This window comes from Ammodytes marinus (assembly GCF_949987685.1).
Source record: "Ammodytes marinus genome assembly, chromosome: 9".
Classification (NCBI taxonomy): Eukaryota; Metazoa; Chordata; class Actinopteri; order Uranoscopiformes; family Ammodytidae; genus Ammodytes; species Ammodytes marinus.
Genome location: NC_137213.1, coordinates 15,620,647 through 15,909,004, shown reverse-complemented (window position 1 = coordinate 15,909,004; position 288,358 = coordinate 15,620,647). Strand labels below are relative to the sequence as shown.

At 41.1% G+C, this 288,358-nt stretch overlaps 9 protein-coding genes across 11 annotated transcripts; 4 read left to right on the top strand and 5 right to left on the bottom strand.

Moving 5' to 3' along the window:
- Positions 1–86,671: 86,671 nt before the first annotated feature.
- On the bottom strand, positions 86,672–96,264 carry dsc2l (desmocollin 2 like). Its single transcript, XM_080034398.1, has 16 exons — positions 95,930–96,264; positions 95,639–95,729; positions 95,271–95,479; positions 95,058–95,165; positions 94,444–94,599; positions 93,964–94,108; positions 93,695–93,849; positions 93,450–93,584; positions 93,094–93,279; positions 92,495–92,742; positions 92,229–92,371; positions 91,409–91,630; positions 90,469–90,690; positions 90,097–90,212; positions 89,713–89,964; positions 86,672–89,282 (listed from the first exon to the last, which is right to left on the bottom strand). Exons 1-16 carry the CDS (start codon positions 95,969–95,971, stop codon positions 89,085–89,087), a joined length of 2,628 nt encoding a protein of 875 aa, XP_079890524.1. The 5' UTR covers positions 95,972–96,264; the 3' UTR covers positions 86,672–89,084.
- A 5,660-nt stretch (positions 96,265–101,924) lies between these two features.
- Positions 101,925–110,619, top strand: LOC307255801 (desmoglein-2-like protein). Its single transcript, XM_080034591.1, has 13 exons — positions 101,925–102,059; positions 103,190–103,345; positions 103,467–103,608; positions 103,714–103,877; positions 104,159–104,293; positions 104,402–104,587; positions 104,698–104,978; positions 105,101–105,243; positions 105,348–105,569; positions 105,835–106,065; positions 106,340–106,458; positions 106,569–106,832; positions 107,136–110,619. Exons 2-13 carry the CDS (start codon positions 103,205–103,207, stop codon positions 108,339–108,341), a joined length of 3,234 nt encoding a protein of 1,077 aa, XP_079890717.1. The 5' UTR covers positions 101,925–102,059; positions 103,190–103,204; the 3' UTR covers positions 108,342–110,619.
- Positions 110,620–114,920: 4,301 nt separating this feature from the next.
- On the bottom strand, positions 114,921–118,960 carry LOC307255282 (tubulin beta-2A chain; the record flags this gene model as incomplete). 2 transcript variants are annotated; one of them, XM_080033955.1, is made up of 4 exons in its annotated part: positions 114,921–116,005; positions 117,164–117,283; positions 118,369–118,477; positions 118,904–118,960. In XM_080033955.1, the coding sequence occupies 4 exons, from the start codon at positions 118,958–118,960 to the stop codon at positions 114,921–114,923; spliced, it is 1,371 nt and encodes a 456-aa protein (XP_079890081.1). The 2 variants fall into 2 exon arrangements, with proteins under 2 accessions (XP_079890081.1, XP_079890082.1); XM_080033956.1 differs by having other exon boundaries at positions 117,164–117,274.
- A 1,303-nt stretch (positions 118,961–120,263) lies between these two features.
- LOC307255684 (solute carrier family 22 member 23-like) lies at positions 120,264–157,951 on the bottom strand. The gene is made up of 10 exons (XM_080034431.1): positions 157,160–157,951; positions 151,033–151,136; positions 150,761–150,915; positions 135,527–135,695; positions 134,432–134,559; positions 130,827–130,929; positions 129,311–129,546; positions 127,937–127,969; positions 126,728–126,851; positions 120,264–124,976 (listed from the first exon to the last, which is right to left on the bottom strand). Exons 1-10 carry the CDS (start codon positions 157,598–157,600, stop codon positions 123,413–123,415), a joined length of 3,057 nt encoding a protein of 1,018 aa, XP_079890557.1. The 5' UTR covers positions 157,601–157,951; the 3' UTR covers positions 120,264–123,412.
- An 8,421-nt stretch (positions 157,952–166,372) lies between these two features.
- dspa (desmoplakin a) lies at positions 166,373–183,341 on the top strand. Of its 2 annotated transcripts, none has more exons than XM_080033954.1 (24): positions 166,373–166,752; positions 168,360–168,444; positions 168,723–168,841; positions 169,103–169,253; positions 171,064–171,189; positions 171,378–171,437; positions 171,536–171,703; positions 172,107–172,211; positions 172,368–172,463; positions 172,563–172,688; positions 172,908–173,063; positions 173,199–173,353; positions 173,498–173,624; positions 173,796–173,982; positions 174,084–174,382; positions 174,541–174,722; positions 174,892–175,030; positions 175,618–175,811; positions 175,952–176,114; positions 176,468–176,551; positions 176,679–176,786; positions 176,955–177,053; positions 177,232–177,729; positions 179,605–183,341. In XM_080033954.1, the coding sequence occupies exons 1-24, from the start codon at positions 166,505–166,507 to the stop codon at positions 182,836–182,838; spliced, it is 6,909 nt and encodes a 2,302-aa protein (XP_079890080.1). In that variant the 5' UTR covers positions 166,373–166,504; the 3' UTR covers positions 182,839–183,341. The 2 variants fall into 2 exon arrangements, with proteins under 2 accessions (XP_079890080.1, XP_079890079.1); XM_080033953.1 differs by having other exon boundaries at positions 177,232–179,046.
- A 1,377-nt stretch (positions 183,342–184,718) lies between these two features.
- On the top strand, positions 184,719–220,827 carry tns3 (tensin 3). Its single transcript, XM_080034840.1, has 27 exons — positions 184,719–185,136; positions 192,582–192,751; positions 192,988–193,038; positions 193,293–193,415; positions 193,932–193,996; positions 197,665–197,748; positions 198,540–198,652; positions 199,160–199,220; positions 199,406–199,481; positions 199,574–199,703; positions 199,986–200,051; positions 201,953–202,054; positions 206,839–208,245; positions 211,715–211,860; positions 211,994–212,126; positions 212,235–212,318; positions 213,647–213,779; positions 214,351–214,958; positions 215,342–215,428; positions 215,537–215,668; positions 217,351–217,446; positions 217,865–217,942; positions 218,146–218,223; positions 218,445–218,613; positions 218,809–218,877; positions 218,991–219,020; positions 219,162–220,827. The coding sequence occupies exons 2-27, from the start codon at positions 192,602–192,604 to the stop codon at positions 219,304–219,306; spliced, it is 4,416 nt and encodes a 1,471-aa protein (XP_079890966.1). The 5' UTR covers positions 184,719–185,136; positions 192,582–192,601; the 3' UTR covers positions 219,307–220,827.
- A 7,753-nt stretch (positions 220,828–228,580) lies between these two features.
- LOC307255823 (insulin-like growth factor-binding protein 3) lies at positions 228,581–232,698 on the top strand (the record flags this gene model as incomplete). The annotated part of the gene is made up of 4 exons (XM_080034625.1): positions 228,581–228,960; positions 229,680–229,933; positions 230,669–230,788; positions 232,573–232,698. The coding sequence occupies exons 1-4, from the start codon at positions 228,588–228,590 to the stop codon at positions 232,696–232,698; spliced, it is 873 nt and encodes a 290-aa protein (XP_079890751.1). The 5' UTR covers positions 228,581–228,587.
- Positions 232,699–235,001: 2,303 nt separating this feature from the next.
- LOC307255096 (insulin-like growth factor-binding protein 1) lies at positions 235,002–237,359 on the bottom strand (the record flags this gene model as incomplete). The annotated part of the gene is made up of 4 exons (XM_080033703.1): positions 235,002–235,127; positions 235,265–235,393; positions 235,599–235,741; positions 237,011–237,359. 4 exons carry the CDS (start codon positions 237,357–237,359, stop codon positions 235,002–235,004), a joined length of 747 nt encoding a protein of 248 aa, XP_079889829.1.
- A 9,767-nt stretch (positions 237,360–247,126) lies between these two features.
- LOC307255360 (adenylate cyclase type 1-like) lies at positions 247,127–287,846 on the bottom strand (the record flags this gene model as incomplete). The annotated part of the gene is given in 21 exon segments (XM_080034042.1): positions 247,127–247,543; positions 248,005–248,129; positions 248,250–248,364; positions 248,658–248,756; positions 248,850–248,996; positions 249,075–249,088; positions 249,091–249,238; positions 249,784–249,910; positions 250,915–251,183; positions 251,571–251,660; positions 252,306–252,390; positions 252,531–252,628; positions 255,318–255,518; positions 261,558–261,713; positions 262,952–263,093; positions 263,587–263,745; positions 265,076–265,203; positions 274,894–275,005; positions 283,050–283,168; positions 283,557–283,706; positions 287,238–287,846. Coding segments are annotated over 21 exon segments (3,510 nt in total).
- Between the last annotated feature and the right edge of the window lie 512 nt (positions 287,847–288,358).

Below are 288,358 nucleotides of genomic sequence, written 5' to 3'. Positions count from 1 at the left end.
GGAGAAAACACAAATATTTTGACCCCTCTTAACCGCTGGCTCATTACCTTGTCGATGGCAATCCTCTGCGTGTCAAGGGTTGCTTTGGAACAAATTAGTGAGTGGAAAGGAGCAACATAGTCCTCAGAGCCATTATCAATTCCAATCAAACTTCATTGTTATGCATTCAATAAAGGATGTCTAAGGACCACAGTAATGCTCTGATTATTCTCCTCCTCCGCCAAATCAGCCCATTCAATCCCTCATGCCATCCTTACAATGGGGCCAAATAGAGCTGCACATGCACACATTAGGGTGCACGTACGCACATGTGTATGTAAATGCATGTACAAATTGCGAATGGTATGGTACGCTTGATGGTGTCTAGTATTTTCTAGCAAGGTCACAGCATGTCATCCTCCACAAATGCAATGCATGACAGGTGTGTTTGACACAAATGTTGCATGAATACAATACAGAAAAGTTGTAACTTTGAAAAAGATCTGATCATATTGTACTGCATAAGCAAAGTGACAGCAACGGTGACAGAGACATGCGGGAACATTTTCGCCGAGCGTTTCCCCTGTAATGTCTTGTGAAACGACATGTCACTAAAGCAGCTTGGTGCCACCCCCTTGTTGACAAATAAAGGGGAAGATGCTGCTTTTGCGGGCTCTTGTCAGCAGCTCTGGCAATGTCTACTCTCTAGTCGCAGGGCTCAAACAAGTGTGTGTCTGCCCCAATTTACGGATAGTAGTTTTTTGGGGCCACATCTGCCTGCTGTGTACTGGTGCGGCACACAGATCTAATAGTGATTGATTGCCTGATTAAGGCAAATTGTGTTGAACTCCAGAGCAACCCAAAGAGAGGAGAAAGCATTATTTGTTAGTGATGCAATAAAAGTGTGGCTCTTGATCAAGAATGGCACATGTGAGCAAAAAGGCAGCAGTCTCAATGGTTTGTTGTCCACCTGTTACCCTGTCTTTTCTTTCTAACAAACCATGACCAACAGCCACTTCTTGCACGTGATTTGCTTCTTGTTTATGTATGTATCATCTCAATTCCAAACTGTATGAATAAGTGTTAAAATGATAGAGCATATTATGGTTAGTTCTTTTTAGTTTACCATGTTAACCATCTCTCTTTAGCATGTTAGCATTCTAAAAAAAATAGTAAATGATGAAGAAATGGCATTAGTGTTATTGGTATTTTGTCATGAACATGTTATGGACAAATGCAAATGTTGTTCTTTTTAGTGATAGATGAAAAGTCAGGAAATCTCCACATTGATAACCTACTGAAGGGACATGTCAACCATATGGTAAGTGGTAAACAGACTGATAGACCAATATTGCCATTCGTAAAGCAAAGCCTCTTTGGCTTAAAATCATAGCCTTACGGATTGCTATAGCATGTTTCTATTCCTCTTGAGCACCAAATGAGAAAAAAACTCAAATTAACGGCTGTGGTGCTGCTATTTGAGCTGTCGGCGTATAGCTGCAAAGTTTTGCTTGAATAAATAGCTTTATCTTCTTACAGTAACATGACGTGTAAGTCAGTCAAGTGCTTGCACACACAGCCTCTTGCACTTACACTGAAGCCCACCAGTAAACAAATGAGTGTTATTATTCTTATTATTATTTTTTTAAATAATCACGTCACATGTTTCGAATCAGTGCACATGCAGCCACATTTATTCCCACCATAACATTCAGTAAAATGCAGCAGTATACTTGCCTGTGTAGCTCCAGGCGACCCCAGTTCCTCTTTGGCGTTTGCAGCATGAAACGTATTACGCCTTATCACTATTGATCTGCAAGAAGACAAGGTCTCTGGTCCTGACAGCCTGGCCTGTCTGATTTAGGAGTTGACCAACAGCCTGTCTGAGCACAAGGAGCCTGGATGGATTTATATGAGGGCTGCATGCTGCTTCTGCTGATCCACCCCCACGCCTCCCTCTGTCTAGCACTGGGCTTCTTTATCAAAAGCTTAATTTCGGAGTTAGTCGGGGGAATAAGACAGTGTTTTTTTTTTCTTTTTTTGTAATCACAGACTTAATGAGATAAAGGTTACTTCAATAAATGCTTGATATTTCGGTTATCTAAATGTGTCAAACTGAGAGTTTAGTTTCCACATTTATTAGATTGCTTCATGCAAATGGCAAGAGAAGCCTGATTACCAGAATCTCTTAATAATTACTGGGGGCTTAAGAAGGTGGCAAATGGGCTAGCTTGCAAACTCTGACTCTGTCAGAATGCATCAAGGGGAACAGTGTGTTCATTAAAATAATTAACATCACGATGAAAAGTATGCTAAAAGGCCAGCTAGATAATGTGCTTCCATAATAAATGAGACGTTGAATTTTAAGACGCATTATTAGTTTCCTTTATCTGAAACATACCTCATGTTTTTAACTTTGTAGATGATAACCCTTCTACGACACATCAACACTATGTCTTTACCTCTTACAGTAGACAGTATTGTTGATTTGACAACATTTACTGTGTTAACATCAGATTAAAATATGATCCTAATTCCTGCTAATTGCCATAGCACCTATTCCAACACACTTGCCTGTGGGTATTAGTATCTATTTATCCCCTGCCAATGTGAACAGGATTATTATCTGGTGTATTATGCTCATTCATCCACAGCTCGTTAGCAGTCAGCAGGTTATCAAACGCTTAAGATGCAATTTTGCTTTTTATTAATTCAGAAAATAGTGCTGCATTTTCCATACGATAATTACAGAAGAATTAAAAACAAATGAAAACACCTGCATAACAACAAAATGTAACACTTAAATTGCATTGATGGACTTTCCACTGTTGACTGGCCTTCACTTTCAGTAAAGCAAAGTCCAGCCAGGCATCATATCAATCATTTAAATACAAAAAATTACAAAGTTATTTGAAAATAGCATATGACTTATTTGATGTTTGCATCCTTGCAGCATAGACAATGGTTCAAACCAATAAGCAGGCAGGATTTATCCAACTTCCAAGGGCATTTGCAGCCAAAGCAGCAGCTGTTAGTGGCAGGTTGCTCAGAGCAAAGGGTGCCTCATTTGGCTCGCTCAGGAGGTGATCATGAGACATATTGCCTTTACTCTCACCCTCCACACAGACACATGACTGCTCCCTTCACCCGCTGGGGAATTTGGGCAAGACTAATATCCAAAGGTCAGTGGGACACGGCAAAAACGTCTGAAGTGAGCTATTGCAGGTGTCTCTCAATGTTTGTTCACGGAAATTGTGATATCTAAAGCTCCTCATAAATTATTGGCAGAGCTTTATTTGGTTAAAAGTGAATCAGAGTGATGCATCCATGTGACTCACACAATCCGCACTTAGATACACAAAGCATGTCCCACACAATACTTTTGAAACTCCCACAAATCCTAAGCGAAACTGTCAACAGATAAGGCGTTTAAAAACAAACGAAAAATAATGATATGTCTGCGTTGGCACTGTTAAACATAAAGGCCCCCGCCTGCATGTGTTGGCACATCCAAAACATTTGATTTCCTCTCGGGGTATTTACACGGAAAATCTCAAGGATCCCTTTTTTTTGTCTCAGTTTGTGCTTTCTTAGCTGCTTAATTCCTCTCTCACCTTGCGTGGTGTCTAATTGGGTTTCATTGATTTTCTCATCCATGATGCTGGCTTGGCCTAGTCTCTGCTGACCCTGCAGAAAAATATCAGCCAGGCTGTCTAACAGGCACCATTCCGGCTACACACAAAGACACAAACACACACACACACACACACACACACACACACACACACACAAGCACATGCACACATTCTTGTACTTCTATCTTTGTGAGGATACCCATTGACAAAATGCACTCCCAAACCTCTAACCTTAACCATCATAACTGAAAGCCTAACCTTAACCCCACCCTTAACCAAACCTAAGCCTTGTTCTAACCTGAACCTTATAACATATTCGTTAACCCTCCAACCTTCCTTTGAGGAAGTGACGTCCAGGCAAAATGTCCTAACTTTTCAATGATGTCCTCACTCCGATGGGCAAAAGCCAGAACTGGTCCTCACAAAGATTCCTGTACAAGTACACACACAAACACACACAAACGCGCCCAGCATCCACAATACAAACAGTGAATAACTGTGTCAGTGAGCTGGAAGTGAGTCAACCTGTCGCTACTGTGGCCCTCACAGCAGAACCCTATATAGCATTGGACTGAAACAACAAAAGGTGCAGCGGGGGGTGGGTGGGTGAGTGGCTGGGTGGCTGTTCATGGACTCTAGCATGGTTGTAGGGGGAGTGAGGGGGGCCAACTGGCGGCCGTCAAGAGGCCTGGGGACACAGCCACACTCATCTGGGCCTGAGCGACCGACCATGTGTCACCTTGAGTTCTCCGGAGGAGGTGTCCGGACACAAACCTGCTGGGCCAGACGGGCTGTGAAGGAGGAGGCAGGATGAAGGCAAAGGGAGGAAGTGCGGCTGGCTATCCAGCTTTCCATATGCGGCGACTGGTGACTCAGAGGACAAGAGAGAGAGAGAGAGAGAGCTTATACTTGAGTGACAAATAAAAATAAATGAAAGAATACCTTCACCCTTTCCATACTGCACTGCACACAGCAACCGAGAGGATAAGAAGCAAAGGATGTAGCACAGACAGAGCTTTGATAGCAACTGTGTCCTCGTTTCCTCCTCTCGACTCCTGTCCCCCTTCTGCCATGCATTATAAACGGCTGATTATGACAGCGACAGCTCCTCAGGTGTGCAGTATGCTAGATTTGTTATTCAGCTCACAGGCATTGCTGTCCCTCCCTCTCACCACCTGCACGGGCACACAGACACAAATAAACACACACACACACACACACACACACACAAAGGGCCACATACACACACAGCAACACACATACACACACACCCACACACGTACGTATTGCTCACAGCTGCTGTGTCAGCGGGACTCAGGAGCAAGAGAGAGGGGGATATTACATGAATCAGCCTCGCACAACTGTTGTATTCACAGTGCTATGATCTAAACACGCAACTTAAATTGGGCTTTTTATTGTTTGATTTAGATTTTCATTTCATTCACTGACTGTTTTCGTGAACTTGGATTTTGTTTGATTTTCGAGATAGTATTTCACTTCAGTGGGCAAAACGGGCAGATGTGCATTCCTGGATCACACTGAGACAATCTGAAACCAGACATATTCTATCCTTGGGAGCACTATGGGGCTAGCCTGGAAATCCAGACCCTGATATCTTGAACGATAGAGGGTCTGGCCACGATCAATAGTAATTTCCAACTCAAGGGGCGGCTCCTACTCGTGCATTTCAAATGCCACTGCACGCAGTTGGATAGCACTACAACCAATCAGAGCGATGCACAAGGTGACGTAAGCCCCTTTCGTTTAGCGAACGGCTGTTAAACTGTTAAATTAAACGTTTGCCGTTGTCGGTCGGCAAAACAGAACATTCCACTTACTTGCTAATGAAATATTTGAGTGCCGTCTTCCAAATCGTTAAGGGTCGAGGCCAAAGCAGTCTCAAACTCACACAACATATCCGCAGCCATCTTTGATGTTTACTATCACGGCTTCGACGTCGCATGCACGTCACTGTCGTCATCCGGTTACGTCCTCCCCAGAGTACCATAAGGGCTCTGGCGCGCCCATATTAGATAGAACCAATTGAAACCATAGCCAGATTTCTGGTCTTCTTGATAAAGCTTCAACAGAGCGTGTTCAGTTATATGTCCATGGTCCAGACCAACACGCGCAACAAATTTAATTTGCCAGCGCCTAGTGGCAGGTCTGGGAATGCCAGGCTACTATGGGGCCACAAGGCATGGCAAATGATAAAATGCATTCAATAGCTAAAAGAAAAAATATTATTTCAGAATATTCCACTTTTATTATGATTTGTGAGTTTGGGCTATCTGAAGGCTATTGCATGATCATATCCCTTGCAAGGCATATTTCTATGTTTAAATTCTTCACCACACTTCATAAATGGTGATGCTGAACACGGGATCTTCTTTTTTCGTCCTAGAAAAGTGTGTATTCTTGTCCAACGCACATGCATTTCAGATATAGCTGGATGTGGGAATATTCCTGTAAAAAAATAATGTTTGGGGCGCCCTTAACTCAGTTGGTAGGGCTCTCCTCCTTTTTTTTTATATGAGAGGTCCCAGACAATTATCACATTTTCCTTTATTGTTTTAGATCAGTATCTTACCACTGTCGTCAATTATTTATAATTTCCAGTCACAGGAGGAAACTACATAATCAACTCTATCTTCCCATCACCAAATGGCTGACAGAGAGCTAAAAGGAGAGTAGTGGACCTACATTCTTCAGATGGCTGGACACACAACTCTAAATGAATGTCGCTCCATTTCTGCTGGTGTGTAAATAAGCAATAGTTCACTAACACTTTGGTCATGATAACATTATAAGGTAAATGTATGTCAATGTCGTGTAAACTGCTTTTTTGTGTGGCTGTTCCCAAGTGTCCAATGAGTGTCCTGTGAGCTGAAGTGTTAAATGAAACAAAACAATCCACCCTAAAATGATTCGGCTGTATACAACATTCCTGTGCCTCATGCTGCTTATTTGTGAATTTTTGTTATAGTGGCGCACAGCTCAGTTATAAACTATGACAAATGAGGTGAGGTCACCTTGAGATTGAGACTGCTACATTTTTTAATAGTGGAAATGCGTCATAGGGGAAATGCTTCATTAAAAATATCAATCAAATCAGAAGGTAAGGATTTTTTCATAGCCTCACTGGCGAGGCTACAGTATTAAACTCGTGTTTACAGTGCAGCTAAATTACAACACGTAAAAAATGTCTGTACATCACTGTATAAAAGGAGACTAGGGAACTTTACTCCCTTGTGATAATACTGATCCTTTGTACTGGGCACTTTTGTTTTCTACTGTTCAAGTATTTTTAGTGTTGTGGATGAAAAAATCCAAAAAGGCAAATATTGTGAATAGATTCCACTTTAGAAAAACATGCTGAGTAGTTCTAGTTTCAGGGCAAAAATTACAATTCCGAGGTGGTGATTTTGAGGAGACTCCTCAGATGGCATTTCTTGAAGTGCTTGTTATTTCAGCAGTGCCCATGGCTTAACTCTCTAATTTGCTCCAGCTTTGGCTTCACTCTACCATGTAAATGCAATCAAGTTGCTGACAAAGTATTTCTGTTGGCAGAGCTGCTGTCTGCCTTTTACATTAAATAAATAAATGCACCGAAAACCAATCTAAAAATAGAAAAATTAATCACTTTGCCGGGCCATGCTGTGGGAAGCAGTAACTTACGGAGGGTTACGACTTCACCTTTTAAAGTCACTTCAATTGCATTGAGGGGTTGCATATTTTCTTGCTTCTGCATTTGGCAGAAGTCATTTTTTCTTTTTTTGTAGCCTAATCTAACTTGACAAGGTTAATTTTACGCGGCCCAGTTTACAGTAAAACAGATTGCTGACCTTTTGACATACAGATTCGCAGTCAACTTTTAATTAGGTTCTGTGTTCACTTCATTACTTTGCTTTTTCTAATGCTGCCAGGTTGCAAACGGTAGATATATTGGATGTGATGTAACCTGACCAGGTTAACCGAGCATTGCACCCCCTACATTAAGACTGATTGCCCAACCTTACACACGAAAAGGTTACATCAACCTTCAATTAAAACCTTCTCCAAATTTCTCATACAATACAGAGAACAGTAATGTAAATGTTAGTTTAATGAGGGCTAGGTCAAGAGCTGAAATGTGAATGCCTCTGTGCCTAATTTGCTTTGTTTCTTTAAGGGTCAGAAATTACTTCTCATAAATGCATCATTACGCCTGTTCTTCAGATATGCCTTCAGGGCGGAATTAGACAGACGCCACCTGAATTGGAGGTATAGGTGTTACAAAAATTCAGCTTTTTAGGTCAGTAATAGAGGGATTCAAATAATTGCATGTGTTGATGTTTATGAATTATGTGAATTCCATCAGCATTGCTCTTGACATTGTGCCAACAATGTGTTTCATAATGACTTTTTTAATCGGGGACAAGCCTTAACATGCAGAGGAAATGTAGAAATTATATGACCAGCTGTTAGCCAGAGCCATGGTAAGTGTAAGCTTCCTCAGCGGCAATCAACCCTGGGGACACTGACGGAGCATATGTTGGTGGGAATGCCAGGGCTCAGACCCCTTACAATAAGACTGATATTGATACTGACAGATAGGCTCGTATGAATGTCGTTGGCTCCCAAATGTGATGGCAAATTGTAGCCTATTGTGGGGAGAGTTTAGGATTCTGGTGACAAAGTGTCATCTTGCATTAGCGCGCCGAAGAGTGGCGGATCAGGTCAAACAAGGTGGCAGTGAGGTGGAGAAAGGCAGTCAGCACATGAGGATGTTCACCCCTGACAAGCTTACTGCGCGCTGCTCAAGCACTGAGAGGAAGAGTCGGTGTAGCCAAGTGATTTTTTAAGTGCTCGTTGCGGACCACATGATTTCCCAGTCCACCGGCGCTGTTTTTTTTTAGTTTGTTATTCCTTTCGGGTACACAAAAAACATATAAGTTAAAAACATTTATTAAACTGAGTCGGATCGCCTTTATGTCAGACAGCAACAATCAGATAAAAGCTTACCAAACCTCCCTGTCCACAGTATGAAACCGGAAGAAGTCTAAAAGTCAATCTCCCCCCTCGGCATCTTGTTGTAATCTAAAAAATATGGCGGTGGAACAGAGGAGGAACCCAGCTGAGATGTACCCCTTCCTACTACCTGCAATCTGTTCTTAGCAAATCCATGATGAACAATTCAGGATCAAGGAGAGAAAGCAAAGGTAACTGGGCTTTCATACTTATTGCTCCCCTATGTGTAACCATATGGTCTGCTCCAGTCCACTACATCTACTCTATATAATGCCAGCTTTTAAGACACACAGAAGAAAACATCCACGTACCATTTTTAGGCTTCTTACATCTCTCTTAGCCTCTTATTTTGTGTTTCTCTAGACGGTTCTCTCCCTTTTTGCTATTCTACTGCAATGTACTTCCTCAATTTAATTACAGTTCATTAAAAATGTATTCCGTTGCCTGCCATTAAAGTGCTGTTCTAAAAGCCGTGAATCACCTTGTTACAACCTGTATCATTTCTTACAGGATTATAAACGATTGGTTTCAAAAGCGTATTATTTCTGATGCTTAATCTCTTTAAAATATTCTGAAAGCTGTTTTTTTCCTATGATTTACCGTGGTGGTGCTGCACCAATGAGATGATGCCTCTTAGTCTCACAGGCAGAGACTTTGTGGCATCCTGTCTTCATGTGGCTCCTGCCAAAAGCTTTGAGCTGAAAAGGCTGGACATCTTTGTTGTCCTTTCCCAAACCTTTGCCGGGAGTTAGGGAAAAGCAGGCCCAAAAAATGTGGCTGAGGATTTGCAAAAAAAAATAAAAAAATCTAGAGCGAGTGTCTTGTCTGCTTCTCAAACACATCAGACTACTCAGATGTCACCGAGTAAAAATAACAAACGCTATGAATAGGACGTCTGAAATTGTCCTTGCAATATTATGGCATTAATTTAATTTGTATTTCCACTTTCCAATTTGAAAGGACATTGAGACATCTCCCCGCATGCAAAGTAGAGGTGGGGGGTGGGGGGGGGGGGGGGGGGTGGTGGGGACGTGTTATCTTATAACAGCTAATTAGATTTCTTATGTGAATACTGACATGTTAAACAGGCTTCTCCTACCAGTGCCCTTCATGGGCCATACTCTTGTTTATGATTAACATTAATCCTGCCGGCAGAGTGGAAACATCTTGCTGTCTGAGTATTGGGACAGAGATCCTCAATCATATCAGAAATCATTTGCAGTGATCCATGTTGGTGTTGAGCATTTGGAGTGATCGGGCTGAACAGATGTAATAATAAAAATATAGTGGTATTAACATCTGCAAATATTTTTTAGTGTTCATTAAACGTCTGTCTCTGAAATGCATGGATGTGTGCCAAAATCCTGCTTCTAATCTCCATTAACCAGCATTTCATCAAATAATAAATCTCCTAGCATGACTACAGCCACACGACTGAACACACAGTGTGAAAAATGTAAAGATTTGTTGTCAGCAGTATTGATTTGTCAGCATCTCCGGAATAATTGAACAACGCACACGCGTGTCCAATTTAATGCACTTCCTTTTAACTTGGGAATATCATGTTTTTCATTGATTCAGGTTACAGCAAGAATAACAAGGTATCTGCATTTTTACAAACACATTAATATATCCTTGTTGGTAAGACTGTGGCTGAGATGCTAACAACATCATGCTGATCTGTTGATGATCCTGTCCGGTCGGAACATGCAATGGTCTATGGTTGTTATTTTTTTTGTTTTCTGCTCCTCCCTACCGCTCGGTTTAATGGGATATCTCTAATGCTGGCACAATAACTAATTACCTGGTGAATTTGCATGCTGTTGTTGCAGCTAACATCATTGGTTCCAATTATTACCCCTGATTTGCTCCGGGACCTCCATTACAGCATCTCTTCATATTTCTGCAATTATACGCGGTCATCGGATGGAGACATTATAAAACATAATTGAACAAGCAAGCAATTTGTTTGATCTGCTATTCATTTTGTGAACAGGTGTCTTGCATATTTGTGTACCTTTCCATGTAGCTTTACAAGAAAGTGTTCAAAATGATACACATCTCATTTTGCATGAAAGTACAGTTGTACTTAACCTCCGCTCGGTCAATATCACCTGCTGACATTTTGCGAGCCTAGGACTGCTCTAAGACGGAGAACTGCTGCAACCGGCACAGTAAACCTCCAGGTGATTATTTCTGAGTCAGGGATAATATATTAGTTGGACTGTATAATAGTTGGACTGTAACAGTTCCCATTTGACTTTGATAAGATGGAAAGTTGAAGTGAACAGACAACACTCACACTGCAACAGAGTGGAAGTTGTAGAAAAGCACATGAATAGAGATACGGTTATTACATTCCTCTGCAGCATGTATTTACTAAAGTGTATTTCTCTCAGAAGTTCCAGATGTCAATAGCTGATATCAGTCTTGCATCACCCTTTCCTTGCTTGAAATGGTGGAGCTTTTGTGAATATGTATTACAACACAAATGTCTTATTCTTAGTCAGATAAGCTAAATAAATACTTATTCATATGAAATACCTCAGCAGCCTGACTTTCACTCAAGTGTTGCCTGAAACTACTTAGAGATTGTGAGATTTCACTGTAGTGCTGGCTGTACGGCAGTATCAACCAGAGCTATCTCATAAGGCCTTGGCGTGAGTGCCTTTAGTGAAAAAGTCTTGGACCGGCAGTGACACATCCTCCTTGACCTGGCACTAGCCCTGCTAACAGTCACATGTGTTTTAGCTCAGCATGTTGACAGCGGGGGAGTGCAAACAGAGATAAATAAGCAGTTGGAGTACCGTAATGCAACCCGGAATACATTCTTACATTCTTCAGAGGCAAGGGGGAGTCTCCTTTATCTTTAAATGTTGGATTAACAGAAGTGTTGTTCTTTTGAAAAATAAACAGAAGTTACCAGAAGTTATTTTGAAACTGGTGACTATGTGTTTACTATCCTCATCACAGAGTCAACAGACAACATAACAGCTGCAAGAAGCAACTTAACAGATCTATAGCATTTTGCATAGATCGTTTTTAATATTTTTACGTGACACTGGGGATTATGACCTTTCTTTTATCTGATTAAATATAAAACACATTATTTTCTCCAAGAGTTGATTAGGGTTAATGAGATGTCTCATCACTTTGAGTGGATGCGATAAAAACAAGGTATTATAGGACTGGCCACCCTTGTGTACAAAATATATATTGTACTGTATATCCACTATTTATTGTGGTCAATGGTTATTATGAGCGGTTTATTCGAAGGAGCAAAAAAGCAAAAATAATTTTGATGCCTAAATTTAGTTGAGCGTGATTATCATCAAAGCTTTATGGGATTGCATCAGCTGCCTATTTGATAAGAAAAACAAAGCACCTTTTATTGTCAAACTGTCACTGAACAGCCCTGATTAAGGTGTTTCAAACAAGTTCTCTGCTTTTGTCGAATGCAATGACAGTAAGATCTAGAGATATAGAGGGAGATATCATGAAAAGGATGTTGTTGTTCAGCGGACATGGGGAAGTTATTCACCTCATAAATGATACATTTCCTAAAAGAGGACACGTTCCATCAAAACTTGAATTTCTACAAAATAAAGGTCCCAACTTCTCTAAAACAATAAAGCATATGTATGTCTTGTAAAAAAAGGTGGAGCAGCATCAACAAAAAGATGGCAGGCATTAACCTTATTATTATACTATTATTTTTTTGCCCAGGGATAGAATTGGACAACTGAGTGGAATTTGTACCTAATTTGTGCTTTCTGATTCAGATGAATTTACCCTGAAATATAACCTTATTAGCTGACAAGGGTTATGGCAAATTCATTGCTGTATCCAGACCTTTCTCTCTGGGGGTTGGGGGACGGGACTAACTCTGCATCATTTACCACACATTCCCTGTGTGTTAAAACCACTGAACCTAGATATTATACTGGTACTGCTAAATAGGAGGACAAGGAGTTCTTTTTTCTTTTTTGTAGAATTAAGGTGGTAATTACAAAGACAAATCACTTGAACGGTGGGAACAGAGTAAAACAGAACACATTACAGGCGTTTCGGTACACACACTGAATGTCAATACCTCCAGATTAAATGCTGTTAAAAATGATCTATGGTATAAGAGATTTCACAAAACCATATGCATTTTTCTGGTAGTTTTTATTTAGATTTGTTGGTGCAAAGCCATTTGTACATGTATTGTACAGTTGTAAGGCTTAGATGTTTGGTTACATTTTGAGCAATTTCATGGTACATTTGCTGTGAAAACACTTCAATCAGGGGTTAATCAGACAGCAGTTACATAATGTAACAAGACTGTTCAGGACTCCCCCTTGAAATAGCATTAGCACTCAGTTTGTATGCTGAGACTTTGCATTGTGTGGTAGTATCTTACTTATTACTACCCACACCAAGGACATGATTTCTTTTCTTTTTTTCTTTGCTAGAACTTTTTCTTAGGACCACATTAACATATTTCAGATTTTTTCTTTTGTTATCATTCAAAGACTTTTTATTCTGAATTGTTTAGCCTTGAACAAGTATGCCGTCTTTGAGTGCTTTTGAGTGGTATTGCTATTATTTCTGAACGGCATTTCTGTCCATTTTTTCCAGTTGGCAGGTATGTGAGTCTGCATCACGTCTTATCAAGCCCACTGCTGTTGAAAGCACAGTTCTCGTAAAGTATTGTATGTTTTGTTGAATGCTTTTACCTCTTACTAAATCAATTTGTGCACTGAGCTTGTTTCGGTCAAAGTAAAGAAAATTGACACGTTCTGAATAATTGGTATAAAAATGTACTAAAGAAGATAAAAAGAAGCCTTTATGGTTTCTCCTTTTAATATCTTAGACCTTGACTCCTCCTTTTCATGTTACTCAACTGAAATTTGAAGCAAACTAATGGCGCTTTTCCACCGCAAATGTAGCTCGACTCGACTCAACTCGACTCGACTCAACTTGGTTTGGTAGCAGCACGGGTCGTTTTCCACCGCAAATAGTACCTGCTGAACGTGGGCGGGGTCGTCGTAAGGGGCTGAAAGCCTACTCCGGAGCAAAGTAGCAGAGCAGAAATTGCGAGCAGTTGTTGCACTATTAACTGAACCAACCGCCAAACACACGGATGAAAAATGTTTAAGAAATACCCCCCTTGTATCTGTTTGCTAAAAGAAGTAGAAGAATATTGCTACGGGCCATTAAAAGGGATGGTTGTTGTCCCGATGTGTGACTCTGCCACACAGTCAGCTGTAGGGATGCATCACGTACATCCCTATGCACGTAAACACGGGCATGATAAAGTTGACTGTTTAGTGCTTGTTTCAGGATACGTGTTTTCAAATGCAAGCCGTGTCTCAGCCTGAATATTTTATTGAGGTAATCAGTTCAGTCCGAGGCTTGTAATGTAATCGCTCGCTATCATGTCTGTCCCAGCTGGCTACTATTAGCCTAGCTGCTAGCTGCCCTACATGTCTCCTCTCGTATGATAAGTAACTTCCCCAACAACCAACACTGGGTGAGCTTAGCGAATATATGGAAAATAAATTCAGATCTGTGATGCAAATCAAATGAAAGAGAGCCAGAGAAGGCTGCACGCGGCGTAAATACACTCAAAAGTCCCGGAGAGTTGGGGAGAATAAACAACAGAATGAAGCCGGTAGTCTCTGGCCACTGATTGGCCAGACAATAGTCTCTGGCCAATCAGTGGCCGGCCGTCTGCCGACGTCACCTTTTAGCATCGGCTCAGCTCGCTTGGAACCTAGAGCGAGGCGATACCAAAAAAGCAGCCGCTACGTGGTACCAGGTACCATGAAATTGCGGTGGAAAAGCCAAAAATGCGAGTTGAGTCGAGTCGAGTCGAGCTGATACCATGCGGTGGAAAAGCGCCATAAAAGAGTCACACTATGGGGACTTAGTAAGGCAGTGAGAGTGAGTCCCGGGCCAGGCAAAGAGCGTAAAAAAAAACTAGACAAGAGTAAAATGCAAACCTTGTGGCAGTGAGTTGGTTTATGACTAACCATTTGAAATATAAACATATATAAACAATGATTTACTCACGCAGTTACACGTGTACACTTTCACACCCCTACTTAGTATACACAATACGTTTACCAGTAAGTAAATAAAAAATAATACAATAATCCGAAAAACAGTAACCACAGGATATTTTCACTGAATATGACTTTGTCGCTATGTGTGCATGCAAATACAGTGCATGCTTGGGCAGAGAACATGTTTGGCTAGGGCTTAATCATTTTTGCAGTTTTTATGACAACAGGTCCAATCCTCACATAACGGTATTAAAAAGGCTTGGCCAAGATGGTGCCTAATAAACACACATGATAGTATTAAACTATTTATATCTCCCTTCTCCATTGTATGGAGACATTACAACTGATATACTGTAGAAAAGTCATGGATGTCCAACTGACAACAACTGAACTTGACATAGCTCAACACTTCGTAAGCCTGTGTATTGTGTTATGTTCCTCCGTGACCTGTAGATCAAAGTAATGGACTATTGGAGGCTGTGCATGCCAAACTTAAGAGGCTCAAGCTACTAAGCAGTATAATGGTTTTTTGGCATGTTCTTAATTATGGGACAGTTTCCCCTGAGTGATTATTTTCTTATGAAAGAGGAAACCAATTGTACAATCTCATCTGATAAATAGAACAAGGATGATTTATTAGAAAAGTATACGAACAGGATCCATCAAATCAATCAGGACGCAATTATTTGATGGGCGACAAATGCCGTTGAGTAAGGCAGCCCCTGATTGGTTCTGGTAGTCGTTGACTTCAACATGGAACGAGGAATAAGCTTGTGAGATATGGCTGGTCTCATGAGGCTACATTGACGACTACATTAACTAATCAGAAGCTGCTTTCCACTATAAGGGACAAACATTAGGTCTGAATGCGGGTCCTGATCAGCTCGGTCATTTTTTGACTGGGGTCCTCGCCTCGGAGATTGGCGAAAGGCCAGACTGATCTGCGTGAGACAAACAAATGTGAAGCTTGTGCAGGAACATGCTGGTCTCGCCAAGTGGAGACTACTTGTCCTCAAGAAGCTGCTTTTGAAGGTCTTTGCCTATCTCTCTGCTGGTGTGGGTACCTTGTACACCTTGCTCTGATAATGGTCTGATGACTTCTTGTTCCAACAAGTTCAGCAAGTCAGACGTGTCATCCATTTTACTTTGGTCGGAGCTGGTATTGATCGGTCCTAAGTGTAGCTTCTTTTTCTCCCTTAGCAAAGAATTATGTAGCAGTGAAAGAAAAATACTCCTCTACCTGCTTATCTGGGCCACACTCGCCACATGTCTTTCATCCAGACTAGCTGTAACCATTGATATGGTACAGTATAATGTTGAAAAGCATTTCAAATATGTTTGCAGCCCGGTACCATCAGTGATATAACATTGACTTTACCCACTGGAGAATTGGCTGGAAAGTACTGGATTTGAAAAAATCCACACATTTCTTGTTTACCCAACTTTTTAGTTTGGATCTAGAGAAGAGATATGAGATCTTAAAAAAATATACTAGCCTGCAGGAGCCTGATATGTACTTGGCAGAATTCTACTCCATTGAGAATCATACATTTTTGACAAGAAAACCAATTTGTAAACATAGCACACTGCACACACGCTATACACACTATTGTTGTCCAAGCACCAATTTTAACTTATTGGGGAGACTGCAAAAGCGTTCTTGCTTCAAATGAGTGATTCAAATAAATAAAAGTATTACACGCTTAACTCATCAACTACGAAATCTATTTACATTTGATGTGCTAAGGCACAATGATGAAATCACTTAGTAATATCACTTTTGTAAATATGTGGAGTTGCATTAGTAAGTTTGATTTTAATTTGTCATATCCTTGAAGCATTCCAGAACGTATTAGCGTATTAGTGTTTTTCGTCACTTTATAGGTCCCCATCTTTATGAGCAATATAGAATTCTTACAAATGCTCAACATGCTTATGGTCAAAACGTCTTGACAATTACTTAGACTTGTATAAGACTTGTATATAGAATGGATGTTCTCTCATTTTGATCAGGTGCCATTGATGATTTTGATCATTATAATTTGGGAACTGCTGCTTTAGCACATTTTCATCCATCATACCCGGCCATGAGGGGTGAGCAAATTATAATTCTGTTACCATTGTTTGTACACCATGTTCTGTGGACCCTTCTGAATGCTTGTCTGGAGTACTGAAGCGCCTTCTGTATGACCATGGTAGAGCTGCTCTCTGTCAACTCAGTGAAGTCTGCTTGAAAGTCATTTTGCAAGCGTTTCATCAGTCATACATAATTCTTCTTTGATGCACATGGTGAGGAGTGCTAGCCTGATTTTAATGTGATAGTGGCAAGGTTTTTTCCCGCCTGTGGATACCTCAGGTAGACAGTCTTGTACCATTTAAATTGCCATACTGCTTTTTGTTGGGTTTTTCGTACCGTGTCCTCCAATTGGACTTATTATGGGATCATATTTTTTTAATCCTACATAAGAAGAGTTATGAATAAGATAAATATATAAAACATGAGCACATATACTTTATGTTTTTACAAGTTGATGCCACATTGCTTGAATCCATTTGTGTGCCCTCTGAATGTGTTTGATATGTAAAACTGAAGCACAGCATTATGTTAAGCAGGAATTTCAAGCTAGTTGGGGCACTTAGCTCACTCTATGACTTTGAGAAGTTCTACAAGACCTCATCCAGACACGCTCTGGACTTAGCTGGATGTGAACGATTGGAGGCAGACAGAGATATCATCCATCAGCCACTTCACCTGGGCCTAATGGCTGGCTGCAGACAGGCATGTTTGACTGTGTTTGATGTGTGCATACCCACCTCCTCGTTTTATGTCAGAATATCAGCAGGCATCACAGTATCAGGGCTCACAAATGGATTTTCTAATCCACTTGTTTGCTGGAAGTTTTTTCAATCCCCGGTTTTGATGCCCGAGCCAAAAATGTACTTAAACACAAGCATTCCCTTAGACTCCTGTCTGTCTCAGCCCTGAGCTGTCACTGTGTGTTTTTTGACTGGCTGAAACATTTCCGTGGCAGAGAGAAAAGAGATGCAGGCGGGAAAGGCGAAGGACATCAGGAAAGCTCAAATAATGAGATGTCAAGCAGGGCAGACCATAATTGTTAATTGCATTTATTGCAGTGCTTTTGGAATGCGGCCATGATGCTTTCAGGAATATAAAGTGGTGTCCTCAACATGTTCCAGATTCAGCCCTTATAAATGGGTCTGAGCGATCAGTCCTGAAATTCAATAAGCGGTTCCCTATTGCAGTCCACAGTCAGCCCTTATAAGGAGCAAAGACAGAGTTTTCAAAGTGAGATAGATATAGTCTCAACAGCTTTTCAACTAAATGAAACACTGGCTTTGTTAAAATTGTTGAAGACCTGCCAATGTGCTATTGGTCTACTCTGACATGTACAAATATGTTTCTCCATTATGAGGAGGACAAGGCCTAATAGTTCGACATAATGTACATCAAACTGGGTTATGTCAACTGGAAATGGCTCCAGGGGTTTCTGTTTTGCCTGGGACATGTTTGCTTGTTCCGCTCTTTGATTGACAAGCGAAGGGACCCTTTTTCTCAACTTTTTACCTCCACTTGAACTTGTGCTGCCGGCACTGATGGTCACTTCTCATAACATCTGGAGGAAATTAAAAATGTGTGAACCCGTTAGTGAAGTATTCAGTTCATGAGTGTTCCAATCCTATAAACATTATAGTGATTTTGTAATGTACATCCTCTCATCTACCATCAAAATAATAGAATAGTGTTTCTTGTGAGAGCTGGCTGAACATCCTGCCAGTCCGGTGCATGAATCCAATTTTAAAAAGAAACTGCCAATCATTCTACTTTTCTGTCCCTCCAAATGCATTGTCGCTGCAATAAAGACATAAGACTCAGGACAGCTACAAATAAGGCTCTGTTTGGAGCCAACAACAACTTTTTTGAATGTATACAGTATAAAAACTATATATATACCTTCCCAGTTTTACTTGCCACCCCCAAACCATCTGCTGTCAGACATTAGTAATTTGTTTTATGGTGTTCTTGGCAGGCAAAGTATGGCTTCACGATAATTGCTCTTTTATTGTTTCTTATTCTATTGTTAATGTTGTTGTTGTTTCGCAGCTTGTCCTAATTAAAAGTTTGGAGCTTTGGCTGCCCTTTTTGTCCTCCTAAATTGCTTATCCTGCAAAGTTAACATTAAAAGATACGACTTATGGAGTAAGGGACATGAGCAGATATGGTGTGTGGGACAGCAAAGTGTCTTGGTAGTGGAAGAGACTCAATCCTCTCCTCTGGACTACAATGCACAAGAGTTTCTGATACCAGTACTTGGCTATGAGGCCTTCATGTTGCTGGCACATTTTCTCTCACAGGACCCACCAGAGTAATTTAAGCTAGTGGAAACAACCTGTGTCTCCACTCTTAAGATTGATTTGACATTCCTTTACTTTCCTTGTGCTTTGCCATCCCCTGGGTAAAGTGCAAGTCAATATTCTCCCTGCATCTCCGACCGCACTGTTTGTTTTTAATGGCTTTTAAGTTGACATGGTGGTCGGAGCTGGCTTTCTTTGGTCCTCCAAAGTGTATTCGGAGAGTGTGTGTCTGGTGCTGAGTGTTGGTCATCGTCACAGGCAAATCCACTTTCACACAGCCCAGTAAGCTCTCACATTCAACAGCACAAATTAACTGTGAAGTGTAAACTCTCTAGATTAAATGGAGGACTTGACCGAGAGAGGAGAAAACTGACTTCATCTGGTATCGACACACTCTAACTCAGCTTGATCCTTTGATATATCATTCTGCATTGATCACACAGATTCAATCTAAAATTGTTCTTTTGTATTGCAAGTTGACTTGTGCTCATGAGAAATATGAGAGAATGTCATTGACATGCTGTGTGTTTTACCCTTAACAAGAAATATTTTGCAACATGTTACAACATGGTATGCCTTGATATTTTTAATAAAAGACTAAAGAGAAACTTTATTACCGCTTTGTTTTCAGCCTTTTTTTCATTGGCAGTGTGAAGCTCTAAGGGGTATGTGTGATACCACCGGAATCTCTTAAAATCCCAGTTTAACCAGAACTTTGGGGAAAGCAATCAAAACATTTTCTTTTTTAATTTTACATTTGTATCTTTCTCTCTCTCTCTCTCTCTCTTGGCATGTCCCTCTCTTTGTTCTGCAAATTAAAAAAAACAGTTGTGAGGAAAAATACCCCCACCATTGTCTTTCACGTAAGATAGACAGAAAGCCTTTATGTCCATGTTGTTCGCATGCAATATTAGAGCTTTATTTCACTCAGGCACAACGCACGGCCTATTCTGCCCATAACGCTGAAAGTCATTAGAAGATTTTTCTTCATGAATTGGTTGACATCCCTGCTTCTTGCTTATGACATGCTGATGGAAGCTGTCAGCTGTTACATGTACTTACATTGGAATGTCGACACAACCTTGATCATCCTGTCGTCAGTAAAATATTTATCTTCTTTCATTGCACAGCGAAAGTGACAACACCGATGTGATTAACACCTACATACAAACCTCCCAATGAATGCCCACCAATTATCATATTGTTATCAAGTATTTGACAAATTATGAATTGCATACACTGTAACAAATTGCTGTAAGAAAACAGCCAAATTCTGGCCGTAAAGTACTGTTTTCCACTAAAATGGTACCATACTGTAGAAAGCAATGCCTTCTGGGCAATATGTGTGGGTATAGCTTGCAGTTTCTCATAAAATACTGTAATAACATATTATACAAAATGCACTTTTTCAATGTTTTTTAACATAGATATGGGTCCACGGTGTGCCTAAAGACTGCCAAAGTATAAAACAACTACTACTCGACCCTGCATACTGTGAATTTATATACGACTATACTGTGTTTTAGTACATAGTTATTATGACAGTAATGTACTAGCAGTATACTGTATAGATCATGAACAAACACCAATGTACTGTAATTCAGTTCATGGTTTATAACAGTAACATTCATTAAAGTAGATAACAGTAGGGGAACTGTAAAAGTAACAGTATATTAGTGGAAACACAGCTGGCAGTATTTTACTGTTAATTTACAGGACAATACAGTAAATGTTAATAAACGATTCCTGAACCGTAATCTGAGAATAAACTTTATCTGAACCCGATTTGACCTCATGCATCCCAGATCATTAACACAAATCAATTACGAAGATGGTTGTTGCTTAAGTTGCTTTATTGAGTAATACATTACATTTTGTTCTTTTCTCTTTATCATTTTCATTTCCCCCCATTTCCATTTCTCCTCATAACCTGGGTTTAAGTTTTCTTAGACGTTATGCCCTGTCCCTGAGTTTAAATGTCACAGCATTACATATTTGTACTCGCTGATGCCCTATCCTGACAGAGAGGGGGGGGTACAGCTATCTCTTTATTTAACACATGGTGGTAATCATTTGCACTCAGAGGGGTCTCTGGTGAGGGCAGGACATCTCCGTCTGTGTCTTTTTAATAGGGTTCGTCTCCACTGATTAGGCATTGTTGACAGGGGAAGTTGTAGAGCCTAGCACCAGCACGGAGCCCCGACTTACTTTCTCTCATTTATTACCACCTACCCTGTCTTCTTGCTTAAAATGATCAGCCTTAACACACAAACACAAATGAACACACAAACACACACCCACATGCTTTTCCTCATTATGTCAAATATCAGATGGTGAAACAAACATCGTCAAGTCATAGGGGAGAGCTAGGCAGCGTCTCCTCCCACGTCTTCCGAAACTTCTCGGTCTCAGGGCCACACTGGCAATTGCACTTCGGCTCTGTCATCATTACACCATGGTTCACGGCACAGCATCAGTTCTTTCTATCCTGAACCAGGCAAGAACCAAGCTAATTAGCCTGCCATTTCTATTCTCTTGTCTATGAGGCTGCTGGATTTTCCCTGATTAGTTTCTTCCATGTCATATCTATAATGGTTCAGGGGCCGCAAACTCTGTTCTGTCTAAATTAATCAACAGTGTTCTTTCTTCCTCTGGTTAAAATAAAGGCTAGACCTTGAGCTAATTGTGCAGAGATCGTTTTGTCTCAAAATATTTTCCTTCTAGAGGCCTAATTTACCCTTACAGATCACACTTCCGACTGTGACAGCAACCCCTTTCCCAGTCTTCCCCCATGCGTCTACATATTGGACCGAGGTTGGCTTTTAACTCTAGGCCACTGGAGGTTCTAATTGACCTACACCTTTGACCAGTTCTTGTACACAAACGGTAGTCATAAAGAAGCAGCCAATGCATATTGAGCAGCTATGTCTTCCTTTGGGTGCTGAAGGCTAAATTAATTTGTATGAAAGTCAAGGGGACCTGGACAAATAATACAATAAGAGGGCTTGCATTCCGTAGTAAGGCGTTCTTGATTATATATTCCTGACAAATGGATGCTCGTGCATATGCAAAAGGGGGACCTAATGGCATACTAATGCACACAGTGTTAGCCATTATGTATGAACCGTTTAAGCCTAACCATGAAAGCCAATCAAACCATAGCCTTCCAAATTCCATAGTGTGCATTATTTTTCACAACAGTTTATTCTTCTGAAATCATCAATTAATTGCATCGAGTTAATTTGCAGACTGAACTGCAGATAACCTCTACCGCTGTGTTGCTGCAGTGTGTGTACCCTGAGAGAACAGTGTGGTGTAATAGATGTGCCAGGGAAAGGAAGGATGCGCTCAGAGGATTAATCTAGGCTCTCATGGGGAAACTAAAGCTGGGCAATGGATGTTTGGATATAAAACTTGACCAAAACAAGGAAAAGCTCCCTATTGTAAGGTTATATGCATCCGTATGGACAATGGTTAAAGACACGTAGCCTCACTCAAAAATTTCTAAGCTCTGGAAATATGACCTAGCTTGGTCACTATCCATCATACATGGTCATTAACCTGTGACACATGGCTACCATTTACCAATCATCCCTCACCATAAATCACTTTGTCCAGTGAAACAATACCTTTGCTACACCTTACAATGCAGTCCCACAAGAAATCACAGTAGGCAGTCACACCGCCCAGTGAAAGTGGCCAAGAAGGGGCTGCTCGTCACATGCGCCGATGGTTGCGTAACCAGCTGAAGTGCACAAGCCTGTGTTGATATGGGCTGGCCCATGTGCATGCTAGCTCTGGCCTTAATTGGCTATGATTATAACTAATGGCTATAATGATGTACAGTTTCTCCCCGGCAGGACAGTGCAATTAGGATCAAGCACATTTGGTATCTCCTCAGGCAGTCCCCAAACCCTCTTTCTCTCATAGTCCTTTAGTCAAGCCAATGCATGTGCACATATGTACAGCAATAGTTGTTAATGTGACTGAGACTCAGTATTACCATGTCATTGCATGTTTCACTTTTAGCTGTTTAACTGTCCTTTTTATTCATGACAAAAACAGCCTTTTATTTTTTCCTTTAAACTCTATAATATCAATAATTAAAATTCATTATAACATGTATTTGCCACAACCATACATTTTTTCTAGAAACCCTCATACAATTTAATGTAGTATAAAAGCTTTGCAATACATAGTGAAACTGATCATTAATGTTCTGTGTGTGGATTCTCTTCATTTTGATTGTTGTGGCTATACTCTATTGTACTGGATTGAAATGCTTCTAGGATTGTGTGAGTGACAATTAGGATGGAGGACATTTGATCAAACTCTTTGGACCCAGCCTTGCTTATCAACTACAATCGTGAGAAACATGTGCTCTAAGGGTTTCTTTAATTTTTTGATGGTAGATGACTGCATTATTCATCAAACATGACTTGCCTCTGGTAAAACTCTCCACCTTGCATTTTTCCATGTTGTATGTGTTTGTAAAAATGGCATTAGATAGCCTTTCACTTCAAATCTAATCTTGCTTTCCAGACACTGTCCGCTGCCTTGAGCCACTCAAACCCTTAAGCTTCAGATTTTGTTTTGTTTTACGATAAATTCGGGTTTTTGGTAACTAGTTAAACAAACCAGTTTTCTCTTGTGGGCGTACATGCCTCTCTTTAAAAGTATATGGATGAATGTGTTCCTTCTGTATGCTTATGGTTGCCATGGTTACTGGCATCCTAAAGTCTTGTAGTAGATGTTTAATTTACACCCTTAAACAAAAAAAAGGCAATGGGTTTAATTCAGCTGTATCTATTTCCTACTTTAGCCTTTTGTGCAAATTAAAGAACACACATGCATACAGGCACATACACACACACACACACACACACACGCACGCACACACACACACACACACACACACACGCACGCACACACACACACACACACACACACACACACACACACACACACACACAGTTTAAACATTTTCATGCACGTTGTGCTCGTCAAATCAAGCCTTGTCTCCATGGAAACTGGAGTCGAATAAAGAGATTGCCTTAATCACTTAATAAGTAGAACACACTCTGCTCTCGGCTGGCCACAGACATTCACTTTTCAATATGATTTCAAAAATCGCTATGTGAAATATGTGAAGCCATTTCATTCTATTAGCCAGAGTTATACATGGTGACATCTTAGACAGCTCTCCCATATGTTGTACTCTGGGTTAATTAAAAATGTAATGGTCAAGTCTGTATTTGCATTGGAGCTGACAGGAGTTCATGATTCATTCAGATGGATCAGATGTTAAACCACTGGTCTGTATAACCAGTAGCCACAGATGGCTATATGGAACAATTATCCCTGAATCAGTGCTGATCATCCCCATTGCTCTCTCTGATTGGGACATGGATGGAAAGATAAGGAGGCAACAAGAGCTTGTTGAAACCCTTGTTCACTCAAAATCTTTGAGAACAGTGACACAAATAGTTTCTGTTTCATCACAAGATTACCTTGATTCCAGATTGACAAACAGCAAAGCAAGCAGCAAGGAAGGATGCATCAGGAGACAGATATTTCTGTTCAAGGATCACTTGTGTCCCATACACTGATGGATCACAGGGGGAGCTGTTTTTATGAACTCAGAAACCAACAATAACTGGCCAAATGTCGTTATTTACCATCTGAACTCATGAAATGGTGGCCACATTCCTAAATAAAAGGTTAATGCTGTCCTAGCCAAACAGACACTGAAAACACGTAAACATAATTCCGTCTTTTTCGGCGAATCTGGGGTTGGGTTGCGGGGGCAGCAGTTCCAGCAGGGGACCCCAAACTTCCATTTGCCGGACCAAATTCACCTGCTCTGACTGGGTGATTCTAAGGCGTTCCCACGTTGGTGTGAAGATATAATCAATTCATCTAGTCCCAGTGGCCTTCTCCCAGCTAGTCCCTAGGTAGGCGCCCAGATGTCATCCTTAGCTTTGCCTTCCAGCCCAGCTCTCTTTTCATCACAACAGTGCGGTAGAGTGAGTGTAAAACTGCCCCCACTGCCTTGATTCTCTAGCCCAACTCATGCTCCATTGTCCCTTCACTCTCGAACAAGACCCAGGTCCAAGACCAAGGTACTTTAAACTGTAACATACCCTAATAGAGAACGTGGAGTCCTGTTTTCTTCTCCCGAAGGGGAAATTCGGCAAAAAGCGTGCTGTCATTCTGAAATTTGTGAGTAGAAAGCATAAGATAAATCTGCTCAGTCAAGGCAAAAAGCTTAAAGGTGAACAAATTGGAATGAGTGAAAATTTAACCAAGAGAATGGCTTATCTGGCCTACCAAGCGAGAGGGTTAAAAAAATGTGGACAGGTCCAACAAACTTGGACGAGAGATGGAAGAATCTTCATCAAAATGAATGGAGCTACACCCGAAGAAGCCAAAATTGTGCAAATCAAAACGGAGGAGGATTTGGATCAATTCCGGAGGGACGAGGATTAAAGAAGGCAAAAGCATGGACTTTGAACTAAAGGGATTTAAACTGGTTTGTGTCAAAATATAAGGTTTGAAATCGTAAATAAAATGTGCTCTGCTATTGATAACCTAATGGAATGTGTGACTATTGAAATTCAAATGAAAGATAAATGTTAATTATCAGCTGTGTGTTCAGAACAACCGATTCAAAATTGGAAGACTTTCTCTGACTGAAGAATTTGTAAATACACTGCATGTTATGGGACTGTAGTCGAGGTCAGCAGACACACTGACTGTTTTGAATACTTTTGCAGATGTGTTTAGACTACTAGAGAAGAAATGGACAAGGCCATATCTGCATTGTCACAGGCAGAGAGGAAAATAGAGACCTAAAATTATCTGTGTATTAGAATGAATCTTCTTAAAAAAAAAGAAAAAAAAAATTCTAACTGTAGTAGCTGTGTATCTGTGTATCTGAATCTTATGGCAGTGGGGGCGGGACCCGATAAGCCTTTGGCTTCTCCTGCTTCCCTTCGGACGATAACACAAAGTAATATGTATGAATATGCAATGAGAAAATTATGTATTATGTGTAATTGTCCGGAAGAATAATAATAAATAAAAAAATTAAAAAAATTAAATAAATATAACAAAAACCTTCACTGCAACAATACTTCTATTTGAACATTAACAGTACAACAATGCTTTGCGCTCTCTGGTGCATTTATTAGTGACCGCTCTGTCAGGTCGCTACACTATAGTTGCTAAAGCTGTCACACAAATTAATATTAGGGTCTGTACTGATCTGTTTGTATTTCAACCCTTAAACACAATAGGCAATGCCTTTAACTTTGTGGTAAAACATATTTTGGGAAAAAAAATCCATATAGGGGAGAGTGGCCTAAGTTGTGCATTTTGGAAGTTGTTCCACCCCTTGTTTCTAGAAAACCGTGGAAGAAATTGGAAATGTGAACACATATTTAAGAAGAGCCATCCATTTGACTCATCCTGTAAAGAAGGGAGACACAAGGAATAAGATATAAGCACATTTAAGCTCAAAAAACTCAAAATGATCAAGGTTTTTTGATTATTGTGTCTGAACAATTATAGACAAGTTTGAAAACATTTGACACATGTTTTAGTGCTTTGGTATGCTACATTTTGAGTCTATACAGTTAGCACGATGTCAGCCCTAAACTGCTGCATCATGCTTATTATCCAAAATTCTGGGGATGGGGTGATTTGTGCCAAAGGGCCTGGGTGAGTTATAAGTAAGTAAGTAAGTAAGTAAGTAAGTAAAATGTATTTATAAAAGCACATTTATGACAGTTTGCACTGTCCGAAGTGCTGTACATAGTGCATTCAGTAGGTAAACAATGAAGGTAAAATAACAATAACCAAAATGAAAGACGTAAAGCCCATACATCCACATAAACACAGATAGTAGTGCAGAGGTATGATAGTTAATGGGGAGGAAACACCAGGGTGTACATATGGGTTTTGAGCCTTGATTTAAAGGCAGAAATGTAGGGGAATCACATTTGTCAGGTGGCAGTTGGTTCCACAAGCACGGAGCAACTAGTGCAAAGTACATTTCTGAGAGTTGTGCCAGTGGCATGGCTGTATACGCTGGTCACCAAAAGAAAGTGATTGTCTACAGTAGCTCAGAAGAGAGTGACATCTCAATTCCACTTAACGACACCACTGATGAGAGTTCAGATGGCCAGAAAGATGATGATGGTGACTTTGTCATTGTGAGCTTTGCAGGTAAAACCATTAGATCTGCTAGGCCTTGTTTAAGAAAATTGTCCTTCAATCTTTGTCAACTATTTACTTTAAATACACCTTAAATAAGTGATTGTCTAAAGGCCAGGACACACCAGCCCGATAATCGCCGTCGTCAAAAAAAAAGACGAATCTGTTTGGTGTGTGCCGTGACGTCGGCCGACGTAGAGGTCGTCGGGCTTGTTTTGAGCCTGTCGACCGCCTTTCATTTGGAGCAATTTGATTGGTGGAGGGCTAGCGAATCAGTGAAGCCCGGAAGTGAGGCGGGTAGCACAAACAGCTAACAACAGCTAGCCATCGTTTTAATGTGTTTGTTCGTTTCGTTTTGAGAGTACTCACATGCATCAACCCTTGTTGAGTACTCGACACCATGCTCGACACTCTCTGCTAAAAATTGTGCTCTTATGGTCCATAAATATAAATACGTATTTCTATCTATGTTTATGCTCTAGAGAGATGTCCAATCATTTCCGGCTTTCGTATTTTTTCGGGCCACAATACAGATTAGCGCCGCCTGCTGTTGTGGAGACATTACGTCCCGTGAGCGTACGGAAAATAAACAGTCGTCTCGGTGTGTTCTTTGGCCGCGACGGGAAGACTGGAGCTTCCTGAAACGGCCGACTCCATTTGTTGCGTAGTCGGAACTTGTCGGACTGGTGTGTCCTGGCCTTAATGGATTTGTCTTGCATTACAGTTTATGAGATATATAGCAATAGCACAATTCACCCCATGGTATTCTCTCCAACCGCACAACTTACACCACACCGGGGGCAAGTTGTGCATCAAGACAACTTTTTTTCCGAAAGCTATATTTCTTCAACAGTTTATTTGTTTTCCAGATCCAAAGTTTTTATTGCCAGGGATGCACAACACCCTGAAATATATGTACATATTTGAGTTGGAGACTTTACTGTCAAGGCCTTACTTTAAAGTCACTTTGAGTGAAAAGTTGCACAACTTAGGCCACTCTCCCCTATAGATTTAAATAACTCTAATAACATTAACAGGATGTCACATTACTGGACATTATATAAATATATCATAATGTAGTAGGGTGGTCAAAAAGGGCTGTTAACAATAATGGCTAGGTTGTCCAATATGTTATTGTACTACAAGCAACTGGTAAGTCAATTCACTTTATTTTGACGCTTTGAATTCTTTCTACCCTGTAGTAGCTTAAGCTAACTTACGTCTGCTCAATAGCCTTGTATCAGTTGCGCTCTTTCCATGTGCAATTTCATTATTAATGAATAAACAAGATTTAATACATTTGTATGCAGACTATGATAAATAAACATACACTTGTGTTTTCTTTTAATCTCTTGTATTGTTAGTATTCTAGTGTGAAGTCTGTCTCATGGGAAGGCAATACATGCGATTCATTGCTTTATATAGAAGGACAAAACAACAAGATGTGATTGATGTACCAGTTTCAGGTCTTCTCTATCCAGTCACTAAGCGAACCACACAGGCTCTATCTATGTTTCCCATCCCTGTCCCCCGAGGCAGTGTTCTGATGTGGACAAAGTGAAGAATTATCGCTGGGGGGAAAGATGGGCACCTGTCTACTGTACCTGGATTTTATTAAATTTTTTATTATTTCATTCTTTATCTGCAAAAAGGAAAGGGACAACGTCTACACTTCTCTTTCTCACATATGGCACATTTGCACCGCTTCTTTTTCGAAATGAATATTGAGGTTGTTGTGAACAAAAACACCAATCTAACAGATGGAAGAAATATCACACAAAGGCTGATATGATTCTGCATATGTCTTCACACTTGTTCACCTTATTAATTATAACATTTTTGAGACTTGAATGCAATCATGTATACCATGAAGCAGAGTGCCTCCATTTACGTTACTGTTGTTTGTCATTTATAATGAATTCTGTAGCATTTTGTGAAAGGGGCCCTATTATACACATATACATTTTAAGAGATTCATTATCTAGTCAATGCTTTTCTATCTCTTTCTAAATGCAAAATAGAAATTAGTGTCCTGTAAACAACACTGCCAAACTCATTTCCTTCTGTGTCACAATGATTTAGTCGTGGAGGCTGGCCCCCCTGAGCAGAGGGATTTCTGCTGGCACTGAGTCATGAAAAGCACATCTCCAGTCAAATCTTATTTTGGTAAAACCCATCATTTCCCTCTGCTCAAAGAGGGCGAGAAAAACCATCTGAACCTCCCTGGCTGAGCTTCATAAACTCTGAATTGTTATTATGCCGAAGTGACAGAACCGTAGCCTCATGTTCACTGAACTGGAAGCAGGAAATCATCTTTAAAACTGGGCATTTTTGCATGATTGTTTATCAGTAAAAAATACTGTACAAATGTAGTGACGGAGCGGGCAGTTTACAGCGAAAATATTTAACAAACGGCGTTCAATCAAGACATGCAACCCATCTCAGCACTTGAGATGTGAGTGCTGATAACTGAAGAGGACAGAGGAGGAAACACTCACAACTACTACAATTTTATGTATCCTAAGAATAACAAATTTACATAGGAAATAAATTATTCAAATACATGAATCCAACTGTCTTCGTTTAGAGGGAGATGGGGCCTTCGGAAAAATGATAGCTCTGATTTTCAGCTGAAAAGCTTTAGAGGTGATACTCTTACACTTTATGGAAATGGTCTTAATGAAGTGAATTAATGAGCAGGGATTATGAGCTGTTCTCTCTTCTTCAACAATCTGCTCAGTGATATTATACTTTATGCTACCACACATTGTGCCTCTTTATACATCTGCGTTTATATTTGCTGCATCCAGTGTTGTTAATGGAACGTAAAATGTCAGTTTAAATGCAATTTCATGACGGCTGACTTTTAACGTTCAACATATTGTGAGTTTAACTGCCTACCTCCAACATACCAGGTTTAAACATGTTAAGGAACTGGGAAGTGAATTAAAGCTGTCATTCTATAATATGTTGTGCAAATTTCTCTTTATCCATTTTAGACTATTTTAGATTAAACTCTTAACAAACCCTGCAGGGAATGTGGGGATATGTTGCACAGTGCGGCCTACATACTTTTGTAGGGTGAAGAAGAAACAGTGTTTTAAATGTTTTAATACACACAACTATTATATATTGCAAAACAAAAAATCTGTACTATTTTTAAGTCAAAAATTGTACAACTCAACTTTAATGGACAGATGTTCTAGATTTTGGTTTTGAAGTATATGGGTGAATACATTTCATTTTATATTAAAATGATGGTTTGATCTGATAGAAACCATTTTGTCCTTACACCATATAAAACTGCATTTATTATGGATAAGATTTAGATGTCAAGATGCTTAGCTAGCTTTTCTTAACTTCACCCTATTACTGTTCCTTGAGGGGAACCGTGTGTTATAGCAGGCAGCAGCAAAATATTAATAAATCAAAAGACAAACAGCTGAAAACACATGGACAGAAACTGCTAGTCTCTATAAGAGCAGCAGCACCTTCTGCATTAAGACATGAGCCCAAGATAGCCAAATTAAAAATATATGAGCCAACCATGGCTTGAGATAATTTACCTTTTACCTCTTCCCAGCATTCCCCTTGGAGAGAAAACACATCTCTGTATTACTAAAAATATAATCCAATCCCAGGGGTTCTTCAAGGTCTAAAAGGCATTTTGAAGTGTTTAGAAATGTTTTTGAATAAAAATACAGGCAAATGACGTCAACTGACTTGATGTTTTACTCTACAAATCCTGCAAAAGAAACTGATGTGTATAGGTCAGCAAGCACAAGCTTTTTAGAGCACGTAGAACACTGCTTTTTAATGAATCAAATGTTTCATCAACAGAAATGCATGTTATAGGAGAACGTGACATCTCCTCTTCTCTTGCCAGTGACATTTGCAGAAAAAAATGGTTATGAAACACAATTAACAGAATATTTTAAACAATGGAAATTATTCATGCCTCAAGGCACAAGGCTGTGCTTTCATACCTCCCTTTTGTTTCCAATGTTTCATCCGGACATTTTTCATACACACCATGTCAAGATAATTACAAAAAATACATGAAAAATTCAAACATTACACTTTTATTTGTGCAATATGCAGTGTTTAATAATAGTCAACATCCTCGTAATGAACAGTGACATATCCTGCTTTACAGTAGTGTACTGTAGATAGGCATGTGACATGAGACCTGTAAATCATCAGTCAGGCTTATTTAAATGTGCTTCAGAAAACAATTTTACATCCTTATGTGTCGTCTACTTAACATGTTCTGATGCCTTCCGTTTAGTTTTATCCTTGTGCAATTTTCAAATAGTATTGACTCTTGGGGTCCCTTGCCCAAAACACTTTCTGCATTGCCTCAAGCAGGGATGTGTTTGACATTTATTTTTGCCAGATACGTAACAGACTTCTCTACAAAATCATTAACAAAAAAAACCTGAAGCTATGTATGTTAAGCGATTTAAATATATTGACAAATGTAATGATATAAACCTATCTATTAACCTGCACTCCTTGGCAGCTGTGTCTACAAAGCTTTATTCTGTGGAAATTCTGTCAAATCCAGTTTCCTTAGTAGGCTGTTATATCGCCTGGAGAATAAAGTTATCCGTCTACTCAACAATTGGATGTTTTGATTGTTGCTATGTCCAGATCACTGTCAGACTCAGGGATGTAAAAAAGAATCAGAAATCATAATCCTGCTTTTGCAAGATTTGAAGTTGTTGAAAGACCTTGCGATTCACACGCAGACACCTCAGTGGATGTGGACTATATCGGCTCTCTTGAACACTCACCAAGGGACATTACAAGCAGCATTGATATGTGGTGAGATGAGATATACCTATAGGGAGAGACAGAGTAATCGAAGCTCAAGGCCAAGTTGATTTGGAATACCAATTTCAAGTTTGAGAATGGCCTTTCAAAGTGTCTCTGGAGATGGCATCAATGCTGAGGAAATCTTCATTATGTCAGGTAATTTTCATAAGCCTTTTAATTATTGATGTTTAGCAACCAACGCCGAATACAATAAAACAGGGGCAGCCTCAAATTTCATTATTTGCAATTTAAAAACCAACAGGGATGCATCAGGCCTAAACCAAAGTCTGTATGTTTTGTACAAAAGCTTGGACTGTGATTCACAAACTCCTTGAACCTGTGCTTTCTTTCTTATTGTGAAAGGTTTCTATCCAAAAAGTAATGAGCAGGACGTAGTTGTTTCTTTTTAATAAATCTACATAAAAATATTAATAATAATTGAGCAACAGGCACAGTGTAAGATATTCTCTGATGCTTTGGCCATCCATGGACAATCCAAAATTCCATCGATCCTCCTTCCAACGTGTGAGTTGAGTATTGCTTCACTTTATGTAGTTATTGAGAAGTGTCTGTGTTGAGTCAGTATATCGTTAATTGTTTTTTGCACTAGTTTAAGGTGAAGATTGTGGCTAGGATTTCCTATCTCCTATCTGTTCCTATCGAACAGGTCTAGTGTGTTTTATGTTTATATTGGCTTTTAATACTTTGTAATTATTATTTTTTCTTCTTTTTGTTCTTCTTTTATTTCAAATCGTTTATTTAGGATTTATTTTTACTAAAAAAAAGAAGCCTGAGATATTATTGGATAAAGAAAACTATTGTATTACTTACTTGCCGTATATAAAGCATTATTCGTTTAATAACATTGATCTAATGAGCACAAAGAGAGAGTACATGAGCAACATAGGTAACAAGCAATGGCTTACCCATCTAATCCAGAGTGAGACATATGTTCCACTCACTCCCATTTGTTGCAATATGTCACTGCTAGCAGTAGGACAGGGCTTGCCAAGCTCCCCAGATAGGAAATATGAGGAGGGTGATTTTATTTAACAGCTCATTTAGCATTCATGTATGGTACCTTTAGCCCAGGTTCCTAATGGCCTGTATCCCCCAGGATTTGTCAGAAGATGTATGAAAATGCAAATACATCAGCAGGAAGTTCACCCAGCTCTCTCGGCATGGAGACAAGATTTGATTGAATTGCAGTAAAAAATCTGGCTCAGGTGGGAGCCTTTAGCTGGTTTTTAGCACTGAACTGCTGGATAACACTTCATTGGAAGGGATGGGCAGAGGCAGCCATATAGCACTGTCATAAAACTGACACTCACTCAAGCAAAAACACACATTTAACTTTATAAGGGTTTATGTTGTGATTAAGTGTCATTTGGTTAGTATTGTCACTTTCAATGCAGAGTTTATACAGTTCTGTTTTGGCACTGCCGTTAGTTTAGAAGACATAGTCATATCATACTAATACAGCTTGTAATGCATTAGCTTCACACCGACAAACTCTTTTATGAAAGAAAGTGGTAACACTTTAGTTCGATAGTCCACAGTTGACACTCAACAAGCCATCAGTTGATACGCAGTTGCATGTCAACAGTGAATGAGTTTACATATCTCAACAGATAAGTAACATGAATTCAACTAACTGTAAGTTAACTATAAGTTGCACTATTAGTAGATGATTAGTTGATATTCAACAGAGCTTTTTCAACAGATAAAAAAACAAGGATTCAACTAACTGTCTGTTAACTATAGGTTGCACTATTAGTAGATGTTTAGTTGATATTCAACAATAAGTAAGTTGATACATATTTAGAATGCATTCAACTGTCAGTTAACTATAAGTTGCATGTTTAGTAGATGTTGTTTTGTACACGTAGCATGCATTCAACTAACTGTCAGTTAACTATTAGTTGCATTATTAGTAGATGGTTAGTTGATATTAAACAGTGAGTTAGTTGATACTTAACAAAGCTTGTCATCAAATATGTAACATGCATTCAACTAAGTGTTAGTTAACTATACGATCATTTTATTTTGTTAATTTATTTTTACAAATACAGTCTGCAACAGACATTGTACTTTTTATTACATGTTCTTTACAAATATTCAACTATCAGTTGAGTGTCAACTTCTAGTAAGTTGACTATCAACTGCTGTTATCAACCAATTCTCAACTTACGTTTCATATGGATCAACTTTCCCCCACTCACAAGGAACACATCTAATGAATGAACATTCAACCCTCTGTTGATCATATATGTTCATTGTAAAATAAAGATGAGAATGTTTTATCAATCAATAGGCACTACCTGTAGGTGACTACCTGTTGATTGTCATATGACTGTCGACAAACTATCAGTAAATATTCAACTTAGCATAAGTAGACAGGTCTTGGGACTGTCAAATTAAAGTGAAAACAGTTTAGTGTCTACACACTATTAACAGAGCAAAACAGAGAAAATAGTTGATTCTCAACAAACTATTAGTCGACGTTCAACTAAGCATTAGTAGAGAGGTCTTAGGACTGTCAAATTAAAGTGAAAACAGTTTAGTGTCTGTAGACACTCTACAAACTAGTAACAGTAGAAAATAGAGACAAGTTTTGCTCAACTGATGAGTAACACTGGATGACCCCAAAGTAAAGTTAAAAAATATATAGGCAGCATATCTGAACAGGAAAGAACATTTATTTGAAGTAAATTTAACTTTTTTCAGTAGTTACACAACATGTAGGTACACAGCAAGTACCATCAATACCTCTAAAAAAGACAATAAAACTAATGCATGTATTTATTTAGGTGTCACTTAGGCAATTGTTTAACGACAGATCGTCCAAAAATTGACATTCAAAAAGCTCAGTAAAGTGTACCATAACACCCAGTACCACTAGTTATGATACTGAGCAAACATATGTAATATATAACATCAGTTCTCATGAAACGCTTTGTTATGGTAAGAAAAAGATATATAATTTTGTTATGGACCAGAATATCTGAAGCTTCTAGTAGCTCGGGAGAAAATGGATTAACAGCAATGGTGAAACAAGACACACTGATTCAGCAGTTAGGTTTGACAAGTAAATGTAAAATACTTATTTTCTACTCTCTCTTCCTTGAAGTGTATGTCATTGTTGCTTCTCAGTAAAACATAAAAAAAACACAACAGTGCCATTTTTTTCATTATGGACTCAAGATAAAAACAACTTAATTATCACTCTCCTGTGACCAACCACTAGTTTAACCTGGTCCTGCCACTGTTATTTGACTGAGCACATTTGAATAATTTTTCGCTCTCTTTAGATCCAGTCGTTGGGTTACTAGCCACTCCAGGCCTGCTGTACTCCTCTTCAATTTAAGCAGTCGGGCTGAAGAATCCAGGAATCTTGTCCTATCACCTAGGCGCGGCGCTAATGCTAACGTGGCTATGCTAGCGGGAGGCCGCGTCGCTAATATATATGACATTATTGTTACATACACAAAACGATATCTCACAAATACCTCAGTTAACTCACCAATTATTCCCTTTGGCTAATGGCAGCATACTTGTGACCACCACGGGTCTTCAGTGTGAGATGGATTGGTTGGTCAAGCGGTCTTTAGCATATAGCTGCTGCTTTTACTGACCAGACACACAACCTTCTCTATAGCTGCCAGTAAAGAACGAGACCTCTCGCTTAAACAGCCCTTACCAACCAAGCTGGGGGAGTTCAAGTGCTTGAAAAAAGTGGGAAATCGTAATGTCGATACAGTTAGAAATGAAATATGTTTCCTAAATATTCCTGATATTAACAATTATATAAAAAAAACTATCTATCTATAAATATGTATTTAAACTTTGGGAAGGTGATAATATGTTTGGAGTCTGGATTTTCGAATATTATCGACATTACGATCACCCACCTTTTTCAAGCACTTGAACTGCCCCAGCGTGGTTAGGGCTTTTTCGAGACAGAGAGGGCTCGTTTTACTGACCTGGGCAGCTAAAAAATGGATGTGTGCCTGGACAGTAAAGCTATGTGCTAAAAGCCAGCTTGACCAACCAATCCATCTCACACTGAAGACCCGTGGTGGTCACAAGTATGCTGCCATTAGCCAAAGGGAATAATTGGTGAGTTAACTGAGGTATTTGTGAGATATCGTTTTGTGTATGTAACAATAATGTCATATATATTAGCGACGCGGCCTCCCGCTAGCATAGCCACGTTAGCATTAGCGCCGCGCCTAGCGCGCTAGCTATATTAGCAACGTTAGCATGAGCCTAGCGCTGCCTAGCTTCACAAGTATCTGTCTAAATAAAGTGTGTTTATAGACACTAAACTGTATTTGAATAAATGTTTGCATGTTCCACATTCAAAGTGCACATTGCTATTTCAGTCTAAAGTGAGCAAAAACTGAGTCTATGCATGTGGTGTTGTGTAGAATGGTCATAGAGATTACATGTTTCTTTAATTAAAAAATAATTTCAATCTGTACAAGGTTCAGTGAGAATTTTATTTGATTAGGGTACCAAATATATTTTATTAAAGCAATATAAAGCATTATGTGTTTTAATGTGGAACCACAATGCTATAATGATTTAGATAAAGGAAATCAAAATGCATTTGAACTATTTTGTGGTAATTCTCAGATCATTTCTTTCTATGTTCATCAACTGGGTGATAGGACAAGATTCCTGGATTCTTCAGCCCGACTGCTTAAATTGAAGAGGAGTACAGCAGGCCTGGAGTGGCTAGTAACCCAACAACTGGATCTAAAGAGAGCGAAAAATTATTCAAATGTGCTCAGTCAAATAACAGTGGCAGGACCAGGTTAAACTAGTGGTTGGTCACAGGAGAGTGATAATTAAGTTGTTTTTATCTTGAGTCCATAATGAAAAAAATGGCACTGTTGTGTTTTTTTTATGTTTTACTGAGAAGCAACAATGACATACACTTCAAGGAAGAGAGAGTAGAAAATAAGTATTTTACATTTACTTGTCAAACCTAACTGCTGAATCAGTGTGTCTTGTTTCACCATTGCTGTTAATCCATTTTCTCCCGAGCTACTAGAAGCTTCAGATATTCTGGTCCATAACAAAATTATATATCTTTTTCTTACCATAACAAAGCGTTTCATGAGAACTGATGTTATATATTACATATGTTTGCTCAGTATCATAACTAGTGGTACTGGGTGTTATGGTACACTTTACTGAGCTTTTTGAATGTCAATTTTTGGACGATCTGTCGTTAAACAATTGCCTAAGTGACACCTAAATAAATACATGCATTAGTTTTATTGTCTTTTTTAGAGGTATTGATGGTACTTGCTGTGTACCTACATGTTGTGTAACTACTGAAAAAAGTTAAATTTACTTCAAATAAATGTTCTTTCCTGTTCAGATATGCTGCCTATATATTTTTTAACTTTACTTTGGGGTCATCCAGTGTTACTCATCAGTTGAGCAAAACTTGTCTCTATTTTCTACTGTTACTAGTTTGTAGAGTGTCTACAGACACTAAACTGTTTTCACTTTAATTTGACAGTCCTAAGACCTCTCTACTAATGCTTAGTTGAACGTCGACTAATAGTTTGTTGAGAATCAACTATTTTCTCTGTTTTGCTCTGTTAATAGTGTGTAGACACTAAACTGTTTTCACTTTAATTTGACAGTCCCAAGACCTGTCTACTTATGCTAAGTTGAATATTTACTGATAGTTTGTCGACAGTCATATGACAATCAACAGGTAGTCACCTACAGGTAGTGCCTATTGATTGATAAAACATTCTCATCTTTATTTTACAATGAACATATATGATCAACAGAGGGTTGAATGTTCATTCATTAGATGTGTTCCTTGTGAGTGGGGGAAAGTTGATCCATATGAAACGTAAGTTGAGAATTGGTTGATAACAGCAGTTGATAGTCAACTTACTAGAAGTTGACACTCAACTGATAGTTGAATATTTGTAAAGAACATGTAATAAAAAGTACAATGTCTGTTGCAGACTGTATTTGTAAAAATAAATTAACAAAATAAAATGATCGTATAGTTAACTAACACTTAGTTGAATGCATGTTACATATTTGATGACAAGCTTTGTTAAGTATCAACTAACTCACTGTTTAATATCAACTAACCATCTACTAATAATGCAACTAATAGTTAACTGACAGTTAGTTGAATGCATGCTACGTGTACAAAACAACATCTACTAAACATGCAACTTATAGTTAACTGACAGTTGAATGCATTCTAAATATGTATCAACTTACTTATTGTTGAATATCAACTAAACATCTACTAATAGTGCAACCTATAGTTAACAGACAGTTAGTTGAATCCTTGTTTTTTTATCTGTTGAACAAGCTCTGTTGAATATCAACTAATCATCTACTAATAGTGCAACTTATAGTTAACTTACAGTTGGTTGAATTCATGTTACTTATCTGTTGAGATATGTAAACTCATTCACTGTTGACATGCAACTGCGTATCAACTGATGGCTTGTTGAGTGTCAACTGTGGACTATCGAACTAAAGTGTTACCAAGAAAGTTTCCCTAACCTCAATTAAAGACACAGTTTGAAAGGACTGATTTTGTAAACTTTAAGTAAGACAGAAAGGCCTGAAATGACCACCAACCACTGCAAACTTGGAACCCATCTAACCTATAACTGAGTGCATAAAATTACTTCATACACTCAAACAAATAATAATAAAGTTGTTTCTCTTTGTGTTAATGTTAGATTTTATTTTAATTCAAGATTACTGGATTGCATTCTCCTCTCAGGAGAAACAGCTTCCTGTGCCATGAATTGACCTTAGCATACAATGCTCCTCCACTTTTTGCATCCATAGCTTCATAATTGAATTGCATCTCTCTCTCTCCTTGTGTATTTGAAGGAGTGAACGTCCATGGCTGTCCTTTGCCTGCCTGCTATTGGCTGCACACATACGCACATGGGGTTATAGAGAACTCAGCCAATCCCATTATTAGTGAACCCCTCCAGGGCAATTAGTTACCAATGGCTCCTAATGGGTTTACCACAATGTATTACCTGGCACCATCCTACTCCTGTTACCCACACCAGCTCTTGACAAGAATAATACAGACCACAACAGTTTCCTTTGGACAGCTAAAGCCGAGAGTGAAAGAAATAACCCTACTGGGCTTTTATCAGGCTGTGAAGTGCCATCAGTTAAGTGTCGGTGTGTAATGTGTTGAAGTCCACTCTGAGCTTCAGTCTCGTTGTCGGCAGATGTCAACCGATTCAAAAGCTGACCTCTGACAAGTGTTGTTCCACTTCATTGCAACTTCCCTGTACAGAGCTGCAGTGCTGTAGGTGTGCATAGACTCTACTAACATACTCACCTTTGTTTTAAGCCAGCTATGCATGTCGCCACATTACAGTGGTGTGAATTACAGCTTGCTTCCAATATAATACTCCAATTTTAACTTTGCATTGAAATGAAGCTGCAAGACATCGCGGTGCAAACACTATGATAATTGCAAATTGACACAGCCAAGTTACTGTGTGTGACAAAGTTGAAACACTGTATTTAACGTCTTCTTGAAAGTGGACTTAAGGTAAATGATCACAGTAAGACTGAGAAAAGACTAGTTAAGAGCCCAGTACTTGACCAAATTGCAAAGGTTCCCACGGTTCTCATGCGCTGTCTGATAAATGAGAACACGCTGTGGGAGGTATATTAATCACTAAAGCTCAGTGTTGCTGTAGCAACACCGAGACACAAAATCCTCCTTTGCTTTTATACTGAGCCCACCTGGCTAGTTTTTATAGGACTAAGGGCCAGTCTTCAGTAACACAAGGCAGGCTGTTTTTTTATTGTTACAGTGCTCAAAGGATGAGCGTAGATGTGTGTGTGTGTGTGTGTGTGTGTGTGTGTGTGTGTGTGTGTGTGTGTGTGTGTGTGTGTGTGTGTGTGTGTGTGTGCGTGTGTGTGTGTGTGTGTGTGTGTGTGTGTAAATAGCATGCTGCGCCTCAGGTTTCTGAGTTCAAACCTTTTTTCTCCTCCTGCACGTACTGGCAAAAGCCTGTGTTAGATAAACACCTTCCTTCCTGACAGATACCACACATTGCTGTATGGCACCCAGTTCCTAAAGTGTGAGCTACAAAGGAGAGATGAGCAGTGTGATACAACAGCTCATTTAGCGTTCATGTAAAGGACAGTTTATTCTGTAGTTGAGCTTCTCCAGCAACAGAACAGAACCACCAACCCCTGGCCAATACATTTTCCAGTTGAGCACAACTCCCCTGGATGAACAGAGAGGGCATTTAACTATCCACAGAAACAAAATCTATTCTATGCGTCTATCATATTTTATGATTCCTTATATGGTTACGAGTGCTGCAATGTTGATCTCACTACAGTCGAAATGGAGCACTTTTTGTTGCGGTGTAAAATGTTTCACGGCTGTAAAGGCTGGTCTAAAAATAGCCCATTTCTTTCTTTTTTTCCCCTCCTCTCCACATGTTTTCTGGAGGACCTTTACTTTTCTCTTTTTTTAAATTTTTGAGCATGGAGTTGGGAGTTTGCTCAACTTGATCCGCCTTTTTTTCGTTCTCACTGCTTGCCAATTTTCCTGACAACTGAAGCAGAATTCAGACAGACAGAGAGGGGGGGGGGGGGGGTTGGGGGGCTGAAGCAAAAGCATGACAGTCCATCTCTGCCCTTTGTAATGGCTGTACTCACCCCTTAAGCATTCCCCCTAGACCCCCCTCGTCTAGTCCCCCCTAGCTTTACCAGAACAAGCTTTATCATCTGTGATAAAATACCCATGGTCTGGGAGGAATCAGCCCTGGATGTTTATTACATTAGGTCAGCCTGTACTAATGGAGAAACTCCTACAGACCATGTCATCGCCACCGGGCAACAGGGGTATAGCCGATACAAAACAGTATTATTCCTTCCTTCTCCTCTCCCTCTGTTCCTCTTTTTTTCTCTCTTTTTTGCGCAGACAAAATAAAAAAGTAAAACTACACCCACACAGGAAAGGGCAAACTCGATTTAGAAAGCCTATTGCAGTCTTTAGCATTTGCAATTTATTTTGCTCTATGTCATTTGAAAATAAATTAAGCAATTATATATTTGGTCTCCAGCTCACCTAGACTGCTCTGTCAGATTACATTTGTTTGGAGGCCAATGAAAATTTGTGATTAAGATGGCGGTTAGTGTATGATGATGTGTTTGTGCGCAACATGAGGCTACAGCTGCATACTGTATGTATGTTTGCTACCTGGTTCTTGTTCTGGGATGCTTGCTAGTGCCAGTTTGCATAAGTCTCCGTTCTCAAAAGCGTACATTGCATTGCAAGTATTGCACCTGGCTTTGCTTTTCGAGCCCACATAGTGATAGGCAACACAGGTCAAAACACAAATAACTGGGTTGAGATTAAAAACCAGCTCTGAATTTCTGAACTGGCCCTCAGACTGCCTTGGTGAAAAAGGACTAACACAACAAGACATACAGAAATGATGTTGTTTTCTGAAATCCATCTGCATTAATATGATGCATGCTTGCATTGAAAGCTTGTCCCTACGTTCTACTCCAGTACTCTTATGATGACTTTACTCCGACTTGCGTTGTTCAGGTGTCTGAGAAAGCATCAGCTGCCAACTCACCTGAGGCCCACAATTAGCGTTGAGCAGCTGCTGAGCTTTCTGTGCCACAACAACTCACACTCTGTGGACACAGACTGTTAGACTTGCAAGATCAGCCACACAAAGCAATACGCCTGTCTTATCTCCTTCCCACTCTCAGTCTTTCACACTTTGTCCTTGATTTGTGAATTCATGCAACAAGACAATAAACCTACTTTTTATGCCGCATATGCTAAGTGCCAGCCTTCCTTCCTTGAACAAACCAGATATTAAAGTGACTCTCATTCATTTTCATCTGTGTGCCGACAGATAGAAAAAGTACTTAATTTTCAACTGCTTGTTAACCCCCTGCAGTAAGCAGGAAGGAACTGCCCGATGCAAAATGGCCGATTCAACATCAATGACCGTAGTGGCACCATTAATGAGGGCCACTAGCTGTGTGTGATGTGAATCATAGAGTGCTGTAGCGTTCCCACGCTGTGCAAGGTGCACTATCTTTTAATGGTTATCAGGAAAGTCAGAGAAGGCCTGGACAGATGGTTTCTCTCGAGGCATTTCCTTCTAGGAGCAACTGTCACAAGTGAAACCAGTTACCTTAAATTATCCGTTCTACTGAAACAGCCCCAAAATCTTCATCGCTATAAAAATGCACAGAATAGGGAAGGTAGATAAATGTTCTACTTGCTGAGTGTAGCTCTAGCCATTATAATGTCTGACATGTTTCTGAGGAATGTGAATCATTTGATAAAGCAGACAGACTGAGATAATATGTTTTCCCCATTCCTGTGACCCAACTGTCAGCAGGGTCACTTCTCTCGTTTAAGACTTCCGTCAGCTACAAGGCTGCTTTTTTATCTTCAGCCAATGATGTCCTACATAAAACTAATCTGTTATATTCTAATTAATATAATTAAATTCATATATTGTTGCAATGTTTATTTTTAAAGTGAAAAAAGCACATTCGCTGTTGTTTAAGATGTTTTCGTAGTGTGCAATTGAAATATTATTATTATATTTTTTATTTTTTTGCTTGCTACTGCTCTCGTCTTGGTTGGCAATGCCAATAAAGTCCATTCAAAAAAGCCAGTACACTGAAAGTGACATCTTTCAAACCATGTTTGTATTCTCCTGCATCAAAATAAGCTGCATGAGTGCAGTGATATCATGCTTAGCTATAGCTATCTGGTGTGTCTTTCAATTTATTTTTCAATGCCCGATTTAAATAAATCCGCAGGATTCCACAAAACCATCCAAAGCTGGAGCAGCACGGCCGTCATCAAAGGGTAAGGTGACAAGCAAAACACTTTGGATTCAAGCTTAAACTGAACACTGACTGAAGTAACTGATTTATTCAAAGTAATGTTTGCATATAATACCATAGCACAATGATATTCTGTGTGAATAATATGAATTAGCATTGGGGAAAACAAGCACCAACACAAGCATACACTCAAACTCTGAGGTATATGCTGTCACAACTCAACACTGACGCACACACTCCACACACACACACGGACACAGGTTACATACACTAGGTATAAAGCCATTTTGTGCTTGTGCTGTATAATCCCACAGCAGGTGTTACTGTACAAATCAATGTTCTCGTAAATAGAGGTGTGGAAGTGGCTTCAAAGCAGAACAGATAAAGGAATGGCAAATGTGTTATACGCCACCTACCAGTGAAAAATCCTTCGCGGAAGCGGCAACATTTCCTGCCTCAGCGCCTCTCTCTCTATTCTTTCCCCCTTCTGTGAATTATTTTTTTCTTTCGAGGGAGTGTAGGTGCATATCTGCTCAGAAAGGGAAACACGTTGTACCAAAACAAATAGGATAAATCTCACCAGCAGAGGCAGTGGTGCGGAGACGAAGCCTGACAACAGCCGCAGGGCCCAGCAGCGACTATTCTGCACTCTGCCTAATCAAGCAGTGTTCTGAAATCCCAGGCAACGAAAAAAAAAGCAGGATGAGAGCAGTGGTTTTCAGGTCACATCCAATACAATAGGGAGACGGAGATATCTATTTATCTCCTTGTTAGATGTTTTTGAGTAGCCGTTCTTCAGGTGTAGCACTGTAACAAATGTGCCCAGAGATGAGTGCAAAGGACGCAGGGGTACAAGCTGTCTTGCGGTATAATTAATTGCTGTGAGGATCTCAGCAACCGCTAAGTGATCCCAGGTGAACACTGTCCAATTTCATTTTGTCAAACTCTTGTATAGATTTGATATGACATTTTTTTCCTAAATATGGTGATGTGGACCCTGAATGGCAGGCAATTTACAGAGTCCCTGTCCTAACTCGGCAAGTCAAAAATACTTTGTTGAATAGTTTAGTTATGATGGACTTAACCACCTCTCAACCAACGTACAAAATCGTAAGTGGTGATAAATCATCGGCAAGTGCCGTGTGAAACTTCACTTCAAACTATTGTGTCCTCTTAAACCGAACTCTTTTTATTTCACAAAAGGTGTTGTAATTATTATCTTTTAGATCAAAACAGAATTATTTATGAACATAGTCAGACATTCCTCTCTTTGATGAATCCACTGTAAACATGAGAAAATTATCAACCTTTCAACCAGACAGCAAAAAATACTCATCTCCAGTTTCAGAAAAAAAAAGTTACCTTCATGTCGTCATTGCATTATTAATGGCTGCTGATTATCAAACTCATCCGTACACTTGAGTTCAGTTTGTACTACCAGCAGAGTGCCATTGACCATAATCTATACATCTATCTTTAATATTTTTATATCCATATAGTTTTTATATTTCATCCACCTTACAGGCAGTTACACAGCTGTGCAAATTTCAAAAGCATCATGTTCAACATAAAACATACAGTATAACTTTTTCTATTCCCCTCTATTTAAATTAATCAAGTTCTTTTGTCAGAGCTTCATTCGTTCAAAGCTTTTATTCTGTCAGCATTTTAAATTTTTTGAGGAGACGATGGCAGTGAAAGTGGATGACCTTCTACACCTATTATTTTTTTTCTATTTCTCTTTCTCTTTATCAAGTTAAATGCCTTGTAATTGCTGGTTCTAACTGCCATTGCATTTTAGTGACATTCTTTCAAATAGAAAATTACAGGAGGGCCAAGGTTAGGAATGTATTATAAATGATTGCATTCAAACCATTTCTGTGAAAAGTGCTCTTGATTACATTTGTTGAAAGTACTGAAAGTAACAGTGCAGGAAGAGTTGGACGAAGAGTTGATGTTCAATGTCAAACCTGAACAGTATACTATGCTTTACAGTATATCTGCTTTATGTAATGTTATTTGTTGCCCTATTTGCTGTAGATATTCCCCAATATATATATATATATATATATCCTGCATATATTCAAAAAACAACAGCCTAACAAACAACCGTGTTCTCTTTCTTACTTGACCATGCAAATGCTTTTGTCTAACGATATGAAAAAAAATATTTAGGGCACCATACTTCAAACCACATGTTTCTTCATTTCAAGAGGCCTTCACTGAAAACCTTGATTCAATGTCATTCCCCTCTCTATAACATTAGTAATTCAAGTCTTGCATTATAACACAAACCATCCAATCCGTGAAATCTTATTAAAAGAGGGGAGGAGCAAAATATATTTCAGTTGAGGACAGCGCTGGTGACACAACATGTTAATCTTATGCAGTCCACATTGTACTCGCACACTAAGACCGATGCTTTACTATTAGCTATGTATTCTTTTTTCTCTGAAACAAATTGTGATTTTAATGCAGAGCATGCTCAGGGTTGACTTAAGTGACTTATGTGTCATGGATACTGTACGTTTCCATTTGTTTTCCACTTCGTTTTCACAATGTGTCCTTGTGCCAAATGAAAAGAAAATTGCTTTAAATGGCTATTAGCATCAGCAATCAGTTAGTAAGTAATCCGAAGGAAACACTTCTGTTGGAATAACAGGGACTTTGGGAGAAAAGTCTGACATGTGTAGATGTGTTTGCCAAAGCTGAGGACTTAATGGAGGCCGTGTTTATAGGTCTCTAGTCTCTGTAGTATCAATGTCTGCATCAGTACAGGGAGGCTAAAGGAAAGACCGGTGAACCCTGTACGCCTCTCCACCCAAATCCTTCAATCTCGGCAAGCTTTTCTCAGGAAAAAACAACTATGTTTGAATTTAGCCCCCTTCCCCCTCCAGCAGAAGAAAAGTTTACTTTTCTTCTTTTTCTCATCGGAGCAAAAGTGGAGTAACAAACTTGCTGTTAAAAATAAAAATAAGGTTCGCGTGAGGAGATGAAAGAAAAACGTTGGAACATCTGGCAAGCAGGCACTGGCAGGTTAAGGTAAACAGAGTGTCCTTTTATGGTAGTACTCCTACCCTCCACAGAATCAGAGGTATGATGTGGAACACCTTCAAAGGAGCGAAAGGGGCCAGCACATCTTGTTTCAATTTATCCTCTCACTGGCAGACATGCTCTTCGGCCATAATATACTCCCACAAAGAGGATACTAGGCATATGCTCGGCTCGCACAATCACACATTGTTATCCACGCTTAGAAACGGGCGCTTTCTCAGACACAAAAGCTTTTTTTCGCTAAAATATGGATTTCAGGCTCTCACACATGTGCACTCGAGACATTTAGATATTCAAAAACTCACATATTTTTAGTGTGACCTTCTGTGAAACCAGGGCGGGAGAGGATTAATTAGTTCACGGCCGGCCCTGGTAACTAGCCTCATGCCAGACCTGCATGTCAGCGTGAACAACATCTGGCAGCGGGCATCTGGTGCCATACATCAAACTAGCTCCTCCACGTTCCACGCTCCGCACTCAATGTTGGCCTGATCAAACTTCCAAAACAAACATTTGCTTTACACGGGGGGCAAGAGGGAGTGCAAGCTTTCTTGTACCTGTTTTTCAAAGGTCACTGCCAGTCCAAGAAGTGCAACCCTTCTTATTTTTGGTTTTTAGGGGGGAATACAGCAAGACAGGGTAAGATTACAGAAGAGGAATGCTTGTTCATCTATTTTATGTGTGTGCGTGTAAACCCATCCCACCTCGGGCTCCCTGGCCCTCATACCCCCAGCTGCTCCACGGATCCTCCCTTGCCAAATACCTTTAATGTGACTCGCTGAAATGACACGGACCTACAAGCGCTTCAACTGCTTTACAGAAAGCTCTAATGAACAGGATAAAAACACAACCCACTAAATCAATGAGCAGGCAGCAGGGACCCTGTAGCTGTAGCACAGATACGGCAGCGGGTCTGCCCTTCCGTGCCAAAGCTGCAAGAGAGAAACAGGCTTCCCGTGCGATAATAGGTAGCAGGCTTTCGGCTGCTAAACTGGGTCACTTAGTGGTGCATGTTATCTGTGGAGCTCGCTAAATTTTCCTCCTCTACTCCTACATCCTTTGTTCCTTCTCTTTTTTTTTCTCTTTCACTCCTTGCCATTTTTCCCCCAATGCCTACCCTAACACAGAGCACCTTGCCTCGAGTACTCTCCTCAAGCCCTGGCTCCCGCCATCATCCACCCCTTGATAATAGTTACTGCATTCCTCTCCAGTGATACCACCATGATTACTGCTGCTGGTTATACAGCGAATTGTATGACTGCATGGCACAACTCTTAGGAATAGGGCTGCCTGCCTGTCTGATCGTGTGTAGTATTTCATTATCATGTTTCATCCAGTAATGAGAGAAAGAGATTGGTACTTTTACTGTTTCTCCCTCTGTGTGTGGTGGCATACTCAGTGGTGGAGTATAATTGAATGATTTTGTGAGGGATCAATGAGATTAGGGATTGTGTTTATTCCTCTGTCGCTCTGGATTACTAGTGGTTCTTTTTTATATCCGCCTTGAGGAAAAGCACATACAGTGCACACACCCTTAACACAGACACACACACACACACACACACACACACTATGCCGACTGCAGATAACGCACTGAGAGGGTGGCAAGATGGTAGCAATGTGCCAGCGAGGTGTTGAAGCTTTGAATTTGCCGAAAAGGCGAGGTGTTTCTGAATTAAATTCCGTAAATCAAATGATGTGTATTCTCCATGTGTACGTAGAAAATGTACATATACCTCTTCTTTCTTGGCATCCATAGGTACACACTCACAGGCTCTGTGTAGGCTACATGTTATCGTGCTTGTGTTAATCTTTGTACATGTGTGTTAGCCCTCGCTTAGGGAGCAAAGCTGTTTCAGAAGAACTTGCTAAAGGGGATTTTTTTCTCATGGACTGTATTGTGAAAGTGGGGGTAGGCTCAGACGTTTGTAATGTAGGTGAGAGCCTGCAGGCCAGCCTATGTGCTGTTATACGGGTAAAAGGAGAGTTTGCTATTATTAACCTTGCTACGAATCCCGTCCTTCTACCAATCCACCAGTAATCCTAATAATCCAAGCTTGCGCTCCCAACCCTCTATAATAAATGCCAGATGCTGATAAACAGCGAACCTGTGTTTTTATCCAAGAAAAATAAAGCAGAGAGGCCCATCGGAATCCACATGCTGTGATGAAAGAATGTGAAAACAGTGGTACACATAAGCAGGGAAAACCTCTCATCAGAAAGAGAGCCTCATTCAAAACCACTCTTCCAACAGATTTGTGTTTTTAGAAGCACATTGAAGTGATTGGAGAGAATTTACGTAATTCACCAATTTTCCTGTACTTTAAATTTTCACTAGGGTACATGGACATTTAAGTTGTGTTCACATCTCGTATGAGCAATGCACAGTCTGAGAACACTTGTCTGACTTAAGGATGAAATTGCCTGAATAAAAATAGAATAGAGAATACATAACTTAAATAAATTAAATACAAAATTGGAATTCTGTTGACATAATCATGGTAAATAAATGGACTTGACTTATACAGCGCCTTCTAGCCAATTTTCTCAGCCCCAAAGCGCTTTACATATCTTACCACATTCACCCATTCACACACACACTCATACACCGATGGTAGAAGCTGCCATGCAAGGCGCTCTCTGAACCATCGGGAGCAATTTGGGGTTCAGTGTCTTGCTCAGGGACACTTCGACATGTGGCGGGGAGACGGGGGATCGAACCTCCGACCCTGCACTCCAGAGGCGATCTCCCTACCCACTTCGCCACTGCCGCCCTAATTTGCAATGGCTTGCAAATTAACTAAGAAATTGGATGTTATTCTTTTTCTCAATCTTTTTATGATTTTATTGGCATGTTTTGGCACACTTCAGTACTTAGTAAAATGATCTCTCTGATATTATCTGCGCAACTGGCACGTCCCCTTGATTGCCACCAGTCTATAAGTAAAGGCCTTCATTGCTTTAGCGAGACACATTTTAGCATCAAACTGTATTTCTATGTCTGTCCTTGATTACGGTGATGTGGTTTATCGGCATGCATCTCGTTCATGCCTTAAACTCCTAGACTCTGTATTTTACTCTGCTTTGAGATTCATTACAGGAGATGCTTATGATACACACCATTGTGTTTTATATGAAAAGGTTGGGTGGTCCTCCCTTAAGGAGAGACGTGATGCACATTGGCATATTTTTATATATAAAGCTCTGACTGGAAAGCTACCACTCTATTTGACAGAAATGCTGCTTATTTCAGATGGGCTTTATCAAACCCGCTCAACTGACATGCTCATGTTATATGTTCCCTATGCCCGGTCTGAGCTTGGTAAAACCGCTTTTAGCCATAGTGCCCCTGACTCCTGGAACAGCCTACAACATACAATTAAAATAAATACACTCATAACTGTTAACCAATTTAAAATTATTATTTTGAATCAGCCCCTCTACACTTGTAACTGTTTTAATTAGGCTATTGTCTCTTTCATTCAATTGATCTGACTGTTTTAAATTGTTGTTGTCTGTGTGTGTGTGTGTGTGTGTGTGTGTGTGTGTAAACTTATTATGTATTCTCATTGTATATTGTGTATCTGTACAAACTCGACGTCATTGTAAAAGAGGGTCACCCCTCAATTGATCTTTCGAGGTTAAATAAAGGAAAATTAAATGAAAATGAATTTCAAATTGTGTCTAAATTCTGTCAAAGTTAGTGGCAGCCCTGGTGACACCTCATTAGCAGCTATACTATTAGTGTTGTTGTGAGTGAAATGTGTCCACAATTGTAGCAAAGACCTTTATGAAGGAGGAAATAAGGTAATGCTACAATGGTGCAACAAAGTTAACACAGGCGGCTGCTGTTTAGTTTCCTGCTTTCAACCAGTACTCCCCTTCTCTCATCAAAGAACCAATTTAACCCAAACCAAAATGTCTCCAGCGTAAAGCCTACTTATTTGAACCTAAACCGATTCTGTTGTGTGCGTAAGCCTAGTCAAACCACAGCATTATCATCATAAAACAGTCATTTGTAACAATTTTAGAAGACACACATTGTCACCCTGCCAATTGAAGCGTACAATCATAAAAACACTCAATTTGGAGGTTAACTATAGCAGTTTGGAGAATTTGTGGAATGTAAAAGGAGGACAAGTAAGGAGAAGTTTATCATAGGAATACAAAGATGGTGCCATAAATACCGTCCCTGTTTTTCCAAGTATATTTCTTACATGCTGGTGGGCTGCTGCTATACACCCACACATCTTGCAAGAAGCAGTGGAGCATTGTTCAGACTGCTTCTGGAAGTCTAAAGAGAAGGCATCATGAGCAGTGGGTTACAACAAAACATAACGGCTTCATGTTTTCATAAAGACCAGCAATAGTGATTGGCAGTGAATCATCATGTCAAGCACTATATGATGCCTTAAATACAAAGGACAAAGTATTTCATTCACTTTTCATTGCAGATAGCAGCAGGAAATTAAGAGTGAAATATAATGTTGGCTTATTTTGTAAGAGACCAACCTACAATGTGGCGAAGTCACCAGGCTTATTAAAAGTAAATCTCTGAACTCTCACTCCTCAGTGAATGCTTCCTGAATCATTCCTTTGTAACTTCTGACAGTGATTCATTTCCATTGGTAGGGGGAGACTGCCTGACCCAGTAGTAGGAATGCTTTGTTTCCCTTTTCCTTTCAGCTGAAGAATATGCTGGCCTTGACTAATGCTTCTGCACAATACCTCGCCATGAGGGTTTTGTACATGGTCTTGTTTGGGCACTATTAAGTGCTGTATTTTTATCTGTGAGACTTACCAACAATAAGTTGTTTATCCTTTGCAAATTCAAGGTTAAACTGTGCTTAAGTTGAGCTCTAAAACGTTTGATTAGATGCACAAAGTACAGTGAAATGCGAAAAACATTAGCATTAAACAATAAAAAAATGTTTTGCTGATGATATTTCAAAGTGAGCTGAGAACGACTCAAGTTGATAAGGTTGAGGGTAAAAGGGTGGCAGCACTGATGTAGATGTTGTTTGTTTTACCATATCCCAGCCTATCAACACCTTTCCTTCACAAAAATAAAAGACAATACCGAGGAGGAATGGACTGTGGTGATGGGTATTGTGTGTGGAGAGTAAAGCTAGAGCAAGTGACATTTGCACCCCATCATACACAGCACAGCACTCCATCACCTCTGTCCCTCTGAACTGCACACTACTCATTCTATCCAATCAAGTGGTCCTTTACCTTATCTCTCCAGCCAATCGGTTTGCTCCTGATCCTATCCCCTCAACCAATTTAAATTCTGAAGCTTCACTTTAAACAGTCAGAGTTCTCTGCCCTTTTATCATCCCAACCCGGTCAGATTAATAGCCACTGCCTTTTACATGTAACATCAGAGGGATGGGAAAGGCAAGAGGGACAAAGACGTGCTTCCTGCTGCGTTGCTTTGATACACTTGTGCAAATTAACCAGACTACTTGACTGTGTGTCAGAAGTAGTGTCAGAATTGTGAAAAAAAAAAAATTATATTCAGCTCCACATTATATTCATTAACACTTTAATTGGTAGTTTTCACAATGTCTGGTGTTGCTCCCTTATGCTAACAAGCTCAAATGAACTAAATTAGAATTGATAAGCAGCTGTAAAGTCACAAAAAATAGGCTACACTTTTATTCTTCCTGTCATAAGCATAACGAACACATCCCTCGTGTTATACTTTTTTCTTTTTGTTTCAGTGTCAACATTTTAATAAAGATTATTGTTTTCCCGAGATTGAAAGAAGAGAAGTGTTGTGCAAGGTTTTCTAATGCAACTATGACTTAGACTTTACCAAACATCACGTGCTTTGTTGAGAGGATGACTATGTAGATGACTTGTTCACAGTGCATCCCTAAAGCCAACAGGTCCTTCTGTGTCACCCTTCCTTTCATGTTGAATAATGGTGGCCCCCATTAGGCAGAACATTGTCATTGCATTAGTCATGCCCACTAAATAGCATCTTTTTGTCTAAATTGGTAAGTCTGTACGTCACACTGCTGAACTGAATACAGGACATGGCAGTTAACCAGCTCCAACTCCAGTCTCCAAGTCCTGCTATTCTCTAGCCTGTGTGTGTGTGTGTGTGTGTGTGTGTGTGTGTGTGTGTGTGTGTGTGTGTGTGTGTGTGTGTGTGTGTGTGAGTGTGTGTGTGTGTGTGTGTGTGTAATTATATGTGTGTGATTATGTGTGTGTAATTACGTGTGTGTGCTCATTTCATGCCCATTTCTTGTTTATTGATTTCTTTGTCTCATTATTTGTCTATTTGTCTTCAGTCCATTACGCCATTATTACCATGATTGCCCTTTGGAATAAATCATGCAGACGTCTGTTCAGCAGTCAACTCTCATAATGTACAAAGAGGAAATATCTCCAAAACATATTGACTAAATTGTGATGCTTCATTAAAACAACAAAGATAATTGTTATCGGTAATTAATCAAATTAATACAAGTAATAAGCTTCAGATATCTTCACATTAGAGGCATGCTAAGATTAGAGATCGGAGTAACAATCCCTGCATGTATTGCTCATGGAGATACCAACAGCATACAAGCGGATGACACGTGCTATAGTGTTTTCCAATGCAAACCATTTTGCATTTAGTTACAAAAGTTTTTTTACTAGACAGCATATAGTGGAAACAATTAGCATGCCTGTACTATGCCCCTACACATTTGGTCGTAACATAACATTTTGTATTGCAAAATCATATCATGCACCGTTATGTACAGATGTTTGTCATTTGCTGAACATCGTTAAAGCTTGTCAGTTAAAAGAAAAAAAAACCCTAAGATGCAAAGATTAAAAGTTACTCCAGTCTTCTCTTTATAACCTTCAATTCACTTTGAATAGTAATCCATGTCAGCAAGGAGATTTCTTTTTACATTTTTCTCGAGGATGTTTTGTCTACCATAATTAATCACAAGTGAACTAAACAAGTAGCCTGCCCACATGCCTGGGGGGGCTCATTAGTTTCCAACCGATCCAACAGACACAAACAACATCAAAAAAAGGTCAACATAAATATTCTCTTTGGAAATGACTTCTTCTTAACTGCATTATGGTATGCTATTTTCTCTTTCTCTAGTGCCAACAGGTTATAAAATGAGAGCAGTTATTTTTCAGGAACCTTGGACTGTCAGTGTAAGACAGTATTGTCAGGCCATGTGCAGCCATTACCTCCTAATACTCCAAATCACTGTGACGCTCTGTTCTAACCTCCCAATGATATACTGCTTGCCACCATCATTACACCATAACCCAACACCAGCAAACCCCTGCAGTGAGGAAAGGTGTGATATTCCCATGCAGTAGGAATACGATAGTCCCTCCGCTGACGAGAAAAAAAAATGTCTTCGTTGTTGCTTATAAATTATTAATGTGACAGCATTTCTCAAATTTTTTCTTTTCTTGTTGCTCTCCTTTTTGGGGCATAATTAAAATCTCAGGAGCCCTCTGACTGTGCTGGGGATTAATCTCCCATGGCACATCTCCATCTGCAAGCCTGGATCATCAGCCATCCCTCTGCATTAGCCCCCAGCTGTGCAACTGTCTGCTCAACTCAGGCCTAGCTAACTGTATAGGGACACACTTAGTGGAAAAGGAGTGGAAGAAGAGAGAGAGAGAGAGAGAGAGAGAGAGAGAGAGAGAGAGGGTGACAAGATTTTCGACTGAAAGGGTGTTGTGGGGGTGGTGAGTTTAAAGAGCTGCGATAAATCTTAATATTTGACACCAACTTTATTTTGCAGAGCTGATTTGAGCATAATTTTCCCCTCAATGGCCTTCTCCTCTATGATCTGATTGATACTAATAGCTTCTACAGCCATTATATTTAGGGAGGGTGAGAGTCTTTTTTTATTGGCGCAGACAGTTGTAAAGTGCGAAGTCAGATTGTAAATTTGACTCTTGAGGGGGGTTATAGGCTGAGAACTTTTGATACATAACCGCTGTCCATCTAGTCTCGTGCTTTGGATGTCTAGTACTCATGTGATGAGAATAGACTAAATCTCGTAGAAAAATGTGGTTCACTTTCTTGGTATGGCAAGTTTTTATTTATGGAACTATTTATTTGATAGAGACATTTTCTGAGCCATTAAGTGTAATGGTAGTTACACCAAACAGCAAGCATGATGACGATACAACAAAATGACGGAGTGTAAGTTTGATTCATTCTGTAGAGAATTTGAATGTCAAGACTGAATGTAAAAGTTTGATGTGCAACCTAGGAGCATACCTTTTTTTAAATGAGCAATGCGATATGACAGCAGTCAGTCACAGAGACACCCATGGGTTTATAGCTCTCCCAAGGCTTTGGATTGGAAACTGTCCCAGTCCCTCGCCAACTAAATAGCCACGTATTTGGCCACCACATAGTCCTGGCGATTTAACAGGCCTTGGGCTCCAGCATTCGAGATATGGTTGATCCATTTTAGGCCATGCTCAATCAACCTAACAGGGGACACAGAGGCTGGGTTTACTGCAGTGTGTGCAAGAACGGATTGCTCCACAAAGCAGCTTTTAAAGGTCATGTTTATGCTGCCTCCGTGCCTACGAGATCCTCATAGAGGGCACCGTTTGCAAACAGTGTATGTAAATTCATCACAAACCTCCAACTCAACAGTGATTTATGCTGCGGAACTAAGGGGCCCGAGTTTTGACTTAAAATGGGACGGTAAAATGCAGCTTGGCAACTCTAAGGTCTTGTTTGAAGTATCTGCACACTTGTTTTTAAGTTACACTGTTACACAATATTTCTGCGTAAATGAGTATATCAACTGCAAACTCTTTTTCTCACTGTTTACCCTCGTCGTGTCCTTTATGGTGTAGTCAAAACCTTTGCTAACACTGTAACTTGTCACAAATGTACATATAAGCTGACATTTTTCCTGCTCCTTTCCAACTTCCTCATCGTTCTCATGAGGGGGTTGGGGGGGTGTCATGCTTTCGCTTCTGCCATACAAGGAGACAATTATATTATCAGCGTGGGATCTCTGCTTGACATCACATGTCCTGATGATATAATGAAATAAAAGAGGTTTCACACGCATGCTCCCACTGTGTCCTTGACGTGTGGAAATGTCTACTTTGCAATTTCTGTAATTTGGGTGAGAGGTATATTTTCAAAGCTACCATGGTGTTAAGCGGTCTCCACAGGGGGATAAGCAGCCCCGTCTTCCATTTCAAGCGATGACAGAAAGGGAAGCAGTCAATGTTTTAATATGTTATTATCACACATTGTTAAAACATTGTTTGGGGGTTTTCCTGAATACGAGTTCAAGCCCCATTAGTATATTTTTAATATTTACATTTAGGGGTGCACCGATTGCAATTTCCTTGGCCCATCCCGGTTGCCGATTTTCTAACGAGTGTAACCTGCCGATTCCAATTTATTTACGGAAATAAATGTAATTTACACTAGTATACGCAATTTTACATTCCTGGAACTTTCCTTCATTTTATTGAAAACCCAACAATAAAACATATAAACAAAAATTACTATTTATGTAGGCCTAGTATTTGTAGGCTACAACTCAGGCTAAATTAAATTGGTTGTTGTGAATGTTTCGGGAATGGGCTAATTCCACAAATGCTTATTTCATACTCTTACTGTGCAGCTGCAGGAAATGCTCTGTTTGCATTAGCAGTAATTAAACTTTGCTCGAGACAATGTTTTGAGCTTTTTAATGTATCTAGCCAGGTCCGGTGGGCAGGAAAGATCAGCCGAGCACCTAATAAATGATGGCTACAGTTCATTACAACATGGGTCTTATTTTCAGGATTTTGGTCTTGCTCTTAATCGTAGTAATAGCAATGTGAACTGCTGAGATCCGGAAAAAGTGTCAACATTGCTAAAAAGGAATGTGGCCGGCCAAGAATGCAGATGCAGATTTTTTTGTGACAAAGTTTTTATTGGTTTTTAATTTTCCTTTGTTTTGGGGTAAAAGTACAAGACAATATAAACCTAAACAAGGCATAATACAAAGATTACATTTTGACTAGAGCATCAAATAGATCCAGGAAAAAGAAACAATAAAACATATGTTCATACATTGGTTGTCTTTGCCATCAAAGTTAATATAAAGAAACATCATTTAAAAAGGTACAGATGAATAAAGTATACTCCTTGAATTCTGAATAATGTAATTATTTTTTGCAGTATCATACCAGAATGCATTAGTGTAGTTGCACTAAAGACTGTTAAACATGATATGGAGTTTTAGGGAAATTAGTTTATTTTAGAGCTTTAATGAAGGGTTGGATAATATCAACCATCAGGGAATTAATTTGCAGCAACTTTGATATTTAATTACATTTTTATATAATTTATCAAGAAAGACTTCAAATAGACTTCTGTTGTCCAATGTGAGGATTCACGATTGTGCCTGTTATTGATCTTTTTTACCTGAATATCTAAGACATTTTTACAGGTTCTGGAAAGTAAGGATGGGTATTATCTAACAAATAATTGATAATTAAAATAAATTGGATCCAGCCCTGGCTTATTTACGGATTCAGTGTTTTATGTCATCCTCATATTCTTTAACTAAAATAAATATTTCATCAATTGAAATACAGTGTTTAGGAGGAATAGCTCTTTGAGATTGAGTGATACAATGAGGAGGAAAAGTCGCCTGTAATCTGCTGCGATGGGGAGAATTTTACTGACTGTTGGAAGTCATCAAGTCTAACATGCAAACTTTTACAGCAGTCAGGAATGTTTCTTGTAAATGCTCAACATGCTGCCATAAAATGTGCCAAGCGGTGCTTGATGCTGGGGTTTAAAAACGGGCTTGTTATAATGAGATCTCCCACCAACAAACAGATGTGGTGAACCAGCATTCTGTGAAGTTAACATCTGTGGATAATTGGATGGTGTAGCTATTGTGGAAAAAACACGTTGTGGGCCCCTGTTTCTCAGTGAGAAGTCATTATCAATGTTTATATTAATAGCTTTGACTTACCAAGGCTGCATGTGTTCTTGGACTGAAGGGGGTTTTGCTGACTGTTTCGTCTTTCCACTTCATGGTCATGGGTTCGTTGTTACTCAGATGTTCAGAAGGTTTTGAATATTTTACCAATCTGTTGTCAATTTTTTAACTTGTCGCCTTGCCGAGTGCCCTCTAATTCAATTTTGAATCATACAAACCTATGCCAACATATTATTAGAAAATAAGGTCTTGATGCTTAATGTCCAACTTGTATGGTTTAGTTTGGCCACCTTCTATTGAGTATTCCCTGAAAACTGTTGAATCATTTGAAACCTTCTCTCATGGTTTCAAATTATTCAACAGTTTTCTGAAGATGGTCTCTCTGCTGTGTCTTATTGTATGTCCCTGGCAAAGGGATGTATGTACATATCAAAAAATTGGAAGATGATTGTAACATGATAGGCAATGGACAATGTGGTGTTAACTGAGCTTTTAATGGACGTTAATGTGCGTCTTGTGCTATGGAAATGAGTCTAAGTGATGGCGGTTGAAGTAAGCTATAATTTTTTGTATACTTTCCATCTCAATAACGCTCCTACAGTCAGGCAGCTCTTTATAAAGTAAATCACAAGTTTAAAGCAGACAGGTCTATCCGTTTCATTTACGACTTCGCTATAATATGCCTCCACCATCTCGGAAAGCCTGTGACCACAAACACCTTGGGATTGTCATGCATTATTCTTCTACAGTTTACAGAGAAGAAGGCATTGAAAAACCATCCAGTCAGTACCAGTAAGAACTCAAAGCAGAAAGCTGCTTAATTCAACATTGATGTTCAGAGGAATTTTGTAGATTACACACCTTGCGACATACTCAGCACAGTACATATGGCCTGATATTCTAGACTGAATATCCGTTTTGTTTAACCTCATTCATTTAGGAAGGAGGGTCGAGGTGTTTTGTTTTTGAACTAACCCATCAGTAGGAAGTGACTTATCCGTTCAGTTCATATAATTGTCTGTTCACACTGGAAAGGGTGTAGGGTTGGCAGTCAACTTGAAAAATGTTTCACGATGGCTAAAAACAAATAATGCCTGTATTAGAGATGTTACTTCTGTAAGTCAACCTCAACACATTTTTGCAGTCACTTTTCCGTGATTGGTCGACAGTTTCAGCCGGAAGTCATTTTTAATTCCTGTTTTGTGTAGGCAGTGATTCAGCGTTCTTAAAGCAGGCTACTGAGCATCATCTGGAAGAGTTTATGCTTTTCGTCTACCTTCTGTCGAATGGACACTGTGTTAGGATAAAGTGATACGTCATGTAGAGGGCATGCTTACAACGTAGGTCAAGAACCATTGCAGTACCCTTTTTGTTAACTTCCATGGCCTGCACAGGCCCCATTATTAAGCCAATAGAGAGCCTTTGGAGGTTTGCAGTACCTTGTGAAATAAAAAAAATGGTGGGCTTTTTGTAGACAGTGGTGGGTTCTAACAGTACTAGATAAGAATCCCATTTTAAAAATGAAGGGCTTACTGAAATAATTATTTCACTTTCTGCTACCCATCAAAGGGAACTGGCCAGTCAAATTGAAATGGGAACATCTCAGCCTTCAAAAGAGGAGCTTTATGGTAGCCAGTGTACATGAGTATGTCTAATAAAATAGACTCTGGGTGTATGTTTGATTTAATGTGATGTAGTGTTAAAGAAAAAAGCCTTTAACCACATCCAGAAAATACACATGGGAAAATGTGCAATGTGTATGTGGTAGCAATTCATGGATTTATGATAAAATGATACAGTGCCAACGAATAACCCTGTAACACCCATATTCTGTACGTTATATCTAACACCTTCCATGTTAACAATGGAAATAACTAGAATGAAGTTGTACGGGAAAATAAAAACCTGATACCCAGTTGCACTCCCATGTCACAAGTAACAACACACAAAACATCTATACAAAGATGTTGAGTTTGCAATACTGGTCCTGCTGCACATCATAAACAGGGTCAGGTTGTTTCTGACCATGTGTCAAATTAAATCCTTGCCTGCATTGATTTTTTTCAAATAATTATTTTAAAAAAAATGTTTAGGTGATATTGAGTTGGCTTGGCAGGTTCAGACACACTGCAAGATAACAAATTGATCATGAATTAATGAGCTCACAACAAATCAAAAAGTCCTATGCTTAAGTCTGAATCTATTTGTGGGATGAGGGAACATGTGCACAGAATCAGTAGGGGAAGTGAGGCAGAGGAGGAGGAGGAACAAATACCAATGGTGCAGCAGGTCAGAGGTTAAGTAGGACAAAGACCAGATATGTCTGGTTATGTTTATAATTGATTAGATTATTTTACGAGTGTTTACTTAAATAAATCATTCTGTTGGGTTTTTGAAGCACATTCTCATCTGTATCAGTCCACATTGATATTCATAGATTTATATCTAGATTAAAGTGCTGTAAAAGCCTGTCTGGGTACCTTCAGAGAGAACCTAAGCACATTTTGTTTTCACCTGCCATGAAACCAGTGAAGCTCTTTCTGATTTTCTAAACAGACATATTGTTTATCCATCTCAACATAACCGATATTGATTGAAGTAACTGTGTTTTGTACAGACAATGGAGTGCTATGGTATGTAATTATCTCCTACTGCCTCATGCTGATAAGTAGAAGGGGGAAAAAATGCTGTGTCTGAAAATGTTTATCCGGTTATTAGACAAGAGGGGAGATGCATGTCTGAATTAGTTTTCAAACACTTTCATTACAGCCCTGTGATTGAAATATCTTCTTTGTTGGAAAAATAAGTTTTGCAAAGCTTTCTCTTTGCTGTAATGCCAAATGGATAAGCAGTGTTTGTACAGTAACTGCATAGTAGTGGCTGAACATTGTTCATACTGCAAATGGGGAGTGTAGTTTTTTTTATAGATAGCCCTTGGTAATTGCCAACATTGGATTGTCTGAGAGAATGTGCCGTTATCTGTAAAAGCTTTTAAGCTATTGTCTACCGGCAGAAGTTAACGGTGAAATGGAACTGGAAGCACTAATCTACAGATTTCAATTGAAAATAAAGCCAGAACATTGTTTCCATGCTATATTATCATTGATCATCATTTTACAGAATTCTGAATGAGGCAACTCAAAGTGCTTCAACTAACAAAGAAATAAAACACTGACAAGCATAAAGGACGGACAAGCACTGAGCATGCAGGGCTCCAGATTTACGTATAACATTGGTAGCACTGGTGCATGCAACTCTTTTATTTAGGTTTATTTTGTCCACACTGGGATCTACAACAAAATAAATGAATTTCACTACATAAATCTTCCGTTGTAAATGCTGACGTAACTGACTCTTGTGTGTTTGTAACACTCAAGACTCCTGAGATAAGTTTTAAGCCTTTTCCTTTTGTAATCCCAATTCATTTTTGGCTATGTGGTAACATAACTATTTGCCACACCATCCTGACACTGTTAACAAAATAAATCTGTCACCTCCCACAGTAATTTGATTGTGTGTTACTGCCAGTAGGCCAGTGCACAAGCAAATCGTCCACATGGTTGACCCACTAACCCAGCTGTGCAGCTTTGACCCTTGACTCCCTCTCTGGACGGCACCCTGGGCCCCTCTTGAACTTGTTAACAGCCTTCCCATGTCTCTGGGTTGGGCAGCGGTGATTTATTTTCGGTGCCCTGTCTACAAGGAGCACCGCAGGGTTGAAAGATGATTGTCCTTCTGAGCACGGGGAATAAACCGTGCTATGATGGTGTCAGGAAAAACCACAGCTGGAGCCGGAAGCAAACTCTGTCACAGACACAAAGGAGAGAGTTGACCTTTAATCAAAGCAAAACTGCACATATTGCTGCTATCAAGCGACAACCTTGTAACTCCAATTCTGGTCAGTTTAAATTGGATATTACTTTTTTTATTTAATATTTTCTCCTCTATGGGCAGTATTGAAATTGTATGACGATTCCATTTAATCCTAACAATTTGGTGAACCATAAACACATACTACTTGAAAAATATTGTACAAATATTATATTTACTGGCAAGTCAACTTTAGCACCTTTCAAACACAAATGTTTCTTACATAAATCATATGTATGGGACATGATATGTTATATAAGTATATACTGTAAATGAAAATAAGGAATAAAGATCATGTTGCAGTTTCAGAGTACATGGAAATCCACACAATATGACACAATTTTAACAACAACTAAAAATATACACTCACCGGCCACTTTATTAGGTACAGCGGTTCTTTTTCTTGTTAACATATATAACTAATCAGCCAATCACATGTCAGCAACTCAATGCATTTAGGCATGTAGACCTGGACGGTACAACTTATTGAAGTTAAAACCAAGCAACAGAATGGGGAAGAAAGGGGTTTTAAATGACTTTGAACATGGCAATGTTGAGGGTGCCAGGAGGGCTGTATGAGTATTTCAGAAACTGCTGATCTACTGGGATTTTCACTCTAAACCATCTCTAGGGTTTACAGAGAATGGTCCGAAAAAGAAAAAACATCCAGTGAGCGGCATTTGTGTGGACGTAAAATGCCTTGTTGAAGTCAGAGGTCAGTGGAGGATGGGCATACTGGTTCGAGGTGATAGAAAGGCAACAGTAACTCAAATAACCACTCGTTACAACCAGGGTATTCAGAATACCATCTCTGAACGCAAAACATGACCAACCTTGAAGCAGATATGGGCTACAGCTGCAGAAGACCCCACGGGTGCCACTCCTGTCAGCTAAGAACAGGTAACTGAGGCTACAATTCTCACAGGATCACCAATATTGGACAATAGGAGATTGAAAGTCACCTAAACCCCTTTCTTCCCCATTCTGATGCTCGATTTTACTTCAGTACATTGACTTGACCACGTCTAAATGCATAAATGCATTACATTGCTGCCATGTGATTGGCTGATAAGCTTTTTGTTCTTATAAGCCATTGAACAGGTGTACCTAATAAAGTGGCCGGTGAGTGTATATAACTGTAACTAAAGCCCTGTTAGTGACCCCTAGAGGTGTCAATGTTTATTACAACTCACAATCCAAATATTTGTTCCCCTGGGAAAGTTTTTTTTTTATGGGAGTTGATCCTCAGTCGAGGCAAGGATCTAAGGACATAGGGTGCATATTGTGTACGTACTGTGAAGCCCACTGAGGCAAATGGCTTTTTGTGATATTGGGCTATATGAATAAAACTGATTGTATTTGATTGCCTACCATATAGATTATGGGATATCCTCTGTCAAAAAAAGTATCTCATTTGGTATGAGGGATAAGGGGAAAACGTATGGAGGGTTTTTATTTCCCTGGTCACAGAAAAGCTGACATTAACACGAAAGAACATCAATACCAATCTCTGTAACAGCAAATGCAGGAAAATATTATGGAACTATACACTATTGTGAAGATTCATTTAATAACATGAAATTCAAAAAGAACTATGACAGCAATAAAAAACAGTTTAGAAAGATTTAAGAGCACAAGAAACTCACGGGGAGCTTCAAGGTCTTTAGTAACAGCATTCGTAAAGAACGAATGAAGATTATTTGAGGATGACGAGTTATAATCTACTGCTGACTTTTCCTCAACGTGGACAATTTTGTACCACCAGCAGTGCCATCATGTCTCACTGCGGTAAGCTTCAATGTGTACTAAATCATTTCCGCCCACGCACACTACATCAACTCACCCACGCCCACCGCCCACTGCCGAATCTGTCACGGACTCTATCATTGACAGTACCTTCACACTGGTGGAGGAGCAGCAGTGTGTGTGTGTGTGTGTGTGTGTGTGTGTGTGTGTGTGTGTGTGTCAGGCAATATAAGCATATGATCCATTTATCTGTGTGTACGCGTAAGAGAGACGGACAGCAATGCTTGTGTGTCAACATGGCCTGATAGATCCCCGTTTGCTGTTTTGATTGCTTGAAATGTAATCTTATTTTCTAAAATACAGGCCATTTGATCAAATTAAAAGAGTGGGGAGGAACTCAAAGAAGTTGTGTTACGTGCCACGACAACATATCCATCAGACTTGACAGACAGACATGCAGTCATTTATTATGTTGACATATATTTTGAAAAATCTACAGAGCCCAGGTACGGCTTTACACTAAAATGAATGGGGATAAAGTCTGTATCTACTGATGACTTTCTTCAATGCTGGTGATGTGTGCTCAACCAACGCAATATCCCCCATTCTACCTTCAACAATCCACTACCAGCACTTCTCTCAATCGTCTTCCTTATTTGACTTAATGCAGATAAATGAGCTTTTTCTTATCCAAAGCATTTCTCATTGGGAGTGGCCCAGCTGGATTTGCTGGTGTCTTACTTCCTAGTAGCCTGTCTCCTTCCTTCCACTGGAGGGGATTGTGCCAGTGCAGTTATGGCGAAGGTCATCCACCGTTGAACTAACTCACAAGACAGAAATATCCTGGCATGAGAAAGAGAGAGTGAGAAAGAGAGAGAGTTGGTCATTTAATTTCACCAGACCCAAAGGAAAACTTTCACATGCTCACACCTGTGAGGAAATTTTTGTGTGTCCTTTCATATTCTATTTTTATTTCATGTAAACTGTGTGCTAGCTGCAGAGCGCGGTTTGAAATGTTTCAAGGAAAAATACTGGAGCTGTTTATTGCGTTTAGATAGAAACACTAGAGCCGCTAATTTTTACCTAGGAGACTTAAATTCTTTAAAGCGTTGCCATTCATGTAAATGAGCACAGTTATTCTCCCAACGGTTTACCCAGAACATTACTATAATTACCATAATTATATACTGTAAGAAAATGTGCTCAAAAACTGGAGCAATATCTCCACTGCCTCACTGTTTATTGTATGCTTACACATTTTTCTTCAGACGAGCAAACTCTCTTAGCCAAGTTATTATTCTCATTGCCCTGGAGAGCTTTTTTTCTGTCGTTATAGACTTTTTCATTATTTTTTTAAAAAGAGGGAAAATAGAGTGGGGAAGGAACACAATGGAAAAGAGGTATGTGGTGCAAGCTAGAGAGAGAAGTCGAGCTTTAACTGATATTGCCGGCTGCTGTGTGGGGCGGCGGCGTCAGGACTCCATATCTGGGTCAGGCCTCCCAGCCTGGTTCAGGCATCACGTGAAATTCTACGGGGAGTTCTCTTTAACATCAACATGGGTGAGAAGGAGATGGATATTAAGGATAGCTCCTTCCGCAGGTGTGGCACGGCAGATAAAAAGCCTCCCCAGTCAGACAGCTGAGCAGAGATTCATCAGCAGCAGCAGGAGCAGCACAGTGGGTCGAAGACATTCACAGGAGCAGCTGGTACACTCTCACAGCCCTGACGCTACAGAATTACACTTGCGATCCTGCCTGTGTCTGTATTTTGATTTTTTTCCCCCCCTGACACAAACCTTCAGTGAAAAGGAAGCAGTGTTAAAACGGAAGCAGCGGTACCACTCTTTAGCCACTCCACCGAGCCATGCCCTGCTGTTACCCACGGCCTCTGGAGTGTGGGACTGTTGATGTTCTGGGTTTAATCAGACTGGCATTTGAGCACATTGCCCTCCTCAACAGACGAGCAGGTGATCGGTGCGACAGAGAGTGACCATGTTTTCCGGTGCTTCGATCCCAGCTAGCACACTACATCTAGTGGAGAGCACACTCCAGAAAGGCTCTGGGACCGTTTACGCTGAAACGTTTTCACCAAAATACTCAAAAGTATCTCTATGTTTTGGTAGTTCGATTACACGACAACAGCATTTTGAGGGATTTAAAAAAACGATCCCTGTGGAAACAATGACATCATACTCTTCGCACATTACGTTTGCAGTCAGTTTTCAAAAGCGTAAAGTAAAACTTTACCGTTTTTAGGGAGACCGTTGTCATGTAAACGTAGCCTCTGATGGTCTTGAATTTACCTGATTGGTTCATTGGTTCCTTATAAGTATCAGTATCACATGAAGTTGTAGGTAATTATGACCGAGTGTTTGGAAATGTTAACACTGATGCTTTATGAAGTATCCTTTTTGATTTAAGTTTGCAAATACCATTTTGTCTTCCATCAATGAGAGGGGAATATTTTAATTAAAATTATATGATTCCAGCTGGATGTGCCTCCAGCTCTTTGTGCATTCCAGCGGAAACATTTGATGGTGTTTACAGGTGTGGTACATCCGTGTTGCTGCTGCACTTGGTCTGGGGTGCTTGCACAGCGAGAGGTGGAAATGTGGGAGATAGTGGAAGTCTCTCATGTATTACGCCCTCCTGCTGAAGCCCTTCGCTGGCAGGTGAAAGGAGACAGCTGGCCAACGCTATGTCTCACGGAAGTGGCACATGTTTGCCTGCAGTACAAAAGTGGGAGAAAAGGGGGCTCTAAAAGCACAAAAGATTTTTATTTATAATAGGAAGACTAGGGGGGTTTCAGTAAACGCTGTAGCCTTTGATGCCTTGTGCACTAGTTGCAGAACTCTGTTTCATCTTTTCCAAACAAGAAATAACACCTTTGAGAGAAAAGTATATCTTTGCTTTTTGAATCTAGGAATGTGTGTGGGAAGCTTTTTTATTTCAAAGTCTGTAGCCTTGATATGCATCAGAGATTTTGCAACCGCTGTGTACAGTATGGATAGAGCAGAGTGCTCTAGGTCGCCGCGAGGTTAAGTGGGATTGTAGATGAACATAGTCCTCACTGCTATCCTTTCTACAATAACAAATCATTTTAGATTTGATTTGGTACTTTGATTTATTTTTTATTTATTTATACTTTGAACTGTATACAGTATATAGAGTAGGGGAGAACGGGGTAAGTAGGCACACTTTTTACTCTAGTGAGAATTGCTCATCACCAAAACATCTGTCAATAGCCATTCCTACATTAAATTGAAGCTTAAGGGGTTGGCTAGAAATGTGTGTCTCTCTTTTTTTCCAACTTATTGTAATGAAGAAGTAATTTACCATCAAAGACACTCTGACACATTGTGACAACCAACCCCATCAAGGGGTCGGTTGTCACACACTATGGGGTTGTTTGTCACAATGTTATCTTAATGGGAAAAATCTTAAAAAGAAGGCAAGGAGGCAGAACCAAATTTGAATGTTTAATTGCATTGTCAAGTTGACAAATAGGCCTACATAACGTTCTGTAGCCTTGGCAGCTGGTCTAGTTTGGGATGCACTGGGTTGTTTTGATTTTGTTGCCCTTTTTTCTTTTGCTTGCTAGCTGCCTTTTCCTGCTCTATTCTTTCCTTCTCTGGGGTGTCAGTGAGGATACAGCTTGACAATGTATTTCGTTATTGGGTTCCTTTTCTGGCTGCAGCCTTGAGATAACATGTGACAACCAACCCCCCAAAAAATTTGACGACCAACCCCAACTTGAATTTCTTGCTAGCATCAAGGCCAACAACCATCTGACAACTAATTAGCTTGCTAACCACAATCTAAACTATAGTTTACCCTTCACACTTTCTGAGGGTAACAAGTGTTTTGTTATAAACCCATTGTGTAAAAGCCTAGAAGAAAAATACTGAGAAGCAAAATATTTTGAATTTGACATGAAAAACACAAAACATCCTCTCACCTGAAATGCAGCAGTCTAACTCCAAGGAAGTCTATGTATGTGACCTCTGATCCCAATTCTGGACCTTTTTTATATCAACATTTCAGAGCTAGCGCGCTCTGGTGGCGAGATATAACGAATGTGACATCCAACCCATGTGACAAATTACCCCGTTCTCCCCTATACTGTATATGGGCATATGCCTATCTTTCTATTTCAAGCCCTACCTATTACTGTTGTGCAGTTTGGTGGTCTGCGATGAACAGTTTTCATTCGCCAGACTATTATTTGTGCTCTGAGCATTTGAGCTCATTTTGACTTGTTTCTCACTGTTTGGATCAGGAGTCGGAAGGCTTGATGCGAGAAACCTCATACAGAGTAGAGCACAATCGCTCCAATCAGAGTCAGGGCTGGTGGGTTGAGTACAAAGAAGCTAAGGACAGCCCCCCCCCCCACCCCCACCATGGCTACCCTTCCTCTGGAAACCGGTAAAACATGGTGAGTCGGTCTAATAAGCTTTGCAAGTGAGTAGGCAGCAGTCAGGTCATCTCAGCAGGATATCATTTCTTTGGCCTTTTACAATCCAGTAGCTTTTATCTGACGTGTGTCTGATGGGACACAGCGCAGAATTGCCGAAAGGGTCAACTGCATGAGATCGTTAATGGTAAACAAAAAAGGTAAATGAAATGTGCAAACGTGTAGATTATTGAATTTATGTTTGTTATTCAATCGAACAGAATCAATGTACATTTTTATGATTTGATTCATTAAAATATATATGATACACAGTAATCAATACTTTGCAACTCAGTCAACAAATACTAACTGCCTCCTAAATACAATTTGCTCTTTTCCTTCTCTGCTTCTCTCCCCATCTTCCTCTGTTTGCCCTCATGTACAAAAAGGCACACATGTATGAACGCTTGCTCATCCCTGTTCTCTAGGACTAATTACTTTAAATGAAAATAGGTCTCCTTTGGGGCACCAATTTCACCCAGTGTCTGATGAGCAGAAATTACATGTCTAATGGAATGGAATAGTTGTGCAAATTGAAGAAATGAAACACATTTTTTATTTTTATCTCTGTGCATAAATTAGATTTTAATTTGGACCACACTCACACATTATGGAGTGCAGTAAGCCTTTCTTGGCACTTTTCCTAATTGCCTGTGGCTTACTTATATCTGCAGGTCGCCTGCTGTATCCATTATCAACTCTACTGACCGCCATTTTAGGCAAGATTTCTTGGGAGGCAGAAACATGATGTCAAGACAGCCACAGTAGGTGTCAAAGCTGGACCGCTTTTTGTGTCCAAAGCTTTTTTTTATTAAGAAATGTAACTTCAACTGGAACCATAAAAGAATCAGCCTTCATGCCCTGTTGCGTTGCCTCTGGAAACATGACCTGCTGACCAGGCAAAGGTGCCTTGCATGGCAGAATTATTCCCCGCCGCTGGAAAAACCACTTGCCAAGCAGGCAGAATCCCCCAGCATGTTAGAAATATGGCCCTGTATGCCAAAAGTATTGCTCTGCCTCTTTGCAATACGACCTGCCAACCAGCAAAACCCTGTCCCGCCTGTGGCTAAACCATCATCCTCGCTCTTTCCCTTCCTACCGAGTTGGCAGACAGCTTTCTATAGGCAGGATGAGAATTCCACCAATAAGGGTGCCACAATGAGAGCGACAAAAATGCCATTATAATTCTAACTTCAAGTAAAGCATAACATGTATACTCCGTAAACGAATCAGAAGAAACTGTTGAAAAACCAAGCCCCAACCACAGTGAATTCTACCAGCATCCAATGCGGAAGTGACACAAAATGCAGTTTGCCGAGTGGCCACTAGGGGCAGGTTTCATAATAGAGCAATTTCTCATTGACCTCCATGTTAAATATGCCGTTTTCACAGCAGTATTAAACCTATTTAAGGCCTTGTGCAAAAAAACATTCTAGTTTGTATGTTTTAGGTCATATCTCCAGGACAACACTAAGGGGGGGTAAGAGGAAATGAGGCGGATTCAAAATCTGACAAGATGGCGACGCGCATGGAGAGGAAGATTAGTTGCAGTTGAAATAACTGAGCCCGGATGCTACATCCATTTTATATACTATCTATGTGAAATACCCAAAAATATGTTGAACTCATATACTGTACGTAGTCCAAACTAAAATGGGAAATGTCAAAGAGGGTCAAACTTACACGGCTGTTCTTCTTTGGTTCCCATGCTCATCAGTGACAGAAAAAAACATGTAATCCCCAGACTCTTTACTGTTCTAGAGACATATACTGTAAGTGAAGGCTTGGGTTTGTAGGCATCTTTTGTTGTTTCACATTATGTTCATCTCAGGGTTGAAAACAGTGTGCAGAAGACACATGTTTGTCACCATGTGTGACTCATGAGTCTCTAGTTAAATGTATGTAGAAATAATTCGTAGGCACCTATACGTTCTATTGCTTTATCATAATTAACCACAGCCACCGCCACAACACACAAACCCAAAACTGTTACATCTTTCTTTTTTCTCTCCTTTTTTTCTCTTGCTCTTTTGGGGGTGGAGTGTGTACAAAGCTGAGGAATGTTATCTTTCCCTCCTTCATCCGAGCCCCGTCTGAGCAGTTGTCTGAGTTTGAAAGTGGACCGACAGAAAAGACAAGATACAGCTGCTGGAGTTAAAAATAAACAGAAACAGTAGTGGGAAGAGAGTTGGTGAGAGCTTTGGAGGCAGCTTCAAGAGGCCGACCATAACGGCCCAGAGGTCACAGTAGAGTGTGTGTGTGTGTGTGTGTGTGTGTGTGTGTGTGTGTGTGTGTGTGTGTGTGTGTGTGTGTGTGTGTGTGTGTGTGTGTGTGTGTGTGTGTGTGTGTGTGTGTGTGTGCGCTTGCGTGCATGCGTGCATGCGTGCATGCATGCGTGCGTGCGTGTGAGATGAAGGAAGGGAGAGAGAAATATGGGCAGGGGGAGAGTTGATTTGGAAAGTCTCTGAGAATTGTGCAAGTTCGAAAAAATGATTTCTTCTCAGAAAGAGACTGTAGTTACTTGATAATGAAATTAAAGATATATTAATATTAAATTTGGTCCAAAATGTGCTGACTTTGTTCAATCGCACTTGTTCACTCCACTCCATTTATATTATACTTTCTGTTTCTGAAGAAAAAGGTGAAAGCAGAGATATTAATCTTCTTGGGAGGCAGAATTTGTTCGACCATTTTCTCTGCTTAGCCTTTTTCACAGGGTTATGGAAGACCAGGATTAGGCTCATATCAGCGAAAAGTCAATGATATATTAAAAATATCTTTATCTTGTCTTATTAGAATTCTGCCTTAGCCCCACTATGTGCCGGTTGAAAATTAAAAAATAAAAAGCTTTCATATCATACGTACAAGAGGGAGTCTGGGCAGCTGTCAAGAATATATTGCTCTGATAATGTAAGCCGGAGAGTCTTTGACTACAGCCAATGCTTTCACAGCACACAACATAGCCTCTGTCCCAGCATCCCTGTGCTCCCTGCTTTACCTTTTCCAGTGTAAGAAACCATAACTCATTCAGTACCTTGTCAGTTGCTGTGTGTTGTTCTGGCTATATTCAATACCAGTTGATCAGACGGCTTGTGCAACTGGGTACATAAGCTGTGTTACCAATTGGTAAAATTGGTTAAGGTCAGGGTAAGGTGTGGGCATGTGCTTGTTATGTTAATATTAATGGTTGGTTTCCAGGAAATTAACTGAAGTACATGGTATGTCCCCAAAACGTTCGATGTACGTTTGTTTATAAATTACACCGCCATAGACAACTTAAAGTGCAGTTTGCCATTAAAAGGCTGTTGCGTTTTGTTCTAACTTAGGCTAAAGTTGCTCACAAGCAGCTTCAAAAGTTTTTTTTTTTTTGGCATTTTTAGCTTCAAAAGTTGATTGGAAGTGTTGACATCCTAACTTGGTGAGCAGTGTAGGGCCCCTTTTTAAGACAGGGGGTTTGTCTACAAAAAAAAATGTCTAAAATGTCTTAATGATGAAGTGAAAGTTAAAGCCGAAAGTCATTATTTTAACCTTCTTTTCCTTTCCTTTAATTTTCATTTGAAATTCAATGTGCTGTAGTAAACACCCCGAAAAAAGATGACATTAAAAGGTTGGCTTTAGGCCCATGAGTGGCAGCTACAGAGAAAACAGGAGCAGAGGTTAATGTTTTGTACCATGTACTATTTGCCTCTGTTCGTTGTTAATATTTCATAGTAAATTACATAACTGACTGCATTCAGTATTATGTCTTCACCGACAACAAGCTACTTTGTGTGAGATATATTCAAAGCTTAACCCTCGAAAAATAAATCACCATCATAGAAGGATTTCTCCTGTAATAAGGGATTATACCACAGCTTCCTCAGCCCGTAAGCCAAAATGGCACAAAGTTCTCTGAAAAGAAGAATTACCGTGGCATAATATAAGCATTGGTAGATGAATATTTTACCACGCCACTACTATAGCAATCATCTCATTGTGATCATAGCTTAGACAGGACAAAGAGAGGCGTATTGCTTTTGTTTCAGTTTCACATGAGCCCTCCCAACAGAGATTTGACTGAAAAATTCCCCAAAAGTTTTTGCTTCAGTTCAGTTGCACAGAATGATTTCCATGTGGGCTTTATTTCTCCACTTACCAACATTACCTGTTACGCCAATTAACCAGTACCCCTTCCACCTGCCTGCACAATTTCCCCCTGCACATTGACAAATCATTGGCATTTTCAGAGATACAAATGTTTGCAGAATGAATGGTCGATGCCACTCTAAACGAGGTGGTCAAGGGGACAAAAGACAAAAATGCATTACATTTGGCGATGTAGCGTGGAGTGCGTCGCATGGAGAATTACCTGCAGTTAATGAAAGCACAGGCAGGAGAGGGAGAGATAAAGTGAGCCGGGAAAAAATAGAGGAATGTGCCCACCGTTTGCAGATTTGTTGTGTGAAATAGCTGGCCATTATCTGGACAGCCAGCAATGTTTTTTGCGCAGTGTGAGGAATGCTAAGGTGTGCGTCCTGGTGTGTAATTAACAGATAAAACTGTTGGTTCATTAAATGCATATGCAGTGTCATGCATTCACTATGCTAGTATTGATCGTGCGGACATCTCTGTGCACCTCCCCGCTCACCAGACTTCTGACACACTACATCCATCACGCCACCCACCTCCACCATATTTATAGAATTTTAATTAGCTCTGAACTCAAGCCAACATCATTAGCTTTTCACTCTTTTTTTTTTTTTACGCAAACAGCCATGCATGGTAATAATGGTGTTCTCAGACAGAAGCACTGGGTACTTATATCAAGGACACAGCAAGAGAGGTGGAGAGAAAGAGAGCGCGGGACAAAAGGTTGACAGTTTAAAATGACAATGAAAAATGGAAGCGGTGCAAGAGAAAGAAAACAGCATAACATGTGAAATGCGAGCAGTAATGTCACCTTGGAATAATTTCAGTATGATTAAATGAGTAGCTTCAGCCATTCATTCTGTGATGACAGTATCTGAAAATAGTCAAATCGACTGAATGCCAAGCAGTTGGGTGTGAAGTTTGAAGACAAGACTATAAAATTGAGCCCTCAAATATGCCCAGATGTACAGTATGTTACATCATTGTGCGTTCTGGAAACCAAGAATAATTTCACAAAAATAAAATAAAATGAAAACACAACTGCACTACTAACGTGTGTGCAGTACAGTATGCAAACACCTGTCTTTAGTGCATGCACATAAAAAAAACATGTACAGACTGTTTCACTCAAGTTGAGCCACTCATGAGTTAGTCAGAAAAAACAAGAATATGACGATAATCTCTCACTTTCCATTACCGCAGTATGTCTATTACTAGAGATAAGATGGAAGTCCAGGACATGCATTGCAATCAAGCCCCAACCTCAGCGATTTTTACCAGCATCCAATAAGGAAGTGACCACAACTGTAGTAACCAGGAAGTGCCACTGGGGGCTGGGAGCAGAAGACAGCCATCTCTCATTGACTCCAATGTTAAACATGCCGTTTTCACAGCATTATTAAACCAATTTACAGCCTGGGCCACACAACTATTTTAGTCTGTATGTTTTGGTCATATCTCCATGACAACACTGAGGGGGGTGAATTTTTTTGGCCCACGCTAGTTTTTATTCTTTTGGAGGTTAAAATGTATTGGCACGATCTCTTGAGTGACAGCTCTCCGCCCGTTGTCCCTCACTTTGCCTCGGAGGTATACAGCTATCTCCCTCCCCCTCACAAAATGGCGATGCGCGCAAACCTGAAATCGCACACTTAGGTAAGTGCACTTACATTGAGTGCACTTTATTATCCCTACAGTACACTTACTTATAGACGCAGTGCTCTCATTTCGACAGTGCACTGTCCCAACTGCCGTCGCGCACCTACCGGAAATGACTTTGCATTTTGACGGTTCTTCTTCGGTGGTATTTTTTTCTGCTTGTGTTACCGATAGCCAAAACAGGAACATAAATCGCGGAAAAACAAAAACAATGTGTAATTTAACTTTTGTAGAGCGCGTCTGTCTCCATGGTTGCTTCAAGCTCGTCTATTTTGATTTTAATGTCCCGTCCTCTCCGCTACGTATAGGCAAGATGGCGGCCGTTGAGTGTGGAAAGTGTCCATCGCTCCACACTCAAGTTTTAGACCGTTTTGAGTGCACGACCGAGGAACTTACAGTGCACTGCATTTTGGCACACTCTCCGGTTTTGCGCAAAGTGCACTCAAAAAAGTAAGTGTAAGTACAGAAGTGCGCGATTTCAGACACAGATTATTGGATGCCGTGTGAATAACTGAGGTCAGCCCGGATGCTACATCCATATTATTTACTATCTATGATTGCAATGCAGCAGCATATTGGCAGTTATAAACTGTGGATTCAGGCTAGACTGTTGAGATGCAATCAGTAGGCCTATAAAAACAACAGGCTGAGGAATCAAAGACTGGCCTGCACCGACAACTTATAATGATTACAATCTGCATATTGGTGTTTACTGACATGTCAATAACCTCTATGTTCATTGTAAACATCAAATCCTAGATGTGAAAAACTGGTTTTGCCTTACAACCTGCAGTGTGAATGCACACTTATGCATAGTCACTGTATGAGTATGTCTTACCAAATTTGCTCTTAGATGGCCAGAGAGGCACTTTTCAGCAGCCTACCGTATATTCATCCTGATCTTGTGACTCACGGACACGAAGCCTTTGGTTTGTTTGGGGACAGTATTCACACACACATTTACTCGCGGACAAACACATATACACGCACACATGCCATCACACGATACCCACTTAAGGGTGACCTAATTAAGCCGGAGGGTTGGTGTAATTACATGCAACCTTCATCTGCCCTATTCTCTATTGTTCTGCCTACTTGCTGCCTATAGACTGACTCTGACTGTGTGGCTTGCTGCTGTCGCCAAGGGACTTTTCACTGCATTAGCTCTATGATTCCATATAGTCACAAACATAACTTATAAAGCTCTAAAGAGATACGTTTAGACTGGCATGCTACCCTAATATTGCATTTACTATTTCATGGAATATAAAATCAAATTAGGGGCGCTTCACTTGGTTTGATAATGGCAAGTTATAAAATAATTATTCAGATGTGTGTTTTAGATGAGCAATACACATGTGACTAAATGAGGCTGCACATCGTGTGCCCTTCTTAATAAACACACTGGAATATATTGTCTTCAGGTACATGATGGAGGTGACAGGTGGAAAACCAAGATAATGATTTTTAAAACACAACTTTATGCAATCTGTGGGCTGGCAGCAGCAGAGCTATGCAAGCGTTTACTTTTATTTTTCTGCACGAAAAACAACCTAGGCCATTAGTCTCTGGGTTATTAATGGAAACTGTTTTATCTCACAAATGTACTGTTCGCAACTGGGAATACATGTAATGTTTTCACCACTTTAACCCCCAAAGCTGTATTAATAGAAGCAGCACTGGTAGATGGAACTGTAATTAAGATGACGACTTCACTCACAACATGGTGTTCATACTGTATAATATATATAATTGGATTTGGTGTTGTTTTGCTTGCATTATTTCATCCTCTTCATCTGTGTCCAGATATACTATGGATAAAAAGCTAAAATAATACATGAGCAATCTAAAATCTTAGTGACCGTCCGCTTTAGAGATACAATCGTAGATATTCTGTTTAGTATGTTTTTTTTACAGGGATTCAAACATATCAACCATTTAATGTGATGATGATATCAAGGCATCTTAGGTTTGAATATGTATTTAAATTTAAATTGTCAGTAGAAAGTAGAAAGGCCCTTGGACAACACATTTTTAAAAGATGAATTCAATTTTTATCTAACCATTAACTTGTAACACTGTTTATTATGCACTTAAAAATTAATTTGCAATTCTTTTCATGGAATCAATCCTGTAGCAACAAAAGCTCCATTAATACCTTCCGTGAAAGAAGGTCTAAATCAGGCCTGTGTGATCTATGCGAATTATGGAAGGGGTGATGGAGGTCACTGATAAGAAATGTTATCACACAAGCTGTCATCTGTGGCAGCGATTTGCTGTAGGCCATGTTAGTAATTAATCACAGGCGCCTGGTAATACATTCATTTGATCTTAGAGGGCTTCACTGTGCTGGACAATGACACTCAAAAGGTCATTCTACTAGACCTGTATTTTGCAGGATGCAGGGGAGGGGGGATGCTCTTGTCATTACCAGTAAATCACTATGCACATAATAATGCCATGATGCCTTGATTAAATGTAAATGTGTTTTAAGTGTACCCTTAAAATTAGATTAAAAAAAAGAAACATGCTACAATTCATTCCACATTGTTGCAATCGCTGCCGATCGGGCTGTAATTTGACCTCTTGGTGGAGAGGATAAAAGGTCAAAAGAAAGGGATGACTGCCAAATGTACTCGCATCGATTTATCCTCCTCCGTCATTCCTTCACCTGCCACTCACAATGGATGGAGGGATTTCTGGGAAGGTGTGATGGGTTGGCAATCAATGAGCAAAGAAGAAGAATGGTTGGTTTTGGTGGGTAGAAGAGCAGGGAATATAATAATAATAATAATAATAATAATAATAATAATAATAATAATAATAATAATAATAATAATAATAATAATAATAATAATAATAATAATAATAATAATAATAATAATAATAATAATAATAATAATAAAATAAAATATTGAAAGGGAAAGGCATGGTGTGAGGTTTGTCACAGACAGAATATCTAACAAAGCCGGCAGGGGAACTGGTGATCCTGCGTGAAAAGCAAAGAGGTCAAGGTTGCGTGCTTTCTGAATGAGGTTTGAGGTGGGAGTTTGGTGTTAAACATGAAACAGTATTGCGATATTGTGATATTGCCTAAGCATCAAGGCCGTGCCTGACCTGCCAATGGCCCTTGAACAAACACAAACAGTATTCTCATTCATTTAAATGAAAACCAATGCTGGTAAATTGACTTTGTTACCTTGGGACTGAGCGAGGCTAGCCGTGTCCACCTAGCTCTAGTTGTTACACTAAGCTAACCTAACCTGTTGCCTCAAATTTGATGGACGGATGTGAGTGTGTTATAAATGTATTATTCATCTTACTCTCCATCAGAACACAATGCTGGGTTTCTGTATCCAGTAGCTGCCAATATTGCGTTTTCCCACATCTTAAAACATTCAGTAACACCGAACAAAAGAGGATGAAGACCAAGATTCAGCCAATATCTGTTGAACTCGCATTTCAGGGACAGAGCTCTCCACAGGAGGCACCTCATTTTTAACATGTAAACCAAGTTTTTCCAAGATTTGGTGAACGTTGATCCTCATTTCAAGATTGTGAAAGATGTTTGCCAAAAACATATATTGTTGGCGGATGCTATAATGTTTTCGATATGAAACACAAGATGGATCTCTCATAGTACAGTGTGCTGCTGTGATTCATTTTTTGTTATTGATTATCTGATTTACTAACTCGGTTAAATCAGGTCTACACAGTGATCTATCACTTGGCTGCCAATTGTCTGGGAATGCAAGCCAAGTGAACTTGACGGAGCACGGCAGATTTGTGTGATGCTGCTACTTTTGAGCCAGCTTCATGAGATATGGGATCAACCCCTGTGTTTTCCACAGCACACATTATCATTTGCTGGTCTATTTGTGCTCGGCTCGCCGTCCGCCGGCTGTGTTGTTATGTACCAAGCCTCCTGATAGGGCCGTGTTGATCCAAGCCTGACAGCAAATCAATACATTGTATTCCCTTAGCATCAGTGTTGGTGGATATAAAAATGTCTTTTGAGCATGGTCTTATAACATGAAAGGGGTCGACATGTAAGGGGTGTCAGTGTGGTTTAACTTCCCCAGACTTTGGTATAAATAAACAACAAAGTGGTCACAGGGCTTAGTGAGAGATTTACTGCCGTGCAGTATTGGATTTTTCTTGCTACTACCGTTATAAAGACGTTGTATTCTTATTTGCTCTCTTATACATGCACTGTGCCTAACCAAATTGGGTCCCTTATTTTGATATAGATCCGATCCACAGTGACTGATTCACAGCCCAAAACATACAGCAGTAAATGGTGATTTCATAAAAAAAAGTCTGAAGTTAATGTTAAGTCCTACAACCTTGTTTTTTTGATTTTGAAATGGAATGTTTACCCATGGCTTAAAAAGTTTCCATGTGTCCTCATCAGTATGCAAATTCTTTGTTGTGGCCATTGAGCTCAGAGGGCTGAGGGGGCAGAGATTTGGTTGCACGCTTTGTATCTGCAGCTTCAACCTTTAGCTCGTCTTGTGTTGACACCTACAGTGTCAAAACATTCCCTGAAGTCCAATGTGCAGCGGGCCAATTAAATTCCTCGCTAAGACTGTGTGGTTATCAGGGCATGACCCTGGTGTGAGCCTGTGTTTCGTAAACTGCTGAAGTCTCTCTCCACACACAGCCACGAGAGTGGCAGTGAGGCAGAAACAGCAGCTCACCTAGAAGTTAGTTTGATCAGTGTTATAGATCTTCACAACAGGGGTCACACACTGAGAGCCAGAGTAAATCCTCCGTCTTTGTGCCGACTTAATGCCGGACATCAGTCACCAAAATCACCTCTTTGTGTGTGTGTGTGTGTGTGTGTGTGTGTGTGTGTAAATCCTTCTTCTTCTTCTTCTCCTTTTTTGAACCTGTTTACACCCCCCAAATCCTCTCTGCATGTCAAACTCTTTTCTTACTCGCACCCTCCTGATCGGCTGTTAAATTCCCAGTCTGTGAAACACAACAGTAAGATTCTGCAGGAGAGGGCTCGCTTTGATTATGATAACTACAGAGGATGACACTTTGTCATGTCCCCCTTCTTCTGTATCCATCAGATCAATGTAACAGGGCAACTGTGCTAATGTGTGGCACTCCTGACGAGCGACAACGTCACACTGAGGCTTTTGGACAGAAACTCTTTTAACAAACATTTTCTCTTTTTTTTTCCTTCTCCGGTACCATCAACATCCTTTTGAGATTGCAGATTTTTCTCGCTTTCTTTTTCCTTACATGTTTTCATTTAACACATTAAGCTGTGCTGTACTTTGACATACAGTAGTTGCAGAAGTGAGTTCGACCCCACACCATCAAGACCAAGACAAGCTGTGAATTTCTCTCAGAACACAGAACAGTGTGATCTGTAGTGTGCAAGCCTCAGTTTGCGGAACGGTAATGAACGGGAGCCGTGCTATAGGATTTCTGTGTGTGTACTATGTCTGCTGCTGCGCCCTTAACCTTTGGCTCATTCTCGTTCTTCTGTTCAGGAGAAACAAAAACAAGCAGATATCTCGACCACACACCTCGACAGACTTCCGATTTGTGGTTCAGAGTTGTGACTGTGGAGAGGAATGGCCTCGGCTGTGGTCAACCTCAACCACTCATCCGATAAAGTAATGAGTCTGAGGCTTTTCTTCCTGGACACATGTTGGCGAGGCAAAAGTTTGATGAATGCAAGCCGCTCCGGCCTCATTAGGAGAAATGAGATGAAAGTCCAGCTTTCATCTTGCTATTTTTAGGTACTCTTCTATATGTTTTCGCCAGTGGCTGTTTGCAAAGGGAAAGAGGTCATCAAAACAATTTAGCACTCAGTTTATTCTCTAATTTCCCCCATTTACGCTCTTACCGTTACAACAAAAAATGGCCTCCAATACAAGGTCCAATCCACGTGTAGCCTTTCTGAGATGCAATGATTTCTCCGATCTATACAATGATGGTCAGATGACACTGAGGGAAAACTCAAAACCGCTAAAGCATTGTTTCTTTTTAAATTGGATTAAAAATCAAAACAGCATAGTGCAAAACATGTGCCAGGGAAATATGAAATAATCAACGTATTAATATTTAAACTGTGTGTGGGTATTTTACTGTTCATAGTCATGAATTTAATTGAATTTGATCATTTAGCATTTATGCCCACATTCGTTGGACTGGAATTCTTTTGACTAATTAAGACTCATATGCTTCACTCAGGATTTACGCTGCACAACGGATTGATCTAATTAATATGTGGGCCGAACGTTTCAACTGTGACGTGTGGAAAAGATGTGGACATCCGTTCCGGGAAGAAGCACATTCCATCAAACACACCATGTAACAGTGAAAGGTCCTGCAGAGTTAATGCACCAACTGTTTGAAAGGGCAGTACACAACTTTAATACATGAGAGAACAACTGCACATAATATATATTTGTCTCTGTGACATAATAGCTGACATGATGTCCAGACATACATTATGATAAACACTTTAGCATTCAAATCTAAAAAGCAGAAAATGATCCTCCTTTGAACTCCTGTTAAGTTGTCAAATTAGTGAATATCTCCTCACGATACCTTTCTGTGTGTGCGCTGACCAAAGAAATCTGGTTCAAATAGGCCCTACATAGCCTAGGCTCTGTAAACGGGTATGTAAACAAAGGGTATGTCAAACGGGGGTCCATCATAGCAGTCATCATGCTGCATTTACAGAGCTTAGGCTGTGTATTAACACATGGATTTTTCAACGCACACATAGTACATACAGCTAGTGGATTGTTAGGAGATATTCACTGAATTGGACAAAAAGTGATTTCGACAACAAGCATTTTCCAGAATCGCTGACTTCACCTCTAAGTAAAACGTCATTACTCCTAGTAGGAGAGGTGGTGGTCAGCTCCTGTCTCACTATTGCTTCTAATGAGCGCGGTGGTGAGAAGCCTGATCTTGTTAATTAAGTGACACCAAATATCAGTGAAGGTGACTAAGAGCAAGCGATAACTGCACTGTCTGGCGTATGCCACATCAAAGCATGATGAGGTTCCTGGCACAAATTGTCACATCACCTCACTTGAACGTGGCTGTCCACAGCTTAATTGAAGTTATTTTAGGTGTGACAGACAAGGGAAAGTGTCTTGACTGAAATAAGTCACCCACTATAGATATTACCCCCCTGCCGCCTTGCCACCTCAACAGCCTGGGTTAAACTCAGATAAGAGGTAAGAGTGACACCTAGTGTCGCTGACGGTAATAACACCCTGTATTTTCTTTCACGAGGACAGTGCACATGAATGATATTTGATCCATGATGCGAGAATCATTTTAAACGGTGATTGCAGTCGCTTTCATGAATACATTACAGTAATTTGAGTTTGAATTAGGGCCTATTGCGTGCACAAGCATACACATTCAGTGATTTCAATTATTTAGAAACCCAACCTACAATTCCATGGCCTGGTGTGTGCTTCCCAAAGAAGCCTTATGAAGAAATCACTTGGTCGTGTGCGTCAAATATCTTGCCCATGTCATTTTAAACCATAAATCCTTAGGCCAATGTCAACATGGGGTTGGGAAGTTGCTGTGCTCCGCGATCCTGGCAGCTGACGGCACAACTCCTTATTGAACTCAGATGGAGCCAAGTGTCCTCCTCCGACTCCCTGGTGGAGGTTGAGAACAGCCTATCTGGAGAGATTGTTTTTTCGCAGTATGCCGAAAACTAATTACAAGCAATACATTAATTTCACGCTACTGCTTTAGAATTAATTGCATCTCTACATAAGTGACTGGAAGTGATGGCTCAAGCAGCTCTGATAAGGGGTGGACGCAAAAAGTCCTCGATTAAATTATGTGGCTTCTCACCACGTTTTATTTTTCTCCACAACAATTCCTTTACATAGGGATCCACCTGATAATCCTTAAAGGGGATATATTGTGAATAACTGACTTTGTTTGTGAACACATATGTGGTTAGTTGGCGTTCCTACCAGCCCGCAAATGCTGAAATAAAACAACCTGGTCGGGCTGTTTTGGTCAGAACATGTGTAGTCTGGCATGACCACTTCCGCCAGCGTCTATTCGCTTGCGTCGAAAAGCTACGCAGCCCTGACGCAGCCCCCTCCTTTTCCGGTTGCTGGCTTTCCCCTATTGTGATCCCCCTCAAATTCGGAAACAATTCGCTCACAGTCAACCCGTGTGCTTATGTGCAGCGCTCTCTCTCACACACACACACAGGGTGTGAGAAGTCACATTACTGTAGACAGAAATAAAGTGTGGCGATACTTCGGGATAATAATATTGGCGGCGGCGGTCCGGGATGCATCCTAGCTTAGCCTAGCTGTCCAACTTCATTGTACAACTACCCCCGGGCAGAAATACCCTCATAAACTCTGGAAAATGAAGCGTGGGGGTTTGAATTGAGCACCGGACCTTATAACCAGCTAGATTAAGATCCGCCGTTCCCTTTCTTTGGTGAATTAGGGACTATGCAGCGGTGTTTTAGCGACGGGGAAAGATTCCAACAGCTTCCACTATCACCTAGCAACTCTTACGGCTACTTGCTGCAGTTGGTGTAGCGCTCACAACGTCAAAACCCTGTTCTGCCTGTAAACAGACGGACTACGGCTCTGACTACAGCGATAGGAGGTGGTGAAATAAGTTCTCGAATGCTAAAAATTCTACTCGACCGCCGTAGCCGTCCTCTCAACCGCCGATGATAATGTTACCAGAGATAACACTACGTGGGTGGCTAGTTAACTCCGGTTAAGTTATCCCGTGAGCTCCTCGGGCGCTAAAGTGTATGGTGTCTTGACATGCTGGTTAGAAAGCAACACACTATGTATATTCCTTTTGTCTTTAATAGTTTTTGTGTGGCGTTTGCGGGTTTAGCCATTTCTCTGACAGTCTCTGGACGTGAAGACGTTCCATCAAATGCATATTGTGGCGGCCTAATGATTAAACATAAATTAAAATCAAAAAGAATGGATCGTAATTTAATTTTGAGCGGTGATGTCAGACTTTTGCCTAACCAATTGGGGAAACGCATCGAAGGCACGGGGTTTAAACTCCCAATTAGCGCTCAGCTCCGCCTGTCAGCAAGACGTTTCCCATCAGACATTTCGCTCCCGCAGCCCGTGGGGAGCAACTGCAGCGACTTGCTCCAGTGTCTGTGTCCGTCTTGATACCGCGGGACTTCAGAGTCTCAAGCAGCCGAGCCGCAGCCAGCCGCGGGTGCAAGTGGGACAAAAAGTCTAACCATAATGCAGTGCGCTCAGCAAGACGAGCGTCATAATTGCGCAGGTCTTAGCGAGACGGCGACAGGTCGAACGAGCCTATTGTGTCCGTCTTGATACCGCGGGACTTCAAAGTCTCAAGCAGCCGAGCCGCAGCCAGCCGCGGGTGCAAGTGGGACAAAAAGTCTAACCATAATGCAGTGCGCTCAGCAAGACGAGCGTCATAATTGCGCAGGTCTTAGCAAGACGGCGACAGGTCGAACGAGCCTATTGGCTTCTTCCGTCTCCCTTCGGACAACACAAAGTATGATGTATGAATATTTGCAAGAGAAAATTGTGTATTGTGTGGAATTGTCCGAAAGAAAAGAATAATAAATAATAATAATAATAATAATAATAATAATAATAATAATAATAATAATAATAATAATAATAATAATAATAATAATAATAATAATAATAATAATAATAATAATAATAATAATAATAATAATAATAATAATACAGTTTTTCACAATTGTTTAAACACATTTTTTGGAACATCAGACACAATGTGCACAATCTGTAACTAATTTACCAACTGCTTAACCAATTCTGCTGAACTTCAAACACATTTCCTGCCTTAGACTCATATTCTCATTTGAAAACACACATTTTTCACAACATTAAACACAATTTTCTATATATTGCACACTCTTCCTGAATTCTCTCTCTTGGTGATCACACAGAACACACTGCCAATCACATTTCTAAACTCAAAAGGCTTTTGTGCAGTTAGCTATAGAAGGGTCAGAGATGAGCTCCTGTTTGCTGTGATTTACAGTAGATTGCACATTTTGGTACATATACAGTTTTTGCCGAATACTGTTAACACTAAAAGTGACTGCTATGACCACAGCATCACAACCTCTAACTTTTGTAACTATGCCCTAAACCAAAGCTCCAACTCTACAAACACGATATATGCTTTGCGCTGTGTTTGAAATTCTCCAACATACTTCTTGAAAAAAAATTAAACTAATTGAAAACCAATCAGTCTAAACCTTAGCACTACAAATAGACCCCAGGTGAGCTCAGCTCCTTTTTGAGACAGTAAGAGTCAGGGGAAGAGGAGGAGAGAGAGTGACAGGAGGACGAGGACAAAGAAGGCAACAGACGGAGACACATACACCAGGGACACTATAGTGGACTATGTTATAGATCATGGCCTATCAATGAGGGAGCCTGGACAGAGAGTGCAGCCCAACCTGAGTCGCTCCATAATTAGGAGAATTAGACTGGATATCATGTGATCATTTCCCTGTTGCTTCTCAAAGGATGACATTGAGTGTGATGTTGATGAGGCGATGTGGCCAGACGCAAACAGGAGGCGGTATCCATAAAAGGATTCATAATCCAACCACCCAATTCCTTACAACGCTGTTTTTTTAATTCTACTGTAATTGTTTCTTAGTTTATGATGACACACTGAATTGCTTGAACTGCAGTCCTACCTATTCATTGTGTTTGTTTGAAATGGCTAAATAAACTATTCTGCATAATGTGTGTTAGCATTTGGCAAAAACTGTAAAGTATTTGTTGTTACTGTAGGTGAAAGTGTATGAACATGCAAAGGCATAATTCTACTGATAAAGCATTCATATAGTGTTTTGCATTTATACTATAGTGTTTTCCATTTTGCACACCAGTGTTCAATGAGTGCTAGAAATATCTAGTCATATGATGTATGTGTTTGTCATTTGAAAAGAAAACACCATTTAGGGAAGAGTTAACACTGTTTTGAGGGTAAAGTGTGCTTTTGCAAGAGAATTGAAGGATTTTGCATTTTGTGTTTGAGTTTTGAAATTTGGGTTTAGGGTTTTGAAAAAGTGAGGTAGTCTATCAGGAAATGTGTTTAAGCAATTGTGAAAAACTGTAATAATAATAATAATAATAATAATAATAATAATAATAATAATAATAAATTTGTAGTGCTAAGGTTTAGACTGATTGGTATTCAATTAGTTTAATTTTTTTTCAAGAAGTGTGTTGGAGCATTTCAAACACAGTGCAAAGCATATACAGTCAAGTGCGAAAGTTTGTGAACCCCTTGAACATTTTGGAATTTTATTTATTTTTACCATTAATAATTCATTTTTATCAATGCCAGTATTTTTTATATGAAATAACACATGTTTGTTTATCAATTCAACATTTTTCTTTTCCAGAAATCAATTGTTAAAACAGATAAAACAAATTATTTGACGAATGTTGTATGTGCAAAAGTTTGTGAACCCTGAGCTGCATTGCTTAAATCGAGCAGGTTGACACAATCAGGTGGGCCAAATTGGTTGATGAAATAGACCAATGTAATAATGAGAGATCTTTAGGAAAGAAATTGGGTGGCACTAGATAAAACAGAGATAAAACCAGGTCAGTTTAGGCTCACCAAAGTGAACCCATACAGGTCAGACATGCTAAAAGGGAAACAAATCTCTGAGGATCTCAGGAATAGAGTTGTGATGCTGCACATTTGTCTGGGGACAGCTATAAATTATTTAAAAAAAAGTTTGAGCTCCATCGGTCCACCGTGAGGCAAATCATCTACAAATGGAGAGCTTTAAGAGTGACTGAACATCTGCCTAGAAGTGGACTTCCTTCAAAAATATCCACAAGCGCCACAAGATAAGTGATTTTTCAGTTAAAAGCCAACCCAAACATTACATCTAGTGATTTGCAGACCTCTCGTGCAGCATCTGGGACAGATGTGCATGGTTCCACAATAAGAAGAAAACTCAGTCAACATGGCTTTCATGGGATGGTTGCTGAAGAAGCCTCTGCTCTCAAAAAAGAACAAAACTGCTTGTCACAACTTTGCCAGAGAGCACCTGGAGATACCTGAAGTCTTATTCTGTGGACAGATTAGTCCAAAATTGAACTGTTTGGTCATAACCAAAACCGCCATGTTTGGGCAAAAACGCAATTTTGCCTACCACCTAGAGAACCTTCTCCCAAGTGAATAATGGTGGTTTCAAATTGTCTGCAAATCTCCAGATGTAATGTTTGGGTTGGCTTTTACCTGAAAAATCACTTTTCTTGTGGCGCTTGAGGATATTTTTGAAGGAAGTCCACTTCTAGGCAGATGTTAAGTCACTCTTAAAGCTCTCCATTTGTAGATGATTTGCCTCACGGTGGACCGATTGAGCTCAATTTTTTTTTTATGAATTTATAACTGTCCTCAGACAAATGTGCAACATCACAACTCTATTCCTGAGATCCTCTGAGATTTGTTTCCCTTTTAGCATGTCTGACCTGTATGGGTTCACTTTGGTGAGCCTAAACTGACCTGGTTTTATCTCTGTTTTATCTAGTGCCACCCAATTTCTTTCCTAAAGATCTCTCATTACATTGGTCTATTTCATCAACCAATTTGGCCCACCTGATTGTGTCAACCTGCTCGATTTAAGCAATGCAGCTCAGGGTTCACAAACTTTTGCACATACAACATTCGTCAAATAATTTGTTTTATCTGTTTTAACAATTGATTTCTGGAAAAGAAAAATGTTGAATTGATAAACAAACATGTGTTATTTCATATAAAAAATACTGGTATTGATAAAAATGAATTAATAATGGTTAAAATAAATAAAATTCCAAAAGGCTCAAGGGGTTCACAAACTTTCGCACAGCACTGTATTGTGTTTGTAGGGTTGGTGCTTTGGTTGAGGGCATGGTGACAAAAGTTAGAGGTTGTTAGTGTTTACAGTATTCGGCAAAAACTGTATTTGTACCAAAATGTGCAGTCTACTGTAAATCACAGCAAACAGGAGCTCATCCCTGACCCTTCTATAGCTAACTGCACAAAAGCCTTTTGAGTTTAGAAATGTGATTGGCAGTGTGTTCTGTGTGAATACCAAGAGAGAGAATTCAGGAAGAGTGTGCAATATATAGAGAATTGTGTGTAGTGTTGTGAAAAATGTGTGTTTTAGAATGAGAATATGAGTCTAAGGCAGGAAATGTGTTTAGAGTTCAGCAGAATTGGTTAAGCAGTTGGTAAATTAGTTACAGATTGTGCACATTGTGTCTGATGTTCCAAAAAATGTGTTTAAACAATTGTGAAAAACTGTAAAACAACTCTCGTTTGTTCTCACTTTTAAATTGCTACAGCTCCCAAAGAAACGGTCCATATGTTACGACAGCTGCGCATGCTGTTTTGGGCTTTAACAGCAATGTTCCTTTTGCACTATCTATGTTTTTGAATAAATATGTCAGTTGTGGTGGTGACTCATCTTATCAAATTAAATCTGCATTGCTAACTCTTCCCTCCCTGGTACTCAGTTTGATACATTTCATACCTGGTAAATGGTTTCGCGTCTGTAAATAAACAGTTGGGCAAGTGATTTTTGCTCTTCGTGCAACATTCACTCCTAGGTCTTACTGCTGTGTCATCACTGTGACCAATTTGTTGGTCAGAAATTCCAACCGAGAGCATGAACTCTCATCCTCATGCGAAATATCTGGCCCAAGGCAAAATGCAGCGCAGCCATTTCTTAAGAAACCTGAGAGCAGTGTGCGTCCAAAAGTGCGTAGGAATTTGAAACCTTGCAGCCTTTCTTAGCAGATTTCTAGAAAACCATTCACACACAGAAGCTTTTATTTTGGCAGAAAACAGTAATTAAAAAGATAAAATACTGTTTATTGGTCAAATAAAGGGTAATAGAGAGACTGTCTCTGCTTGGAGGGCCTTCTTTATACATGTGGGTTAACTGCTCATTTTCATTATTTTCAGTTAAGTGACTTTTCAAGATTCTGCTAATTGGACCCAGTGGGATTTTCAGCAAAAAACCTTTGATGTTCACATCTCGTTCACACCCTCCCATAATGGTGACAGTATTGTAATCTGTGCAGATAATATTGTTGCATTTTTATAAAGATTGCAGTGTTTGAAATTGGAGGGAGACACCGATTTCATTCCAAGATTGAACTTCACTGTTTTTTTTTCCCTCTGCTGTCATCTTTGATATTAATTGCATGACAGATGGTCATTTCTAGACCCTATAATTATATTTCCAGCGTCAGATTTGTAATTAATCACACTGATGCATGGTATGCGTGTCATTCAAACAAAAATTGGCAAATTGTTTATGAGCATTAATGCTTCCTTATAGTATCTATGAATTAATATAATCCATAATCTGCCATAGCGTAATGAGATCACAAACTCACTGGGGATTTCAATTTGGCTTTCAATACCTTTGTTATATTGTATTATTTATTTATGGAGGTCTGTGCACAAAGCAGCTAAGCTTGTTATCTACAGAATCACCAATTCAAATATGTCGTCAATAAGTTATTCAGTGACATTTATTGGACCCCGCAATGGAATTCCTCTTACTGTAAAATCTGTTTTATATAGCCTAAGTTTTTTTTATTGAGAACCAATCAAATTACATCACAATTACCAAATTTGAGGGCCACAAATGCTGGCATGGAGAAAATGTAATCATTACATGAAAAGGCACAATGATAAAGTGCACCAATTTTATCTGCAGAAGACTGGAGAGTAGAGTGTAACACTGTGTACTTCATATCGTGCAACGGTTAGTGCCACACCCAGTTAATGAATCACCAGCTCACAGAGACTGAGAACAATGAACAAGTGTTTCTGCTCCAATACTCAGTTTTTTTTATCAAACTACAAAGTCAAAACAGTAAGAGGACATTTTATTTACAAGTTAATATTTATTTAAAGAGACATGATGTAGGCTACAATGAGATCCCAGCTGTAAGCAAAGCGTTTAGTGCAGACTTCAGTTAGAATTCAACTTTCAAATTCTTAGAACTTGTTTCATAATCATTTTATTTTCTAAATCTTTACTTGCATTAAATTAAGTTGAGTCGTTTTTTTATGAGATAAAAGTATCTCTTAAATGGCCATGCTGAACATTTCGATTTTTAAAAACATAATATACTCATTTGGGAATGCCAGAATCACTCTAATGAGTAGATTAGTACAAAGGATTTGTATGATCCTTTCAGCTTTTCTTATCTGTTCAGTCTTGTATTCAGACAATTGAAGGCAGCATCGGTAACGCCTAGTTTCTACCGTTCTCACACTCTTGCTGACTTTCACATGCTGTCATGTCAAATTGTTGCAACAGCCTGAATGACACCCAGGGCTGAAACTACGCCCAGTGGACGGTCAAGAACTGCGCAGGAATGTGTTCGCAAACATTCTTACTGTATGATTTGGAGAGTTGACTGAAAGCCCTGAAGCAGACCTGGAGTACCATCCAAAAGCTGCCCAAAACAGACAGTGGTGAAGAACATGCATTGCCGCCTTACATGCAGTAAGCATAAAGAGCAGTAGGTAGCCTAAGTATTATTTGGAAAACCAGTGTTTAAAACGGATAATTATAAGCATGTCATTTGAGATGTGAATTTTGTTAATGCAAAATATTTAAAAAATTTAGTTTTATTATTGTATTCGATTTAGGTATTTATTTACTTATTTCTCTTTTAAAAATATATAAAATATAAAATTTAGAAAACAGTTTAATATCAGCCACACAATTTCAAAACTGTGAAAACAGTTTATCAGTTTTACCACCAACAAACCCAAAGTTCTTACTAAATGATAGAAAACCCCACAGCCCTACACTGTGAACCAATACATCTACAATTATAAACCTGCAAAAATAGCCCCCCTTGCCACTTTTAGAAAGGATTTGCAGGAATAGCTAAGGGGTGACTGGGTAGAAAACCAAGACTCTTAAGCCAAAGAACACGTAATACTCAACACAACATATGTACAACTGATTCCATCTGCATAGATTTCAGTGCAAAAGACTTTTACCAAAAAGCAGCAAAAAATAAAAAAGTACAACAAAAAACATGAGCAGAACGGTGTACGCACACCGACACCACCTGCTTGTTCGTTCTCTCATTCATGTTCAGGGGGCTTTCCAAGCATTATTTCATCTCACAGGCCTCTCTCCACATCCTGTACAGTGAAAAATAATAAACACTGCCGTTTTTGAGCTCATTGTTCATGTCTTCTTGCAAACGTCTGCTAGAGTTTTGAACTTGGGTCCCAGCGTGTTAACAAAGTCCAGGTTATCGTCTTCGCCATAGTCACTGCAGCATCCCACAGAGCCGGCTGCAGAGCCCACCCCTTCAAATGTGTAGGAGTGGGTGATGTCGTCGGCGTAGCGTGCGTCCTCTGTTGTTCCCAGATAGCCAATCTTCTGCGAGACGAAGAAGAAGGGAGAGGAAGCGTGTTATTACTGGCTGTGGACTAAGGCTGAGCTGTAGGAGCCGGAGATACTGCACCATGTGATAACACAGGGCTGCTCAGGATATGACTGGCATTCAGATATTACTTGGTGAACGAACACCTCACTCACAATTTAAGAGAAATAATTTTTCTCAGCAAGAAGTGGAAAAAATACTTAAGTTTATGGAGGATACTATCATGGTTTAGAGAACACACGCTTATATTACACATGAGTTAGCAAAGCCTTGGAGATAGAAAAGTTATTTAACCTGAGAGAATGAAAGGTATACACATCTGAACATATTTCTTTCGGCCATGCTCTCACTCTTAAGACATATTTTTTCTTGTACTAAATACGTAACACAATCTTAACATGCTTTTAACTGTAAAAACCACATTACCTGGTGTAGATATTGCTTATGCGTTTGCCAGGTGTGATGGAAAGCGGAATTCTGGAGGAACCACTGACTATCTGAGCCACCGCCACGACCACCACTCCCGACAACCTGTTCCCTTCCCCCATTGCTCCATTCCGTCAATCTTCCTCCTACTAGTGTGCCATTGTTATAATTCCCTGCGTTCACCTCATTATATGACCCCTTAACTATTGTTCCGTCATTCCCAGAAAAGGGAACAGTGATGAGACTTGAGTCCTGTAGAACACAACAACAACAACAAAAGGAGCGATCAAGCAACCATTTAATAAACGAGAAAGTCAGAGTAAAAATATTTTCATTAAAAAAGGGATATGATCCCAGGAAAAGCTATCATTATGCCGTCTTTACCACTTCTTCCCCTGGAGCCTCTGTGTTTGATTTGAGCAGGATTCCACCACTGTCTCCTATATCCGGCATCTTAATGATATCACCCTTTGTCGTACAGAAAAGGGCAAGAAGTAGGACTGCAACGAGAAAGTACAAACAAGTATGTTGGAAATGAGTGAACAAGGAGGGCATTTGATAATAAGCAATGCTCCTCGTAAAACAAATGGCTGAAGTCAGAAGAAGTATACACTGTACACAGTACACTACTACCATGTATCGTTAATGGAACCAAATATACAAAGCATATTTCAGTGATAGAAGTACACATGCATGAGCACAACATTCCTCTTTTGATTATCTACGCTGGCAAGAGTACAGAAGTGGAGGACTCACAGAGCAGTAGCAGGAGGGCCAGAGGCAACAGTGTAGCCAGTACGGACAGTGACCCTAATGACACAGAGCTTTGTTTGGGCATGCAGGCTCCATTCCTGCACCGGCAGACCCTTACTGTGGCTGACTGTTTTTTACTAAAGCCCTGCAGATCTGTGATTTCAACAGGAACATTGTATATCCCAGTAGGAAGGTATTTCGTCTGCGTCAACCTAGCTGCCGTTCCTAAGGGAGGACACACAAGTAAAACATATGAAGAGACCATTAAAAAAATTGGCATCACAAGTTAAAACTTGGAGCCAATCTTTCAGGACAGTACTTCACCCATAAGTCATTTTGTATCAAAAAGTTTAACCCTTATGGCATGCCAGCACAAAAAAGAGCGTGTGCAAAAACTATTTTTGTCTCAAGAACATAGATAGTAAGCTCAAGAATCAATGTGTTAACTCTGTTTGTCCCAAACATTGACTATAGCCAAAGTGAAAAATCAGCTTCACCAATGCTATTGTCCAATAAAAATGTATCATAGATATATTGTCTCTTCACACATGGAAATGGGACACAATGAATGTCAGTACAAGAGATATGTTTATATTTTAGAAACTGTGCATATTTTGCCCACCATTTGGTACACATGACATATATTTCTCAATACATGGTCACAATTATTGGAACACCAGAAGTTGGTTTGCATTCATGGGTAAAATACATTGATTTATATACTGCTAACATATTTAAATCTGCTTTTAGCTGTTATTATAGTTGGAAGATAGTGCATAGACATTTTAATGAATAACTGAGACTTGGCTTGCACTGCCCTTTGAACATTTCTCAGAGTATTTATCCAAACTGTCCCATTAAACTGTTCTACCTTTCCTTAACAACTTACAGTGCCTTTTTTGGCATTATGTCTCTTTAAAAGGGTAAAAATACAGCCTCCTACCATTGAGTGTTGTCAAAGACCATTTGCCATCACTATCGTCTGGCAAACTAAAGCTGAAGGGATCAGAGAAGGGAGACGCGTCTTTGTCTTCAGCCACAACATACACAGAGCCGAGCACTTTCTCCGTCTCACACACCACCAACTCGCCGCCAGGGATAATTGGCGCGTGATCATTGACATCCTCCACCATGATGATGACTGTTCCTGTGCCTGTCTTGGAGCCTGTAATACATAAACACTATATTAGTACTTGTAGTGCAGGGGAAATGAGGACATGTCGCCACTGAGGATAAAACAAGATGGACGGAGTTGGACCCATTCACCAGAAAACTGTGAGTCATCGTAAATGACGAGTCAAAACACAACTTGTCAACAGGTGTTGAGACAACGCCAGGGAAAGTGTGTTCAGACAGATACTGGCGAGGGTGGAGCTGGTGTACTTAATAACCTTTGGCCGGTGTATCCTAACCACCAAAAGGCGTGAAGATTGACAAACAGGTTGTAGGAGGTGTTTTGCAAGGTACAGTAGATACATTCCCGCTTTCTTAGTGACACTATGAATACTTTTTGCCACACCCAATGGAGACAGTGAGATTAATAACACAATTCACAGACGTGAGCAAAGAAACATGGCAGCATCTAATCGTCAAATGCTTTTGTGTTTATATAGTTGAAAAGAAATATAGAAGCACAGGATATATCTTTGAGCTATTATGAGTTATTATAAGTGCATTTTTTTAATGATATAGCAGCTTGAGATCTGCATATACTCTTGGCTTGTAGAAGTCATAGGGGAAAAAAGCATTTACAAGAAACTTACTTGAATCCACAGCCTTCATTGTAATGTTGTAAATTCCATTTTGGACGAAGGGTGACTCTCTGTCAATAGTGTTTGCAACCCTCAGCTCTGCTGTGTTTTGGTCAACGTTGATCCAGGAGGCTGGGTCTGTGAGCTTGTAATACCTGAGAGACGGTGGGAAAAGCACTTAGTGCATTAGTATTCCATTTTTCAGTTCAACAGTGAAAGCCTGCCCTCCAGAGGAAACCAGAGACATTTCTTAAACACACAAAAAAAAGATTGCTTACTTGATGCCCTCGCTGCTCTTGGTCTCAGGGTCTATAGCTAAGTTTGTTCCGATCACCGTGCCATTGGGTGTGTTCTCTTTGACAGTTAAGCGGATTGTAGGGGCAGTGAATTCTGGACCCTCATCGACATCCGTGACAATGACTTCCACAGGGACGGTCGGCCACGTAGCAGTGGTGCCTATCAGCTTGGCTTCATTTTCTGCCCTAACTTCAAGCTTTACATTTTTGGTCAGCTCATAATTTAAAGGCTGGAAAACGAGGGAGAGAGTGTATTTAAAATACAATTCTGTTGAAAGTGCTGCATTATTGGCATTAACATTCTATAATATGAAAGTCTCTTTATTATAGAAATACAGCTCTTGAAAAGACCACTCTAAATCCAAAGTGTCTCTGGTTTTACTATGTATAAGTATGTGTTAGAATACAATTTACATTTTATTACTGATTAATGATAACATTTCCGAATTCCAAATAAATACATTTGCATTCAGAACTTTTCCATCTATTAATTAAAATTCAGAGTGGTCTCGTAATTTTTTATTCTCCTAGAGCTGTAGTTAACTAGAAACTTCATCTTAATGGTACGAAATTTTACTCACCTTTGTGACATAGAGGAGCCCCTCATTTGTTTTGGGGTCATTGTCTATTCTGAAATGTCCCTTCTCATTTCCTTTAGTGATGACAAATTTAGAAATCCAGTTTGGAGTGTTTTTCAAATCCTTATCTTCAACAGGAATTCTGAGGATAAGTTTTTCCATTTCATTTTCTGGGACAGTGGCTTGATACTAGAGGAAACCAAAAGCGTGTTACTTAAATGAAGCAGCCAGTATTTCAGTAGAAACAGGTTAAAAACATTCGGGTTTAACTCCATGTACAGTGATAACACTGACTTTTGTTGTTTTTGTAACACAACATTAAGACAATATTTCGAGATGTGTTATCACCAATTACTTACAGATGTTTTTGAGAAAGTCGGTGGGTTGTCGTTGATATCGCCCAGGGCAATGGTTACTGTTCCCGTGTTGGTCAGACCCTTTGCTGCACCGCTCCAATCTTGGAGTTTCACTGTCACCAAATACTTCTCCATAACCTAAAGAAGAAATGTCACAAAATGATGAAACCAAGATGGAGCATTTTTTTTATCAACGGACTAGGTCGTATTTTCTAGTAAATACTTAATGAAATGGTACCAGTGCTTACCTCTCTGTCCAGGGTGCTAGTCTTTGTGGTGATGACACCTGTCACTCCATCGATGATGAACCGGTCTCCATTATCCAAGAGAGTATACTTGATCATGACGTGTTGGGTGCCTTCTTTGTCTTTGTCTGTAGCATTCACCTTCCCCACTACTGCACCTGTGATGTAAAAGATGGCAATATAATTTATTATCACACTCTCACACACACACACACACACACACACACACACACAGTTCGCTAATTATCCGGTGTGCATTTCACACAACTCACCTAATCTGCTCTGCTCGGGCACAGTAAGCTGCTGAGCGCCTACAAATTCTGGAGCATTGTCATTCTCGTCATCTACAAGTATGGTGATGTCCAAATAATCGTCTGTCTCCTGATCTGTGCCGACATTGAAAACTCTGGTCCTTAACTGTGAAGTAGAAGAAAAGTCCATTCGATTCAAAAGTACAAAAGAAGTTGATGAAGTCGTTATACAGGGCCTTTTAGCAGATATACTTCAATGTCAAATGTGAAATATTCCATTCCATTTTATTTGTTGTATGTGATAGTAAATTGATTTTCTTTTGGAGCACCGATCAGACAAAACAAATAATCGGAAGACGCCATCTTGGGCTTTAGAAAACCAAGATAGGCATTTTTCACTGTTTTTACTTTATTTATAGACAAGATGATTAATGATTGACTCTTTCGGAAAATAATCAATCATGAAAACAATTGTTAGTCGTAGCCCTATTCCGCACTCACTGTAAATGATGGGTATTTCTCACGATCGACAGCCTTGAGCACAGAGAGCATCCCGGTTTCTTTGTCAAGCTTGAACACTCCCACTGGTTCCTCATTATAACCAGGTCCACTGAAGGTGTAGTAGACTTCGTAATTGGTTTCCGAATCTGATACGATCTACAACGGACACAAAATGTTTTCATAACATACAAGTGAACACAAATAACACTCGGATTGATTCAGTTGTTCAGGGAAAATAACAACTCTATGAGCTCTTTCAGCTTGCAAAAGGCCTACTCTGAAATGTTTCCAGAAAAAAAAAAATTAAAAATATAAATATGCTACAACATTCCAATCTATCAAGCTAATTGCACTCATGAATTTAAAAAAAAGCAATCCCTGCATAAGGTAGGCCAATGTCATGTAATTAATGGGTGTGTCTGGGTGTGTTCATAAGATAATATGGGAAAAGAAAAGAAAAAAGACAGGTGCATCAAAGTGACAAGCAGAAGATTGTGTGGTTTCGATTGCAAATGCAGAGAAAAATATTATTTTTTTTAAACATGTAGTATAAACCTTATATGCACGCACAATGGTAAATTGGGCAGTAGGCCTACTATCATTTTGAGGATTACATTTTCTATTTCTCGTGGAAAAGGTCCCTTCTCATTCTCCAGTATGTTGAAGGGTGGGGGACTCCAACGTCTCTTGGAGCGCTTCAGGAAGCCGCTTTGACCTGAATACTGTAACATGCAACGACAGGTTTAGGCAATTGAATAAATAAAAAATGCAATTAACATTCTGGACTTTTATAACGAGGCTAAAATCACATAGACCTATAATCTCACCTTTCCTTTCGACATTGTTTTGGGAACAAGGTGCACTTCCATCTCGCTTCTTGGCCCGGTGTTGTCCTGAGCCCACACAGAAAATGTCCGCCCTTTCGCTGTCACCCACACAGCAGAACGAGCTACTATCACTCCATTACTCTCGATAGTGAAATTTGGGTCCTCCAAAGTTAAGTGCATCGATTCAGCGTCACAGTCGGCAACTTGGACTAAAGAGCAAGAAAATGAAAAAGCAGGGAAAAGTGGTGTGGGCTTCAAAACCAATTCAGATAACACGATAGAGACTTCAAGATGCAATGGAGCCAAACTGTTTAATGCTAACGAGAGGAAAAACAGGTAGGCCTAATAAGTAAGGGTAAGTAGCCTACCTTTTGTGATTTCGTATCCAAGGTGAATTTTGTTGGGCACGACGACGTATAAAGAGTCCGGAATAAAACACGACTCCGCACGGGACAGGGTCTGAGGCAGAAGGGTGAGATTTGAACAGGTTTATCGGGCGAATATCCGTCAATATTAGCCACCTTTAAAGTGCTTATTTTAATGGCAATGCATTAGCCTACAATGTAACATTATTCACGTGAACACGACAGTCATACGTTACGTTCTACGCTTACTGATTGTGTAGCGCAGAGGATATGTAACAAGTGGAAGACACTCACCAACAACAGGAGGCAAATGTTGAAAATTAAAACATTAGCCATTTTTGCAACAAAACAAAACAAAATCTAGGAGGACGTTGTCCTGGTCCGCGGGGAAAGGGAAGGGGAAGCGGGACTCCACGGAAAGCGAACCGTCCGGAGAGTGACAGATGACGGACTAACGCTGGCGTTAAAAGCTCAAAAGGAAAGAAAAAAAAAAGGTCACCCGGCCCCTCCAGCAATAGTGAAGTGAAGACAGGCGGACTTTACTCGTAGCCGCGGTATAGCGAGAGTGAGTCAACATACAGCAGACACACCTTTGCTGCCCCACCCAGACTGTGAGCTTCCCTGGAAGGCGACGCACCTCCGGGCTGCGCTCAGTGTTCAGTAGGCTAGAGATCCACACTCCTCACGTCTACCTCCTTTTTTAAGTTTGCACATATTTGCTTTTATTTCTTGCCAGCAGGGGGACACATTGCTTGAGTATTCTTCCAGCTAAAGCACTCCTCTAATCAACTTTGGACAAAAAAACAAAAACAAAAAAACAAAGCTTGACAACCATATAATTTTCCATGGAAGAGTGGTTGTTGCAACATAACACAAACGCATGCAAAAATAGTATAATGAGAGAGGCAGGAATATTCCATGGAAAGCTTATATCTCTGAATGCTGACCAGGTGCTCTAAGCTACAAAGGAAAAGTCAGTGTCCAAGTATGAGATGTCGTTTGAATATATTAAGCTTTGTACTGCCTTGTTTTTCAAGATTATCTTGTCTGAGAGAACCCCTCCCAGATCTACATATAGATTGTCCTCTTTCCTCTGCTTTTTTTTGTGTTCAGCTCAAAATGAAATCTCTCTCCACTTCACACCACAGGAATGTGTTTGCTGAATGAGGCCTGGTGTGGGGGAGGATACTCCCACAGGGAGGCATTCACTATCTCTATAAACTTCTGATAAAATAAGTGGTCAGGGCCAGCAACACTGGGCCTGTGTCCTTTTAGAAACTGTTTGGGCCTACTGCATTGGGGTAGCCTAGGTCTGGTTTGAAGGGTGCATTTTGGGAAGTGAGTATGTGGGGCTGCAACAGGAAAGGTGAGGAAAATGACAGGAAGACTGTGTTGCTGTGAGTCATGGGTGTGGACGTAATGAGACGCCTTAATGCTTGAACTGTAAACAGTAAACTCAAAACAGACTCAGCAAAATACCCTCCTGTCACTGCCGGGCTAGAATGAAAGTGAATTATCGTTGTACTTAGGCTTCTGTGTGTGTGTGTGTGTGTGTGTGTGTGTGTGTGTGTGTGTGTGTGTGTGTGTGTGTGTGTGTGTGTGTGTGTGTTTACAAACTGCACAGAGTATATTTGAACAGAGAAACAATGCTAAGTTTATACTTATTCCCGTGTTGACAAAATGTCTGACTTCCCCGTCCTACACTGTCCAAGCCTGGTCCAACCAGACCATCCTACTTCATTTCATTTGTGAAATGAAAATTGAGCGGAAGTAGGTAGGCGGGTGGTGCCAGGCTAGTCCACTCATGTCACACTAACCAAAGCATGACTTGATGACTTTTATGCTGAATATTTTTTGCTGTTGGAATACAGACATGAAATACAAAATATCCTCACAACCACAATGGTGTTAAGCTTCATCCAATGCATGATGAACTATTGATTGCACAATGGTGTGGCTCCGTCTTTTGAACACATCTGTTTGGCATTGTTGTTGTTGTTTGGGGCGACTGTGGCTCAGTTGGTAGAACGGGTTGGCCGATGATCAAAGGGTTGGAGGTTCGATCCCCGCCCTGCCACCTGTTTCATAGTTGTTGTGTCCCTTGGGCAAGACACTTCACCCACCTTGCCTCGTGTGAATGTCGATAGTTAGCCTGCTATCGGTATATGAATGTGTGTGTGAATGGTAACGTGGGAAAGGGAAACAGGTCTCCCTTGCAAAAGAGTCTTCGGACTCAATGGGATATACCTGTATAAATAAAGGTTAAAAAAAAAAATAATAATTGTTCCTATATATCACGAGGTATGACACAATAGTACCAATCATCTATAATAAGACAACCGATACTGTCTGCCGCTCATAACAGATGTATTTGAATGGTACATTTTAAAAGCTGTACTGTCAGATGGCTCCTGTTGTTCATATATGACTTCCCACCTGTGTAGCCCTGAGGTAAGAACGTTCACCTTAATGGAACTACTCCACCCCTCTCTCCACGCCTGTTGGCTAGCCGCCAGCGAGCGGCAGGGTGGAGCATTCACGTCATGGTTAATAGTTGGGTGAGACAAGTTGCTCAGTGGTGCTCTTTTTTTTCTTTTTTTTTAAGAGTGCTGTGATGAATAGCGATCTGCTTATTAGTGCTTGTTTGTTTTGTGTAATGCATGAAATATCCGCTTTCCCATTTACCAGTTTAAGATACCAGTTTATACGGTCACCGTCAGGCACACCTAGCAGGAACAAGCTACCACGACAACCCTGCAATACTATCTAAATAAAAGTTCCACGTTTTGCTGAGACTTAGAGACATGTTGACTCAGTTTCAGAGTAATTTATGCCATTGAATTGTACTGGGGGAAGTTAACCCTATACACTCTAAGATAAAAATGGCAAAACTATATTGGAAACAATAACGTTCATGAAGGTAAGAACTATTGCAAAACCATTACATTAACCCCTTGATGCATGAATCCTCTGTCAGGATGGTTTACATCTTTACAGAACTTATGAACTTATTTTTTTTAATCTTATTTTCCAACTGAAGTAAAATGTATACCAAACCAATTATTATAAGTATATGTGAACTATAAAACACAACAAAAATATATTATAATTAAATTAAATCCACCGTGGTGGCTGAAGTATAACTATTCCTTTTAAACTAATGCATTTACAAGAGAAGAGCTTTTGAATGGCTGAACAAACACTGTAGTGCCCACTGGCACTGGGCAAGAAAGAGTTGAACTCCATTAGTTTTAGGGAGGTGTACTTAATTAAGCTGCAAGTCTTAACTTGGTCTCCTGAAGTATGGCTAAATGTTTTCATTGCTATTTGTAATCAATTCAAATATGCCAACATTTTATATTCACCCAAATTGTTTACTGCAATGATAAGCATAGCGATCACACTAGCTCATCGAGAAAAAAAAAATCATGTATAGAGTCGTTACAAACTGGAATAATAACCCTTGAATATCCGGTTAACTAAAAATGTGCCATCCTTCAAAAAGTATGCAGCGACATCTATTCAGCATGCAGGTGCAGACTGGACACTAACTGTGTAAGTTTTGTATAATTCGTACACTTTTTAAAACATTCCTATTTTGTTTCATAATTGTTTAAAAAAATGTGTGTGTGTGAATGTTTATATGTAGGTATATACTACAGTATATGTGTATATGTGTTTGTGTATGCGTATTATATATGTGTTTAGTAGGCTATATTAATGTAATTTCAAATATCTTATATGAAATGTTTATCATTTAATGTGTTATGTATTGTATGTCCAGTGTTGACACCAGGAAGAGAACCTAACTGCTGTGGCGTCAGCTAATGGGGATCCTTTTTATAGACTCACTAAAGTTCTAAGCCTGGGAAAAAACAGCTTACTCACAATAGAGTCTAGACATATTCATTTTTGATCTGGATAGTCTACTTTTGTTTCACCCAGCTCTCAAGAACATTAACATGCATTTACTTAAAGCTGGGGTGGAGGATTTGGGGAGAAAATGGCAGTTGGGATCATAAATAGTATATAAAAGGTTGGGATAGAATCCAAATACCTCAACTGCTCCACTTGTTCTCTTTGGTCCCTCCCTGACACGCTCTACACCAACAAAGTTGTGCCAAAGTAAATGGACAGTCCCTACAGCTAATAAGAACAGAGAATTGGAGCCTCGCCCTGATTGGTCAAAGTGTCAGCTCATGTTAACTTTGACCAATGGTGTCTTAACATTTCAAGCTTTGTTAAGTGACTATATTTGTGACAGTGACTGAGAGAGTCGGTGACTTCAATCTCACACAGCAAGTGATGTCATATATCACATGGTACCATCGAAACCACCCATGCATATTTGTGCTTATATAGCTTTTAGTTGCTGATTAAGAAAGGCATCGGAGAATAAATGATTGTTTTGAACACCCTCACTGAGTAAAAAACAAACAGAAGATGCAGCACTCCAGTGAATTATGAGATGTACTTTCAGATAAATAGTTCCTAATCAGGCGAGATAAAACTGATACTGTGCTTCCTCTACGACACACCTTTGAACATGGGGAGTAAACGTTTTTGAAACTTGGCAACTCAAACCTCTCACTGTGCCAAACCACACCTGTTTGCTTCTCTTTTTTCTGTGTTTCTCTGCAAAACAAATTCGCCAACACCTCCATGTGCACACAAACAAACAAACAAACAAACACACACACACACACACACACACAGAAATCCAGTATGCAGCTGAGTATTTTACGTGTGGTGAACCCAGAGTCAGAGGTGCACTCATCTGGAATTTCACAGGCACAGGACAAGTTTAACAGATGAGTGAGAAAGTTGGTCTGAAGGGACCCCAATAGCCTACTATGTATTAATAAATGTCGAAGTCATAAATACATAGTAGCCCCAATACCATACAAACTGCAGGGTTGACATGTAGGCCTATATGTTATCTGATTACCCTGACTATTGTCGTATTTATATGTATCATAATAAAAGCATGTCTGTGTGATTTGTGCATGTTTTGTTGCCAGTTCTGCTGAGAAGGGGGGGGGGGGATTTTCCCTCGCTCCAGTCTGCCCTTTTCTTGTCGGGCAGTCAAGAGACACTAAGCTGGATACAAATAATGCAGCTATGCAAGTTAGTGGACAAACCACCGCCCTCCTCCTCCTGTTATCAGCAGTAGGCCTAGGCTATAGCTTGTGAGCAATAAGAGGGAGGAACCGCCTATCGCTGTAAAAGTCCCTACCCCGGTAAAGGGTCAAAGTCTGTACGAACGAAGCATAGGAAAAGACTACGGACAGACTCACGTTGAAGCGACTTCACTTCACCGGGAGGATTAACACGTTTTCAACTTTTCAGCTCGATGTCTCCACTGCTGAGATGCAGCCTTTTTATTCTGCTGGCGTCCTTTCTAACGGCAAGTGAACCATTCCTTATGTTGTTTTTGTTGGATATTCGCCTTCGTGTAGGCTAGAAACACCGATATCGCACAGGTGTGGCACTTCGGCAGGGTAGTAGGCTATGACCATCAATGCCATTGTGCGTGTTGTCAAAGGTAATCCTTTTAAATTCGCTCAACTGTTTTGTAAAGGCCTGTAGCCTATTAAAAACAATTAGGCTACTGTGGGATCTGTTAAATAAACCAACAATCGCGTTTATTATTGCCCCAAGGAAATAAGAAATGCAACTACGTTTTTTTGTTCTTTCCTTTGCTTTAACTGAGGAGTTGGACTTTAAAGAGTTAAGAAGCGTAACAAAGTTAAGTGAATATCTGTCTGTTGTCATGGACACTCATATTGTGCTTGAAAGTCGCGGAACTTGGTTTATTTCTTCCCTAACAAAGCAGCTTGTCACTATTTCCTTTAATAGCCTACTGGATGTGCGCAGGGTGGACGACACTTTAACTGCACCAAGTCTTGATGTCCAATTCAAAAGGGGGTTTTCAGCGTGGAGACAATTGAAACGTAGATTGTATGGATGATCATATTATAATTTTTTTAAAGTCTCTATTTGGCCTATGTGAAATAGCCTATAAAGTTGTAGGCTAATACTTTCCCCCCTTTGAAAGTAAAAGGTAGGATAATATATTGTAGCCTACATGTATTTAAGACTTGTTCTGCATGCCGTAGGCTATTTAATTTTGAGCAATTAAATATTCCATTTGCTAGATATAACAGTGTCAGGATGTCAAAGAAACAATGTGTAAAGTGATGCCATATGTGTAAGAGTCAGGAGCAACAGTATGCCATATCATCTTGTAGTAATGACACATTTATAAAAATGTTTTTCCTCCCTCTTTGTTCACCTGCAGCTTGTTCCTGTGAGCGCAAAAGGAAATTGGCCGGGCTTACAGAGACATAAGAGAGAATGGATCATAGCTCCCAGACAGCTGAGGGAGAACTTTGATTACACCGGCTACAAGAGTATTGCAACAGTAAGTCTTTTTCTGTTCCTTGAGAAGTTATTCAAAAAGTATTTCATGTTTGTAGAGCAACATACCATACCTTAAGATAATTATCAAGATTTATTGTGTTTTCCACCACCGTGGTTTTATCCTCGGGACATTTTCCTTTTGTTCCAAACCTACGTTAGACTGAATGCGTGTGCGTGTGTGCGTGTGCGTGTGCGTGTGTGTGTGTGTGTGTGTGTGTGTGAGTGAGAGAGCGAGAGCAGCCACCTAGACCCTGGCAAACTTCCATCTTTATAATGAGTCAGTTCAAACAATGCAATCGGCTGTCATCAAAACAGACTTGTGTTTGATGTCTCAACAGCCTATCCATTTTAATATCTCAGCCAGATAGTGTCGTAAGTTTTAGGATCTGAGCCATGCTGTAATTATTCTGTCTAATATAATTTGCTGGATTGCTATCAAACAAATAAGATCGCAAGTCTGTGTTGGGGTGTTCTCTTCAGAGCCAAAACTGTATCTGTGTCTCAGTAAAGCTTATTATACTTTCATTCAGATGACACAAATGTCAGCTTTAGTGTAGAAAAACGTACACTATATCCATATATATATATTTTTTTTACCTTTATTTATACAGGTATATCCCATTGAGTCCAAAGACTCTTTTGCAAGGGAGACCTGTTCCCATTTACACGTTACCATTCACACACACATTTATACACCGATAGCAGGCTAACTATCGACATTCACACAAGGCAAGGTGGGTGAAGTGTATTGCCCAAGGACACAACAACTATGACACAGGTGGCATATATATGAGCTATCTTTACACTTTCCTCGCAATTGGAAGGTTTTTGATTTCCTGGTCAGGTGGATGAAGGGTGGCTTTGGTAGAGCGGCTGTTCCTAAGCATATGATGGCTGCTGCCATTGGTGTATAACTGTGCATGAATGGCTTAGGGAGAGGCAAACAATTTAGTTAGATCAGCCTATGACTATATCGTCATATATTCTATATTAGAAGATGGGCAGCATCAGTATGTGCATGTGTGTGACAGGGGTAAATGTGACAGTGTTTAAAGCGCTTTGAGTGGTCTTACTAGAAAAGCGCTACATAAGTACAAGTCCATTTACCATTCATTTGTGGGTTTTTTTCAGATTCGATCTGATAAGATGAATTATACAACAATATTTTATTATCTATCGGGGCATGGTGTTGATCAGGCCCCTAAAGGTGTATTCACTGTCGAAAGATACACCGGCTTGGTAAGAGTCAACTCCATTCTGGACCGGGAGGAGATGGCCGTCTATAACGTAAGAGCATTTAAAACATCCTTAAATGTCCAGTTAGTAGGATCATAAGCATGTACAGCCATACCCTCAGATTGGTCATTGAGGAAATTGTAAAATAAAGTTGTGATATTTTGTTATGTAGTTAAAAGGTTCTGCAACATATGCCAACGGGTCCCAGGCTGAAAAGATTATCGACCTTAAGATCACTGTTGTGGATGAGAATGATAACTACCCAGTCGTTAAAGCAGATCAAGTCGGAAGAGTCGAGGAATCGAGTGCAGCTGGTATTTAACAACATCTAAAGTATATTTCTGACAACTCAAAGTAGTTTTACCTGTACTACTTCAATGAAATTATACAGTATTTTTAATCACTTCGATGATTTCTAGGCACTGTTGTGATGCAACTGATAGCAACCGATGCTGATGAAATTAACACGGCCCACACCGAGCTCCACTACAGCATTGTGGAGCAGAGTAACACAGCTAAGATGTTCTCCATCAACTCGAAGACTGGAGAGATCATGGTTCAACAGAACACCCTGGACAGGGAGGTGCGGCACTTAACTGTCTTGTTTTCCTGTACAACTAATTATATTATCTAGAAATGCTTTCAAACTCCTAACACAGTAGTCAGATTAGAATCACAGTAAATTTCACTATCACGTCACAAAAATCTTCCATAAACTCCCATTTTGTTGACAAGGAGAGATTATACCACATGCATGTATAAAATAGGATCATGCTAATGTTAGTGTACAATTTACACTCGAACTACAGTTGTTGAGAATGTATTAATCTGTGTATCTCTATTTTATAATTTATCTATTTTTAGAAACAAGATTCATATAAGTTGATGGTTAAGGTATCAGACATGGGTGGACGTGGTGGAGGAAATATAGGAACCGGAGAAGTTGATATCCAAATTCTGGACATAAATGACAATGTTCCAACCCTGGAAAAAGAATCGGTATGTGTGACACAATTACCACAACGGACACTGCTCATCTTCTGTAACTAGTAACTCGTTATAGTGATGTCATATAAGTTAAACTTGTGTTGTGTGTTTTATCTGCAGTATGAAGGGAGTGTTGAAGAGAACACCTTTAATACGGAAGTGATGAGGATCCAAGCTATCGACCGGGATATGATTCACACTGAAAACTGGATGGCTGTCTACGAAATCGTTTCAGGGAATGAGGGAGGATATTTCACTATCACTACTGACTCAAAAACCAATGAAGGAGTTATCATGATTAACAAGGTATAAGAGTGCATTCACATTTTGATGGATTGGAATGATATAAGTCATAAAATTAATGAGCGTGATCCAACGCTGTTGTGAATATTGTGCATTTGTTCTTGAATTTGCAGGCCTTGGACTATGAGGAACTGAAGGCACTTAACATCGCTGTGGCTGTTTCCAACAAAGCGGCATACAATTTTGGCAGTAGTGGGTCCATGACAGGGGCCGTTACCTCGAAAACCTACCCCATTTTAATAAATGTGCTCAATCAGAAGGAACCTCCCCGTTTCAAACCAAATGTAAAAGTGGTAACTATCTCTGAGGACCAATCTTCCATATCCCTCAATAAAGTCATCACTAACTATGCTGCCATTGACAGTGACACTCTACAGACAGCCACCAATGTAAGGTACAGCCACAAAGGGAAAAGGTGTTACTAAAAAACAGATTTCTAGATATCTCTTTGTTTTTTGATGTCTTTAAATTACCACCCCTACCCCCCCTAATATATATATATTTTCATATTTATAGGTATGTCAAAATCCGCGATGATGGCAACTGGTTGATTATTGATGAAAAGACAGCGGATATCAAACTTAATAAAATGCCTGACAGAGAGTCCAAACTCTTAGTCAATGGAACATATTATGCCGAAATTATATGCGTCACAAAAGGTGAGTTCTGTAAATATGACAATATGTTTTAAATTTTCTCCAGCATACTAATATGGTGCACAACACTCCAATATGTTTTTTTTCTATTTTCAACTGGCTTTCAGATTCCCCCTCACACACTGCCACTGGGACCATAGCCATTCAGGTGGAGGACTTCAATGATCATTGTCCAGAACTGATCGATAGAACTCAGACCATGTGCCACGGGGACAACGCCATCACCGTCACAGCCGTAGACGGAGATGACCAGCCCAATTCAGCACCATTTGAATTCAGTGTGATTCAAGAAAGCAACGAGGAAAAATGGAAAGTGGAGCGTCTTAATGGTAAGATTAAGGCATGGCGAAATTCCAGCACGTACTTCCAGAAAAGTGCTATTCTAGGGTTGCATTAACGAGGTGCTTTTAAACAAATTCAGTATTCCCCTCTAGTTTTTAACTTGATGCCTGTTTAGGGTTTTTAAGCCTCTGCAATTGTGCAAGCGGAATAAATTGGCGAGACGCTCTCTCTTCCTCCCATGACAAGTTAATGACTGTCGTTTTTTTATTACTTCTGTACAAAGAAAGAACGTTTTCTAATTTTTTTTTGCAGACACCTCAGCCATTCTGCGACATGAAGGCAACGTATGGCCAGGAGTTTACAAAGTGGTGTTGGATGTCAAAGACCAGCAGGGAAAGTCATGTGATGATGTTCAGACGATGGATGTAATTGTGTGTACTTGCCGTGAAGACGCTAAAGCCTGTAAAGACCGCACTGCAAAAACTGCAGATATAGGAGCATCGGGTATCCTGCTTTTGCTCCTGGGACTGCTGCTTCTGCTCTGTGAGTATGACTAATTTATTTTCAGTTTGTGGTTGGTTTATTAGTAGCAATCATAAAATGTTCCCTTCAAGGTTTCCTAATCTGACAAGTTTTTGCTTGTAAAAGGCAGATCATGGCTTCAGCATGCATTACGCAATTTCTTCGTAGAGTTAAATCTCTTTGTTCAATGAAAGTAATCACTGATGATTGAGCTTAGTTTGACCCGGCCAGTACAGTATACTTTTACTATAATTTATGTTGACAATGTGTTAAATACTGTACATTTGTATTTCAGTGGTGCCCCTTCTGCTGCTGTTCTGCCTGTGTGGAGGTACTGGAGATTTCAAGCCCATTCCATTTGATTCAAAACAACAGCTAATCTCATATCACACTGAGGGTCAGGGAGAAGACAAGGTATGTTGATATTATACTATCTTTAGCTAATTTTAGTTTTAAAAAGGGGTTTTCAGCAAATTTGCCTGAAATGTAAAATTTCTGACAGGATCTAACTTTTTTTCCCACAGGAAGTTCCACTTCTAACGGTCCCAGTAGAAGTTGGCCCAGTGGGTACCAATAACTTTCACGGATTTGGGGGACAGGGACAAGGGTTCGGGCAACAAGTTGTCACAGATAACTCAAACCAGTTCAACAGCCAGTTCAGCAGTTTCAATGGGCATGGAGGGATGAATTACGGTCATCGTGAAGAACATCTTGTCTCGCAGTACTCAGCTGGGGCCTTTGATGGGATGGCTCTATCTGATCAGTTCCTTGGAGAGTATTATTCAAGTGTGAGTATTCAACGTAATCGAAAACATCAGTCTGAACCTTTTTCTAATGATTCTGAACAAAAGCTTTAGAATTGGAAATCTTTAAGTTTTCTTTCTTTTTTTAAGTGTCATTGATACGTCATTAACTTACAAGTAAGCTCATAATATAACTTAGAAAATGTAACTCTTATGAAGAAAATAGTTTGCATTATACAGTGTCTTAAGGCTACTAAACTTGTACCATACTATCATTATTGAACTGTTGAGTACTATTTATTTCTGGCTCACTATATTCTAGTTCCTTTTTTAAATTTTTTATTTCAGAAATCCAACCATGCTGCACAGCAAGCCCAGCAGAACGATGGTCTGCTGATCTATGACACTGAAGGTCAGGGGTCCCTGGCAGGTTCCGTTGGTTGCTGCAGCCTTCTTGAAAATGATGATGACCTTGCGTTTCTCAATGACCTTGGGCCTAAATTCAAAACCCTGGCTGGGATTTGTCAGGGGACAACTTTGGTGACCGAGTCTGTGGAGACAGGAGTTTCTGTCTCTCCACCTAGACCAGTGTCTCCTATCATGCCTGCCTCCATCCACACGCATGTCCATACTCACACAGAAACAACCGGGGACAACGTCAACATCAACGTAAACACCTCCACTGAGTCCTCCACCGTTGTCCAGGAGGAGATAATAACAGAAGTCCAAGGTTCAGCCAAGGTACAGGTCCAGGACAATATTGTGGTTTCCAGTCCGACATTGCTCGTACAGCAGCCCACTATGTATTATGCTGCCACGCCCATGTATGTAGTCAATCCCAATCCCCAAATGATGCTTGTGTCGGGGGGCGCCCAGCATGCTGTGGGTCAAGTAGGCCAAGCTGGGCTTACTCAAGGGCTAGTGCAGGTTGGTGGCCTCCAAGGTTCTCAGGGTATGGTCCTTGTTGATAGGCAGGTAGGAATGGGTGGAGTGACGGGCCAGGTAGCACAAGGCTTTTCACAAGGATCCGGTGTGGTCCTTGTAGAAAGGCAAGGAGGCATGGGGGGAGTGACAGGGCAGGTAGCACAAGGCTTTTCACAAGGATCTCAGGGTGTGGTCCTTGTAGATAGGCAAGGAGGCATGGGGGGAGTGACAGGGCAGGTAGCACAAGGCTTTTCACAAGGATCTCAGGGTGTGGTCCTTGTAGATAGGCAAGGAGGCATGGGGGGAGTGACGGGGCAAGGAACAATCTCCAGGTCCAGACAAGTGTTGCTGGTGGAGAATGGGTCTTCAGGTGGAGAGCAATATGCACAACTACCACAGGGCTTTGTTCAGACAGGACATGGGTCTGCAGTGCAGGGTTTAGAGGTCGCAGGTAAAGGTATGCAGGTGAAAACACAGAGTTTCTCACTGGGTTCACACGGTTCTGCTGTATCAAATGAGGACTTTTCCCTCAAAGCCACACCCAAGTTGCAAGGCAGCAAGCGAGTGGTTGTGCAACAAAAGAAGGTCTCTGTGACTGAGAAAAATATTGAATCCAGTTCGAGAGCTTAAAGCAACCCTTTTGTTTAGCATATCTGCTACTGTCACACTTGTTTAGATATATGCCTACCTAAATATACTATAATACATAAATGTCATACAGATTGATACATTTTTATGTATCTTGGAAAACAGGGAATGTGTAATCTGATTGATATAAGCCACTGCTTATAGTATTGTACACATGGTATTGACTACTTGATTGTCATGAGTCTTGACTATAAAAAGGCTTTTTACCATAATAATACCGTTAGTAGAACTCCGATTTTATTGATACCTTAATTCAGAACATTCATTCTGTGTTAGTGTGACAAAGTAACAGATTTCAGGAGGCATGGCATGATGTGTGTCGTAGACACTCATGCAGAGGGAAAACCTTGGCAAAACAATGTATGAAAAGTATGATTTCCCTCTTCCTCTGGTCCCACAAATGACAACGGTAGTTTATCACCAAATGACAGCCCTTAAAGCGCTGTGTTTATTAACAGAAGTGTCATTCAAGTGTCCCTACATTCATATAATCTTAATGTTCAGCCACTGTTAAAATGAATACAATTGTATTGTAGGTCATTTGTCTTGAGGAACACACAATGTAAGTGACTTAGCAAAGGAAGAACACAGTTTTTGGTAGCCATTGTAATGTTGCATTTATCAATATAGGCTTTAAGCTCTAGATTCAATGCTATGAGCTCTGTACTTTTTTTTTAGTGTGGGGTATTTCTAAGAAATGCTTAGGTTGCATCTTGTATGATGTTCGCTTAAGCTAATGCCATATGCTGTTCTTCTGACCTTGAACTTAGTGTATACTGTAACTAATCAAGAGCTGTTAAATGGGTAGCCACTGCAAACTACAGGCAACATAGATACATTCAGTTTATACTGTAGAACTGATGAGTGTTTGAGTGATTTAGTGCACCAAGGAGGAATAACACTGTTTTATCAGTTGAAATCATCTTTATCATATTTGTTACAAGCTATTAACCATGGAGGAGAATACAACACAATTACTCCATTTTATTGTTGCACTCTTTTTATTATTTCTACAGAATGCCTGTGGGTTTTCCTAACTTGTAATATTATAATATGCCAAGTGTTGCCAAACCCCAAAAGGTTTAAGTGCCAAAGTTGTAAAAATGTGTGCAATAGCAGGATGGCCCTATTTTTAAAATGTATATTGTGCCATAATTACCAGATAGATTTTTTAATATGTTGTTTTTATTGTGCGTTTGTGTGTGGGTATAAAGGTAACTTAATGTGGGTATGTGGATAGGCAGAATAATCAAGGGAAGAGATTGCCAAGCACTGAAAACATTTGGTGGAAGGACACTGTTTGATATTGCTGTTCTTGCTATAAATACATGTATTTTGATCTCAAATTTCTGATATGTTGTATGAATATAACATATATTGCTTTAGAACTGTACAATATTAGACTGGCAGTTTTGGACATGATAATGAGGATTTTTTATTTTTTGCATCTCCTGTCCTAATAAAATCAAATAGGAAAACTGTTGTGACACCCTATTTTTTCCATTGATTTTCCTATTGTGTGTTATTTGAAAGGTTATGTTGGAACATAAAAAAAAAAAGTGAAGTGTTATATATCCGGAATCAGACACGGACAGACTACAGGGTTTAAAACCTGAACTGCATTCTTGACCCATAGAGATACAGCATATTTCTCTGTCAGTTAAACCATTGTTCATTCAGTGAGGTTAAAATATCCAGAGGCTTTTGGCCCAAGTGGACAGGAACAGGCCTGTGTGGAATGGATACAACTGGGTACTTTGTAACTGATGTTCAGTCATGCTTCTCGGAAACAAGGAAGAGAAAGTAGAAAACCGGTTTTCCGGACTGATAAGTAGACAAAGAGAGTATAAATTCGATGTGATTAGGCAAATGCCTTGTTTTGTCTCTCTTACCAGAGTTGGGACATAGCCCTTTTGTTTTTTTTAGAATTGTTTTATTTGCATTCAAAATTAAAACCTCGTTCTCATTGGGGGAGGGGGGGAGAAGAGGAGGGGCGGAGGGTCACTGCACAAGAGTCAAAGAGCTTGTTCCACCACTATCTCAGATGTCAGAGAGCCAGTCAAGTGGTTAACAGATGGTTGAATGGTATGGGCTTGAAGGTGCACAGGTAGTGTTGATAGAGTGCTGTATGTAAAACTTGTTAGCAATTGTATGTCTACTGCAGCTTTTCCTGCAGTATTGTCATGTGTCTTGATTATCATCTAAGTTATAATATACTGTATGTGTCGAAGGGGCTGCTCAGCTGCATATCATTTTATTAAAGCCAGAAAATAAGATATAGTTTGTCATCTTACTGTCTCCAATGTATGTACTATATCCTTGCTTGCAAATATATTGGATTTTAGGGCGACTGTGGCTCAGTTGGTAGAGCGGGTCGGCCAATGATCAAAGGGTTGGAGGTTCAATCCCCGCCCTGCCACCTGTGTCCTTGGGCAAGACACTTCACCCACCTTGCCTTGTGTGAATGTCGATAGTTAGCCTGCTATCGGTGTGTGTGTGAATGGGAAAGGAAAACAGGTCTCCCTTGCAAAAGAGTCTTTGGTCTCAATGGGATTTACCTGTATAAATAAAGGTTTTAAAAAAAAAAATATATATATATATAGGGGAAGGTGGGGTGATTTGTGCAACTTTTTACTCAAAGTGATTTTAAAGTGAGGCCTTGACAGTTATGTCTCCAACTCAAATATGTACATATATTTCAGGATGTTGTGCATCCCTGGCAATAAAAACTTTGGATCTGGAATAAACTGTTTAAGAAATATAGCTTTCGGAAAAAAAGTTGTCTTGACGCACAAATCACCCCACTACGTGGGGTGATTTGTGCGTCATTGTGTCACAATGACAAAGTCACCATCATCATCTTTCTGGCCATCTGAACTCTCATCAGTGGTGTCGTTAAGTGGAATTGAGATGTCACTCTCTTCTGAGCTACTGTAGACAATCACTTTCTTTTGGTGACCAGCGTATACAGCCATGCCACTGGCACGACTCTCAGAAATGTACTTTGCACTAGTTGCTCCGTGCTTGTGGAACCAACTGCCACCTGACAAATGTGATTCCCCGTACATTTCTGCCTTTAAATCAAGGCTCAAAACCCATATGTACACCCTGGTGTTTCCTCCCCATTAACTATCTTACCTCTGCACTACTATCTGTGTTTATGTGGATGTATGGGCTTTACGTCTTTTATTTTGGTTATTAGGGGGCCAAGCCCGAGTAGGGCTGGGACCGCGTTTTGCAGAGCAACGCGGTTCCCAAGCCCTGCGGGGCAGGGAACCCTATTGTTCTTGTAGGGATTATTATTATTATTCCTATTCTCCGCGAGAAAGTGGTGCTGCAGCCCAAACCGTAAAGGGTTGGGACATGCCACTTGCATGGCTGATCCAGGTCCGTCCAAGGAACGCAGACAAAAAAAATCAGACATGCCGGCCACTAGGTGGCGCTACAACAAAGGAAAATGCTATAACTCCCACACCGAAAGTCCGACAGTCAAAAACTTTATATCCACAGATGCACACAAGTCAGATGCATCTTTTGAGATAGGCCACGCCCATTTGCGTATATATACATTTTTCGCTACATCGCAAAAACTGTGTCAGTCACCAAAACATACTCCTCCTACAGTTTTCGCACGATTTGGACGAAACCAAAAGCATTATGCTCTCCCGACTCCCACGTGCAAAAGTGGGTCAAATAGTTTTTCTACGACCATTGGAAGACCAAACGGTAGCGCTTTAAAGATTCGCGAAAATTCCTTAAAAAAAAAAAAAAAGGGGATTTTCTTGAAACTGAAGGGAGACTATCATGGGGCATACCTGAGCCTATGGCAAAAATATGGGAAATAAATTTTTATGTGGGCCGGACTTATTAAAAAAAATAGTTTTTAAATTTTTTTGCCTGTTTTCGCCATTTTCTAAGTGTTTAGGCGGGAAAATGGGAAAATTCAAAAAAGTGTCTTTACAATGGAGAGTTTGACAATTTCATTTTGCTCATAACTCCCCAACCAAACATCGCACATTCAAAAACTTGACATCCACCTGTTTGGTACATTGAGCTGCATCTGTCGATCTAACGGAGTTTTGCAAATGTCATCCCTAGGGGGCGCCAAAACCACAAAAAGCAAAGAAAACGCGTTTGGGGCTATAACTTCCACACCGAACATCCCACATTCAAAAACTTTACATCCCCGGATTCCGTGAAGCGAGGGGCCGGCGCCGCGGATGACGACGCCCGATCCCGAGTCGCGTGGGAGGCTTGGCCCCCGTTCACAACTGCTCGCAGTTCTAGTTGTTATTGTACCTTCATTGTTTACCTACTGAATGCACTATGTACAGCACTTTGGACAGTGCAAACTGTCATAAATGTGCTTTTATAAATACATTTTACTTACTTACTTACTTATAACTCACCCAGGCCCTTGCGCACAAATCACCCCATCCCCAGACTTTTGGATAATAGGCATGATGCAGCAATTTAGGGTTGACATTGTGCTAACTATATAGACTCAAAGTGTAGCATACCAAAGCACTAAAACATGTGTCAAATGTTTTCAAACGTGTCTATAATTGTTCAGACACAATAATCAAAAAACCTTGATCATGGAAATTTTACTTTGAAAGGCAAAACACAGTTTTTTGAGCTTAAATGTGCTTATATCTTATTCCTTGTGTCTCCCTTCTTTACAGGATGAGTCAAATGGATGGCTCTTCTTAAATATGTGGTCACATTTCCAATTTCTTCCACGGTTTTCTAGAAACAAGGGGTTTTGCATCTTCCAAAATGCACAATTCACCCCACCTTCCCCTATATATATATATATATATATATATATATACACTATATATATATATATACATATATATAACACTGAGTCTCAGAGCAATAATTAGTGTTCCCTTACGTTGGGGAACGTTTAATTATGAATCAGCATGCACCCATTCCCCCAAAAGAAGAGGATAAGAGTTTATATAATGATTAATTTCTAATGACATGCTGGAAAGTCTGTTGTGATGAGTTTCCTTTTACCTCTGGTGCATGACAAAAAAAACACCTCATCTGGGTTAAAATGATAGAAGATGTTCATCTGGCCATCATTTAGAAACAGATGTTTTTCATCAGCTGCCAAATGAAAAATTCCTGCTTTGACAGCAATGGCTGGGGTGTGGCCATAAAGCTGGAACATAGTTCAACTCGGTTTAACGGCTACTGATGTTTGCGCCTTAAGCGTCTGAATGGCAATGTGTCCTCAAGCATCGTGTCAACAAGTTTCATCATGTCACTGTTGCACTTCACATTTTGATATGCTTGCTGATTAATGTTCATTTTGACATACTCATTACTTTGTATGCATTTCCTGGGCCAATTTACTTATTTACTGTTGCTGAGCCTGTCCCTGGATGATATATTATGTATCAATCTCATGCCTATCATAATTAGAATATACCAATATTTCGCAAATGGAATCCACACCTAAAGCAAACCAATCAAGATTCTACTGAGAACAGTTTTTAGTTGTATGGTTGTCTTATATCATATTTTGCTAAATGTATCTGATGTGAGGTTGCTTTTTGTAATATTTAATGTACTGACGTTTTAAAGTCAGTACATTAAAGGATTAGGCTCGGAAAATCCATATTCTAATCACTGTCTTTTTTTACAAATATATTTATTAATTACTAAATAATTTCCCATTACAGCAGGGCTCTGTGGCGTTAGCAAAAATCCACTGAAAAAGGAGTATATTGTGCAATTGTTAAGAAGTATTTTAGTGGTAGATGTGCTATCCTAACAAGTATTTCTTGCACCAGGAATGCGTTTGTGGGACTGGCTGAAAATAAACTGACCATGTTGAGATGATGAAGGAACATGTTGTCCAATGCAGCCAGGCTTCGGATACACAATACTTGACAATAAAGATTGTGTTGTTGTTGCTTTTTTTTGGGGGGGGGGGGGGGGATTTGTTGACAATTAGAAAAAATATAAAATATCATTAGACCTATCCCGAAACAAATGGATGTCACATGGATACCATTCAGAATTCTACGGTAAATATAATATCACACATTACAACCAAAACAAGGACAGATATTGTAATACATTTAGAGTAATGTTGGCCTAACTCCCCTTTAAAGCTGTCTAACTATCAAATAAAAAGATGACACAAAGTCTTTTCAGGACTTGATCTTTTATTCAAGACTTGAGACATTGAATGCATGTTAAAGTAAATGTTACAAAACCGCATTAAGGACAAGCCTGTACACATTTTTTGATGGTGTCAAAGCAAGACTTGGAAAACCAATCACTATGGTACTTGCATATTCTGTTGGTTCTAACACCACTCATGATCTTTGTCAGTATGGGCCATATATATATATTTATTTGTAACACAAGTTTGGCTATACAGCTATAGTATATCATCATGATCTGCACACTGCATTATTTAGTTGAACATAAGCATCTGTAGCGTGCTTGGTATGATCTCACGGCACTGTCCAACAGCAATTATTATTTTGAGGGATTGGGGACTGGTTCACTCACAAATGTCATGTGAGTGTTTTACAATCAGTGGCGAACATCATGGCGGACCTCTTCCTCATCCTCTATTTCATCCTCTTCATATTCGCCCATCTCATCAGCAGTGGCGTCCTGGTATTGCTGATACTCAGACACCAGGTCGTTCATGTTGCTTTCGGCCTCCGTGAACTCCATCTCATCCATTCCCTCTCCGGTGTACCAGTGGAGGAAAGCCTTGCGGCGGAACATGGCCGTGAACTGCTCAGAGATCCTCCTGAACAGCTCCTGGATGGCTGTGCTGTTGCCAATAAAGGTGGCGGACATCTTGAGGCCACGGGGAGGGATGTCGCAAACGGCTGTCTTGACGTTGTTGGGGATCCACTCGACAAAGTAGCTGCTGTTCTTGTTCTGCACGCTCAACATCTGCTCATCCACTTCTTTCATTGACATGCGGCCGCGGAAGATGGCCGCCACGGTCAGGTATCGTCCGTGGCGAGGGTCGCAGGCCGCCATCATATTCTTGGCGTCGAACATTTGCTGAGTGAGCTCTGGCACGGACAAGGCGCGATACTGCTGACTGCCCCTACTTGTGAGGGGAGCAAAGCCCGGCATGAAGAAATGCAAGCGGGGGAAGGGCACCATGTTGACGGCCAGCTTACGGAGGTCAGCGTTGAGTTGGCCAGGGAAGCGGAGGCAGGTGGTCACCCCGCTCATAGTGGCCGACACCAGGTGATTCAGGTCTCCGTAGGTGGGTGTGGTCAGCTTCAGGGTGCGGAAGCAAATGTCGTACAGGGCCTCATTGTCAATGCTGAAGGTCTCGTCTGTGTTTTCCACAAGTTGGTGGACGGAGAGAGTGGCATTGTAAGGCTCCACCACGGTGTCGGACACCTTCGGGGAAGGCATGACGCTAAAGGTGTTCATAATGCGATCAGGATACTCCTCGCGGATCTTGCTGATGAGCAGTGTGCCCATCCCTGAGCCTGTGCCTCCGCCCAGTGAGTGGGTTAGCTGGAAGCCCTGGAGGCAGTCGCAGTTCTCTGACTCCTTCCTCACCACGTCCAGTACAGAGTCCACCAGCTCGGCTCCCTCGGTGTAGTGACCCTTGGCCCAGTTGTTTCCCGCTCCACTTTGACCTGCATGATGCATGTTTCAAGACATATCGTGTTAGACAAATAGTGGTACCATTTCCTGCAAAGGCATAGTTTTAAACTGATTTGTTACAGATATTCATGGTCCCAGGAGGATGGATCCTAATTCATTTGGTGATGCCCTTTCCTCTAGCACCACCATGAGGTTGACATTATTGATATTTAGTAATGTGTTTCAACTACTACTGGATACATTGCCATGAAATTTTGATCAGACATTCATTTTCCCCTAAATATGAATTGTACTAGCTTTGTGGATACCCTGAATTGATCTAGTGCCATCCTTAGGTCAAATTTAAATTTGCCCTGTACATTGGTTTATTACCATACACTTAAAAAGCTTTGTGTTTAGTAGACTACCATTTAACATCTGCTCCAATGCTAACAATCTACTCTAAATGGTGACCATGGTGACCAACTTAGTCGGTGTAAGCATGTTGCCATGCTGACTTTAGCATTCAGCTCAAAGCACCACAGCTCCTAAATCCAGCCTCAAGTCTGGTTGTAGAGCTAGAACGTGGGAGCCCTAATGTTGTTACGACTGTTGCTGCTTTCATAAACTATGTATTAACAATAATAAAGCCATTTCTTACGACATATTCATTAAATTCGTCATTAAGTCTACCTGGTTAGAAACAGGCACCCAGTATCTTATGTTATTTACTATGAATTAAAAAAAAATCTAAAACAATAATGTATGTTCATTGTTTAATGTAGTTGCGTTTAATTCTTTATCTCTTTTTAAATATCCACATTGTTCATTACATTACTAGTGAGTTAGAATGTTTAATTAATTACATGTGCACATTAAGGACAGTTCCTGCTGAGGAGAAATGCAGAGTCATCCTGTGCTTAAGTTCATTGGCCCCTGTATCCTCACTTTTGCTCAGCACTGCAGCATTTCATGTCCTGGTAGATTTCATTTTTCGCTGAGTCACCACGAGAGCTGTCTCGACAAAGCTGCACATGGACAATGCGTCACACTACTGGCTCATCACTGAGAGGCTTCAGCAGCTCTGTGCTTGGAATATTCAGTACTGCGGGGGTTTCAGGTGAATCTAAGCACAACAGGATATGGTAGCAGCTGCTGACATGCTCTTGGTTGAGGATGAGTGGTGACAACATGGTTTTCTTCCCACTTACCAAAGACAAAGTTGTCAGGCCTGAAAAGCTGTCCAAACGGGCCGGAGCGAACTGAATCCATGGTTCCTGGCTCCAGGTCGACCAGAATGGCACGGGGGACATATTTGCTCCCTTTGGATTAAAAAAAGAACAGGGGATAGAAGGATAGAGAGAGGTATTGGATGGAAGGGTGTAGCAAGATATCGACAGTCTCAGTGTGGATGAAACCAGAAGATTATTTGAGTTGTGTGCTCATCTAAAAGGATATGAATACAGCACTACTGTTTGCTAATGTAAGCTTTTAGGTCAACAGCCTTTTGTTTAAAGAATACTGCAGCCTGTCCATCACACTGGAAATGTAAGGACTGCATCTGTAATCCTTCCTGCATGCAAACTGCTGCAGCATGCTGCACTACATATTGTGATCCAGTGGGGCTGCAGAGCCTATAAAAAAAAAGATGCAACCTCTAATATCTATTTTCCTCCCATCCCTTTGCTGAGTAAGTTGCTTTCTCCCGTCTTAATTTCCAAGAAGAAAATGTACTGTGGGATGCTCTTTACCCCATATGCAACAGTGACCCAGTAAGGGACACGGAAGCAAGCATGCAACATGGAAACTAAGATCAATAATTGGGTGATGCGAACACATAATTGGGTTGGACAGTAATAGTGACAGTACTATGCTCTTTAGTCTGTCATTAGTTCAAAGCGGATGAGAGAGCAACATTTGAATTCTCCACATGAATTGAAATCTGAGCTGACAGCTTCAGTCCAAATGCTGAAAAACACTAGCAGCAGCGTTTGGAATGACCTTCAACATGCCACGCTAAATAAAAATCGGGTGCTGAGGTGAGTCCAAGGCCCAGTGAGCACAGGGACAGCTATACAGAGACTGTAGGTACCTGTACTCCCTACGGAGAGAGGAAAAGAGACAGTTTGAGAGAGAGAGAGAGAGAGAGAGAGAGAGAATAAAAGAGAGAGAGATAGATTTTAGCAGATTCACTGTCCTATTTTTTGCCTGCACTCATAATGGGACCTACTTTCCCCCTTGCAGCTAATTTACTGTAGAGACATGACATTCAAATGAGGTCTGCGTAGCATACTGTCATGCAAGAATAACACACATTGGAAAACACACTTTTTAAAATGATCCTGATGCAAACATGTAACTTATTTAAAACAAACTTTGACAATATATGAGCATTGCTTTATTGTTTTTGTTTTACCTGATGCCTCATTGTAGTAGACGTTTATCCTCTCCAGCTGCAGGTCACTGTCACCTTGGTAACTACCAGTGGGATCGATGCCATGCTCATCACTGATCACCTCCCAGAACTAAGATTTAACGAACATCATCATTATGAACTTCAATTGTTTTGAGAAATTCAGCTTGAAAACATGCAGTGTGAGGTTAAAGCACGTGTGTCAGGCCCTGTTTTAGTTATTGCGCAGTTGCTTGACTTGTAGCTAAATGACACGCAGCAAAGGGGGGCCACATCACCTCGGAGCAAAGCCCGGCCCTAATCAACCCCGCCCTGCATTTACATTAACAATAGACAATCTATCTCAAACTTTTTCAAAGAGATATAAATGAATTTCCGTTCAAGACTGATTCTTTTTAAGGACTCGAGTCCATAGTTTGATAGACACAACAATACTTGGGAAATAACACACGAGGCTTTCCGCATTAAACATAGCAATTAGGCTATAACAAGTTTTCCCTTTTCTATATGATATGATAATATAATATATTCCCTATACCTTCGCCCCGATCTGGTTGCCACACTGTCCAGCCTGGATGTGAACGATCTCCCTCATGGTGCGCTGCGGATGCGTGCAAAGATTGTAGAACTGTGAGCTGTCTCGAATTCACCGGCGTCCTGTCTTCAGTCTGTTGTCGCTGTGTTTCTCAAAATCAGCACTTGCCTCATTCCTAGGGCGAGTGTTGAGCCGGCGATATAGATAAACGTGCTGCTGGTCAGATGACGTCACACACGGCGCAGCATCCCCAGTATCCCTGTCAGCCAATAGGAGCGCCCCGGTTTGATGCAGTGGACCAGAGGAACATGCCGCATCATCCCGCTGACATCACCCTGCCCCATGCGGAGGAATGGTGAGGTTATTCTTTAAAGCACATGTCATCGTTTTCCCTGCCAGGACAACACTTTAAAATGCTCTAGATGTGCTGATTCAATCAGGACTGAGCTGTGTGGATACGAATTAATGTGCATGACATGAGCTATAAGCTACATGTAGCCTACACAAATGCCAGCAGTTTCAAACTCCAGGTGTAAAATTCTTATCTTGTCTAAATCAAGGGTCTAGGGGAAAGAGCGGATCTTACACTGTACAGATTGTAAATCCCCTTATGATTTGGGATATTGGGCTATATACTTCAAGTTTACTTGCCTTAATATACATCTAAAATATATTAAAACTAGATTTTAACACAGGGCCCACATTGGGCAGGGCCCTTATATTTCAGCTTTAGCGCTGCTAGTGGAACTCAGGGGCGTTGGCAGTCTGACAGTCCGTCCTCCACTCTGATCCAGACAGAAACATCGAAATAACTATTTAGTAGATCACCATCAAATACATTAATTGTCCTCTGAGGTTGAATCAAAAATACTTTACTTATACCTTTACCAATCCAATGTGTTAACCGCTATAAGATTAATATTCATTAAGTTTGGATGAGGCCTTAGGATGCTGCCTTTGGGATAAATCATAACTAGTGCGGAACTAAAGTGATTCCTTAACTTTTCCTCTAGTGCCAGCATCTGGTCAAAATCATAATTTTGCCCTAAAATCCTCCATTCAAAACTAACAATATTCACCTTGTGTTTAGAGTCCATTTGCAAAATGCTCCCACATTCAGTCTATTTGCATGATGATGTCATTGGCATCATAAAAGCTTCTATGTGCCCAAATAGCTAGCATGGCTATGGACTGTTGGCCTTTTATTTCACCAAACAAATATAATCAATAATAATTAATCATGTCACCAAGTAATTACCACACAGAAGACCTTTTGGGATAATAAAGTTCATGGTTAAAGGTGTAAGGTTAAAGAATTAAGGACTCACTGATTTTCATAGTTGATCAATAAATAGTGGTTTATTTTAACAACAGGTATGGCTTATGTACAAGTTCATTACGTATGTTAAAACGAAGACAACATGAAACCAAACAATTGTAAATTATAAGTGGTACAATCCAAGTTTCTTTACATTCATTCAAATCTCTGTCAAGAGATTCTAAGTTGCACGGTTGAGAGAAGTGAAACCTGAAATGTGTACACCGGGGACTTCATGTGTCTGGCAATTTAATCTATCATGTTCAAAACCATTCACCAGCCCATGTTATGATATATGATTCTTCATCTTAAATCGAAGCTGGGTGTCACCACACATGTACTATTTACAAGAGCAAAGCCCATTCTTTTCTTTTTTGCTTTTCTACTGATCACCGTCTCCTAGTCTATAGCTGGTGCTAAAAATGCTTTGGATCGCTTTTTGTGTATTTCTTTTTTTTTAAACCTTATTTTTACTCCAAATGAAGTGAAACTAGCTGCATGGTAGTCGTGAAAATGGAAGCAACAGATCTCATAGAAGACACTGGATGTATTGTTCTGTGATATTATCTTGACACTGATGTTGGTGTTACATGGCTTTTTTGCGATACAAAGTTCCATTTCTGCAATACACACACACACACACACACACACACACACACACACACACACACACACACACACACACACACACACACACACACACACACACACACACACACACACACACACACACACACACACACACACACACACACACACACACACACACACACACACACACACACACACACACACACACACACACACACACACACACACACACACACACACACACAAAGAGACCAACACAGGCAACAGCGACTCAGAGTAATGTGAAGCTACTGATCACTGCAGTCAACCAACTCTTTACTGCAGATGCCAAGAATGCCTTAGTAACTCCAGTCAGTGTCAACACACCCTGTTCCACAACATTGGTTGTGGTTCTATTACTAAAGTTAATGTGTAACCAGTTATTTCTGTGTCGTATTCAAAGTCCCACTCTACCTTCCCTTTTTTTTCTTTTCTTTCCAACTGTCAAGACGCCAGGCTTTGCCAAATTTGACATCACATGATTGCAGGGCATTGTGCTTTGAGGCTTAGCAGCATGACATACATATGTTGGACATTAAATGTGTAAATATGAATCTTAAGCTAAATGGAAGCTTGCTGACACGATAATCTCTTAAAAAATGGAGCCGTCATATTTTGATTCAAGCTGCATTTGAAAGACGAACCAGAGGCATATATTGCTCAACCCTTCAGTTACCAAAAAAAGATATGCAGTCTTTGTCAGTGCATATTTGACTTGGAAAGCAAATGAGAAATCTAAGTGAGTAAAGTACCTGTAGGCTTCCTCATAAGTGCACCAGGCGATGGTGTGAATAGCAGAAAGTCTTCTGCCACGTCTGGTGGTATGTTTGACTCCTGAGTGAGACGTTAATATAGATCACCAATACTTCCTGGATCAGTGTAATAGGATATACTGTTTGAGAGTTGTATCACACATGAAATGACAATTATTCAGTTGGCTCTTAGGGTTTTACAGCAAAATGTAATATGACCATTATTATTATTGTTGTAAACAGTGATCTATCCATAATCTTTTCACTCGCAGCAAGTATTACAACCTCCGGTGCACAAAGCATGTAACTACAAGTGTCAAGTTACACACATTAAGTCAAGTATAATGGCTGTCCAGAGATGGACACAGGCTTTGGAAGAGAAAGTGCCTCTTAAAACAAGAGTCTGTAAATTTCTGAATATGAGTATGTGAATCTTCCTATAAAGGATTTGACCTGCGTTTTAAAATGTCAAATTTGACAAAAATATGAAATATTGCATTTTCTTTAGGTAAACTTAGCTGTGCATGTGAATGTATGAACACATCAACATACACAAACAACTTTAACGCCATACCGTGACAGTTGGCAATCACATTGAACATTTTGTCATCCATTGGTTTCATTTCAAAAATAGCTTGTGTGTCTTTTCAAGGTTTTTGCTAGTTTGTTTTGCCGACACTTTCACAATTATTTATCGTCATGCTTTGTTTCCCAACTGCAAAGAATAAAGTGCCGCCACACTGAGGTGTCACAAATACTGTAAGAATGAAGTATAGGTTTGTACAATAAGGGCACGCCATGGGATATTATTCAAAATAATACTTTGAATAAAAAAAATAAAAAAGACTGAATCAAGCTCAAATAATTTTCCATTTAAGTACGATATCACATTTACAAATAAAAGCATTTGCATACCATACATTTAATTAGACTGAAACCATTGGAAAAATAAAGGTTTCTTCAGACCGACAAAACATGGGTCATTATTTTTACTTATATCACTGTTCACACAAAGAACCACATCTTGATGAAAGCAATTTACCATTCTCAATGTTATCCGTCAACTCAAATTGATCAAATAATAATATAGCATTTCAGTCTTTGATCCATTTGATAAATAATTCTTAAATTCGGGTTTATCTGATTTACTTTAATCCAGATACAATCTGAGGCAGGGGACTGCACTAAACATTATTTCCCCAAACAGGTAAATACTGGATGTATACTTATCTTTTGGCACTATGTCTACATTTAATTTTGGTCAGAGTAGTTTTTGGCGTGTATTTAGAAAAATCTCTCTAATTTGGGTTGCTTACCTCCGCGCGATATTCTCAGACAAATGTGTTAAACATTTCATTTGAGCAAAAGTACCAGTTATTTGACTTTTTATTTTGTGTATGTTTTGTTTTTAGCATCATTGCATTTACCACCCGTCTCCGTAGCGATGGTGGATATAGTTGGAAGTCTCTATAAGATGACAGACAGTGATTTTTCCCATTTGTTTACATCAAAGTTGTTTATAGGCTGGTGATTTTCTCGTGACATTCAGAAAGAGCAGAAGATGCTGTCACATTGTCAGAAACCAGCCTCTGGCACTCTCTCACTTGCGTGGTCTCGTCCGTTGGCTAAATGCGGGAAGAGGGGCACATTGAGAAACAAAACAGCGGCTCTGTAAGACGTGTCCACTCCTCATTGAGTGTCTTGAAATCTGCGGCGGTCTCTCAGTTCATGCCCCCTTCTCGGCTTTGCACGCGGCGCTGCAACCTCGTGCAGACCGCAAAGCTTCTTCTCTTCGTGGCTGCCAACACTGGATCATGACGACGCCACGCCATTGACAGTGCTGTTTTCTGTGCTGGCGCTCTCCCTGATGGACAGGACACCACAGTCTATGGGGGAGGAGACGGTGCAGTCAATTTGAGAATAGGGAGTTGCTTCTCTGGAGCCCATATCTACGGCGAGGGAAGCAGCCGCGTCCTGCACGGGCTGGACAATGTCTGTTAGAGCTGTGGGTGATTCTGGAGTGGAGGAGGTATGCACAATGTCTGTGACGGGGAGAATGGTAGGAATCGCTGCTGTGGGGTTGACAGTATCTATGACAGGGGCGTCGGCAGTGTCCACTGAGGGCATTTGGGCTGATTCAATGGGTGAATGTAGAGAGGGAGTGGGTGACCGGGGAACCAGGACAGGGGTAGGGGGAGTAGGGGAACGAGGAGGTATATCTTTAACGCACGGATTGCTGGACCCCAACTCTGGTTCGGGGGAGTCTCTCGCAGAAGGAGTAGATGTAGATTTGTCTACTATTTCTAACTGGATGGGAATGTCAGATTGTGCGCTAACGGTGGGTGGAGGGTCAGGGGGAAGGTTGCAGTCTGTTATCGGTGGAGGAGAGGGTGTAGTAGTAGGGGATGGAGGGGGACTGTCATGCATGGATGGTGTGGGGGAGTCTGCTAGAGCGCCGACACCAGACTTTGCCAGAGTGTCCTCTGGCAAAGTCGGGTCAGTTTTCAGAGTGATCATTTCGATCTCGTCAACCAGCAGAATGGGAGAGTCTAACGTGGAGCTAGGTGGCGGCTCGATGGTGGGCGTGGTGCAGATCAGTAAGGAGGGAGGCACTGTTTTATGGGCTGGGGCTGGGGAGGCAGAGGGAGAGTCCACTGAAGGCGCAGGGCTAGCATGCGATTCCTTATCATCAGGAGAAGGACCAACGTCGTTCATTTCAGGAACGGTAGAATCTCTCGATGGCCCGACGTGATCCAGCGCTATTGCCGTGGACTCTTCATGGGCATCGGCTAAAAGCGGGTCTGTGATGCACGATGCTTTGTGTAACGGCGTGGAAGACAGCAGGTGCTCTTTGCTGGCATGTATGACGCCACTGTCTTTGCCCAGGGCTGTGACGGGAGATGCGGATGAAAGCGAGTGGTCGTTGGGGTCTTTTGGCTCAGGCTTGTCAGGGTGCACCTCCATGAACGCGGGGGCGGACGTATCCATGGCCGAGGGGGCGGTCAGATCGGCGGCCGACGACGCTGTGGAGTTAATGGTGGACACTGCGGTGGTGGCTGCTTCGTGGAGTGGCGTGTCGTGCACCCTGGTGTAGTCCCTGCTGCTCTCTGACTGGGCCAGCAAGAGGCGCTGTTCGCCCGGTTTCCTCGGGGGAAGGAGAGGCTGGCGAGTGTAGCTCTCGCCGTCCGCCAGTGTCTCGGGGAGGGGATGGCTGCGCGTCTCGGGCAGCAGGAGAATGCAGATGATGCAGATGAGGGTGCAGCAGGCGAAGATGATGTGGTGAAGGAAATAGCCCTGCTGGTTGTGGAGGTCCATGATGGGCGCCGTCAGCTTGCCGAAGCCGGCGCTGGCCAGGACCAGGCCCAGACCACCACCCCTATGATGAGATGGGAAAATGTTTAAACATGGTGGGATTTAGGGGTTGATTACATCTTCCTAAAATGCTTTATACAAAGACTGAATATCTATCACCTAAATCATTAATACAAATGGAAAGATCTTATTATGTTCAGGTACCGTTGCCATTTTTAACAAACAGCAGAAGAGAGTGCTGCAGTACCACCATACCGCCCTCCTCTACATGCAGTCCCGTCATTGCCTGAGTCCACCACCAGAGGGTGCCCTTCGAGCACCGTCAGCAGAACAACAACCCTTACATAACCCCAGATAATGAACATCCAGTGCAGTGTCATATTCTCAGAGGGGATGGCTCATTTGTACAAGATGTGGATTACATTTGACACTGAACTGTGACAGTCGGTTGTATCTAGCAGTTTAATGATTTCATATCCTTCCTGAAACGGGAAGGTGGAGCAGCTAATCCTTCTGCAAGAACATGTGATGCTATGGAGAGCAACCACTGAATCAACTGAATCATAAGCTAGTCAGAACAATAAAACAGGTTTAGAAAATATGTTTTTCTTGTTTTCTTATTAGTTGGTATAGTGTACAAAATAGAAAACACATGAGCACACTGTGGACTAATGACTGACCGTAGATGTTGTAGTGGTAAAAGCACAATGATATGTTTGTAAAGCAATAGGTTTTTATTTCAATCAATAGCAAGAAACTCCGCGGAGTGGTCACTAGTTCCAACACAGGTAAGTATGTTACAAGGAGTGACAACCTTTCCTTAAATCGTCACATATTTAAAGGCCAGGACACACCAGTCCGACTACCCGAAAATGGAGACTGCCGATTCAGGGAGCTCCAGTCTTCCCGTCGCGGCCGAAAAAGTACAAAGAAAACACCAAACCGACTGCTGACTCTCCGTATGCTCTGCGCTTGCGCGGGACGTAATGTCTCCATAACAGCAGGCGGCGCTAATCTGTATTGTGGCCCGAAAAAATACGGAAGCCGGAAATGATGGGACGGCTCTCTAGACCATAAACATAGATAGAAATACGTATTTATATGTATGGACCATAAAGAGCACCATTTTTAGCAGAGAGTGTCGAGCATGGTGTCGAGCAGTCAACAAGGGTTGATGCATGTGAGTACTCGCTGAACGAAACAAACTAACACATTAAAACGATGGCTAACTGTTGTTAGCTGTTTGTGCTACCCGCCTCACTTCCGGGCTTCACTGATTCGCTAGCCCTCCACAAATCAAATTGCTTCAACTGAAAGACTGCCCGCCCGTCGTCGGGCTTCTTTTGAGCCGATTGAACATGTTCAATCGGCTCAAAAGAAGCCCGACGACATCTACGACGACCGATTTCACGGCACACACCAAACAGATTCATGTCCCCGCCCCCTCCCGACTCTACGACGGCGATTATCGGGCCGGCGTGTCCTGGCCTTAAGGAACATTTACTCCCCAGGGGGGGAGGCGTCTAACAGTGGGTTTGGAGGAGAGACAGCCTGAGAGGCAGACAGTTCTAATATACATACATTGTTATTGTAAAACATGGGAGGGGTCAGGTTGATCTGAGAAGGAGAGACAGGCAAAGGAGGGGGACGTAGGAGACAGGTAGACCTCTTTCAAATGTATAGTCAGGCTGGCTAATCTCCCTCCACAATGTTTAACCATGTGCTACATTAAAAACACAGCTATCTCCTTAACCTTTATTACTCCTAAGAGTTGAAGCACATTTTCCACATTGAGTAAGCGTCTGGTGGGTTTACCTGATCACCGTGGGTGTGATCTCGGCACAGAAGAAAATGCTCAAGTTGCTGACTGCATGGGAGGAGAACATGCCAATGATGGAGAAGGCCACAAGGAAGTTCTTTTTCAGCGTATCGGAGCTATCTGCAGACAAAGCATGAGTCAAGCGTGTGGCAAATTTCATATGAACAAAGATTTTTTGATTTTTTTAAACTTCTAAAAGTCAAACAAGATGCAATGTGTTGAATTATTTAAAAAAATATGTTTAACATATGATACTACTGCAGCATAATTAAACAACACACAGAGAAGACACAGGGAAACAAATGCTGAAAATATATAAGAGAAAAATGTGCGGCATTCAAAGATGGGAATCCAAACAACATTTGGACGCATCTCAAGGTAAAATATTCCAGTGCTACAAACTCAGTGCAACTTAAATTTCAAATTCAAGTACGGATAGAAGTTACATTTCACTAGGCATACAGTTGCTTATAAGCTTTAAATTATTGTGGCAATTCTTTGCTCCTATAGTCTATCCCTTACTCACTGTATTAACTCAGAAAGAAAAAGAAAATTGTATAATACAAAATCTTGTTCTGAAAATGAGTGTAGAATAAAGGAAAGTTCATGAAATTGGATAATAAAAGGCAGGTATTGGATAGCATTTTAGAATGCACCATTATAACTATAACTAAACTAAACAGTTAATTTAGAGGTAAAGTGCCTATAAACTTTGGTCAAATAAAATGTTATGCTCTCCCAGCACTAATGTTGATTTTGATGGCTAGTTGAGAAATTGCCTTGCCTACAAAGAGCCTGTTTAGTCCATGGTGTGAATACATGGCTTCTCTGTGAATAAGATGTTTAGGATGGCATAAAGAGGATCTGAGGAGGCTGCCATGTGATCAGCACTTGCTTCCCACAGGGAGATTAGCGAGGGGCGAATAAAGAGATTGATAAACAGAGGAGAACAGTTGAGGATTCACCGCTCAATAACAAAGAGGCTCACCCTCTTCAACACAAAGGGGATAAATGGGTAAGCCATAATTACATCTAGCACTTCATTATGTGTCTCTGCAGGGCTTGTATGCCTCTAATGAAATGGCATGTGGCACATTTACTGAAAAACCTTCTAAAACCTCTTAAAGATCAGACAGGTCAATACACATTCTGAAAGAACAAATATGGAAAGCTTCAGAGGACAATAAGTAAGCAGGTAACCCTACCTATGTTCAGTTGGACACTGTACTTCCCGAGCACTAGGGGAAAAAGGGAGAGTAACAGATATAATGAGAATCAGATCTAATCATCACATTCACTCAGAAAATAAATTAAATCCAGAGTCAGAGATAAGACACAAAAACATCATGCACACATGTTAGGCAAAGCTTGTCAACACACTGTTACAACATAAACAACTTCAACTAGGGACATGACACATGAGCATAACCTTGATGTGTTGACCCAGGTTAAACATTAGGTCTCGCTTATTTGTGTGACTGAATAAACTGACTTGTGAACTGTTTTGATCAGCAGCAGCACTTTTTGGTACACATTGACTAAAAACAGCAGTCTGCAACCGTGTTGTACTACTCCATTAGGAACAATTTAAAAGTAACAGACAGAGCCCTTTACAAGGTGCATCGGTAGATCATTTTAAATTAAAAAATCAGAAAGTGATAATTATTAATATTATGAAAGCACTAAGAATATTTTCACAAAATGCATATCAAATAACACATGGAAATTCAATTGCTATTTAATGCAATGGGGTTTATTCCACTGTTATGCATTGCATCAGATCACAGTATTCACATAATTTTTTTGTAATCCTTCATTTGGACATACATTTGTAAGATGCTATGGGATATTATCATATCATCCTAAAATGGATTGCACTTAAAAGGTCAGTAAACAATAGCATTGACATATTGTCCAGCCCTAACAGAGCATGGGTCGGTCCACTATGATGAGAGGTTCCTCTCCGACTACGATGTAAAAAAACTGTGTTTTCTTATGTATTCATTTAATGTGTAATGGTCATTGCATGGTTAGGGGACTCACAAACCTTCCGACGTCCAAAAGACATACGCTTTTAAAACATTTTATTACATACCGTATATTGTTTAAGCTTTTAAAAGGGGCCAACAAGTCCCCCAGAATAGGGGTTTCTGTTGTTCATAGAAAATGCAATGAAAAAACAGGAGTACAAGTGCATTTGTCGAGTATCATTTTCTGCCATGCATGAACACATTAGGTGTCAAAATGTCTTGTGCTCATGTTCGCAGTAATGTTCATTGAAATTAAGTAAAATGTCACCCAGTGCAACATTGTGGCTGACAAATAATGATAGCTTTTAGAAAACAATGAGGCACTATTCAACAGAGGGAATAAGATAGTATGATACTTTGGTCACACAAACAATTCCAAGTAGTGGAAGTAACATCAATTATTTGTTGGTTTGGGGTTTTTAGTGGGATTGGTTGAAGGAAAAATATAAAATAGTACCTCCTTATCATTTTATTCTTCAATTCTTCTTAACTAGGTATAATGGAACCAAACACTTGTTAGAGGACATGTGTTAGTCATCAAGTACTCACATTGGGGCAGGCCCAGCTGCAGCAGTGAAGCCAGGGCAGTGATGATCATGAACATGAGAAGGCCACCCCGTCGGCCCATCAGGCCCACGGCCGGACAGAGTGCCATGCAGGACGCCACCGCGATGCCCGCCATGGTGTAATAGTCTGCATAGAAGTTATGGAACATGGTCGTCCCCTGAGCTTCAGGCTCCATCATGCTGCGGGCGAAGCAGTGGTGGATTCCATATCCTGTTAGCCTTGGTAAAGGACCATACACAGGACAAAAGGGATGAAGAAAGAGAAAACTTATCAGGAATTAAGTTTGGCGATACTAGTCATAAGGGTATAGTAAGAGAGAAAATATAGAAACTAAATATATCTCAAAGATGAACTCATCTCAACTTATCTCATAAAACCTTCATGCATGCAAACACTGGCTCAGAGACACACCCCACAAGCATACACAGAAACGCAAGCAAACACTTACACCCTCTCCCCTGGCCGTCTAATGTTTCATAGGAACATGTCTCATGTTAAATGTATGCTGACTTAAGGGTAGGGATGGGACGATCCACTTTTTTTAGTTCCGATCCGATTCCGATACCTGGGGTTTGGATATCGGCCGATACCGATACTGACCGATACGATATCATAATTGTTATGCATTTTTTTTGTTGGTGGTGATGTTATGTATTAGGCTAGGAAGGCTTAAGCTATTCTAATTTAAAAGAGCAAGAAATATACACAAATGCATATAGGTTTATCTTAAAGGCAGAATTATAGAGTCACACAAAAAAAATCCTTCTCAATGATCACTTCTGCCCCACTAGAATATGTGGTGGTCTCTTTGTCTAAACAGTCTTCCTCTCTCTGGCTGTATTTTACATTGGCTGTATTTGTCACAAGCCTCTCCACTTCCTTGACTTGGATTAGCTTTGGTTAGCTCACTGGCTAACAAACTGATATGTACTGTATGTCAAATTTTAAAGTGATGTCCTCTCTCCCTCCACCGAACGTCGGCGCATGTTCGCTCTTACATAGTAAAAAAAAAAAAAAAAAAAAAAAAAATTATATAAAAAAAAAAAAAAAAAATAATCGGATTTTAATATCGGAGCTGTCAGTCCGATATCCGATACGGAGATTTCGGCCATATCGGACCCGATACCGATACTGGATCGGATCGGCCCCATCCCTACTTAAGGGAGTCCGGGACACATAGCGCCCAGCTAGAAATGAGGTCTTAGACGATTAAAAGAGGAGAGGATCCATTCTGCCGGAGATGAAAAGATGAAAGAGAGAAGCCCAAATATGGAAGGAAAAAAGCATTGAAGGCTAACTGATCAATTCTGTATGGAGCCTCCAGGTTAATCTTGATATCCAAATGGTGCATTTTACAGGCATTGTCACACTCTACACAGACACACACAAAGCATTTCCCCTTTTTTTCCAGTTTCAGTTTTAAGATCCTTGTACACACATAAGCTGACTTGCGACTGCCCAGTTTTTTAGGTGCTGATACATAAAGCAAAATACTTACGAGTTGACGCAAAGCACAACAATATTTTTCCACAGATTCCTCGTCCCGACCATTTTCACAATGCACGTCCTTTTAGATTTCTTTTGAAGGGCTCCTTGCAGTTCTGGAAATAAGCAAACAAGTTTACAGGGGATGCTGGAAATTTTTTTTGAAGGCCTAACACATTATTTTAATTTATGTCGTTCATTTGGGTTAAAGCTATTGTGTGTAACTTTTTTATATAAATTAGTCTGGGTTACATTTAAGCCGTTGCCACAAGGTTGATTAAGCCTATCAGCTCAACAAAACTTGTTTGCAAACTGGGGTCACCCCCAAACACTGGCTCAGGAGCTCAGAAAAATCCCAAAAAGCATCCAGGAAATGTTTCAGTTGTTGATTCTACTGCTAAGAAAAAACCTGGACATACAGCAGAAGGAATTAAACCCATGCCTGATTGCCGAAGGCTTACCTCATGTGGAAGTTACACACTATAGCTTTAAGCAATGCAAAATACATTTTGAATAGTCTAAAATAAAATAGTCTGCTTAAGCATCTGCCACAGTTGCTAACGGATATGAGATGACTGTACAAATGCTTATTATCATTGGCAGATATTCCTTTTATAATTTTGAACCTAGTTTCCTTTTTTACACAGACAATTTCATACTTTTGGCAATTACTGGTTGAAGAAAGGCTGTGGCAAATAAATAGTGTGAGGTAGAACATTTACAGTTACATCAAGGATGTAACAGTAAACATACGATGACAACAAAGTATGACCAAAAAGCTCCATTAGAAAATGATATCATTTTAAATAGTAAGTCAAATATGAAATACTACAATTCCACATGTATTTTTTAATGAGCACACTTTGTCCCATATTCATGAGACAGGAGCAGACAGAAGAACAGGAACAATTTCTTAGAGGGCAACACCCCAGAGGCCGCAGGTGATTCGAGACATCGCACACGGTGGATGTTTTGATATCAGACTGCGGGTTGCCAAAGAAACACACCTCTGCTAAGTTGCATGTACATGTTGACTCAGGCATGTGACAGAATTCCACACCCCCACCTCAAGGTTATCTCCGGCTACGTCACTCATGTTTTCCAGTGAACCCCCCGTGGCTGCTCTGAGTAAGACTATCCCTTCTGAGATCTACAGTTTGCACATTATTTTCGGTCACTTTACATGCATCCAACATGTCTATAAAAACCATTCCTCATCTGCTCAGCTATAGCGGCTGTAAGTAGTGCCCAACAGTGAATGTAGTGCTGAGCAGCCCAAAGTAGGAATTAATACTGTAAGGCTTGAGATTAGACAGTTGCCATAAAACAAGAGTAGATAAATTAATGTCTGTGGCAATGTACTTTTCTCAATGCTGCATCAGCACACAGTCTCTGAGTTCTAAAAAAGTGCAGTCAATTTCACACTGAGTGGTTCCTCTTTGAGCCTTTTCCCAGCAGTGGCACTGTTTTTCTAAGTGTATTGATAACTACAGTAAGCAATGGCAAAGCAAAAATGGAAAAAGTATGGCACAGTAAACAGCCCCATTAAAGCTTAATACAAATGCAATCTGCTCTGACATTTCACAACAACACATATTCACTCTGCCCTGTTTGCCTCCGGCAGGTCCTGCGATTACAGACACTAACAGTTAACCCAGGGGGTCAAAGGGCCTGACCTGCGGCCATCTGGCGTCTGCACACAATCATGTCTGCTGGTGTCCACCCGCCCAGGCTATAATGAAATTAATGAACAATGTAGAGTGTCATAATGTAATGTTCAACACCCACTGCTACCCCTCTGGAGTGGTCTGTTTCTATGGTAACCAGAGAGGACACTGATATAACCCTGTCAATCTCATTTATTGTTTAGGCAAACACAGCTGGGGATCCTTAAACACACTCCGCCTTTAAAAAAAAAAGAAATAAAAGCTTGAAAGAAGAACCTTAAGCAAATATATACAGTGAAGGAAATAAGTATTTGATCCCTCACCGATTTTGTAAGTTTGCCCACTTACAAAGAAATGAGTGGTCTATAATTTTAAAGCAAGGTTTATTTTAACAGTGAAACACAGAATATCAAAAAGAAAATCCAGAAAATCACAAAAAAAAGAGTGAAATAAGTATTTGATCCCCTACCAACCATAAAGAATTCTGGCTCCCATAGATTAGTCCTTGTGCTTTAAAAAAGTACTCCTAATCTCAACTAGTTTCCTGTATAAAACACACCTGTCTCAACTTGTTACCTGTATAAAAGACACCTGTCCACAGAGTCAATAAACCAAACTCCAACATCTCCATCATGGGCAAGACCAAAGAGCTGTCTAAGGACATCAGGGACAAGATTGTAAACCTGCACAAGGCCGGAATAGACTACAAGACCATTGGCGAGAAGTAAACATCTGTTAGTGCGATTTTTCGAAAATGAAAGAAACACAAAATGACCATCAATCTCCCTCGGTCTGGGGCTCCATGCAAGATCTCACCTCGTGGGGTATCAATGATCATGAGAAAGGTGAGGGATCAGCCCAGATCTACACAGGAGGAGCTTGTTTATGATCCCAAGGCAGCTGCGACCACAGTCACCAAGAAAACCATTGGTAACACACTATGCCGTAATGGATTGAAATCCTGTAGTGCCCATAAGGTCCCCCTGCTCAAGAAAGGACATGTACAGGCCCGTCTGAAGTTTCCCAATGAGCACCTGGATGATTCAGAGAATGCTTGGGAGAAGGTGATGTGGTCAGATTAGAACAAAATCAAGTTATTTGGTATCATAGTGACTCACCATGCTTGGAGGAAGAGGAGTTCTGACTATGACCCCAAGAACACCATCCCCACAGTCAAGCATGGAGGTTGAAGCATTATGCTTTGGGGGTGTTTCTCTGCTAAAGGGACAGGTGGACTTCACTGCATCGAGGGAACTATGGATGAAGCCATGTACCATGAATTACTAGGTGACAACCTCTTTCTCTCAGCCAGGACCGTAAAAATGGGTCATGGATGGGTCTTCCAGCACGTCAATGACCCTAAAAATACAGCAAAGGCAACAAAGGAGTAGCTCAAGAAGAAGCACATTAAGGTCATGGAGTGGCCTAGCCAGTCTCCGGACCTTAATCCAATAGATCTATGGAGGGAGCTGAAGCTCAAGCGACAGCCTCGAAACCTTAAAGATTAGGAGAGGATCTGCAAAGAGGAGTGGTCCAAATATCCTCCTGTATTCTGAGATGTGTGCAAACCTGGTCATCAACTACAAGACACGTCTGACCTCTGTACTTGCCAACAAGGGTTTCTCCACCAAGTACTAAGCAATGTTTTGATAGGGGATCAAATACTTATTTCACTCAATGAAATGCAAAATAATTTATATCTTTTTTTATGTGATTTTCTGGATTTTCTTTTTGATATTCTGTCTATCACTGTTAAAATAAACCTAGCATTAAAATAATAGACCGCTCATTTCATTGTAAGTGGGCAAACTTACAAAATCAGTGAGGGATCAAATACTTATTTCCTCCACTGTAAAGATGTGCGGACTTCTTTAACATACATATATAAACATAAAAAAAGCTAATCACTATGTTTGTATGAACAAGCCTCTTCTCTCAGTGTATTTGTTACCTGTGAGGATATTATCCGGGTCAAGCTCCATGTTGGCTCGGTTCTTCTTTGCTATGTGTCCCATGATCCACTTGGAGCGGCAGAACTGCTGAGTGGCCAGCAGCCAACGCAGTGACTCAGGGAAGACCCTGTAAAAAAGACCGGGGATGTCCTCATTAATAAGACATGAAACAAACAAAATGAGTCCTCCTTTTGGTTTATCTCAGTAGCCGGTGCTGTGCGGTGATGAATTCTGCGTCACATCGTGGTTTTCATAAAGCTAGGCCATGATTGCATCACAGTAGACATTAAAGATGCTCCATCGAACAAACACCTATCCACAGCTTAGCAACCTTACTGCTGAGGCATTTATTGTTTTCATTCATCAGTGTAACAGTGACTACCCAGATGCACTGATTGCCTTAGGTTTCCGACTCCTGCACTGTATCATTGCGGGAGAATACCCCAAACCGTCCAGCTCTCTATGTCCTACACTAAAAGTTCATTATATCAGCACCATTGAGGTTCGATCAGATACTGCTTTTGACTGTGTGGAAACCTCCCTTTGGTCTTCAGGTGCACCATTGTAGAGAGTGAAGGCCTTTGCTACTCTGCGATGAAATCTATATCCTTGGATTTTCTTCCGCTGACTTTGTACACATCAGCAGCCCTGTGGAGCAGTGTGCATCACGGTTGAATGAATAGAGGTGAACAGGCACGAGTATTTATTGCCTGAGCTTTAGCAAAAGAGACTGCAGTCACAGTAGAGATCATGCAAACAAGAGTTTACAAAAAATACATTACATTTAATTCAGCTTGAAATCCCCTGATGAAAAACGCAGTTTAATAAGGTAAGATGTTCTCCGCTTGTCTGTTAAAACCAATTAAATATACAAAAGTGTCTTTGGTTGACCAATATTTATTTGTCTAGAAAAACACTGGTTGTTTGGAATATATCACATGTACTGTAGAATGTTACTGCACATGTCACCGCATATTAACAAAGGAGAAGAGCGTCATGTAGAATTGAAACTTTAAAAAAAAAAGCAGTTTCAAACAGAACACGAAAAAGGCAGGTTGGCCCCGAAGTGCAGCAGATGCTCATATTTTCCTCACCAGATGTAGAACAGCATCAGCAGGAGGGGGCAGATGACGACAGCTTGAAGTACCTGCCAGTCGCGACAGAGATATGCCACCCCGGGCATCAGCAGCTGGCCACCCAACATCACAAAGCTGGCCACCATGGTCATGGAAAAACGCCACCCTGGCAGGCACAGCTCAATCCCTGGTACGGATAACAAACAGAAGAGACAGCACATATGTTATTAGGTTTACAAACAGAAAACAAAATGGACATGTATTGCAGCAAGGCAAAATAAACCATTATCAACATCTCTTTTCGATACAGACATGGGCCATATCGTACACAGTTACGGTATAATTAAGTGGAGAGTTATGCACCACTAAATTAAAACTCATTGCACCAACTGAAACTGTTCTTGTTTCTAGCAAAATATGTAAAGTTTCCCCCCTTCTACGCATATGTCTTCGGAGCTACAGCTCTAAATGCTATTTTGACTTGACTATACAGTAGCTGATTGCTCTGGATTGGACAGTGTGCTACAGATGTTTTCTTGACTTTACAAGCTACACTTACAAAGAACTTGTGAGATAATTTACACACAAACTTTGTTTAAATGGAACAGTTTTTTCCTCATGCTTGCAGAAACAGGCCAGAGTATCAGACATGAAAACGGAACGCCACCCCCTGGTCTAGGTGAGGCAGACAGGCCAAAACATGGATCCTGAGAGTGATGACGATCTTCATGAAAAGAGTTCTGATGCAACACTGGCATCACTCCCAAGCAGAACATTATGACTACTGAACGAATACTGCGACTATTAACAAAAACAAACGCCTAATATTAGTTTACACTTGTTTAACTAAAGCAGCATTGGAGCCAGTGAAAATCGCAGTTCAAAGAACATGCAGGAAATGTTTATCAATCGCTGCGGGAATATGAATTCCTCCAAAGAAAAATGTAACTTAAAAGTGGTGGTAACAATTTAAAATGTAAGTAACATCTCTTAACTTGTATGAATGCCGAAAATCTGCTGATTTCAGCTTCTGAAAGGTCAGGATTTGATTATGATCTGTCCATGTCTCTATCAATATATATTGAATCTATTTGGGTTTCAGGCGGTTGGTTGGAAAAAATAAGAAGTTTTGCCCCGGGCTTTAGGAAATTGATATCTTTTGAAATAATTTAAAAATGTCTCACATTTTATATACTGCCTGGCTAACAGATTGTATGGTGTCAGAGACAGTCGAACACATTGCTTTTAGAGCCACACTACATGTCAGAATCTGTGACATTAAATAAAGGCAATCAATCGGCATGTACAGTTGTTGTTCAGAGACAGTAGACAAACCAAGACTGTAGGCCGCTGTGAGAGTGAACTAACTAGAAAGAGGTTCCTTGTACTCAATTCTCTTCTATCAGAATGGCACTGATTCATTCAGACAGCCATTAGCATGCAAACCACACTGGCAGCCAGTTACCATGGACAATCCAGCCTTTTAAATACTGCAGTGTAGAGGATGCCTTCGGATCAAACCGTAAAAAACTTTAACAGTACTTAATGCCGTTTTTGTCGTAGTACCCACATCTTTTGTAAAGCTTTCAATCGTCTCTTTTTGTTGTACATCGAATTTTTTCCTAATGGGTCTTTTCTGGCACCCAGGAATGGGACCAATCTCCAGATGGGCCTTTCAAGGTGACAAGGCCAGCATAATACAGTGGGTGTCGACGGCCCCCGCTTCATTCCAGTGGAAAAGACTGGAATTTCAATTAGGACTTGCCCCCTTCTGAGGACATGAATAATGCTCTCTGTTCACGGACACTATCGCAGCTGGAATGACAAAGCCAATGAGCTGAGAGCAGGGCGATGGGTGCAAGACCTGCTGAGTTTGAACCAACTAACCCCGAGACCCCTTTTCTGTGTGCTGCTGGGAGAAAAGTAACGGTTCACTGGTTATGAACTGCATGGGATTGGAATTCTTCGGTTATTATGTATAAGGCGTCATGTGCACTGAACAGGCCACTGCAGTGTGACTGGGAAAAAGTACATCCTGTTGTGAGCTATGGTGATTGCACACAGAAATATGGCACTAAAATATATAAAATTAACATACAGATAGAAGTGAATACATATAGATAAAAACTAGAGTGAATACATATAGAATATGGCACATGTTCTCTAGATGGTGGCTACAGAAAGAGGTCCATAGTTTCTTTTGGAAAGGAACGGGGCCTGAGCTCCTTACTCTTGCTGACCCTAATCCTCCACAACCTTTTAGATCAGCATTCTCACATTGCCCTGCTGCAGCCTGTGTTCTACTGACATAAATCTACCACTAACCTATCTGATTCCACGTAAGAAACTGGGGGGATGAAAAAAACAAAGAGAACATACAAGCTATTAAGAACACTTTTAAATGTATAACAAGAACACATACTGTACATAGTGAAAGTGGAAATTACATCAATGATCAAAGCCATTAGCCAATTAATAATGATGGTAATCCCCAAAGAAGCTTTGACTGGTTTGCTGACATTGGCAAAACAAGAATATGAATCACCCCCTCGGGTACACAACTCGGTAGCTCACTAGCCTTCTTGCAAGTACACTGCTTAGTCAAGGAGGCCCATTGTTTCACAAGTGAAAGAGATTGGTTGACCACTAAAGGCACTCAGCGCAGCCACGCCCTGTACCGACAGGCTAATGTCATGACCTCGGTACTGGTCACGTGAGGTCTATATGGCCACATGCCATGATTTCACTGACTCATTTGGGCCACTGGATCTGGTAAGGAGTACTTAGTGGAGTACTCCTTACCAGAGAAATACCTTTGCCTGCACAGAGAAATAACATGGTTGTTTGCTATAATTAATTATTCTGACATACTTATGCTTTATCCATCTACTAAGTGCAGCTGTATTGCAGTTGCCATCCCGCAGCTGTTGTACCCTCTTCTCCTCCTACGTCTTTTACCTCTACTTCTAAATTCCCATGCCTCAGCATCAATTGTATGCTTGGTTCCAGAACTCTGCATAAACCCACGTCTCTAAACCTAAAATAGCTCTGGTGTTGCACTCATTAAGAGCAGTTTCCTTCAGTTGGGAAAGAAAAAATCTACCAACCAAAGTTTCACAGGTTAGACTACAATAGGGGATGTCATCTTAACATATAGCAAGCCAGCTATCCACAGCCATCAAAACCGTCCTCAGGGGCGCCCTTAGCTCAGTTGGTAGGGCGTCCCCCCCCGGGCCGGGCCCAGCAGCAGACCCGGGTTTGATTACCGCCCGCGGTCGTTCTCTGCATGTCACTCCCCTCTTTGCCCCATTTCACCTCTGTCTTTCTGCACTATCAATAATGCATAAAAATGCCCAAAAAATATCTTTAAAAAAAAGAAAAAAAGAAAAACGTCCTCAGAAGAAATGGCTGCAAACATGGTGACACACAGGATGAGATTGACACATTAGTGCATATTGTGGTAACTCTGAAATCGGCATATTTATTTTATCGTTCCTTGCAATCGCTACTGCAATGGCGTTGGCAGGACAGATACATCCCTCCAGAGGCCTTTCTGATCGGTTATAGCAAAACAAAACAAAATAACCTCCTGTCCCTCATGTCACCCATTTCCAGGTAGCTCTTCACAGTTTTTAAACCTCCATGCCTCCAAAGTTGTGTTCACAGATGGGAAATGCTGGGATTGGAATGCTCAAACTGAATTCAGGCATGTGCAAAGCTGCTGATGAGATTTTGGAGGGCTTCCCCCTAAATGACAGACCAGTGGCATTGCCAGAAAAAAAACAACTGTGCCCTGATACTGCGGACCACAATAATATTTGTGTAAAGACAAACTGCAGTCTCAGGTAAACATAGTGGGCATGTAAGGACAATAAATCAGAGTATGTAGGGGTGAGTGAGCGGACCTAGTTTTACTCGCAGGTAATTGGGAAACTCTCTGAGAATAGGACATAGTGCTCCTCAGGCCCCCTTAGATCATCCAAAAGCTGTGGCAGGAAGTCAATGCCTTGATGGACTAGTAAGGGATTTCCTCTGCTGACAAGGTCAAAGGTCTTCGTCAGGTCAATCAGAAGGCACATGTAGAGTGGTCCTCTCTGCTTGGGACATTCCTTTAGGAGTTGGTGTATCAACAATATAATGATGGTGGATCACTGAGATTTCAGCGGCAAGAACAAACTGTAGTTTACTAACAATTACTCTGGCAAATAACGTACAACGAACTGACCAAAGAGAGATCTGTAAAATGTTCTTTCTCTCATCTTTGTTTATATAAAGCATACTGTGATTGTCGAACACAAATATCCTGGAGGTACCCTCCCTTCTCCCAAGCAAACGGAAAAAAAGGCTATTGACTAAGGTCATACTCATAGATTACTCCCTTATCAGGCAGGGGCTGCTAAGAATGCCAACTAGCCCCAACCAGCCACAGGCACTTTCTTTTGATCTATGTGAGCTGGAATTCCAAGCAATCGAACTGTAAGTAAAAAAACACCTGCAGGATTTTTTTGTTTGTTTGTTTCTACAGTATGTCTCAACTACCCCGCCACTTCCACCCCTTCCTACCACTCAGAAGATCAGCACAAAACCAAGCCATTGGCTCTCCGGGAGATAACACATGGGGAAAGACAGAGTGACTGATACACAGTTTACACTCTGACACAAGTAGAAGACTAAGTCCCAGATTGCCCTTACACAACAGATTCACCAGCCGTGACCAAAGAACTTAAACAGCGTTAATTGCTTCAGCAGAACTCATCAAAAGAAAGCGCAAAGGTTGCTCATGCTGATTTAGCCAATCACTGGACTTCTCTCAGGGACTTGTGGTGTGAGATAGCACGAGTGTATATTACGCAACGTCTCTCGCAAACAAAAGGGGTTAAAAATGATTCCTACTCTGTGGCAAATAGACCACTATTACAACATTCTGTAAAAAAGGGAAGTGGTCTCCTAAAATAAAGATATATTTAAAGAACAAATGGGATAGGATATGTACTGTAGCCTAATGGCTTGGGGGAGGAAGTCTGCCGAGCAACCAAAAACGCAAACTCTGCACAAAAGAGAACTTTGACCGTGCTCAGGGTGAAAAAAAAACTGAGTGTGCACCTTAACCCATTTATCAGGAGACAGCTGGAGCGGATTGTGGGGAAGGATGAGGACCGGTCAACCTATGTATCTCGGAAAATACCTTTCTTTTGCTGAAAGGAATTTTCACTCTTTACAGTCTACATCCCACCTTGATTTTCTGTATACGTCATCATTCTTTTTAACATTCAGAATGGATAGAAAGTTGTCTTGACACAGATTCTTCCCTCAGGAAGACACAGTCATATGGTGGGAAATGAAAACCTTCTCCCTTCAGAGTACATATCTGGCAGGCTCCAAGCAGGTTTGGGCCGGATGTAGAGCTATAGCCAACAAAGGCATACACACAAACAGTTAAAACGTGTATGTTGTACCAAAAAAAAAAAATCAGGAATTGGACATATTGACACAATGGAAGCCATTTACCCAGATACATACACACAGTCAGAGCTGCCATCTTCCTGTGCATGCCCCTCGTGCCTCATCTGTGTGCAGAGAGATTAATGCCTGTGGAAACACGAGGGCACCACACAGAGAAAGAACCTCATTACAGGCAACCCAGGAAAGAGTGAAGAGGACAAGACTGGCCTGGCCCTAAGCTTGGCTAACCTGACAAAACACATCATAGCACTGGAGCAGGAAGCATATGTTACAGGTAATCCCTTCCGAATAGATGAGTTTGTCCACAGTCATAAGGAAGTAACCTTGCGCACACAGACTGCTGGGAAACACACATGATTTTACATGATGAATATGATTCCTATGAAAGAGGAGTTTTCACTAACACACATTCTTAAGAATGGGGAAACCGTACAAACATTTACAACTTATCACTACATGGTTCTGCATACACTAATGGTCCTCATTTAATCTGTTTACACAGAGCAGTCAAGCATGAACGGATTTGTTCTGAATCTTCACGTGTTAACTTCCGAGCAAAACCGCCAGACTGAAATGCAATACAATGCAATAGTAGAAACTGTGCTTAAGAAATAACTAATACAATGCAATGGGGGCAATCAAATGATTTAGGGCTGCAACTAACGATTATTTCAATAATCGATTAATCGGTCGATTATTTTCTCGATTAATCGATGAATCGGATAAAAAAAAATAAACATTTGTAAATGCCGCGTCTTTATTCAAAAACTGAACATTACTTCAAATTCACAGTGCAGACTGAAGTGTCAAAACACCAGGTTATTGCTCCAACGTCCCGGAACTATTAAAAGTAAAATTAAATGATAAAAAATTTATAATAAACTTAACTGGGATAACACAAAAAAAAACATACAATGTATGATATACATTTATACAGTATAAGGGATGTCCATGGTAAACCAGTCAACCGATAATATTTTCAACCGGTAAATACTAACGGTTAAAAAAATTAAATCATCTTCATTTCTCTCAGATGACAGGAGATCGTTAATTTGTATTGATATTGATACCATTTTCAAGACTCCTTAACGATCCAAGTCTTTATTGATATCACTATTGATAATTTTCTATTATTTTGTTGAAATAGAACTTGTATTATTGCTTTAATTGCTGATATGACCATAGCTCAAGATAGGACATTAAACAGGTCATAATTCCATCTTTACTATCTATTTTATATTGCTGGGAAAACAAGTTTCGCCAAAATCTCAAATTTCTTTTTTTTTGTGTTGCATTTGAACACATCAATCATATTACTGAGCCGGCCTGAACACATCACAGTTGACATGTTTGCTACTTTTTTTAAGCTAACTAGCTCTATATCCTTCCGATTTTAACATGGATTTAAAATCTGGATCACTATTTTTAACTGACGGGACTTTCTACACCGTTCGGTTGTGTGATTACTGCCGCTGCTTTGAATGACTGTTGATGCGCCGATGCCGACTATCCGAGCACGTCTGCACACCGTCTGCAGCAGCAGCTGACAGAGTTTTTTTGGACTAGACGGATACTGAGTTGAAGGAGTTTTTTTTTAACCCAAAGAAAGCAAAGGTACAACACTTTTATATAGGCCTGCAGTCCAGTGTTAGATATGACCAAAATACAAGCTGTGGCCGCTCACACTATAGCTTTCCCGCACGTGCGTGCGGAAGGCTCGCTGTGGGCGTGCATGAACCTGTCGACGGCTGGATTTAAACAGCGCCGCGCCTGCAAGTGACTTATTAATCGCGCGACTCAACGAATCGATGACCAAATTCGTTGCCAACGCTTTTAGTAATCGATTTTAATCGATTTTATCGATTCGTTGTTGCAGCCCTAAAATGATTTCTTCAGGACACTTCACAAGATCTTTATCAAAAACTGATTTGGGAAAGTACACCAGAGTTCTATAATGCAATTTACCGTCATGTATTCCCTTCCTTGTGTTTTTAAGTGTATAGACTTCTGTCTGTATAAGTACAAAATAAAATATAAAAAACAACAGCCAGACAATCAATACAGTCCAATGTTTTGGACTCGAAGGCAGAAATATTACCGTATTAACACGAATGCCATACAGCTGTTATTCACTTCAGAAATTGCAACTGCTGTTGCATGCTGGGTCATGTAACATTCAAGGACTACACAGAAATGTGAAACATTTAACAAATCATTATTTGTCTGTTTCTTTCATTATCCATTTCTCTTTCATTGAGACCCACATTCTCTCCCGGAATGGACAAGTTTTCATAAATAGGTGATTGGAATTAATACCGAAGAATCTACAAAATCCCAAACCTCTTGAGACAGAACAATAATATATGCGCAGTGTGCACTCAAAACAAAACCACAGTGTCAAATCAGCTTGGAAAACAAGTTAATTTTAGTGCAGAGAGCAGTTTCATCACACACGAAGCAGTTATGAATGTAGGTTAAAGGTCACCAACAGGAAAGTCTTAAAAGTATGAAGGTAAATTTGGTGCATAACTCATTTGTAGTTGCAGAAAATAGTATCAGATGTGTATCAGTAAATGATGTATCACAGAGAATGTCTTAGGAGTTATTGGGAAGTGGTGGACAAAATGTGCACATCTGCAAATGATATACGTACAACGCTCTTTATGATTCAGGACCCGAGATTAGAAGGAATCATGTGGTCTGTTGTTTCTCTGCATCTCTTTGTCTGTTCCTCTCTCTCTTTCTCACTCTCTCTTACTGTCTACTGTGTATCACTCTTCAAGGCTTCTCCCCCACACGCCTGTGACATGTACAGGCCTGCCATCTCCAATTCAGACATGGAGAAACAAAGTGTGAAAATCCCAACTTAAATTGAGTTCAGAGACATTTGCTCTCTATCATAACAATTTTACGGCCTTGACAAAGTAAACATCATGACTCTTAGCAACATGTATTAGTTGCTTTCAGGAAGTCAAAGGTATGCGATAAATATGCACATATGCACACAATAAGAGAGAAACCTCACTTTAACCCATATTTATTTCATCAAGTTATACAGTGTGCATACTTTTGTCACCGTTATAAAACTGCTAAACCAACATTTGGCCTAAATAAATACTTAATGGGAAAAAATATTTATGTCTCAGAAAAGCATCTGATTTTAGCCCTAAATATCTGATGTGGGTTTATGACCTGTGTAAACAGAAAGCACAGGAAACACAATGATCTTGTCTCAAGCATATCACCGTAACCCTAACCAGTTGGCATGACTCAGCAAGCGTAGCTGCAGTTTGTGTTTGTATGTGAGGGGGTGGGGGGTGTTTACAGTGCTGCTGGGCTTTAGGCACTATGAGCATTGCCTGTCCTGCATCTTGTTCAAGCTAAACAGGCTATAGCACACACACCGATGGAGCAATGGGGGTATAAATAGCAAAGCTAAATCAGATCATTTAAAAAAAAATATATATAGTTATCAGCTTTGTTATTCTGCCTTGACATACTGTAGATTGATGGAGTAAAAAGATGCAACAGCCTGGTTTAATACATAAGGGTTTAATGTTACCATACAGAACCACTTGACTTTCACTTGCGGTGGTGGTGTAGTATAACATTGCCTCTTAGTCTAGCACTCTTCAGAAACAGTGATGAAAATGCTTCTTCCATCCCCCCAGTGCTGTCTTTAAGTCTTTAAGTACCACTTTTATTCTAAACTTTCCCGCTCTTTCCCTTTGTCTGAAACCACGCCGCCACCATCTTTTAACCATTTTTTTCTGTCTTTCTGTAGCAGTTAGTGTTTAGGTGTCACATCATATCAGTCATATTGGGCCCGGCAGTGGGCCAGGATTCGACAGGCCCTCCTGGCTGAATGGAAAGTAGTCGCGCGCAAATTGCTCTACACTCTTTAAAGCGGCTTAACCGTATCCTGAAAACTCAACGCATTTCCCGACTGATGCCTCCATGGCACAACCCTATGCAGTGGGTCAGGATGGTGCACTCTACCCATTACAGCATTCACAAGGATGTATCATATAGACATTTGTGTTATGGCATAGGATGGCGCCTAACCCTTCAAGATCCATAAACGAAGAATTTATTGCACATCGATTGATGGGAAAGGGGGGATTAGTGTAATGTCTCCAGTGCAAACACAGCCCAGGCTGGGATTATTTGGCTCCAACTTTCCTTTGTAAGCGGAGTCAAACCAAGAACACCACAAATGAGGGTCATGTGGTTCATAATGTTACAAAGAGAAATGTCATATGACTGACACAGTGACAGGAGTATAATGAATATTAGCTTTGGCTCAATGCGAGATCACGATCACATCGTTCGCATGCAATAGACACCCTAAACAGAATGCCTTAAAAATAAAGCGATTGATTCTCTCCAGTGATGTGTTATTGACCCATCGTGTTCCTACTCCTGCAGCGGCTCCCGGTGAGTTGTCAACACAGGATGGCTGCAGGGTAAATATCATGTGACAAGAGGACGCACATGATCAGAAATAAGGGCGGGGGGTACTGCAACACAACACCTTGACAAATATGCAAAGCTAAAACAAATATTTGCCAGATAAGCCAAGTACAAGTTGAATGTACTACTAGACAAGACTTCATGAGCAGAACTAAAATGTCCAAAGAACCAAGAGGACACATTCGATTATTAAAAAAACAAGGACACATTATGTTTTGATACATGTGGTGAAAGTTGTTTCATTATAATTTCATGAAATGAAGTACCCAACTGACATGGGAAAACCCATCACACTGTACGGAGGAAATGCGTGACTGATTAGACGATAGTTTCTGTGGCTGGGTGATTGTTTTATGCTTTTTGACTGAGGTACTCATAGGCTTTTACGGACCTGGGAAAAAGGTTACTATCCCTTTAAGTTACTTTTCTTACAAATCTACAGAATGTTTAAACCTAATAGTTTAAAGCTTCCTAGCAACTTCCAGCGCTCTAATCCATTGTTCACCCGCACAGAGACATGAGTATGGCTGCAGAGGGCATGGTGTTGCTTCAACCTTTCATAAGACGACTAAATATGGAAACAAACACATAAAGTTACAACAGACTGTGAGTGACCGCTTGCTTAACTTTGCTTCACTGTATTGTAGTTTTGTATAAACTGCATGAGCAAAGAATACATGTAAAAAAATAAGGTAGAGAGAGTAAGACCAAAAGAAGGAAGGTAGACTTCAAAAAGCGGAGGCCGAGAAAGGAAGCGAAGTAACAGGAAAAGGTAAAAACTACAGAAATAATAATGAGGTAGTCAGAGGTGGGAAAAACACATCTTTCCTTTGACTCACATTAATTGGACCCTCTAGACATGTAGTGTGTTTGGATTGCAGCCCTGCTACACCATAGCTCTGATGCAGGTGGGAAAACTATCAGATTCATTAAAATAATTAAAGGGTACAGTTTTGCAGTGGACCTTTTAAATTGAAGCTATAAGTACTGTATTTCTAACTAACTAATTAAAAAGGAAAGACAAATGTATGCTGTCTCCTTTTATTCTTTCACTTGATTCTTACCAAGTTTGCCAGCTGACCAGTATTCTACATTTCACAGGATAAAAGCAAAAGTTAGACGAAAAATGGCAAAACAAAGTTTGTACGGTAGAAATGTAGAGAAATATTAACAGACGTTGTACGACGCCACCACCTCCAATTTGGGTTCCAACCACCAGGATGAGAACCACCCGTTTACTGAACCATAAACTGCAGGCTAATGTGAAAACAATGGATGCAGATGTCAAGCGATAAGACACCATATTGTACGGCTTAACTCCAACGTTATTGCCGCCTTCTGTCCCACCCTCTTTCCTTTGTCTCGGGGGTGGCTTAACGGTCCGTCTATTTTGGAGAGCGCGGCGAAGCTTTTCAAGGTATACAGTGTGGAGTAAATTAGAATGACAAGGACACTGAGGGACCTTTCCTTCATCATCTCACCCTTGTCCCAATCTCTCCTCCCCTTCACTTGTGTAACCTTCCCCTCTACACTGGTCGATTAGTGTGGCCAAAGAGGCTTTTAAGGATCCATCACCGAGACCAGTGCATTATCAGGCTGCTATAAAATAAAGTCCACTCTTTCTCATTCTTTCAATCCAACACGACATTCCCATAGGACTACAGTATGTGTTTAAACATTTAGTGAAGGTCCCATCAACAGAGAGGATCATCTCTGAGAACGTAACAGACCCTTGCTACAGTGATGGGTAAACCTGTTAGTGAAGACAAGTTACCACAGCACCCCCCGAACCCTATCATCAGATTATTGATGAGCAGTAGCGGAATTAGAAATCTCGGTAGAATACAAAGGCTGGCACCGCTAAATGATAATGAAATAACTCACTTCAAGGGTAAAGAGGCTGGAAGTAGTTTCTGTAATGAGAATAAATCCCAAAAATGGCATTCGGTTTAATAAATGGTGTGAGGTCACTGCAACACAATTACTCTTCCTATAGATGAATACTAACCCCAACTTGATTCAAGAATTAAAGTAGAATAGCCTTTTGATTAAGTGTCTGTGGTCGCAATGTGAACAGTATCAGTTGGAGAACACTAAGGATTATGAGTGGGCGGTATATATACCGCCCGCCCATATATGGGCAAAATTAATGAAGAAAGAAATATCATAATACTGATGTTGCAGTACTAAATAATACCTATACTAGATTATACAAATGTACTTGTATCAACTTCATTTAACTCTTTATTGTGTCTCTTAGTCAGCAAAAATATTAACTTCATACATATAAATGTATATCCAAGAATGAAATATTTAACCCATTGATGACTATGGCAATCTAGGATGCATGTCCTTAATGCCTGAGGGTTTTCTGAAAAAATAGTACGAATTGTCAAGCCTACCAAAACCTTAAAGATCTCCTATTATACTACTTTTCTGGTCTTCATCTCTTGTTAAAAACTGCTATAGAGCAACCTGACACGAATCACATCACAAAAAACTATGTAGATTTCCGGGACACTCTTCCTCTTACCCTAGCGAGCACAGCAGTCTCTCTCTACACACTGCTTTGAGCTTCTCCGCCCCTCCCCCCCTGCTGCAAACCCCACTCCGTTGTGATTGGTTACCTTCCTTCCAGCAGCGGGAGATTTTCAGGAAGGTGGGGGCATGCAGCCGGAGCTTGCCTGAGCAGCATTACCATACATGTAAACATCCGGGACCCGGAAATTTGAACAAGTGAATTCTCGACCGGCTGCCCTAGTGTTTAGTGCTCTGCATAGCAACCCCAGACGGTCAGCAGGGAATACGTCGAAATGCATGTACGTAATTATTTGATAAGCTAGTATGGTTAAACATGACTATAAATCATTATAACAACATTTATAGGTCATAAAAGTCGAAAAGTATCATAGGTCCTCTTTAATATTTAAGCCTGCGTAGCACATAGAAACTTGAAATAAAATACATTTAAAAGTTAAGGTTCACAGGTTTTATTTAAACATGCTCCCTTAGCGCTTACAAACAAACACATTTTTCTAAAAATCGTCAAAATTAGATGGGGGAGAAAAAAAAATTAAAAATAATATAAAATATTTAAAAATAATGTGCTAAATGAGGTTATAATCCTGCTCCCTTTTAGCATGGATAGTAGTGACTGAGTGTGCAGTGGAGGGATAAAGATAGACAGATATAGGAAGGAGAAGATAGCTTTATTTTATTATTTAGTTCAGTTATCACTGGCACCATAAATCCGACTTCCCAGTACAACTGGAACGCAGACTGACTCTCGCTGTCGGGAGCCGATCAGCTGGTCCAAACGGCTGTATACCACGGAGATTAAAACGAAACTGAAACTATCGCCTGGCTGGGCTGAATTTGAGTTGGAGCAGCAAAATATAGCCTAAATTCATAAATATTGTTAATAAATAGATGCAATGTGTTGTGTGATTTTCGTCACTAGCCTATAATACACTCCGAACGCCACTAACTTTTCTGTAATGCATCGGCGACACTTATGTTTTTTATTGTTATTTTTATTTTTTTTATTGACGTGATTTTCGGCAAACCACACAACTTTTGGGTGGTCACGTGGTCTTACAAAATCAACAAAACCCACCTCATGTGTATTTGAACCGATGACGGTGCATTCTATGTTGCGCACGCCATGAAAATTAGATAAAGTAACAATGCTGCGCAACGCAGCAGCCGGCAGGAGATACAATGTGGCATCGCGCAGCAGCCGTCATCAATGGGTTAAGGCTGTTTCCTAATTTGATACAAATTCCATTTACCTTTTCTTTCTTTTTTTTCAAAGATAATGTTGAAATATTTGCTGAGCCTTGAAAAAGCAAACTGCCTTAGACATGAATCATAACCCCAAACAAACCAGTTTGGCCGACAGGTTCCATGGTAATGGCTCACATTTTCTACAGAACATTGCTGCATACCGTTACTCTAAGCATCAACCCTAACCTTTATCTTAAAAGACAAGTATCGGGGTAAAGTATTCAATGTTCACAGTCAACACAAATACGTTTTCATATGTTGTATGTTTGCCAAACCTATCCCAGAAACAGTGATTATCCAACAACAGCTCACAACTACATGGTCCATTTATCATTTACTCAAGAGAGATAAATATAGGGCTTAGGTTAGGGTCAATTAGGGCGCACTCACACTAGGGCCGTTGGCCTGTTCCGTGCTGCAGGAAGATTCAGCACGATTCCCCCCCCTCCCTACTCCCCCCACTGGCCGGTGGTCACACTGCTCGTGGCCTGGGCACGTTTGCACCTTGCCTACGTCACTGTGCGCGTTTAGGATTTGGAGCGTAGTCTACTTGTAGGCTATACGACTGTTTGTGAATATTTTTCATCATATATTCCACTTCCACATTAGAGCAACGAGAATCCTTAAGCTATTGTTTTTTTTAAATGTAGCCTTGACGTAATAGGTCGCGGTGAACAGTCTCATATTTGTGCAGCACGCTGTTTATTATTAATATAACAGCCCGTCATCAGACCATACGTACCGGATGGTTTTATACACATCGATCGCTCCATCAAGTAATCCAAGTCAGAACTTTTTGTATGGGCAGAGATCGTTTTTTTAAGTGTCTTTATAAAGTTTATTGTTAAACCTTAGTGTAGGCTACTGTTTCCTTTTCACCGGGCCGCGGTGTGTTGTTTTGGGTGCGTCTCCACCGCCATGCGTAAAGGCAGTTATGACAGCTGACGGGAGGAAAAAGAAAAAAATCATCTGACGAACGTGAGTAAACACGAAAACCTTTTTGCTTTGCTTTCTGCGCTCACCTATTTAGCTCTCTCCCTCTTTTATTAGCCTAGGCCTACACACACGATCATTCTCACACATTTTATGTAGCTACAAGTCCAAGTGGTGGGCAATTCTGGTGGACTAGTAAGGCAACGGACGTTAACGGACTATGCATCCTTAATAAATTCACGTCAGGAACGCCGCCTGTGCGCTTGCTTGTGCGCGTGTCATCTCATTAGCATCTGTACTTTGGCCACGGCACACCTCTCCCAGGTGTGCCGTGGCCAAGGGGCTGTTCCGTGCTGGAATACAAGTTGGCGTGGTCACACTAGCCAAACGTTCTAGACTTTAGTATGCAAATGAGCTTTGGCACGGGGCCGCGGCCCTAGTGTGAGTGGCCCCTTAGAGCATTACTTTTAGTTAAAGGGTTGGTTCTGACTCTGAGCTGACCGCCCGCGATAACGTAACACACATACTATGACCAAGCACCCTGTAAAACCTCACTTCAAAACTACTGAACCATCCCTTTAAGAGGCAAAGACTTACTGAGGACGTAAAGGGAAAGGTAGATCCCTGCCAGGCAGAAGCCCTCAAAGAACCGCAGGGTGCTGAACATTGGGACGTTGACGGAGAAGGCCACAGTCAGACCAAACACCAGCATGAACAGCACCGATATGATCAGAACTGGGTGGCGTCCGAACCTACAACAGAGTGAGATCAACATGAGTTTCAGTTCAATGTGAAGGAGGGATAAAAAGGTTACTTTTGGTATGATACACCTGTAGACTTAAAAGTTATGCAAGCACTTCATATCTTACCAGTCAGCAAGTATTCCAAACACCAGGTATCCAAAGATGGATCCCACCAACAAAGAAAACTTTGCGATGTGGACTTTCCATGCCGAGTCACACACCAGACTCCACTGTGGAGACAAATAAACACGGGCATTAGTGCCGAGAAAAGTATGCCGGGTATGACAAGATGAGAATATGAAACATTTTTATTTATTGACTATCATTGAGCTGTGAGAAGCTAAGAAGCACACAGTATTTCATCTAATTTGCACATTTACATGATATTTCCTCCGTTTTGTTAATTATTATTCCAAACATTGTTTTACACTGATTATATCACGCAAGCAGTTTTATTTAAAAAATCTTAGGTAATTGCTTGTTATTTGACTTTGTTATATATTGACATTGAGCGTAAATACTTATATATAAGTATTTACGCTCAATGTACCACACGTATTGTACATCGCTTAACAGACTTGATGCGGTAGAATTTCTCTGATAGAGTAAATCCCAATTGATTATTAGCTCATTGAACGGTTGAAGAAGCCCATTTGTCCTCTCCAAATCAAAATCAAGGATCAAATTATCTCTACTGGTGCCGATACAAGGTTGTACATATTATGCTGACATTTTTATTGTTTTGTTATTTATTCAGGCCTCCTTTGCTGTGTTTGTAATAAATAGTATACAATACTGTGCCTCTCTATTTATTGCGCCTGGGAGCTAAACTCTCTCTCCACCCCAGCAGGCGATTCAGTGGCTCCTAGTGCAAACAATTCAGTGTGTGCTGCCTGGTTATGCATGAGTCAAGCACGCCGTGAATTCCCCTCACAGTGATGATGTGTTGTTGTGACAAATAGACCTCGTACACAGTGTACAGCCAATGATGGTCCAGAGATGCACTGTAGCAAATACAAAGCACAGTGGAGTGAGATTAATTGTTGTGCATGTATTGTAAACCGCTTGGAGGAGGAAACTCAATCCCCTTAAAAAAAAAATCTACTCCATCCTACGACATTGACTAACATGGACTATTATAACCCAATAACCGCTTTGATAGGTTAGTCTTCGGAGCAACAGAAGATGAATTCCAGTGAGGAGGTGGATATTAAGTTTCTTTGGTACCATATGCCTCACAGCTGCCTGTGCTGACACAAGCGGCATGAAGGCAGAGGCAGGGGTGTGGTGGCCCATAGCAGGTGCATAGCTTACGGGGAGGACTATGAACACTGACCCCAATTGTGCCTCAACTATACAGTATGCTATAAAAAAATATATACTATCCCTGTAAAATAAATATGGGAACATAAAGCCTTGTTAAAAAAAGAAAGGTGGAAACTCATCTTGAAACGGAAAGTATGGTTTGTTCTTATATTTTCCTCTGGAGGGGTGCTCGGCCCTAACCTCTCTTAACCTCTACCATAGTGATCTGTTCAGAATGGAACGCTCCAGGATTACCCAGAGCCACACAGCCGTCGTCACATGATCCAGGCATGCCACTCATTCATGGTTTCAGTATCGATGTCAAAGACAGAGGGAGTTCCTGTTGCATAATCGCTACACAGGCGAGTGTGTTTGAAAAACTGAAGCTGCCCTCCCACCAAAGAATGATGACAAACCAACATAATACACTGATATGAAACTCTCAGTCTGCGATTCCATAGTGGGCACGGCGTGGCTGCATGACGTGAATCTGGTGACTGTGCAGAGCAGACATCTGCTTGGTAACCACCACAGACTGATGACCGATATATGAGCATTCCTGAGTCACATGCCAGAGACAAAGCAGCGACATTGCACAAGTGCTGCTGTTATAAATGGGTAGCAACATTGAAAGAGCACGGTTGATTTTGACAGTATCGTTAATGTGCTTTATTTAAAAGCATCAATATGCATGTATTATTAACCAGGTCTCTCTCCACAGGGCAACACTCGGACCATCTCATATGCAATAATGGGCCTCCAAAATGCTATTAGCACATGTTCAGCTATGGCAGAGCAAAGACATCCTGGCAAACTGCCATTCAGTTTAAGCATGAGTCAAAATCCAAGCAGCTTGTCAGCTGTGTCCCTATTATTTCTGTCAGTTGCTCCCTTGCAATTTTCTCGCTCATTTGGGAGCAATGTTTAGAAGTCAGTGTGTGTGTGTGAGTTAGCTTCGATGCATATTTAGCTGACATAAAAAAACACAGAACAATGAGGGGCCAATAGTAAATCATATAAAAACCCTAGGGTATCCGGCGACCTCTCAAATGACCGGCCAGCAATGATCGCTCTGAGCCGGAGAGTCTCATTAGCTCAAGATGAAGACGCTCCCAACTACAGCTGCACATTACTGCACTCGTTGAACTACAGAGTGGTGGGTGGGGGGTTTCAAAGGAAGAAGGGGGAGGGGGGGGGGGGTTGGGTAGGGAAGCACAGGAGGAGGGATAAATACATATTATGCAATGTAAAAACAGAACATACACAAAGAGATGCAAAGTAATACTAAGATAAAAAAGGTAGAAAAGGATGACAGGCTGAAGATCGAGGGATAGAAATGCCCTAAAAGTACTTGCGAGGGGGGAAGGCAGAGACTGCTGCATAGTTACTGCCTAGCAACAGACCATCAACGTGGCAATCAGACTATTTCTGCTTCCAGGAGCAAGTTTTAGCATCACTGCCTCACCGAAGGGCTGGACATCTGTTAACGTGGTGGTAGCTAATCTCTAAATTCCATCACAAAAACCCTAAAAACAAACTGCAGAGGGCCAGAGACCCCATACATGTTTACCACTCCCTGTAAGAGAACGCCACTTATCAGTAACAAGCATGTAGGAGACGCACACACGGAGCCTCCTCAACTAAGTTTTATCTTTTGGTCACATAAGCGTCTTTTCCTTCCAGCTGACGCTGTGAGTGGCTGTCATTGTGTGCTGCTGACTGGGTGTCTGCAGTGGGGTCATGGGCCCTCGACAGCTGAGGCCGTTTCAAAGTGTCCCACACTGATCCGGGGTCTGTGTGGAAGGAGCCAACCAGCTGGGTAAACAGTATGAAGGGACACAGAGCAGAGGGGCCTGCAGGAGTGTTCAGATAGAGTATCATCTTTCAGATCTATGGGTGTGCAAGCTCCAGCTTAGTGATACTGGGTCTGGGTGTACCCAATGTGCTTTTGACAACATATCTTCCTTATCACTCTCAGTTCTCTAACCAACAGCATGGACATGCTGTGCTGAAACAATTCATCAATTCATCCCTCAACTGCAACAAACCATTATTTTCATTATCGATTCCCCGATCTGTCCATTACTTTGATTGTTATGCAGTCTTTAGTTGAACATTTTCACAGTCTCCTTAAGTCCATCTTTACATTGGGTTTTGTCCAACCAACAGGTCCAAAGCTCAAAGATATTCAGTTTACTGTCAGACATGACAGCAAAGCAGCATGTCCTCACAAGTTAGAAGTTGTCACCACAAAATGTGTTTGCTTTTAAATCAACTAATAAACAGAAATAAGTTCTGTGTTAATAGTGGTCCAAAAACCCCATTTTACTATGATGTTTCACAACAATGGGATTCTTAAATTTAGTTGTAGATGTTAAAATCACCATCAGTCCCTCAATGGCAAGTTTCTCTGATAAAAAAACAAGAATAAATCTGTTATGGGTAATCAGAGTGGAGGTCAATCTTTGCTTTGAGGAGGTTCTCAGGCCACTATTTCAGGCAGTGTGATGCTGCTGCCCGTCTGAATGAGAGCAGAGCAGGGTAGGTTGCATAGAGACTCGATCTGTCTCCCAGTAATGATATACTCTCATTTCTAAAGGCTCAGTGCAATTAAGAGGGACCCTGAGGAGAGCTTAGACTCAATTAGAATGGGTCTCCCCATTAACCACTTTGGCTCCCTTCGCCACCACCTCAACCTCCACCAAAGCCCTCTTCCTATGACACTTCCTAATACACATGTATTTCTGTGCAGCGGCAAACAGTGAAAACATCTACAGAGCCATGTTGACCTCTGATATGAAAGCCCGACAGAGTAGTAAAGGGGGGAAAGAATGTGTTGCTGCATTTCGACCGAGACACTACCACATTTCGTCAGTGCTGGCCCTCTGCCTCTGCTTTTTACGGATCAAATGTCACAGATAGCTGAGTCCGGTCATGTGCAGCATACTGCCTATGCAATCCAAACACACAGTGGGGGAAATGCCAAGTCATCACATCCTGCTCTCGTGTCACAAACCAGTTTTGGTGCTATTTAGTAAAAGGGGCTTTGGAAGAGTGAGGAACAGGTTGTCAAAAAGTTGGGACGCTCAGTTTTGATTCATTTTTTGGGCTCCATTTCGGTGATTGGCCAGCAGCAGAGCACGCAATCTGATCAAATTTCTCCCCGAAGGCGACCTTGTCAGAATGTGGGCTGTGTGGGTCAGGGAAGACGAGCACAGCCTGACACTTACTTCCAACTGCTCAGGCCTGTCACTGTTCGGTGACAGTGGTGGTAGTGTCAACATGACATTCTGGGTATGTGAGCAAAGGCAACATAAATATTAGAGATCTACAGGTTAACAAGGTCAGCATGAGACGAGAGTCAGCAGTGCTTTAGTACCGAAGCCTTCATATTCGAATACTTGTCTTTAGTTTGTTACCCATGAGAGAACCGAACATTTTTTGATTATTAAGTCATTTGGATCCACCCAATCGATTTCCCTCACATGTGACTTCACATCAAGCTCCAGGTTGCGAGTAGTTTGAATGACTCCCTCAATAAAAAATGTATATTAGCCTGGCCTGAGTTTGTGCAACCCCATCACCGCCTGCCTTGCCCTATGGACAGTAAATTAACTCAAGACATTTACTCTGCCCATGGCTAATGGCTGAACGAAAAAGGCCAAAGCTGCATTTCATTTGCTCTATCTTAATATGGACATTATCAATGATAAGCAGATGGGCTGTTGGCATCATAGCGGACGCAGGCTCAGGATGCATTCGGCACAGAGGAGCTTCAAAGCCCGGCTCCAGATCTAACAATTCCTGATAAGGCTTTTTCCTTTTTAATGTGTGCCAAACTTTTCATACGGAGAAGATGCTTCAGATTGAAACTCAATTTATGCGTGTTTGAGGTCATCGGAGGGGCAATCAACATTTTAGACTTTTTCCTAAAGAAGACTTGACGTGTATTGAGCATTGATGGCCATCAATTCTAGTGTCTGATATTATCGTTTTCATAAATGATCCTATCAATAGGCTATCAATGTCAGGTTGGATCAACATTGTTATGCTCTCCTTCTCTCACATGAATAAAACTTCACTAATATAAGCATGAGTCCATAATGAGAGAAGTGCTGATGGGCGTATGAGATACAAAATCCCTTCCTCCACCAGCTAGCAAACAAACTATGTTGGCTTCAGGCCTATAGCTTACTGTCTCCTCAACTCGCATGACATATGAATATCACAACACTAAGTTGATGTGATCGGAGGTAAGGACATCACTTCTGATAGTCGAACACACTTTAAGTGCCCACTGGAGACTGGATGGACACTAATAATATCTCACTAGTGTTTGTTTAGAGGCGTGATAGGGCGGGTGATGTTTGGCCAGGGATAGGGTTGCATTATTATAGAGAGTACACTAATGACCTTTGCTCCAAATCAAAAGGCTTTATGTATATTATGCACATTACGACAACCGGCAAATTCCACCAGCCCTGGCAGCTTTGCCCAACGTGGCGTCTCTCTGGGTCACACTTTGTGTCAGCTGTTGCGATGACTCACTGTCGGCACGGTGCATCATGTTGAAACATATCCTACTATACTTTTAGGTCTAATGTGGGCCAATTCTTGGCTCTCTCTACAGATAAGGGATGACCCACTGTGGAGAAATGCACGCTTGGATGCAATAATGGAGGCACAACCGCTGTGCAGAAGCTGTCAAAGAACGCAATATGGACACTATTTCATTTGTACAGGAGTGTTTTGCTCCTTGAAAAGCGATACTTTTTTTGCGAAGGGCATAGTCTAGATAAGTGCCAGAATGATATCCCTCTTACTCAAGTAAATCAATCCAAAGAGGATTAGAGAGCGGATAGGGTGGATAGGGTATCACTATACTGCATTCACACAATATGATGGAAAGGGTGCCTGCCCATCCTCAGGACGTAGCCTAACAGCTTACCTTGGTAACCACATTCTGCACGAGTCCCGAGTGCAGCACGAACGTCGACTCATTGCAACTGCACTGCACGCTGCTGGCCGTGTCATTGTGGGTGTCAAATATGCTGCGAGCCAACCGCGCACTACTGTTCCTCGGTCCGTCCAGCAACGCGGAGTGTTGGTGACCCGCTGCTGCGGTGTGATTAGTCAGGTTGCTGAGAGTCTGGATGCATGTGTTTTTCGGCACGGCGAGGAGGAAATCATCAGAGTTCAGGCTGAATCCAATAAACAACGCCGGGATCCATGTCAGTACGATCAGCTGTTTCTGGTACTTCCCAAATCCCCCGAGAAACGGCAGGACAGAGCCGTCGATGCGTGTCAGCAGCCCCGGCGACGTACTTTCGGGGGACACGAAGCCGTTCTCCGGTTGATGGTCGTCCGTGTCGAGCTGCACCACGGCCATCGCGCTCTTGCCGAGAGATGCCTCCGTTGTGTTGCGATGCCGGGGTTTGCAGTGCTACCCCCCTATCGACTCCACAATGCGTCAATGCCCCCAGCCACGGTGGTGGTGAAAGCCGTGCGCAGTCAATCACTGGAATGGAAATAAGACGCACCTCTTTATTATCAGGAAGCACTTCCCTCCGTCTGCCACCAAAAGCTGCGCCTGTGTTCGGTGCTGACTGCAGGGCTCACGCTCAAGAGATAATAATGTGTTTTGGCAGTGAATTAGGAAATGGCGAGGAAAACTACTAGATAATCTTTTCTGTCGTCCGTCGTTCATTCTTATCTTTGTCGGTCAGCCGTGCCAGCATGCATTGCGAGCCATAGGAAGTGCTTCCCGAGGGAGCCACAGGTATCACACCTGCCCATAAAGGCCGTGTGTGCTGTTGACTCTTCCCCAACATGGCCACCTGTAACCACTTTGAAAGAAAAGTGCTCGTTCTCAGTGAAGGGCTCGAGCAAGCCTACTGGAAGAAGAAAAATAACATTGTTATTGTGGCCTATAATATTTTGTAACATCAAGCAGAAAAACAAAAGTAGTTTTTGTTCCGTTATGTGTTAGCCTAGCCTACATTCGCCTACTTTGACAGAATGAAGCCGAACCAAACCATGGCAACCATCGTTCCATACATTCTAATATTCCTGAGAAAATTGGAACATTGTCAAAATCACAAGATCCAGTTAGGCTAGGCCTACATTTTAGGTTTTGTTCCACTGTCCCAGCTTTTGTAGGCTATATGAAAGATAAACAAATAGGCTAAGAAAAAATTAACATTCAAACCTAACTTTTTATTTATTATTAGGCCTATTATTATTAATAGGATAAACTTTACAGCATCATTCAATGCTCTTGTGTGCTTGTTGGGACTTCTGTGGGTCATTCTACGAAAACGTGCCATTTTGTGTCCCTGACACAAAATCTACCCCAATAAACTGTATTAACAACACAATTAAAAAAAAATCATTGGTATGATATGGTAAACAAACAATCTTCATTTTAAATCTTGATTAAATACTCATACATATTTATACATATGTATACATATTTTTTTGCATTTTAAAGATTTTACAATTGTATATCTGTTAAATATGGTAAAAATGGCTTGTCCCTCGGTTACATTTTTCTATTACAAGCAGCTTTTAGAGAGGATAAAATCAAATTATCTGAAAACAACTTTAATTTGTGAAAAGCCTTAATTGTTAGTTAACAGATAATGCTTTTATTTTATTCTTGACCTTTTTGGAATATTGAAAAAAATTACATTTAAGTAATGTCCCTATGTGTTACGTCAAATGCGTTACTTTGGATAAACACGCCCCCAGGGACAATGCACTATCCCATAAGTGACATCATTTTCAGGGAGTGTCATCATCTGCCTTTTATCAGGATGCTGCCAAAGAGACAAGAAAGTGCTCCTCTATTTTAATGAATTTTCATTGAGTTGTTTTTAATTTGACTGAAGGGGACGGTCATAGTGTGTCAAACTGCGATACCATTATATCATGTATTAAAAAGTTAAACATTTTAAATTAAAATGAACATAAAAACACATTTTAGCATCTTTAGAATGCACACCATGTGGTGTCGTGGTGTCAACCACATGGCTAGTAATGGCTGCCAAAAGGATATTTTGTCAAACCTGTTACTGTCAAACCTGTTACTGTTAACCCTTTCCCCGCCATGACCCATGTTTATTGTGTGTCCAAACCAGAATAATTTATACAATACATGATTATAAATGTTATTTATATTAAGAATAGCATGTTTTGTCCCTAAATATAGTGTCACTTCATTACTTATGTAATACAAGTTGGTGTTGGTAACGCGATTGACCAAGCACATGTCCATGTTGATTATTTTAGGGAAATAGAAAATAAATAAAAATAGCCTGAGATGGCACCACAATAAGAATAATACTTTGAAAATCTGATTTTCAGAGAGGGAAATGGCACGTTTTCGTAGAATGACCCCTGTATGTGTCATAGGTTGCGTTCCAAATCGCATAGGCCTACTCTTTCTTTTTTCTATTCTACATACTAGCCTACATCTGACGATAAAAATAATCTAGTTAGGATGCAGTAGGCATACTATTGGGACATACTTTACTCTCTTATTTCATCATAACATTGCGCCTTGATCTTGCCTCTTGCTTTCATATCCGTCACATCCTCGTTTGTTTTCATATGGAGGCTTCGTCGATGTGACGTCACTTCACGTGCGCAATGGATTGTGGGTCAGAATCGCCCAAATAGGATGCAGTTTTCAACACTAACAATCTTGGCCGCATGAAGTAGGACATCCGGGTACTTCTAATCATCCTAAATCTGGCCACAAGAATTGGGACATCCTAAATCTTTTTTCTACATACTATATAGTAGAAAGTATGCGATTCGGAACGCAACCATAGCCTAGGCTTACATGGCCGTCACTTCCTGGTTCCCTTTCAGTTTAGGCCTAGGCCTATATTTCGTTTTTAAATGACCTAACAGGTAAACATATAGAGTTCAACATAACATTGTAAATAAACAGGTCCCAACAAGCACACAAGAGCATTTGATGATGTTGTAAAGTGTATAGTTTGACCTGCTTCCCTTGACTACCAGTGTTTGAGCTAAGCTTAGGCCTACTTCGATGAGCAACCCCCCATTTCTACCTCAAATTGTGCACACACGTGTTAATGGAATGGTTTCTGTCACCTTTTTCTTGAGCTGGAGAGTGGGGCAAAAAGCTCAAAATGTTGAACTATTCCTTTAAGACAATAATAATCAGTTAATCAAAAGCAGTTTTCAGCACCCTACCAGCCCACCTCACCCCAGATGGCAACTATATAACTATCAGATGTGAGCAGAAATGTTTAACACAGGAGATCACAACTTATGCCGCTTATATAGGGACGATAGAGTAGGCCTAAGTGAAGTTTGTGGAATCAGCATGAATTCAGAGGTGGGGATGGTTTTAACAGTGCAACAACATTATATTGTGTTCACCCATGATGTGAGTGAATGGTTTAACATGGTTTCTATGAATGATTTTATAGTGCAATAGTAATAAAGTTTATACAAATAACTATTTTATTTGCCTAGTTGGTATAAAAAAAAACTACATTTGTTTCTTCCACTAGACATAATAAAGCAACTGGTCTGCGGTTATAAAGATTCTCAAGGGATTCATAATGAGGTTCATCTTCTATAATATTGTATCTGGAGTTGTAAATGCAGATTGTGGTCAATTATTGGATTTTGTTCCAGGTGATATCAAGCGCCATCCAGCATGTAAATGGTTGAACTTAACACCAAAGGGTCCAATGAGTCAGAAGAACTATAAACACAGGAGAGCCAGTGAAGCAGGAAGAAGATAAACCCCAGCAGACTGATTTTTTTCCCAACCTGGCAAACCCAAAGGTTTGTTTATCATTATTAATAGATGGAGATGATAATCTATAGAGCATTAATACATTATGTATTGCCCGTCAATACATATACATCATAGAAACCCCTCAATATGGTATAGGCTTGCCCTGTCATGAAAGGGGTAATTTCTTTTTTTTTAAAACATCACAATTGAATCAACAAATTAATCAATTTGATCAATATCAGATCCAGTTTAAAATTATTTCAATAGTTTATTTGAATGGCATTCCACCACATTGGTCAGCACATATCATGATAATTCATTCTTTTGGTTTGTAATATTCCATGCCAAGGTTTGGAGCCCCATTGGACATTGGATTACACAAACAATCTAAAAAGAAGGATGACAAAGAGTTCAACGTTGGTCAGGTTTAATTTACACCGACTGGCTTCATATGTTTATCTGATCACGTGACAGCACTAGACCTACCCCATCTACACAGCTGTGTTTAGCAATGCCTCGCCCTCCTGGCCATAATGTGCAAGTACATACTCTTGTGTATTGACTCATAGTGTTGAATGTGTGTTGCGGGTTAACTTTATTTGTTAGTTTCTCCAAAATATCTGCAATTGAAGACTTTTTAAATATATTGTATTTTGATCATTTGAGACTGTGATCCTTGTCTTTACATTGATAAAACGAGGGAGGGGGGGGAAGGGGCTAGCCTATTATGGCACATTTCGTTGGAGCAGACCTTGATGCGACCCAAGATAATTTTGCATTTGACATACAATGTGAAAGTTAACACAGCTCTCAGGTATTACTCAATGCATAGCCAGCATTACATATCCCAAAGGCCGCCCTAAGGAGTGCTGACTGGGACCTGCAGTACTCATGCTGTGTCTTGTTACACACTGATGACACCTGCTGGCAGACTGAAGCAAATGCACTTCTTTCTTGTCAGTGCATAATTTGTCTAGTGTATTTTCTCTGGTAACAATAATGCAACACAAACAGTTTAGCGTTTTATTTGTCATACTTTTCATTTTTGTAAGGTTGTTTTGATTATAACAAAACAATGGGTGTTAGTCAAATATATATATATATATATATATGCAGAGGGGATTTGAAAGTGGCTTTAAAATTCTCACAAACTATGACACGGTATATACAGCATGTATACAATTAAGCTGTTGGTTGCACATTTTAAAGCTATCAATGGGCTAATGAATGAACTATGAATGTCTTTTGTAAAATGAAAAGGCATTTGCTTTTCTTCTTTTACCTGCTGCTATTGTCTGGAAGATAACAATACAAAAAGCGAGATTGACTCACTAGACGTATACTTTATCTGTATTCTTTACAAATCTGTCACACAGATAATATATTGCTTTTGCAGTGTGTGCCAACAGAAACTAGTGAACCATTTTTACTGTCACACTCTCTCACCGTGCTGTTTGTTATCATTCAAACCTGCTTGTTCCCCTCCCTGGCAACCAACCAGGTGTGTCTAGGACCCGCCCGTGTGCAATGTTGTGAGTCAGCTCCAGGGTGTGTGTGTGTGTGTGTGTGTGTGTGTGTGTGTGTGTGTGTGTGTGTGTGTACTGCCTGTCTTTCATAAACCGGCCGGTGAGGTGTAAAACAGTAAAAAAAATAGGTGTGGCAGAGTTTTCCCTGAGCAATTCAAATCTATTCTGCCGTGACAAGATATACTTTTTCAGTCAGATAACCATGTTACTGTATCTGTATTGACATTTCTACTCCTAACCAATAGATTTAAAGATTGAGACTGTGTCATAATATATTGTGATAGATAAAAAAAATTAAAATAAAAAAACTGTTTATACGGGAGAACAAAGTTACAACTAAGCATGTTTGAGTTCACTCTGGTTTCAAAGTCCAAGGGAAAGTCTGGGGCAAAGTTGTGTGATTCATTCCTTGTGTAATGTCATTCCTTGTGGAATGTCAACTTCCAAAGATAATGGAAATAAAAAGCTCGGCACAACTGTTGTACAAAGCCTTTAATTCCCCCTCTTCCAGATAAGCCATGATAAGATAAGGTGGTCGGAAGTATTTTTTTTTTAAAGGTTAAGCCCACTGTGGAACATCCTCTGATGTTGTGCATTGTTTTTTCCCCAGACTGAGGTCACATCCTTTGGAATATTCTGGGGAATTTGGTAGCGTTTGATGACCTGAGTCTACAATAACAGAGTCTACAATTGCTCGGAAATTTTTACACAGGTGTCAGGATGAAAATAATTAAAGTTAAAGACTTTCCACTAGGGTTCAGAGGTCAAATTCCTTCAAAGATTGAACGTTGAGATTGAATGAATGAAGAAAACAACAATGGCACTGTAAAGCAACATTGAGGAAATCTGTCTTCCTGCATTGTTCCGGGAAGCAGTGGAAAGTGTGAGGGACCACCAGTAGGTTGACAACACTCTGGAGGGAACTTAGTTCACGACACAATGTTGATAAACGAGACAATGTCAGTAGTCAGTCCAATTTAATAAACCAGCTGTCAGGCTGTTTACTCAGCACATGATGTCAGTGCCAGTGTCTGAAAATGATATCATACAATACGTGTGTCTACACCCATCTGCAGGTTTCACACTCACTGTGAATCACTGGCTATCTCCGTGGGAGAATGTTTACCCTTGACTTGTTTCGGTTCATCATATTTCACTTCCAGTAAGCCACGCATCTTGGTGTAAGTCCTTTTGAGGCTAAAGTGTTCTCGCTATTAACCGTCCTACTACCAGGTGGGATCATTTCAGACCCCAAGAGGTACACATCTTGTCATATCTCACATGTGCTTTGTTCTATCATTTCAATTTTTCATGACTTTGTCAATCAGTTTGTTCATACTTCATATCATTGTTTTCTGTTTGTCTTTTGTGTGTCTCTTCTTTTTTTAATGACAAATGTATTGGTGTATTGCCAATCCAGATTTAAGAAATATAACTATTTATTACGTCTTTTCTTTGCCATATTGCTTATATAAAGTATCACACACACCATCAGGAAGAGTGGGGGAGCTCTCTTAGTCATTTTGAAGTAGACAGACAGCAGAGTAACTTTATGACACTGATATATTCCCCCTAAAACACTGAGATTTCCATTTTAACTTTAACTCTCCTTTGCAACAAATCTGTATTTGTTTTATAAAACAGGAAGCGTAGCAGTGACCCGCAGTGCAGAAGGCAAACATTGAGTTAAACATTAACCCCCAAGCAAGAGACAGCAAAGCTTTTACTTTCTGCTCAAAAATGCCTTGTGTGCATCTGAATGGATTATGTCCACACAGAAAGTACAAGTTGAAGAAATATGTGAGGATGATTAGCCTAGAGGGTGGCTCCAGTGGATGACAGATGAGAATTTCTGACTAAGTGAACCGTCCCTGAAGTATTTTGCCACACCCGGCCTATACTGTGACTGCCGTGACCCCGTGACACTTAAATCTCTTAGAAAGATTCTTATCTCACAATATATGCAAATGCCAGCAGGTTGTGAAAGGGGCGATAAAAGCTGCACTGCAATCTATATAAAAAAAAGATGTAAGTCTATTAGGTGTCAGTGTTTTTCCTACGAGGCCAAACCATTTCGGTAGGAGAGCGTGTACAGTAATAAATCACTATTTGATTACACAGAGACTGTTTAGCCTGTTTTCTTAGTGTGTCTGTAGGACATCTGGAAAAATGTGCATGTTCAGTCTTGCAAAGTCATTTGGTTTGAAAAAAAAAAACCTGTAAATCCAACCCACCTGAGCTTAGTGGGATAAGAAGTGCATAGGAGTGGCTTCGGGTTGGGTCTGTTTCTTTCATTCATTGTAATAGATAAGACTGTCATCGTACGTTTTAAAAAAAAGTGAGCTTCTTCATCATGGACAAGTCATGATGCCAAGATTATGAAGATTATAAACTTTTAAATTTGTAAAAGAAAGAGGGATGATGGCAATGCTGAAATGGCTTGTAATAAATTCCAGTGCGGGGTGTTGGTCTCTTAAAGTTGTCAGTTCAGTTCTTAATGCGCATGAACATATCCCTCCCTCTCCTCCTCTCTCCCCCTCTCTAAGTCTCTAAGTCCTCACACTTATCTGTGATGTAGTAGTGCAGTGTGTGCTCAAGGGCTACGGCTCAGGGCTCATACAACTGGCGGCACACTATGTCTGCCTGTCTGCTTTTCTTTTTTAAACCGCACACTTTAAAAAAAAAATGACCCTCCCTACTCTGTCCCATTGTCTTTCTCACTCTGTCACCCTTCAAAAAGCTCAGGCACACCCACCTGCGGTGTACCATGTGTGTCCAAAGGAATGAGGAGATGGTAGAGAAGCAAAAGAGAAAATAAAATAAAATATGTCTGTGAACCTGGTGTGACTTAGTTGTCAGCTTCATGCAGAGCTATGCACAACTCCCCACTGGGCTCCTTTTGACCTCAAGCATTTTGAACCCAAGATGAGAAATTCTTTGCACGGCCACTAACCCAACACATTGCTCTGTGGATGATATGTGTTGGCTGCTGTATTCTGTCATTCCCGTCAACTGGGGACATGTTACTATCACTTGCCTGGCCTTTCAATGAGTCCACATTGATCGGGAAGCCATTACTAAAGAGGTGGAAAATAAGAAAGCTGATGCAGTAATGTAAACAGTAAGTGATGTTCGGTGAGATGCAAGGGTCAATAATGGAACAGGGAGGGAGTCATCAGAAAAATTAAGAATTATTAATGTTATTCCTGTAGATTTATTTATTGTGAGGAACACGCACTAATCGGCATCTCCGTGCATGTGCCAGTGTTAGCTGAAAGCCTTGAATGCTCAACAATTGTCCCTTTGCCAGATGCCAAATTAGCCCTTTAATAACAACAGAGCCAAACACATGTCAAATCAATCAACAGACAGGTAAGCAGTCATTCCGAACACTGTAGGCTATATATCAATAGCTTTACTCCAATTGAGGATAATAAAAAAAAGAAGAAGATGGGTAGGTAGATAGGCTACACCTTAATATATTTTATCCAATCCAATTAAAACAGCTGGTTTCAAATTTACCACATAGAAAATTCAACACCTCTGGCGTTATCAGCTGTCTGTGGGCCAATAAACCTACTTTTTTTTAAAGTTTTTTAACAATTGTTACCCAGCATAATGTCAAATGTAACACACTTGATGACACGATCCTGCCCCCACTCAGGCTTGTGTCTGTCACACAGACTTTAAAACAACACCCATCAAAGTTAGTATTGCAAAATATGCTAATGACAGCCCGATCAATTTATTCTCTTCCCACACACACATACACACATCCTAGTCTGTGCCAGGAGGAGTGTTTCACAAACACAGCAAGGTGTGGTTTCTGTCCCAAAGCGGCCAACTTCCGTCTATTCACAGCACACCATTATCTGCGCAACAGGAGACGGGGAGGGGAAGCGCTCTGTCCTCTGTCTGGACAGCAGATCCTATCAGGCAAAGATACACAAATACTTTGGATAATTTGGCTAAAAACTGCGCAAACATGAGTCATTATGGCTCTAATACCAGACTGGCCGCCTCCATCGGCCAGAGAAGTAATTCGCGACCAGATTTGGCGAGTTCTGCAAGCTTCAGAGACGTATTTGTGGGTGGAAACGGCTTCCAGGGAGAGTACCAAGGTGGGGACGGCGGATACGGGTACACCACCACCTACTCCAGGAGCTCCGTGCACGGCGGGGGGACCGGACAGAAGGTGCAAGTTAGCATGGCGGGGGGCGGAGGTGGCGCAAGGTAAGAGTTTTCTAAAATTCACCTGTTGCCGTTGAAAGAGAGTATGTCGACTGTGCGTAAACCAGCCATTGTGGACGTTCGTGCGCCTCGAAAATGTGACGTACAAAACTTAAAAGAATGTAGGAAAGCGTTCACAAAGAAAATACAAACCATTGAACTACAAATTCACGGAGGAATGTTGAAGCATATTGATGTCAGCTGTGTGCTACCAAAGCCGTAAGAGACATTTGGAAATGTTATAAAAGCGAGAAAGTTATTAGGCCTATTTATGAGACCGGAAAAGAGAAATTGCTATCGAGCAGGTTTAAGTTGCCTAGGAGATCTGCTCATAAGCCTTTTCAATATGCAAGACACGTAACAAGTCAACTCTATTCAACCATTGTTAGCTTTAATGGCATTGCCGTTGACAGTGCAGTATTGCCATGGCACAAATGGGATAAACAAGTTAATAAAACCTAGTTTATGTTTGTAAACAAAAAATTATACATTCAGTCAACATAGAAATCTTTGTTTGTGTTTGTATAGTGCATTGAAAAGTGTGTCTTTACAAAACATGTTGATACGTGTGTGCTTAAATTATACAATATTTATAATAATAGCAATAATAACAAAAATGTAAATACTAGGCTAATAATAATAGGCTAACAATAGGCTTATAATAGTAGGTTAATATAACTGCTACTAATTATATGAATATGAATATGCTCTTATTGTACCTACAAGGGCATAACACTGTATTTCACTCGTCCCAAATGCATACCAGGTCTTGACCTTTTTGCTGAAAGCTTCACTTTCCACTCTGCTTGTTGTGACATGTGCCTCTGCGTAATCCCAGCTGTATCACTCCTGACCTGCCCAATAATCCCAGTTACAATGGAGGAGAGACTTTCACACACCTCATTAAGAGTGTCCTCCCACTACTATTAATCATCGTGGTGTCAGTGCCTAAGATTGTAACAGTGATGTCTGTGTCAACGTCAGGGCTTTTCAGACCATTTCCTCTGGCAAATGTATCTCCAAGTACTTAACTTGTGGTGAAATGAATGTGAAATAAACGTATAATGCTGGGAAATTGTTCAAGTGTGGGGGAGTTGCAGGCTCTTTAAAGAGAGAAATTCCAGAGTTAACAACAGTCTTCTGTTTTGTACAGACTTCTAAACGACATGAACTAGTGTGTGTGTGTGTGTGTGTGTGTGTGTGTGTGTGTGTGTGTGTGTGTGTGTGTGTGTGTGTGTGTCTATGGGAATAAAATAAACAAGTTATCATATTTTACAGATTCATTCATCATTAGAGCGTTTTTCGTTTTTATGGGATATTTTCTGTTTTCATTACAATTTCCATGACATTCAATAACTGTCTTCAAGCATACACGTTTGTAACATTTTGACTGTATACACATTTTGATATATACTTTGTTTTTTAATATATAAAACATTGATTTAATTATTTTCAAACAATATAAAGTAAAGAAAATCTTCCACCAGACAAAGCTAGGTGTACATCAATGAGTGATAAAAATATATGGCTGGCTCTCTATATTTTGAATGTTCTTTTCACGTTTATAGTTTCTAAAGCTGTATTCCAATAATTTTTTTTCTCATTTATAGTGTGCATGCTGCTCAGCAAAAAGCCATGTACCTGAAAAGCCAGTGTCACGAATACCTGCAACGAGCCAATATGATCCTCCAGGGTGTAAGTCAAGCACACAGATTACACTGAACATAGCTCATCTCAAGTGTTTTTTTTTCACTTGTAGTGTTTTAAATATATGCATATATTAGAAGAGAAGTGGCTGGTTAGTTTGGCTTGTGAAGTGGCATTATGGTTAATACATTGGGTCTCAACTTTCCAGTGTGTTTAATGTGGTTGGGTATGACTTTTAAAAAAAAGCCCATTATATCATCAGCAAAGTGAAAAGTAAGTTGCCAGGTGGTTGAGAGTTCAATGTCTATACTGTGTGATTTGTATAGGGCGGTTCAGCCATGGAAGCCGAAAAGATGTTGGCCATGGCTTCGGAAACCATGGATCAGATGGGAGTATGTGGCAGAGAGATGCAGCAGATGCGCATACCTAATGACCTCTACAGAAGGTGAGACTGATAAGGGGCAGTGTGCACCTTTGTAAAGTGCAGGAGTGCACTCGTGTGAGTCTGTGTGCAATTTGCATGTTGCATGAGTGTTGTTCATTCATGACTGTTTACACATTTGAGTAATCCTTTCTACAGGGATAGGGGGGGATTTGTGTAACAAGTCAATTCCCCTCCGTGGTTAAAACAAACCCCTAAAATACCCAGTCTGAATCTATATCTCATTCAGCTGAATTGACCTTTTTTTCTTGTTCTACGCTTCAGTGTGGAACAGTTCCAGAGCATGCATGCTGGTATCCATCAGCAATTAGTCGGTGGTGGTAGTATGACCATAAGACGCAACAGAGGCAGTATTGGTTCCGCTGAGGGCGGCAGGCTCTTTAATGATGCCGTGGCCTGGATTACTCAACAGAAGGTGAGATCTTTATACATCAGAGACAATTAAGAGCATTCATTCACTAAATATTGGGTGATGTGGTTAGAAAAAACACATCTCTTCCAACTACAACTTGGTTAAGAAGATAATGATGCTTTAAAAAAAGTTGCACTTACATGTTGCACTTGTAGTTTGTCTTATTTGAAGCTAATTTACTGTGCTTACATGATTTGTGTTGTTCTGGGTTTGTGTTCTCTCATGGTTGAATGCACTTATTGAAAGTCAATATCATTGTAAATGAGGGTCACCCCCCTCAATTGATCTCTCGATTATAAATAAAGGTTAAATGAAATTAAATGAAAAAGTCGCTTTGGATAACAGCGTACGCTAATATTGTTAGGTAAAGTAAAAAAATAAATAATAATTATCATAATTACAATAAGATTTGTTGTCCTTCATTGATATACCAATCACAAGTGCAGTGTTTTTTCTATGAAGAGGTGAAAGAGGAGGGGACACTATCACAAGGTCTGACCTCATGTAACTGGAACCAGCTGGACACGCTGCCAAAAAAACCTGATCCGTGAGTGAGAGAATTCGAGGGAGGTGTGCAGAAAGATTGAAACAAAGAACAGGAGGAGGGAGGTCCGCCATTTCAGAAAGAGACGGACAGAGGGAGAAATGGAGCGCGGGGGAGGGAGGCAGATATAATTTAAAGAAAGCTGTGGAAGCAGAAAGTGAAGCTGAAGTAAAGGAGTGTGAAATCTGACACTCTGCTGCACTGACTCAGTTGTTATGGGACAGGCCCGTTGAGTTGATCTCTAACGTGCTCATGGGGGAAACGCCCTTCTTCTCTCTCTTCTACCTCCCCAACCAAAAACACACCCTGTTATAATCTGTCAACACTTCAAGCCTCACCCTCCATATTTTGCCATTCATTGCCCCCCGTCATCAGAATCAGTCTTAGTCTGTGTACTGCCTATAACACATCACCTGTTGACATACTGCTGCTGCTATAGTAATGCGTTCCAAAATATAACTTTTTTGTTAAACATTTCTACTGAAGACAATAAAACAGTATCCTAATAGGCTATTAGGACACAGACATTTGTGCAAAAGCCCTTAAGCCAAGTAACTTAACTGCGAAGGGAAAAGGGAGTGCTGGTGAGAGAACAAAAGCCTTGAGGGAGAAAAGTGAGAGAGGCAAAAATGCAAGTGAAGAGCAGGGGAGGCGAGGCCCAGGCTTGATTTACTGGCAGAGTTCTTATCAAAGCCGAGGGCTGCAGTCAAGGGGGGCATAGTTGGGATAGTTTCCTGCTTAACAATGGGTGTGATGATTAAATGCTGACACCTAGAGGACAAAAAGGATAAGGTCATGGATTGAGAGCAGGGAGGGAATTGTCGATTGAGATTTAGAATAACTTAAAGGATACATCTAGTGTTGTATTCTGTGTTTTTTCCTATTTTCAGTCAGTCTTACTAAAACACCGGAACCATTTTAATTGAACTAACTTACATGTATTTTTTGTGTAGCTAAAGCCATGATATAACTTATTCCATTAAGGCATAGACTTCCAATGTTGTTCCAACTATTTACTCCTGGTTGAGAAGCAGTGCCCAACATTTCTCTTTTAAATAAAGAAAAATCAAACAATATACTTGTGACCTGTTTTTAAAGACTTACTTCTCAAGTAGAAATTAATTGGATGAGAATCAGTGTGAAATCCCAGCCTTATTCTTAAAGATATGTGTTCATACAGTATACAGCATATTATTTCATAAATATTTACACAGTAACGTTCATAATTGATTTTTCAATGGTAGTAAACTGTGATTGTAAATCTTTTAGCGCATGATTGAGACATCTCCATGGGGGGATGATGCCACCACCATAGAAAATCAAATCATGAACCACAACAGAACCCACAGCTCAATCCAGAGGAGCCAGGAAGTAGACCGTGCCAGAGATGACTTAGTAAGTGGTCTTTCTCTACCCAGTTTGCCTGTTTTGAAGCTCTTCTTAGTTGCTCTTTCACTTTGGACTGTTTAAGCTCAGTTTATATTCTTTAAATATCTAAAGGGATGCATCACATCACGTGTACAAAATATATTTTGTGATCTTGTTTAAAACTTAGACAAAAAATGTATCTCTTTTTTTTTTAGCAATCGAGAGGCGACAAGTACAACCTCTCCATCATGGAGCAAGAATGGGACAGCCTGCAGGTAGAAATCAGCAGCATTTTTTGGTATCATCATCACTGTTGTTATTCTTTTAAAAAAATAATATAAGTCACACATTTACACATTTGCGTCTGTCTCAGAAAATGTCCCACAACCGCGTGAGTCAGCTGCGGGACCTTCAGAGCATCATCGAGGAGATCTCCCGAGCCATCATGTGGGTGAATGAGAAAGAGGAGGAGGAGCTTGTGTTTGACTGGGGAGACAAGGACATCGATCAGTATATCCCTAAGAAGCAAGAGAGCTACTCAGTAAGGATCTCTGGCTAAACACTTTCTTTTTTTCTCCCGGTTGGATGTTTTGGTCTCAAAATGTTGTTAGGTTTGGTTTTTAGCATTATAATATACGTTTTACAATAATAAAATAATAATAATAATAATAATACTTTTATAGAACCATTCAATCCCTGGTTACATAGTGCTTAAAAAAACAAGATAAAAACAGAAGAGACAGCATCAAAACGACCATATATGGAAGAGACAGAATATGGCACAATCAAACAGACAACAGAGATAACACACAAATGTACAACGCACAAAACACCTAATAAAACACAGTGCAAGTGATAAAAAACACAGATTTAAAGGTGAGTTTTGAGGAGCGATTTCTAGTCTTTCAGGTCCCTAATCCTTACTATTCTGTTGTCCATTACAGAGGCTGATGAGGGACCTGGAGGAGAAGGAGAAGGAGCTGAACAAGTTGAAGGTGAAAGCAGACGGGCTCGTGAACAGCAACCACCCTGCCTCAGATAAGATTGAAGTAAGGAGTTATTTTCTGGGTGTGTTTACCTATCCCAAACAGCAAACCAATTGTGGTGGCTTCGTGCTGATGGTGTGTGTGTGTGTGTGTGTGTGTGTGTGTGTGCGTGTGCGTGTGCGTGTGTTTGTGTGTGTGTGTGTGTGCGCGCGCCCACAGGCCTACATGGACACCTTGCAGACCCAGTGGAGCTGGCTTCTCCAGATCACCAAGTGTATTCACGTTCATTTAAAGGAGAATGCTGCCTACAGCATAGTAAGTGCTCAGGGTCCTGCTTGTGCTCATTTAAAAAATAGAGCTCTGTAAGTGTTTTTAATGTGAGTACTGATAGAAGCCTTTTGCTGCCATCTTTAGTTTTTCAAGGAGGCTGATGAGACTTATGCCAAACTGCAGAAGGAGCACGAGTTAATCCGCAGCACGTTCACCTGCAACAAGAACACCCCACTGGAAAGCCTTGCTGAACTGCTGCAAAACCTGGAGGTATACCTAATGGCTTGCAGTTTGTGAAGCTCTAAACACGCTCAAACATTTTTTTCTGTTGAGCGACATGTGGGTGTAAACATATTGCCTGTCTCTATTGAACTGGTTAGTCCAGTTCTTTTTTACGAGGCTAACTGAAATGCGTCCTTTTTAAATGATAGTTGCAGTGCACACAGTTGCTCCGTTGATAACACAGATTTGTTGCATGCTTGCTTGCAGAAAGAAAGAGAGCGAATCGTGGAGAACAAGAGGCAGGTCCAGAGTCTGGTCAACAAATCCAAGTCCATTGTCCGGCTGAAACCTCGCAACGCCGAGACCAAGAGCAGCAGCAGCCCCATCATGGTCCAGGCCTTATGTGACTTTAAACAAGACCAGGTGTGATATATGATCACCCACTCACACACACTTGCATATAATCTACAGTGTAATACACTCACACAGGCATACAGGAGTATGAAGTGAAGTAATTCAGCATTTTTCTCTGTTTGTATGTACTGTTTTGTGCTGCAGATTGGAATTTTAAAAGGTAATGAGGGCATCCTGAAGGATAACTCGCAGCGCAGCAAGTGGCTTGTGACAGGACCTGGAGGTCTGGACATGATGATTCCCTCCGTGTGTCTGCTGATTCCACCGCCTAACCCGCTCAGCATTGGCCTCGCAAACAAGTAAGAAACATTCAGTCAATTTAGATCCACATACTTTAGGTGCTGTGATATTGGTGATATTAGCATACATTAGTTACACACTGTTTTTACACAAGTGATATATTTGCACTTTTAGAGTGATTAATGTCTTGTGCTGTTCCATAGGAATGAGCAGTACTATGAAGCCATCATGGGCATCTGGAATCAGCTCTACATCAACATCAAAAGCCTCATCTCCTGGCAATTATGCATCAAAGACATCAAACACATCAACTCCTTCACTATCGAAATGGTAAGATATCCCAGGGAATGTACTGTACTTTTTTGTCTAAATGCTCTTATACCAAGCAGAGCCGCATTACAATCACTTTTCCGATTTGCGGTCTGAAACACTTGACTGCGGGAGTTTGCTCACCTCCTGTGTCTTTTGCTTGACCTGACTCTTTCTCTTTTTGTCCTGCAGCTGTCTAAGATGCGTCCAGAGGAGTATCGCGCTTACATCAAAAGACTTGAGACTCACTACCAAGAGTTCCTGCTTAACAGCCAACGTTCTGATCTGTTTGCTGAAGAGGACAAGAGAGATATCCAGGGCCACTTTGATCGGGCCCAGAACCATTATGACACACTGATTATCCAGCTGCCTGCTTACAGTGAGTGTGACGTGTCTCTATACCTCGTCGCTAAATTGTCCGTCCACAAAATGTTGTTCCACTTTAAATTCATATTCTCTGAACTTCTCTCCGACCAATAGCAGGGCATGGCGGTCAGCAAACCATCAGCAACGGCAACACCATCACCTCCACCACAACCACAACCACCAAGACCGAGCCTCCGACTCAGAAGCCTGCCACTCCCAAGCCTCCAACTCCCAAGCCCTCCACCCCCAAGCCTTCCCCACCCCCTCCTACCATCAGCCTTTCCTTGCTCAGTAGTCTGCAGGAACTCCGACGCAGGCTGGAGAAGGCCGAGTACGGAATCACTAGTCATCTCCATGTTCCCATGGGTGACAACAGTTTGCACGAGTGCTCAGTGCACATCCAGAATCTACAGGTACAGTAGTTAACTTATCATGTGTTGTTCTTTATAAATGTGAAGTTCTTATTTTCTAAAAAAGAAAAACTATTTTCAACATTTGATTTCCTGCGTCAAGACCAGCAAGGAATAATATGTTTGTGCTAAAAATTAACTTATCGCATTTTGATCTCTAGACTGTGCATCAAGAATTGGACTCCATCTATGATGAGTACCGGCGACTTAAAGAACAGATTTTAAAGCAGCTGGAAGGGTTACCGGCAGACTCGGATCAAGCCAAGTTCCTCCGCTCTGAACTGGAAATCATCAACCAGAAACTGAGATTCCTACAAGGTCTCTACCCAGCCTACCATGAGAGGTAATGTATTCTTATAACATAACCTTGTTATGTATCCAACAATGATTGAGGAAAGGGGAATGGAGCATGTGTAAATATACAGCTTTACTGACTATAGAGGGAAATCATTTATTTCTCAATATATGTAAGAAAGAGACGTTTCAACGTGATTCCTGTGTGTCTTTAACAGGCTGTTGGCTCTTAAGGCCTTGCTCCAGAGCCTTTTCCAGGCTGAAGATATCGTCAAAGTCCACGAGGCCCGGCTGACAGAGAAGGAGACCACCTCTCTGGACCTCAGAGAGGTGGATAACTATCGAGGCACCCTAAAGGTTTGACACACTTTCCATGTTCAGTCTGAACATACTCTTTCCCCTGTGTGGGACATACGTCCATATTAATAACACATCACCGCCAATGCTACATTGTACTGCCACCATATATTGTGATATACATTCTCTAAATAAATTGAGACATTTGAACATGGATAGCTAATTACTAGTTAATAATATTATTTTATACTTTAAGTACATTTTATAATAATAATTCATAAATAATACTAAGGTACTGTACTTTAGTATGAACTTGTATTTTGATATTTCAGTTTTGCTTCTTTTACTGGAGTAATCTGAATACCTACTGTATGTATACACTAATTCTTCCACCAGTGGCCGAAGTGTGGCCAATTACATTTTATAAATTTGAGTTGTGATTATGTTGTTACATGGTTGATCTTCCTGGATAAAATAACCACACATTTGTTGTTGAGTAATAATTAACGATATGATTTTTGTCCATTAATGTAATAATCACATCATGTTTATAACAAATTGCCCGCCTCTAGATGCTTAATAAGATGCTCTGTATGGTCATAACTGAAATAAAGAATTTGAATCTACTTTGTGATTCTCTTTAAAAGCAAATGAAGAGTGATCTGGAGCAAAAAAGAGACCTGCTCACGGCTATGGAGTCTGACCTGTCTAAAGCAGTGCACTGGAATGGTCAAATCTCGGACTCTTTCCATAAGTGTGACGTGGACTTGTCTAAGTATTCAGAGCTGGTGGGCCAGATGTCTGACCGCTGGCGCCGGATCCAAACACAGATTGATAGCAGGTAAAATAGTCTGTTCACGTACAAACATTTCTTCCAATACCTGTGGCTATATCTCAATATCCTCCATTCATCATTGCTGGTAACAATATTTTAAAATAACCGTTCACCCCTTCCTTTCACTCCCACTCTTTCCTCCTCAGAATGTGGGACTTGGAGAAGCAGGAGAAACAACTGAATCATTATCAGCAAAGCAGCACTTCCTTGGACCAGTGGATAGACAATGCCAGGAAGCGCCAGGACACCCTTCAGATGGTTAAGCTCAGTGACGTCCAGACTCTAATGGATCACCTCAACCACCAGAAGGCAAGACTCTCCTTGCTCACGTCATCATTTAGTAATCAGTAATAATATTGAAACTGTCTGACTTGATTTTGAATTTAAATATCTAATATTTAACTGAGAATGAGATGCTGCCCCCCTTTAGTATTGATGCAGGTGTATGGAAATATATGGGAAGTGTTGCAAAGATGTCAGTTGTTTGTTAGATGATCTATGAAATCAATTTATTAGCCCAAGATTTAGTGACAAGAGGTTTTGTTGGGTAACTATATACAGTGTTTCATAAAGTAATGGATGTCTTAGAAGAAGCCTCGACTGGATAGTCTGATGTCTGAATGAATCAGTCAATGTAATGCCTCAATTTGCTAACTTCACAGGCACTTCACAACGAAATTAAAGGAAAGAAGGAGAAAGTTGAGGATGTGCATAAAAATGCAGACACGTGTGCTGGCTCCATAAAGGTAGGTAGTCAATCAATTGACACTTTTTAAATTGACTATATTTGTATACATATTCCCAAGTTGTTAAGCACAAGCAAATATGGATTGAAATAAAGAGGTCCCTCCATATTGTGTTATGTCTTTTCAGGACTATGAGCTGCAGCTGGCCTCCTACAGTTCAGGCCTGGAAACTCTGCTTAATATCCCTTACAAGAGAACAGTGCTTCAGTCCCCTGCTTCTGTGGTCAGGCAAGAGGTATGAGTACTAGCTGCCCACTCGATCAATGTTCTTATTTTTATATTTGTATTTATTGAATTCTAGTTGTATTCAAGTCTTATTCATATGTTCACTAAAATAATACTGGTGTGTAATTCACACACAAATTTGACATTGGTATTCATCCAACATTTTTAACTCCATCAGGCGGCTGATCTCCAGTCCCGCTACATAGAGCTGCTTACCCGCTCTAGTGACTACTACAAGTTCCTAGGAGAGCTGCTGAAGAACATGGAAGAGCTGAAGGTAAGTACTGGATTTGTATGATGCCATCTGAAAACATAATGTTTATGTAAGTTCATATTATCTTGCTAGTAAAATGAGTAGTATGATAGACATACGATTAATGAACAAATAGATTTGTTGAAGAGTATGGAAGCAGGGTACTAAGGCCTATTCGTCTTTTTGTCATTACTTTCTTCAGATGAGGAACACAAAGATTGATGTGCTAGAGGAAGAAATGAGACGTCTGAGGGAGGAAATCCTGGATCGTAACAATAAAAATAAGTCCCTGGAGGATGAATTGGCCCGCCAGAGGCTCGAGCTCAATCAGTCAAAAGAGCAGATCCTTTCTATGCAGGAAGTGAAGAGAACCACAGTAATGCAAGTAACTGCTACCAAAAGCACCCTGGATAACACCCAGAAGCAGCTTCAAGGGCTGAATGACGAGCTTTCAAACCTTAAATTCAAGCTGGATGACGAAAGCAGGAAAAGGAGGTTGGCAGAGGAACGCTACACCAGCCAGCAAGAAGAATACGAGGCGGCTGTTCGCCGGAGACAGAAAGAACTGGAAGAAGTCAACTGGATCAAGATTGACTTGGAAAAATCAGTGAAGGACAAGGAACGTGAACTGGAAAGGATGAGGATACTGATGGAAGAGGAAGCGACACGTCGTCGAAATGCTGAATCAGATATATCAAAGGTAAGAACACAGTGCAGCCAGGAGATTAATCAACTTAAGCAGACATACGAGACAGAGATCCACGTTACCAAGACCACCATCCTGAAAGCCTCACAAGAGAAAGAAGACGACTCAGCAGAACTGAGACTGCAAATTGACAGACTCACTACTGAGAAGAAAGGTCTTGAGGAAGAACTGAGGAGACTAGGGCAGTCGATTGCTCATGCTGACGAGCAGAAAAGCAGAGCAGAGCAGGAGGCCAGCCAGCAGAGGGCCTCAGTGACAAAAGAGACAAGGATTCGCAGTGAGTTGGAGATTCAGCTGAGAACACTCAAGCAGCAGAGAGGAGATGATGAGCTCCAACTAAAGGAAGCAAACAAAGCCAGTCAAGAAAAGTCCAGGCAGATCAGCATTCTAACATTTAACTTGGAGGAAGAGGGGAAGAAGAGGAGAACTCTGGAATTGGAAATCAGTCATCTGAAACAGGCTGAAAAAGAGCTGAAGGCAAAGAACGCATCCTATCTGGAGGCAATCAACAGGTTTGAAGTGTCTGAGCGGGAGAGCCGCATCATCCGAGTGGAGCTGGAGAAGCAGACCAGTGAGAAATCCAAGGCTGAGCAGAGTTCTGCCAGGCTGCAGAGCCGCATCCGGGAACTTGAGTGCTCTTTGGATGGGAGGGAAGCTGAGTTGGATAAGCAAAAGAAGGCAGCCCAGGAAGAGTTCACACGCAGAAAGAGAGTGGAGGCAGAGTTGGAGAGGATGACACATACTTGCAGAGAGCACACCACCACAATTAACACACTGAAATCTGTCCAGATAGAGGTTTCCAACTCTGGGAGGAAATATGAGCAAGACATCAGCGCCCTCCAGTGTGCCCTGGACAAGAGCCTAAGGGAGCATAAAGTCACCAAGGAGGAACTGGCTGCAGCCATAGCTGAGCTGAAGGCACTTAAACAGAAGCTCCAGCAGGAACAGGCTCGAATTAAAGAGCTCAACCAGCGTAATGAGAGCCTGTATAAGACCATTGAGGAGAAGAGCCGCCAGCTTAATGAATTTACTACAGAGATTGAAAAGCTGAAGACTCTGACGCAGAACCTGACAAAGGAGCGGCTGAGGTTGGAAGAAGAGCTGAGGGCAGTTAGACAAGAGCGAGATGAGCTGAAGCATAGCAAAGACACTGTTGATGGAGCAAGTGCCACTCAGATCTCAGCCTTGCATGTCCAGCTTCAGAGTAGCATCAAGAGGACAGCGGAGCTCCAGGCTCTCATCAATGAACTGACCAAGCAGAGAGAAACGCTAGAATTGGAAATAGGCACATTCCAAAAGCAATCTATTGAGGTACTTTTGATTGCATTGAAGGATCATCTGCAAATAATTTAACTAATATTCTGCTTGCTGCATGAATTAGGTACCTTAAGCCTGAACATGATTTCAAAGAAGCATGTTTATTTTAGTGACAGATGACTTATTTTAGGTATATTTTAGTTTACATTAAAATAATTTACTTGCAAATGCTTTTGCGACTTGCCTTCAATGTTTTACTTTTCACATTATGTGATTTAACAATATGAAAATAACCAATTCCTAATTGCTCACTGCGTACTAACTGATATAATAAATACAGTATACACATATCATTACATATTATGTTCATTATCAAATATTTCACTCAGTACTGACAATTCATCCCTGATGGTAGTACAGTGTGTTTGTGACATCAGAAATGCAATAGCTATTGATGAAATTGTTTTACTGTTGATGGGCTCATACACAATGCTAATAGGAAAGCTCCTTGAACTCCTGAGAATGATTCATTAATTAGAGTTGTGGCTCTGCTCAGTTCTTATTGGCATTTATGTATAGACATAATAATGTGTTTTTCTTATCTCTCCCCAGACATCCAGGAGGGTACATGAGTCACAAAGCCAGTACAGTGAAGTGCTGCTGGAGAAGGAAAGTTTGCTAGCCAGGCTCAAACTGCTGGAGCAGGACAAGACTCGCCAGCAGGGCCTAGAACAGGAGCTCAACCGCATCAAGCTCACACTAGAGACAGAGATCCGCAACAAACAGCGGCTACAGGATGAAAAGAACGCAACCTTGAAGGATTTCAACAACATGAAGAGCCAGTATGAGTTGAGGGAAAGTAAGATTAAACAGTATGAATCAGACAGAGACAAGGCTGAACGAGAGAGGCTCTCCTTGAAGAGTGAGATCGAGAGGCTCATGAGGGAGCTTAAGAGTATTGAGGACAGGTACAAGAGTCGTCTGTCGAGCTCAGAAAAGGAGGCCTCAGACCTGGCTCTCAAGAGAGATGCTCTGGAGAGAGAAATAAAGAGGCTGCAGCAGAGAGCCAGCACTCTGAGCAGGCAGACCCAAACAGATGAGAAGTTCTCAACTATTGATCCATCCAAGCTGGTGTTTGATGGGGTGCGCCGCAAAGTCACAGCCCACCAGCTTTGTGACTGTGGTATAATCAGTAAAGCCACTCTTGACCAGCTGCTTAAAGGCAAAAAGACAGTGGATGAGGTAGCAGTGGACATCCAACTTAGTCTAAAGGGTACCGGCATCATTGCTGGCATGAAGACATGTTCTCAAGGGAAAATGCCATTAGCTGAAGCGAAACACAAGAAACTCCTCAGCTCAGATAGTGCCCTCATGCTCCTGGAAGCTCAAGCAGCAACAGGCTACATAGTGGACCCAACGCTTAATGAGAAGATGCCTGTGGATACTGCCTGTTCAAGAGGAATTGTTGAAACGGAAGACAGAGACACCTTGGTGACAGCTGAAGCAGCTAGCACGGGCTTCAAGGATCCATACACAGGCAAAGTGTTATCCGTGGGTCAAGCCTGCAAACAGGGCCACATAGACAAAGACACAGCTATCCGTTTGCTCCAGGCTCAGGAGTCTGTTGGAGGAATATTGGACCCTGTACTTGGTGTGTTCCTCCCGAAAGACCTGGCCTTGGATCGAAATCTTATTGATGAGGAGCTCTACAGGGCTTTAAACAAAAAGCCCACCTGCTACCTGGACCCAGCAACAAATGAGAAGATAAGCTATAATGACCTTAAAAAGAAGTGTACAGTGGACCCTGTCTGTGGCTTGCTTCTGCTCCGTGGTCCAGAAAAAGACATTTCGCAAAAGACAGTGACGGGTCTCCGTCACCAAGTCCCTATTGACGAATTGGTTGACTCTGGTCTTCTGGAAAAATCTGACGTGGACAAGTTAAACCAGGGCAAGATCACCATCAAAGACATTGAAGACAGACTTAAGAACTATCTCCATGGCTCTACCTGCATTGCAGGGATCTATGATGAGGCCAAGAAGCAAATACTGCCTTTCTATCAGGCAATGAAAGAAGGTCTGCTCATGAGAGGAACAACCCTTGAACTTCTTGAGGCCCAAGCTGCTTCTGGATTCATTGTTGATCCAGTCAATAATGTCTTCTTGACAGTGGAGGAAGCCGCACAGAGGGCCCTGATAGGAAAAGAGTTTAAGAGTAAGCTGTTGTCTGCAGAGAAAGCAGTAACTGGATACAAAGACCCATCCACAGGAAAGATAATCTCCCTCTTCGAAGCTATTGAGAAGGATCTTATTGAGAAAGGTCATGGAATCCGTCTTCTAGAGGCCCAAATTGCCAGCGGTGGGATCATTGACCCCAAAGGGAGCCACCGGATCGATACCACTGTTGCCTATAAAATGGGTTATTTTGACGAGGAAATGAATGAGATCCTTACTTACGAAGGAGATGACACAAAGGGCTTTTTTGACCCTAATACTAAGGAGAACCTGACATATCTTCAACTGAAGGAGAGATGCATCACAGATAGCAAAACAGGGCTAGTACTCCTGCCACTCAAAGACAAAAAGAATCCCCAGAAGTCAACGGAGAGCCGTACTAATGTCCTTCGCAAGAGGCGGGTTGTGATCGTTGACCCAGACACTGGGTTGGAGATGTCAGTGAGGGAGGCCTATCACAAGGAGCTAATTGACTACGACACTTTCCTGGACTTGTCGGAACAGGAGTGCGAGTGGGAGGAAATAACTATCAAGGGGTCCGATGGCTCTGCACGTTTGGTGATAGTAGACAGGAAAACCGGAACCCAGTATGACATCAAGGACTGCCTGGAACGTGGTATCATTAACCAGAAAGGTTTGGATGAGTACCGTGCGGGCACACTAAGCTTGACCCAGTTTGCTGACCAAATTACCAGCAAAACCAGCAGCTCTGAGATGACCATTTCATCCTGTAATGTTGATGACGTGATGACCTGCAGCAGTCCCACCCTGGTCGCACCATCTTCCCCTACTGTCCGTAAACGATTCAACAGTATTTCTATCACCGTTTCTCCCCCTGAGATGTTTGATGACCACAGTCCTGTGGGAGCTATATTTGACACAGAGACCTTGGAGAAAATAACTATTCCTGAAGCACTCAGAAGAGGCATAGTTGACACTCTTACAGCACAGAGGCTTCTGGAGGCCCAGGCATGCACCGGTGGTATTATCAACCCTGCTAATGGTGAGAGACTGTCGCTGAAGGATGCTGTCCATCAAAGCATCATCGATGAAAGCTTGGCCTCCAAGCTGAAACCTGCACAGAAAGCCTATCTTGGTTTTGAGGATGTGAAAACGAAAAGAAAGATGTCTGTAGCAGAGGCAGTGAAGGAGGCATGGCTGCCTTATGAAGCTGGTCAGAGATTTATGGAGTTCCAGTACTTGACAGGAGGCCTGAGGGAGCCTGGCACTGGACATCGCATCACAATTGAAGAAGCTATCCGCCGAGGCTGGATAGATGGTAAAGGGGCACAGAAGCTTCAAGATACACGGAACCAGCCGAAGAATCTGACCTGTCCTAAGACCAAGCTGAAGATCTCCTACAAGGAAGCTATGGATACCTGCATGGTGGAGGAAAGCAATGGTATGAAGCTGCTGCAGGCCTCCTCAATTTCCTCTAAGGGTATCAGCAGCCCTTACAATGTCTCTAACCCAGGATCTCGCTCTGGATCCAGGTCTGGTTCCCATGCCGGCTCAAGGGATGGATCTCGTCGAGGCAGTGTGGATTACTCTGCTACTTACAGCTATAGCTACTCCTCTAGCAGTGCCACCTATGGCTCCGAAACTCACTCTTAATACACTGCATGGAAAAAGAATAAAAACTAAAAGCAATTCCCTATTCAGTTTGCTTTTCTAAAAAAAATCTGCTCTGAATCTGATTATTAATTCATTTATGTGTTTTGGTTGTTTGCAGTTTTTGGTGATATGGTGCTTCAATATAAAATATAATACAGAGTACAATTAATCATTGTATGATAATGCATAAATGTTGAATGAATATATTTGTCCTATCAATAAATGTATGGCTTTTTTAGAATTAAGAAGTTGTTTTGAAATATGCTTGTCAACCTCAGCTTCAGCGTGCAGTCAAAATTAATTTCACTGATTTTAATTTTTTGTTTTATTCAGCTTGAGTTACATGTGTTTTGTTTTATTTTTAATTTTTAGAAAAAAATTATAATTTGCAATTGCTGAGGTTTAGCTTTTAATAATGCCTGACAAAGTAATGATCAACTAGGAAAATGCCCTGCCACAAAAATGTTATTCTCAATTGATTTAAAATAAAGTTTTCATAGCAATTTTGAGTCATCTACTGTTTTTCTTCATTAGAATGTGTTGTACATTAAAAGCTGAAACTGTTCACTGTTTTGAGGAGAGAGCGATGGAAATCCTTGTAACAAAAGCAGTATCTATTGTAACCTTTGGATGGCGCTAATTGTCACACTAAACCTTTAAACTGCAAGCCAGTTACACACTTTACATTATACCAGTGAGGCGGGTCATACAATTCATGCTTTGGTTATGACTTAATATTAAAGCTGCAGTGCTGTAGTGATGGAAATATTAACCATCCATAAAGAAATTTCACCAGCGGTGCATGAGATGTTATATCTGAAATTTGATAATCATGGTCCTGTATTTGTGAACTTAACAAGTTTTTCTTTAGAAGATTGGGACATTTTAATGCAATAGATAAGACTTTTATTGTAATAATTAGTATACGCATTTAAATTATAAAGTAAAATGAACTCATTATTATTGTGTAGTGCATAAACAGGGGAATAGGGTAAACTCAATTATATTATTGCAGACATAGATTTTGATTGTTTATTGGACAATGTAGCCTACTACTGAACCACAGAAAAAAACTATTCTATGTAGCTTATTTGTGCCTACGCAGTTTATGAACATTAATACAGTGGGCCTTTTTAGGCAATTTTGAGCTGAATAGTTAAAACTGATTTTACCTGACATTAATCTCTGTAGGTGATGCCTGCCTACTGTAGAATATGCTATAAAAAACACACACAAATGTACTTTGGTGAAACCTAATGCATTTAGGGTTTCAAACTTTATTAAATGCATTATAATTCTGATATAATCGATTATATATTATATTATTACAGACGTACACATTCTGACTGAAGCCCATATTTATTGGACAATGTAGGACTGAACCATAGAGGAAAACAATGTTACATATTTACACAGTTCTGAACATGAACATAAACACAAGGGGCTTTTTGGGGATATTTTGAGCTGAATAAATACAACTGACTTTACCTGACACATTAATGTTTGTATGTGATGTAGGCCTACTAGGATATGCAAAACACAAATAATGTGGTATATGAATGGTGTCTGTGCCACTATTATGGTAGGCCTATAACATTACTAAATGCATTATAATTCTTTAAGAATAAGTACCTGTAAAGGCTTCCAATTTCATTGTCCGGACTCAAGGCCCCTACATGTGAAGGACTTTTTGGGGGGTCCTCGAGGGGTGGCTGGAGGAAGTTCTCCGTCTGCGTGTGAGGGGTGAGGTTGGGAACAAATGGAGAGAGGGAGGGAGGAGGCCCACGGAGAGGGGACGTAGAGTGAAAGGGGGGAGGGAACAACAAGGGGAGACAGCCCTAGCGGCGCAGTGGGAGGACTATCCCATGCCAGGACTTGCGGCGGCCTGGACTGGAGGAAGTGTGCAGGGGGGCTGAGCAACCGAAAGCAACAGCAGCAGCAAAAACTTCAGGAGCCGAGCAAAACCTTCTACATATCTATTTTTCTTCTCGTAGAACCCGGCGACAGTCGCAGCAAAAAAGGCCGAGGAGAGGATAGGGCGCCAGGGTCCAGCTGGGACAAAGTGAACTCAGTAGAAGAAGCGGCTGTGTGGATCAACCTGGGAGCAGAATTCCAGCAGAGGAGAATGAGCCTCTCAGCCGCCTGCATTAAGCCTGTGTGACGGGCTGAGGAGGACTCTTTGATCAGGAGACTCGTTCTCTCTCTCGCTCTCTCTGCAGACTGACAAAGAGAAATAGAGGGAGGAAAGGAGGAGAAGAGGAATCACAAGTAGGCCTTTTCGCTTTCAGTTAGAAAAAGGTAAGGCACGGCGTCTGAACTTTTCTTCCACTTTCAATCAATCATTGGCAGGGAGGGATTTAAGGTCGGGTCAACATAGCCTACTTAAAAGCAGGATTAGAATTCCACACACTGCAGTATAGGATACCTCTCAGCTTTCCTCCCCTTTAGCCCTTTTGCTCAGTCACATTTCATTGAGTTTGTTTATTTAATTCAAAGTGCAAAACAGGGCCCTGCTCCCCGTATTTACTTTGGCTTTGAATGCTGTGTGTGTTTGTGTGTGCCCCATTGCCCCATGTCCTCCAGCAGCACTCTTTAGGACAGAGAAGGGAGTCATCCAAACTGACCTAGCACTGATCTTGTGATTTTTTTCTTTTTTTTAAATGGGAAAACAAATTATGTGTATGGCTTTTGAACTGAACTCCCTAAAGCTTAGCTTGAGCTCTTTGAGTCTTTGGGGCTTTTTAAATGTCTTCCTCCTTCCTTTTTAAATGAATTGTCTTTAGCTACAGCTATAATTTGGGGTTCCTTGCTGGTGTGGGCTATGGTGCACTGGAGACCTTTTTATAATGTGAAACATATGGGTCTATTCTTGTGGAAGATGTGTTCCCAGCGGTCCATAGAGCTGCAAAAGAAACAAGCCCTTTTTGTTGTTCCTTTGTTGACTGTTGTTGGTTGAGTCTTCTGTTGGTGGATAAATGATGGAGAGACAATCAGAATGAGAGAGTTTGGCTTTTTTTTTCTTTGAGCTACAGCTGCTGCGTGGTATTTCGGGCCCTGGGGCTATGCTTCTCAGGCAGCCATTGTTGATGACATGTAAAAGTGTCCTTGCATCACAGCAGCTTTGCTTCCTCTTCACCTGAATCGGTCCCTCCCTCACTTTTTCTAGCTTGGAAATCAGGCACACACCTGCATTCACAACCTCCTGTGGAACTCTCTTTCAATCAACATAAACCATTCAGGTTGTCAGGAGCATTTTTCTTAGTCTAAACTCTTTCAAGATTAGCTTTAATTACAGACCCAGCGAGACAGGAGAAGGATTTTTGAACCTGCAATTATAGCTTTTGTTGGAGGATCTATTTTGGGGGTCAGAGTTTCATGAACATTATCAGCCCCTCATGGATGAAAAGAAATGTGCGTCAGAAGAAGAGTGTCAGTTCTCACTGATAACAGGCGGCTGTTATAGCACAGGGGCCGGGCAGAGTGACTCATGAATGGGGGATCCTGATATTGTGGTTTGGACAGGTGGGTTGGCAAAGGGTTGGGGTTGTTGTGTACTGTATAAGCAGAACACTGTGGTCTCAAACTCTGAGAGAAACAGCATGGGACGGAGCCTTGTCACAGCAGTGCCGCGGCCACTGGGCTGACATATGTAAGCCATTAAGGAGACCTGGAGGAGGACGGAGACTGAAGCAATAAAGGCGAAAGAATGGCAAGAAGGAGGGGAAACAAAAAAGAGTGAATGAGAGAATGGGAACGTAATCCATAAGGGAAAGCATTCCACAATGACCTTGGGATAGAAAAACTGTAATTATGGAGTTAGTTTAGGAGCCCTTAGGGTGCGCACATTTGCCCAGAGCCAGGGCCGTCATTTTTATTCCCTTCAAAATATCTCATGAAAATGTGGAACAAATACACGTTAGAGTTTGAGGGTTACTAAATAAACCTGCTAAAAATACACAGCTCCTCCCTCCCATGGATTTATTTCTTCTTCCAATAGTTCTCATGGGTTCTGTTTATTTCAGTTCTTCAGCAGTGAATGGGTGTTGAAGCCACAGCGCAAACATATGGAGCCCCTGACAGGAAAAGGCCAGAATAAACTGTGGTCTTGTCCCTCTGCGGGCCCTTCAGTCAGTCTCTTATGTCACTGCGGGCATGTTATCCCGTAGTATGAGGCGTGCACTCGTGCCAAGTATGAAGACAAGGCGGTTGGAACGGTGAAGCTGATGGTATCAAAAGTTATTAGGTGGCCATTAGTTGTGAATGCTAAATACCAACTGGGGGCTACAGCCAAAGAAAAGAAACAAATGGCAGGCCAACTTAATAGGCATGCATAGTTTGTTTCATGTGCTGGGCAAACAAAGAAATAGAGCTAATAGGAAACAAATGTAGCTATGTTTAGTGAAATGCTTTAAGTTGAAGAAAAAAACACAGTTTAGCAGTCGCCCCACGGGCAGCCAGACTTCCTGAAGCATTTATGGCACCTTAGGTGTTACTCAGGTTTGCAGACAACTTAGGAGATCATTAATCTGTCCAGTCTACCAACAAGACAGCATTGTACTATATGTGTAGCTGCTTTTGCTGCAGGGTTGGATGAGCTTTATCACCCCACTCTGAATGAATTCAAGCCCTGACTGTGGCCGTAACAGCGATGAGTTTTTCTTGAGGTGTGACAAGGGATTTGCTGCCTTCCCCAAAAGTGTTATTTTCTTCCTCCTATTAGCGAATACTATCTTGGCACCTATTTTTAATTTCAGACGCATCATTTCAGCTTAATGGTCCTATAGAAAATGTAAGTTGTCACAAAATGGAGGCTGTTGCCACAACACGTCAATCATAAACTAGAAGCTGGAGCCAACAGAAGCAATTCAGCCTGATTTGGGAGCGTGGGGGGAAGGGGTGCCTTGATTGCTTTCATATGTGTGCACTGTGCAGGCCTGACGTTTGAAAGAAGGATTTCATTTATTGTATTGATTTAAAAAACAATTAGCACCTTATTAAATATGTGCAACCTCTCCATTAAAATATGGATACGTTAGATTCAAGTCTCTTCTCTGGTAAAATAGTTGTGGGGATTCCAGCTTCTCCAATATAAGGATTACATTTGACTTTGATGCAATGAGACTTTGTTATTATTTGGACAATTTACAGCTCATACATGATTGAATCCATTATATAATTCATACACGTATTGAGAACAAAAGAAAAGAAAATATTTGCCCTCAATCGAAGATGAACTTCCATCTATTGTGTACACATGCCGCAGTGCTGATATCCCCATCTCACGACTGTCGCTCTCTGTTTTTGACCAAGACTTAGACTCTCTGTACTGTAGTTCATCTCCCACTGGTTTGTGCAAATATGTAAAAGAAATCAGCATTTAAATGACCACACTGAGATCGCTAATGGAAACTACAGTCAGGGAGACAGTGGACATGTAGCAACCAGCCCTAATCACATAAAAACAAACTTTGTCGAGAATGGATTCGGTTGCTGTGTCTCTACCCCAGGCTCCGGGGGCGAGTTTTCTTTGCAACAGACAAGCATGCAAAGCTTTTGCCAACTGTTGTCAGCACAACAGACTCAACAAGGAATACAACAATTAGGTCACTTTTCACATGATTAGGCCATGATTTGGCCCCAGGGGTCTGACTAACTAAATGTCTGTCTCGAATCTGAGGCTGTTCAGTTTGCAGTTGATGACCCATTACATGATGCCGCCTTCTTCATCTCGTGGGTCACCTGCTTGTCCAAAATGGAAGGTTCCATACAGTGCGGGACAGGTGAAGGGTGTTGCTCCTGAAATGGAAACAGGCTTCATCCTAGTCCTTTAATATGCCCTCCCGCTTATGTCCTCCCTGTTTTTTTGTTGCTCATATTTGGAATGTCTGATTATTTCATTCTCTGTGTTGTTTTGGGTGATCGAAAGAAAGGCATTTGGAGCCAGTCCCAAGTGATGGTCATGCATGTGTGAACGTGGCTGACAGCACCCACGCAACCTAGTCAAGCTCTTACCTGTAGGTGTTGGAGCTGGGGGAGCCAGACACGCCCTAATCCCCCAACATCCTGACCTTAGTAAACCTGTTGCAGCTTGTCCACTGTAGAACTGGCAACCCCTTTTTCTCTCAAATGTCCCTGACTGCACCACTGCTCTACCAGCGTCGCTCTCACATTGCCATGGGTGGGCTCGGGATTTGAGTTCCTTGGCACTGCTTATTCTGCCTTTGTGAGCTAATGCTGCGCCTCAAACCAGGAACAAAAGCAGTCGGTGTAAATTAAAGACCAATTATCTTTAGTGCGTGCTGGGGCAAGTCGCTCATGTTAGCTCAAATGACGTGTGGGAGAAGTGAGAGAAAGGTCTAGTAGGAAAAGGATGTTGATTGCCACAGTGTTATTATTTGTTAATTTCAAATTGTGAAGTCTCTAGTTGATATTTAGAAGTTATATGATTAGTTTTATAATGTGATATTGCTACGTTTGTGCCTCCTCCCAAGTTCAGTTGGAATTGGTTGGAACATAATTTTTCTATTTGTTAAGTAACTTTGAAAATTGTTAATTAATCACTTTAACCGCCAACGGCTGGTTAGCTTTACCTAGCCAGGCCAGGTTAGTTTCCATCCGGTTTCCAGTCTTCCTTTGCTGTATTCAAAGATAAAAAAAAACGTCAAGTTGTGTTTTTTTGTGCAAGCAATTTTTGGCATGAGTAAATTGTGCCCGTTTAGGATAGTGTCTGGCACATAAACCCCCTTAAAACCACATTCACTTTTTTCCCCCATCTATTCAGTTGTAAAATATGTTTATTATTACGCTTGTATGCAGATTTAGCCTTTGGACGGTGCCGGGCTAGTTGTATCCCCAAAAGTCCTTATTGTTAGCTAAGCGCTAACATGCTACTGACAATAACCTTAGCTCAATGTTTGCAATATATTAAAGGCGAAGTAAGTGATATGGTCCTTTTAGCTAACTTCCTGCCACTGATTGCAGTTAGCAGGTCCCTCCTTTGTCCTTACATCACCACCACATGAACGCCAGCCGTCTTCGTCAGACAGTGCCGCGATGGAGAGCAGCGAGTCATCGTTCACAGGCATTGAGACCCGCGTCTTTATAGCGCTCTGTCTCCTGATTGGATAAAAATGAGCGGGATACTCAAAATTTTATCTGGCAATAACTGCAAAGATGAATGACTGGGATACCTGTGTTATGAACTGTGCATACTGTTTAAGTGATTGCTGTATGAATAAAAGTGATTTAACACTTATATTAACACTTCTCCTTTAATATTGTAGCACCAAATTAATTAGCTAAGAAACAGTTTTTCCCAAGCATTCCTAGGTCACATGGAGGTTCAGAGTTGGATAACCTTCCCATCACCAGCTAGCACAGTGCTTTGACACTTCCAAAACATTACTAAGCCTTCTTCCCATGCCCCCGCCCTGGAGATACACAGAGCATAAGTGCTGGGCGACCTGTTCATTAATTTCCCATTAGTCAACAGTTTTCCTCCGAGTCTCAGGGGAAATAGACTAACCCCACCAATAGTTCCAACAACCCCAGAGGACCTCTTCCCCCCCCCCCCCCCCCTGCTCCTACCACCTCCACACACACACACACACACACACACACACACACACACACACACACACACACACAACCCTGTTTCCCTGAGTGATGACCTCTTCATACATATGGCCTCTTTCATTCCGCTCTGAGGGTTGGTTTAAGCCTTGGCTACACTGTCCCTGGTTTATGGCTCCCGCTCTGGCCCCCTTCAAAGTGTTATGCTGTAGCCTGCAGTCATTGCAAACTTAATTGATGGGCACATTGATGGATCGTTTTGATCACAACAAACAATTGGAGTCATTCAAGAAGGATGATGATATCTTTGGCATCTTCAGGAATGTCTTTCAGTTTGTAAAGTCTGTGGGAAATCTGAAACATTAATCAGGCCAGATTGATCGTTATCTCACAAATATTGTATAGAAAAGTTATTGTTTGAAGTCATCGGCATACAGACAAATTTTGGCTCCGTCCAAAGGTTTGCTTTGCTTTATTCATAATATTCGTATGTATAAAATGCAGGTTTGGTCAGGGGCGGAACTAGAGCTGAAGTGATAGGTCGATCAATTGATTAGTTAATCACATCAGAAAATTAGATGGCAACTATTTTGGAGTTTGATCGTTTTCTTTGTTTTAAAAATGCCAAGACATGGGGCGCTCCGGTGGTGTAGTGGATAGAGTGCGTACCATATTGGCTCCGGCCTTAGTTGCAGTGGTCGCGGGTTCAAATCCGACCCGTGGACCTTTACTGCAGGTCATCCCCCCTTTCTCTCTCTCTCCCCATTTTAATTCTGTAATATCTAATAAAGCTTGAAAATGCCTAAAAAAAATCTTTAAAATTATTTTTTTTTAAATGCCAAGACATTTGCTATTTCCAGCTTCTCAAATGTGAGAATTGTCTCCCTTTTCTTGTCTTAAATGATTGTTAAAAGAATATCTATTTAGTTCTTGGACCCTTATCAAGATGGGTGAGGGCAGTGAATGTCCTACTACGTTAATAATAATAAATAAAAACTAAAAATGACTATAAATGAGATAATTTAGCCTATATTTTTTCAGTCCAGGCCATGATAGCCTGTGATAAGAACAAGCTATGGAAAAACTACACAAAACAAGAAAGATAGCACAAAATAGGGCATACAATCAGAATTAAACAAATATGTGATGATTAAATCATGGATACAATTTCTAATACACTTATTTAAGAAGTATTTTTTCCCCAAAAATCCCAAAATGTAGACTTAAAATGTACTTTATTTCCCGACCTCAACAGTCAAGAACTTAAATGTGTATTCATTTGACAATCCTCCAAACACAAATAGAGAAGTAGCAAAATCCTCTTTATTATTAGGCAGTAAACCACAGATGTTCCTGTTCAACTGATTAAAAAACGATTAGTTGTCAGTTGACTCTTTGATTAATCGGGTAGGTGTCAACACTAGTGATAGCAGGCAGCGCTATTCTGCAGCTGACAACCGGCACAGAGCATACAGCGATGGCTAGATAAGAGGATAAGGGATGTGTGTGTGGCAGGGTGAGACGGGCGCTCTCTTTCTAGACCACCACTGCAGGAAGTGCATGGCCATGAGGTCACAGGGACCCGCCATCACTCAGGGATTTACAGAAACTGGTTTCAGCCGGAGTTGTTTGAAAGTTGTTTTTTGTCTTTGTCATTGTTGCTCCGGCCGACTGTGGGTACTAGGTTGCTGGGGTTCAATCTTTTAATACCACTGTGCTGTATCTGTATTTGCCACACGGATAAGTGGCAAATCATCTCTCACATGTTATAAAAGCCCCCAGATATATTGTTCTCTTTCAGCCAGTACAGTATTTGTGACACACACACACACACACACACACACACACACACACACACACACACACACACACACCCACACCCACACCCACACCCTCACACACACACACACACACACACACACACACACACACACACTGGTGACTGTTTTTATTTGTGTGCAAACAAGACACCATCTGTCAGACAATCTGGATTCTAGGTCATTCTCTAAAGATATTGGCGGGAAACCTGGACACAATGACTGTTAGCTGGGGACTTTGAACATCAAATATTGACTCGAGCAACGTCACCTGCTTCAAGTGGGAACGGTGTTGAAGGTAATCGAAGGGCCGGAGCCACCTACAAATGTCTGCACTTCTTTTCTTTTTGACAGGAGGCCTCACAAGTGTCAGGATGGAGGAGGGGTACGAACTGGACCTGACCTACATCACGGAGCGTATCATCGCTGTGTCTTTCCCCCGCAGCTGCACGGAGGAGATCTACTCCCACAACCTGAAGGATGTCACACGGATGCTGAAGTCCAAGCATGCAGATAACTACCTGGTTAGTATTCGTCCTTCACTGTCTCACCTTGAAATGAACCGTCAAGCCAAGTGTCAAAGTTCAAAACGCTATTGATGATCAGGGCTGACGGGCTTTCATGGAGTATTATTGACATTAGAGCATTGATCTCAGAGTGTATAGTTCATCTTTTCGCTCTTATGTGAGAAACCTTGTAAAGCCCGAATGCACTAAGCTTTTGAGACTAAGTTATTGGCTTTGTTGTATGTTCTCTTTAGATTATCAACTTGTCAGAGAAAAGACATGACCTCCCTAAAATGAACCCCAAGGTAAGTTTACATGACACTGTGCCATCTACATAAAAGAGGCACACATTCTTGCAAGTAGAGTATGTCGATATACACAGCAACATTGGAAAAGTACAATTTATGTCAACGGCTAAATAGATCTCTGTTCATCCTCTTTGATCAGCTGTGTCTTACCAGTGGCAGTAAACGGTATAATATTATTGATTGGTAATGCATAGGGAGTTGTTGTCTACAGTGCTACTGTGTCCGTTTATAATGAATGATGTGTTTTTCAGACCTTGGACACAGGCTGGCCGGACATGCATGCTCCACCCCTGGATAAGATTTGCACCATCTGTAAGGCCATGGAGAGCTGGCTCAATGCTGACCCTCTTCATGTGGTGGTTATACACTGCAGGGTGAGCATCTATATTGATGGTGGTGTTGTAGCAGCTGCTTTTCAGTTTTATATTAGTAGACAAGGTAGCAATTACGCCAGATTTGACTGCATTGGGTTTTATTTTGTTGATTCCAAAATCCTGTTTTTGTAAAGAAGCCATGTCTTTAGTATGTCAAGAATTGTCTTTGTGTTTTATCAGATGTGATTCACAGTGAACACAGTCTTTTAAGTCATATTCTGATTCAAAGTGGCAACATTTGTGATGGGCGCATTGACTTATGCGACGCCACCTGTTTCTAAAATTAACACGCCCATTTCAAAACTGCTAAACTGCTAAAAGCTAAAAAAAGATATACAGATTTATATCATGTGACATAAGCAATACTGTTCTAACTTTTGGGAGAAAATACTAGGATCCCATCACTCCTAACCGGAAAATGGTGAAGAACATTGAACTATTTGGGGCCTTAAAAACAGGGGTAAAACAGTGCTGCATGTGTGGTGAATCATCTCCTGTCCTCTCTCGTCTCTTTAGGGCAGCAAGGGTCGAATTGGCGTCGTCATTTCGTCCTTCGTGCATTTCACCGACGTATCAGCCAGGTAACCGCTGCTATGAGTCACATTTTTCATTTTAGCTCACTGTAGAAATGTATTTTTTTTGCTCAGGATTGAAGTCAGGATTTATCATAACATGCGCACGCCCACTCCAGGGATGGAAATTAACACCCGCCACACGCCAAATGCGGGTAGATTTGCGTGCTGGCGTGTAAATTGTGTCACTTCACCCGCCACTGTGTCGGGTAATACTTTCCAGTCAGGTCCGATCTAATTTGCATATTTAATACATTCGTCATGAACATGATGACAGGGCGCTACACAGTTCAACAGTTTCTTTTTGCCTTTCTAGTCGAACTGAACTACGGCGCGATCCGCTCCGCTAGGAAATACTATCTGCGAGTTAACGTGTGGAGGCATAAGTCGACAAATCAATCGACTTACTTTGCCCCCTTTTTTTCTTCCCACAGCAGAGGTTGAGGTGCTGAAAATAAAGTGAAAACTGCGCTTTTCCTTTAAGCAGCAGAGCTGCCGCCGTTGTTACAGTATTTGCATCAAAGCCCTAATGGTAATACAAATGAGATGCTTTATTTAAACGCTGTCCGTGCTTAGAGGTGATTTTAATTGTGTCGGCTGAAACAGAAACTAACGGAGGGATTCGGCTCACTATAGTCCCTTGAGTCGCGCAGTCAGTTTGCCGACATGGCTTTGTATTTAAGGCTCGAGACATACAATCAGATCGCATACAAACAAGGAAGCCTTTCCCATCGATATCGCTAACGGGGAGAATATCCCCGGTTATTATTTGAGCCTCAAACCACAGAGTTCTTCCCCGTGCGGTGGCTCGCGCACTCACTAATGATCTCACGGTGAAACGCTGCTTTGCTCGGACGAAGGCATCGTGTGTTTCTAGATGATTTAACACCATAGTCTCAGACTAGCGTTTAATATTATGCTGCATCTTTTGCACTGCACTGTTTTTTATCAACAGTGAAAAAATGGTCCCACACCGGACTCTTATGTGTAGCTGATTACTTCATGCACGCACCTTGCAGAAGTGACGCTCCTGCAGCGCGCTCACGACCAGACGTGACACGGTGACATCTCCCATTAATAAAACGGCATAACTCCCTGATTTTCAGATTTCTATTTTTAAATTCGACTTGAGCGCAAGTGGAAAACCGGTCAATGTGTCGACACATTCACATCCCTAATGCATATGGAGAAAGTGATAAACAATATCAACATTTCATATCATTAACTAAAAAGAAAAAAGAAATCTAAAGGTAACTTCAATACTGTATTATAATTATTGACTAAATGATGAAAAAAAGGTGTCTGCAGGGCCAGTGAAAATATACAAGGGGCCAGTAAAACTCGGATCTATTGGCCAAGCGGGCCAGTTGGGAAAAAAAGTTGCATTGAACCCAGAGTATATATGGAGTTCAATTATACAATGTTTTGAAATAAAGATGACGTGTATTGTGTATCATATATAGTAAGAGTGTACCATTTAATTTGCAACTCAGTTCCTTGGTAGCACCTACTAACAGTAGAAATGACTTCTGATGGAAAACATTTGTATGAAAAACACTTTCATTAGCTATTCTTACTATTGTATTGTTTAACATTAACGCATATATTAAAAAAGATATTGCGTATAAAAAGTGGCTGGTAAAAAAGATGAGTGGCTGGTAGATTTTTAAATCTACCTGCCACAGTGGCTGGTAGGCAAAAAAGTTAATTTCCATCCCTGGCCCACTCACAACAACAACAACAACCCAAAACAGTTCACGGAGACTCATCCCGTTGGACCACAAGCATTGTCAGCCTAACCACTGCTGATTCGTTTGTCTCTTTTTCACTTTAGGGTCAAGGTGATTCAGAAAGGGAGTGACAGAAAAAAGTCACCTCTCTTTAAATTCAAAGGATAACCACACCATTTAAGCCATGAATCACCAGCGTATTGAATTGCATGAATCAACCTGGAAACACGTTAAGTTACTGTAATAGCTTCTGGCCACAGTGTCAGTTACATGAAACCTATTCAACGTGAAGAGAAAAAAACTATTTCTAACCATTGTAACCCGTAAACATTCAGAGACAGGGCTGTACAGTGCGACAGTTTTGATCGCATTTGCTACTGAAATTGATCACGTGCGATGATGAATACAAATCCATTCGCACTCCTGCGACAGGTTGATAATGAGGGGAGGCTGTCTTTGAAACACAGAGGAGCGCTGCACAACACTGCTTAGAGGGCTCTACATTAACACTGCGGGTAAATGAGTCTTAGGAAAGTAAGTTATTGAGTCCACCCTTCACTTTGGCTGGTGAAAGATATGTGCTCTCGGGATCTGTGCTCGTGCAGCGATTCTAGGTAGGCTATAAAAACTTCACCAACGGCAATTACCGGAAGGAGACGGCACATTACCGCAGTTAAGTTAGCGCGTGTACAAACAGAACATTTCCTGTGCGCCTTCACATTAAAAGCCTGTTACTAGCCAAACGTGAGTTGACTTTTATTTTGAAGCCGGTAAGAGCAGGAAATTAGCGCTTTTTTCTAGCTTGAAAGGCAACTCATTCAGCTGCAGCGAGCAGTCAACAGTAGCCTAGTCTATTTACAAAGTTTTAAATAACCCACTGAAAAGCTACTCCCAACACATTCACAACAACCTATTTAATTTATCCTAAATTGTACCAATATGTATACTTATTTATTTAATAGGCTATGTTTAATGTTTTAAAGTTTGGTTTTAATTAACAGAAGCAATTGGCAGGTTAGATTCTTTTTTCTAAATTGCAATCAGTGCACCCCTATTAATTTTTCCATAATTATTACTACACACACTAGGATATAATTAGAGTTGAGAATCTCAAATGAGACCAAGATGACATGCTCAAAGGTAATTTGAGCGAAATGCAAGGGTTAAGGTTATGCAAGTTTTCGATCATACTTTGTGTGCTACCAAATTTATTTTTGTGCTACTGAATTTTTTTGCTTGCTAGCACCAGTGCTACCACCTAAAAAAATAAGCGTACAGCCCTGAGAGAGTCTGTTTGCTTCGCTTCTTAAGCCCTCGAGTAGAGAAATGTGGCAAACATTTTGGGGGAGATGGCCCTGGTGTTACGTCTCTTTGTAGAATCCTTTCTGCAGACATCAGAACTACGGTTTTAGCCCACCCCTCCTTCAGTCAGAGTTTGCGTTCCCGCTGAGAAAGGCCGGGGTCTGGCAAGGCGAATGTGAAAGACAGAGGGCCAAAAATACGCAGAGGAAGAGATAGGAAAAACAATGAGTCAGATTTACAATGGAATAGATTCAGAAACAGAGAAGGAGAGGGGAGGGGAAGGGAGCAGAGCAGAGAGAGAAACAGAGCTGTGGTGAAAGGGCTCCAGCGCCTGTTGGTTTTAGGTCTGTCTGAATAGCAGAGCTGTGCACACACTCTGGCCTCTCTCTGTCCTCCTCTCCCCCCTCTGTGTTTACTTAAGGCTGGCATTCTCTTCCTCTCTGCTGGAATTCCCTGTCTCTCCGGTTACTTTCACTCTCGTCCATTATGTGTGTGTGTGTGTGCGTGTGTGTCTGCGTGTGTTGTCTTAATTCGAGTAAGGGTTAGCACACTATTCAATTACAGAGCAGAGAGAGTGTAATCTCTCCCTCGAGTCATAATTACCTAAAGTGTTTTAATGTGTCTCTCTGTCTCCCCTTCTAAAAGTGCTGATCAGGCGTTGGACCGCTTTGCCATGAGGAAATACTATGATGATAAGGTCTCAGCTCTGATGACACCTTCGCAGAAACGGTAAGACCCGAAACGTGCGCACACGCCCTTCTGTCGGACAGCACGCGTCTATCCCGTGTGCTGTTTTGGTTGCCCCACACATCCAAAACGCATTCATGTCCCCGAACCCACCTGATTCAATAAAGAAAACTTTGCATGTCTTGTTAATGTTTGTCTATTTTGCCCAGTGAAAAGCCTCTCACTGTTTTATCATTGTAATGGGAATGGGACCCCTATGGTGATTGTGTATCCCTGTGAATCATCGGCGCTAATGCTGATGGCTTACAATTACAATGAGCCCATATTAGCATGGCTGGGTACAGGCTTTGACTTTTTTGATACAAGTGCAAGTTTCAGCAGCAACACCAAGTTGACTGTTTTTACTATGAGAAATATAAACATGCTTGCAGAATATTTTTTTTATATGTCAAAATACTTCTATCACATGTTAGATGATGACTTGAAGAATTTTGTATTTTGGGGGAGATATAACTATTTCATGCCCTGGTAAAAAAGTTTGCTGCTTCCAGTCTTTTGTGCTAAACTAATCCTAACCGGTTGCTGCCTGACTTCATATTCAATGGCAAGACATCAAGTGGTATAAGCCTTCTCATCTAACTTTAAAGTGAAAAAATCTCACTTAGAAAATATCCTTGACGATTGCACGGTGACGGCTGCAGGTTTTTAGTTTGGGCTGTCTTGGAGATTACGATTATTTTGTGAGAGGCCTGTGTGTTTTGAACTTCAGTTTGAAAGAAGTGAAAAAAAATGTGTGCATATTATTTACATCCCCCCCTGTGCTTTCATGTCAGGTATGTTTGGATCCTCAACAGTCTTCTAAGCGGCTCCATGAAGATCAATGCCTCTCCCTTGTTCCTGCACTGCGTCATCCTTCACGGCATACCCAACTTTGACGCCACCGGAGGTAGGACCTCGTTTTGTTTACCGCTACACACAGCTGCCTCCCCCCAAATGAAAACTACTGTCGCCACTACCATGACGACATAAAAGAATCCAGACGCAACCACATCAATAGCAGAGGCAGTAAACAAGATGGAGACTTATCTGCACTTTACAGTATATCTCCCTCTTTTTCCAACACACGTGCATGCTCAGACAGATAGAGGCACTTGCATAAACAGAATTGAAGGGAACAAACTTCTTTACGGGTTCTCTAGTAAAAAGCCATGGGAATTCACGCCCATGTTTGCGTGTAAAATGTTTGTTTTCGCTAATTTCGCTGAAACTACAAAGGTCTTTTTGTCACATTGTGGAGCGGAAATACCTTTCTCACAACAGCAACTTATCACAGCTGTGTAAGAACCATCTGAGCTACTCATGAATATCTTACCTCACAGGTTACTAAAGGTCATGACAGACATAAACGTGTCATTATAATTTAACCTGAGAATGTGTCTGTTCTTATTTTCAGTATGTTGCCCGTACATCAGGGTTTACCAGGGAATGCAAGCAGTGTACTCATCTGGAATCTAGTAAGTAGCTCACACGTGTGGTGTAAAAAATTTAGCATTATAGTTTACTCCAAAGGATGTTGGGATATAGAAGAATTCAGTTTTACTTAGTTTAATGCTGATGTTAATTCAGAGTTACTGTTTTCTTTAAACGTCTGTAATTGCTTCCAAACTCTGGCTCACTTTGACGGTTGTTTTCATTTCAGTCACATTGGTCTAGGCCACAGAGACAGAGTATGCATCACCCTGGAGCCTGCCCAGCTTCTAAAAGGGGACATTATGGTAGGAAAAAAAAAAATATTTTCCAGGGTTTCTGACATAAGTAGCCTATACTGAATGTAGCAATCACAATGTTTTTGTGTTTCCGCTTGTAGATAAAATGCTACCACAAGAGTGACATAACTTCCGAACGTGAAGTGATTTTCCGGCTGCAGTTCCACACGGGAGCAGTGCAGGGCTACAACCTGATGTTTGAAAAAGAGGACATGGAGACCGCCAACAAAGGTAGACCTGAAGAAGAAGAAAAAAAAACAAAAACAAAAAAACAACAACTTGCAGACAGGTCTCAACGTGCCGCCACTCTTTTATTTTTTTACTGCAATTCCTCGGCTCCACGCAGCATCTGCAGGGTTCGGCCTGTTCTTAATTTAGACTTGGCACTTTGAGAGCAATAATCTTGTTTTTCCCAAACATGTTGCGTGTACTGAGAGAGTACTACGCGCAGACAACAACATTCATTTCTAAATATCACAGTAATAGCATTCCTGTGTGCTGCTTACATTCCAGATCCCAGATTTCCAGATTATGGTAAAGTGGAGCTGGTGTTTTCGGAAGGCCCAGAGAAGATACCAGGTAAACTCCTAACTCTTCAGTTGGATTTGTTTTAAATGTTTTGCTGCAAGGGACAGGCAGTTAGGAAAGCAGAAAACAGAGCTCTCTCAATTTTTTTGCCTTTCGTGCCATCCCGTGCTCTGTTCCTCCCCCTCGGTTCTTGCCCCCCGGTGATAGGGGATGTGGAATTGTGCAGAGGGGAAATGTAGTGTGAAGTGTGTGCTGACAGAGAGGTAAAGAAGCACAGCATGCATTGCCCCAGAGCCCCACAGGAGGGAACTGTGTTGTGTGGGTCTGTGTATTTGTGTCTCTGTCCCATGTACTATGTTTTGTGAGTGTTTATTAAACATAATTCATGTGGCATAGGTCAAACATTTTAGCCAGGGTGAGGCCAACATTCTCAGGCAGTTTCTTTGGCTTGCGATTGATTGATATTGCCCGACATTGTTGTTCAGCAACAATAGATGCAGATTGGATTTCAACTAAAAGAATCTGGGTGGGAAGCAAAACTTTATTGAAATAAGTTTGGACTTTATTTGTTGTTTTATTATACAATTATATGATGAGGCTGTTCCTCAAATAGATATTTGGGGAATAGGCTTTTATTGCGTTTTTGCTAAGAAAGAGTCCACACACTAGATATAAAGCAACAGCAACGAGACAGTTAGTTTAACTTGATAGCAGGTAAAACCTGCTCGCCGGGCTCTGTACAAAAGTTAAAACATAACTGTCTATCACCTCTAAAGCTCACTTACTGACACATTATATCTGGTTTGTTTAATCTGTACAATAGAATTTTTTAGAATAATTTATTTATACATTTTTACCTTTGGACATAGGCTAGCTAGCTTAGCCGTTCCCAGTTTGAGTGCTTAGCTTGGCTATCTGTATTCTAGCTGTAGCGTCATATTAAGCACATGGAACAGTATTGAACTTCTCTCATCCCTCTCAGCAATTGTGAAGCTATTGCTTTAAGCCTTTTACACCTTAAAAATCTGCACTGAAACGTTACTTTTTTTTTAAATTGTTCGATGTTTGAATAGTTTTATTTCATAGAGATGACTTGGTTATTTCAAATTGAACACAAATGATAATATTATGTTTATGCAATTCCATTGAAAGCTGATGGAATATCAACTTATTGCCCAACCCTAAATATATAGACAAAAATATCCAACTTTCTCCTCCCTTAAAACCCATTGATGACTATGGCAATCTAGGATGCATGTCCTTAATGCCTGAGGGTTTTCTGAAAAAATACTACGAATTGTCAAGTCTACCAAAACCTTAATATCTAAGCCTGTGTAGCACATAGAAACATGAAATAAAATACATTTAAAAGTTAAGGTTCACAGGTTTTATTTAAACATGCTCCCTTAGCACTTACAAACCAACAAATATTTAAAAAAATCGTCAAAATTAGATGAATTAGAAAATTATTAAATATTGTTAATAAATAGATGCAATGTGTTGTGTGATTTTCGTCAGTAGCCTATAGTAGACCTTGATTCTGCGCACCAAACGCCACTAACTGTTCTGTCGCCGACATAGCTGGCGTATTTTTTATTGTTATTTTGTTTTATTTTTTTATTTTTTATTTTTTTGATTGACATGATTTTCGGCAAACCACACAACTTTTGGGTGGTCACGTGGTCTTAACAAAATCAACAAAACCCACCTCATGTGTATTTGAACCAATGGCAGTGCATTATATGCTGGGAATGCCATGAAAATTAGATAAAGTAATAATGCTGCGCGACGCAGCATCAGGCAGGAGAGCCAATGTGGCATCGCGCAGCAGCCGTCATCAATGGGTTAAGCCATGACAGACATCTAGTCAACATAATGACGAATAGTGTTCTGTGCCTTTCCCTGTCTTACAAAAAAAGTGCAGTAAACAATAATAATATTTTTGTGTCCAGGTGCCGACAGATGGCAAAATGGGGCGGATGTTATTGTGGACTACAACACAGCGGATCCTCTGATTAGATGGGACTCCTACCAAAACATCTGTGATGCTGAAGGTACTGCTGCTATACGCTGCTGCAGTCCCTATGACTCACAGAACATTGTTATAACAGTGCCAAGGTCTGCTTAGTGAATCAGAGTTAAAATATCTGTGGCTGTTTTATGAATGGGAGAAGTATACATAGGGTGTTATTAAGGCATTAAATTGAGGTTTCCTCCTTTTTTCTGGCTATAACTTCAATGTTTTCACTCTCTTTTCTCACAAACACACACAAAAAAGGTATTTTTCAGGGAAACGTGAGGGGAATGTGACTCTGCTCCATGTTATTGAGTGACTGAAGTGTGATTGCATTAACATGCACACACAGTCCCCACTAGGTTGCTTTGCAGATAAATTGTCACTGTCTGGAGTTCTTACTCATGAGTGGGACTCAAATCCCCTGTGGAAACTACTTTTATTATGGCAGGGAAAGTTAATGAAAGATCAAACGTACCTTTTTAAGATGCTGTGTGTGTGTGTGTGTGTGTGTGTGTGTGTGTGTGTGTGTGTGTGTGTGTGTGTGTGTGTGTGTGTGTGTGTGTGTGTGTGTGTGTGTGTGTGTGTGTGTGTGTGTGTGTGTGTGTGTGTGTGTGTGTGTGTGTGTGTGTGTGTGTGTGTGTGTGTGTGTGTGTGTGTGTGTGTGTGTGTGTGTGATGGGCATGACAAGCAGTGTTGTTTCTGTGTTAAAGTCTTTCGGGAGGAGAGTTGTTGTATGAAGGGAATGCTAGGTTCAGAGGAAGAATAGTTAGTTCTCAAGAGATTTCTATTTTGTTGTTTCATCAAATGAATAGGCATGCTTGAACCATCCACCCCACACACACACACACACACACACACACACACACACACACACACACACACACACACACACACACACACACTCATACACATACACACACACATTCTCACTAGCATCCGCACAAACACACATAGACTCACACTCAGAGCCACCCTGTCGGGGCGTCCCGTAGCTGCGGTTGTTGCTCTCCACTCAACCACAGATTTCACAACAGCCTCCTAGAATAGAGCGACGTGGTGGTAGCATTAAAACACAGATCCACCCTTTCCCAACTAAATTGAGTGTTTTTATAAGCTATGTTCAACTTGATGAAAATGGGCTGCCTTTCTTCATTTTAATTTAAAATACCCCAAACCCGGCCATATTTAATTTTACGCACACCTCTGGGAATGCGATGAAAGGGTGAAACGCTTAAGATTTAAGAATTCATCAAAGTTGGGAAAAGACGTCAACAACAAAGAGCAATTTTGATTATTTCTCTTGCCCTGATTCCAGAGCATTCATGTGGGATATTTACGGCCTTGTTTTCTCATGTAAACACTACATCTGAGAGAGGGAAGACTGTGGGCTTTGTTGGAATTCTACATCTACTTACCACCAGTCGTCTGGCTAGGCCCAGGCTGTCACTCAGAGGTTGGTCAGGAGGAGGAAGTCTAAAAAACGTTTGCCACAGTAGTGCTAAGGCTGTGAAAAGAAAACCTCATTTACTTCAATGGCTTTCCTTCAGCCCCCAGTGAGAGTGTGTGTTTATCCCCACGTGTGAGTTAAGAGTTGAATTTTAAAAGATCATTTTTCCAGAAAAGGTTCTTTACTTGACTTTACGAGTCAAAGTGGGCTCATGTCCTTTTGAAGCTTGGATAACAGCTTGCGTAACAAATGGATCGCTGATAGTTGATATTAACTGTGAGAAGTGCTGGAGGGTTATTGTTCTTGGAAAATATAACATTCAATGTTGACAAAGATAGGTATGAGATATGACTGTGTAACCACATTTAACTGATATACCCAAATTAAAAAGACATATGCAATTTCCGCTTACTTCCTTATAATATGAACACTATTTCAAATATTGGGAAAAATAGGCTATACATACAGCATGCTGTAAATATGTGCTGACAGGATGTAACCTTGTTCCTGTTAAGTAAGTAAGTAAGCTTTATTTATATAGCGCCCTTCACAATACACATTTTTTATACATACACTCAAACACCGATGGCAGTAGCTGCCAAGCAAGGCGCTGTCTGAACCATCGGGAGCAATTTGGGGTTCAGTGTCTTGCCCAGGGACACTTCGACATGTGGGTAGGCGGGGAATCGAACCTCCGACCCTGCACTCCAGAGGCAGACTCCCTACCCACTTCGCCACTGCCGCCAATGATGTTAGATGTCAAACCAACTTGGATGTTACTTCTGGAAAGTGCTGTTGCTGTTTGAATTTGTTAAAATGTAGTTTTTCGAAGAATTGAATGTGCATTCATGGTATTGCAGCAGTGGCAGAATTCTCAGTGATGGATACATAAAAATGTGTCTGCATGGCAATATAGATTTAGGGGTGCGTGAGAAAATGCTCTACACAATTTGTCTTCCTCATGCAGTTTTAGCATCAATAGTGTCTGTCCTCTACGCTCTGGAGGCACAGTGTGTACACAGGAAGTCGTCCACACATTGCAGGCACACGTGGATGCTTTGGCGGAAGGATAATGAGAATGATGATCATCATTATGCTTTCGACTCAAAGTATTTTTTTTTTTTGCATTCTGTAGGTGCGGGATGCTAGTAGCTCATGAACAGACCTACTTTTGCGATACAAGAGCGGCTTAAGTAACTGTTCTGGTTTCGTCCACTCCCTCTGCACTGTAATCGGTGTTTTATTCAGGGACTGACCCATACCACAACAACCAACATGATGAATGCTCGATATAAAACGTTTGACAAGAACATACTTTGCTAACCATTCATGGTTTTTGTTTAATGTCATTGGAATCCTGCATAGGTGCAACAGTTTTTTTTTAACAATTGCGTAACCCTATCATTATGTGTCGGTCACATCTGTTTTCTTTCCCAATATTGTACAAGAGGAGGAGGACTTGCAGGCGTGCACTTTCATGACATGCAAGAGTGGGAAGAAGAAAAACGGCTCGGCTGCCTCCTTTTCACTACAATTGCCCCAGAGCTCCAAGTAGAAGGCAGGGGATTGCTTTAATTAAAAGTGTCTTTTTACAGAGTAGAAAAAAATTCTGGAGCTGCAGGAATGTTGTTTTCATTCTCTGATCCGCTCTGGGCCACCTTTTTCTTTCTTCTTTCTTTCTTTCCCTCTTCTACAGCCCCCTATTCCCCTTTCTTCCCCCCCCCCCCACTGGGGTAGTCCCCTTATGCAGGGCAAGAGGTCTGGTTACCACTTTCCTCCAGCCCTGCCTCCTCCACCCCATAAGCCCCGCCTCACTTGTTTACATTCCTCTGCCCTTATTTGGAGATCTCAAGGTCCCCCCTTGTGTGTGGAGTGCAAACACTCTCACCTTCTCCACGGAGAGAAGAGACAGCCGGGACCAACTTATTCAAACTCTCATTTTTGATTTGACCATGACCGTTCTCATCCGGTTGAATGGCATGTCCGCTCGTGTGAGTCTGCATCGCTCCCCTTCTTCAAGTCTAGTGTTACCGGAGACTGGGATTGTCTTGTTGTGCACTTACCTGGCGAAGGTAAGCGATTTGTCTTCTTGAAGCAAGTGAGTGGGAGGGAGGGATACAGAAAAGAAAGAGAAGCACGGCAATGACAAGGGGGGGGGGGGTGACAGAGAAAGATGGCCAGTGTAGAGGGCTAAGAGGAAACATCTGTCTTTAAACGCTTGCTTGCACCTTGCCAGGAGGAATGTTTCCAAAGGGATTTGTTTCGGGGTGAGTAAAAACTCCCGGCGGAACTGACCTGCGTGGAGGCCCGAGCCGAGAGACTGTTCCGGGCCAGATGCAGGTTCAACTAGTGTGTTTGTGTGAGCTGTGGGGGGGTGGGGGGCATACATACAGGAGCTTGTGGAGAGGAGGAGTACGAGGGGGGGAGCTTTTATCATGCATGTCTGGTATTCGGATTCCTCCAGTCAGAAGTTTTGACTGAAAGGCAAGCACTTAAGGCGGTCGACTGAGGGGAGAAGCCAAGGAGTCATGTTCCAGCTCCCTTTTGTCGATTAAAAGAGAGGGAGAGAGAGAGAGTGACCGTGAAACAGTTTTTACTCACTTGGCAAATGCTGCTCACATTCAACTTTTTGCTCCAGTAGCCCTCATTTTGGGCCTGAAAACTGACTTCTGGCTTCTGTGATTTTTAAATTTTTTTTTGTACTTCTGAGGATTAAGGAAGTTGTTTGGACATATGCTTTGGGTCAAAGGGCAGGCGAGAGGGAGTAGGGTGGCTTAATCACAGCGGGGTGAGGAATGCAGGGGTCAGACTGTGAGGATCCGCAGCCGGCGTAGGACCCTTGCAGATGCGTACAGAGGACTTAACATCTCTTACATAACTTTATGGTGAATACTATTGTCTGCTGCATACACTAAAACCTGTTTGCCCGTTGGGAGGTAACTGTCATGGTAAGATGAGTGGACATTTTGTTTCTTTACTGTATATATTTTAAAAAAAGGGATTCGAATAACTAATTTAAGATTTGTGTACCCGAGATTTTGTGATATCGACTCAGCATGATGTCTTGTCCCTGTCAACGTATCAATGCCCCTAGTTAATTATTGTCTGATGTGTGTCTAGAATATTGTCTGGAAAATTGTCTTTGTCAGGTGAGGTGTGTGTGTGGTTGTGAGTGTTGAGCGTTGTCAATTCAGACTCTTTGTTTTTTGTCTTTGGTTTTGTGTCCGTCTTGCTCTTGTGTGTGTGTGTGTGTGTGTGTGTGTGTGTGTGTGTGTGTGTGTGTGTGTGTGTGTTTGTCTCTCTGTCTGTGTGTATGTGTGCCCATAGTATACCAGCTGACTGTATGAAGCGCTGCATCTCTTTATATTTTGCAGCGGCACGCTCGCAAGGCCTAACCCAGGAACGAGCCTTCCACAACAAGAGGAGCCCCGGCGGTGGAGTGGGAGTAGGAGAGGCCACGCTGGGCCGAGGAGCCCGCACCACCTCCGCCACCTCCAGCCCTGACCACAGCGACCACGCCCTCTCCGTCAGCAGCGACTCCGGCCTGTCCAGCACTTCTCTGTGGGCGGACAGACCCACACCTGTACCTGCCATCACCACCACCACCACCATCAACATTACCACCACCGCCACAACCGCCGCCACCCTCAAGTCTAACCACCAAGGCCCCAGCCCGCAGGAAAAGGTCCAGCTCAAGCGACTCTTAAGCGGCTTCGGTCTCGAGGACCCCACACTGGACGCCATGGAGGATCAAGACGGTTCCCGAGTGGGAGGGGTCATCCAGCAGCAGGTAGTAGTAGTAGTGCCGGCGCAAGTGCACAGCAACGGAGAGGCCAGACCGCGGGAGAGGGAAACGGACATCCTGGACGATGAGGTCATGATTACGGGTCACGATCTGCACAGTGTGGACAGCTTGGGGACCTTGTCGTCCTCCTGCCACAAGAGCAGCCAGAACTCCCTGCTGTCCGACAGCTTTGGGAGTCCCGGAGGAGGAGAGGAGCAGCAGCAGCAGCAGCAAAGCCAAAGCCATAGTCATAGCCAAAGCCATAGCCATAGCCATAGCCAGCATGTCCACCAACACCCTGCACCACCCACGCCCATGGAGGAGTACGAGAGAGCCTACGCCGAGACCAGACGGGGCTGCCTGAGCTCCAGGAGTAACTCGGTGGCCTCCTCCAATCCCAGCAGTGGAGTGGCTCCCGTGCCCAAGCAGCACGTCTACAGACAGGGAAGCTACTCCACGCAGTCCTGGGTTCGCCAGCAGCAGATGGTTGCCGCGCAACAGTTCATCTACATGCCCGACGACGCAAACGATACAGTGAGATATCCAGGTAACGACAACAAGAAGCAGCAAGGGGGCGTTTCACCCAAAGCAGCAGCAGCAGCAGCAGCAGCAGGCCTGCCCCCCGCTGAGCCCCACCAGGGCCCGGCCAGTAGGGACGTGATGGGTGTACATGTTGTGAAAAGCGCTGCAGTGCCAAGCAAGGAACAGCTGGCAAAGACAACGACAATGACAAACAACAACAACAACAACAAACGTGACGAGGAGTTCAAGTCTCTCACCATGGACATTGACAACTCCATCGACCAGCTCAACCAGCTGATCATGGACCTGGATCCCACCTTTGTGGCGGTGCAGAGCAGCAACAGCAACTCCGCGAAGAGGAACAACGGAGGGACGCACGTGAACGGAGAATCGCTCTCCAAAGGCTCCAACGGCATCAGTCTCCGATTCGGCGACGGTAACCCAGCAACCCTGAAAAACTCACAGCAGCAGACAGGTAAGATAGTCAGAGCGTCTGGGTGTGGTGGTGGTGGTGACGTGGTGCCTTCTGGAAGTGCACTGTCTGGTGGTTAAAAGAAAATGTGTGACAGTCATTTGAAAATCTGTGGAGTTGTCTTGATAGAAATGTCCCAAGACACATGGCAAAGATATGAGTAATGCACAACTTACAAAATGTACGTGCTGAGGATATTTTAAAATATATTTTAAATATTCGACACCATCTGCTTTTTCTTCTCCTTCACTGCAGAGGCAACTTAACAAAGCACACCTTCTCTCTCTTTCTCTCTGTCCCTCTCTCTGTCTCTCTTCCACCTGGTGTGTTTAAGTGGCAGAAATAGCAGGGTTGTTGCCAGGTTTTTCAGATGTTCTCTGAAGAAAGAGAGCCGCCCAGACTTGCCTCCATAGCTATCTGACTAGAAGATCAGCACGGCACAAGAACAGAGGGATAGCGGCTGTCATCGGCCTTTCTGAACATCGCCGTCTCTCTCTGTGTTGGTTATAGAGATTGCATGCTGAGGAATACAGATATTCATAAGATCAATGTCCTCTCAAATGGGGATTCCATCAGAACTCCCAATGGGCTGTGCGCTTATTGTTGTTGTTGTTGTGCGTAGAGGAAGGTTTTTTTCCTATGACATTAGACACACAGCTCTTTGTCTCTCGTGTCTATCACACTCTATCTCCGTAGATTGTAGTTGTAGTTTGTTGCAACGTAAATGACGACTGAAGTTATTTAACAGTTTGTTCAGGTTTAAACTGAACCCACAACCCTAAATCCTGGATGCGGTTAATGATCTTGGAACACTTCAAAAGAAACCACAGAGTTATGTTTCAGTAACTGTAAGCCTGCTTCTACGAAGAGGCAAAAAAAAAGGTTACATAACTGGATATTGTAGCAACTTTTTTGTAGTTTCTATCCAATAATGTTATCTATTTCCCACACTACAAAGATTTATCATCGGGTCAGGTACCATTGGCCCAAGTATATTGATAAGGTACTCCCATGAATTGTATTTTGCCAGGCAGAGTTTGGTTGTTGTGAATCACACTCCAGCATGTACAACATGCTTGCAGGGGAGGAGGCATAAGATGGGGAGGCCTGAGGAATTTCCAAGGGTGGAACGAGTTAGCCCGGAGGCAACGTTTTTTTCCATTTGTTTCCAAAAGGGATACCTGTCTGTGCAACTACACAGTGGAGTCATTCCAAGAAACAAAGGCCGAGGGGTTATGATTTTTGCAGATTTGTTGATAACCTGTAGGAAGTAATATATTATTTGCTCAGAAGTGTAGGCTTTTATCAGTATGCACTGGTGACAGGAGTCATGGCTCAGAGTCAGTTCTGTTGTATATAAAGTTGGATCATCATAAAAGAACGTTGGTTAATTTATGTTGATGTTATGAATTAAACATTTTATTTAATAGAATTCAAGCTCTAATATCGCTTTTTGGCTCTTGTTTGCATCCAGTATCCCTGGAACAAATTCATTTTCCCCCCCTGCTTGTTCTTGCCACATCATTTTGAGCCTCCATGTTGTACTTTTCACCATAGTTGTACTAAAGAGGTGAAGAAAAAGAGAAGAATAAGATTGAGAAGGGAAGGGAGGTTACAGTGTGTATGTTGTTTCAAGGGAACCGGGTTGACATAGAGCAACTGTTGAGAGGGGACAAAAAGTCAGTAAAGCTGGTAGGGTGAAAATATCTTCATGGCTTCCTCGTGGAAGCAGAATACAGTTTTATTACAAGTATTATTATTATTACACTTTTCGAACTTACAGCTGTACATTTGATCAAACATCATAAACACAGAAATGTTTTTTAATTATGTAAAATCAAAGGAATAAATAAGCATAAAGTTCCTCTTTAGTAGGAATGGGTGATGTGGATCAAATCTTCTATATTACAGTATAATTTGTTAACATATTTTCGTGGGAAGGGCATGTCAAGGGAAAATGATTTACAGCTAATATAACCAGATTGAAATGTTTTGGGTAAAACCTAATGAATGAAACACATCAAGGAACTGGACATTGATGATACAGTATAATCCTGTGAAGCTAATATTGCCTTAAAACACTCCCGCTCATTGATTGGCGATGGCCTGATACAACTGGTGACTTCAAAGCAGAAGTCACCTGTTGTAATGTCCTCCTTAGTGGAAATTGAGCCAATTCTCTGTAACCTCACAATACTGTATTTGTGTCTCAATATTGCCCAACCCTGCTGCTCCTGAGGGCATATTAGTTTACAAAAATGGTAGCGCTGAAAGTGAGTCATTGAAGAGAAAGAAAAGTTTGTCCCTGTTGTATGATAGCATCCAAAACCATTCAGATCCATCCCTACCTCTCTCTCATTTGTTTTTATAGACAAAGGAAAACTTTTCTCTGGATCGATGGTGCAGATGTAAAATCCTGTAGATGGATTGTTTATAATATGAGAAAGCTTGTCAATACTTTGATGCATGAATGGAAAAACACTACCAAGCCTGCATGTCACTGTCTGTGTCATCCCTACTCACCCCAGACCAAGTGAGTGAGTAATGATCCCCCCCCCCCCCCCCCCCCGAAATGAGCACTTCTGCATCATTAGCATTCTTCTGAGCTGAGAGGTCGGAGCTTGCTGGGAGGGCTCAAATTAACACCATGGTGCTGAGTGGCAGCACTCTTCAGAGTAGTCACAACATTGACCCTCCCCCCCCCCCCCCACACACACATCCTACAGACCACCAGCCCAGACCCCTGGCATTCCTCAGCTGTCCTCTCAAAACATGAGCGCAAAGCAGTGGCCCTGGGAGGTCAGCAGAGTGGTGCTTTCTGGGTTATTAAAATGTCATCAGTCCCTTCCTGGTCATGAAAAGGAGCCTCGTCAGTTTACAAACCTGTAAACGTCGACTGCCATTTCAAGTCAAAATTAGTCTGACCATCAGAGCATACAGTTCAGTCTAGTACAGCGCTGTGCAATCAGATTTAAGATTGAATGAATTGAGCTCAATCGTATTGTGATATGATATGATATTGTCAAGTTATTGTTCCTCAAATGTGTTGTTCAAGTTGAATTATGTTGAGCAAGCTGTAATTGACATCTTATGAACTCCCACTTATTGAAAGTGTGGTGGTGGAACACATGGTTTTCACCGTCAGTTTGATTTCTTTACAAACTAAATCTGTATCTTTGATACATCGATACCAGAACATACCTAACATCTAACATTGTGATTCATTTTTTCAACCATATTGCCCAACCCTAGTCTATTATGCCTTAATGTCAAAAGTACCTTGACCAAATGAAGATATGGTGTTGGAAAAAAAAACCTTCTGTCCTAACCCTAAACGTACCATAGGTCAAAGCACAGTTATTCTTCCTTTTTAGTGTATTTTCTATGTACTTTAAATTCCTTTAGATGTGATCCTTTAAATATGTTTCCATTTAACAAGTTGCTTGCTGTTTGTCTACCTGCGTATATCCAGCTGTCCAGTCCAGCGAGGGGCGAGTGGGTGTCACGCGGACTTTGAGTCGCCAAGGAAGTGATGTCACGGATCACCCGGGCTTCTGGGGTGGGACAGAGGAGTACATGGGCCAGCGGACGTACTCTCCTTGTGTGCTGCAGTCTCAGGTAAATGCAGCGTGCGTGTATAGGGCTTGCATGTAGGGCCTTTTTTCACTTGGTGTGTCATTCTATTCTGTATGTTTAAATTCATGTGCGTGTGTGTGTGTGTGTGTGTGTGTGTGTGTTTTTTTTTTTACAGCATCACATGTTGTTCAGGAGCGACAGTACTGGCTACAGGGCCCAGGGCACAGACATGGACAGTGGGGTCGATGCCGGTAGTGACATGACTCCACTCACCCCCGCCTTCCCCATCTCTCCACCAACACCTTATGGTAAAGAATGTTTTGTTATCTATTCACTTTATTTTGCATGTATTTGTGACCAGCTTTGCTTGTTAGGTTTATTTTAATTGCCACCCATTCCCCACGTTTTTTCTTCAGTGAAAAATATGTCGGAATTGAATCACCTCAGGCAAACACCATCTCCTAGCATGCAGTCGTATGGAGGCTACAGAACAGACCATGGTAAGTTCCAAAACCATAAAAAAAAACATTAAGGCTATTTTATTTGTTTTACCCTTTATTTCTATTGTCTTTCTTGTGTCTGTGTTTTTTTTTGTACATCAACCAATTACAGCTAGTAGACTTCATGTCTGCACTGTGACTGCATGCTTGGATCCACTGTCTCATTAGAACAGAACTATTTCAGGTCCCCTTCGCGTTACCCAACAATGGTGACGTTGTTTGTGGAATCTCTAGCGGTTTTGTGACAGAGGAGGAAAACAAAGACGTCTCATGAGTGCACAATGCAGGGGGATTCCAAATCGGTCTCGGCCCTTCAGGTTTGGTTTTTGGAGACTGTATGTGTGGTCACCGCCTGAAAATAAAACTAGACATAACAGCGGTGTTCTTTTGATGTAAAACTGGGACGTTTTTTTATTTTTTTTCATTTTGTGTAGGATTTAAGAAAAAGGTTTTTTTGGGTGGAACAGACCTTGGCTATGGAATTTTCCTTAGATGAAAAGAGTTTGGGCTTTGATAGCACTTTGTTGCACCAACATTTATGTACATGGGGTAAATCATTTTTATGTAACTACATTTTCATCATAGAACTAATTGGTCTAGACTCTAGCGTCTGTCTACTAATGTATATGTCATGCCCCAAGCTGTCAAAATTAAGTACGTTGTGTTTTAATTGGTCCGTGCAGGATCAGTGCCACATAAGCACAATTGTTGAACTTAACTTTTACTTACATTTTACTTTTACTTTGACCTCTAATGGACTTGTTTCCATAGTGATCTACAGTATGTCAAAAGGTTGTAGGGCCTGGGAGCAGATCTGTGCCCCTGCTGTGCCTCTTACCACCTCAGACAGCCAGGCCAGAATCCCCACATTCATTCCTGCCACATCTCCATGGTTACTCTGTCAGGACTCAGGAGGCATGACACAAGAAAAACTTTTCTTCCCCAATGAAAGTGTCTCTGTGTACACAGAGGGGGAAATGGGGACAAGAAACCACCAACTCTTTCGGCTTTGAACCTCTCGCTACTACACAATTTAACCCAGATAAAAACCCGGCTGTGCAGCCTGAGTTGGAACATTAACTTTAAGATTTAGGGTTTTTAGTCAATGAGTTCTGGTTAATACTGATTTAAAATGAAGCTTTCAAGAAATAACGTTAGAGCTTTTTGTGGCTTGGTGCCTCTTGTGAAACTTTGTTTGATATTCAAATTATTTCCATTTATTTTCACGTAACTCAAATTTTTTTTACCAAAGCAGCAGCCAACTGGGCATGTCATGGATAATTGGGCTACATTTTCATTCCTGTTTTCTTTTTCTTGCTGTCACACAGAACCCCGGGGATATTCAGAAATGATCAGTCATGTTGGAGTTGACGGTATAACAGACTCTTCCATCAACTGCCACAGGATGCTAAGTGCTACACACTCTGCCTCTATTGTTGGGACCCTTCAGCGGACAGACAGGTACATATCTGTGTTATACACAACCTTTAAGCAGCACTGAACAGAAATGTTTTACTTCTAGAGGGCAGACAATCAGAAGGACAGCATGTTTAGTGGCAACACCAGTGATGTACACATTACACAATAAGTCAATTATGTAACTTTTCAATTTGCAAATTAGAAAAAACTTGAATGAGTGAAAAAAGTAATATATAAAGTAATAATAAGAAATGTCACAAAGAAAAGTTTAAACTGGGCTGAGGTGGCGACGGCAAAAATAGCTGTACATAAAAAAACAGCTCTGTATGGAACTAGGAAGAGACTGTAACTTTCCTCAAATTATTACATGAATGCACATAAATGCTAAAGTCTTCATACTTTGTAAACGGTTTTCCATTGTTCTATTGTTCACTGGTTCTCATATAATATGCTGTCTACAATGATTTGATGGCTTTTTTACTCACTTTTTTGTAAGACTAGCACCACTAACTTTTTTTCTTTACGCGCCTCTTGATGTTCTACACTTGATGGAAACTTGACTTTAGGTTTATTTACTTAAATGTATATGACCTCTTTTTATCCTTACCTGAAGTTCACCCATGAGCCAATCTTGGCCGGAGCACCCCGTCCTTAGCCGTCACTCTTCTCTGAGCAGCTACTCCTCTGGCAGACAAGCACCGCAGCAGCTGCAGCACTCCATGTCCACGGACTACGGCCACCACCAGTCTCCTCCCCTGCACCACCAACACATCCACCCTGCCCCCAACGGCCACAGTTCCCCTCGAAGCATCCAGCGAAGCCGCATGGCCCGCTACGCTCTCAGCCGCAGCCCAGCTCAGAGCTTCGAGGAGCAGCATGACGACTCCGGTCTGGGCTATGGCACCACGGACTGTCCAAACTCCACCTCAACCACCACCACCTCCTCTACTCATCTGCTGGGAAACGGAGGTGCTGACAGGGAACTTTTGACGGTCTTGAATGGGCAGATTCAGTCACCACAGATGCAGATGCAGATGCCTCCACTGCTGCCCGAGAAGAAGAGGGCTTCAGATGGGGAGCATTCACTGGGAACAGCGTCTCCATCCCTCAGCGGCTTCTCCAGTCCCCACAGTGGGAGCTCCCTGAGTATTCCATTCCCCAACGTTTTGCCCGACCTCTCGGCTATTCAGATGTCGGGCACAGCCTCCTCGCCCTTGCCAGGTAAAGCTATACAAACGAAAGCAACACATCATTGTAATGTACACTTTCAATTTCTTCAGTTTACTGCATATTGGAAATATTGGAAATAATGTTCCTCATATTGCACATTTCAATTTATTTACTTATTTTTGTATATACCGTTTTGTTTTGTCTTACCATTTAAAATTTATTTTTTGTGAATATTACTTATATTATTTGATCAAATTTTATCCTTTTATTCTTATTGCACCGTGGGTCGCAGAGAAACAACATTTCGATTCCTCTGTTTTTCTGGCACATATTGAAGAAATTGACAATAAAGCTGATTTGACTTTGAAAAAAAAAACATGTGACACAAATGTAATACTGTACTTTATTTGGCTGACAATCGTGTCTTTTCCCAGATGTACTGGCCACCAAGCAGGTTACCGTCAAATTTGTGCAGGACACATCGAAATACTGGTACAAGCCAGACATCTCAAGGGATCAAGGTAGGTTTCCAGTAGTGTCCTACCTTTTTGTTCCATGGTAATAAAAGAAAACCAAAAATGTTCAAAGAACTGTAGAGCAACCTTGCATTGTGTTTTCTCTTTGTGCAGCCATTTTGGTTTTGAAGGACAAGGAGCCTGGCTGCTTCATTGTGCGTGATAGCCATTCCTTCCGAGGGGCCTATGGACTGGCAATGAAGGTGGCTACTCCGCCGCCCTCAGTTCTCCAACAGACCAAGAAAGGTACGTTACATGTGGACCACAAAACATTTTGTTGTAAGTGGTTGGTTCATAGTAATTTAGTTTTGGGAGATGATCAAGTTTATTAAAAGTATCCCAGAAGCCTTTTCCTTTGAATATTGGAGAGCAAATTCTAGATTTACTTTGAATTAACATTACAAGCACTCTCATATCTTCATAATTCATAACTTTCCCTTAAAATTTTGTTTTTAAACATACATATTTACAAAATGTAGATTAGTAAGCTTTTGAGGCTGCATATTTTAAAAACTTCCACTTGCTTCTAGTATTAATGCTAATATGGGCTAAAATCCTCCTGTCTCTTGCTTGGTACTTAATGCATAGACATGAAATTGCAAATAATCCCGCCCAAAAAAAAGGGAATCACTTATCACACAATCACACGCAAAGCCGTCTACAGTTACAGCCGACTGTACTCACCTTCGTGCTGGAACATGAGAGTCCCTCCTTCTGTGTGTGTGTGTGTGTGTGTGTGTGTGTGTGTGTGTGTGTGTGTGTGTGTGTGTGTGTGTGTGTGTGTGTGTGTGTGTGTGTGTGTGTGTGTGTGTGTGTGTGTGTGTGTGTGTGTGTGTGTGTGTGTGTGTGTGTGTGTGTGTGTGTGTGTGTGTGTGTGTGTGTGTGTGTGTGTGTGTGAGAGAGCTCCTCACTTTGTGTTTCTCTCCTGGGCAATCGTCACGATGATGCCAAACAGACCCCTGATAGTCTTAGATGTACAGCTAATGTTACACTCCTTAACAAAGGATGTCCCCAGTCCATAAGCCTACTCTGATTCCCCGGGGCCCTCTCCTGGGAAGCTCTCTGCCCCACATTACTCTGTCTGATTTGTATATAATAACCTAGGGACTGGGGTCAAAACAGGCTGCTTCATTATTTACTCCCTAGTGTGTTTGTGTATCCAGGAAATGCAGAGAGTACATTTCTTTTTCTTTTTTCTTTTTGGAAAAGGCTCTAGAGGAATCTGGCCAAAGCATTCACTGGCCGTGTTTCAACATGAAAACAAAGGCTTATTGAGTAATGATAGGGATTCACGCATCCCTTTTTTTCTTATTCAAAAACAGGGCCCGGAGGACAGTAAAAATTCCCGGACAATGTGTGTCACAAGAACCAGTTGGACTATTTTAGGGTATAGTTTCTGTCAAATGCACCACGTGATGGCACAAAAGGATGCCCTTATGCCCTTCCTGCAATCGGCCCACCACAGCGTTCAACCCTTTCATTATAACCCCCCCTCACATTCACACCTGTCCTTTTGTTTGCCCTCGCCCCTTCGCAGTCCAACGGCACCTGTGGTGACATCATGACACGGTCCTTCTCCACACTTTGGGCTCAGGGCATTGTGGCTCGTCCATAAGTGTGAAACCCAACCCACCTTAAGGAGCCTTTCTCCAATCCCTTTGTGTCAAGACATTCCTCCAGTAGACTCCTCCTGTCCCCTCAGAGGTGCCTCTTTTGAATCGCAATCCCATTAATCTCTGCAGAGACTGAATGTAGCAATTTAATATGTTTCCATGTAACGCTATGAGGCCTGTTGTGTTCTAGGATAAATGCTTATTTAGGTCAGGGGAATGTTTTGCTACAACAGATGTTGTGAGGAATCAACTATCTCTTGTATTTCCTTCTGTATCTTACTGCTTCTTTCTATATCGGTTCTTTTTTTCTAACAGCGGGCGATCTAGCCAATGAATTGGTTCGCCATTTCCTGATTGAGTGTACCCAGAAAGGTGTGCGGTTGAAGGGTTGCCCCAACGAGCCTTATTTTGGTGAGTACCCGCTCTGTTAAAAAAACATCTCCATTAACAGCTGCTCGACAACAGCAATACCTCCTGGCAGGTTGGCTACTTTGCAACAAAGTTAAAGACTGTATGCACCACACTGCCCTCTATCGGTCTGTGGTGCATTGTATTTTTTTTTTCTACAGCATACAATGATGGATGTATGCACCTGCTGGTACTTATAGCATTCTGTATCATGAGGTTTGCTTTTATCCATTTTTCTTTTTTCAGAAAAGTTGGTAATTTCCTCTCCTCTGTTTTACTGCTTTTATGTGTGCACTACAACAATATACAGTATATAATCATGTATTTGAGAGTGGAAGAAATGTTGTGCACTCTTGCCTTAAGTGTCAATCAAGCATCAATTCTCACTGTAATATTGATTTGACATCTTATTGTTTTACAGGAAGCTTGACTGCGCTAGTCTGTCAACATTCAATCACTCCCTTGGCCCTGCCCTGCAAACTGATCATACCTGACAGAGGTAAACATTCAACACACACTCACAACCTAATCTTATAGAGCTATTATGGTCAGAATAGAAAATAAACATTAGGTCTTTTGTGGCCACTATAGTCTACCAGTGTGTCTACTCATCTGTCTGGCCATTGAGTTTATTTGTTGTGGTTTTCACTAAAGAATATGACTGATGTTTTTTTTTTTTTTTTTTGCTTTTCTTGTTCATAGATCCCCTTGAAGATGTGGTGGAGACTACCTCACAATCGGTTACCAACTCCGCCGCTGAACTGCTAAAACAGGGTGCAGGTAATCCAGGCGCCGAAGATCATTTACTTTTTATAGGCATTACGACAATGCCAATAATGGCACTGACACACTCCTATGACACGTTTGGAAATGAGTGCATCAACACGTGTCCATGTCCTATTATTATGGACTGCCAGACTGAGTCACTAGTCCCTACACAGTTATCTGCACTTAGTAGTTATGATCTGTGTGCTGATTTGAATCTGTTTGTCTCCCTACAGCCTGTAATGTGTGGTACCTGTGCTCAGTGGAGATGGAGTCACTAACAGGAGTCCAGGCGGTGCAAAAAGCCACTAGTATGACTCTGAGCTCCAACCCTCCACCGGCCTCCACTGTAGTCCACTTCAAGGTGTCCTCTCAGGGAATCACCCTCACTGACAACCAGAGGAAGTGAGTGCCACACAAGTGTATTCACACAGTAACTACATAGATATTCATACATACAAACATAAATACACACATACAAACATAAATACACACACACACGCACACACACACACACACACACTCACTCTCTCTCTCTCACATACGCATACATACATATACCTTTTTCTCACAATAATCAACCACCTTGTTTCCTTCTAGGCTCTTCTTCAGGAGGCATTACAATGTCAATACAGTCATATTTTGTGCATTGGACCCTCAAGATAGAAAGTGAGTATTGCTGTGTGACTGCTACTTTTGAAAGTGCAGGTGGAAAGCAAGTTTCAATGTGTTGTACTACGCCAGTAACATTCTCATGATTATCCTCTATTCACTGCTCACAGGTGGAAAAAGGATGGATGCCTCTCAGCAAAGTAAGTGAATCATCATTATTATTATTTAACTTGGTCATAACCAGAGAAGCTAATGCTAAGTGATTTTTTTCTAAATGTTACATTTTGAGACAGATGACTGCACTGCTGATACAGTATGTACTTCACTCCACCTCTTTGCAGGGTCTTTGGTTTTGTGGCGAGGAAAACGGGCACTTCCATGGACAATGTGTGCCACCTGTTTGCGGAGCATGACCCTGAGCAGCCAGCGAGCGCCATTGTCAACTTTGTTTCCAAGGTGATGATTGGCTCGCAGAAGAGTAAGTAGTGGGCCCCGCCTATCGGACTAGGCTGATCAACCCGGACAGACTTTTTAGAGTAGGAACAAGAAATAAAGACTGAAAGACTGAAGATGGTGGTGACCTGGACATTTAACCCTGGATATTAACTGGATATTACCGGTACATAATCATCTCCCAGGACATTTAATGACATATTTTTTAATAGAAAAATATAAATCCCCTCCTTTTAATGTTATTTTCTTTCCCTTTTAAAAAATTAACTGTAAAGTAAGTAAGAAAATGACTAAAATATAAGAAACGTGTCATCTCTCTTTTTTCTTTTTTTTTACTGGTTTACAACTGTCATTTCTTATACAGTTAGATATTATCATTCTTAATGTAGTAAGTACATTACACACACAACACAAAGGCTGCTTTTTTAATTCATGTTTTTCATGATCAAATCAAGAAAAACCCTACCTTTTTGCATGTATTATTTACCTTATATTTAACCAAAAGAAAAAAGTTAAACTATAAAGTTGTAGCTGATGTAGAAGCACATTTGTGCTATGGAGACAACTAGTGCAGTAAATATGTATAATTTGGACTATAGGACCGGCGACGTCACAAACGGGAGTATCTTATCTATGCAATGTAAAATTTTATTTTTTTAAACCCACAGCGTCCTGTACATGTGCAGCATGTATGTGGCTTCTCTGAACCTGTTAATTATATAACATATTATAAAATATATGTGAATACGACCACTTTTGAAGCTGTTGGCAAACCTTTATATGCGTGCGTTGAAATGAGAGAAACCATAGAAAATATTTAAAATAAACCCTAATATATATTGATGCGAGTTGGTAAAAAACACATCAGTACTTTGCATAGAAGATGGTGTGAGTGGCTTTCCCACTCACAGCTGCCAAACTCTTATTCTACTTTCCCTTCCATGAGAGGGCGTGTGGCTGCTCTGCAGGATTTCAGTAAGCCTATCAAAAATATATGAGTATCCTCAATGTTGTACATTATGAAAAAAAATAAAACATACTGTTAGGTTATATGGAGAGAACCAATTATGTAGTCAAATTGCATTAGTGTTTTCGACTCGGTAGAAAGTAGCCTACTCAGTGTAGGTAGCCTATTCCACAGATAGATTTAGGATTGGACATATATAAATATAATACAGTATATATATATATATAGCCTATCCTCCATTAATCATCCATCAGCTACACTGTTGGGACAAAGCTTACCCCAGTTGATTTTTTTGTTTAATTGTCTATAAGAGGATGAAAAAACAACTTCATTCCCTTTAAAGTTTTTGTGTTTGGCAGCCATTGTTATCCAGAGAGGGACCAACCGACACAATGAAGCTCTGTCAATATTCTTACATTGATTATGTACACACTTGTTGTCTTATCATTTTGGTGACCCTATTCTCTGTACCTCATACTTATCTCATAGGCTACAATTGTGTGCCTCTGTTTATAACATGCTACATGTGAATGGTTTATTTGTATATTGTTATTGCATTGTTTGATGTGTTCTGTAAATAAACAAAATTAAAAATGTCTTTAATCTCGGTGATCCCTTAAATTCGACAATGCCAGGCGAACCAGTTGCCAGGCAACCAGCTGTAGACTCAATGAAAGGACCAGACAAACAAAGATTTGTCTGTGATTTACACCACCAGTTTTGAAACAAACAAAATACAACAAGTTAAGTTGTGCACCTAGAGGTGCTAGAAAGCAGATTTTATTATGTGTGAAGAGCCAAGCTAACTCAACTTGTGTCCCAGTATTTATTCGAAGCTGGCTGCTGAAGTTAGATATTAAGCTAGCCCACATACTTCACTTAATAACTTTTTTAAAGGTAAAGTGTGTAATATAGGATTAATACGGAGCCTCCATGTCCCTTTAGGGGCTCCGTAGATTAATGTGCTGTCCTCTAGTGGTGAAAGTTCTACATAGCAATGCTAGGATATTTTACAGAAGCTATGGTGGCCTTCAAGGACAATAATCTAATTACTAAAGATGGCATCATCCACCCCTGCCTCAAGTCTTTCCATAATATCAGGCGATGAGGTGATTATTTAGTTATTTATACTAGTACTTATTATTAGTCTTCCAACAGCGGCATTTCTGGCAACACCCAACATGTATAAAAATGTGAAAGGCTGTAAAGTTTGCCTTTTCTGTGCTACTGTACAAAAATGGTGGTGCAACAAGCGATCATACACTAATTAATTAAATTAATATTATTTTCCATTTTTGGTCTTAAAATATGAAATTCCCTTTACACACTCACTGCACCTTTAAAATCTAGTTTTACTGTGTATCGGCAGAAAAACGATGAAGGACATTTATTGTTGAGCTTTTCCATAACAGTTCTCTACTCTTGTCTCTTTGGTTTTTAATAACATTTCATCAAACTGAATTATTCTGTATCAGTTTATTCCAGCTCTATCATGTTTAGGCCAAGACTGTTTACTTTTTTCTAAGCATGTTTTGTATGGCTGCTGAAGGTATATGACCAGCTTCAGTTCAATTTGCAGCCAGCAGAGGACACCAGCAACACTTTTTGAAACTGCACATGAGTTCAGTACTTTTGTGACGTGGCTATTTTACCCAGCCAAAAATAACTTTCTTTGCTGTGTATTAAAGGAGAGAAAGTTGGCCATATATTAGACAGACTTAAGTGGACCACCACCCATATCTTTTCACGAGGCCGCACATACACTGGCAACTGTGCATCTGTGCCTTTCTTCCTCAGCATATTATGCATGCGTCCACCGCACACACACACACACACACACACACACACACACACACACACACACACACACACACACACACACACACACACACACACACACACTGTCCACTGTCTCATTTGTGAAGTGCAGTAAAAGAGAGTTTTACCTCCACACAAGCCCAGACAGGCTGCCTATAATGGTGCTGAGAGGGAATAAAATTGCTGAGTCAAAAAATGGGAGGAAAGGTGTAATATTGGGCAGACCCTACCTCCCCCATCCTCCCCCCTTCACTACTGTTCCTCTGCAGGTGGTGAAAGTGAAGAATTCCCGGGGAGGGCAGGAAGGAAGCGAAGGCCCAGGTGTGGCGACTGCACAGAGCCCAGAGCCCGACCTCCTCTGTTATTTACTGTGGCGTAGCCTCAAAATAGGGAAAGTCCAGAAAAACCAAGCAACATTATCAGACGAGAGAGAGAGAGAGAGAGAGAGAGAGAGAGAGAGAGAGAGAGAGAGAGAGAGAGAGAGAGAGAGAGAGAGAGAGAGAGAGAGAGAGAGAGAGAGAGAGAGAGAGAGAGAGAGAGAGAGAGAGAGAGAGAGAGAGAGAGAGAGAGAGAGAGAGAGAGAGAGAGAGAGAGAGAGAGGAACCTGCCAGGAGAGAGATGATATTTCATACCGGTAATAACAGTGTGTGCAATGATTGCCCATGAAACTTGATTTATATACTGTACAGTATGTATTCGTATTTACCATTACCAAGATGATTAATATATTTTCAGGAAAATGTTAACAACAGACAAAATAATTGCCTGAGAGAGTAGAGTTGGAGCTTATTTTTCAACCCTAAACATAAACATGGCAACTGCTGATGAGCCTCTGTAATATAATCATTGCTATTGTGTTGACATTCCTGACCCGAGCAAGGACCCATGGCAGACACTAATTAAGTCTGTCACTATTACAGTAGTATGCCTGCCTCAACAGATACCAGCTTTTCCAATAAACTTCCTAGATTTACAGCAGTTTCTTCTAGCGGGCTGATGCCAGCCATGTTTCACTTTGCTGATTATGTGGAGTGATAAGGCCCTGTTTATCGGGAGGACAGGACTCAATTCTCATAACTCAAGCAACCCAGCACTGCAGCGTTGTAATGGCCACTTAATTAGAGGGGCAGGGCTCATCTCTTTCCTAGAATAAAGATTGGGGAGCAAAAATAGAAAGTGCATTCTGGGATGGCTGCACAATTTGAGGCCCCTGTTTGGTTTTCAGCTGACGCTAAAAGCACAAAACGCATTGTGAGATTAATTGTGGGCTTTTATGTCAGGCCATGCAATAGTTCAGTTAAGGTCAAGATGGATGACCAACCACGTCGATTGTTCTTTAGTTGTTAATGAGTGCTGCAGTATAAATATTGTTTTGTTTCAAGTTACAAGTAGTGAGGTAAAGTGCTGAATTTGTTTTTAGGTTTTAAGTGTGGGTGTAAAAAGTGCGAAAGAGCAGTTCATTTGAATTGTCTCCCAATCACAACACACAGTACAACACACATACAGTAAGTAGGTGGGAGGTGTGTCCTGTGCAGTTTTTTACATGTTTATTTACTGCGTATTAAACATGTCAATCAAATTGGCTGAGCTATTGCACAATCGTATTTACCTAATTGTGTCCTCTTCATTGGCTTGTCCCTATTCAATGTAACACAGACTGACAAAATGCAAATAACAGTGACATATAATTGCATTGAAGATTAAACAAAATAAGTAAAATTGATTGGCTTATTGTGAAACATTTCTTAAATAACGGGACAAAATGATAAAACTAAATTGACTTACTGCTACCATTCGAACTTAATATGATTGTCTGGGTGAACCTGCAACCGACCACTATAACTTTTTACTAAGCCTTTGTCTTTTGTCCTCATTGCAGCATCAAACCGCATCTTGCAACCACAGACCCGAACGCCATCCCTTGTAAATTAAATGAAGCATTGTAGGGTCTGTGAGTCTGCAAGGGATATTCCCTCCTTCATATTCCCTTCCACCAACTAAAATGTTGTCTTGGTTTACAAGGACTCAGAGTAATAGTATATTGGTGTCATTGAAAAAAAAATACATGATACAAGACTGTACATAGTTGATTACATATAGTTATCTTTCATTTATATTTAATTAATTGGAATGTGGGTCACAAACACACAAAGAAAAAAAAAGGTAAATGGAGCATTGGGGGGAAAAATGACTTATAGTCTATGAGAAACAGTGAAATGACAGAAATACATGTTTCCAACAAAACCATGCTTTTTATACAAGTATAATTAAGTTACAAAAGTGAAATGCTCAGTGAGAGAGTAAGAATGGGTATGAATATGTTTTGCACATGTGAGGAAATGTACCTATGACAATTCCAAAGTCCTAACGAGACAGAAAAATACAGACATAGGAAGTGATACTGTCTGGGGGTGGGGGTTCGGGGGGCCCAAAAGTGAGCGGCGCCACTCTCAGCCCACTTCCGAGGACTCTGTCAAGCTGCAATCCGTCAGGCTGAGTGCTGCTCTCTCTCTCTCTCTCTCTCTCTCTCTCTCTCTCTCTCCGTCCCTCCACTCTCCTCTCAGGCCTAATTACAGTTTTGGACTGCCTCGGGGGCCAAGCCTCCAGAAAATAGGGACCCATGACAGCTCCACGAACAGACCACTCCAAAAAAATAATTAACCAACCGTGGAATTAGATGAAAGGTGGCCTTTGCCCTTTTGGTTCTTTACTTTGTCCACCATTCAAAACCACGACTAATAATCGGATAATTGTAGAAACTCTCTGTGGGTGCCAGCCCAGAAACAAAAATCAAAGAGAAAGATGATCATTTTAATCACAATATGGTCGACCCTTGCATCCAATTCATCTGTGATGAGAGTTTCCTCGAAAAGCGCCCCCAGACAGGCAATTATATTAGAGGTTAAAAAAGAATAACAGTGACTGTACCAGACGTGTCATGTAATCTGTGGCAGCCTCATTCCTAGTCCCACCTACACACAAAATGTACCCACACACACACATACACACACACACCCTCCAACACAACACACACACATACACACACACCCTCCAACACAACACACACACGCACACACACGCACACACACACACACACACACACACACACACACACACACACACACACACACACAGCCTCCTCCGTGGTTTACCCAGACATGTTCTGCAGACCTCCAGCTGATTAAACTATGTGCTTTTCAATCTGTGAGCTTTGGCCCCTGCTGCAGATTCTTGTGCTTTTCCCCGTCACTACAGTAACCCCATCCCCTCTATCGCAGACAAAACTCAGACAAAATCTCAATAACAGAGCCAGAAGTGGGGAAACTATACCAAAAAGAAGCATTATTTCATATGAACCATAAACATAATACATCCAAGCACTAACACTAACTAATGGCAGGAATGATAATAAGGCATCATTATAAAAGGAACATCATGTTACCTGAAATGTGTTTGATAGGTTAGTTCACCACAAACTCACACATGCACACACACAAAGAAAACACATTTTCTCACTTCAAACTGGATATATCAAATGCAATTTAAACGCTGGTGTTGAAAAAAATATGGAATCAAATTTTTCAACGCTGTGAAGGACTTCAAATACTCAGAAGCCAAAACTATGTGCATGGAAGATGTACAACTATAGAGTTGAGAATACATTTTCATTTGGTTGGATTGCTCCATTAATAACTGAAGTTGCTGTGTTACAATAGTAAATACAGGGATATAATAAAAGCCCCTGATCATGACTCTTTAAGATGAAACTGAGAATATGTGTGACATCCCGGAGCAGGCATTCAGTAGCTGGTTTATATTTAGCTGAGGGCTTTGGTGCGTTAAACTGTAAGCTGCAAGCACGACTGCTTGCCTGGAGCCAACGCAGACCACTGTCAGAGCTTCAAGCGAGTGTATCCGATTTGTCCAAATCATCTTAAAACAGTGGGAAATTGCTCTGGATTAGGATTTGACAAGCAGTTGCGGTTGGCCAGGGCAAGCGTTTGACAGCAAGGTTATGTTAAACACATGTACAGTAATATCCTGTGTGTGCAAAAGCAAAAATTCTTCACACTCCCCCTTTATTGAGTGGCTGCTCTGCGGGACGACATTCCTCCGGTACATTACTCTGTGTGCCCAACGCTCTCCTCTGCTATGCTGAACATGCACAGGTGGCTGAGAGACCCCCTTCCAAAGAGCTCGGAGCGGAGGAGAGGGAGGAAAATCAGCAGGCTTCTTTTTTTTCAGCTTATGAAACAAATGTTTGGCATTCCACTGAGCACTGCTTTGCTGTAGACCTGTCTGTTAACAGACGGCAGTACGCCAGGGCTTGTTGGCAACTGATTTGACATTGGCTTCCAAGACATTTTTCAAAAGCAGAGAGGAACTGTACACCTCGCCTCTGTTATTCTTTTTTAGGTATTTTGGACATTTTGTGCTGGTGTATTCCGTCTCTCATCTGTAACCAATTAATAGTGGAGCTAAAAACGCCGCAGATGTAATTACTCAGGAATTTTCTCACTTACACGTGTGGTATGTGTCCTTATTTTAAGGTCTGCTTTGTAGCACTGACAAACGACTAGAACAGGCCCAACTATGTGACACGTCCTAACAACAAGTTCAGAGACTCCTGCTTTACAATATGGGCCGGTCACTTTGAATTACGTTTTGGCTTGGAGGGTTTGCTTTATGTTTGCGACAAAACAGACACATCCACCGATAGTCAGATCTTCTGTTAAATATTTGTATCCTAATGAGGCCATGCCCCTCATGCAGAATTAATGTTAATGTCACAATTTGAGGTAAATCAAGAGATAAACTATTAGCATCATATAACATAAACCTGAATTCCTTTAACCTTTATTTATAGGCCCTACTCGAAAAATCAGTTAAGGGGTGACTCTCATTCTCAATGATGTTGAGTTAAACAAATGCAAAGCAAAAACAACAATAGGCATACACAATATACAATCCATAGGCCTATGTATCAAATATACAACTGGTAAAGAGAAAAAAAGAAACGTTAAGACAGAGATGTAGAATGGATGGAAATACAATGAAATGAGTGAAAGTACAATATAGCCTAATGAAAACAGTTTCAGGTAGAGTTTGGCAGATTTAAGAATGAGGGAGAATAAGATTAAGGGAGATGGAGAATATCTCACAGTTAAAAAAGCTAATTGACATTATGTTCCGTAGAATTGTTTTCTAGAGGGTCAAGGGGGAGAATTGTACGGTAAAGTAATTGTAGTTATTTGACCCGGGTTTGTACCTACCCATTCCTCAAAGGTGGAGTCAGTGACTTGTTGTCAAAATCCCCTTTTATCAAATCAAGATCAACTACCAATACTGTGTGAGCGCTGGAAATCAAGCTGCTGTTAAAACACAGCCTAGGCTCTGTAAATTGGATGTAAACAAAGGATTTGTAAACAAAAGGGGCCCACCGTAGCTAGACACATACCAGTTTACAGAGCATAGGATGTTTAGGGCTATTATCAATGATTTTTTTATTCAGGACACACACAGTACGGACAGCAGATAGTGAGGAGATATTGACTGATTTTGACAAAAATTCTCCAGAATCGCACCTGTTTTAGGGCTCCACTGCCATCCCAAATTCCAGGTAAGAACGGGGAATGAGTTGGTTTGGCACACACACACACACACACACACACACACACATACACACACACACACACACACACACACACACACACACACACACACACACACGCGCACACGCACACGCACACGCACACACACACACACACACACACACACACACACACACACGCACACACAGACCGACAACGAGGGGGATAACACACAAGCCTACAGCAGATAAGACTATGCATTTATCTAACTGAAGTTACTGAGTTCACTGAAAAATTAATGCTGCACTGCACCAAAGTTGAGAAGGCTGTAAATGACACACACTCTCACTGACATACACACACACACACACACACAAACTGTTGGCGCCCCCTATGAATTAATCTCCGCATAGCAGATGCTTGGACCCACTAGTGTGTGGGCTCTTCTTCAAACTAAGTTGATACACATTAAAAGAACATATATGTTTTTTTCTTTCATAATTATTTCCATCAAAATGTTTCTTATAGTCTGACTGCTGGCTGCATTTTATTTTGAAATAATTTCAGAATATTAAAACCTCATATTAATTCCTTAGCAAATGTTTAAAAAAAAGTTGATCACTTATATGCATTTTTGTTTATTTTATTTTATTCGAAATTAATCTTAAACAGCAATACCGTGATTGTTATTCTACATGGTCTGCACAAGCCCGACACTCGCTCTGGTGTTTTTTATTTTTTTATAGGAATAAGCTATTCGAGCTATTCGGGGGTGTGACTAACAGTCACTGGGGTCTATATATTGAGATGTTTTGTCCGGTGGCTTTATGTGAATGAGAGAAAAAGCTGCCCCGTGAAAAGTCACCACAGCACAGTAGGACAGTGCGTGCGCTTCCTCACTTTCGTCACCATATATGCTCCCAGCAGCAGACGCCACAATGGATTCCTGTTTTCGCGCACTTTGCATGACTTTTGTCCTGGCATCGTTCACGCGGAGGTCAGGTGCCGTCGGACCGGTTATCAAATGCGAGCCATGTGACGTTGGAGCGCGGCTGTTGTGCAAACCTCTACCCAAGGACTGCGCCGAGAGAGTCCGCGAACCCGGCTGCGGCTGCTGCATGACTTGCGCGCTGAGCTTCGGCCAGCCGTGCGGCGTGTACACCGGGAGATGCGGCTCCGGACTGACTTGTCAGCATCAGCCCGGCGAGACCAAACCTCTGCAGGCTCTGCTGGAGGGACGGGGCATTTGTGCAAACGCCACAAATAAACGACTTGCCGCCAGACCAACACCTCCGGTCAATGAACTGCCAGGTAATTACGAACTTTATATACTTAATTATATGATTCACATTTTAATGTGCAGTATCTGTGCAGATGTCTAATCACACATCAAGGTGTGTTGATGACAAGAAAAGGACTGGTAAGATCATGTATCATGTCAATTCTGGGAGATGTTTGCACGGTCAGTTTACAAGTGATAATCAACTGTTAACTCCATGCCATACAAGAGAGCCACAGTCTGAAATGATTTAAGGGAAGAGAAGGTGAAGGATGCAACGGGTTTTAGGCAGATTTGCAAAGGGAGTTTTTTTGAGCCCCTGTTAGAATGTGATCTTGCAAAGGAGAGATGCACCTCAACATCACAGAGGTGTTTATACTGGTCGCTCAGTGTGATGAGACTTGTTCCTCCCTGAATTCATGATCAAAGACCAAATGTTGATTTCTAGGTCAGCTTGTTCTCTTAAAGGGAAAGGACTAGTGGGGTTCAAGTTTGAGGGCAGCAACATGTGTTGAAAGGAGTTGTGGTTTAGGCTATAGGCTTATGCTTTATGTTCATTTCCTGTTGAAATTGAAAGATAGGCATCTTCTCAGGGAAATGACCCTCAAAGTAACCTTTAGCTCGCTGAAAGAATTCCATATATTTCTGAATGGGAATTAAAGATCCCCCCGCCCCCCTTGGATGATAATATACTGTATATCCTGATGTGCTGTTATGTGAATAAAACACAATGTTCTCAACACTTTTTTAGCAGACAATATTGAGACCCAGGAGGAGGAGAGGAATTCCACCGGTTCGGGCCTTCAAACCCCGCACAGCACCCACAGACCCGTGGGACTCCCCAGACCTCCGCTGCTTCATCCCTTCTTCCCCTCAGCCAAATCCGAAGTCCTCCGACGGGAGCAGCAGAAGAGAACCCAGAGCTTTAAAATGGAGGAGCTCCCCGGGCCGCTCATCACAGACCAGCAAAACTTCTCTCTGGAGACCAAACAGGAGCCTGAGTATGTAAGTAGTACCACAAGCCATAGATTTTTTTCTTCTTCTGCCCTTCAGTCCATACTGGAGGAATGTTCTTTTTTTTCCTGCTCTTCCTCTAGTGTTTTTCTGTTTTTCTCCCCCTGCGAGTGATGAAATGCTTTGGGGTAATAGCGGCGGGGTGCTGACGGTTGGCAGGAGATGGCGAGCACTAGAATGGGATGGCAGCGAGCAGGGTACGATGTCCCTGCGGCTGACCTGGGTCAGGCGGTTGTTTGGCCACAAGGCGTCCGCGTGCCGGGTGCACCGGGAGCCAACCAATGATGGATTGGCCTATGTGAGTGCCTGTTGGGAAGCCCTGTTGCTATTTTGATCTTCTCTTTGGCCAGAGAAGTGAGCACACGCTAGTAATGGTCTTTGACTGGCTGCTTTGATTAGTGACTGGAGTGTGTGGACTTGAGGGCAAGGCTTTTTGGCTCCTTTCTTTTGAGCTCTTTTGAATTCACTTTATCCTCTATCCTTTTGTGTGTGAAGTGTAGTAGTTCTAAGCAGCTTTCGCACACGGCGTCGGTTAAGCCGCCACAAGTCGGTCAGATGAATTCATTTCTCATTTCCCGTCATCCGTTTTATATCGCGGCCAATCATTGTTCATGTATTAGGAGACAGAGCTGTGTGTGTGTGTGATGCAGCAGCGCGAATGAGCGTTGTATACAAAAGTTACAGTAATTGTGTTATGTTGTCTTATGTGTTCCCTTATCTGCACAGGGTCCCTGTCGGAGAGAGATTGAGAGCATTCTCACCAGCCTCAAGATTACAGACATTCTCAACCCCAGAGGTTTCCGCATACCAAACTGTGACAAGAAGGGTTTCTATAAGAAGAAGCAGGTAAAAAAAAAACACACACACACACACACACACACACACACACACATTCTATTCTTCATTACATATTAACTGTATGCTGAAATATAGATCCGAGCCTCACTTTGTGTAAACATCTACGTAATAAGAAACTTTGTTTACAACTTTGTAAGACTGTCAAAAAGGAAACCCACATATCGTCTTTCACATGCTGCATGAGGAAAGAGTCTGGTGCTGAAGTCTAGTGACTCAGTTTAGGTCTCCTGCAGCCCAATTACAGATTTGTAGCTGTCCTCCTGTATTCATCGGTAGTTATTAGTGCCTCATCATTGCACCACCACACCAATGAGGTAGACCCTAGCCACTGGCTCTGGAGACTGGAACCACAGGGGCCAAACCCCAGTGGGGTTGACGGCTGGGACGACGGCCGTTTAACGGGAACCCTCCCAGGGAGACAGACGTCAAGGTGACCACCGGCACCCGATGTGCTCCCCCCATAATTGCTGGACTTTTGAGAAGCATGGACAGAAATAGAGCTGCAGCCATCTCCACGCTCACGTGGTTCACCCACGATCGGGTTGTAATAAATGAGTGGTTCTGACGCATTCATATGGAGGCATTTAGGGCTCCCATCGCCACTGCATCACCGAGGCAGCTTTTTCTTATAACATAGCAGTGGCTCTCCTGCTTAATGGAAGTGTTCTCTTTGACTTGCAATCATCTCATAACCCGCCTCACAACGCCAGGCTCATTGTCTTTGTTTATGTAGAATGGACCTGGTGTACTGCACCGAGCCCCGGGGCGCTTGAAGGAGTGGCAGAACATTTCACGTTGGTCAGTTTAATTTGGATGATATTAAGCAAAACCGTCTCTTATTACAGCTCTTAATATTTTATGCTGGAAGCTGATGCAGTAAAAACATAGCTTTTACATTTGGATTGCTGGATTCTTTTTTCCCGCAGTACAACTTGTGATGCTTTTGTCTTGAAGCTCACATTTTCACACATCCCCCTGTGATCATTTGTTGTCAACACAAAATGCAGTGAAGATAATATTTGAGTTTTTAAAAATTGAACACATAACATGATCTACTCCTGCCCCTCACGTCCTATGCTGGCAGGGTTCTGACAACAACAGAGCCCCTACTCGGGGCTCAGATGGACCTCTGACTCAAATCCCCGCGGAAATATTCAACTAAAGAAGGAAGTCTTCCTTCCTGATCAGCTCTGGCTCCTCTGTGCAGCAGCAGCAGCAGCAGCACAGTTGCTCTAGCCCTCGAAATGAATGGCTGCATGTTTTACTAGAGTGGAGGTTGACCTTTAGTAAAATTGGCAGTAAAATAACAGCCCTTGGGTAGCTCCACAGACTCTGTAAGTCATTTGTAGTACCCATAATTTAGTGCTGTGGGGTATAATCAGCAACAGATGATTCGTACTGGCCACCGGCTTCTGAAAATAGATCTTGGTTCTCAGTTGTTCACAAACGGGACTAAGCAAATATTTTACCAGGTTTCTGTTTACCTTAAAGGTCTCTATATGTGTGTGTAACAGGAGGTAGACCATAAAAGCAGCTCAAAATACCACAGCGTGTTGGATAGCCAAGGCTGCTGTCGACTCAGCACAATCTGACCATTAATGCCTCTTAACTATTGCTGTTCTACTTCATTGAGTAAAGTGGCCAGTTACCCATAATGCTGCACATTCAACTTGGAACTCGCACATTTTGGCCGCTCTCTTTTTCTCTCTCTCCGCCGCCTATTTCGCTTTCCCTCCCCTCACCTTGTCCCCTTTTCCCTTTGCTTTTTGCAGTGCCGTCCGTCCAAAGGCAGAAAGCGAGGCTTCTGTTGGTGTGTGGACAAATACGGGCAGCCTTTGCCAGGCTTCGATGGGAAGGAGCGAGGAGACGCCCAGTACTACAACTCCGAGAGCCAATAGGAGCCGAGCAGCGCGGAGGGAGGGAGGGAGGGTGGGAGTGTGTGAGCACCGAGAATTGTAAACAAATGGAGACACTGAGGATATTAGGAGAGAGGTCAAGAGATGGCTCAGCCGATATATGGATGTTTTGCTATTTCTATCTGTTGCCTGTGGGACCTTTTTTTTCAAAAAGGCAGAGCAAAGGGTTGAACAGAGGAAGAGCAGGAGGGGAAAAGGCCTCCGTGTCACAGATACAAGTCTGTGCTTTCTTCAGCGATGGATGGTAGTTAGGGATGAGCTGTTTGCCTCTGTCCCAAAACAGGAAGGACTTCTGAGAAGAGGATCTACTTTAAGAATCTATCTATCTATCTAGAAGCCTGATTCTGATTCTTATAAAACGACAGAGACATTTGTACTTGTCAAAAAAAACATTGACGAGGGCACTCTTCATTATACGCACAACTAAGTGGCATTGCACATGTGTACATGCTTGGGATGTTGTAATCATCATTTGTATGCTTGGGATTTGTTATAAAGAGAACATTGTTGTGTGTGTGGTCATGCCAACCATAAAATGTATGTATGTATGTTTGTATGAATATGTCCTCCAGAGTAAGCATGCGGTGCCTTCCTATGAATTTCCTATGTGCTATGAATTCCCTTTTTTCTGGTCGCTTCCTGCTCCTGGGGGAGTTGGACTGGACTGTGCAGCTCAAACACTACAGTGCTTATCAAGTTGTTGTTGTTTTGTATGTATGCTGGATCTCAAGACGCCACAGCAAGACGGACCTTTTCCTTTTGATCTGTGCTGTGGCTCTTACTGTTTTGTGTCACTTTGCATAAGCTGAACCTTTTTGGCGGGATAAAAAGCCACAACCCGTTATCTCTGATCTCTGTGTCACCGGTGATCATTTTCACCACTTTGCCTTGGTTGAAGTAAATATGCTGTTTGCGTGTACAATGCAACCCTCAGAGGTCTATTTTTACTTAATAAAGGCAGTATAGAATTATCCCGGCATTACATAGTCTTTTTCTCCTTTCTCCTATATTCATCTTGCGTGTGTGTATTTTTCCTGGGCCTCGGTAAAACACATTCAAACACAAGCCCTGTCACGATGAAATAACATTTTTAATTGGATTCACATCCACAGAATTAGAATAATATGTACATTGTTTCCACAAAACAAAAAGGAATAATGGAATAGCAGCGCTCCTGGTAAATACAATTTACAAACAATTTGATCCACTGCGCATGAGCAAAGCATTTACACAGATGAATCATAATAAATACTCGAACGGATCATAAAATAGGTCAAAAAAAGACTAAATAAAAGTCCCAACTGTGAGAAAGGTGTAGCTGGTAGGAGCCCTCAGCAATCTGTCTGCTAAACCTGGGGACCTGCAGAGACTAGTAGAGGTAGACAAATGCAGTACAACCCATCCCAAAACCTCATAGTGGCTTGGATGAGTCTTGATATGTTTGTGCTTGGCCACTGTGCACATACTTGCGGCACTTTAAGTATTTCCCCCAATACCCATTGAGGAAACGCCAATGGAGATACATTCAGACAATGTCAACATGTTGAATGAATGAGTGGCTGTGTTGTTTCGTGCCGTGCACAGCTCCAGTTTTGAATGAAAGAAGAAGAAGAAAAAAAACGATCCTGAAGACTCTGAAATGGGCTTGGCAGAGCTGTGGCCCCTGTGGTTTTTGTGCAATGGAGTTATTTAGTCAGAAACACAAATGTATACAGTCTTTGCACTATTTACAATCGCAAAAAAACAGGCAAACATATAAAATATCTAAAAATGAACAAATGGTTAATGCTAGTTGGAATATACAAGCACTGAATAAATAGTCTTGATACATACATCATGTAAATAAAATGAGAGGAAATTTCCCCCTCTGAAGTACGATGTTGCATTTCGTGTGAATGAGTGCGTTTTTTTTTTGTCAAAGGAAGTCAGTTAATCATCAGGTGGCTGCAAGTGGGTTTACACTTATCTGATTTTAAGTCATGAAGCTGGTTATGTGTATGTCACACATACTATGAATGTGTGTATGTGTGTGTGTGTGTGTGTGTGTGTGTGTGTGTGTGTGTGTGTGTGTGTGTGTGTGTGTGTGTGTGCGTGTGTGTGTGTGTGTGTGTGTGTGTGTGTGTGTGTGTGTGTGTGTGTGTGTGTGTGTGTGTGTGTGTGTGTGTGTGAGAGTGTGTGTGTGTGTGTGTGCATGTGCATGTGCATACATGTGTATATGTATGTGTATGTGTATGGGTACAGCATGTGTGTACGCGTGTTAATGAGTAACAACAGCATCCAGGGCTTCAGTGGGTGACTTCTTGATGACATTCTGAGTCACCAAGCAGGTCACTCGATCCTGGGATCGTCTTGCCATTCCAGGAAGAGACACACCAGCAGCGGGCGGGCGGTCCAACCAGAGATGACTCACACTGCGAGAGAGAAAATGGAGATGTGGAAACCGCATGAATAAATCAGCCCCACAGGCTTATAGGTTGAGCCTCTTTCAACAGGTGGAATGGATTTATTTATTTTATTTTTGTGAAACCCTATGCGCCGCCCCGCTCACCTGCTTGGCCTTGTAGAAGCCGTGCTTGTCACAGTTGGGCAGATAGAAGGTTGTGAACTCCTCCCCTAGTGTCTGCTGAGAGCTGGCGATCATGTCCAGGGCTGCATGCAGTTCAGTGTGACAGGGACCCTTGTGTGGTAAAAAAAAAAGAAGAAGAAGAAGGAAAAACAAGCAGTGAGAACCACACCCATCTATAAACACATGGACCATATGTTCACTACAAAATGAGGTCAATTCCAGTTATCTCAGAGACCAAAAGCCTACAAAAACAAGTGCTCCCTCTAGTGGAAGGAAGGTCAATTACTTTCAATCGTCTGATGTTTTTTCCCCTCACCTGTTGTGCCAGTTTGTTGCGGATGGTGTTGATCCTGACCTTGATGCTCTCGTGGCCTTCAGCGTTCTCTTGGTGGTCCAAGGGAAGGTTGAGACCCAGCCGGTAGTGCAGGGAGCCGTGGTCCGGTATTCCATCAGCCTCATCTGAAAAAATCAGAAATACATTTTGACTCTGATGTTGAAAATAATTGAAAAACGTTTATGTGTTGCTTCGAGATTTAAGATCTTAAAAGTGGTCCATAGTGCACCTTTAAATAATATTAAAGGTGCACAATGTAACTTTGGGTGTGTCGGATGGTTTGAACATTTTCTTAGGTATATTCTCATAACTAAATGAAACAAACTTTCCTCATAGGTAAATTGAATCCCTGGGTAACACTTTGCAATAAGGTATACAAAATTGTAGTACCTACTACATAGATATGTGTTACCTACTACATAGGTTTTTGTTGTGTTACCTACTACATAGGGTTTTTTTGTGTGCTACCTAACACATAGGTTTTCTTTTTGGTGTGTTACCTACTACATAAGTTTTTTTTGTGCTACCTAACACAGGTTTTTTTTTTCTGTGCTACCTAACACATAGGTTTCTTTTGTGCGTGTTACCTACTACATAGGTTTTTTTTTGTGCTACCCAACACATAGGTTTTTTTTTGTGCTACCTAACAAATATATTTTTTTTGGTGTGTTACCTACTACATAGTTTTTTTTTGTGCTACCTAACACATAGGTTTTTTTTTGTGCTACCAAACACATATTTTTTTTTTTGGCATGTTACCAACTACATAAGGTTTATTTTTTTGTGCTACCTAACACATAGGTTCATTCTCTAAACTGCAGCCTAAGATAAATCAGGATGGTGAATCTTATGCACACAAAAAAAACCTATGTAGTAGGTAACACAAAAAAAAACCCTATGTGTTAGGTAGCACACACAAAAAAAAACCTATGTAGTAGGTAACACAAAAAAAACCCTTTGTGTTAGGTAGCACAAAAAAAAAAACAACTATGTGTTAGGTAGCACAAAAAAAAACTTATGTAGTAGGTAGGCTAACACACCAAAAAAAAATACCCTGTGTTAGGTAGCACAAAAAAAAAACCCTATGTAGTAGGTAACACAAAAAAAACCCTATGTAGTAGGTAACACATATCTATGTAGTAAGTAGTACAATTTTGTGTACTTTATTGTAAAGTGTTACCAATCCCTGAAACACTGTTTGAAGTTAGAAAAAGCTACCTGAAAAGTTTCACAGTTGTTGTTGTTGTTGTTTACAACAGCAGGGCCCACCATTTTCTTTACAAACATATTAGGCCTTTATGTCTTACGACTGGTTCCGGGTGCCTCGAAAAAAATGTGTTTTGTTTTATGATGCTAGAATTATTCAAAACCAAGATTTACATGTGAGACTATACCTTGGCCCCGGTCTTCGATGCAGACCCCCTGTCCTCTGGTGAGAGCGTGGAGGGGCATGGACTCGCCAGGCCTGGGACTGCAGCGGAGGCCCTCGGCGCAGTGGGCCGTGTGAACGCCGCACGACGCCCCTTTCTCCAGAGCGCACACCATGCAGCAGCCGCAGCCGGGCTCCCGCAGCACCTGTGTGCAGTCTGCGGGGATTGCCGGACAGTGGCTGAGTTTCTCCGGTGTACAGGGGGCACAGCGGATAGGCTCGGGTCCCACCACCGGGGATGACGTCACCACGGCCAAGACAGCAGCAGCCAGAGCCAGCAATGTCATCAGCTTCTCATATAATAATCCAGGCATCTCTCTGTCTTCTTCTTGGACTTCTTTGCCTCTTCCAATGTGCTCGGTGAGACTGTACTTTTCCATCCAAAGTCGTTTCTCTCAGTATTTATATGGGAGATCTGGCCTCCGAAAGGCCGTTAATGATTGACCCACTCCCCGCAATTTTTGACAAAAGCTGCTGTAAACGGTGGATGACCCCGATTGACGTGCGTGGATCCCAGGTTCACGGGGTCTGTTGTCAATATTGACTTTGGAACGTAAGAATGGTTGTACATCAAAACAACCCCGTCTTTGGATGACCCGAATGACAAATGTTGGATGTCTTTACCTTTGAGCGTTGTGAAAACATCACTTGAATTCTTGAAAAACTGTACCCCAGCTGTTACAGTCATGAAAAACATCGCCATATAAGGAGTAGATAATCCAAGAAGTTAGAGGCTATACGAGATAATGACCCGTGATTCTTAAATCGAAGGAGCCATGCTGAAGTAATGTTGTTTTCACACTTAACCCCTTATTTATCCCTCTGTCTTTGCTGAAGGCTCCTCTTATCAGGCAGACGGATAAACAAGATCATTCCCCTTTAGGATTGCATAAGACTCACATTATGGATTGTCGCGCTGGGATCACAACATGTTTGTCGGCAGAAGGACGGCAGTGACTGGTTGTTTCTTTGGTGTAGTATTTCATAACTACAGTCCCCTCCATAAGTATCGGAACAGTGAGGCCAATTCCTTTATTTTTGCTGTAGACTGGAAACATTTGGGTTTGACACCAAAAGATGAATATGAGACAATAGATCAACATTTCAGCTTTCATTTCCAGGTATTCACATCTGGATCTGATACACAACTGAGAAGATAGCATTATTTGTAAAGGAACACCACATTTTTAGGCGAGCAGAAGTATTGGAACAGATAGACTTTAAATAGATTAAAGTGAATAAAACATAATATTTTGTCGCAAATCCTTTGCTTGCAATAACCGCATCAAGCCTGTGACCCATTGACATCACCAAACTTTTGCATTCTTCTTCTGTGATGCTTTTCCAGGCTTTCACCACAGCCTCATTCAGTTACTGTTTGTGTTAGGGGGTTACTCTCTTAAGTCTCCTCTTTAGCAGGTAAAATGCATGCTCTATAGCATTTAAGTCTGGAGATTGACTTGGCCAGTCTAAAACCTTTCACTTCTTGCCCCTGATTAACTCCTTTGTTGTGTTTTGGGTCATTATCTTGCTGCATGATGGAGGATCTTCCAATCAGTTTGGTTGCATCTTTCCTTAAATTGTCAGACAAAATGTTTCTGTAAACTTCTGAGTTCATTTTGCTGTTGCCATCATGTGTTACATCATCAATGAAGAATAATGAGCCCATCCGAGAAGATGCCATGCAAGCCCAAGCCATGACATTGCCTCCACCGTTTCTCACAGATGAGCTTGTATGCTTGGGATCATGAGTAGATCCTTTCTTTCTCCAAACTGTAGCCTTTCCATCACTTTGGTAAAGGTTAATCTTGACAACAACACAGTAACACATGATGGCAACAGCAAAATGAACTTAGAAGTCTACAGAAACATTCGGTCTGCCAATTTAAAGAAAGATGCAACCAAACTGATTGGAAGATGCTCCATCATGCAGCAAGATAATGATCCAAAAAAACTGCAAAAACAACAAAGGAGTTCATCAGGGGCAAGACATGGAAGGTTTTAGACTAGCCAAGTCAAACTCCAGACTTAAACCCTATAGAGCATGCATTTTACCTGCTAAAGAGGAGACCGAAGGGCAGGACTGCTTTTACCTGCCACTAGGCCCTGGGGCTGAGAGGTTTTGTAGGCCCCCCCGGGCGGCGGTCTTACAATACAGATGCGTTAAAGCCATGTTAGTCTACACCACAATATCTCTATTGATGAAATACAAAATCACTTAAGGTAACATGTACTTAAACCCCCTCCTGGTCTAGTGACTTTTAATAACCAAACACACATGGTTGGTTACTGTGTTTTTCCAAGTTATTGAAGAGACAGCGGTGGGGACCCAGGACCTTCTAGGGGGGTCCGGGGGCATGCCCCCCCGGAAGAAAAATTTGAACCTTTTAAAGTAAAATGCATCAATCTGGTGCACTTTGAGAAGAAAACTAAGGCTAAATCAACTGTGTCCTATGTGAGCTATTTTCTGAAATCATTTGGAGACAGAAATACCAAAAAGCAGAAACAAAAATATACAGGTTTAAAAAATCCAGTCAGTCAGCATTCCAATTTTTTTTTTATAATCCCTTATCCCAAAGCTACTTCTCTCTTTGAATTCTTCGTTTTTTTTTAATGGCTCATCTCAATATAGGCCCTTGATCTGCGTTGCCCCGAACAATGTTATTTAAACAAAAATAACAAAAATGTACTGGTGAATGGTAGGCCCCTTGATCTTCGTAGGCCAAAAATAATGTGATTTTTTTTCCTTTTTCTTTACTGGTTCATGATGGGCCCCTGATCTCTCTACGCCCCCCTAAGATCAGGGGCCTATCATGAGCCAGTCAATAATTTATTTAAATGACAATGTGCGGGGCCTTCTTAGATCAGGGGCCTATATTGAGACAGTAAAAAAAAAAAAAAAAAAAAAAAAAAATTTTTTTTTTTTTTTTTTTTAGAGGCCCCTGATCCTTGTAGGCCCTGGGGCTTCAGCCCAGGTAAGCCCGTGCATTAAGGCGGCCCTGCCGAAGGGAGTAACCCCCCAAAACAAACAGCAACTGAATGAGGCTGCGGTGAAAGCCTGGAAAAGCATCACAAAAGAAGAATGCAAACGTTTTGTGATGTCAATGGATCACAGACTTGATGCAGTTATTGCAAGCAACGTATTTGCGACAAAATATTATGGTTTATTTACTTTAATTTATTTAAAGTCTATCTGTTCCAATACTTTTGCTCGCCTAAAAATGTGGTGTTCCTTTTCAAAAAATTAAATCTTCTCAGTTGTGTATCAGATCCAGATGTGAATACCTGGAAATTAAAGCTGAAATGTTGATCTATTGTCTCATATTCATCTTTTGGTGTCAAACCCAAATGTTTCCAGTCTACAGCAAAAATAAAGGAATTGGCCTCACTGTTCCGATACTTATGGAGGGGACTGTATATGGATGCTGAATGCCAAAATACCTTGACATAGACTGTGTGCTATATACACACCATCACCACTCAAGCTGTTAACCCTGAGCGACTCCAATTTTAATTTTTCATATTTCCTTTTAGTTTGTTTATTCAACAGAGAGCTTAGACTTAATTCAAAATGTATTTTTGCTGAAAAGAGACAAAAAAGAAAACAATCATGTCCTTTATTCATTTTATAAACGAGGGTGGGAATAAGGGAATGATCAGCTAAAGTATTTATGGAAAGAGCAAAAGAAAACTGAGTGATTTTGAAATGAATGTCTAGTGCGTGGAACACAATCATTTTTAAAGAGCAGTGGTGGAAAGGATTTTTACTGTGCGCCATACTTTACTTGACTACAACAATTTTTTTTGTTTCTTTAGACTTTCTTCAGTACATCTGAGAAGCAAATATGGTACTTTTTCTACTTTTTACTATACATATTTGAAGGCATTATTAGGACAACATTGCACACACAAGTTCAACAAATATGAATTGATAAGAACCTTTTTATAGGGTTAAATTACCAAACACCATTACAATAACCTCTCTTTGATACATTCAAATACTCCTTAGCATAAATACATCAGTAAAAGTAATCCAGCACTGTATATTTTCAATATATATTTTTCTGAATATTAGTTTTTCCTTTGATAGTACATTTTGCTTTTACTGTTGTACTTCCACTTTACTAATTTTAATGCACAAGGCTTTTTTCATTGAATATCTGGAACAAACACACTTGCATATAGCATTTATTTGGTCTTTTACCCATGCTTATAGTTATACTGTATATCATTAGATGGGTATCAAATCTATGTTTAATTTTTCCCCGGATTTCTTTCCAGGTTTCGATAATTTCAACTCTTCAATATTCTATTTTTATTACTTCCTTGATTAAGTATTCATCTAAATTAAATAAATTATAAAAATCAAACCTTATAAATACATGCTACAGTAAAAGATAAACCTCTCCCTACTATTGCTCTAAGTTAAAGTAAAATAATCCACTACACTCTACTACTTGTGCACGACTTTGCTTTAAAAGAGAACTTTGGCCTCTCAAATAGTATTTTACGCTTACACTCAGATTACGGAGCACGCTTGGTAAAAAGGTAAAAGGGTTCAGGGCAGCTGAAGCCAACTAGAGTTTACATTAATACCAATAGAGATAATAAAGGATAATTCAGATTGTTTAGCTTCATCAAAGTCCACAGAGAAACCTATGTCGAACATTTCAAATACATAAAAGATAACAGAAATAAATTATTGTAGTTTTTCCAGTCGTACCTTGTTGGTTTATTCACTGATAATCACATGATACAAAACAGAAACAGTGACTTGCTCATCAACATGGACTTTACTCTGTCATCCCCTTAACATGAAGGTTAGACGTGACGACGTTGTTCTACATTCAATGTTTGCCCACAACGAGGTCAGAAAACATGAAGAGCGTTACTCCACCACCAGTTGGTGAGTTGTTGCCTCTTCAATATTGACCATGAGGTCCACCACCCACTGGGGAAACGGCTCCTCCTTGGAAAATATTTTGGAGAAAATTAAAACAAAATAACACAGTAGAGTAGAAAGTCCATATTTTTCAAAAGTTAAAACATGTTTTGCTCAAAATTAACACTTAACTAACCAGAGACGCCTTCTTTTCCCTTTTGGTTGTCTTCTTCTTCTTCACTTTAGGTTTAGGTGATGGAAGGACTGGGTGTTTCCAAATGATCTTAGGGACCTTAAAACAATAATCAATAGAGCATCACCCCTTTTCCATTAAAGGTGTAGTCAGCAGGGACCTACTTTCTGGAGTATGTTTGTTGTCAAAATCCCTTTGTCAAAATCAAGTCAATCCGCTACCTGTCTGTCTGTACTGTTTGTGTGCTGAAAAAAAATCTGGTGTGTAAACTGATACGTTAATATTATGTAAACAAAGGGGGGCCAGCGTTTGTAGCAACATGCCCGTTTACAGAGCCTAGGCTATGCATTTACACTGTTTTTGTCTTCAGCGCACACACAGTACAGGTAGTGGATTGTGATATTTTGACAAAGTGATTTTGGAGACTATGGCTGTGTTCGAAAAGCCATACTAACGTACTACTCACTCATTTTTACGTCAATTTGAGTATGTGAAGGTTGTGTATGCGAGTTTGTGTAGGCGAGAAATGCCCGGATGAATACTAACTTCCGGGAAGATTTTGTGTTATGGATCGATAGGATACTTTTACTCAAACGTCCCACAATGCATTGCGTCTTTTCAAACGAAATGACATTTTTTTTTTTTATTCTTTATTGCTCCGGTATACTTCAGTGTAAACGGTCCAACGAACCTCACATACACAATCGATCTTTAAGTAGACAGTATGGAGTATATACTGTACATGTTGAGTATGTAGGAGAGAGGACGTTAGTATGGTTTTTCGAACATAGCCATGCACTCTCCAGAATCGCTGACTCCACCTTTTAGAGTGGTGTGTGGTTGGATGTTTTATTAGAATCTTTATTACACTTATCTTTATTCTCACCTCACTCTTCTCATTTCCTAACCGTTCCGGCACAGGTGAAGTAGGTTCATCACTTGAATATGCTACATGTGCTTGGCTGCTTTCTGACACAGAGACACTCTCCACTTCCTCCTGGTGATGGCTGGGAGATTGCATTTGAAGGAAACTCTGTCGGCCTAGGGAACGAGATCGTTTCCTAGGCCTCAGAACACCCAGCACTGCAGCTTCGTCTTCATCTTCTTCACTCTCCTCTTCTGCCATTACCTTTGCAATAAAGGTGTAGTCAGCGGTAACATACTTTCTGGAGTATGGTTGTTGTCAAAATCACTTTGTCAAAATCAAGTGAATCCGTTACCTGTCTTTACTGTGTGTGTGTTGAAAAAAATCTGGGGTGTAACTGTAAACTAGTAAGTTATGTAAACATGGGGGGGAGGGGTCAGCTTTTCTAGCAACATGCCCGTTTACAGAGCCTATAGGCTATGCTTTAACACTGGATTTGTTTCTTTTTCAGTGAACACACAGTACGTGCTGGTAGTGGATCGTGAGATTTTGACAAAGTGATTTTGGAGACAAGCATTCTCCAGAATCAATAACTCCCACATTTTAAGTGGTGTGTTTTCAGATGTTTTATTTCAATTGTTTTAAACTTACATTTATTCTCACCTCACTCTTCTCATTTCCTAACCGTTCCGGCACAGGTGAAGTAGGTTCATCACTTGAATCCGCTGCACATGCTGGGCTACTTTCTGACACAGAGACACTCTCCACTTCCTCCTGGTGATGGCTGGGAGATTGCATTTGAAGGAAACTCTGTCGGCCTATGGAACGAGATCGTTTCCTAGGCCTCAGAACACCCAGCACTGCAGCTTCGTCTTCATCTTCTTCACTCTCCTCTTCTGCCATTACCTTTGCTTTTGCCTCAACACCTACTTGACTTTGAAAATCCCCATCCTTCTCTCCTTCGATTTCATCTTCCGGCTCGGAATCTTCCTGTATGGTCTCCAAATATGTCTCCTCCTGTCTCATCATCATACTTGAGCTAAATTAACATGAGAGGCCAATGAACGGTTGATTGAACGATTCAGTATTTCATACAGTATATGAAAATAGCCCATACTTGGAAGAAGGAAAACAAAAAAAACTGTGGATTCAAACTTACTTATTGCTGCTCATATTTGTCCATGTAGCTTGCTGATGACCAGGCTTTTTCTGAGAGTGAAGATGCTGCAGGCTCAATTTTAATTAGGTGATTATTCAAATCAGGTGTGGGAGTTTAATTAACGACAGATGACTGTTGGAAGTGGATGTCCCTTTTTGAGCCTTGCAGTGAAAAATAAGGCAATTTGACCTGTGTCATACTGTAGGTTTATGTAGAATCAAATAAGTTACAAAAACAATATGTCAACTCCTTTCAAATTAATTCAATGTTTACCTAAAAGCAGGATTTGAAATTGTAGAACTTAAACTTTTAAAAGGATACACCAACACACAGAAAATGGTCATGGGTCATCTCTTTCACGGTTTCAAGTTCCATGTGAATTATAAAATGAATATGGACTTGAGTTAGAAGTCAGCAGTTTCACAAGGAAATCCCACCTGCTCATAAACTTAATGAAATGTAATTACTAACAAATGCCACAACCCTAATATACTCATCTTGAACCCCCCGTTTTTTTTAGTCGCAATGATGACACAGCGGGGGAGTGTTGTTTGTGAACCATCATTAACCTTAGATTCCCTTTATTGCTTAATGTCACCTTTAGCTTGGAGCTAGGGAACAGCTGTACTTTTAAAGTTTTTTTTAAATTCTATAAAGAAAATGAATTCCTGAGACAGTACAACTCGTCAAAAATTATTAATTCACTGACCAGAATTTGGTGTATTTCAATCCAAAGCAAGAAATAATTCCATGGCTGTACTGTACACAAAGAAATACGGCTGAGCAGTTCTGGCTTTTGTTGACTTAACTGTTACACCGAGTGAACCCACACATCCACACTGGGAAAAACACTTTTTAGTCCTTGCTCAGTGTTTGGGACTTGTGTGTCATTCATGTGTGTGTGTGTGGCTTTGGGTTGTGGAAGGACACCGTTTGGCACAGTAAACCTGTCATTGTCTGCCATATTTTGCAGTGTAAGAGTGAAAGCTGTTATTTTAAGAGACCTAAACTGAGGTGTGAGAAATAAAATTTTATAGAGTGGAACTAACAGGGACAACTGCTCATAAAAAGTTATATTCGTTACACGCCGATCGTTTTGCTGTGCTGCATGCTACGTTCGAGGTTTCGGTGGGGACAAAGTGTAAATATTATTGCTTCAGATAATTCAGAAGAAAAAAAATCTCATATGGCTCGCAACCACGATACCCATACACCTACTTGTTTAATAATATGTCAGAAGCCAGAAATTTCTACACATCCATAGCCATACTCATTTTTTTTTTTTTTTTTTTTTTTACATCAATATTGTCTTTATTACAAAATATTCAATAACCCAACTTTAAACTGTACAAGATACAACATAGTTTTAGAGCTTCTGGCTATTTACAAAAAAAGTATGATCTGCATATCAAAGTGAATATATCTAAAAAGGCAGGTTGCAATCACTGTAAGCTTATTGAGTAAGGCAAAGACTTGAAACATGACGTATTTACACTTTTGCAGATCGAGTGAAAGTTCTACGATGATTAAGATATAGGCTGTAAATACATATTTCCAAGCGCCTCACGCATGAGACGGCATCTGAAAGACGTGCTAAAGCTTCTATTTTGTAATGAATAACTCAAAATGGAGCTTAAACATAGCGAAGAAGCTGGAGTAGAGCAATTTATGCAGCCAGACACTTGCACCAAAGCTCATGTGGCCTTGATAAAATGTGTCGACGTACGTTGAGCGTTTGAAAAGGCTCCGGCTAAAGGACTATGTCGTGCATTTTTGTGTAGAAGCTTTGTGCTTTTTTGTATGTGCTCACGTAATGTATGTGCTTCTCTTTTATGTGGATGGTCCCTTATGTGATGTGAATAATAATTAATGATTGGTCCTGTTTTGGCATTAACTAGTTTCCATAGAGTGCACTTCCACCTTAGTAGAATTGCTTTTTAGGTATACAAACATGACTATGTTTCTTTCATGGACCTTTACTGCCTCCTCTTTGTCAAAGCCACCACTGTCTGTGCCTAGACTGGTCAAACAGCACATTATATTAAACTATTCCAGGGAAATTATAAAACACCAGGGGTTGAGAAACCTTATTTTGTCTCTCCGCGGGTGAAAAACACTCTGTAAGTGTTAGTGATGACGTCCCGTATAAAAAATATGTTCAACCTATACTGCAACATTTTTCTCTTCTCTCATGTATAGCGAGGCAATACAATTAAAGATCTATGGAAAGCTCAATACTTTGGTTTTCTTTCGACAGGAGTAACCTTTTTGATGGCTGTCAACTCTTGAAAAGTCATGCACCGTTCACCGCACATATGCTTGGATTAAAAGCCTGTTTCATCCTGTAAACTCCGAGTATAAAAAGGTATTTTGTGCCATTTCCGTTACAATTCATAAATGAACCACGCATGCAATCACACATTCACAAGAACACCGCATGCATGCTTACATACACAAAAAAAAGAAACAACACCGTTTTACTCTGTAAATAATGCAATGTTATCCTTGGCATAATCAGAAAGACAGTGCAAAAGCAAAAGCATGTTCAGTCTTTTTTTTCTGGTTATCAATGCTCACATCCCTTCCCTTGTACATGGAATGTGTAATACATACAAAACAAAGATGCACATTAAAGCTGGCTCGGAAGGGAACCCAGGAACACCACACCACGGACCTTACCATGTGGTACGGAGATGTCAAAAAAGACGATTTTGAAATGCCGGTTATCTTTCTCTCTTCACTACACAATTGTCTTCCCGAGAGTGTCGAGCAGTTTTTGAAACGATTATGATTGTCCGTATCACTGTGTGTCATTTCTCCGGATGTTCATATCCTGAACGAGCTGTATTTCTGGCTTGTGCCAGTATAGCTCAGGTTTTTAATAGGAAAGTACCTGGACAGCCCTGTCTTCCTGTAGGCCTCTGACAAGGATTTTCTCTTTCCTTTATTTCATGAAAGTGTGCAGTCTTGTCTTTTGATTTCCTACACTGCTGCTTCTGCCACACCGTCAACTTTGATTTCTATCACGTCTAGGTCCTCATCCTCGTCCTCCTCACTGACTTTGGACACACAGGATGAGGCTAGGCATGTGGCTGGGCTGTTGCTGCAGTTCGGGGTGGTGTGCACCTGGATGTTGCTGCCCATACTGGCAAAGGGACTCAGGCTGGCGGCGGAAGAGACGCTGCCCAGCTGGGTGGGCACGCTCGTCTTGCCACAGGAGTGGATGCGACGCGCCAGGCTGGCCGAACGCATCACCGAGGAGGTGGTCACCGTGCCTATGCCCTGAACTTTGCCTTCCAGGAAGTAGGTGGTCATCTCGCCTTTGCCCTTGACGCTGACTTTCCCGCGGCACACCAGGTCGTAGTTGGTGTTCAGCAGGCGATAGACGTCTTCGGTGACCTATGTTATGTAAAAACAAAGGGAAACGTACATGTTGACGGTCTTTTAGTTTGACATTCATTAATGCAATGTTGTTCAATTCAATTTCAGGCATTTTATAGCATATCTCTGCTTGTATTGACTCATAACCTGATCATATATCCTGATCTAGCACAAGCTGCCATATTCGTTTTGTGTGTTTTTTTTTAATATGTGTATTCATTTCCCCTTTTTTATGGTTTTCACTTTGATGCCTTTCATTTTGTTAACCCTTAAAGCACTGTCTGTGAAGCAAACTTCCCTTGTAATGAAATAACCTTTAGATGCATGCATAAATACATTCAAAAAAAGAAAAGAAAAGCATTCTTTGTCTATGTTTCAAACATGTAACTGTGACAAAATGATGTTGCTTTATGACAGCAAGGCGCATACAGACTATAGATTGATATAACACAATATTTGATTGAATGTGCGTTGGACACCTGTATTTTCCCCGGTACTCCAGTGCTGTCCATCCTGCTGGCCACATTGACTGTGTTCCCCCAGATGTCATACTGAGGTCGCCGTGCCCCAATAACCCCGGCAACCACTGGACCCACATTGATACCTATGGGCAAACACAAGAAAACGTTAAGGAAATACAAAACAAAATGGTGATCAGAGGTTTCTTTTAAGTCGTGTTGTCAATGCTGTTGAACAGTTACTGTAATTAAAAGAGTGAACTCACCAACTCTCAAGACAAACTCATTGTAGGACTGATAGTTGATTTCATCCAAAACGTCAAACATCTCAATGGCGTAGTCTGCTATTGTGCTCAGATGGTCGTAAACAGATATTTTGGCCTAAGTAGGGGAAGTACAAAAAGCAGTTATAGTGTCTATTCCTGAAATAAATATTGCCTTTGTTGTAACATACTACATCCACATACTACATCCACATATATATACAATATATATATATATATATATATATATATATATATATATATATATATATATATATATATATATATATATATATATATATATATATATATATATATATATATATACTTGTTTAATAATATGTCAGAAGCCAGAAAAAAAAATATATATATACTTGTTGTGCAAACAGAAACACAACATAACACGCTAACCTCGGTACCAACGGTGGGGACAAGGCCCACAGCTGCCATGTATGTACTGCCGATGGTTTTGATTTTCTCTATTTCTTTGTAGCAAGCCTTATCCATGAGCTGCAAATATATAAAACAACAATGCAACAAGGTTAAATTTCCGAAAGGTCCAAGTTAAAAAAAAAAATAAATAAAAATAAATCACCATCTCACCTCATCAAAGTCAGCAATAATCTCATTGAGTAGTCTTAGGCACTCCACTCCCATGTTGTTGCCGTCCAACTCGATGTAAAAATCATTGAAGTTTGGAATCGAGGCAAACAGGACACCGACTTGAGCGTAGGACTGATAGTATAGATCCTAAAGGGAAAAGAGAGTATACGCAATAGCAGCGTAAAACACCTTTGACCTTCTTGCTTCTCTTTCTGTTATATCTACCTCTATGGTCTGAGTGTCTGTCTGCCTGTAATATTAGCGAGGCTCACCATGTTCCTGGGGTTTGACGATAGGAAGTGTTGAGCCACGTGTGCGGGCAGAAGATTGAAGAGAATCCTCCTGTTGTCCAGCTTGACTTTCTCCATGCCATCTCTCTCCTCTTCGGCCTATAGGCAAACGAAGCACATACAGTACACAAAAAAATATATAATATAAAAATACAGATACAGCCATTGAGGACTGTGGCTTGTCCCACATTTCCACCACACGGGGTCACTAGAAAACTTGACAACATGGACTGTATGCCTTACACATTAGGTACATTACATGACTAATGCTACTGGTTAAATGATTGAAACAGCTTGAGATTAGGCTTTTGATTCAACAGTTCAGGTTTTTATACACTCCTGTTGGAGCCAAATGAAACCAAGCCAAAACAAACTTCTTACCCACGTTTTTTATTTTTTATTTTTTTGCCAAAGAACAGACAGCTGGCAGCCTATAAATACAAACTCCCAAAACATAACCCAAGAGTTTATGTCTATCCAAACTGAAATGGCAGCAATTTTACTGTACACTTCTATTAAAACCTATGTTATGATGATAAGATTTAAGCCTCTGTCAACATCTACAGCCTCTCTCGGGTGCACTGACACACACACACACACACACACACACACACACACACACACACACACACACACTTCCTGACCTGCACAGCCCATAGAAAGTCCAAGCGTAGTTTGAGGTCGAGTTGCCTGGAGTGGAGGGCCAGGGCACTGACAAAGAGCAACAGAGACAGGATGGGCTCATAGCCCCGGATGTGGAAGGACCCCCCACTGTGGAAAAGACCAACACACAAGTCAGCACTGGATTGGACCACACAGAAAACTACACACCAGGGTTGAATGGACCCCCCACAGTGTCCAGAGCTATCATGACTGAAGTTGTATCAAACACATACTGAAAACAAGGATTTCTTTTGAGGGCAACATCAAAAAAATAAAAATAAATAAGGAATCTGTACAATTCAGCTTACAGTTAATATGCTTGAACATTTGGACCATATAATATTATATTATTGACTGAGGCATTCCTGCAACTAAACAAAATTTGCTTTTCAAAAGAGATCTTCATCTAAATAACATTGGCAAATCTGAAGTAGTCACTTTTCATGGTGCACATTTATGAGCCGATCTCCAATAACATTGGCCACGTCCCTCGGTACCGGATCAAAACAGCTAAACGCGCTGCTGTCATTCTGCCCACATTGTCCTTTCAGGCTTCTGATTTGGAACGAATGAGCACATGTGCTGAATCAAGTGTGTATGTGTGCGTGTGTGTGTGTGTGTGTGTGTGTGTGTGTGTGTGTGTGTGTGTGTGTGTGTGTGTGTGTGTGTGTGTGTGTGTGTGTGTGTGTGTGTGTGTGTGTGTGTGTGTGTGTGTGTGTGTGTGTGTGAAAGACGCCTCCACACATGTACATCTTCAGCTATGCATGTAGTGGAAGTTTTTTTCTGGACTTCTGGTTGAGCACAGACACACACACACACGCACACACACACACACACACACACACACACACACACACACACACACACACACACACACACACACACACAGTGCATGCTTTACATTCACCGCCATTCTTTGCCACTGATACTCGATTACAATCATAACCGGATCAGTGGGGCGCCTCTCACTTTAAGCTTTGACAGGACAAGTGTGTTGTTGGTCATGCAAATTCATGGGAACGACAGAGAGGAAAAGTGTAAACAAGCTAAAGTGTCTTTAGTGTTTTTAATCTGGTGTTTGTGGTTGTGTCGTGCTTGTGAGTGAACCTCACCCAGCGCTCCTGGGAAAGCCACTGAGCTCCAACACGGTGATGAACAGCACCCCTAAGAAGAGCATTAGCGCCATCTTTGGCAGCCAGGAGATGCGCAGGAAAATTGCCAGGGTGAGCGTGCCCACCATACAGGACAGAAAGGCGTAGCGGGCACCGTCGCAAGGCACCTCTCCCATGGTGTGGTTGGCGCCGCTGTCCACATCAATGACGATGATTGAGCTGTTGCTGTTGCTGTTGGCACGCAACCACAACCACGGCATGCAGCCCACCTGGCAAAGGGGTGAAACAGAGAAGACTCGTACATAAAGAAGATAGGATATTAAAGGTGCACTATGTAACTTTGGGTGTGTCAGAGAATTGTACATTTTCGAAGATATATTCTCATAACTGGATAAATAAACTTTCCTGGCAGGAAAATTGGATCTCTGGAACATTGTTAAAAGTAAGAAAGCTACTTTAAAAAGTTACTGTTTTACTGTTGTAGTGTACAGCAAGAGGACCTTCTTTTTTGTTTACAAACATATTCTGGTTATTCGAACAGCAAATTAAATAACAATCTAGTGTCCAGCATACCATCAAAAGGGAACTACAATTAATTGTAGTTTGGGTCACTTTTGGAGGATGGCATTTTTTACAATTTGGCCTTTTCTACTTACCACACAGGCCTGGGCCACAGCGTAGATTAAGAGCACAATGAGAATACAAAGCGCAGTGCGAATCTGAATGGTCAGGCACCCTGGTAAACACTGAAAGACCAAAATGGGGGGGGGGGAATGAAAAACAAAAGGAGACCAACAGCATTAGGGCCATTCAATAACATGATACTTTAAAAAAAATGATATAATTTACATTGCGTGTTAAATAAAGGCAAGATTACAATAGGACAGAGCGTGTTAGTGGCTGTGGGAATAGTTTGAGGAATAGAGTCTCGAAAGCAGACAAATAAACACTGTACAGACAGATTTGGGCTAAGCGTGAGGAAAGTAAGGCCAGTAAAGAACCGAAAGACAAAGAGAGGGAGAACTAAAAAAACTGTTTTTAAACTATGGGGTCTGGAGCTTTTTGTGAATTACCCTCAACCTCGAAAAAAGCTGAAATGAATAGACAAAAAAATGAATAAACTGAATTTAAATACATCATAGCGGCTTAGAAAGTAATCTCGAAGCCAATGAATACTGAATAGTTATTACAAGACTTTACATTCTACAATTACATATTTCTCTTTAGTCAGCAAAAAAAAAGTTTTAATGAAGAAAGTTAAACTTGTCAGCTCTGTTAGGCACCAGATCAAAGAGGACGTGTGAATTAAAAGTGAATAAGGAATGGGAAAATCTTTACTAAGGTCCTTTAACTAAAGTAAGGCAAAATGATAAGGAAGCAGCTGCATTTACCTGTACTTTAGTGATATGCAGGTACATGATACAAGCTACTAAAAAACAGAGGCAGAAGACGAGAAGGACAAGTACCACTGCGCCCCTGAGTGGGAAAAAAGGGAGAGGAACATGGTGTAGGTTAGTTCAAAAGAAAAAGAGAAGAACTGAGTAACTAAAAGAGTCAATCGAAAAGGATGGAAAGGGAGAGAGAAAAAGACATGCAGAATTCTGCTGTATACATACTGTGGTATGATGAGGAGATAGACGACGCCAAACAAGGCAGCTAGGATCAGAGAGAGGACTACGGCGCTGGTGAAGTACTCATCGGGAACCTGGTGGTACTAATGTAATGCAAGAGACCAAGACAGGAGTGAGCAAAACCAAAACATCACGCCAAATGACCTTACAGTTTTTGCCAATTGCTTACACACATGTTGCAGACTTTGGCCCACTGTGTCAAAACTTAACACACAGGCCGAATGAGTCAAAGCACATGGAGATAATCTTCTAACTTATACGGCAAAATGAAACTCTTGAAACAAAACCTAACAATCCCATTTGAAAACTGTTTTTAGCATCAAAACAATACACACATGCACTTTTGAATTACTCTTTCCTAGCAGCAACAACACACAGATGTGCTTTATGCAAAACACAGCTGTATTCAGTACTTTGGATGGTTTTTGACTTTAAAAGTATCATACTGATTTTTTTGTGAAAGGTTGATTCACTACAGTTCATCTAGACATATGAAAATAAAAATAAAAAAGCTTCTGAATTTTTATTTTATTTTGCAATGTCATGGTTTTGGCAAACAAAAAAAACAATAGGTAGGATGCAGTTCAAAAAGCAATTCAGTGTATCACTACTATACTGTAAACTCTGAAACAATTATGAGGAACATAAAAAAACAGTGTTGTAAGGAATGGGGCGGGTGGATCATGAACCCTTTGGATACCGCCTCATGCTTGCGTCTGGCCACATCGCCTCATCGACATCACATGCAATGTCATCCTTTGAGAACCAACAGCGAAAATATTCCTGATATCCAGTCTAAATGACCTAATTATGGAGCTACTGTGTAGTTGGACTGGACTCTCTACCCAGGCTCCTATATTGTTAGGCCATGATCTATAACATGGTCCACTATAGTGTTCCTGTTGTATGTGCCTCCATCTGTTGCCTTCTTTGATCTTGTCCTCCTGTCGCTCTCTCTCCTCCTCTTCCTCTGACTCTTACTGTCTCACAAAGAAGCTGAGCTCATCTGAAGTCTATTTGTAGTGCTAAGGCTCATACTGATTGGTATTCAATTAGCTTTACTTTTTTTATTTTTAATGTGTGTGAGTCTGTGTGCTTTTCCAATATTAGTTGTGTTTTGAATTTTAAATAGATGTGTTTTCCCAAGGATTGCAGGAGATTTCCTTTTTGAACAATGTGTCTTATACAAAACACTGTGTGTAGTGTTTTGCAAGAAGTGTTTTAGAGAATTTCAAACACAGTGCAAAGCATATTTTGTGGGGTTGGTGCTTGTGTTTAGGGCATGGTCACCAAAGTTAGAGGTTGTGATGCTTTGGGCCTAGCAACCACTATTAGTGTGTAAGCATTAGGCAAAAACTGTAATTCAGAAGTCTGTACAGGTGCAATGTGAGGCATGTATAGGCATGTCACCGTATTGCGATTACAGCTTTCATATAGCTATGTTATTTTGAAAAAAATAAAAAAACTTTTTTCCGTCTGAACACAATCTTTTAATTTGTTAAAGCAGCTCCGAGTAACATTTAAATATCTTTTAAACAGCCTCATGTTTCCTCACATAATCATAAATTACCTTTAACAGCAAACGAGACCATCAGTGCAAAGAAAGAAGTTTTTATATAGTTTTTATTACTGCATTTGGTCTGGTCGCACACCCAGTCCGATTTTCGGTTCGCTCGTGCAGGCTCTATGGTCACATATCCGTATTGGTCGCAGATTTCAGTGTGGCGCAACAACGCGATTTGAGAAGCCTATCCCTCCAGGTGAGGGAAGGGGAGCGGGAGCCTTGTTAGAGACAGTTGTTTGTCGTCATAATGACTGATAACGGGGCTGAACCATCAAAGAAAAAAAAGAAAATGCAATGAAGAAAAGCTAAAAGGGAGAGATAGGCGGGCGGGAGGGCGTTGCCAAGCAACGTATACACAATTTCACGGGAGCGAACCTAGACTGCAGTGTTTACTCCTAAATGAATGAGCGGTAGCCTACTAAAACAAAGTTTACTTTGCCTCACCAGCATCATCAGATGACCATTATTCATCTGAAATAGTCATTATTTACAACAACATAAACACATTACCTCATCGTGATCCATACTAACTGCCGTCTCTCGTTCATTCGCTTTCTGTGAGGACACGTAATCTTTCAGCTCCGTGAGAGGTGACACTGCATCAACTCATTGCAATCAGGTGTGTGTAGCACTGACTGGCATTAGTTGATGCTGTGTCACTAACCACTCTCACGGAGCCGAAAAGATTCCGTGCCCTCACACTTTCAACACACGGACATGCACTATATTGCTTCCTGATCATTTGAATCTCGCACGCCCGGCACGAGCTAGAAAACAGCTTCACGACAGCTGGCGTCGTAAAAATACTACCGCTTTTGTCCAAAGGGGACGCCAACATGCCATGTTACTCGTAGTGGCTTTAAATATAAAGAATATTCCGATAATTAATTAACTTGTACGATAAGAATAATTGAATTATTCTCAACAAATTAAAATAGAAGCAGTCCTTTAAGTGAGCACCTTGACAAGGTTTTCAGAGACATGCTCACTTTTCTACAGATTTCTCCTCTAGTAAGTTGTTTATGATGCAGGAATGCTCTGCACATTAATACACTTGTATGTTAACCATCCTGTGCAATACACTTGTATGTTAACCATCCTCCTGTGTGTTCTAATGGTGGTGTTGAAACCTTGACTTTCTCATACCGCAGTATACCTTGAAACCGGTTATGGTCCCAATGCCTACAGTATGTGTGAGTTCCCCTCACCCTCTGCTCGTGCGCCTGGCACTTATACATGAGCGTGAGGAAGTTGAGGTCTGCCGTGTCCGACTCTGTCTGGCGGGCCTCGATCAGCCGCCCGATGTAGCGGTTGACCCTGGTTCTGGGGCTGCTCTGGAGCAAGTTAGCCTGGTTGGCGTTCGGTTGGCGATTCCTCCGCTTCTGTGGAGCCGTGCGCATGGCCCTCCGCTGTTTGGGGGATAAGAGAAAGGGGAAAATTCAAAGAAAAAAAAATAGTGTTATAAACAGGCTGCCAATGTAACACTCGTATCGTATTCTCTGCACTACTGGAGTACTCATATTAGGAGCGAGGGTGAATATAGGGTCAACAATAAACACGGGCAGTGTAGATTATGCTTTCATATCAAGACATTGCCTTCACACTTAACTTCATTACTTCATTATACACACTGCCGTGTCTGAGTGTGTCTCCGGCAGCCAAAGTGTGAGCAGCTTTTGCCAAAACATTGGGCACTGGAGCAAAGCCAGAGAGCTAACATGACAGAATGGATAATTGTGTGTGTGTGTGTGTGTGTGTGTGTGTGTGTGTGTGTGTGTGTGTGTGTGTGTGTGTGTGTGTGTGTGTGTGTGTGTGCAGTGGCGAACTTAGCCATTTTGGGGCTCCAGGCGAACAGTCATTTGGGGGCCCTTGCATCTAATGTACCTCGCGCACACTGAGATACTCTATACCAGGGATGAACAAAAGTCACTAGCTTTTTTTAATTTTGGATGAGACTACTCAGGTACGTGTCAGAGGCTTTCTTAGCTTGGATTTGTCTAAGAGGATCCCACATCACAGGCTCAAACTGAGCCATTAACTGAACCTGACCCATGACATGTCCATTGCCTAGTCCTAGTTCATTAATGGCGCTTTTCCACCGCATGGTATCAGCTCGACTCGACTCGCATTTTTGGCTTTTCCACCGCAATTTCATGGTACCTGGTACCACGTAGCGGCTGCTTTTTTGGTATCGCCTCGCTCTAGGTTCCAAGCGAGCTGAGACGATGCTAAAAGGTGACGTCAGCAGACGGCCGGCCACTGATTGGCCAGAGACTATTGTCTGGCCAATCGGTGGCCAGAGACTACCGGCTTCATTCTGTTGTTTATTCTCCCCAACTCTCCGGGACTTTTGAGTGTATTTACGCCGTGTGCAGCCTTCTCTGGCTCTCTTTCATTTGATTTGCATCACAGATCCGATTTTATTTTCCATATATTCGCTAAGCTCACCCAGTGTTGGTTGTTGGGAAAGTTACTTACATACGAGAGGAGACATGTAGGAAATAGTAGCCAGCTGGGACAGACATGATAGCGAGCGATTACATTACAAGCCTCGGACTGAACTGATTACCTCAATAAAATATTCAGGCTGAGACACGGCTTGCATTTGAAAACACGTATCCTGAAACAAGCACTAAACAGTCAACTTTATCATGCCCGTGTTTACGTGCATAGGGATGTACGTGACGCATACCTACAGCTGACTGTGTGGCAGAGTCACACATCGGGACAACAACCATCCCTTTTAATGGCCCGTAGCAATATTCTTCTACTTCTTTTAGCAAACAGATACAAGGGGGGTATTTCTTAAACATTTTTCATCCGTGTTTTTGGCGGTTGGTTCAGTTAATAGTGCAACAACGTTCAGCAGGTACTATTTGCGGTGGAAAACGACCCGTGCTGCTACCAAACCAAGTTGAGTCGAGTCGAGTTGAGTCGAGTCGAGCTACATGTGCGGTGGAAAAGCGCCATAAGTGTGTCAGAGGGGCCACGCAGAGGAAGCTTTCTCTCTGACAGGAAGTTGATGATTGCCACTAACCTGGATAAAATTCTAGAGACCAATATGACTTTGCTTTCAATTAAATGTTTTTTTTATTTTTTAAATACACAGTGAATTACAAAATAGCCTGTGTCCACAGAGTCTAGGCCTATTTGAAATAAAATCTTCAAATATATATAAAATAAAATTAGGTTATAACCCTGCCTTCTTTAAGCATGGATAGTAGTGACTAAGTGTGCAGGGGAGAGAGAAATATACACAGATAGAGGGAGCAAGAGATAGCTTTATTTTGCTTTTTTACTTAAATTGATCATTGATGACTTTAGACTGACTCCTGCTGTCGCAAGCCTATCAGCTGTTGTTCTGAACAGCTGTTACACACGGAGGTGAAAACGAAATTAAACTTAACTATCGCCTGGCTGGGCTGACTTAAAGTGGAGCAGCCAAATATAGCTTAAACTAATAGGCCTAAATATTGTTACAAAAATACAGGCAATGTGTTGTGTGATTTTTGTTAGTAGCCTACAGTAGACCTAGAGGCTGGCCCCGATCACCACTAACTGTTCTGTAATACACGATCGCCGATCACGTGAACACACAGGCGTCTTTATTTTTAGCATATATGCATCCAATCCGCGGTTCACGTGGGTCCCAAACCGTGAGGGTTGGTCCGAATGGACCACGGATCAACCGTGATCCGTTGCACCATTAATTATCTCCATCAGTTTGTTGACACACATTCACGTCATTAGCATAGCTGCTGGCTGAGCCAGAGCCACCTGTTGCATTGACAGTAGGAGCTGGAACGTTACCGGTTAATGATGTAGACAGCTGGTCTTCCGTCTAAGGTCCCGCTGCTGTAAAAAAGCTTAATAGCTTCGGCAGCTTTGATATTAAGTCCTGACTTTGGTCCTTCTTCTGTTTGTTTTGTGACCCGCTCTCGTATGTTCGCTTCATTTTGGTATAGGTAGGTTAGGTTTATCTCGTCTCTTTCTTCTCCCGCTATTTACTTTTTTGGATTTACACGTCATGAGCGTAATGTGTAATGGAATAGTCCATGTAGTGCAGACTGAAGGGGGGTGCACGGTTGGCAGAAAGGCCGTCAACACGCGAGTAATTAGACATCCCGATGATACTATTGTGAAGAGATTTTTTATAAAAAACAATAGATATGGGGCAAAATATAAAGAGGGCATTTTGGGGGCCCCAAAGGGGCTTATGGGGCCCCGGGGCTCCAGGCAATTGCCTGGTTTGCCTCAATGGACGGCCCGCCCCTGTGTGTGTGTGTGTGTGTGTGAATTGTGCAGATCTGCGGGGGAGCAAAGGGTGAGCAAGAGCGTCCACATGAAAGTGTACAGCTCACTGACCACCCTGCCATCCCTCCCTGATTCTGTCTATTCTTCCTTACTTCCTGCTTTCTCTTCACGTGTCTGTATCTTCATCCTTCCTTCATTCGTCTTTCCTTCCTTCATCGCCTACACTTAATGCTCTTATATCTCAAGAACACTTCAAAGGATTTTCTTCAAAGTTTGCAGGAATCTCGACCTTGACTCAAAGATGAACTGAATGGATTTTGGAGGTCAAAGGTTAAAGGTCATTGTGACCTCATGCCCCATTAGTCAAAAGTTACTGTGACCTCTCATATTGTCCAGTTGCAGTGACCTTGTACCATATTGTAGCTTCTAGGGAGCTACTCTATTATACTCTTCCTTTTCTATGTTTTAGTCTTACTTTCTTCCTTCACCATTTTCAATTCCCCATTCATTCTTCCGCACTTCCTTCTTCCCTTCCTTGCTGCCATATATTCCTCCTTCCCCCTGTCTTTCCTTCCCTCACTTTTCTCCTTCCCTGGTTGCCTCTATTCTTCTGTACTGTATGTACGTATGTCCTTACTCCAGTTTTCCTGCCTTGTCTCCATCTATACTCACCCTTTAGTCACCTTCTTCACGCACTGCTTTTGTGTTTTCCTCTTCTCTTTCTTCCTCCCCTGGTTCTATTCATCCTTTCTTGTCCTAGTTAGAGGCAGCGAAGGAACTTTCCCTTCTGGCCTCTCACTGAGATTATCTTACCTTTCTTCATTGCTTCTGTCTATACTTTTGTACTTCTTTTCTTTTTCCTCTCTCCTGACGTCTATTCATCCTCACCCCCTCTTTCCATCCCTCACTTCTCTGTGCCTCCCTCACACTCTCGTTTTGTGTTATTTATGAGGCGTTGACGCAGTGAACTGCGGATGCCGACTTCTCCTTCTGTTCCATACTGTGCTTAGCGTCGCTCAGCACGCCTCATGCAGCCGTGTCTGCTGCACCAGAAATACTATTCATTCATCCCCTTGCCCCTCATATCCCCACCGTGCCCTGAATGCATATGTCACACCATTCAAGTGTGTGTGTGTGTGTGTGTGTGTGTGTGTGTGTGTGTGTGTGTGTGTGTGTGTGTGTGTGTGGTCTGAATGTGAAATAACCGTTCAGTAGAAATGTGCAATGTGTGATTTAACCTGTCGCCACTTTTCCCTTTTCCATCAGTCCGTTTTATAGGAATAGTACGCCTAACGTCAACAATGCGAGGGTGTTGTCATTACTAGTAATGTAGATTGAAGAGGAGGCACTATCGTTGCAGGTAACGTGAGGCAAAGATCTGCATCCGCATTATAAAATCAGGTAAAATGAGTCTTAGTCGATTTTTCATATAATTGTTCAAATAATCTCGCAAACTCACACCCCCGTGATGTGATTGTATCCAAAATATGATGTGCCATACAAACCAGCATTAATATAATTGTGAGGACATTGTTTCGACATAAATGACCTCCCTGATAGCTTTTCCTGAACATAACCTTAAAGGTGGAGTCAGCGATTCTGGAATATGCTTGTTCAGTGAATATCTCCTCACGATCCATTACCTGTCCTACACGGCTGAAAAGAAATTCTGTGTTAATACACAGCATAGACTCTGTAAACTGGTATGTTGCGAGCTACAGTGGGCCCCCTTTGTTTACATACTAGATTACAGAGCCTAGGCTGTGTATTAACCCCAGTTTGTTTACGTACAAGTGGTGGATCGTGAGGAGATATTCACTAATTTTGACAAAAAAGTGATTTTGACAACAATAATTCTCTAGAATTGCTGACTCCACCTTTAACTGCTACATGTGTGACCAACCCTTATATTCTCTATCTAAGGCTAAGACCTAACCTTACTTTTTCTTCATATATGACGGTGTGATCATGTTTCTCTCTCCCCACAACAACATAAATACATGGCACACCTGGGAAAAGTCTGGTTTGATACAGCTGGTGCCAGAATTGTACAGATGCTTGGCCACAGGGTTTCACTTCAGGCACACAAGGTCAAATGAGCTCTTTGACATTTATCCAGATTGCCAGTGACCCTGCCAGCACAGTATACTGCATATGCGTGGGGAAATGCTATGTTGGTGTCTGGCAGGTGCAACATGCTGTGGTCATTATAGCTGACAGGATCATCACTTACCGTCACTCCCCTATCTTGTTGGGACAAAGTAAGAAATCCTGTAAAAGCCATACATGTACATGTACCCAATGACATGTACAGTTGCCAGAAGACGTTTGTGAAGGCAGTTGAATTACATGGAATCCTGAATATGTTTTTGCTAAACTGGGGTTTGCTAATTCAGCTCATTCAAAGCACGTAGATAACCACAATGCCAAACATTCAATATACTGTTTCCTTCTCATGCTTTCATTGAAAAATATGTCATTTATCACACTGTGTAAGAGTGGAAAAATACGAGAACTTCTAGGAAAGTGACTTCTCAGAGGTGGGGTGTTGGGTGTGTCATCATGATTTACAACCAGTGTGTTGAACATTTTGTGCAGGTGGACCTTTACACAATAAAAACACATCAATGTCAACAACAGAGCCTAGTGTCAGATACAGTACAAGTGACCACCACAATCTCCTAAAGCCTAACGTGACCCCTCCAAACTGCTTGTTTTGTCCAAACATTTGCAATCTACTACTGTATAAGGCAAGGAAAAGCAGCAATTTATAATTAAAACAAAAAAAACACGGTTTACAATTCATTTTAGTCAACAGGCTAATCAATTCATTTCTAAGCTCTAAATCAGTGTCTAGAACAGAAGGGAAACGTGCAAGAGTGCAATGTACAATGTCCTACACTATATACTGTACATCTCTCACTCGTGCTAATATCCACTATACGCTCAAGAGTTCAAATTCAAAAAGCAATTTAACCATGAGGGAATTCACGAACACGCATTGTTGCTCCTATAATGTTTGACCACAAAGGTCACACTAAAGGGCATTTAGAAATCCAGGTAATTAAAAAAAATCACTATTGTCGAAAACTATAGACATTCAAATATGTGCATTTTATTTCGTCTCTATTAATGCAAATCATAGCACGAACAAAAACAGACACGTCAACACAACAGACACTGAGAGTGTATACCTTATCACCGTCCTCGCAGTTCATGACATTGGAGAAGGGAATCTCAGCCTTGAACATCTTCCTGCAGTGCATGAGCTGCACTAGTAAGTAGCACACAGTTTTGAACTTCATCTTTTTGGCGGGCTTTATGTCCGAAAGAATCAATCCTGGGAATATCTGTCACCAGATAAGAAACGGGAACAAAGGATTTAGTCATGATACCCCCACACAGTAATGTATTCTGTAAGGGACAATAGTTCATGCTCATGCATGCACACACACACGCATGCAGTCATCATCTTCAGGCTCAGGAATTTCACTAGAAAGCGGTATAGGAAATATGGCAGGTCAATCCCTGTGGTGATTTTCAATAGTTTTAGGACTTTGCTGCCCTCATTTCATCTTTTATAAAGCTATTTTTAGAAAATATCTGTGTGTTAGAGAGTCTGAGGAAGTGTCATGTTGATATCTTGTTAGTTTGTCCTTAGGCAGGAGTAACTAAAGGCACAACAGCAGAGTGAGAAGGCTAACACACAGCTTAGTCAGGGCACGTCTTTTTCTGAGAAATTGTATTTGATGAAGTCTAACCATCAGATCTATAGAGAGGATTAGCAAAGTCCCCCCATAGCATATGAAAGAACTATATATTTATATAAGGACCCATTTAACCTGTGCAGGAGAGGAGAGGAAAGGAGGGAAGGGGGGGCAGGAGAGGAGAGAGAAAAGGAAAGGAGTAGCACAGAGACAAGACTGAAATTCCCTCTCCAGCTGCTTGTGGCACATCTGTTGGAGATGTGTGTGTGTTTATGTGTGTGTGTGCACTGAGACACACACACACACACACACACACACACACACACACACACACACACACACACACACACAGATCTCTGTTAGTTTGTCAAAGTGCGGATTCGCGATGATGGATGCCACTGGCTGTTTTTTTTCTGTTCTCTCTCTCTCTTATTCTTTACAGCCCCCCAGTCCAATCCCTCACAGGCTGCAAGTGAGTTCAGTACAACAACAAATGTGTGAGAGCTCCATCATATGACGCTGGAGGCTTTTAGTCAATGCTTCTATCTGAAGGACGATCATGTTCTAGATCTTGGCATGGAGGTAAAGACGGGTCAAGATAAAGCTTGCTTTTTTATCCTATGGCCTACTCTGACTCACCACGTGCAGTCGTTTATATCTTAATGTGGATTAGCTAACCACCTGTGTAGAAGCTTTGCTAAGGTGCACAGTAAACCGTCCAGGTAATAACTGGTTCTACTTAGGCCATTTGTCTGATAGGAAGTTGTGTTATGAAGCTATACCGCTGTCCCTTAAGTCATTTTTCCTCAGCTAAAATATCATAGAAATATACAGTACACATTACATGCCTCAGTACAGAAATATGAATCATAGTACGATACCTTCCGTCGGTGGGATGGCACTATAAAATAAGTTTCAATTTCGTGTTTTAAGAGGAAGGCGCTCCTTTCATGTCCGTTCCCAGGCTCCACCTCGTAATCTCCATTTAGGCTATCCAGCGTAGCCTTGGTGATGTGGACTTTTCTGTGGCACACAGAGTGAGATAGAGAAGGGTAGGACACAACACAGCTGCTCTCATAGACAGTACAGCTTCAGCAATTAGGGGCATTTGGGCACAAACACTTCTGAGCAGGTCATCTACAGAAGAGCGTTACACAAGGCTGTCAGAATAAAGTCTGAATGAAAAGATGAAAAGACTCACTTCATAATGCTACAAAAAGGATATTTTCCCTCATGTGAGCAGGTGTAAAATGAACCACAGGGTTGAGGTTATACTGCTCTTGTTTCCTATGCAGTTTTTTTTCCTATTTCAGATTAGCCCTTAAACAATTACGTACTTTTTTTTTTAAACCAGAAGATCAGATGTATTTATACCTGTTCAATAAGATTTAAATAGAAAATATTCTGGACCACATAACCGGTCAAATATTTTTCTCAAGCACCGAAAACAGACTAAAGAAAACTGGTGTCCAAAGCTGCATGGGGCTGGTACTCTTGTAAAATGTCCGGTACTGACCCAGGTAGTCCTCCAGCTTCCATCACATTGGCTAGGGTCACGTCATTGGACCAAACGTCATATTGCCATTTCCGGAGGCCCAGCACCCCGCACAGCACCCGACCTGTATGCAAGCCCACGCGCATGTTTAGGTTGACTTCTGTGGCCTCTGCCACTGACCTGCAGGGGCAGAACACGTGAGGTGTTGGGAGTGAGGTTGTGAGATCATATCTATATCTACAATATCTATATATTTGTCAATAAATCTATATCTTTATCCGGCCTTTAATTAGGCAGAGCAGAATAGGGCATGAAGAAACATGGATGAAAATAAAGAAAATCTTTGTATACATAAACACACAAAAAACAAATAAAAAAGCATGTTTGTCAAACTACACTTACAGACATACAACGCATGAGAAACATGTGAGAGAATGTGACCTTTAATAAGGCGACATGTACACATAATAATGAAAAGGTGATCCAACCCTATATATTTCAAAGGTGATCCATCATATATAAGACCACAGCTCTTATCTGTGTGTGTGTTTATGCACACATATTAAATGAACTCATCGTTGTTTCTTTTTAAACAAATATGTAGCTAGAACCGGAAAATGTCAGAGGCAGACGACACAACACATCCTAATTTCAGAATAATAAACAAATCTGTAACTGGAGCTTTCTAGGTAGAAGTAGATGTGGCAATCTGTCAATATGTGGAGAGTGTTCAAGAAATGCTCTGCTTTGCTCTTCCATTCCAAAATATACCAAAGAACAAGAAAAGGCTGCCAAGTTGAGCATTTTCTATTTAATCAGCGGAGAGGGAAAAAGTCTAATCTTAATTAATGGGCTTCCAGTCAAGTCATGAACGCATCAGATTTAATCTTCTGCCGCATCTCAATCTCTTGTTTCCCTTCGGTCCCTTTTTTCCGTCTTCAAAACTGTGCAGGTTGTGAAAGGAAAAAACAAGCTCTTTTCAAATGCGACAAAATATAGCTTATTCTATTTCTCAATTAACACCTCTCCCTCCAAGCCAACTGTAGTTAGAGAATCCACTCATAGTAAAGTACATGGCTAATCAGGCTGATGTTAGTCCTATACTTGAAGAAAAGAAAATCCCTCAAAATGGACTCAGGGAAATAGTCTCTGTTTAGAATGATTTTTTTGGTTCCTGTATCACACCTATATAGAAAGAATGATCTATTGAATGGGTGGATGTTTGAGTTTTACGTGGTCTCAACCTGTATTCCTTTCTATTTCACTATAACGAAGGAGTATGAAGTTGTTTCAGATAGTTTTATTGAAGCATTTGTGCATTTGTCTTGGCATTTATAGGCAATAAGGAACTGCTTCAATTTTCTTTTAAATTCACAAGCATAACATGAGGTGAAGAAGAGGGAAAAGAACCCATAAAAAAGACAAAAAAAATAAAAATATAAAAAAATCTAGTAGCTATAAAGTTTTACATGTAATACCAAAAGACTCTCAAACCAGTATGGAGACTCACGTTATGGTGTCGATCATGTCCAGACCCATCTCTACACAGCAGTGGGCATGGTCAGTCTTGGGTTGGGTCAGACCAGACACACAGTAATAACAATCCCCCAGAATCTTAATCCTGCGGCAGTGATTCTCCTGTCAATCCAAAAAAAAACAAAAGAAGAAGTAAAATCCATTGGCTCCATGCACCTCCAATATGAGCCAATCATTTATCACAAGTGGTTCTATAGAAAATAAGGCATTTTAAAGGATAAAAAAAAACATTGTGTGAAAAAAAAACTATTATAATGGAGCACCAAAAGGTATCAAGAAACTTTTGAGTTCAATAATCTGACATTTAATTAAAACTACCACACTGATTATACAGATCGATATCCAACGGTGTAATTTGGATCGCTCTAAACTATCCATTACTGCAAGTTCAGAGGTGGATTTAGTTTACGGCGCAGTTATGACCTTTTCAAGATAGTAATTTTTTGTCAATACACTGCTGATAACTGATCAGCATGATGAAGCTTTTCAGAAAGCATTCTTCTTACAATTGCGTACAGTTCTTAAATGCCAAGTTAGATATTCAAAATTCAACATTTTATGAAATGCACTTTCTTTCAAAGAGTTAGATGAGATAATCTATTCCACTCTTATGTGTAACCAACGCTATACACAGTATGAATGTAGTCCATGTGAAACAGTGTGAAAGCGACGATGAGACTCTAGAATAGGGGTGTCAAACTCATGTTCACTTAAGGTCCCACTCACACTAGGGCCGTTTTCCTGTTCCGTGCTGCAGGAAGATTCAGCATGATTCCCCCCCCCCCCCCCCCCTCCCCACTCCCCCCACTGGCCCGTGGTCACACTGCTCGTGGCCTGGGCACAATTGCACTTTGCCTACGTCACCGTGCGCGTTTAGGATTCGGAGCGTAGTCTACTTGTAGGCTATACGACTGTTTGTGAATATTTTCATCCGGTCAAATTTGCATCAAATATTCCACTTCCAAATTAGAGCAACGAGAACCCTTAATCTATTGTTTTTTTTTTAAAATGTAGCCTTGACGTAATAGGTCGCGATGGACAGTCTCATATTTGTGCAGCACGCTGTTTATTATTAATATAACGGCCCGTCATCAGACCATACGTACCGGATGGTTTTATACACATCGATCGCTCCATCAAGTAATCCAAGTCAGAACTTTTTGTATGGGCAGAGATCGTCTTTTTAAGTGTCTTTATAAAGTTTATTGTTAAACCTTAGTGTAGGCTACTGTTTCCTTATCACCGGGCCGCGGAGTCCCGTTGTGTGTTGTTTTGTGTTCGTCTCCACCGCCATGTGTAAAGACAGTATTATGACGGGAGGAAAAAGAAAAAAATCATCTGACGAACGTGAGTAGACACGAAAACCTTTTTGCTTTGCTTTCTGCGCTCACCTATTTAGCTCTCTCCCTCTTTTATTAGCCCACACCTAGGCCTACACACACGTTAATTCTCACACATTTTATGTAGCTACAGTCCAAGTGGTGGGCAATTCTGGTGCCGACTAGAAAGGCAGCGGACGTTAACGGACAATGCATCCTTAAAGAGATCCTATTATACTACTTTTCTGGTCTTCATTTCTTGTTAAAAACTGCTATAGAGCAACCTGACACGAATCACATCACAAAAAACTATGCAGATTTTCGGGACACTCTTCCTCTTACCCTAGCGAGCACAGCAGTCTCTCTCTACACACTGCTTTGAGCTTCTCCGCCCCTCCCCCCCCCTGCTGCAAACCCCACTCTGTTGTGATTGGTTACCTTCCTTCCAGCAGCGGGAAATTTTCAGGAAGGTGGGGGCATGCAGCCGGAGCTTGCTTGAGCGGCAGCATTACCATACATGGAAACATGACAGAAACGACCCGAGCGTGACAGAAACTATCCAGAAATTTGAACGAGTTCGGCTCGACCGGCTGCCATAGTGTTTAGTGCTCTGCATAGCCACCCCAGACGGTCAGCAGGGAATACGTCGAAATGCATGTACGTAATTATTTGATACTCTATGGTTAAACATGACTATAAATCATTATAACAACGTTTATAGGTCATAAAAGTCGAAAAGTATCATAGGTCCTCTTTAATAAATTCACGTCAGGAACGCCGCCTGTGCGCTTGCTTGTGCGCTTCCTTGTGTGCATGTCATCTCATTAGCATTTGTACTTTGGCCATGGCACACCTCTCCCAAGTGTGCCGTGGCCAAGGGGCGGTTCCGTGCTGGAATACGGATGGCGGGGTCACACTAGCCAAACGTTCTAGACTTTAGTATGCAAATGAGCTTGGGCACGGGGCCGCGGCCCTAGTGTGAGTGGAGGGCCACTCGGAAATGAGAATCGCACTAAAGGCCAGACATGTCGTTTACTGACATGCCTTCTTTTTAATCCAAAAATAAAAACAACATATCTAGGAAATAACCTGCGTTCATACAGGGCAGGGGCGCTAGGTATCCTTTCAACATTTTGGGGGACAGATAGGTGGGGGGTATGGGGGTGATCCCCCGTCAAACACTTAATTTCCTGCATTCTGGTAGATTTGTATCCACCAATCTGTGCCTTTTCTGCAATTATATGTCACTGTCTTACACATAACCCCAATGCAAAAGAACTTGTCTTTTCCCTGTTTATATTCGCTTAGCTAAGGTGCTTGCTAGCTTCATATTGGATGTTTAAAACATTAAGAGTGGTGTGGACCTTCCTATCTCACTCAAGAAAGCACAAAAGCAAGTTAAACTGTTACTGTAGCCCCTCTTTTTTCTGTGTACAGTCAGTTAATCCATATTGGCCATACCACCGTTAGTCTCAACCCAAAGACTTCATGTATAGGAGAAACCTGTGTAGTCAAATTGATAAATCAATACAAATATATAGTTTTGTATGACGGTTCAGTGGAGTCCCACATGGACAGATATTATTATAGCATGTTCATTATCTCATGCAAACCTTTTGAGAATTTGAACTCACACAGAAGCTGACATGGTTCCCACAATGCAGTGCTAAACCAATGGATTACTCTCACTTAAGGGAATAAGGTTAGTCACTCACTTGTTGCTGACAATAAGCAGAGGCATTGAAAGGTGTCTCACAAATATAACCCATTATTAGAGGATATTAACAACAGGCATTAATTTTACCAGGGAGACTGGAACACCGTGGACGCCTTCTCATAAACCTGTATTGTCTCCAAGAAGGTAATGGGGTCGCTGTCCATGCATTATAAAGACTCATAATTATGCATATTGGTGGGCTCGTGTCGAGAGGGATTCTCTATTTTTAAGCTGTGTGAGTTTCAGAAAAGGAGAGATAGCTTGGGCTTGTTAGCGCCTATTTGCCTTGTGTTTACATGCTGCTTTCACGATAACTGAGTGCTCAGCGGCATGGAAGCACATGTGCTGATGATCATGTACAATATATCCTTCAGTACAAACGTACAAACGCACACATATGATCGCGCAAGCACACACACACACACACATGCACGCACACACACACACACACACACACACACACACACACAGCAGTGAAATGAGGCAACATCCAGTAAGTATGTTAAAGACTGTGGAGCAGCTCTCTGTAGTTCTGCTTCGACTGCTTTGAGACATGTTCTGTTAAATATTCCCCTGAACATTGAATTTTAAATCGACTATTGAGCTCAAAATATTTGAGAATACAATATTACATATTCATTGATGTTGTTTTCACACGTCTACTGTGCACAAATACTATAAATATAGGCAAATCTCTGTAAGACAAATATATACTGTAGATTATGTTACTTTGGTCTGTAATATGAGGAAACTACACCATTGGCCATGTATGCACACACAGTATACCTTTTCTAATTTTGATTTGTATGCTGTAAATATTTGTATATGTTTGTATCTTATATCTCATTGAAGATTATTTGTTCTGTTTTTTCAAATGTGGGGCTTAATTTTCTTCCTAACCCTAAATTGTACTTTTTTCTGTGATTGAACATAAATTGCAAAATACATGCTGAGTTTCTTTTTGCGCTACAAACTTTATTTAATGAACAGAATCCACTTTGGTGTCTTGCGGGTAACTCAGGTCATAATGGAGGAGCAACAGATGGGGCTAATAGCATAGGCAAGGTTGAAGTTACAGGAAGCAGGGATAGCCCTGGTACGTCGTACGTAGTGTCCTACTCTGTACTTTTCCTTTGCTAATCTGCACTGTGAGGGTTTAGTTTCAAGCTGGATTACCACCATCATGTGACTGAAGCATTGTGGGCAATCTGGGTGGTCATCAGCATAGAATGAAAATATATTATTAGTTTTAGGGAAAGGTAGTATTTGACACCTATTCACTATTTCCATTAGACATAAATTAGATATAGTATTTGTTGGAGGACTGCTTTGGATAGTTTATGTTATGTGTGTGTTGTTTTTTTTAGTTAGGTTAGGAAACATTGAGAGTGGCACCATTAAAAGTGTACCAGGTACCTGAATGCTTGCAGAGATGTAAATGAGCAAACACCACTTCAGTGCTCACAGACAAAGAGGGGGAGACAAAAGAGGACACAGAGAGGGGAGGGACACATTCAGTAAATGATTACGAAGGAAAAGATGAGCCAGCTGAGAGAATCAGCAGTTCATTTCCTACAAGTCCCCAAAGCGGAGAGCAGTGCACAACGTGCTTTGTCTTTCAAACAAAGACAAAGATCAGTGCTGTGTACACATTATTGATGGGGTTTAAGATTAGGATGTCCAGTCCTGTAGCTTTGAGGGGGGGTTGAAAGGACATGAGGCACCACATTTGTGTCACTGTCTATCTCTGAGTGTGCCCTTCTCAATTTGTTTGAATGTTGAATGTAGATGTAACAATATACTGTATTTCAATCGAATAACAGCCAATCCCACTATTGTATGCATTGCATATCACGGCATTATAGAATTGAAAAAAATAAAAAACTCTAACAATTTACAATAAGGGTAAATTGATTAACTGTCAATATATCCTACCCCTATTGAATTGTATAGTTTTACCGAAGAAACACAATTTCAATCTACTTTGACCTTTAATTATTTCAACATTTCATTGTTATAGGCAGGTGATGATTAAATGCAAGGGTCCTCTGTTGGGCAAAAAACAAAGTTCTCTCAGCCCTGCACCTCTGACTGGATATTTTCCCTTTTTTGTCACCGGCTCTGTTATTGATTTGAATTCATATACAATAATGTATTTACAACAACAAATGAATAAGGGATCAACACTTCCTACTCCCACCACAACCTGGTGGGTTGAAGCGAGCGGGTGCTAGAGATCTGAGGAGCAAACCCTGTAGATATATTTAACAGATATGACAAATAGCAAATGTTCTGCTTTAGTAACAAAGATAGCTCGGTTTTTCCTGAATATTTGATCAGAATTGGAAACAAGGAGCCAATTTTCTTGGGCTGCTGTTAGTGTGTATTTGTGTAAGTAATACTTCAAACACACACTCTAGGGTCCAACATTGCTATTTTTCCTCTCTCTTCTATCTTAATCAGAAGTAAATCATAGTAATTAGGCAGCTATGACAATCTCACATTTACCATAATGAAGTAAAATAATAATTTATCTATCAAAATTACATGATGAAACGATTTTTTCGAGGGTAATCCCTCTCGGTCCATGGGAATAGGCTGAGGCTAAGCATTGGAAAAGATGAGCAAACCATGTATATACTGTTAACAAAAAAAGCCAGCGTTTACTTGTTGGAAAAAGGGCTAACAAGGAAACAAAAGAGATGCATGATGGGAAGTGTAGGATTAGTGACTAAATAGCTCGACCTTTGCTGCTTCATTTGTGACGCCCTTTTTGTAATCTTGCCAGTCTCCCAACTAAAGGAAGTGCAAGTCTGTTCTTTTTGTTATGTCCCCTGCAGTAGCAACCATCACCATGATATTTATTTTCTTGCAACAGCATTCTTTTCACTTCTCCATCAGGATTTCAAGCCGTCGCGTTTTTGTAAGGGTTTTTTTTCAGTCCACAGAGCTTTTAGCGCACAGGCGTCTGAGGAAAAACTACAGGACTTTGACAGTTGTCCTTCGCCTGCTTATGATGAAACTAACCCAAAAACAGGTCTGTTTGAGCTGTGTTTACACCCAAGAAGATTTAGTTTCCGGCAGGCATCTGTCACAGCGTGGGCAGTGAGCAGTCCTTGTGTGCTCAAAATATCACAATTCTTTTATTAGCATTCTGACCGCATTTAACTGTTATATTTTTCCTGGCAAGGGATTATTAATTATATAAACCTGCAGATGTACAAAGGATCACACCTACCAAGCAGTTGGAACTAGTTTTTTTAAAGTTAACTTTTTGCAGAATTGGTAGTTTGTGGTATCATTTATTTTGCTGCTTAGGAAATCTTTACAAACAAACACTAGTTTCCGCACAGAGATTACAATGGAAGGTTAATAATGATGAGATGAGTCTTTCGTTTGTCAGTTCTTCAAGTTAATCAAGTAATAAGAGTATCCACCCCTTGACGTTTGGAGGCCCTTGACAGGAGTTGCTTACTGTCCCGTGTTTCACAAAATATTTCCTACAGGGTCCAGTTCCTTGGGCAACTGATTAAATCACTGAAACAGGGGATAATAGTTTTGACAATTGAATGGCAGATATGCTTCCTTGATGTACTGTTCTTGTCTTAACTCAGGGATACAAACATGCCAACGATTTATGCAAACTTCAACTGGTCATTCGTGCACAGGCACTCAAATGTGAATGAAAAGGGAACTCTGACTCCTCGAGGAAGTGAGAGGCAGCAGATAGATACATCATCGAGCCATCCTAAAAATGGAATCATGAGGGAGGGAGGGAGAGCGCAGAGAAACCACAGGGCAGAAAATACACAGTTGAGGGAAGTAGGCTGCTGCATGTCAATCAAAAAGCTGCGGGAACAAGGAGCGGATGATGCTGTGATGCAGGGAGGTGTTGCTGCGAGAGGACAAAAAGGATGGAAAGCTTTGTGAAACTCTTCCATGGAAACAGCAATGGCACACACACACACACACACACACACACACACACATGCATGCAGACACAAAAGCACATCCAGTCCAGAGCTATTCATGTTATATAGCATCACAACAACAATACATTAATCACACAGACACCCTCTAACGACAGAAGCTGTTGTTTCGGGCACCGGACGGGCTATTGGAAACTCAGCCAAATAGAGGAAGTGTTTTATCTAAATGAGGGGGCCTAAAGACAACACCAGGTAAAATGTCATTTTACATTCTTGTAATCCCTCTTTTAAATAAATCTATTTAAAAAAAAACACACACACCTGTAACCCTCAAAGTACTCCAATACAATTATGCAGATAAATAAAATGCTATCTTTATGTTGACATGTTACAAGTTCACGTAAGGAATAAATATTGTGTGTCAATCAAATGTTATATTTTCAAAGACCTAGTTTGGGTAGAGATATGGTTTCAAAGCCTTTCCTGAGATGTTTGTGCCCCTGTGTGTGTGTGTGTGTGTGTGTGTGTGTGTGTGTGTGTGTGTGTGTGTGTGTGTGTGTGTGCGGATTTCCCCTGCTTTTTTTCCATTTAACAACCTGCCCCCCTACTTAATATCGCACAGTTCCAAGCAGGAACCGCTATTCTCTCCTAGTGTAAATGTGATAGTGCTGTCTCCTGAGTTTCTGAGCTCAGGGGAGGCTCAAGCTTTTCTAAATATTGTGTCAGGTATTCCTTGCAGGAATCATGTGTAATTTGAAAGGTAGCTGAACATATGTTTTGGTTTTAGTTTGTTTATAATGTTCAGATTTGCTGCGGTTTATTAGTTTTTGGCAAGAAATTTAGGAGGAGAGGAGAGGAGAGGAGAGGAGAGGAGAGGAGAGGAGAGGAGACTTGGGCCACTGCTGCATCAACGGCATTTGCGTAGAACACTGCGTCCCCTGGCCCACTTCCCATGCAGCTTGACAAGTCCAAAGAGTGGACAGGTGGTGTGTGGGGATGGTGCTGGAATAGTATTATAAGATGATGCCCAGTGACCATGTGGCATCGCCCGCTCTTCGTATGGAAGGAAAAAGAGCCTGCGTGCCCATAGTGACCACACAGCTATGAGTCACTGGCACTGCCATTTCCTGCCAAAGTGGATCAGAGCTATAGTGGGGCCTTTGGGTCATGGGAATGGCCAGAACATTTGATGACAATGTTGCATGGTTCGGGGACCGCTTTCAAGTGAGATCAGGCTGATCTATTCTGTTGTGTGACCAAAAAGATGAAACAGCAACAAATCACAAGAGCAGGGAAATTGACATTGCTCACAAACATCTCCTGTAGCCAAACTACTTTGGGAGATGAAAATGAAAATGTATAATTTCAAAACCCAAATGAATTCGTAGCGTCTTTGAAATGACGGTAGAAGGAAAAAGCTTGAATTAAAGTGCCAAGACTTGTTGGCATGACATGACTTCTAATAGAAAGTGCAGCAGTGTGTGTGTGTGTGTGTGTGTGTGTGTGTGTGTGTGTGTGTGTGTGTGTGTGTGTGTGTGTGTGTGTGTGTGTGTGTGTGTGTGTGTGTGTGTGTGTGTGTGTGTGTGTGTGTGTGTGTGTGTGTGTGTGTGTGTGTGTGTGTGTGGGATTGTGTGTGTGTGTGTGTGTGTGTGTGTGTGTGTGTGTGTGTGTGTGTGTGTGTGTGTGTGTGTGTGTGTGTGTGTGTGTGTGTGTATTGTAATGCATGAAAACACATCTTGTTTCAGCTCATAGTGACTGAGACAGACTTTTAGCACAGCCAGGGCCAGGTATAGGCAACCGACCCGAGATTAATTGGAAAGGCAACGATAATTACTTGACAACAAGTCAGATTTTAGTCGGTTCAAACTTTGTGCTTGTAAACAAACAAGATAAAAATAGAAGCTGTCTCCCCGGGCCAAGTAAAACCTTCTATGAAAGCAAAAAAAGGGTTAGTTGTAATCCTGTGGATTAATGGATTTGGGCCTAGTGTAAGTAATAGAGGCCAGATTACATGTAGATGCGACTGTGGCAGGGTGATCTGCAGGGGGCTCAACCTCCTCACCAAACAAAGATACTGTGTGTGTCAGCCAAACTCAGTGCTGGAGAACGACATCGCACCTTTTTTGGGGGATGGGCTTTGACACTGAATCACATGAGCAAGAGTAAAAGCATGTCAAGTTCTCAATTGTATTGTGATTCAAATATGTTGTAACACCACTACACGTCACATTCCAAAGCGACTAGATTAAAAGCAGCAGTCAAATTCATCGCAAAAGTTGAGCGGATTTCCAACACAGAAAAATGAAATACTGACAGATGGCAGTGCTGAAATCTTGTGATTGGGGCAAGTAACACTCTGCTGCCCCTTTAGTTTGCCCCGCACAACCAGAGTGGAGGCTAAAGTTTAGCCCTCAATAAATCTGGCCTAGATTAAAGATGCCTGTGGCTGTGGCAACTCTTCCTCCAATGAAGCACTGGATAATCATATTAGGCATCATATGGGCTTCCAATATTCACCGTGACATCATGCTTAGCTGTTGCAAGAGTAGCATTAGCCAACCGCCTGTGGCCAAAGCTGTGCACCCACACACACACACACACACACACACACACACACACACACACACACACACACACACACACACACACACACACACACACACACACACACACACACACACACTCACTCACTCACACACACATGCACACGTCTTTGCCGTGTCAAAGTTTGGACAAAGTGTACAAACAGGGGAAAAACAGCAGCTTTCTATGGCAACGTTCGACTCTAATTGAGGGATGTGTGTTCAAGGAGGGGAAGCAGACTCACCGTGGCAAGCTCATCAAACTTTCCAAACAGCTCGTTCAGCAGTTTAACCAGTTCCTGGGCTGTGCACTGGGAGGCCAGGCTTGTGAAACCGACTATATCTGCAAACAGGATGCTGAAACAGAAAGAGAAAGAGAAAGAGAGAGAAAAAAGCATTTGAGTCGACGCTAGTTATTTATCGCAGCATGTTATACCGTCTGCATAAAACAAGATGATTGGGTGCCTGATCATATTAGCTCGCAGGAATTTGTTTTAAAATGACATTAGGGAAGCCTGAGCCAAAGTCAATTTGAACATTCTCTTTGGATAATGTGCTTAAAGCAAACTAATCAAACATCCGAATTAATGACCCTGCAGCAGCAAAAAAAAAATGTCCTGACATGGATGACTCAGCAGGTATCAAAGAAATGTCTCATCTGAATCGGTGTACCCGTTCCCAGTGCAGGCTAGTTAGCCTTTAGCTTGCAAACTCAAATTGGAGCTTGTATCAACATTCATTGACTACAGGGGCAACGTTGGCCCTCAAAGTTTCACTTCAACACTCCCATGGGAAATGCTCTCCACAACAGGCCTGAAGTTTAGAAAAAAGAAAGTGTTATCCTTGTTGTAAAAAATAGAAAACTATAGAAAACTATAAGACTGCTCAATAGCCACAGTATTTATTTTAAATCATCAAAACTTCTTTACAAAAAAAGTTTTAGAGCTCGACTTAAGGGTCGCATTAAGGGTCTGTGTTGGTTTGTTTCACTGTTTGTACACCCTAAGCTTGTTTTCTTCTGTGCTGCTTCTGATTTGTGCAGAAGATGATCGTATTCGTCATATTTAGTTATAACTTTACTGTGCTAAAAAAAACTTCTTAATACCGTCCTCCTAACCCTTGTGAGGTCACTCATTATCAATCTGCATCATCAGAGTGGAGCAGGAACTTATTTGAAGGATCTGCCCTGTGCTGTATGGCAACAGAGGGTGTGAAGGGGGGGATTAGTCATCAAACTCTGACTGTCCAGAACAACTTGCATGTCTCCCTGCTGGCTCTAGTATACTGTCTGACGGTAGGCTGCTGTCTGCTGCTGGTGGGCCGGAGTTTTCACAATGTGACAGGGTGGCTGGATCCTGAGCTGCTAAAATGTCAGTTTGTCGTCTCTGCAGATGTCAGATGTTAACGAAGGGGGCACTGCATTCGATTTGGTTTGCGAATGTTTTAATTGGCAACCCATCTGTGGCAGATAACTACAGTATCTGAAACGTCAAATATGTACATTCAAGTTTAATTCACTAAAGCTCTGCAAAGAACTTAAGTGAGCCCCTATAGCGAATATACGGATATAGTGGAAGCCTCTTTTGCTGTGTGCAGGGAATTACCCGACAACAGAGCAGGGAGCTGAATAAAAAAAATAAAAATAAAAAAAATTATTATGAGTGATAAGCCAACACAACACATGCCCAGTTATTTAAAGGCCTACTTCACCAGTGGGAATAAGAAGGTGTATTGAACTCTGAGATCCTATGTAGTATAAATGTGCAAACATTTTAGAAATCGGTTCATCCTAGCCTGAGAAAAGGCAGAAAGAGTATTTTATGGTCTCACTGGCTGTGTCTTGATTCAGGGGTTGCGGTCTTGGAACCGGCCTCGTAGGCTGCATTTGAAGACCGATTGCGTCATAGCGGCGCGCAAAGGCTGTCCCATTTGCAAGGCTCCTTGCAAGGCTCCTCATATGCGGTCGTGAAATGCAGCCTTCGTTTCACAGTTTTGAAGCAGTTTTGAAGGCTGCATCAGATGTATCCTTCGTGGCCCAACATATCCCAAGATTCATTGCGTTTTTTTCAGAGATTGCATAAAATAAAATAAAAAATAACAAAACAGCAACGTGTTGCTCCATCTTCTTAACTTTTATCTTCCTTTCTTTTTTTCTTGTACTTTTTTTTCTTTTCGTCTGGTAGGCAACTTATTTTTCTTTTTTCCTCCGCTGACAGGGCTGTCTCCGTTGGCAGCAATCAGGGTTGCTAGGCAGCACAGGAGCGGCGAGTCGTCACGCAAGGTAACGGCTTGTTACGTAAACCGGAAATGCTCGTAAACGGAGACCTGCGGAGACCGTCTCGTTTAACAAGGCTCGTTGGCCTTAAAACCGGCCTTAAAATCGGCCTTCATAGGCTATAGCCTTCATAGACCGCGAGACTGCGTCCTACCAAGTGCGTGGTCTCTGAATCAAGACACAGCCAGAGTCTAACCCTACATTTTGCCCAGTAGTGACATCACTACTGGGCAAATATAGGGTTAGGATTATCAGGACAGCTGGGCCAAGGGAAGACTGAGGAAAGACTGAGGGAAGAAAAACCTCATTCATTATATTATAATAGTGATTTTATAATGATAAAACTGTCGAGGAAATTCTATATTCCGACATGCTATAATAGAAAACTAAACTCACAGAGAATTTAAGAATGTAATTACATTTATAATAAGACAAAACAATAGAGTACAGAGTGTAAAGCTTCAGACCTACACGGTCAGCCCCCGATGGGACTGACAAATATCTTTTGGTCAGACTTTATTTAAGGCCCCCTTCAACAACCGGGATGTCAACTAACAGATGGTTAATAGAGTAAACAGGTCTCAGGGTTTTATTGTGGTCAGCCACATTGTGGTTTATTGTGGTCAGCCACAATAAACATTAAAATAGTTTAAGCAACTGTTTTGTCAGCACATTTCTTAGAGGAAATGCACATGTGTTAAACTGATGTAATATACATATGAAAAACAGATCAATTAGATAGTTTACAAATAAATCTGCCCTCACAAAAACGCCGGTTCCGTATGGGTGAAGTATTCCTTTAATCCCTCAAACTAACACAACAAATTATGTTTCATGCCTGATCTGCCAGTTTCCACATACTGCTGGCTGCTAAGATTACAGGACAAATTTTGCCTGTGATTTTTTGAAAATGGCACATTTTAGTAGTAGCACAACAACGTCTGTACCGAGTAGTTTATATTGAATATTCTCATATATCAAAAATACATTGTGTGGGGACACAGGGCTGTGAATTCCCTCCTCACTTCGTCGTCACTGGTTGGTGAAACTGGGCCCTGCTCACTTTTTTTAAAGAGTTCAGTCACTTTACTCTGTGGACCATACCATTATTCAAGTTCCCCAACCCCTAGTCAAGAGTTGAGTTTCCTAGCTACCGAGACCATCATTTGTAAATAGGTTTTGTTATAGTCTGTGTGTGAGCATTTAAATTGAACAGTGCTGTCATTGTCAGTCAGAAGGTGGAAGCAAAAATAGTGACACAAGTGAGATATGTATGTAATTCATTGGACATACAGTAGGTCCCTGGAAAAATGAGTCAAAACAAAACATATTTGTAAAGTTAAAGTAATGTGTGTTAACAGAATATCAAACTGGAGAATACAGCACCCTGGAAACATATGGGGCTCGGGAACATACCACCCTGTAAACATAGCACACTATTAACATACAACTGCGGCTCCTACATGTCTCTCGGCATAAAGCATACACCTGCCATGACGTGCTGCAGAGAGCATCCCAGTTTCTAATGATTCTCATGAAATCTTCAGGCCTGGGTTCCATTGAGGTCAGAAATCTATATATATGCTTTGTTGGAAAGACGCAACAGGAGGGCTTTTTATTCAGCCCATATTCAGCATATCTATTGTAATGAATGAAAAAACATCTTGTTTCAGCTCATAGTGACTGAGACAGACTTTTAGCACAGCCAGGGCCAGGTATAGGCAACCGACCCGAGATTAATTGGAAAGGCAACGATAATTACTTGACAACAAGTCAGATTTTAGTCGGTTCAAACTTTGTGCTTGTAAACAAACAAGATACAAATAGAAGCTGTCTCCCCGGGCCAAGTAAAACCTTATTCAGCTCTTAAAATGTTTATGAATAAAAAACCTTACCATCAGGAGCAGGTGGTTACACTTAGCACATCATAAATGTACATAAAACATATAATAAATATAACATACAATAAATAGGAGAATACACAAGTCGCCTTGGTCATCAGTGTGCTAGGGCAGACACACAGGTAACTAGGGATTGTTTTTGACTAATGACTACACATTGATTCTCTTTTCTTTTTTTTTAAGATATGTTTTGGCATTTTACATGCTTTTATTGATAGTGCAGAGAGACAGAGGTGAAATGGGGCAGAGAGGGGAGTGACGTGCAGAGAACGACCGCGGGCTGGAATCGAACCCGGGTCTGCTGCTGGGCCCGGCCCGGGGGGGGGGGGGACGCCCTACCAACTGAGCTAAGGGCGCCCCCACATTGATTATCTTTTGACGACACATTGATTTTCTAAATCCTATTCTTCAGAACACCTGTATGTAAAATCTGCGGTTAGTCACTAATGCTTAATGTTAACTAGTGGACATACTGTTGACAGTTAACACAGAAGTTGCTGTCGTGTTTAGAATACGTTTACCGGAGCAATCTCACACCTTATGTTTTCACAGTGGGAACTTCTGTATTGATTTTGAATTTCCTGCATTAAAAAAACCTTCAAAACAAACACTGCAGCAGCACTTTTGGCAACAGCAATAAGTGACTCTTGCCGCAGCCATTGCATACACCAAACTGTACTGTAATGTACTGTACTGTACTTTGCCATATTCACTTTTTTAGGGTGTAAAGCACGTCTGTCTGAGCGAATTCCATTATCCACAGCACTACAAATCAAATGACTAAGCAATGTTATACAAACACAATTTTTTCCCATTTCTGCCAACTTGTCGAACTCGAACTCTGTCACGCTTCCATTATTTCCTCTCCAGTGGCACATATACCAGGTAAATTATTCCCCTCTTCCCGCCCCAGTTATGCTAATCTCCTCTTTCACCCCTCAATGGTAGGCTTTGCTGTAGCTAGTTTGGCGGATGTGATTTCAATTTAATCACATAGCCAAAGACAAGAGCGACGTGGCAACTTAAAGGTTAACATTGGACGGTGGCCCCTCTGGAGTTCCAGTATGTGGGCGGCGTACGTATGTGCTGACGTAGGGCCAATAAAAGAGGGGGTAGCACAGAATGGCATGCAGGTACTCACCATTCATTTCAGAGGGATAACTTGGAACTTATTTGCGAAACCAGAGAGTAAGCGTCTACAAATTTTACAAAACCTCCTGACAGTGACCCAAGCAGGTCGTCTTTGAAACAGAATGACATTGTTTAGATTGTTCTGACCTTTTTAAAATCATTGAACTCATTCAGTTTTGGAAGTATTGAATGCAAAATGAAGTGAAGATTATGATTGTCATTAAAAGCTTCCTACTTTATATGCCAAGTGAACAACGATATATCCATTGTGTAAAGCTGATGCCTTCATTGCAGGAATTGCCTTTTACTGGCATGATGTGTGCATTTAGTGTATGTGTGAGGGTCGACTCACTGCAATGTTATTCATAAAGAGACTAGACATTAGCAATGGATGGGTTGCTAAATTATACTGTGATGATCAATCTGAAAGCTCTTTAATTAAAAGAACAACGTGATATTCAACAGTGCATGGTCATAATTGATCACTGTTTTCACATTATTGGCTGTGTAAATAATACAAATGCAGTTTGTAAGATTAAGAATGAATTGTTTTTGTATGGGCTTTTTGTTTTCAGATCGATTGATAAATTAAAATAAGTTAATGTCAATACAGGACTATAATATCCAACACATCTTGCTAAATAAAATTCAGGCTTGTGACTTTTGGAGTCATATTGGTGACTGATCACTACAATATCCCCCCTGGCAGGATTTTAATCAGATCACACGCTGCCCACAGTCTCAACGTAATGAAGAAAACTCATTGTACATTGTGCCTGCACACTGTTTGTTTTCTAATTACAGTCCACCCAAATCACATAAATCAGTCATCCAGTCTGGATCACTCTCAAAGGGTGACGCCATCTGAAGGAGTTCAAGGCACCCAAAGCAATCACCAGAGCTCCACCGAGACGTGTCCATATTTAACCGCCGCACGTGCACACGGCGTTATGCAACCAGAATAGTCTCCATTGCATTTAATCCCCTTTAGCAACTTAATCCCGGGGCTAAGCAAACTCTTCTTCTCGAGCCTCCCTGCTGCTCTGAGAACACACAGGGAGAGGAGGAAGAGGAGAAGCGAAGAACTAGGCAACAGTGAAATGTTGATGAGTGTCATAGAGGAGATTTAAAGGCGGAGTCAGGGATTCTGGTCAACGCTTTGATGGAAATATCTCCTCACGGTCAGTTAACCTGTCTGTACTGTGTGTGCGCTGAAAAAAATAATCTGGTGTTAATACACAGCCGACTCAGTAAACAGCTCTGTAAAGAAATGGTATGTAAACAAAAAGGGTCCCAACGTAGCTAGCAACATGCCCTTTTTACGGAGCCGAGGCTCTGTATTAACACTGGAAACAAGCATTCTCCAGAATCGCTGACTCTACCTTTACCATTTCAATAGGAAACGCATATTGAAGTAGATGTAAAGGACCATTGAAAACATAATCAGGTTTGTAGATAGCAGTCAATGTAATATCTTTTTTTTTACATGTTGCGGATAAAGGTTAAATGGTCAAACCAAGCCAACCACAGTGTCAGGGATGAAATGCTAATGTGTATATTTGCATTGGTGGATTGTAAATAAATACAATGAGTAAAGTATTATACTTATAACTAAGTATAACTGAGAGGAACTTGTACCTAACTTGTATTTCCATTTATACTTAATTTTTCTACTTCACAGACTGTTTTACACACAAAACATATCATCACTTTAAAACAGTTGATTTGTTGCTTGAAGTAAAACTACCCAATGAAGCAGTAAGATAAGCTCCCTCAAATGGTTTCAACATTAAATGAAGCTTAAACCTTATTGATGTATCAACAAATATAATACAGTAATAAAACAATAAATATAAATATAAATAATAATATAACACTGGCAGATGTGATCCTGCTGCTACCTAAGATACATGTTTCTAGCAATAATGTTATATATAGTATTTTGAATGCTGGATTTTAACTTGTAATGGAGTATGTTTACATTTTGGTAACTTTTTTTTTTTACATAAAGGATCTGAGGTAAAAAAAAAATGTCTGGCAAAGATGATGAAAGGAAGACAAGAAGGTGGGGGATTTACCTAGGGCATCATGCCCTTCCAACAACTTCTTCTACAAGCCTGAAGCATTATTTTGACACAGCATAGCTAAGGCCTCCCGGAAAAGCAGCTGCTGAAACTTTCTCAAAGAGAGACACAGGAACCGATAAAGGAGAGAGAGACAGAGAGAGGGAGAGAGAGAGAGATAACACCCATGAGCTACCTCTTGCAGCTAGACAGTATGCGGTACCTAGTTTGAGATCATTTGTATCTTTCATGCTGAAGACCTATAGCGGTTTGCAATTGGGATTCCATAGCTGTCAACTCGTTAGCAAAAAGTAAGTATCTAAAGACAGAACATATCGCTCCCCAACTGTCAGGAATTTGGCAACTGTGCAGGACATTGCACAAGTGCCAGAGGAATGTCGTCGTCACTAAGCATTATTTAATCGGCCTTTCTTTTTTCCCAGTAGGATCCCTAACTCCAAAAGCCTTTCTTCCCTCTCGGGGGGCTATTGAGATATGATGGCCCAGAAGTTGGCAGATGCACCAATGCCATATTAGAATTAGCACAGCAGGAAATAATGACCGGATTTAGTTAGTTCCCCGTTGCTCTACTGTATGTAGCATTCCTCTGTCATAACTCTATGTTAAACATTGGGAGAGTACAACCCTAATGTGTTTGGGCTCCAGTGGGACGGGGAATAGCCCTTGATATTGTGTAGAATTTAATATTTCAGTTTTCGAAGTTTGGGGCGCTCCTTGTGTTTTTGGACCCTGTTGGTTTCGGTTCACACTACACTGATATACTGTGTATCCCTCAGTGTTCTTTCCATAGGACACGTTTGGACAAGTCATATAGTTCCTATTTAGCATGCATCGTGACGCTTTGAGACAGCGTTTAGGCCACTATTTCAGTTGGAAACACTCCAACAAGGAGGATATAGTATCTCTAAATACCCCTGTTAAAAGCGGTGCTAGTTAAGTCCATTTACAGCTAAGCTTTAAATGTCTCTGAGCTTGTGGCTGCGGTTGTGTTGATGTGATGAGGATCCTACCTGACATTGTCATGGCGCTGGATGTAGATTTTGTGAAAGATCCTTTCTGGGGGCTTCAGGAAATCCTCTTTCATCTCCATAGCTACGTTCCTGGGCAACAGACTCATTAGCAGGCGCTCCTATGTATATATATATATGTGTGTGTGTGTGTGTGTGTGTGTGTGTGTGTGTGTGTGTGTGTGTGTGTGTGTGTGTGTGTGTGTGTGTGTGTGTGTGTTCAAAAGAGAGACATAAGAGATAAAGTAAGTTTAAATATACATTTATACAGTCAAACGAGGCAAAGTTATCATAGGACAAAGTGTTGGTAGCGATAAGAAATGTGCTAGACAAAAAGGCATGAAATCTAACAGAAATGAATAATGTGTTGAAATGACTCACGGCCCAAGAGAGAGAGAGAGAGAGAGAGAGAGAGAGATGGATAGAGAATGGGCTGGGAGAAGTAGAGAAACATAGACACACATATATGGTTTTACCAATAGGTTCAGCATTGCACACATGAGCCTTTACCTGTTTTTCATTCTCATCCTCCATGCGGAGTCTCTCTTCAATGCAGGTGCGAGCCTGCAGGAAGGCCTTCCTCTGGGCTCGTTCTGTCAGGATACGCACAAACAGTCCTGACAGGTTGACACTGGTGAACAGCACTGTGTTGGCAACCAACTGCAAATGGAAACAAACCATGAAAATCACGGATTTCATTTTTTTAAGTACACTACAGTTGTTAAAGACACATACAGTCGGCACATCGGCAGTTGCTGTAAAGTACAGACCGTTTATTTATGTCTTATTTTATGTATCACGGAATGAATAAATTGTGGATTTGTATTTTCATAAATGTGCAGAAAATGTCATCTTAAATATGTCCATTAATTGATATACTTTGCTCATACGTTTGTCTTTGCGTGTTCAGTGCATTTGTATGTGTCTGTTTACAGTAATAATATATGCACATACGCATTCATGTTTAAACATTTGAAAGTGTGCCCCTACTTTCTAGGTCTCAAAACAAGGGTTAAGGTTACGTTAAGTTAAATTAATACTTTGTATATATTTTCTTATTGCTGTAATTTATAACTATTCTACACACAATCCTAGAATTAATTTTGAACTAGGAAGCATTCTTGTTTTGTTATTAACTGTGTTTTAGAGTTTTTCTTTCTGATCTGTTGTTCTGGTTCAAAAGCTGCTGCAATCAAATGCCCCTGTGGGGATAAATAAAATTGCATTTAATTTGATAACATGTGTAAAGTGTTACCTTTTATGGAATAGAATTTATGCACAACAAACTATGCCATGATAACATATTAGATTTTAAGTATAAAGTGCATACAGCTATGTATAACCATTCAAAACTAAATCTAGTAAACAAAAACGTCTTCCAATCTGAGAGATAAGTACGAGGGGTTAGCAGGCCCTAATAATTCTCTATGTTGGGGTCTGTGCCATTAAAGCAGGTTTAAGTCCGTGCTGGGGTTCATCCATCACAGCCCAGCACAGCAGCATGACTGCTTCAACCTTGTGCAGGACACCTCGAAAAGAGAGCTCTTTTGACTGCGGTCGGCTGGCCGTGGCTTTGTACACAAATCAAACATGGTCCTAGATTCAGTTCGAGAGTGTACACTAGCAAGCTGTCACCCTGGGCCTGGGCCGTAATTATACATTCGTAAGAATCAAGGAATTCATTCTCTTCATGGCTCAGGTGATCCATCATGAGTCAACGGTGGAACATATTTGACCTCAGGAAAAAGCTATTACAAAATGTATTACACTTCACTTGTAAAAAAATTATAGTATCATATCGGGGCATTTGCAAGCATCATAAATACACTGTCAAAGCCTTGTATGATACATGCGCAACTACTTCAATGTAAAATAACTTCTATTGCCACGGACAGCATTTTCCCGGTCCAATGAATAATGGATTGCCTTGAAAAGACTGTTTTTGGCAGCGGCAGTATGTCTTTGTGCTTGGCAGCATTGCTCGCAACCGTCAACTTGTTCAAATTATGCTAAAGTTGCTTTGCAGTCTAGAGTAAGTAAATGTGGACATCCAGTTTAAAACACTCAATCCTCTGTTTATATGTGGGGATAATAACTGGTCATAACTGACCCTATGAGACTGTAGTTTTATGCAGTGAGGAAATTACAACCATAACATTAACTTTGAATGTGTAAATACAATAATAATGATAAATTAATTAATAATAACTGTTAAGGTGGTGAATATATACCAATAGCATTGTATTCCTCTTGGATTAAAGTTAATAGTTCTTTTATTTTCATTTCCAAACATGAAATCACCCTTGTACAGTTGTTGAACTCCCTGGGACTGGTTACATTGTTTAAAGCATGTCATAATAGCTCTATAATGGGAAGGTGCCATAAATAGGGGACTCATACTATATATATTAGTTGTTCAGCGTTGTTGTTTTCTATTTGTCAAATTAAGCCTTTGTTGTTTTCATACTAATGCTATTACAAATTGTATTACGCCAAACTCTTTGATGTATCAATACAATATGTCACTAAACAGTCTATTTCATTGACAATTAATATCCAGGTATAACAGTACAAGATCTGATAGGGAACTAGAAATAACCTATTTTCCATGTTAAATTCTCTGCCACACCTGCTTTAAGGAGTAAGATATCTCCGGTAGACAGAGCCATGAAAGCAGGCAGCACTTGTAGGCTACAGAGTGGCTGGGACCTAGGTGGGTGGTTTGGTGCAAGCCTGGGCTGTGCGGGGTCATGCCACACAGCTCATCTCTAAGCTTAATGGATTAGCTATCTCTGGTAGTCCAGCTAACACTGTCCTTCACAAGGCTATGCCGGTATCGTATAGCTTTAGCCTACATGCAGGGACAACAATCTCCTCTTCAAATACAGCTGCCATCAGCCCAGGGTGTCATGAACTGATTGCATCTCAATTGAGTTTTTCCAAGAAATGCACAATTTTCCTGTCATGTGCCGCACGGAGGGAGAAATGTGTTCCCTTTCCCCCCCTGGAGGGTTTGACTGACGTGACATATTCCTCACAACTGGTGACAATCAGAAATGTGTGTGTGTGTGTGTGTGTGTGTGTGTGTGTGTGTGTGTGTGTGTGTGTGTGTGTGTGTGTGTGTGTGTGTGTGTGTGTGTGTGTGTGTGTGTGTGTGTGTGTATGTGTGTGTGTGTGTGTGCGTGTTTTTCACTGTCACAGAAAAAGTACAGGGATATAAATATGCAGAGAGTGGAGTACCGATTTCTATTTAAGCTCAGTAGTGGCATGACTTTGCCCTCCTTTTCATAAGGGAGGCATATAGTCTGGTGTTTGTGTGTGTGTGTGTGTGTGTGTGTGTGTGTGTGTGTGTGTGTGTGTGTGTGTGTGTGTGTGTGTGTGTGTGTGTGTGTGTGTGTGTGTGTGTGTGTGTGTGTGTGTGTGTGTGTGTGTGTGTGTGTGTGTGTGTGTGCCCCTCTGTTTGGCCCACTTGTGGTGCTACCAGGAAATCACTCTAGTTCTTCCGTCTCAGCTGCTGGCTGGAACACATCTCGAGGGAAAGCGCCATGAGTGGACATAATGCTTCTCTCACTCCTTTTTCTCTCTTTGTGTGTACAGAATAAACAGTATGCATCGCCACAACTACACTTTTATAGAGGTTGACTATAACTCTACCTCAGTAAATGTGTACAATTTCTCACAGGTAAACTTTTTGGCCGTTCTGTGTTCATGCTGAAATTCTTTGAGTTTGTCCACCATAGAAGTTATGATCAAGCTTCTCATCTAAAATCCTAATTTAGGGCTCACAATTTTAACTTCACGCCTTGGCTTCGCTGACATGAGCTAGATGGTCCTTTTTCTTTTCTTTTTAACCAAAGGAGGTCCTGGCAGAATGACACTTTCGTCGAACTCGATCAAAGCCTGAGCAAATCCAATCAAGCCTAACCACAGGGAGCTGTCCTTGGTGCTGAACTGACGTCTAAATAGACTACACTAGATTAGAATCAATGCTTAACTGCACTGGCCTATATTATCTCTCATTGTACTTTATATAGTGTGGAGATGAAACTGAAATAATGATCATAATAGACATGTTGTCGAAGTTAGAATAAAAAAATTAAAATAAATATGAACACGGCATACTAACTAAAAAAGCACCACAATGGACGTGTGTAGCATTATATATGTATATACTGTATGGCCTATACGTACCGTTCTCCACAGTTTCTGGGTTTTCATTGTGACCGAAGTGGCGGTCACAATCAAGTGCGAGACGGAGACCATTATTCCCAACACGACGGCCAAGAGAGTGCGCACAGGTAGGAGGGCGTAGGCGACGAAGGTGACCAGGATGAGCTGCCACACGCCTTGCTCCGGGGACGTCGGCGGCTCGAACCCGATGGCGCCCAGCGAGAAGGGGCAGCAGAGGAAGGAGAAAGTGAAGCTGAACAGCAGCGTCAGGTTGACGATCTGCTGCAGCTGAGTCACTTGCAGATACTTGACGTTAGTTACGATGAACAGGGACACGAAGACGACACAGTGGACCGGATGGGAACCCTTGGGGATGGTGAGGCTGGGGCCGGACAGCAACTCCACCACGGCCAGTGTCGAGGACATGAAGATGAGCACGGCCAGCGCTTTGAGGGTGGACGTCTGCTCCAGCTTCAGGTTGTAGTTCTGGAAGAGGGACTCGAACTCCTTGCAGTCGAACTCGTCCTCGCACACGATGGTGGTCAGAGGGACACCCGGTGGACAGTGACTCTTCTTCCGCCTGGTTTTGACTTTCTGAAACGGTACTTCCTCCATGTCAGTGCCATTCATAAACTGAATACCTGCTCACCCGCTTTGAGGTCAAACGAAAAACAACCGGATCCCAACGCCGCCGACACACAGACTCGGAGCCAAGCAGGGAAAAGACGCGCACAGCAGAGCAGGGCTGGAGGGCAGAGCGTCCCAGATCGCCTTTGACTGGCCGGTGGCCACAGACGCGCGCCAGCCACACACTATCCACAGGTTGAATTGTGTTGTTCGAAGAGATCACACACCAAACAAACCGTCATGTCCCGGCTGTATTTGCGTACGATCCTCAAATATATCTACACTATCCAAAATGTTGTTGGGTTTTTTTTTTTTTTTTAAGCGTTCGTTCGGGCGCTCAAAGAAGAGCAGCGCACACGACGTCTAGTTCAGATGGTAGAAGCTTTTTGCGGGGCTCAGATAGGATCACGCCTGCGCATTATGAGGTGAAGATAAGACAGGTCTCAGCTACTCAACAGCACAGTCAAGACGATTTGACTGGTACGACTGCACAGCTCCCCTCACCAATCTCACAC

Bases quoted from the DNA above. Each gene is read 5' to 3' on its own strand.
- dsc2l (XM_080034398.1), bottom strand. From the start codon at position 95,971: ATGGCTAATGTTTTAATTTTCAACATTTGCCTCCTGTTGTTG. The intron at 95,480-95,638 runs GTAGGCTACTTA...CTTGCTCTTTAG, and splicing joins TGGATACGAAATCACAAAAG to TCCAAGTTGCCGACTGTGAC. The intron at 94,600-95,057 runs GTAATCCTCAAA...TGTCCGTTGTAG, and splicing joins TTCCACGAGAAATAGAAAAT to ATCGTATCAGATTCGGAAAC.
- LOC307255801 (XM_080034591.1), top strand. From the start codon at position 103,205: ATGAATTATACAACAATATTTTATTATCTATCGGGGCATGGTGTTGAT. The intron at 103,346-103,466 runs GTAAGAGCATTT...TTTGTTATGTAG, and splicing joins AGGAGATGGCCGTCTATAAC to TTAAAAGGTTCTGCAACATA. The intron at 103,878-104,158 runs GTGCGGCACTTA...ATCTATTTTTAG, and splicing joins AGAACACCCTGGACAGGGAG to AAACAAGATTCATATAAGTT.
- LOC307255684 (XM_080034431.1), bottom strand. From the start codon at position 157,600: ATGGCCGTGGTGCAGCTCGACACGGACGACCATCAACCGGAGAACGGC. The intron at 151,137-157,159 runs GTAAGCTGTTAG...TTGTCTCCACAG, and splicing joins TGCAGAATGTGGTTACCAAG to TGGAGTCTGGTGTGTGACTC. The intron at 127,970-129,310 runs GTGAGTACTTGA...TTTTTCCCCTAG, and splicing joins GCAGCTGGGCCTGCCCCAAT to TGCTCGGGAAGTACAGTGTC.
- dspa (XM_080033953.1), top strand. From the start codon at position 166,505: ATGAGTCATTATGGCTCTAATACCAGACTGGCCGCCTCCATCGGCCAG. The intron at 174,723-174,891 runs GTAATGTATTCT...TGTCTTTAACAG, and splicing joins TACCCAGCCTACCATGAGAG to GCTGTTGGCTCTTAAGGCCT. The intron at 176,115-176,467 runs GCAAGACTCTCC...CTAACTTCACAG, and splicing joins ATCACCTCAACCACCAGAAG to GCACTTCACAACGAAATTAA.
- tns3 (XM_080034840.1), top strand. From the start codon at position 192,602: ATGGAGGAGGGGTACGAACTGGACCTGACCTACATCACGGAGCGTATC. The intron at 199,482-199,573 runs GTAGGAAAAAAA...TTCCGCTTGTAG, and splicing joins TTCTAAAAGGGGACATTATG to ATAAAATGCTACCACAAGAG. The intron at 212,127-212,234 runs GTAAAGAATGTT...TTTTTTCTTCAG, and splicing joins CTCTCCACCAACACCTTATG to TGAAAAATATGTCGGAATTG.